At 44.2% G+C, this 288,358-nt stretch overlaps 5 protein-coding genes and 1 pseudogene across 10 annotated transcripts in view; 2 read left to right on the top strand and 4 right to left on the bottom strand.

Moving 5' to 3' along the window:
• LOC132581140 (pleckstrin homology domain-containing family A member 3-like) overlaps window positions 1-1,923 on the bottom strand; it is a 21,753-nt gene extending 19,830 nt beyond the window's left edge. Inside the window, exons 1-2 of one of the 3 annotated variants that reach the window (XM_060252241.1) lie at window positions 1,724-1,923; window positions 324-440 (exon numbers count right to left, since the gene is read on the bottom strand). In XM_060252241.1, the coding sequence (XP_060108224.1) occupies window positions 324-440; window positions 1,724-1,763 (157 nt within the window). In that variant the 5' untranslated portion in view covers window positions 1,764-1,923. The remainder of the gene's footprint in view (window positions 1-323; window positions 441-1,723) is intronic. The other 2 variants (XM_060252242.1, XM_060252243.1) reach the window with 2 other exon arrangements.
• Window positions 1,924-4,983: 3,060 nt separating this feature from the next.
• On the top strand, window positions 4,984-23,911 carry TARBP2 (TARBP2 subunit of RISC loading complex). The gene is made up of 9 exons (XM_060252973.1): window positions 4,984-5,210; window positions 7,873-8,042; window positions 9,131-9,236; window positions 10,406-10,492; window positions 12,595-12,667; window positions 14,763-14,880; window positions 16,107-16,234; window positions 18,194-18,386; window positions 23,162-23,911. Exons 1-9 carry the CDS (start codon window positions 5,149-5,151, stop codon window positions 23,317-23,319), a joined length of 1,095 nt encoding a protein of 364 aa, XP_060108956.1. The 5' UTR covers window positions 4,984-5,148; the 3' UTR covers window positions 23,320-23,911.
• A 4,823-nt stretch (window positions 23,912-28,734) lies between these two features.
• NPFF (neuropeptide FF-amide peptide precursor) lies at window positions 28,735-35,760 on the bottom strand. Its single transcript, XM_060252957.1, has 3 exons — window positions 35,532-35,760; window positions 32,332-32,462; window positions 28,735-28,904 (listed from the first exon to the last, which is right to left on the bottom strand). The coding sequence occupies exons 1-3, from the start codon at window positions 35,673-35,675 to the stop codon at window positions 28,781-28,783; spliced, it is 399 nt and encodes a 132-aa protein (XP_060108940.1). The 5' UTR covers window positions 35,676-35,760; the 3' UTR covers window positions 28,735-28,780.
• A 29,762-nt stretch (window positions 35,761-65,522) lies between these two features.
• LOC132581034 (growth factor receptor-bound protein 2-like) lies at window positions 65,523-66,082 on the top strand (annotated as a pseudogene).
• Window positions 66,083-71,880: 5,798 nt separating this feature from the next.
• On the bottom strand, window positions 71,881-208,391 carry ATF7 (activating transcription factor 7). Of its 3 annotated transcripts, none has more exons than XM_060252361.1 (12): window positions 208,199-208,391; window positions 178,608-178,671; window positions 107,031-107,127; window positions 104,067-104,185; window positions 94,752-94,895; window positions 91,199-91,356; window positions 90,607-90,706; window positions 89,270-89,383; window positions 84,865-85,017; window positions 83,521-83,718; window positions 80,845-80,953; window positions 71,881-73,775 (listed from the first exon to the last, which is right to left on the bottom strand). In XM_060252361.1, the coding sequence occupies exons 2-12, from the start codon at window positions 178,653-178,655 to the stop codon at window positions 73,558-73,560; spliced, it is 1,458 nt and encodes a 485-aa protein (XP_060108344.1). In that variant the 5' UTR covers window positions 178,656-178,671; window positions 208,199-208,391; the 3' UTR covers window positions 71,881-73,557. The 3 variants fall into 3 exon arrangements, with proteins under 3 accessions (XP_060108344.1, XP_060108343.1, XP_060108345.1); XM_060252360.1 differs by lacking the exon at window positions 208,199-208,391 and adding an exon at window positions 207,665-207,709; XM_060252362.1 differs by lacking the exon at window positions 208,199-208,391 and adding an exon at window positions 198,065-198,132.
• Window positions 208,392-229,305: 20,914 nt separating this feature from the next.
• On the bottom strand, window positions 229,306-243,090 carry ATP5MC2 (ATP synthase membrane subunit c locus 2). Of its 2 annotated transcripts, none has more exons than XM_060252354.1 (5): window positions 243,075-243,090; window positions 235,441-235,514; window positions 232,096-232,173; window positions 230,522-230,712; window positions 229,306-229,587 (listed from the first exon to the last, which is right to left on the bottom strand). In XM_060252354.1, exons 2-5 carry the CDS (start codon window positions 235,477-235,479, stop codon window positions 229,473-229,475), a joined length of 423 nt encoding a protein of 140 aa, XP_060108337.1. In that variant the 5' UTR covers window positions 235,480-235,514; window positions 243,075-243,090; the 3' UTR covers window positions 229,306-229,472. The 2 variants fall into 2 exon arrangements, with proteins under 2 accessions (XP_060108337.1, XP_060108336.1); XM_060252353.1 differs by lacking the exon at window positions 243,075-243,090 and adding an exon at window positions 242,918-243,020.
• Between the last annotated feature and the right edge of the window lie 45,268 nt (window positions 243,091-288,358).

Below are 288,358 nucleotides of genomic sequence, written 5' to 3'. Positions count from 1 at the left end.
CAGGTTTTTTAGCCTCCGGCTCACATTTTTGTCCTAGCTCAGGAAGGATGGCCCCAGAGCAAACTAATTTATGCAGCAGCCAAATTGCTTGCTCACAACTTTAATGCCAGTAGCTCACAAAGTAGAATTTTTGCTCACAAGACTCCACAGCTTAGAGGGAACATTAATTAGCAGTAATATTAAATGGTACAGTTTCAGTTAAGCAAAACTTTCTTTTGTTGATTTCTCACTCTGAATTCTGAAACAGTCTTTTTAATTGCTAAAGGTAGCAAACCTTTGCAGCAGATATAGTATAAGCCCCCTCCAATATTAATTCAGCCTACCTTTGATCTCACACACAGCCATCTTGATGCTACCTTTGCTTCCCTTGCCCACATCATCCTGTGAGTCATAATACGAAAGGATGCCATTCTCCAGCACAAAGTATCGTGGCTGCCAACCTGAGGCAAGAGATAGAGAAATTAATATCTTCCAGCTATCTAAATTTCTATTGGCTCGTGTTTGCTAGGCTTGTCTATGGTAAGCCAGGTAGACCCTCTACGAAAAGAATAATCAACTTAGCCTCCACGCCTAGACCAAGGAATACACCCAAAGAGGCTTTTTTGTTTTGGCTCAGATCCCTTCAAGTTGCTAGTTCACATTGAGTTTTGGAGACCTGAGAGGTCAGCACAGACCATTAGACAAAATCTCTAAAAGTGCCTTTCCTTTAAATGTATACAAATGTATCCTGCTTTCCACTCTTATGGCATTGTTCTTACCTATAATGCTTCAAATAGTCTGGGATCTGGGCACCTGAAACACTGTTTACTCCTGCACAACCTTAAAACTGGCATCAAGGCCCTTGCCTTGTGTCTACTCTGAGGTAAAGCAAGTGGCAACAGAAAACAGGGCCTTCTCTGTGGTGGCACCTTAGTGTCAGAATATTCTTACTGCAGCAACTTTCTTGGTGCCTAATTTACTAAGCTTCAGTTACCAGATATAAACTTTATTTACTTGTCCAGATCAACATGCATAACCCTGTGCTTAAAAAACAACAACAAAAACTAGCAGTTTCTAAGTCACCTTTCTTTCACTTCTCTCTCTCTTTCTCTTGTATTTTTATGTGTCCTTGTGTGAGTGTGCACCTGGAAGTTATGGCGACCTCTGGTGACTAACCCCTACTAGGGGCCTGGAAGATATTCAGAGAAGTGGCTGAATATATCCTGCCCCTGTTCTCCTGACTGCTGGTATTCCAAGGTCTCCCATCCAAATACTTGCAAGAGTTGACCCTGCTTAGCTTCTGAGATCAGGCATGCCTGGGTTATCCAGGTCAGGGCACTCCACTGTTCTTCTTCATCTCTATTTTGTTTTATATTTGGGGCTTTCAAGAGAGAGAGACACGCACACAACAGCATTCAGCTTCATTAACAGAGAAAACTCCAGGAAATACTTTAAAATAAATAAATACACTTATTTAATTGGCATCATGAAAACAACAGAACAATATCCACTGTCTGAAAAAAAAGGGAGAGAACTTGACTTTTCCTTTTGAAAAAGACTTAACGACAGATCTTTCCTAGGAGGATTTAGGGATGTGGGTGGAAGGAAGGAGCCCCGATTCCTGGGTTCAGTTCCTACCTATGAAACAGCTATGCTGCTAGGATACGAGAAGGGGGGTTTTGAGCCCTGAAGGCCTGCCTTTTCAGGTAACGAAACCGAACCCACTTGAGGACCTAAGACTCACCTGAAAGGTAGTTGGTCCATTTCAGCAACGCTCCCTCCATCACCAGCACGGCTTACTGACATCGCCGGTGTGCCGAGTGTAGCCAATTAGGGCTCTGCGCCGGTAAAGTTGAACCAATCACACAACAGGATGGAGGCGGGCCCACTTAAGGACCGGGGCGAGCGAGGCCAAAGGGAAAAGAGGCAATTGGCTGCTAGAGTGACTGAGGGGGGGGGGGGGAATAAAAACCAAAGAAAGGACCAATCAGAATGGCAATTGGTCAAGGATTTAGATGAGGAAAGAAAACGAAAGAGCTCCTAGAAAGGCAGCCCAGGAATCAAATCGCATCATTGTCTTCGGTCTTTCGCTGGCTTCTGGGTAATGTAGTTTTGATGCCCATTGGTTACTCGGTCTTGCGAGCCGACGTCGTTGAATCCCCTTTGAGTCCCAGGCCATGGCTAAATCTTGTTGTGGGTTCTGTAGAGTTGTGCTAGAATTTTATGCTTAGGTAGTATTTTATAGCCTCTATGCACTTGTAAGACCCGTAATACTGGGACTTAATTAAGTAAAGGACTATAGTCTATTGCATAATATACAGTGGCCTGACTCTGAGTAGCTCCCGAGCCGATTCCCAACTGAAAGGAAGAGGGGTTGCCTTCTTAAAGGCAGATGTAAACCTGAGACACTGTCTAAACAAGACCCAGATGGGCAGCCGTGTTGGCCTGAAGCAGGAGTCAAGTAGCACCTTTAAGACCAACAAAGTTTTATTCATTACATTCTGAATAAAACTTTGTTGATCTTAAAGGTACTACTTGACTCCTGCTTTGTTCTACTGTCTAAACAAGATTAACACTGTGAACGAATCAAGCTTCTCCATGTGATCAAAACCTGAGTCTACACATGCATTTGGGAATGAATTTCATGAAACTCAGAGGAATTTACCTCTGAGGAAACATGGGTGACTTAATGGGGTTGGGTTCAGGTGGGTAGCTGTGTTGTTCTGAAGCAATAAGACAGAGTTTGAGTCCTAGTGCCATCTTGAAGACCAGCAAAGATTAATGCTGAGTTTGTGAGCCTTTATGTGCATGTAAAATCTAGGTCAAGGGCATATAGCTGTTCTGGAATTAAGTGTCATTGGTTTATTTATATCCCACCTTTCTCCCATGTGGGGAACTGAAAGAGCTTGTATCACCCTTGCTGACTCCACTTTATCATCACAACAACAAATTTGTGAGGTAAGTGAAGGTGAGAGATTGTGATGAGCCCAAGGTCACTCAGCAAGCTTCTAAGGCAGAGGTCGTTCCTGGACCTAGAGGCCATACTAGCCATCTTTGATTTTCTTGAGGTGTTTTGTTTCTATATTGTTTGCATCATTTTTTCAAGCCAGAAAAGCAGTTAACTAGGATGGGCAAGGTAGCAAGACCGAAGCCATTTTTAATGATTTCGAGCAGCTCAGGCCAAATAATCCTTTAGGCAAGCTGGCAAAAGCCTTGCCCTCTCAAATCTTAATGAGTGTTGGACAATGTTTTTTCTTAACAGTGCTGTACACAGCTTAGACGAGCTAAATCTTGGCAAGCTAAATATAACACAAAATATGGAACAGGATGTGGGTAAGGCAGCAAGATGTCTGGGAACCTAGCTGAGTATGTCTGAGAACAGAGCTGAATAAGCAGAGCTATTGTTGGAGTTGGGAGGTACAGGAACTGTTTTTTGTGAAGCTTACAGAAAATCAAAAATATTCTAAATAAGGCTAAAAAGACACATATACTTGCCAAAGGTACTTATATAGGTAAAAAGGAAATATGCATTATGTAATCTAAAGACATCTGCACATGTCTCAAAGTTGTTTGCCACACTGTATACAAAGTTACTACGGATGCCTTACTAATGGAGCCCTTGGGTTATGCTGCCCCTTTATTGCAATCAAGTTCTGCCTGCTTCTGGAATTTCAGGTTGCATTCACACTACACTGAATAATGCATTTTGCAGCTGGATTTTTACTGTGTAAAAAACAGCAATAATCCAGCTGCAAAACACATTATTTAGTGTAGTGGGAATTACATTCTTGGATGTTGGCACACTAGGCTAAAGGCCCATTTGACTAAACTGTTTCATCAACTAGCAGTTTGTTGCACTTCTTGCATTGCAATCCATCCTGTACCTGGACCACTTAGAGATGCCAGCTCCGGGTTGGGAACTTTCTGGAGATTTGGAAGTGGAGCTAGAGAAGGCAGGGGGTTTTTTTGGGGAGAGGGACTTCGATGGGGGTATAATACCATAGACTCAACTTTCCATTTTCTTCATGGCAACTGATCATTGTAGTCTGTAGAGCAGTTGTAATTCCAGGAGATCTCCATGGCCCACCTGAGGGCTGGCAACCATAGCTAGATAAGATTCCATTTTTAACAGTATACATAGCAGACAGAACTTCTCATAATGCCCTCAAACCTCTTTTCTTCTCCTAGGGTTGCCAGCCTCTATTTGGTACTTTTAGATATATCTCCTGGGATTATTGCTGATCTCCACCCGACACATATCAATTCTAGAGGTAAGAACTGTTTATGGCATACCCAACTGAAATCCCGCCCCTTTCCAAACCCCACTGCCCCCAGGCGCCAACCTAAAATCTTCAGGAATTTCTCAACTCAGAATTAGGAGTCAATTGCACCCTTAAGACCAACTTAGTTTTATCCAGAACGTAAGCTTTCGTGTGCATGCAGACTTCTTCAGACGAGGAATGAGTTACAGCAAGCAGAGCCACATATAGCTGGTGGGGTTGGAATAGTGGTACAAAGCTTACATTCTGAATAAAACTAAGTTGGTCTTAAAAGGTGCAATCGACTGCTATTTGTTCTACTTCAGACCAACACGACTGCCTACTTGGATATATCAACTCAGAATTGACATTGCCAACTTGGCCACCGTACACCCTCCCCCCAGCTTCATTTTTTTTTTTTTTTGGACTGAACATCAAGTTTGATAAGAGTTCTGGAAAGTGTGCTCACAGGTTTGGGATCTTTTAATTAGTCCTTAATAAAAATAATGTTTGTCACACGACAGTTGCTTTGGATATCCTCTATGTGTGTGTGAGATTTATTTACTTATCTAGAAATTTGTTTCCTTTTACTTCGTTAAATAAAAACCACGAACCACACGAAGACTCTTTCTCCCAGCGAGCGTTGCGAACAGGGCACGCATAGATACGGGAAACCCGCCTGTCCCTCCACGCGAAGGCAAAGCCCAGAAGCATCATGGGAAATGCAGTCCTTTAGCCTATGCCGTCCTGCGGACAAGGTGTTCGCGTGGACTCCAGGTTCCGAGATGCGCCTGGAAGAGTTTGGGAGGCGGCAGAGGGCCGTCGCTTCCTCTCGCCCGGCCATTGCAAGCGGGGCTGGAGGGCGGCAGGCGTTGTGGCGGTGGTGGCGGCGGCGGGGCAGGAGGAGGGAATGAGCGAGGAGGAGGCGGAGGAGCCTTGCGGGAGCGCGAGGAGCTGCGGCGGCTTCCCCAGGTGAACAACTCCGCCTTTTCTCAGGCGTTGCTAAGATATGTGGGACAAGCCCCGCCCTCGGGCGGCGTTGCTAGGTTACCGCTCTTCGAAGAGCACCTCCGGAGCGCGTTGCTAGGATACGTGGAAGGCCCGGGTGGGCTAGGCTCCGGTAGGGATACGACGGGGACTAATCCTAAACAGGTCTACTTAGAAGTGAGTCCCATTTTATTCAGTGAGGCTTACTTGCAGGAAGGTGTCCTTAGGCTGCATCCTCAGTGGCATAGGAATTGGGACTGTTGATAGGGGTCAGTTGTAGAGAGTGTCACCCTAAATAGGGTACATAGTTAAACTTGCAACAAGGTGTCTGGTCTGTACACATGTTGCAAGGAACACATGTATAATTTTTGTGGAATGTATGTATAATTGTTTTCTTATGCATGCATGTGAAATAATTATGCTACATTCAACACAGGTATGGCTAAATGTACAACTGAAACCCCACCTTTCCCCAGATATTTATTTATTTCTCGTATCCCCTACCTTTCTCCCTCATGGGGAGCCAAAGCAGCATACATCATTCTCCTCCATTTTAATCCTCACAACAACCCTGTGAGATAGGTTAGCCTGGAAGTGTATGCCTGGCCCAAGGTCACCCAGTGAGCTTCAATGGCAGAATGGGGATTCAAATCTGGGTCTCCCAGATCTCAGTCCAGCATTCTAACCACATCACATTGGTTATCAGGTTTTAATTTTAAACAATATGTGCATTTGCTGTTTGTTACAAACTAATGTACATGCCGTATGTATGCTTGTTTGAACATATGAACATATGGAGCTGCCTTATACTGAATCAGACCCTTGGTCCATCAAAGTCAGTATTGTCTACTCAGACTGGCAGCGGCTCTCCAGGGTCTCAAGCTGAGGTTTTTCACACCTTTTTGCCTGGACCCTTTTTTGGAGATGCCGGGGATTGAACCTGGGACCTTCTGCTTACCAAGCAGATGCTCTACCACTGAGCCACCAACCCTCCTGTAATGCTGTAATGGGAGTACAGGGCTGGTGTAGGTGCCCTTTTATGCAATCTCTTTTTTTCCTGCTAGTGGAAACCATTGATTTCCTACCTATTGTGAATAGAGCGCAGATGTATGTGCTAGTCTAACTTGTGAGAACATAGACAAAGGAAAGTGCTTTAAAACTGGAACTGTATGGTGCCTTGCTGTTTCCTGGGGACTTAAAAGTTAGGCAAGGTTCATAATCAAATGTGGGTTTCTGAATGGAGGAGTAATTTATTATTTTCACTGTAGTTCTGCAAATTAGAGAAATAAATTATTGTTGGAACACTAAGAAAATCCTGCTTGTTTTGCCATGGCTTGGCAGGATATCGATAAATGTGTTTATCTGCAGCTCTTTCCCCCCACTGCTGAAAAGGTACTGTAGATAAAGCCCATGGAGAAATCCATTGACGAGACTATGGTGAAACTCATACGGGCTGCTTCAGTGTTCCATCAATAAATTTTCAATTTCCTGTGGCACTATTGGCATTTGCTTTCTTTCATCTCAGTGGGACTTACTTGCAGGAATTATACATATACTCCACAAAAATGTGAAACAGAATTTGCAGGTATGTTGGTTTTCAATATGTCTATGAATGGCTGCTAGTAACTATAGTAAAATGGAAGGGGAGGGGCCATGGCTCAATGGTGGAGCATCTGCTCTACATGAGAAGGTCCCAGATTCAATCCCCAGCATCTCCAGTTAAAGGATCTGGCAGCCTGTGATGCAGAAGATCACACGCTGCATCACACCCCGTAGAACCTCTGCCCATCTGAGTAGACAATACTGACTTTGACGGACCAAGAGTGTGATTCAGTATAAGGCAACTTCATGTGTTCACATGAATCTCTGTTCAGCTGAAGACAAACAGCAGAGGTTATAAATGAACATATATGAAGCTGCCTTATACTGAATCAGACAATCAGTCCATCATGGTCAGTACCATCTACTCAGACTGGCAGCGATTTTCCAGGGTCTCAGGCAGAGGTCTTTCCCATCACCTACTGTCTGGTCCTTTTAACTGGAGATGCAGGTGATTGAACAGATGCTCTTCCACTGAGCTACAGCACCTCCCCAGATGATCTTTATTCTGGAAATGGAATGCAGCCCTGGATGGCTCTGGATCCAGGTTCTTATCTATAAACTAGAAATCGTGCTTTGCGTATGAGAATGTGTTAAACTGCCTCTCTGCTCTGACTGTAAAAACAGTGGGCTAATTAGAGGATGAAACAGTAACTAACCTGTATAAGTTATCCTGAGAATGTTGCCCTAGTGTTCTAATTGCTTATCCTCCACTCTTTCTGGAACTTCTGGCACTTGAGGCACAGGGGAGGGAAGGAGCTTGTCTCATTTTGGATCTGCTAATCAAGGGGACCTTGCCGATAGGGGTGTCACTATGGAAGATGTTCCTGTCCATGAAATAGAGTAATGACACATGAAGGGAATGGGGGCTGGGAGAGCAAGAAAGAAGATAGCATCATTTGTTGTAGAGGATGGAATCACAGAAGGTGCAGGCATTGTCTGAAGTATCAGGTTCCAAACACAAGGATAGGATGACCTGTCATGTAAACTGGCAACAAGTCATCTCTGTGCCCCCCAACATTAATCTTTGTCTTCTTGTTGCCTTCAGTATAGAGCAAATGCTGGCGTCCAACCCCGGCAAGACCCCTATCAGCCTGCTGCAGGAGTATGGGACGCGCATAGGCAAAACGCCCGTCTACGACTTGCTCAAAGCCGAGGGACAAGCACACCAGCCCAACTTCACCTTCCGTGTCACTGTCGGTGACATCAGCTGCACTGGTTTGTTGCAATAGACGAGGGCATGGCTGAGTAGATGCCCTTTTCTTTAAAGGGAAGGAGGAACACCTTGTGGCAGCCATAGGCCTTCATGCACTTTGGAGGGGGTGGGGAGAGGGAACAGCGATTCACCAGTTGCCCTTCTGAGTTTTGTCTTCTCCTGTCCATTTAGTGTGCATTACCGTGGGGGGATCTTTTCTGCAGAGGGTCTTTACAGTGCATTTTCCCCTCACCTTGACCTGCCATCATCATGAGACTAGCATAGCCTAAACAGTCTGCGTGGCTGGATTCCCCCTCTCGTGGGTGAAGGAGGAGAGAATGTTCTTGCCTTTTTAAAGGGACATTTCCTACCCCATCTTTCATTCAGACTATTATCCTTATTGTAAAAGCTGGAAGGAGTGGATAATTTTAAAAATAGTCTCACATCTCTCGCTAAACAAATAAAACAGCAGTTAGCACTTGTTCGGCTTAGAGGCAGAACAGATGAAAAATTCCTTGTCAGAAGGCTCCCCTAGAAACTCGAAATTCCTCCATAAACCCATCTACTCCCATGCTTCTTAACCTAGGGAATATTCCCCCCTCTCCAATCTAAATTAGCAAGTCACTCACCCAGTCCAGAAAAAAAATATGTCCTTATCCTGATGACTTCTCCTCAGGGAGCTTGATCCCAGTTTGTTTTACTTCACTACGAAAGAAGTGAAGATGAGTGGCTTTGGGAAGAGAGTCAGGGAGCGACTGCATCGCCTTGTCCTGGCCACTCCAGCCATTTGCTGCTCGGCGCAACTTGTTTGGACAGAGCCAGGAGAACCTGGGCCTTTGATAATGTAAACAAGGACAGGGAAATCCATGTCTTAGTAGTGGCAACAGGACCTTATCGATCCTGGACCTGAGCACGGTGCAGTGGCAAGTAGAGTTTGGAGGGTGCTTGACCTTGACCTTAAGTTGTGACAACCCTTCTCTTTGGCGGTGCCATGTGCTAGGCTGTGTTCTGGGAAGGGGATTGTTAGGGCACATTTGTTAGGGCATCGCCTTGATGAGTTTACCTTCCAAGCCTGTCTCACGATTCCCTTGTCTCCTTCTCTTCTTCCCAGGCCAAGGCCCTAGCAAAAAAGCAGCCAAACACAAGGCAGCAGAAGTGGCACTCAGGCTCCTGAAGGGAGGCAACATGTTGGAGCCAGCAGCCCCAGAGGAAGCCAGGTGAGGGCTGTAAAGTCTGGGGGGGGGGGGGCTACATAGGAAGCCTTCAGGGGCTTTAAAAGAAATCACTGGGCTTACAGCTTCCTCTTTAGCTGCTGTTTTCTGTCTCTTGGTTATGAAAGGTAATGTATGAGCACTTGGGACCAAGATATGGACTTTCTGCATGGAGATGATATTGACAGGATAGGTAAAGGAGCTACCTGGGAGTCCATGGTGGAGAGCTGTGCATGGCAGACTGCTGGCAGGGAGGAGGGTCTGTGGAATATTGAGAGGTTAACCTGCCCTGGCTTCTCTTGGGTCTGAGCAAGCCTCTCTGTTCTAGTTCAGCTGTCAAGACTAGTATTTTCTTTTTAGATGTTTCCTGTAAAGGACTGGAAGTGAGCAAGGCTGTGTATTTTCCCCCCCTTAAAATACCCCAAATTTTGCATCAAGCAAAACCTGAGCCTGTGCGCTGAACCAGTCACATGCATGTTTGCATGATTCATTATGTCCTCCCACCCCCAAGTCTGGAGCTGGAGCCAAGACCTATGCACCATTCTATAGTCCCACTGTGTAGCATACTACAAACCCTGAATACATGTTGCTGCCTTTTCCCAGGTCAGACCATTGATCTGTCTTCACCTGGATGGTTTACTTTGAGGAGCAGCTGCTCTCCAGGACTTCTTTCATGTCATCTGTTATCTGATCCTTGAACTGGAGATGTTGAGGGCTTTGAACTTGGCACCTTCCACTTGCAATGCATGCACTCTGCCACCCTGTACATGCAGCAGCAGGGCCACAGCCTTACCCGCTCCTGAACAGAGATTTTTTCCAAGCAGCATGTGGATGTTTCAAAGCACATTTCCAGAGGCACCATGGGAGCCTTTCAAAAACTGGAAGCTGAGATATGCATGATGCTGCATTCTGTGACATTAAATCCTGAGCTCATGCAGCACGATCCCTGACAAATGGGTTCGTGGAGGGGGGCACTTCTGCCCCTCTCATTGCTTCTTGGCCTCCCACCCCAGTGATAAAGGAAAGGTTGGGTGGAGTGCAGCCTTCTGAAGAACATGGGGAATATACAGGTCGTGGGGATGGGTTTGGGACATTCTTGTGGATCACAGACTGATCCCACTGCATGGGCTTTTGCTGCTGCGGTTGCTATAATGTTGTCACCTTGTATTTCGAAGCTCTCCTTTCTCTCTAGAGCCCCTGGCTCAGACCGCCACTCCACCTGCCACCACACCAGTGCCTGTCTTGCCGGTTGCGTCTCCCAGGTAATGGGATAAAGAAGAGATAAAACACAGGGGCTTTGCAAAACCACCAAAGCTGCTCACTATCCCCGAGTGCCTGCCCTAGCACATGGATGCTGCACTACCACTGCCTTGGGCTTATAGAAGCATAGAATCATAGAGTTGAAAGGGACCTCCAGGGTCATCTAGTCCAACCCCCTGCACAATGCAGAAAACTCACAAACACCTCCCCCTTACAGGATCTTCATTGCTGTCAGATGGCTATCTAGCCTCTGTTTAAAAACCTCCAAGCAAGGAGAGCCCACCACCTCCTGAGGAAACCTGTTCCACTGAGGAATACTCTGTCAGGAAGTTCTTCCTAATGTTGAGCCGGAACCTCTTTTGATTTAATTTCAACCCATTGGTTCTGGTCCTACCTTCTGGGGCCACAGAAAACAATTCCACACCATCCTCTATATGACAGCCCTTCAAGTACTTGAAGATGGTGATCATATCACCTCTCAGCCACCTCCTCTCCAGGCTAAATATCCCCAGCTCCTTCAGCCTTTCCTCATAGGACTTTGTCTCCAGACCCCTCACCATCCTCACCTGTCTCCTGTCTGTAGATGTGGGCAATCCATCAGTAATAGGAGGGGGATGGCTGGAGGGAGGGAGGGCAGTTTCAGGAACTATCTAGTATTCTGAAAGCTTAGAACTAGGAGCAAACAGGATTTTGTTTGCCCTTGAAAGAGCAGGCAGCTGTATGGTTTTTAATAACTACCGCTCATCTGAAAATCTCCTGCATGCATTTTCCTCTCCAGCTGTGGTCAGGATCAGTGCCTTGTCCTACAGCATAAAAAAAAACAACGTGGGATAACTGTTCATATTACAGTAAATACAAACAAACACTGTGATATGCTGGCTAATGCATTTAGTAAAACGTTTTAAAAGTATCATACAAATCTTTTGTCACATTAGAAAGAAAAGCCCATCCAGGAGCACCCAGATATAGGGTCATTTTGCCAAAGTCTTCCTCAGGAGTATTTCCTGTTTACTTGAAAGTTATCACCCTCTTTTTACAATTCGGTGTGTATATTCAGAGCAAGCCAACCTCTTCTGTAAACAGATGCAAAAGCGAAGGAATTTGGCTGGCAAAATGCTCTTTTAATACCACTTAAAAGTGCTTAATTTAGAAGCAAGAGTTTTTAATGTTGGGAATTATCAAATCATCATATCTGAAATCACATAAGCATTGACATTTTTGTATGGAACAAGCTTGTTAGAGGGGAGTTTCCCATTTAGGAGATCAAGACCAATGAGGATTAGTTCCTTGGTTATAGTAACAATGATTAAGAGATCAGTGGGAGTAAAGATTCAGCTATAAATAGGATTCATAAATGGTGTTCTATTATAACCTTTGGGAAGCAATACATTTCTGATATGATTTCAAAATGTTCTAAATACTTCGTATATCATTGAAGTGGATAGTTCTGCAGTTATTTATTAAATGTAAGAAATAGAGCCTAGTTTATTTCTGGAAAGTATTATATTTAAAGTGCACCTAAGTGGAAGTATTATACATGATTTCAGCCCACAACAACTTTGATCAGTGTTATACTGTGTTGTATACCTTTAAGAAAGAGCTACTCAACACACAGCTGCATGGAGTTATCTAGAATGGTTTTCTTTAGAGTTAGTTTTCAAGCTTTTTGTAGAGAGCAATTCACCAGCAAAATTCAGAAGGCTTTTGCATCTGGTTGATGAAGAGTTTTAGGACTGTTTAGAGAAGAGGTTAAGGACTGGCTTGCTCCCAGTATACACACTGAATTGTAAGAAGAGGCTGATAACTTTGAAGTAAATAGCAACACTCCTGAGGAAGACTTTGATTAAATAAGTCTATATCTGGGTGCTCACTGAATGGACTTTTCTTTGTAATATTGTAAGGTTGTACTTCTTTCTAATGTGATAAAATATTTGTATGATTCTTTTAAAAAGTTTTACTAAGTGGTAAACTCCAAGCCTAAATGAAATTTTTCCCTATTGAGGACCTTTTCCCCAGCCTAGCCCTTGGGAAATTCTCCTACCCAGCTAGCCAGGGCATAGGAGGAGCCTTGGAGGCATCCCTCAGCTTGTTGCCTTTTACCTAGGAGCTCCCCGTTGGACATGAAGTCCCCAGTATCACCACAGCAGTCCGAGTGCAATCCGGTTGGGGCCCTGCAGGTAGGTTGCTCTTTTTGACCACAGTTTGTTTTAACTCCTGAGTGCTTGCAGGCTGCACTGGTGAGAAGCGTAGGCTGTGCTGAGTTTCCTGTCTCCAGAATTGATAGACGTAGACACTGATGGACACATTAACCCCATGTGGCCGTGACTCAGAAACAGACTCTGCCTCTCTCCCCACTTTCCACTCTGCTGTGTCAGGCTGCTTCACCCCTACCTTTTATTTGCTCATTCCAGCAATGCCTTATGTAGAAGACCTTGGGTTTTTGGTTGTCAAGTTGCAGCCCATGTATGGTGACCCCATAGGGTTTTCAAGGCAAGAGATGTCTAGAGATGATTTGCCCATTACCTGCCTCTGCTTACGGACCCTGTTATTCCTTGGTGGTCTCCCATCCAAATACTGAACAGGGTCAGTCCTGCTTAGCTTCTGAGGTCTGGTGAGATAAGACTAACCTGGGCTATCCAGGTCAAGGCTTAGAAAGCCTTGCTGTTGAAGATAAGCCAATTTGTCTGCTCATGGAGCAAATCTGTTAAGACCATCAGTCCATTCTAGCCCGGAACTGCCTGTTCTGACTGATAGTTGCTCTCCAAAACATCTAGATAGAGAAAAGTCTTCTCGCAGCTCTTGCTGTCAAAGAATTTAGTTTTTTTTTAAGGAACCAGAGATTGAACCTTCTGCAAGCACAGCAGCTGCTCAGCCAGTGATCCCCAGCCCTTCTCTGACACTGAGAATCCTGCCTGCTTTGTCCTGTATCTTTCAGTGCTGCCCAAAAAGCCTCTGCAATGCAGGAGTACAAGGGAGCCAGAGCACAGTCATTCTGAGATGCACACATGGGACTGTGTGGATGGGGATGTGCAGATTCCATAGTTCTGGGTTGACATTTGCCCCGCACTTCCTCTCCAGACTGTTCTTGAACCCACAACGTTTTAACAGGGACCACTTCCAGGACTTGCAGACCCAGATGTCCCTTGCACTGTAAGTGAAAGTTCACACTGCCCTCCATCGCCCACCATTATTAAGCTGATGGTCCATCCTCAAGGCTCATCTTGAATCCACCGTGTGGAAGTTGTGACTCCTGGCCTCACCACTCAGGCATACTTTGGGCTTGCTTTTTGTTCCCGCTGCCCTTTGCAGACTGGCTATTCATTTATTGTATGACAGAGTTACACACAGGAAGCATATAGTGATATAAAATACATACCCAAGTTGATGTAACGGGTATGCAGACCAATTGGGAAATCCCCCTAAATACTAATATCTAAATGTTCAGTCCATTCAGTTGCAGCTGGGGAGGGTTTAAAGAGCTCTGTCACATCCGCCTGGAAACAGCAGTACTCACATTTCTGTGACAGATGGTAAATACTTCAGCGGGCTGCACGGCAATCGCATTTGAGTCCTGGTATTTTTCCCCATTTAAACAACAGGTCTGCACAACTTCCAAAGCCTGTTTGTATTCTATTAGCCTTCTTCAGTGCTTTATGTGCTTTATGTAGCAAGTCAAATCCTGTGGGCCTTTTGTTGGTGTTTAGCAGGTGATGGATATCGGGTGGAAGTGATTGCATCCATGTTTGCAACCATTTATTCCCTAGGTGGAAATTTTGTGATTGCAGGATTTTGGGCAGATCTTATTGCTGAGTGTCAGGATATTAGTCTGGATTGGCTTGCATCAGCCATGTCTTTGTGGATGGGCCACTCTCTGTTTTCAATGATCTTTCTATATTCATGAAGAAGAGCATCGTGTGTTTGGAGATAATGCTAAAGAGCTAGAACTTCTGGCTGCCAGACAATCATAGGATCTCCTGGCTACACAGTACACATGGAAACAATGAACTAATCAAACAGTCCTTTTCAGGACTACTACTTGACAAAGGGTATAGGAGACTGCATCCAAATCTGCCAAATGAATATTGAGGTTCCTGGATATATTTATGCCACAGTAAGTGCCACCAAATTCAATAGGGTTTGCTCCCAGGAATGCAGTTTTACATGCCTTCTGCCTGCAGAGAGCTGATCTGCCATCCTCTTCTGTGAATCCAGGCAAAGAGGGGAAAAGGCAAGTGCCTTTCCAATGTTCCCTCCTTCTCTCTCTCTCTCTAGGAGCTGGTGGTGCAGAAAGGTTGGCGGCTTCCTGAATATACAGTCACCCAAGAATCGGGACCAGCACATCGCAAGGAGTTCACCATGACCTGTCGTGTCGAGAGGTTCATGGAAATAGGTACAGCATCATGGGACTTTGGTGGAGAATACACTTTCTATCCTATCATCCTTTGCAGTTTTCCATTCCAGTGGCTTTCAGATTCAAGAGCTACTGGTGTTTGGAGCTTGCAGAATCCTGATGCAAGACAAGAAAGGTCTTTCCTTAGAGGATTCAGAGGCCTGTCAGCTAGGACTGGGGACAGCAGAAAGGAGAGGAGCAAGCTACTGCCTCATTTTCAAAAGCAGAGGCTGGGCATGCATTTGTCATGAACACTTTCGCTTTTGATTTCATGCCGGGAGCAAGGGGATTGTACTAGATGGCCCCAAAGGCCACTTTCCAACTCTAGGACTGTGACCAAAGAAGAATTGTAGGCTATGTGGGAGCTGCATAGGCTCCAAATTGTGGGCCCCAGTTTGGAGTGGGGGCTCAGCAAACCATCTGGTGTAGCTGCCAGTCTGGGACAACAAAAATAACAGGACATGGGCAACCACTGTGCTTGGTTAGCAATCTGCATTTAGCTCGGTGGATAATCAGTTGTGTAGACCAGCTCAGTGCTAAAAGTTACACGCCAAGGAGAGCACTGCCCTCAAGCGAAAGAACTTAAAATGGAGACTGCAGCCTGAAACGGCTGCTTTAAAATATATCAAGTCTGATTGCATCTCCAGAGGTTTGACCAGGAGTGGGACTTGAGATTCTACAATCATTTCAGGCGTTAACCAGCTTGACAAAACTAGGGATGTTACTTTATTGCCAGTTGATGGTTTTTTGCACTTCATTATATTTGATTTTTACATAATACAGTCCAGCTGCTTAGATCTTCCCCCCTGCCCTTAGCCTCATTCATGCCTCAGCTTAGCAAGGATTGATTCTCTACATTTGATGAAGTGAGCTCTAGTCTATGAAAGCTTAATGCTTGGCTGATCTTTAAGCTGCGACAAGGCATTGCATTTGCATTTGGCCCAAGTGAACAGATTGGTGCAGAATTCTGCTTCTCTATTTTCTGAGTTAGTGCTGGGCTATATCATCATCAGGCATTCAGTAAGAGCTGCTGGAAAGCAAGTTGTGTGAAGTTTGGCAAGAAGGCATCGTTAGCATCACCCTAACCATACTTAAGGACTTCCCTTCACTGTTTTTCTCTAATTCATCCCCTCCTGCTCAAAAACATACATACCCCCCACTACTTTCCAAATTGCTCCTTGCCATCTTATAATTATTTCTCCCTCCCCCCCCCCCCACCTCTGCAGGCAGTGGCACTTCTAAAAAACTGGCCAAGCGTAATGCTGCAGCAAAGATGCTGGTGCGGATTCATAATGTGCCCCTGGACCCCCGAGAGGGCAGTGAGGCCGAAGTGGAGGAGGACCAGTTCTCTATTGTGAGTCTGGATGGGGGAAATTGTGGGGAGAAGGGCTGAGCCTTGAGAATCATGGAATTTATATAGTGTAGGCGAATGTATCTTCAATGTCTCCATTTCTGTTCTGACTACTGTGAGATAAGTATTTTGGGTTCTTATCCAGCCCTTTACCATCTCCCTGATCTCTATTTTCCCCCTACCTATAAATTTTAGGCTTCCCTAGTTGACTGGTAGTTAGATCTGCTTCTAGTACAGCAGCGCTGGTTTGGGGAAGAGCTTTGTAATGTTTCTAGCAGCTTTTGGTTAGTCACAGATGAAGTGGCACTGGGAATTGCTCACAGTCTTGGGGTTCTTCAGCCTGGGATCCCGGTAGCTGTAGGCATGTGATGTCACATGACAGGAAGAGCTGAAGCTATGACTGCAATGGTGTCAAGGTCAGAATTGTGGGCTGTAGACACAGGGGTGGGGGCAGGAAGCACAAGCACCAGGAGGTGCCCCATAGTGAGGAACAAGTCAAAGGTCAGAGCCCTGACAGAGTCCTCTTTGCCTCTGAATCACCCTGTCTCACTGTCCTGCTGCCTGCAGGAAGACAGGCAAGGAGGTATGGGGCCCTTCCTCTCTTAATTTGGAGCCAAAACCTCCAAGGGCTTTTGAACAGGGCTGTGTATGAGAGAGATACTAAGGGCACAGAAAGTTAGGCAGGTTGCAGGTGGTTAAGCCTAACTGCAACAGAATTTGGAATTCTGGCAATGAAAGGAGATAACAAGTGCCGGAAGTCTGGACTGGGGGCCATGTGGGGAGTTGACGGGACACTTTGAGGGTCAGAGAAGCACCAAGACCTGCACAGCTGCAGGAAATGGGGGTGGTAATAACTGTCCAAGCACATAGTTAGGAGCCCACAGATGTTACAGGCTACTCCATATCAGCAGGGCTGGCCCGTCCATTAGGCAGCTGCCTAGGGTGTAGCCCTAGGGGGGTGACGAGTAGAGGCCTCCCACCCACCCTTGCCTTCTTGGCAAGGGAAATAAGTGAGTGTGGCATGGCTCCTGCACCACAGAGCGTGCATGCTGCCTGGCTGTTGTCACTCAGCCTCCTGGAGCTAAGCTTCCGGAAGCACAGGGGAGGTTGAGCAACGGCAGTTGGGTGGCGCGCATGCTCTGAGGTGCAGGAGCCATGCCACACCACTACTATGGCGCTCACCCGTGTCCCTGCTGCAGGCAAGGGTGGGAGGAGAATGGGGGCTGGCAGGGCGGGACTTCGCTTCAGGCGCCAGATGCCCTGAAGCCAGCCCTGCATATCAGCTTGGAACTGGTAACCTGACCTGGAAGAGGTCAGGTGGTGGTGATGCTAGGCAACAACTAAACGAGGGGTTCCTCTTCTCACCCTATGATTCTTAATAGGCAAGAGACAGGCATCCACACACCTCAGTCCATCAGATTTATGCTGAGAGTCCCTAGCTATTTCTTACCTGGGCCAGCTGATCAAGCAACTGGAACCCTATAGCACCAGCCAGTCATTACAGCTCTGTTGGGTTCTGGACTGATTTCACCATCATCAGTTACCCACTGCTGGCCTTCAAGTCCTGTGCTAACTGCTGATCCACTGTCTGCAGCCCAGTGACTTCTCCTATCTGCCTTTATACTGTTTTAAATGAAGCTTCACCTCCTTCCTGCTCTGGGGAGGCCAGGCCCTTTTGCCCTTGGAGTCCTAATGCTGTCTGGGTTGTCAGTCCAGATTTGCCAGTGTAGAAGCATATTTGCATACAAGGACACCCCCCTATGCACAAACATACTTGCTGGCCAAATAGACAGCCAGGAAGGGGGTTCCAAAAGGTAGTTTAGAAAGCAGCTGACAGGGGGAAGCCTTCTGTGATGCGGCAGAGGATAAGACAGGCAGGGAGTGTAGGAGGTTGCTCATTTTGCAGAGAACTCTGTCAGAAAATGGAAGTGTTTCTGGCTAAAACTTGGTCCCACTTTTCAGACCACAGGAAACAAGCTGGATGGGGTGAAGGGTCGGGGCTCTGGCTGTACCTGGGACTCTCTGCGCAACTCAGCTGGGGAGAAAATCCTGCACTTGAAGAGCCACCCCTTGGGGGTGCTGAGCGCCGGATTCTGCAGCCTCTTGCAGGAGCTTTCTGAAGAGCAGAGCTTTGATATCAGCTACCTTGACATTGGTAAGAGGGGAAATACATGTGTTGGGGGTGCAGGACTGGCAGTTATAAATGGGAGAATTATTATTTTTTTAGACAGGCTGTGTGTATGCACTAAATACATGCATTGAAAATTCCAGTTGCAAATGGAGGGGTCTTGCCAGCCTTTGAAGGAAGTGGCTAAAGTGCTTTAGTCACTGTCTGGCTGCCTATTCTTTCTTTCTTTTGTATTTTGTATACTTGTGTGTGTGTGTGTGTGCTTGCACCTGGAAGTCATGTGAACCTCTGGTGACTGACCCCTGCTGAGGGCCTGGAGGATTTCACGGAGGTGGTTGAATAAGCCTGCCTCTGCCTCCTCACTGGGTATTTCAAGGACACTCTCCCATCCAAGTTCCAACCACAGTTGACCCTGCTTAGCTTCTGAGATCTGAGAAAATCTGCTTGCCTGGGCTGTGTAGGTCAGGACACTTGTTTGCCCCTTCTTGTCAGCAACCTGGGTGAGCTGGGATTCCCTGCTGACAACCCCACTGCATTCAAAGGATAAGTTTACTCAGGGTGCCACCTTGACTTGGAGGAGATGGAACTTTTGCACCAGTTGCTTTAACATTGGCCTACAGCAGCAGCCTGTCATGAGCCTCATTATGAACTAATACGGCCCTTTGAAAAACAATACAAAATCTTTGAAGAAGTGATTGGAAGGGTAGAGCTTTCTGATTACCAGCATGTGAAAGAGAATGGAAGGGAAGTTTTTTTGGGGGGGGGGGGGGAGCAGTGGGCCACAGAGCTGCTTAGAGATGTTTTACAGAAATGATAAAGTGAACGGTTACTGGTAAACCAAGTGTGAACCATGCAGAGATTATTCTAGTACAGTAAACCAGTTGCACAAAGTTTGGTTCTTTAATTGTAAAAGGTTGCAGAAGTCCACTGTAGAGCATTCTTAGTCAAAGGTTGCCCCTGTGTCAATAAAATGTGCAAAATAAGGCCCACCTGGGGCTTATAGAGGTTTCTGCAAACCCTGGGAAACCAGTAAGTAAATTTGCAGAATATATACAAATTTATTTAATATATATAATTTGGGGGTAGCTCCTCCCCATAAGGTTAAAATTATGCCTGTACATACGGAGACATCAGTCACTTATTTTCTCTAGCCCTCAAGGCACACAGCGCTAAGGTCCTCCTCCTTCTCTACCAGTATGAATATAGTTCAGTCAGAGAGAAGGGGTTGTGGCTCAGTGGTAGAGCATCTGCTTGGCATGCTGAAGGCCCTGAGTTCAAAGTCCAGCACCTTCAGTTAGAAAAAAGGCCAGGCAACAGGTGATGTGAAAGACCTCTGCCTGAGACCCTGGAGAACTGCTGCCAGTCTGAGTAAAGGCAACATCACAAACAGTGCCAAGTTTGAATACTGGCAACGTTACGCTCATGGAGAAGTGATACACTGAATGCCAAGCTTGAATGAATTGAGGCATTTGTTCCAGACCAATCTGAGGGTGGTCACAGAAACCTCAACTCTGAAGAAGATTTTCAGAAATGTGCACATACCCAGATGCATGTCCATCATTGGCCCATTTCTGTGTGACAGTTGGGACTGGATTCTGTAAAAGCACATAATAGACTTTTGTTGTCAGGTATCAAATAAATTGCTTCTCGTTGATCATTGCATTTGTGTCATTGATATAATATAAAATTCTTTATGAATTTATTTAAGAATTGATAGAAATTTATGAACTGAATGAATTTACAATTTCATGAATATATTGACATTTCAAAATCCATTTTGTTATTAGTATTAATATATAATTCATTACAAATATGGAGAACAATATTGCAGACATATAATTATCAACTACATGGTGTTTTGTGACATCACCTTTACTTGAGTTGTTCTTCACACTGAGGTCCTTTTTTTCTTGATTTGCCAGTCTGAATAGACAGTGTTGACCTTGGACCAGCGATCTAATTCAGTGTAAAGCAGCATCATGGATTCATGGTAAAGCTCGGTAGTTCTGGTTCAGCAGTCTAAATTTTTTAATAATAGGATTTTAGAACATCTGAAATGCTGCACCTGTGTTATCTCAAAGATTCCTCCATGTCTTTTAGGCCACCTATTGCAGATGGTGGTAATCTGAATCTAAAGAGATTAGTTTAAGGATCCAGTGGTGAGTTTGTGGCTGAGGAAAGATTTAAATTCTGAATTTAACTGCTCAAAACATTCCAGTATTGGCAAGATTTCCAGGGGAAGATCACATAGAATCATAGAGTTGGAAGGGACCTCCAGGGTCATCTAATCCAACTTCACAAATACCTCCCCCATACACATACATTCTCCAGTAACCCCTGCTCCATGCCCAGAAAATGGCAAAAGCCTTCAGGATCTCATGCCAAACTGGCCTGGAGAAAAATTGCTGACTAGCTCCAAAAAGCATTTCCCTGGGCATGTAAGAAAGGGCTGCAAGAAGTAAGTACAGATGCAACCTTTCCTGCCCTCTTTCTCATGATCTGCCTAATTCACAGAATCAGCATTGCTGTCAGATAACCATCTAGCATCTGTTTAAAAAACCTCCAATTAAGGAGAGCCCTCCACCTCCCGAGGAAGCCTGTTCCATTGAGGAACCACTCTTACTGTCAGAAAGTTCTTCCTAATGTTTAGCCAGAAATTCTTTTGGTTTAATTTAACCCGTGGGTTCTGGTCCGACCCTCTGGGGCTACAGAGAACAATTCTGCACTATCCTCTGTATGGCAGCCAAGTACTTGAAGATGGTGATCATATCCCCTCAGCTGCCTCCTCTCCAGACTAAACAAGCCAGTTCCTTCAACCTTTCCTCGTAGGACTTGGTCTTCAGACCCCTCACCATCTTTGTCATCCTCCTCCAGACATATTCCAAATTGTCTATATCCTTCTTAAATTGTAGCATGGTGCTGGGGTGTTAACGCATCTTTTATTTGTCCCAGTTATTTGGTAGGCAGTGGTATACTGTCTCTGATCATGGAGGCTCTCTTCCCATCCATCACTGTTGCATGTCCTATTTGTTATGGACGTGGGCTGACAAGCCCAAAATGTCCCTCTCTACATACAAAGGAGTATTGGCGTGCTGCATTAACACCTGGCATTGCCTATCGCAGGCCTGTAGCCAGAAAATTCCAGCTGGGGAGGGCCACGGAAAAAAAAATTGGGTGGAGGGGCCCCCCTCTGGCGGCCCCTGCTCTCTCTTCCACTTTTCTGGCAGCCCTGCCCCCCTACACTTGGCAACTCCCCCTCCGTCTCACCCACTCACCCAACTCACTCACCAACCCAGCACAACAGTGAGGAGCGGGCTCCTGGGGCTCTTTCAAGGTGCCCCGCCCCTGCCAATCACGTGATTGGCAGGAAAAGCCGCTCCGAGGCCGGCAGTTCCTACGCCAGCTTTCCAGTGTGCTCAGGATGTTCAGCGCTGAACGTCCTGAGCATGCCGGAAAGCTGGCGTAGAAACTGTTGACCTTAGTGCAGCTTTTCCTACTGATCATGTGATCGGCAGGGGGGGGCCACCTTGAAAGAGCCTCAGGAGCCCACTCTTCACTGTTTTTGCCGGGTTGGTGAGTGAGTTGGGAGGGAGGGAGGAGCAAACACCTGCAGAGTGGGGTGTGGGCTGGCAGAGCGGCGCAGAGATCAGGGCTGCCAGAAAAGTGGTGGTGGAGAGAGCAGGGACCGGGGAAAGGAGGGGTCATAAAGGTCCAAGGGGGGGGGGGGTTGGGTGTGGGGGGCCAGGCCCCCCATGGCTGCGGGTCTGCCTGCCTCCTTCCCCACTCTGCCTGCTGCTGGAATGATTCTTCTCCTACAGCAGTGGTGGGGAACCTCGATCCTGAGGGCTGTATATGGCCCACGAGGTCACTTGGTGCAGAGCACTGTTTTTTAAGTTGATAATTTTTAATGGCCCACGAATGATGTTATAAATATCCATATGGCCCTTGGCAGAAAAAAGGTTCCCAACCCCTGTCCTACAGCTACAACCTAAGATTTATGGCTGAAGAGCCTGGAAAGTTTCAGTCTAGAAAAAGAGATTACTAGAGGGAGACATGATAAGAAGTTTATAAAATGCTACATGGAGTGGAGGAAGTGAATAGAGAACTTTTTCTCCATTATACATAACGCTAGAGCTCTAGGGCACCCGATGAAGTTGGTGGGCAACAGACTGAGGACAAATTTAAGAAAATACTCTACTCAACAAGTAATTAACTTTTGGACTTCATTGCCAGGGGATGTAGTGATGACCAGTTGGCCACCAGCATAAATGGCTTTAAGAGACTTAGACATGAAGGAGAAGATATCCATCAATGGCTATTAGCTGTGGAGACCAAAGGGAACCTACATAGCCAGGGACAGTAAACTTTTGAATACCAGTATTAGGAGGCAGCATGAGGAGCGTGGCGTGGCTTGTTGGTTGTTCCTTCAGGGCCACTGGTTGGTCACTTCATGAAATGGGATGCTGGTCTAGGGCCACCACTAGTCTGATACAGCAAGACTCTTGTTATATTCATTAGACCAGTAGTTGTGAGAAGGACAGGAGAACCAAATGGTGATTCTGGAATTCTTCTGGCTGTGACATCACTAGGGGATCATCTCTTTATTGAGAACTGAAATGTGCATTCTTTTCTCTTCAGAAGTGCAACTTGAATGAAACTAGTCCTTTGGCTTAAAGAAGCAAACTTTCTGTTGCATTTATAATTGCAGACCCCTGCCTTGTACTCCGTATCTATGACAGGCCGTCAAGGGACCTGCTGCTGGATATATGTTTTTTCGTTTCCTTTTCTTTCCCTTTCCACAGATGAGAGGAGCTTGAGCGGCCTTTACCAGTGCCTGGTGGAGCTCTCCACACAGCCAACCACGGTGTGCCACGGCTCAGCCACCTCCCGCCACGCTGCCCGGGCTGACGCTGCCCGCAACGCCCTGCAGTACCTCAAGATCATGGCAGGGGGGAAGTGACGTAACCAAACGCCACCCCAGGACTCTGGGGCTTCCCAAAGGGCTGGGCTCTGTTGCCTGCCAATTGGGCAGGCTGCTTCATTTTCTTCTGACTCGGAGGGGATGGGGTGGGCAGACCGACAGCGAACGGGCTGCACCCCCCCAGTGTTCTGTGGGGTAGAGAAGGGCAATGACTTCAAGCTGGAATGAAGACTTGGGGTTTGCGGTACCTGCAAGCTCCAAAGGAGGTTGGCGGAGACTTGCAGCCCTGAGCCCTAAAGGGCTGGGACCGGCCCACTGTGGCCTCATCAGAGGTTACCCCACTTCTTCTTGTAGGAGGGGGATGAGAACTGGATTTCGAAAATTGGAGCTTTATAAGGAGGTGTTGTCTTTTGCCCATTGGACCTTGAAAGCGAAAGCAATTGGTGTAGAACACACGCTGCTACGGAACTACATACCTCTTGACGGCTGCCCCAGGAGGGCTGAGGCCCAGTTTCTGCCTACAGCAGAATCAAAGTTTTTTTCCTAGACTATGTCTCTTCAGGCTGCAAGAGAGGAATTGTGTGTTTGAATGCTGGCCCATTTTAAAAGAAATAAAAGGGAACTGACAGTGTAGGGGATGGGAAGGCTTTAAAAATTTCTAAATTAGCACAGGATTTGAGTCCAGGAGCACCTTAAAGATCAACCAGATTTCAAGTGTATAAGATTTCAAGAGCCAAAACTCCCTTTGTTTGATTCTTGAAAGCTTATACCCTGCAAATCTTTTTTTTAAATTATTTTTGAGGTGTGTGTGTGTGTGTGTGCACATGTGCACCTGGAAGTCATAGTGACCTCTCCAGGGCTTTTTTTTTTTGTAGCAGGAGCTCCTTTGCATAGTAGGTAACACACCCCTGATGTAGCCAGTTCTCCAAGAGCTTACAGGGCTCTTAGTACAGGGCCAACTGTAAGCTCTTGGAGGATTGGCTACATCAGAGGTGGGTGGCCTAATATGCAAAGGAGTTTCTGCTACAAAAAAAAAAGCCCTGCTGGTGACTGACTCTGACTGGGGGCCTGGAAGATATTCAGAGAGGTGGCTGAATAAAGCCTGCCCCTGCCCACCTGTCTGCTGGTATTCCAAGGAGGCCTGTCTGCCTTGTGAGTACTTGGCAGGGTTGGCCCTGCTTAGCTTCTGAGATCTGAGGTGTTTGGGCTTGCCTGGGCTATCCAGGTCAGGGCAACCCTGCAAATCTAGTTGTTCAAGGTGCTGTTGGACTTGAATCTTGCCCTTCTACTGCAGACGGACACGGCTACCCCACCTGAAACTAAATTATGCTGACTTTATATGTGCAGAAAGGCAGAGGGAGCTGGAGGTGATAAAAGTCCCACCCACTCTGCTAAGCCACTCCCGCCAGTTATTTCCCCTTTGCAAGACTCCTCCTCTCTTCTCCAGGCTAGCTGAAGAAGACCCTTAACAGAACCTCCATGTGCAGCTGTAGTCTCTCTCAACACCTGACACTTGAGTGGAAAGCTGTTGCCTTCAGGCCCTGCTTATAAGCTACCCAGAGGCAGACGGCAGGGCCCATCTTGGGAACTGGATGCTGGATCAGGTGGAGGCGAGGGTCTTGTCCAAGATGGCCATCTGAGGCAAGGCAGAGGTGGGAACTCAACCCCAAACTCCCGGAATCATTTTCCCTTCAGAAACAATCTGTCCTTTAAGTGAACATTGGCTTTTCCTGCCATTGGGAAAAATGCAAGCAAATTGAGCAGCCTCTAGCACAATTGATGTTTGCACCCAAAACACTCGAATAATTTATGGAGTTTGCTGGCACCTGGTATGTCTATGAAGACTGACTTAGATAGCTAGCCATGTCAGCTAAATAGAACTTCATGCTCAGAGGCTGTAGAGTTCTGAATACTATTCCAGGAACAGGGAGGAGTCTTAGCATGCCTGTGCCCTCTTTGAGAGCTCCCAGAGGCCCTTGCCTGAGTTAGTTCAGTGTAGCAGTTAAGAGCATGGATTCTGTTCTGGGAGATCTGGGTTTGATTATCCACTCCTCTGCATGCAACAGCTGGTGTGACCTTGGGTCAGTCACAGTTCTCTCAGAGCTGTTTTCTCAAGAGCGGTTTCTGTCAGAGCTCTCTCAGCCCCACCTATCTCACAGGGTGTGTTTTGTGAGGAGAGGAAGGGAAGGGAAGGAGATTGTAAACTGCTCTGAGACTCCGGGTAAAGGGCAGGGTAAAATCCCATCTCCTTTTTCCTCCTTCGAACAGAGGACTGAGCAAAATGGACTTTGGTCTAATTCAGGAGGGATCTTCCCTTTTAATGCAGCAGCCAGACCTTTAATCATCATGGGCGTGTCCCACGTTTCTGAAAGATTTGCTTTTCATTTTTTTTTGCCCAGATTTCCCTACCAGCCCCAAGCCAGAATTAATAATTAATTCCTTATTTAAGGTTAATAACGAACCTTTCCCCATAGCTTTCATTCACTTAAAGATTCCTCCCACCACCAAATGGAAGACAGATCTCTGCATCATTCCAGTTTTAGTGTACACGTGGTGAACGCAAGTCCTTATTTTCTTCACCTCTGCATGGAGAGGTTTTCTCCCTGCCCCACACAGAAGGCATTCCCACGTGGAAACTCCAACCCCTCCCAGTTGGAGATGGCATCGCCTGTGAAAAACTTCACACATTGATTCTGTTGCCCTAAATGAGCCTTAACCATGGTAACCGGGAGAGAAAAAGTGGCCTTCCAGTTCTGGTTGGTGCAAATCGATTCACAAGCAAAGTATGCCGATGACATTCAGCATATGGTTTAGTCCACTGTGCCTTGTGGACAGTGACAAATACCATTTCTGAACCTGATAGGATGCTGTTTGGGCAGGCCTGTTTGTAAAATGAATGTTTATGCTAATAGTTGTTACGAGAACATCTTGCAAAAGAAAAATATAGTCATTCTGTGGCATTGTTTGAATCCATTCTTTTTGAGTATGTATCATTACAGGATGAATATTCACTCCAATACACTTCCATTCACTCTGCATTTATCATTGTCCTCTTTCTTGGTAGCCAGAGACCAACATTTGACATCCAGGGCATTTTTTTAGCAGGAGCACCTTTGCATATTAGGCCACACACCCCTGATGTAGCTAATCTTCCAAGAGCTTACAGGGGTCTTAGTACAGCGTCTACTGTAAACTCCAGGAGGACTGGCTACATCAGGGGTGTGTGGCCTAATATGCAAAGGAGTTCCTGATACAAAAAAAAAGCCCTGCTGACATCCCAAGAAACAGGATAATATCCCACAGATGGAAGGAGGGGGTGATGTAGGTAGGAAGAGGCTGGATCCTCCTTTGGTGAGGGCACCAGGGAATGCATCTAGTCCTCACCATAAAGCTTTATCATCCCTAATATTTTCCTCTGAAGGAACTTGTTGCTGTTTAGTTCTTGCATGTGTGTGAGTGTGTTAAGAAGAGACTGGATTTCTTCCCCATGCCTTACTATCTGAAGGTGTCTCACAGCCAGCTGAGTTAGTGTGATCCAGCTCACACATTTTTGTCTTAGCTCAGGAAAAATGGCCCCAGAGCAAATTAATTTATGTAGTAGCTCACGAAGCAGAATTTTTGCTTACAAGACTCCACAGCTTAAAGGGAGAGTTGCTCACAGTGGCTTACAATCTTACAATTAAGTGCTGCTAAGTCACTTCTGACTTATAGTGACCCTATGAATTTAGTTCTGTGGGGGGATTAGAGAACAGTATGTGGGGGACACTTCAGTTTGCTTCTTATATTTGCTGGCCCAGTATATATCAGCAGTGAACATACAGCCCTCCTTCCACCCAAACTAGCTCTGTTCACAAGCTACAGTGAATGCTTCCATGATCCCATGGACAGTATACACTTGATCTTTGTATGGACACTGAGTTCTCACATCAACGCACATACAGCTGAACTTGCAGTTGAAACCCGACACGTATCCAGGTATTGGTCCTTTGTTGCGTTTGTAATGTGCATGTTGGCTCTAACAAACACACATGTACAGGCAGGTTGTACATATGTTCACTGTAATGTGTGAACAGAACTAACTATGGCTAAGATCTACTTTTTCAGAGGTAGTGTACCTCGGAATGCCACTTGCTGGGTGGGGGTAATGGTGATTATGGGGCTGCTGTCTTCATGCTCTGCTTTGGGAGTTCCCAGAGGCATCTGGTTGGCCACTGGGAAACCGGAAGCTGGCCTTCAATCTGATCAGGCTGTTTCAGTATTCTTTATGGTAGGCCTGTTGCTACTGATCTTACAAAGCACTGATCACTGATGCTGTATCATTTTGGTTTGGAAGAGTTCACCCATAGCCTTTGCTGTCTGGTGTAATTTATTATCAGCTTTCTCTAGGCATGCACACACAGGGTAGCATGATGTATAAACTGGGTACTCACACATTATGCCTTTTTTTTTTAAGTGGCAAGTGATTCCTTCATCCCACTGCCCTACTTATGCTGTTGTGGCTGTAAGTCTGCTGGAAGAAAACTTTTGAGCGACTCTGTTGGCTGCTGCAGAGAAGAGAAGACTGCAGATTTATACCCCCCCTTCTCTCTGAATCAGAGGCCAGAGCGGCTTACAATCTCCTATATCTTCTCCCCCCACAACAGACACCCTGTGAGGTGGGTGGGGCTGAGAGGGCTCTCACAGCAGCTGCCCTTTCAAGGACAACAACTGCGAGAGCTATGGCTAACCCAGGGCCATTACAGCAGGTGCAAGTGGAGTGGGGAATCAAACTCGGTTCTTCCAGATAAGAGTCCACGCACTTAACCACTACACCAAGCTGGTTCTCAGAAGAGGTGTTGCCACTCCCTTTTCTGAAAAGCATCCTTAATTCTTTGAAGCTGTGTGGTTGCATATTGGACCTGCAGTAATTGCACCTTTTTAAGCCATTGACAGAACGCTGGCAATGCATCCAGTTCCCGTTTAAAGAGAGCAGAACACATTGCCCTGGTTTCCAAGTCCTCTTCTGTGTGCAAGAACCCCCTTGGATCTAGGATGGAGTAAGACCACACACAGTATTTCTTCTACCATGAAGCTGCCTTCACATATGAACAGTGTTCTGGCTAGCTTACCACTGTCCGCTCTGACTGACTACAACTGTCTTAGGCACCAGCCTTTCTCAGCCCTGCTAAGAGCATTATCTAGAGATGCTGCAGACTGAACCAGGGACCTTTTATCAGGCAGGCCTGGTGCTCAACCACTGAGTAGGAAGGCTCTGGCAAATGTGGGGGAAGAATCCTCCGTCTAGCCAGTCAACATGACATGCAGAATTCTGGTATTTGCCTCTTGTTTTATTGTTAACAAAGCAAAAGCACAAACCCACAGCAGGTGCACCAGTCACGCAATAGCACAGTGATAAAGACACAGAAAGAACAGCGGAAGTGCTAGAAGGAGCTTGGGTCCCGTTTGGCAGGACCTGGTTGGCAACAGTCCATGGTGGGGTTTGATCCCGCTGGGTCCTGCTTCACTTTTTTTTGCCAAAGCGCTGTGGCGTAGCCATACTCAGAAACTGGGGTGCCATGGAATCCCAAGCCCGGAGGTTGATCCGACCACTATTGCTGGGGCTGCTTCTGGCGTCACGGCCAAACCTATTGCAAAAACAAGGCATCATTTACCATCGGGTCCCTGGAGAGAGATTCTGGCCATCCCCACAGAAAACATTCACAGCTAATCTGGGCTATTTAGGCTGCTGCTGCTGCTTCTTATAGAGGCTGCAGTAGTTGTGATTGTTATGAAACTTGGGAGTTTAGACTTTCCCGGTGTTTTGTAGAAAATAGGTGATAGAGCTCATCCAGGAATTGTTATACAGCTGCACCTACTATTCAATGGACAAGGTGGGGAGGAGGAGGGAGAACTGTCAAAAAGGTTCAGGAGCTGTGCTCCTGTGGGGTCCTGCTGAATTCAAGGCCTGATCACCGCTTCCTCCCCTAGAGATCATCTCTGAGCCAACCCAGCCCCACTCCATATTGGCAGGGCAAGGTTCTCCAGCTGACTGGCCAAAAGAGGAGTGACTGTTTCACTGCAGGGGCTCTGCTCACTCCCAGCTTTGGGCAGTATGGAAGAGGACTAGCAGCCCTTTGTGGGTCTGCACTGCTGCCTGTCAGGTTGAAGGCAAGGCCCTATGGCAATGACCAACAGCAGTGTGTGCCCAGGAAGAGATTGGTATGCCTCGCTTGCGCAGTGAAATGGCTGCAGCTTGTGGGAACACAGGTGAGCAAGTTGTATAATAAAACCTGTAAACAAAAACCCCTTCCAACATTAATCTTAAAAAGTCCTGTTTAGTAAATTAGGGAAAGACCAGCATCACAGCCAAACGAGAGAGAATTTCTCCTGTGCTGTTTCTGCAATTGAAAACAGCCCTCTGCCCTTGGTGCTCTAAAAGTCTAGTAGGGAGAAAAGGCAGGTGCAGCAGGTTCCTGTCTTTTTTCCTTACCATGACTTAACACAGTAGCCTGGGAAGGGGGCGCTTTTTGAACAGGGAAATGGCATCCAGTGGTGGTTGAAAGAGTTTGCATCTTCCCCAGCTAAATCATACAAAGCTAAGTCATTCAAAGGTGGATCTGATCGTGATTCCACGACAGCTCATGATGTTCAGTCCTTAATTTTCTTGTTGCTTTCCCTGTTAGATACTCCCTGTCAGTCCATTTTGGACTGAGTGTTGAAAATACCGCAGCGTCCACTTCTGAAAGTTGCTGTACCAGCAAAGAAAGCGAGAGTGGGAGTGAACTGGGCTAGATATACTTCTTTCTTTCTCTCTCTCTGTTTCTCTCTTCCCCCCCTTCCCTAAATAAGGGGCTAAAATAAGGCTGCTCTGGAAACATCAATATGAAACATTCATGATCTCGCTTCTGATGGGCACATTTAGGAGTGTTGATTGCAGTGGAGGAACATAATCTTTGCATAATGTCAGGTCCTAAAAGATGCTTTGCAAGCGGTTTCCTAGTGGGGCTCAAGGACAGCACCGGGAAAGTTTAGACTCCCATGTTTCATAACAATCACAACTACTGCTGACTCTAATAAGAGGAAGCAGCCTAAATAGCCCAGATTAACTGGAGCTCATCAGTTTGGAAGCTAAGCAGAGCCAGTACTTGGATGGGAGACCACCAAGGAAGTTGTGGGCTGCTATGAAGAAGGCCATGGCAAATCACTTCTGCTCGTCTCTTGCCTTGAAAACCCCAGGTCAGATTTCACGAGGTCAGCATAAGTAGGTTATGACTTGATGGCAGGCACATTATTACAAGAAGGCTCCCCACCCCGGCCTGGATTCTGCTAGCTTCCAACCAGCCCTTCTGTCTCCCATTCCATAGATGAGCCCATCACCCTTCCCCATGCTTTTTGGGGTGCAATGAAAAGAACACCGTGCTGAGCAAAATGCTCTGGTGCGCTGCTTTTCATCATCTTTGCCTGCAATTACCAAACTCCATAAGACATACTAATAAAAACTGATAGGAAAAGCCCTGCTGGATCAAATCAGAGATCTGTGTAATCTGGCACTGTTTTATGCAGTGGCCACTGGTGCTCAGAATTACAGGTCCCATTTAGCCTCCATGGCTAATAGGTGTTGATAGGTCTGCCCTAATCTTTCTTTAAAGGTGCTTAAGCCAACAGAAACAGTCACACAAGCTCAAGATATAGGAAGAAGTTCCTCCTTCTACCTGCCCTGCATCCATTACCCCAGGCATTTCATTGAGTGATCAAAAATTATAATTAGAGGAGGAGAAAATAGGCTCTCTGTCCAGTCTCTCTCCACACCATTTTTAGCTTTATAAATCTCTATCATGTCCTCAGCTTCTCCATTTTATCCTCAAAACAACCCTGTGATGTAAGTTAGACTGAAAATGTGTGACTCAAGGTCACCCAAGCAAGCTTCCATGGCAGAGTAGGGATTCAAACGCAGGGCTGCTAGAACCTAGTCTGACAATCTAACCCAAGAGCTCCACAACATGGTGCCCACCCAGACATTTCCTGGTGCCTACCCAGCATTTTTAGAGAGTAGGTGAGGCCAAGTGGACCTTCTCTCCAGCAGACTATAGAGCTACAGACTGGCCACTGGAGACTTGATTGGCTGTGGAGATTTTTTTAAACTTTGCTTCGGCAGCAGCTGCCACCACAACACAAGGATCTTCACTGAAGAGAAGCAGGCAGCCATTTTGTGGCTGGCTCTGCCTCCTGCAGCAGCCATTTTGTGGCTGCTACCACCAGGCTGTGGCAAAATTCCAAAGGTGCCCTCAGGTTCAAAAAGGTTGGGGACCCCCTGCTCTGATCCCTACACATAATATGGAATATAGAACCGTCATGCATATTTGAGCGAGTATTGTTGTACATGTATAGATGCTGTTAGCCGCCCTGAGCCGCCTTGGCGGGGAGGGCGGGATACAAATAAAATTTATTATTATTATTATTATTACTGAGTTCCTTTTTCTTTTCCCACTCAAATTACCTGTATCCTCTCTTAACCTGGAGCAATGTCCTTCGCCTAAGGAGTCTCTGCAGCTTATGTGGCTCTTCCCTTGGCAGAAGAGCCACGTAAGTTGGAGGACGGCTCCTGAGGTTGGAAGGCATCAGATTTTGCTCCATAGAACGATGGGATCCACTCTAGTAAATGATAACTGGTTCACTGCCACTCAGCTGGGATTTGCTGCCGGTTTGAGGCCAGCAGGGGTCCCGCAGGGTTTTAGAAAACACCCGCAGTTCAGAATGGAGCGACGCTCGCTTCACTTTCCTTGGGGCTTAGTCAGATCTACTTGTGAACAGGATCGATTCAGGCGGGTTGCCATGCGAGTCTGAAACAACAGAACAAAGTCTAAGTCCGGCGGCACCTGCAAAGTTTAATTCAGGGTATAAGCTTTTGTACGCGTGAAGATATGAAGAGGTGTGCACGCACACGAAAGCTTGTACCCTGATTTAAACTTTGTAGGTCTTAAAGGTGTCACCGGATTCAAACTTTGCTCCTGTGAACGGGATGATTCCCAGATACATCCTGCTGGTCATATTTGAAGCCCATACATTCCTTACCTTTGAGGCTGGAATAGGAAGGACGGGCTGCGCCCTGGTCTCTGCACAGCATGCAGCAGGGAACGGAGAAGGCTGCCCAGCGGATGCTCTTCCGGGGGGCTCTGGACCACATGCTCCTCATTCTCTTGCTGCTGTAGGGGGACAGGGCAGCTGGGAGTGAGTTAGAGCCGTATTGTATCCCCACGGGCCGGCATTTGATTTCCTGTTTTAATCAAGGCTTTCAACAGGGTCTCGCTGCTTACGACACCCTCTTTATAATTCTGCTTAATAACTTTATTGCCACTTTAATGCAGCTGTTCTTTAAGCCTTCAACAATGAATTGTCGTATGGCCTTTTGTGTAGCCTAGCCAGGGGATCGTAAGATTGTCTGGAAGGAAGGCTGACGTTCAGTCTCTTTTACTAGACTCATTCTTTTGGCTGAGAGAACTGTGACTGTCCCCAGGTCATCCAGCTGGCTTCACGTGGAGAAGTGGGGAATCGAACCTGGTTCTCCAGAGTAGAGTCTGTCGCTCTTAACCATGCTGGTTCTTAAGTCTCCAAATGTGTATTTCTTAAACATTACTTTTGATTGATGTGGTACATCACCCAGGAAATATTTTTAAATGGAGAGCGTGGAATAGTTCAATTACATCAGCCAGACGTCCCAGTGCAGATGGAGGCTGGCTACAAGGCCAAGAGGGGCAGAAGGTGGCAGGCACTAGGATGCCAGGGAACGACCATGACTAATATTCAGCACGGTCCTTCCACAATCATTCCAGCAATGTGCGAGGTATCCATCTGGGCTCTTCTTGCAATGCAGGCACCATTCATGAGGGTGCTGTCCATGTCGCTACTGGTGGCAGCAATGTTCTTTGGAGATGCTGAGTCTGGGCAAGTCTTTATGAAGAAGCAACGGTTCATGCAAAACAGCATTTTGCATGCAATGGACAGCAGCTCCATCTCCGTGTGAGTTGCCTTCTCATAGTGGTGGACCAATTCTGTGTGTGTTCACCCCACACAGAATGTTCTGGTTGGTTATACTAGCTGCTAATGTGCATAGTGTGCTTCATGCACGCACACACACACACACATCTTGACTTCAAAGCACAGCATACGGCGATCCTGATTTTACACCCAGGAAAGCTGAATCCTCACTATATTACACGAATTATTAACATCTTTGACTAGGAAGGAAGGAAGGAAGGAAGGAAGGAAGGAAGGAAGGAAGGAAGGAAGGAAGGAAGGAAGGAAGGGAGGGAGGGAGGGAGGGAGGGAGGGAAGAATGAAGCAAGCAAGCCCTGGAGTCTTAGTTACTTTCTCATATGTTTGCATCTACAGAGTACATTTCAAAGCAGTTTGCATACAGTCTCAGCAGTCCTTATGAAGTCTTGCAGTGTGGGCCAATGTTATCCCTACGTATTGCAGATTGAAGGAATGAGGCAGACATAAAAGGGGTGGAGACTTGAAAAGACTTGAATAAAGAAGTCCTCACCTCACACCACACATTGGCCACTACTTGTGAGTGGTCGCTCTGAGTCCAATGGAAAATAGGAGTGACCTACCAAAGAAGCATCGTTGTTTCTCCCTGCTCACATAATTCCACCAACAGCCCATTCTGTTCTTCTTGCCACTCAGTGCTGTTGCTGTTGCACAGAGTGTGTGTGAGAGAGAGAAAGAGAGAGATGTCCAAGCGTTTAGGGAACAAGGATCTCAAGTGCCTAATCTCTCTTGAGGAGAATAAAAAAGGTGATTGATGGTTGGGATCCACTTCTCAGGTGCTTAATGGAGCTCAGCTCTGTTTCCCACCCTGGCCTTGACATGAATTGATGAACGGGGGTGCCCATCTTTAAATCCCTCTTGGAATTCATGCTCCCTTCTCCAGCAGCATCAGTTAAATCTCTGCCCTTCATACTACCACAGCTTCTCTCTGTCCCCACCCCCACCTCCGCACACACCTCCCATCCCCCATCTCCTCCCTAATCTGCAGCCTAGACCACTGGTCCACCTTGTCAGGTGATGAAGATCAAATCCCATTGATGATTGAGCTCCATGGACTGCAACCATGGCCTCCTCTCCTTTTCAAAGGCTATCTGTATGTATGCATGTATTTATTGATTTAAATTTCTATCCTGCCCTCTCCGCAAGCGGACTCAGGGCAGCTAACAACATTCATTTTTACAAATTAAAAACCAATAAAAATAGCTATGGTTTAAAATTATTTAAAAAAACATTTCATTTTATGGTGCTGTATCACTACAATATAATATAAGCGGTGATCATATGGTACTCTATAATGATGTAGGGTGGCAGTTCTCTCTGTATGCATTGGGGGTGCTCTCTAGATTTCTCCAGGAGCCTTCTGAAGGGAATAATGGGAGACCGGCTATTGGCAAAAAGCATTTGTTTCCAGAGTGGGCTCACTTTTAGCTTTAGGTTTATTTGATTTATATCCTGCCCTCTCCACTGAAGCAGGCTCAGGGTGGCTTTAACTCTGCTGGCTTTAACACTGAAGTTTTACTCCCATCTTTGCTCCCAAACTAGAGCCTTTGGTGGTGAGGAGAACATGTGTGCTGTTGTGCTTGTATCATCCTCTTTCCAAGTTTTCTCCATCCTCAGTACCCTCTTTGCCTCCATTTCTAGAACCCCTCAGGACTGGCCAGGCTTTTCCTGGGCTCTTCTCAGCCCAAAGCCCAAACCAGACAAAAGATTTGCAGTAGGACAAGCCAAGTGCCATCTCCACTGCATTGTCCTCTGGCACGCACACCCCAACCCAAACACCACAGGAGAACAAATCACATTACTTTCTGGGGCCACAGGCTGACCAGAGTCAGAGGAATTTTGCCCTCCTGCCCAGCCTTTCAGCAGCCCTGACCTCTTGGCAGAAACAGCAGACCTGAACTATGACAAACAAGATTCAAACAGCCCACCTGTGGGGCTCAGGGTCCCCAAACCTACTTACCAATTTACGGTTGCCAGGTCCTGCCTGGCCACCGGTAGGAGGTGGGGGGGGGGCAGGGAGTTGCCAGATCCATGTTGGGAAACTCCTAGAGATATGGGGATTGAGCCGGAGAAGGGCAGGGACCTCAGAGAGGTACAATGCCCTAGAGTCCACCCTCCAAAGCAGCCATTTTCTCCAAGGGAACTGATCAGTGTAATCTGCAGTTGAGCTGTAATTCCAGGTATTCCCCAGGTCCCACCTGGAGGCTGGCATCCCTACTTACCATCCAGTCCAAAAGTCTCTCTGGATTTGCATTGGGTTCCTCTGCGAAGAGCTCTTGGGAGCCGAGTCCCTCATCAAGGCCTCGGCCTTCCCTGAGGCTTCCTGAGAGCAGAGTCAGTACTAGCAACAGGCGGGCGGCTTCCATCTTTGAGGCCTGCTCTCCACTTCCCCCTGTCCTGCTCCCCCGCCTGCTGGCAGTGCCTTTATATCTCCACGGTGGAGCTGGGGGACATCATGGGGTGGGATTGATGACAACAGTAGTAGCCATTTGTAAGGCAGCACGTATGGCGAGGAGCCTGCGGCGCCTCCCCATGACGAGCGGAGAGGGACCACGACGGTCCCTGACAAAGAGACGGCACCATTTCTGCCTGGGCTGATTGCCTGTTATTGCAAGGATAAATCCACAGAAATGGCTTTCTAAGCTCTGCTGGGAGTCGGCGGCTAATTGGTTGTTTGTTGCGGTTTAGGGGGACACTGGGGGAATGGAGGCCAGGTTCTCCGGATGCTGACCTCCAGCCTCCCCCCCCCCCCCCGCTCTTTTCACTTAGTGCAGATGGATGGGCCTGCAAGTCCCAAATCCTGCTTAGAACCAGACAGCTGTCATGAGGTGCTCCACAAGTGGTTTTACAAGCCATAGTCCCCGAGGCATTTGCAGCCATTAAGTGACAGACAGCTTCCTGCTTAATGAAACCCATTTACAAAGCAGGGATTGTGGAAGAGACAAGGATGGGAAGTCACTGTTGTTGCTGAGGGGAGGGGGGGCATATGCTTGGCATACATTACCAAGTCTGAAAAGAGGCAATCTGTCACACGAGGGTAGGGCCAGACCTCCATTGAATGCTAATGCTAGGGGTTGCCTGCTATCAGGTTTGCCAAGCTCCAGGTGAGGCCTGGAGATATCCCACTATTACAACTCATCTCCAGACAACAGAGATCAGTTCCTCTGGAGAAAATGGCTGCTTTGGAGGGTGGGTTCTATAGCACTGTACCCTTCTCTCTGTGTGGTGTAGGGGCTAAGAGTTACAGACTCCAATTTGGAGAACCAGGTTTGATTCCCCACTCCTCCACACGCAGCTGCTGGGTGACCTTCAGTCAGTCAGTTCTTTCAGAGCTCTCTCAGCCCCCTTCCCCCAAAGTGCCCTTTGTGAGAAGAACAAGGGAAGGTGATTGTGAGCTGCTTTGAGACTCCTTCAGATAGAGAAAAGCGGAGTATAAAAAACAACCTTCTCCTCCTCCCAGGCAATGCTACCAAGCTAGGGGTGGGGATATTCCTGGATATTTTGGAGGTGGAGCCTGGGGAGGGCAGGATTAAGGGAGGGACCTCAGTTGGGTATAAAGCTATGGGGTCAACCCACTAAAGCAGTCATTTTCTCCAGGGGAGCTGATCTTGGTCATCTGGAGATCAATAGTAATAGCAGGTGATCACCAGGTTCCACCTGGAGGTTGGCAATCCCCGTTCATAGTTATTTCTTTTTCTTTTTTTTGGCGGTACCAAAGGTTGCCATGTTTTGAGGCTCTGTGCAATAGATAGAGGCAGAACTCCACAGGCATGGTAGTGATAACCCCGCCCCCCGCCAGCTGAATTCCTCTCTGTTACACAATTGTTAAAAGCACAATCTCTGTATTTTTTAAAATGTCATTTCTGCAATAAGGCTAACATGGCATATTTGGCCTAGCAGTAATTTACACTTCGATTTTTACATGTGGACAAGACAACTCCTGCTCTAGGACAACAATAATACAGCCGCCAATGATGTGTGGAGCGTCGTTTGCTGAGAAAACTAAAGAACAGCCACGCACTTCAGTGCCACTCATTTCACTCCTACAAATGACAATCATGGTTTGGCTCTACCAGTAATGTCCATGGACAGCAACCTCTTCACCTCTCCAGTCCTGCTGTAGCACCAAATGTACACCACCACCACCACCCCCCCCTGCGATCCTGGGGGACATCAGAGGAAGCCTAACATGGGAGGAAGGAAATTGGTGAAAATCACCCCACTTCTGTCTGCAAAAATCTTGTGTGGTGTCTGTACCCTTCCTGCAGGCACTAGAGAAAGCAAGTTATCAGCATGAGTGCATATTAATCCCCACGTCTTGTTCTCCTGGAGGCCTAGCAGGAACCATCCTATACGCATCTGATTGATGCTCCCAATAACAGTCATCTCCTTGCAGGCGCTGGCTCTGGGGACCAGTTGCTATTCATCAGCATAGCTGTGCGAGGCAAGGATACTCATTCACTAGTGACACGGCTCCTGGTGGGCAAGAACGTGAGGACCGGCTTGCATTCGGATGAGAACAGCGTCCTCAAAGGCACACGAAGCTGTAAGACACCAGAATCCCTCAAGGGAAGCTGCTGCAAGGAAGACAGGATTTGCTGGTGGGAGACAACTAGAACAAAGCAAACTCCAAACCCTTTTTTAGCAGGACCCACTTAAATAACACAAAACAGTAGGCAAGAGAGTTGCAGAGTGGAGTTGTGTTGGTCTGCAACAGAGCAGCTAGATTTGAGTCTAACAGCACCTGCTTAGTGTAAGAGCCACATAGAATAAACATCAAATGTTTGAGAGCTGAACATCAGAGGTTTGAGAGCTGGAGGGAGAGGTGGAAAGAAAGCAACCTTAACTCCTGGCCATTGGCTGGCTTGGCTTAGAGAAGGGATTTAAAGAGACAAGTGCCTTCTCCAAGCTGGCTGATGGGGCAGTGTGGGGTTTGAGAGCCACATGTGGCTCCCAAGCCGCAGTTTGGCCATTCCTGTTACAGACCAACAAAATTTGGAGGTGGAGTTACTTGCTTTTAAGAGGCAAGAAGCTTTCTTCATCAGATACAAACCGAAATGGACATCTCTCCTTACATCCTCGTCAGAAGGTCGGAGAGGTATTGCAGAGAAGGAATGCAGGATCCAGAGGTAGAAGATGCACTGTGATCAGTTTGATTAGAGCAGATGGGAAATGCTTGGGGGGAGACAACTGGCAGCTGTAGTGAATAGCCATATTATGATTTCCGTGGGCTCTAGGCTCTTTTGCCTTTGTGGGCTTCTCCCACCGTAATGATATCCTGTATGTACTGAATCTGGACAGAATGATTTCTGGCACTGGGAGTGGTTAGAACCTCCAGGTTCCACTCAGTTTCTGCCTTCCAGGACTTGTTTCTTACCCATCAAGTTCTGCCTGCTCAAAGAGATGGCCCATTTTAAAGCAGAAGTTGATAATCATGTAAAAGGGGTAGTGAGTAGGGGTGTGCATTCGGTTCGGCTGAACCGAATAGACCGCCGAATACCCCCTGATTCGGAAGTATACGGCGTCTTATACTTCCGAATCCAATTAGAAGTAATTATACGGGAGCTGTATACAGCTCCCCGTGTACTTCCGAATCAATATTTGGAAGTATAGGGAACTCAAAGTAAAAGGCGGAAAGGAGCTTCTGCAGCCTCAGGGAAGCTGCTTACCTCCTTTCCTGCCTTTGGAAGCCTTTTCCTGCCTCTCCCATAGCCTCCCTGGGATCAGGGAGGGAGGGGAAGGGGGAGAGGAGCCCCAGCAGCCAATCCAAAGCATGCACTTGCAAAATGCATTGCAAATGCATGCTTTGCAGGGCTTTTGTGTAGCTGATGGCTGGGCTAATTCCCCAGCCATCAGCAACATTGTTGTTCTTTTGTTTATTTGGCTATCCAAGTAAACACTGTTCTCTGGCCAATCACAGAGCAGTGGTATTTTTTGAAACTGCTCTGTGTAGGGCCAGAGAACCTTTTTAAGGAGTCTGCCTGACTGGACTCCATTCCATTGCTGCTGTGTTGGTGTTGGTGTGTGAGAGAGATTGTGCTGCGCTGGCCCTTGGCCTCAGCTGCTGCTGCTCTCTCTCAGTCTTGCCTGACCTGCCTGGAGAAGACATCTAAGGTAAGACAATCTTGGGGTTCTTGTTTTTATTTTAGTTAGGATAAAAGTAAAAGGACTTTTTAAGACTCTGAGTCCCTTTACTTATCCAGATTTGGGTGGGTGGGTACTGGGTAGCTTATTTGGGGTTAGGGGGTTCTGCTGGGGGTGGGCGCCTGGGGTGGGTTTTTTTTTTCCAATTTGCCTATATCTTACTTTAGTGAGAGGACTTTTAAAAGTGCAGTGTCCTTTTACTTTTCCTGATTTGGGTGGCTTGGATTTCTTGGGGTTAGGGTGAAGATTTTTTTGGGGGGAGGGGTTGGTTAAGTTCCTGTATTCTTAAAAGTCAAGTTTTTTTACTGTTTTAAAAAGAGTCTGTGTTTGATTTGTTGCTGCTGTGTTGTGCTGCTGTTGTTCCTTTTCTCTTCTGGTTCTGCGGGGGGGCCTGTTTGGCTTATTTTTTATTGCTAAAAAGTTCAGTTTTTTAACAGTTGAGTTTGTTGGCCTTTTCTCGGATTTGTTTGGATCAGTTGTTGTTGGTTTTCCATCCTGTCCTGTTGTCCCTTTTCCTGGTTCTGTTTTTTTTGGGTGTGTGTGTGTTAAAAGTTAAGTTTCTTTCTGTCACATTTTGGTTTTTTTAATTACCTCTGGTTGATGTGAGGAGGTTGGTGTGTGGGCTGAGTCACTTTCATGTTTTTATAGAGCTATTTTTGGAGTCTGAGGGCTCCATACAGTTTTGGAGGCTCTCCCTCAAACCCCTTCCCCTCCAGGCAGCTTCCAATATACCCTATTTTGCCATTGATTTCAATTGCCCATAGGGTATAATGGTGGGATAGGGGCACCCTCTTTCGGTGTCCCTGGAATGGGAACCCCTGGCCCAATCTTTTTGGGACTCGGGGGGTTCATAGGGGAGGGTCCCCTGCAGGTCTCCTGCAAATTTGGGGGCCCTCCCTCAAATCCCCTCCCCTCCAGGCAGCTTCCAATATACCCTATTTTGCCATTGATTTCAATGATCCATAGGGTATAATTGGGCCGTATATTTGGAAATAGCCATATCTCTTCCGTATATGGTATTCTGAATATTTTGGCCCCGTATATTTCTGAATCCAATTAATTCCGAATTTATTTTTTTTTGCACACTCCTAGTAGTGAGGTAGCTGTTTTAGGGTAGGCCCAAATAGTTACTTCCTACAGTTTGTCCCTGAAGGAAAGAAGATACTGGACTCAATGGGCCACTGATCTGATCCTAGAAGACGGCCGTAGTGCTGTAGTGAAGTGGAAAGAACCAGCTGCAGAGGATATTTTGTGTGCTATCCCAGGTAGCTGTTCCTGTCAATCTCCCATTGGCTGTGTGAACAAGCAAGAATGAGCACAAGAATAGCATGCCAGGGCTTGTCAAGCGTGCTGAATCAGCATGAAACCTGGGGGGAAAACACCCTGCGGATTGAAGCACTTAAGGCTGATTCATGTGATGAATCAATCCTTAATGCACACTGAGTGGCTTGTGGGGACGATCCTCTTGAGTGAGTTGACGTAGCAGCTGAAGATCACTGCTAGCACCGGGCTGCAGGCAGTGAAGAACTCAGGAGACTGGGGGCCTGGAAGCCACTGGAGGCTGCGGGGGGGGGGGGGAGGTCAAGACAGAGGCAGCAGCCAGTTGATCAGGGCGCTAAGGAGAACAAGAGCTTTGGTTAGGAGGTAAAGTTGCATTCAGCTGGTGGAAAGCAGGGCTTTTATTGTAGTAGGAACTCCTTTGAAGATTAAGCTACACACTTCTGATGTAGTCAATCCTCTAAGACAGTGGTCCCCAACCTTTTTGGCACCAGGGACTGGTTGTGCTGCCACTGCCGCTGCCATGGCCCGCCCTAGGGTTGCCACGTCCAATTCAAGAAATATCTGTGGACTTTGGGGGTGGAGCCAGGAGACTTTGGGGATGGAGCCAGGAGCAAGGGCGTGACAAGCATAATTGAACTCCAAAGGGAGTTCTGGCCATCACTTTTAAAGGGACCGCACACTTTTAAAAATGCCTTCCTTCGATAGGAAATAATGAAGGATAGGGGCACCTTCTTTTGGGGCTCATACAATTGGATCCCCTGGTTCAATCTTTTTGAAACTTGGGGGGTATTTTGGGGAGAGGCACTGGATGTTATGCTGCAAGTTTGGTGCCTCTACCTCAAAATACAGCCCCTCCAGAGCCCCAGATACCCACAGATCAATTCTCCATTATTCCCTATGGGAATAAGTCTCCATAGGGAATAATAGACTTCCCAGCAGACATTTCCCTCCCCTCCCCCCGCTTTCTGATGATCCTGAAGCGGGAGAGGACCTCCAATCTGGGGGATCCCCTGCCCCCTCCCCTCCCTTCCCTAGCGCCGCACTGTTTTGCCCTCCCTCCCCCACCCTTGCGAGGAGGGTTGGAGGAGTCAGCCCTACCTGCTTCAGCAGGAACTGGGCTGATTGGCGTTTGAAGAGCAGGCTGGAGAAGGAGGAGTTTCACCCCCTCCCTCACTTCTGCAGTCTCTTTCAGCATGCTATTGACATAACTTAGAATTAGCCCAGTTCCTGCCCAAGCCCTGTTGCAGCACCCCTCTGATTGCGCGGCAGGAGGGAGGGGCAATGAGGCTCGGCTCTACCGCTTCAGCAGGGCCTGGGCTGATTCTAAGTTATTTCAATAGCATGCTGAAGGAGGCCTCTCCCCCTCCCTCACGGAGGGGGTGAAACTTCTCCAGCCTGCTCTCCAAACGCCATACAATCAGCCTGGGCCCTGCCGAAGCAGGTAGGGGTGACTCCAAGCCTCTTGCACTTCTACTGGCAGGGCAGAACATGGCAGAGGCACTGGGGAAGGGAGGGAAGGGGGTGGGCCATGGTGCCTCGTTGTGCAAGGGAGAGGGAGTGTGGCGCTGCTTTGCAGCACTGTGAAGGGCATGTGGGGGGGCAGAGGTCAGGGAGTAGCAGCCCAGTTGCTAATGGCCCACAGCCCAGTAGTGAGCCATGGCCCGGGGGTTGGGGACCCTTGCTCTAAGAGCTTACGAGGCTCTTAGTACAGGGCCTATTGTAAGCTCCAGAAGGATTGGCTACGTCAGGGGTGTGTAGCCTAATATGCAAAGGAGGTCCTGCTACAAAAAAAGCCCTGACAGAAAGTATCAAGTTGCAGCCAATTTATGGCAACCTCATAGGCAACCTCTAATGTTCTTATAGACGGTGTGGCGGAACTGGCCCAATTCTGCGTTCAGACCCAGTCCCACCAACTCCCTTTTGAGTTGCCAACTCCTGAAGGGAGCTTATCTTCTTCCCGCCACTAGGGCACGCTGCCACCACCTGCTCAATTTAGGAGTTCCTGACAGGAACAGGACTCCCAATCCCACTTGCCAGTTCTGAGGCCTGGCCTCAAGGTCCTCTGCCAACCCAGCACCTGGTTATGACACAGACCAAAGTCCTAATTTGGGAAACCCCTGGAGGATTGGCACCCTTGCCAACTGCATGCCTTCCCCCTTCCCTGGACTCCCCTCTTGCTGTAACGTGGTCTAAGATGGTTGGGGAAACTATGTGGTACAGAGCAACTACCTTTTAAAAAGACAAATATTTATTTAAAACACAACTATATACAGGCATTTTAAAATAGCGAACAGAAGAAATAAATCAAACTAGGTAAAAACGCTCCTTCTTTCCCTAATATATAACTTGTCCTGACCATACCATCCAGCACAGACAGACTCACCAATCCAACTGACTGAACTCAAAGCCCAATTCAAACTGCTGGCTTCATGCTAAAAACCTTGAATATCAAACCCAGTTCCCACCCAGGAACTGGTTTTCCCTCCTGCAGCCTTCTGGGAGACCAGCCTGAAAGACTTCCTGCCTCTCTAGGAGGCCTCCTCAGAATTGCTGCTTCCAGACAGGAGGGAAGGGGGGGAGGAGTAAGAAACTAGGCCGAAGCGTGACTCCAGTTTGATGGCCTCTTCCTGCCAACTCCCAGATAACCATAGAGTAAAATGGCATTTCTCCACAGGCAACTTTTAAGAGGGGATTGGATAAACATGTGGCAGAGGTCCATCAGTGGCTATTAGCCACATGGTATAATGGAACTCTCTGTCTGGGGCAAACGATGCTCTGTATTCTTGGTGCTTGGGGGGGAGCAACAGTGGGAGGGCTTCTAGTGCCCTGGCCCCACTGGTAGACCTCCTGATGTAGAGTTCCCAAGTCCAACCCCAGAAATATCTGGGGACTTTGGGGGTGGAGCCAGGAGACACTGGGGTGGAGCTATGGGGGAGGGGGGGAAATGGCGAGCCGCCCCGTCTCGGAGCGGGTGACGCCGCTGCGCAGCTGACGCCTCTTCTCTGCTCGCCGTGGCTGCTCCTCCGAGATGGGCTCAGGCTGAGCCCATCTCGGAGGAGCAGCCACGGCGAGTGGAGAAGAGGCCGCCGCGCCCGCTCCGCCTCTGGGGTGGAAGCGGAGGGGGGGTGGAGGCGGGCCGGGGGCGTGGCGAGCCGCGAGTCTGATTCGCGGCTCGCCATGCTCCTGGCCTGCCTCGCCCTCCCCTGCGCTGCTGCCGCCTCTTGGCTGCTCCTCTGAGATGGGCTCAGCCTGGGCTCATCTCAGAGGAGCAGCTGCGGTGGGAGGGGAGGGGGCAGCAGCGGCGCGGCGGCCTCGCTGGCTCTGGGATGCGGCGGCTCGCCATGCTCCCCGGCGCCGTTTCCACCCCCTCCCCCCGCTTCCGTTTTTTTGGGGAGCGGGAGGAGCGTTTTTTTGGGGAGTGGAAATCCTGGGGTCCCCCGCCAGGGCGGGAGGGTTGGGAAGCCTATCCTGATGGCACCTGTTTTTTTGGCCACTGTGACAGAGGGTTCGACTGGATGGGCCAATGGCCTGATCTAGCAGAGCTTCTCATGTTCTTATAGGCAGTCTTCAAGGCAAGAGACAAACAGAGGTGGTTTGCCACAGCCTGTTCTACACAGCAACCCAAGACTTCCTTTGTGACCATCCAAGTACTAACCAGGGCCGACCCTGCTTAGCTTCTTAGATCTGACAGGACTGGGATAGCCTGGGCCATTCAGGTCACAGGCTAGCTAGAATAGCTCGCCACATTTTCCCTGGCTTTGGAAGACAACTGGAATTCATGACATCTGTTGACTCTGCCCTTCTCCTGACTCCAGGGAAGAGATGGGGTACAGGATTCCAATATGGGCCAAATGTCATGGGTGCTGGGGACCCTGCAGAAGAAGCTGAGCCTGCAGAAGAAACTGCCCCTGCCACCTGCACCAGTGCCCCTGCCTCCTGCTGGAGAAGATCCAAGCCCCCCTGCCTTGCCCTCTCGGGTGGCTCGTGTGCGTGACCGCCTTCGTCAGGACCTCAGGGATCGGAGGAGGGCGGCACACTCACGAGCAAGACGCTCCCTGAGCCCTGAGTTTTGAAAGGATTCTGGCCCTTCTAGGAGTGAGGATGCTTGAGTCTCAGCAGGATCCTGGCTGCCTCTCTGAGCCAGCAATTAGCTCAAATGGGCAACAGACAGCAGAGGGCTATATAGCTGTGGGCTTTGGGAGGAGGCTTTGTGGAAGCAACTAGTCACTTACCTGACATTCCAGCATCCACGGCGGCTTTTGACGTTGGCTTCTGGACTCCCTGACTTTGGCTTTGACTTCTGGACCCCCTGACTTTGGCTTCTGAACCTCTGACCTGCGATACCTGGACTGTGATTTGGTTTTGGTGCCTTGGACCCTCTTTGCTCACCCGCTACAGACCTTGGACTGCCCCTGGACTTTGCCTGACCCGGCCCCAGCCCGTGACACCAAAGTCATTTGGAAAAAGTCCAAAGTTTTCTAATGAGACTGCAGGAACAAACACTACTTCCCCCCCTAACTCCCACTTAGGAGAAAGATGGAACCTTCTTCATGAAAGTTGTGCTCAGCTTTGGGGACATTCTACAGGCCATGTGAAAAATCATAAACATGTTGTGTCTAGGTTCCCCTGACCTGACTTAGTCCTGTTCAGATGTTATAGTGAACACAAGTACATCTTACCAGTAGATACGTATACCTGTTTGGAAGAAGGAGCCAACATATGTTCACTTTACAAATGAAATTTAGGGTTTCAATCACACACTGAACTATGCATGCGTTAAATGGAACATGAGAGTTACTCAGCACTCAGCATGCTCAAGGCTGTGCTGTAAACACATTGTACGCACATCCACTGTAACTTGCGAACAGGCCTTTTGACTCAGTCACATGTCAGCTGCAAGTAGGGTTGCCAATCCCCAGGTGGGGGCAGGGGATCCCCCGGTTTGGAGGCCCTCCCCCCGCTTCAGGGTCGTCAGAAAACGGGGGGAGGGGAGGGAAATGTCTGCTGGGAACTCTATTATTCCCTATGGAGATTTATCCCCATAGAAAATCATGGAGAATTGATCCGCTGGTATCTGGGGCTCTGGGGGGGGGCTGTTTTTTGGGGTAGAGGCACCAGATTTTCAGTATAGCATCTAGTCCCTCTCCCCAAAATACCCCCCAAGTTTCAAAAGGATTGGACCCGGGGGTCCAATTCTATGAGCTCCAAAAGAAGGTGCCCCTATCCTTCATGATTTCCTATGGAAGGAAGGCATTTCAAAGGTGTGCCTGCTCCGGCTGCAATGCCACTGAGGATGAGAACAAAATGTCTGGAAGGAAAACTTTCTCCAGTAGAACACGGCACTTGATCCCGAAATATTCTACAAACCCTAATGATGTTACCAGCCGTGAAAACCTGAATTCTTTGGTGTGCCATCCCTTTAAATGTGATGACCAGAACTCCCTTTGGAGTTCAATTATGCTTGTCACAGCCTTGACCTTGGCTCCACCCCTAATGTCTCCTGGCTCCACCCCCCAAGTCCCCAGATATTTCTTGAATTGGACTTGGCAACCCTAGCTGCAAGGGAGCTCATTTTTGTGGAGCGCAGGGCCAGATTTGGATTGGGAGCAGGGCTTTGTTTTTTTGAGCAGGAATGCAGTTCTGGCTAGCTTGGCATTGGGGTGTGTGGCCTAATATGTAAATGAGTTCCTGCTGGGCTTTTTCTACAACAAAAAAGGCCCTGATTTGGGAGTATACATGCAGCCAAAGAGAACAAAAGAACCATTTCAGATTGGAAAAATAGCGAGGTTTTTTTTTTTTTTTTTGCAGCAGCAGCCTCTTTTTTCTTCTTGTGCTGTGGTCCACATTTGAATCAGGACCCTGCATGTTTTGGAAGCAAGTACTCTTGTTGCTGATGCATGACAGAGTCAACGGTGGCTTGGAGAAAACCAAACACAGTAGGTTGGAAATGGTAACATGTAGGCTGACTTGTATGTCAGGCTTGCCACTGCTTCCAAGCTCCTCTGATGGCCACCCTGAGATTTCAGAGCACACCAACATCTCTTCCATTGCAGGCTAGAGTAAGTGCAGCAAATGGTCTTCTGAGAAGGGGCTTCATGGCAAAGATTACTTGGGGGGGATTTTGGCTAGGGCTGCCAAGCTCCCACTGGGGGCAGGGGGACCCCAACCCCCCCAACACAGAGCAGGCTGCCGGGGGATCCCTGCAACCCGAAGTGATGTCATCGCACCATGGATGCCCTAGGATTCCCAGTAAAACTCTTATGATACTGTAGAGTTTTTACCGTGAATCCTAGAACATCCCCAGTGCGACATGCCCAGAACAATGATGTCACTTCTGGGTGATGACATCATTCCATCTGCATAAAGTGCGCATGAGAGGAGTCACCCACCACAGCAGCAGAGGGACTTGGCAACCCTAATTTTGGCTCAGGCCAGAAAGCACCTGCTTTGTAAGCAGAAGGTTCCAGGTTCAGTCCCTGTCATCTCCAGCTAAAGGACCTCAGGCACACTGATGAGCTGCTGCAGGCATTTGTGGAATCCTGAAAGAGTGTGGTAGGCGCAGCCACACGATGGCTGTCATAGGAGGTGCCAGCTCCAAAACGGCTGCCACAGCTTACCTTCAGTCAGACAGTGAAGACTGGAAACCCTAGATCACAGATGTTCTTTGAGTTCCAAGCATGAAACAGTAAGGACAAAAATGGAATCGCTAGGAAATTGGGGGCAGCTGAGAGCACCAGAGTTGAAGAAACAGCTATCAGAGGCAAGAATATAATGGGAAAAGAGCAGAAAAGGCAAGATGGGGGGCAAATACCAGTCTGATGTAGCAGTCAGAACACCCACTCTGCTGTGGAAGTTTGTAGGGCAACCTTGGGCCAGTTACACACACGCAGTCAAACTTTCCTCACAGGAGCATTGTGAGGATAAAATGGAGGAGGGGACAACTCCCCAGTAGGTAGGGTATAAATTAAACAAACATCCCTCCTCCCATGGAGACTGGAGATCAACTGGCAAACAAGCAGGGTCTGATTCAGATAAGGTAGTTTTTCATGCTTGTGCTGAGTTTTAGCTTCTAGCTATTAACTTAAGTGCCAGCTGGATAAAAAGCAGCTTTTAAATCTGCCATTTTGTAACACTTTGGTGTACACTGGAGCGAATGCAACCCTACTGTGTCATGGTGTGCAAGTTATGGCTCCCAGCTTTCTCATAAGGCAAAGAAGAGCTCCAGGTGGCCTAAAGACAGTCTCATCTGGATATTAGTGGAGCAATGCTGCCATCGTGTGGTTAATAATATAAAATACAGGTTATTTTGTTTTGTTAAAGAGAAATGTGCCTTGCTCCTTAATGGTCAGAGATCTCATAAGATCTCGGAAGCTAAGCAGGGTTGGAGCTGGCTAGCATTTGGAAGGGAGAGCACCAAAGTCTAGACTAGGGTCACTAAACAGAAGTAGTCAATGGCAAACCACCTCTGAATTGAGAGAAAGAGAGATTCATGCAATCAGAGTGGACTCTAGCCCACAAAAGTTCATGCGAACAGTAAACATGTTAGTCTTCAAATGGTCATAGTAGGACCCTTTTCATGCTCGCTGCAAAGCTGAAGAAATTGATTTCCAAAAGAAAAGAGAATATGTTGAAATTCCATCAGAGCCCACCAGGGGCCTGCATGCTAGAAGCTCTTTGTTCCCAAGTCGAACAGATGCATACTGGAGCTTTCTATCAATGTGTTTAATCAATTTCCTGCTTCATTGATTTGAATACATTTGCATATTATCAAAATCCTCAGCATGAGTACCTTCAGATTTATTGTAATTTAGCAAAAGCTACACTGGTGAGAAGAAAAATACATCCCTGTTTCTTATTCAAGGAGTAATCCAGAATCCAAATCCCTCCCCCCCACACTAAATCATGTCCTTAAATTGTAGCATAACTAAAATTGCCTCCATAAACTTATCAACACAAACTAATTTAAATTATCCTGTTTCCCCAAAATAGAGTATGTTCAAAGTGGCTAACAAACACAAAAAACATATCCAAAAAAGCAACAACACATCTCTGAAACACACCAGAATAGAACTAGCCAGCAAAAAAAAGAAAAACCCTTACCATGGACCAAATCTGAGCACAGAAGAACAAAAAAAGCAGTTTAAATGCCAAGCAGAATTAAAAAAACTCCAACCTATATGCCAACAAGGATGGCGCCTAGTGATCCTCATGGAGGGAGAATGGGCTCGGAGAAAGGCCCACCCTTGGTTAGCCCCAATCTCCCTTCAGTCTGCCGGGGGACTAAAAGAAGTGCCTCCAAAGATGACTGCAGTAAATGAAAAGGTAAGTAGGGCATCAGGCAGCCCCTTTGCATTCTGTTGGACTGAACCATTTAGGGCAGGGATGGTCCCTGGGTCAGAACTGGCCCATCCAGGGCTCTTACCTGCCCCACTAGTAACTGGTCTATTGCCAGAAGACAGAGGCTGTGCCTTATGTCCCTGTATACTGTCCCAGTGCTAATCCGTAATGGGTGGTGGAAGTGGGAAGGTGGACATCAGGGAAATACTATAAGAGAATTAACATTTTAAGCATGTTTATATTTCGAGTAAAAAATTTTCACTGGGCTTGTCTGTGTCCTTTATAAAGTTTATATCTTGTACCTGGAGTTACATTTTATGGCACACAGAGCCCTCCCGGCCCATCAAAGTGATATTTATATCAGATCTGGCCCTCATAACAATTTTTAAAATGTATTATTTATTTGTTACTTTAGTTTTCTATCCTGCTCTCTCTGCAAGAAGACTCAGGGCGGCTAACAATAAGTTAAAACACAGTTTAAAGTTACAGTTTAAAACAATAAAACTTAACGATTAAAATTTATTCATGGTACTACTCAGAAATTTTTTGGTATAGGCGGGATCACAACTTTCTTCAATCGACAGTCCATTCTTTTTATGACAGTGAAGCTATGGTGGTCATAGTTCCTCATAAGTAATGTTGCTCAGCAGTATAAAATGGCAGTCCTCTCCCATTTAGGTATTATAGATCTGTCAAAATAGTTCAGTTTTACAGGCCCTGCAGAATTGGGAGAGATCCCACAGGGCCCCTATGGCCTTAGGGAGGGCATTCTACATCATTGGGGCTGCCACTGGGAAGGCTCTACCCTGTGTAGAGCAGTCTGGCCTCCCTTGATCAATGGATAGATAACAAATTTTGTACTCCTAAATGGAGTGCTCTCTGAGGAACATATGGAGAAAAGTGGTCCTGTAGATAGAGAGGTCCTTGACCATATAGGGCTTTAGAGGTCAATACCAGCACCTTGAAATGGACTCGGACTGCAATGGGTAGCCAGTGCAGCTCTTTCAGCACTGGTTGAATGAGCTCCCATTGAGGAAGCTCCATTAACAACCGTGCTGCAGCATTCTCCACTAACTGTAGTTTCCGAGTCAGGGTCAAGGGCAGCCTCATGTAGAGAGCATTACAGTGGTCTATTCTCAAGGTGACTGTAGCATGGATCACCATTGCTAAGTTGCCATGTTCCAGAAAAGGGGCCAGCTGCTGTACCCACTGGAGATGAAGAAAGGTGGATTTGGTTGTGGCTGCTACCTGGGCCTCCATAGTCCAAGAGGACTCCAAGAGCTCTCCCAGGCTTTTGACTTTCGGGGCTGGTATCAGTGGCACCCCATCAAAAGCTGGCAAAGGATTCTCCCTTCCTGGGCCACCGTTGACACTTTAGATTTAGGGCTTTTATTAGGTCCAAACCAATACTTTGCATTCAAAAGTAGGGTTACCAACTCTGGATTGGGAAATACCAGGAGATTTGGAGACGGAGCCTGGGTTTGGGGAAAGAAAGGACCTCAGCAGGTTTCTCTTGCCAGAGAGTCCACATTCCAAAGCAATAGTTTTCTCCAGGGGAACTGATCACTGTTGTCTGGCAATCAGCTATAATTTTGGGAGGCTGCTGATCCTGGAGGATGGCAACCCTAACCCATGGGACACCAGCTAGGGTTGCCAGGTCTGTGTTGGGAAATCCCTGGAGACTAGGGTTGCCAATCCCCAGGACCCAGCACGGGTTCTTCTGCTTTCCAAGGCTCCTTCCCACCCCCAGTCAACTGGCCGGCGGGGGGAAGCCCCGCCCCCCAAGCCACCATGTGACTTTCCCCCTCCGGAGGCTCCAGTCTCCGATTGGAAAGGCTTCCTCTTGGGATGGGGTGTTTGTGTTACTTGGAAGAAGTTGGCTGCAACTTGTGAGTAGAGAGGCCAATCCCTCACTTCAGAATCGCCTGAAATTGGGGGGGGGGAGAGTGGGGGGGGGAACGTCTGCTAAGCACTTCATTATTCCCTATGTGGAGATCGATTCTCATAGGGTATAATGAGAAATTGATTTGGAGGCTCTGGAGGAGCTGTTTTTTTAGGTAGAGGCACCAGATTTTCAGTATAGTACCTAGTGCCTCTCCCCAAAGTACCCCCCAAGTTTCAAAACGATTGGACCACAGGGTGCAGTTCTGTGAGCCCCCAAAGAAGGTAGCCCCTATCCTTCATTATTTTCTATGGAAGGAAGACATTTAAAAAGGTGTGCTGTCCCTTTAAATGTGATGGCCAGAACTCCCTTGGAGTTCATTTATGCTTGTCAAACCCTCGTTCCTGGTAAAAATGTTTTGATCTGCAGAATCCCCTTGAGCCTCTAAAGCTGGGGGTAGATCCTAAAACGCTCCTTGCGTGATTGGTTATGTATGCAGCAGGGTTCCCTGAAGGCAGGATGGCTCTTCACCAGTCTTCTTTGAAAGATGGGGGTTAATAACTGTACAGGGCAAGCTAGGCCAGGATGTCCCAATGACCTCAAATGCAACACCAGTGTGGGATTTTAGAGAAGAATACTGTGTTGGATCAGGACAGGTAGCCTTTTGAAGTCTGACTCTATGTGACACAATTGCTCTTCAGTAGACAAATATCCAGGGCTTTTTTTGTAGCAGGAACTCCTTTGCATATTAGGCCACATCTCCCTGATGTAGCCAATCCTCCAAGAGGTTACAGCATGCCCTGTAAGAAGAGCCCTGTAAGCTCTTGGAGGATTGGCTACATTAGGGGGGGGGGATGTAGACAAATATGCAAAGGAGTTCCTGCTACAACAAACAGCCCTGCAGATATCCATAGTTACTAGAAAGAACAAAGACCCTGAATGCAAGGCTACTCCTCCTCCCACAAATGTTATTCACAAAAAGTCTGTTATTACCAGGCCTCAGATTCAGCAGGAGCTCACAGGAACACAGCTCCTGAACCTTTCTGAGGGTTCCCTCTCCTCCTCCCCACATACCTTGTCCATTGACTAATAGGTGCAGCTGCATAACAATCCCTGAATCAGGAGAGTGGGCAGCCTTGCCACAGCCCCAGCAGCTCTCATTAATCCCTGGAGAAGCCTGTGCCACCCTTTCTCCACTTCTTGTGTGATTTTTGGGTGGCGGGTGGCTTGCTGGCCTTTTGACTGGGGGTGGGTGGGGAGCAGCCCAAGAGAGCAAGGCTGGCTGGATCTCTAGTCAGCCCAAGCAGGCCTTACTTGCCTGGGGCTCTCCTTTCTGGCATTGGGTTGCTTTTGGCTGCAGGGGGTGGGGGATACGCTAATGTGTTATGCTAATGAGCTCCATCACCTATTTTTCTACAAAACAACCCCTGGTTATTACTATGCATGCCTTTAAGTTGTAGTCAAACATAAGGCGAACCCCTCCCCCCACACACACATAGGAAAAGAAAGACGAGTCACCCATTTGTGTAAATAGAGCAGCCTGCGACTCTCAGTAGAAAACGTTGCACAGAAACCTATATTCTGTTTGTTATATGCTCCATTTAAAATGCAAAAAGCTATTGACAGTCCAGACTTGCATAATGTCATCAGATCTCAGAAGCTAACAGTGAACTTTCAAAGTAAGCAGTAGAGTCGACCCTGGCTTAGTCTTTCGATGGGAGTGGGAGACCTCCAAGGGATACCAGGGTCAGGACACAGAGACCTCTGCCTTGAAAACCCTGCAGGGTTGCCTCATGTCTGCTGTGACTTGACAGCATTTCCCACAACATGGACAGGCTTTATGCCCCATGCATTTGTTGATACCGAAAAACGACTGTGTTGAGTCAGACTTAAAAAGGCTACCTATTGATAAAAAAAACAAAAACGCTATCCATCAATTTATTTATTTAATTCATGTCTTGCCTTTCTCCCTAAAGCAGCTTATATCATCCTCCAGTCCTGTTTTATCCTCACAATGGCCTGGTTAGCTAGGCTGAGACAGTGTGAATGGCTCAAGGTGGCCCAACAAGCTTCCATTGCAGAATGGGGATTTCAATCTGGACCTTCTAGATTCAAATTTGACCCTCTGGCCACTATGTTGCACTGGCTCTATTCATTCTGCTCTAAAGCCCTGAACTCAGGAAATGAAGGTGCTAAGTAGAATTTCAATAGGGCATACTCTGCACTGCCCCCCTCCACCTCATAGGTGGCCTGTTCCTCAAGCACAGTTTGCCGCGGGCTTCAGACTGGCCCATGTGAGCAGAACTATGGTGATGGGTTGTCTGGGCTCCACTTTTTTAATACTCAGTCTAAAGGGGTCTTGGCTTCCTTTGGCCCAGGGGTGGCTAAACTTGCTTCATGTAAGAGCCACATAGAATAAACATCAGATGTTTGAGGAAGGAAGGAAGGAAGGAAGGAAGGAAGGAAGGAAGGAAGGAAGGAAGGAAGGAAGGAAGGAAGGAAGGAAGGAAGGAAGGAAGGAAGGAAGGAAGGAAGGAAGGAAGGAAGGAAGGAAGGAAGGAAGGAAGGAAGGAAAATAGATGAGAGAGAGGTGGCAAGAAAGTAACTTTAAATGCACTCTCCAAGCTGCTGGTTGGCTTGGCGAAATGATTTAAAGAGATAAATGCCTTCTCCAAGCTGGCTGACAGGGCAGTGGGGGCTTCAAGAGCCACACAATATGTATGAAAGAGCCACATGTGGCTCTCAAGCTGCAGTTTGGTCACCCCTGCTTTGCCTCTTGGGAGCTGAACAAGGGGGAGATGCTGGAAGATCAACAAGGTACAGTTCTCAAGCCCGCTTCTAAACTCATTCATCCTTCTCATGACCCACCATCAAGGTAATTCCATGCTTCTTTCAACTTACCTTGAATAAAATGTAGGAATGCCACAGTAATTGACGATGAAACATACTTATATTTTATATTTATAAACATATGACATTATTGAGCAATAAATTGTACCATGTGAAGATAAACCCACAGTTGATCTTCTCGGAACCTTGTCTTCTGGCTTCTTTTCTCTTCTCTTGCTCTGTCCTGGGCTCTCAACTAGGGTAGCCAGCTCTGATGTAAGCCGAAATGCCCTCAAAACGAGGTTGGGGAATTAGTTAGATGGACACCCGGCTTTAATAGGAATCTTTTTACCAAATGTATACCAGGCTCAACCATCCAGATAGTAAATGCTCAATGAAATGGACTCTAATTTAATAAAAATCAATTGTAATTTATTGTGAAAAATAGTTCTTTCATACAAGGTAAAAATACAAAACAATCACACATTCACACAGGTCTAAAGAAATAAAGATAGATCGATAGGGGTACATATAAGGATAAACAGACAGGGTGATACTACCTCTCGCAGACTCCAAGGAAGACTCCGATGGCAACGAATGAGGGAATGGGGGAGGACCCGAAACTGATCAGGAATCGGGGATGTATCTACACAGCGGGAAATGGGGTTTGCTGAATAGAAAGCACACCTGTGGGTAGCTAGTCCACAGGTTATAAAGAGTCACCTACGTCCCGAGGGGATGGGAGGTGACTGGGAGGGGAGATGGGAGGTTCTGCTGATGACCAAGAAGGCTGGACATTGGCTGGACCAATGGTGAGTCTTTGGTGACACCTGATTGGGTGTATGCTTTAGCCAATGAACTTCACCTTCATCCTGGGCATCCTGGAAACTTCCAGGTTGCGACAGGGCCTGGGGCGGCTCCGGTGATATCAATATGGAGATGGCTGGGTGCTTGGGATAAGATGGGATTATCTGGGAATGTGACAATAGGGAATCAGATATGGACCTAGGTATCCCCGGTGTAGACAAAAGACTTGGATGTGGCAGGAGAGATCCTTCCTCTTTTCTCATCGTCTCCTATACCAGAGCTACAGTCAGGATATTACTGAGTAATTAGGACCAACAGTCGAGCTATTAATCCATTCATAAAACGGATGGGTTGCTTGCGGGCTAGGAATGACTCAAGGTGTGTACGTGAGGTTCCCACTAAGAAGGAATGAAGCCCAACCAGGCAGGAAGATGGCTACAAGTGGTGTTAGCGAAACACAGTGGCTTCCATGCTTAGCGCTTCAACACCGGTCGCCTGGACAGCTCCGTGGCGGCGTAGTTTCTTCCCCACCATGGCGGACTCCACGCAGTAGCGGGGAAACGTCCGTGCATGTTGGCAAGCACTCTGTGCCTGTTTAGAACGCTTATACACTTAGGCTGCTTGTACACATGAGTCCCGTTTTGCTCGCACTCTCTGGCCAGACGGGTGCAAGCTCACTTCTCCAGGCGCCCTGGCAACCATGTTTGTGACTATGATATTGGGAAAGAGGGGTCATTTCCTCACACTGAGTTTAGGAAATACCTGGAGATTTTGGGGGTGGATCCTGTGGAGGGTGGGGTTTGGGGAGGAACTTCAGCAGGGTACAATGCTATAGAGTCCACCCTCCAAATCAGCCTTTCCCCCAGGTGTTGCCTGGAGATCTGTTGTAATAGTAGGAGATTGCCACACCCCAGCTGAGGGCTAGCAAGCATACTCATAATAACTCTCACCACCTGCAGGAGAGTCATGATGATCTATCTGCCTTTGGATCCCAACCCACAGTTTGAGACTCACCGGTGCAGAGTATCGCAAAGAGATCAGGAGGGCTCTCACACACCTCTTGTCAGCTGTGAAGCTCACTCAGTGGTCCAGGGTAACTCAACATTTCACAACCTTCCTCACATGATATGGAACTGGGGTAATGGGATGGTTCTGCCAGTTTGTCCCATGATTGTTTGGCGGCCTAAACCCAGATACCCTGTTTCCATTTTTCTTTGGCACCAGAATTCCACTCAGTTACTCTTAAGGCAAACATGAGCTCCTCTAGTGTCTGGGAAACCCAGACTTGAGTACCCCATATGTACAGTTTACTAGGCAAGAGAAAAATCATACATGCAGTTACGCCACCCCTGAGGTGACCAAACCTGCTCTACCTTACTGAGGTAGAACTTCAAGGCCAATTATAATGACCTGGTGAAGCATTTATGAAAGGACAGGATTCATATTCTGCTGTTTTGAAGTACAATGGAATAAGACTGGACTCTAGGTTCTGGGAAGCTCAGAGACGACATCATAGAAAACTGTATTCTGCCGTAGTAGGCTTTATCCACACACAGAGCTTAAGGTCCTTAGTAACCAGCTTCCAGGCAAAAAAGCATAATTTCAGCTCAAGCATCTCCTTCTTCCTATGAACCATCCCAGAAGAAAGGAGTCTTTCCCCTTCCTGCCAAGAAGGAAATACCACACACCTTTTGTCTGGCAGCACGTGAAAGGTAGTAATAAATGCTGTTAAGTTCCATGTTTATATGCTGCTGCCTCTTTTGAGACATCGCTGAGCAGTGCTCTGAGGGGGTGGTAGTGGTGGAGAAGGGGGGTTAGGGTTGCCACAGAGGATTTAATCACATTGCTCAGGATCAACAAAACCAGCTCTTTGGCTGCCTTTTGCTTCTTTTAATATGTTGACAGCACAGCTCAGTGGGTTGAACGTGGCTCAGTCAACAGTAGTAAAAACATTTTTTGAGGGGAATAATAGGACAACATGCAATATAGCAGCCTTGCTGAAATTAAGGAAGGTTAAGGCTCCGATCACTAGCTTATTGAGAAATCCCTGTAAACCTTCCATGTGTTGCTTTGAATCCCAAGGATGGTGGGAGCTATAAATCAATCAGTTGTGCATACATTGAAGAAATTCCTTTTTCCATTTTGGCTTCTTTGCTGAGGAACCATTTATGCTGTACAAAGGATTCTTAGGAAGTGGTGTTTTTTGTCCATGTACCTACTTCCTTTCATGTGAAGCTAGACGAGGCCTGGTACCCCATGTCAGTAATCCCCATCATGGCGCCCACAGGTGTTGTTTCTTATGCCTATTTGCTTCATGCCTGAAGCTTCTTTTCCCTGAAGCAAAGGGCCAATCCTGGCTTCCCTCTACCTCATTGGAACTGGTGGAGCTCTAGGGCCAAGAAGGTATTGCTTCTGGATATCCAAGGAGCACCCATTTGGGAAGAGTGACTCTGATCTTACAAAATTAACTTGGAACCTCCCAACGGTCTGTGGTCAGCCCTGCCTCCCAAGTCAACCATTTTGTTTGTGTCTTCTCTCATAATTCCTCAAGTGCTACAGGGGCTTTGTGAATCTAGAAAGAGCTACTACAACACATTCATTTCTCTTTAGCAGCTGTGTGTTGGAGAGGAAACTGTTCCATCACCGCTGACCTCATTCAGGAACTCCTACAAGTCTCCAAGGAAGCCCCAGCAAATGCGCTTGAAAACTAATGGCATCATAGGTGTTGCAGGAGTTTGGTAGCAACCTGGAGGACTTTTCCTGTTTAAGTACTGTTTAGCAGGCCTTGCTTGCAGGCTTCTCTATGGCAGCTGACTTGCTACTGTTGGAAGCAGAATGCCAGACGAGATGTGCCTCTGGTTTGACCTGGTATGGCTACCCTCTATGTTCATAAACCCATGTATTAATATGAGCAACCACCCAGGTTGGAAGCTGTCAAGAGTGGTGAAGATAAAAATCAGAGCAGTGATCCATCTATTACAGCACCCTCACACAATGGCTAACCAGTTCCCCTGGAGGTCCAATAACAGGGCCAAGGCCTTCTGGGACTGGTGAGATCATCCATGTGTCCAAAGGAGAAAAATGTGGAATGGGAAAAAAACCAAGAGCATCGAGGAGAAAGAAGGGAAAACAAAATTGAGCACTGTTCCAGGATTCTGTCGACACATTCTAAGAACCACACCAAAGAGAAAGAAAGAGGGGGGGGGGGGTGCGGGGAAGAAAGAAAAATAACAGCTTATTCTTGTTAATATTTTAATGTTACATTTTTGCAGCATAAATAAAAGGCACATTATATGTTTGGTAAGAACAGTGGCTGAAAGAACAAGTTGATAAGTGCCAGGAAATTTTATGGTATTTAATTTTATTTTAAAAATAGCAGAATACAAAGGATGAAACGCCACAGCTCACTCAGGCCTGTGGTGACAAACACAGGGCCATGGGAACCACAGGACAGGCAAAAATGCTAGCGTGTGAGGACCTGCTCACAGAAGCACTTAGGTGAATTATTAGGTTGGCTTACCAGTTTAAACAGACACATCTCTTTGCCTTCTCCCCACAACAGTTAGCGATCAAAGGCAGAAGAATCTACCGCAGTCTCTAGCAAGAAAAGGAAGGGGCTGGAAACCCCAATTCCGTATACATTTCAGGAAGTGATACGGTAATATCATTGCATAAGGAATCGCAGCCATTGAGGAGGAAAGAGCTGATATATGCCTATATATTTCTATATATATATATATATATATTCATAGATACATATTTCATTTTATGAGATACTAAACCCACTTGTGTGGTTAAGCATTCCGGGGTCTTTTTCCTCTCATCCCCACCCTCCTACTCTCTATTTATTGATTGTAAAAGCTCTCCATATAATATAATTTTTTTTAAGAAGAAAAACATCAGGCAGCTATTTGTGGAAAAGGAAGGTGGTTGCATGGGTTCTTGCACAACTACAGTTTTGCAACGGCGACAAGAGTGTGAAAACATCGGGTGGCATCTGCAGTTGGCAAGATTGGGGGTTGTATGGTGGGGCACCTTTGGAAAATTTAAGAATGAAGCTGTGTGCAATGGAAGACAATTTCCAGACAAAGGGGTCTGGGGGAGATGCGGATTTGTGAGGGGCTGCATGGATGCATGAAGCTGCTTTATACTTGTGTCAGACCCTTGGCCTATGAAGGTCAGCACTGTCTACTCTGACCAACATTGGCTCGCTAGGGTGATGGTCTCAGGCCAAGGTCTTTCACATCACCTACTACCTGATCCTTTTAACTCGAGATGTCGGTGACTGAATATGTTCAATGTGAAGCAGGTGCTCTACCACTGGGCCACAGCCCCTCATAAAGGCAACAACATGATTTCTCAAACTGCTACACTTTTGCTTCCCTGACAAACTAAAGAAAAGGCATCTGGCATTCCTACCCAAGGCAAAGCTGCAAGAGGACACAAAACATTCTTTTCCCAAAAAGAGGCAAAGGAGGAAAATGGGTCAGATCCAGTGGTCCGGCATGCAAAAGGCACAAAAAGTTGCAGATCTGCCCCACTTTCTCAGTACTACAGCAGTCTTCCTTGAGTTTGGAAAGGTTTATCCTCAGGGTTATGGGTCCTATGTAGGCTACCAGATACTGACAGGAGAGGAAGAATGGAGTGTTTAGATTCCTTCCACCTGCAGCCCACTAACCTGCATGGCTCAAGAGAGTCCCATGACCCCAAGAATACATTTATCCAGGGCTAGGAAAGGTTGCTGAAAAGGCAGAAAGACTGGAAAGATCTGTAATCCTTGTGCTAGATACAACCCAGTGAGAGCAGAGGGAACTGGAAACATGTCTGAAGGTTGAAGGTTCCTGAGTAGATACAGAAAGCAGATTTGAATTGGGGGAAAAGAAATCAGCATGCTTTTTCAGTTGTTGCACTAGTAAGATCAACTAGACTCAAACCCTGAGCAATTGTTCAGCATTTCCAAATGTAACAGCGGAAATGAATACACCTCTCCCATATGGCTGCCCTCTCATTTTGACTCTGCAGAGTGGGGCTGTGGTTTTCCTTATCCCCGAATGAAAAAAAAATTCCTACTAGAGATGGGCCCAAAACAGGAAAATGGTGGTTCGTGGTTCATTTGATTGCTCAAACTGGTGGTTCATTTCATTTCATGATTCATATGGTTGCCCGAACCAGTTCATGGTTCATTTGTTCAGGAGGTGAAAACCTATTCATGGTTTGGTGTAAAAGTCTTCAGCAAGCTCTCCTCCACCTGCCCTCAAAGTCTGGCAAGGATTGGATTTGGAACATCCGAGCTATAGCCCCCCAAAGCAGGTGCCCCAAGAAGGCTCAACTTCAGCTCTCACGACAACTATTCTTTCTTTGTGTTGCAAAGTAGAAGCAGCAGAATCAGGGTGTCTGCTCCTATTGAGCAGAATGGGAGCTCCATGACTGGCTCCCAGAGCTGCCAATTAACCTTTAGACAACTGCTATGGGTGTTCCTAGGGCTCCCAGAAGTCCACCCCCAGTGTTGCCTAGAAATTAATTTAAACAGGACCAGGGTGTTTGGGAAAATGAACTGCAAAAACAAACCACCAAGGAAAAAAGGCAGTTCATTTTCCAGTTTGGGCATGGTGTGAGCAAACAAACCGGTTCAAAATGAACCACGAATCAGCCCGATTTGTGCTTGAATCATGATTCATGGATTGGTTTGTGCACATCTCTATTTCCTACCAATATTGTCAGACGTACATTGTACCCAAAGGAATCAGGCCCAATTATGTAGCTTGTAACCATCTAACACATAGACTCCTGGCAGACTTCTGTTACTAAGGTTCATTAGTTACCTGCTGCACTGCTGCTGAAAAGACTAGCCTCTTTAAAACCATTTGATGAGAATGTCTTAGTCCTGCAAGACCTTTCTTTCCTTGCTGCCTTATCTAACCTGAGTACCAAGCAAGGCTGGCAATGACCACGGAAACAGAGAAACCACCAGGAATGGCTGCGCCATTCCTGCCCAATGCTGTAATGCAACTGGAAGCCCCACAGGACTTTCTGTGCCTCCAAAATGACAAACAGCCCGGGGTATCTGCCTGCATCTGATTCTGCACATGGGCTGCATCTCAGAGTTGCAAACGCTGACTGGGTTCCCACCTGAGGCAGCTTGTGGAATCACTGCGATACCATTCAAGAAACAGGATTACAAAATTTTCTCTAAGGTCCTTGCTAAAAGACTGCAAAGCATAATTACCAACTATATAAACCCTAATCAAACTGGATTCATCCCTAATAGATCAATTATGGATAATATTAGGTGGTTTTTAAATATTGTAGCCTTTTTTCAATCACAGCCACACAAATCAGCACTTCTATCGATTGACCTGGAAAAGGCTTTTGATCATGTGGAATTTTCGTTTCTCTATTCTGTTTTAGAGGTTATGGAGTTCGATTTAAAGTTCAAGAACTCAATCAATGCTCTTTATGCTTTTCCAACTGCAAAATTACAGATTAACAACTTCATAAGTGACTTTTTTCCTCTTTCCAAAGGAACAAGACAGGACTGTCCTATGTCCCCTCTCCTTTTTGTGTTAGTAATAGAACCACTAGCTATTTTAATTAGGGAACATGGAAAAGTTGAAGGTATTAAAATTGGTACTGTGGAGAATAAAATTAGTTTATATATCGATTGAATTTTGTTTCAGACCTAAAAAATTCCATTCCAACGTTAATCAATATATTTACTCAATTTCATGCTTTGTATCAGGGGTGTCAAACTCATTTGTTATGAGGGCCGGATCTGAAATAAATGAGACCCTGTTGGGTCGGGCCAGACCATACATGTACCTATTTAAGATTAGGTGACAGAGATATAAACTTTATAAAGGACACAGACAAACACAATTAAATATATATAATTTAAAAACTTTTTAAAAACTTAAAACATGCTTAAAACGTTAGTTGATGGAACTCTCTGTCTGGGGCAATGATGCGCTGTATTCTTGATGCTTCGTATTCTCTGTATTCTTGGTGCTTGGGGAGCAACAGTGGGAGGGCTTCTAGTGTCCTGGCCCCACTGGTGGATCTCCTGATGGTGCCTGGTTTTTTTGGCCACTGTGTGACACAGAGTGTTGGACTGGATGGGCCATTGGTCTAATCCAACATGGCTTCTCTTATGTTCTTGTTGGTCTTAAAAGTGCTTTCTTTGTATTTCTCCCATGGGATCCAGGGAACTGGACAAAGAAAGCTCTGGCTTTTCCCTTCCTTTCCCAGGGAACTGGAGGGGAGAGGAGCCTCAGCCAATAGAAGGAAGAGAGGTTTGGCTCAGTAGCTCTGCTGTGTAATTAAGAGAGCCTGGAAAAAACAAGTTCTGCCTACCCCCCTTCTTTCCTCAGCCAATGGAGAAAATTGAGGTTTTACTCTGTAGCTCTTGTGCAATTGAGCAAGCCTTGCAAAGCAAGCTGTTATGCAGAAGGAAGAGAGAGGGAGAAGGAAGCAGATGACAGCCGGTTGCTCAGAGACCTGATAAGAGCACTAATTCGGCCCCCAGACTGCATGTTTGACACCCCTGCTTTATCTGGTTTGAAGATTAATTTAAATAAGTCCTTTATAATTCCTATTAACATTCCTAGAGAAACAAAAGATCAGTTAGGTTCCCAGATGCCCTTTTCCTGGAAGAAATCCAAATGGAGATATGTTGGGGCCCAAATTCCAGCTAAACTTGATCTTAATGATTTGATCTCTATTAACTTTGAGGTACAACATAAAGAAATTAAAAGTAAAATAAAATTTGCATAAACAAAGATTTTTGCAAATTCACAATTACAAATAATTAAGAGTTTTATTTTACTTAAACATGTTTTTATTCTGAGCTTTGCTTATACCTATTCCTAACAAATTGATGCCAATCCTCATTGATAAACTTTTTCTGGTCATATAAACCTTCAAGAATTAAATTCAATGTGATTTCTATCTCTAAATCACTGGAGGCCTCAATTTTCCAAATTTGTGGCTTTATTATGAAACTGTGAGTTTGACTACACTTTTTAGAGTAATTATGGCAAACCCAGAAGAACAAACAAGTTGGCAACACACTGAAGAGGCCTTTTGCGATAATTGTACATTAGCATTTCTTTGGAACTTACCAATTAATAGACTGCCCTTAATTCCAAAAAATAAATTTCTAAATGTTTCCTTGAAAATCTGGGATAAATATAGAAATGAACTTTTACCTCTAATTTCTAGATGCGCCCCTTATACTAATCGAGCGTGGTTTGAAGACGGGACGGTAGCTCAGTGGTAGAGCATCTGCTTGGGAAGCAGAAGGTCCCAGATTCAATCCCTGGCATCTCCAAAAAAGGGTCCAGGCAAATAGGTGTGAAAAACAGTTTGAAAACCTGGAGAGCCGCTGCCAGTCTGAGAAGACAATACTGACTTTGATGGACCAAGGGTCTGATTCAGTATAAGGCAGCTTCATAAGTTCATATGTCCTCCAGCTCAAGGTAATTCCCCTTTTAGACTTTGGTATTTTAAAAGTTTTGTTAGATTGGTGGACTTTATTTCGAATGGCCAAATTCTCTCAAAATCAAAGATAGAGGCTGTTTTGCTAGAAAAAATATCCTGGTTAAACTATTTTCAAATCAGACATATCTTAAAATCTGTAGGCATAATGAGAAATTGGGAAATGCCTCTAACCACTCTGGAAATACTTTTTAAGCCAAGAGAGAGAAAGATCTTTAATCCAAAATATATAAACTATTACTGTCTTTACAAAAAAATTCTAATTTATCAGCTGAAAAAGCATGGATAGCAGATTGTGATGGTAGAATCGATAACCTTGAAAAAGTCTGGAAGGCCCCAAGTTTTAACTCCAGGATTTCAACAATCCATTTTAATTCATTTAAGATTGTTCATAGAAGCTATCTAACCCCGATGAGAACAGCTAAATTTTAAAAAAAATCTGAATAAACAATGTTGGAAAGGATGTGGTTCGTTAGATTTCAGACACTGTTTTTGGTTTTGTCCCTCCATCCAAAGGTTCTGGAATAAAGTACTATTTCAAATTGAGATAATAGTTTGTCAACAGATCTCAAACAACCTAGAAAATATTCTTTTAGAAATTGGCTTGACAGGACAAATAGATAAAATCATGCTGGCTACAATAATAATTTCGTTAGCAATTGCAATAGAGATTGCTAAGAAGTGGAAACATAAGAAAGGGCCTTCAATACGCAATTGGTATGACTCTATTTGGAACCACTTTGTTGGGTAAAATGGATTATTCTACAGACATTCAAAATTTTGAAATTTATTGTAAAAATTTTCAAGCAATCTGGTTTCCTATTAAGTTCTTGCAAGATAAGGAAATTGTTTCTTCTAATATATTTTATCAAGAACTATTGGATTTTTAGACTTAAGGAATTCTGTAGAAAAGGATATGTCCTGCACTCTTCTCTATGTGTTGTACCTGATTATGGATATTCACATTGATTTTTTGTTTAGTTTTGTATTATTTTGTTGTATATGTCATATGTGTATGATTGAATATTTAATAAAATTTTTAAAAAGAAAGGAAACAGGATTGGCAGAACAGGACCTGAAATTCTCAGGGAAACTTCGGAGACATGCTATATCCCCCTGTCCTTACCATTCAGTGTCAATTCCCACTCATCCAGAAGATGCAACCCTTTGAAAATGATTTTCAAACAGAGGTCACCATGTGACCAAAGACAACACATGAAATAATAGAACCCTAGAATCCAGTCTCCAAATCAGGAGATCATTTCAAAGCAAGTTATGGAGACAACATTGGCAAAATCTCTGTTTCGCTTGCAGCTTTGGGAACCATCTGAAACACAACAGAGGATGAAAAAAGTAACATCTTAATTTACCCTGCATACACACCATATGATAAAAAACCTACACCTCAGCAAGGAGGCATTCAATTTTGACCTGTCTAAAGGGGTTACAGGTGATGCTTACTAGTCCTTTACCAGCTGCAAACTATTTGAAAAGTGGATGATACTACCTGCTTCATAATATATCTTGGGGTGGTGGTAGTGGTTAGCAAGTTATTACTACTTTGGAGAAACCCAAGGAGACAAAAAAAGTTGATATATTAGATGCATTTTAAAAAGCAGCGGAATACCTTTTATCAGAACTAATAACAATGGGGGGGTTGTATTTTCAAAGGGACAAATGCCATTGCTGTGCATGCCAGAACCATGAAGTCTGTGCTGTTCTTTCAGCCTTCTGTCCAGAGACAGTTGTAATCCATGGGTTATGCTCTGACCGTCTGTTATTGCCAGCAAAGAGTACTTTTGCTAGTGGAGGATATAACTGCATGTGATTTTTGCAAATTCCCTTCTTGCACTGCAGAACTCTGTATCACTCTCAGCACTACTCTTGAGGTCCCCTGAATGCCATGCTGCCTGAGTAGCATGGGAGAGGAAAGCTCTTAAGCAGAATTCTGCTTGCAGGTTACAGGAATCAAGCCCACAGATGGAAGGACTTTACCCATCATGCCCTGCAACTTTTTCTCACCATCCCCCCCCCCCCATCCTGTTTGGCTGAGCATTTAGCCTGGGGGTCGTGAGAGTGGGGTGTAAAGGACATAGTGGAAACTGAGCTGCAATGATCCAGTGGCAGCTGGAGGTAGGGAGGAAAAGGAAGCGTGAGAGAAGAAGAGGGGTCACTTGCAGTGGAACTCACAGCAGCTTATGAGTGGGTTGGCCCTTGCTACTTTCCTCTGTATGTAAAAGACAGAGCCAGAAGTCAATCAGAAAGTGGGAACATGGAAGACAGCATGCAGGCTGAACTGGGAGAAGGATTCAGGGACAGCTTTTCCAATCCAGCCCCACCACTGCTGTCCATGACCAGCCCGAGCATGAAAGCATAAATATAGAAGTGAACTTTCTAATATAATTTATAAATATAAATATAGAAGTGAACTTTCTAATATAATTTCGAAGCCACTGCAGACAATGAGCTCAGCTTCAAACTGTGGGGAGGGAGGGGATGTCCTTAAGGGTTTGAATAAAGAATGCGATCAAGAGAGGTGAGGGTATATCCTTAAGGTTTTCAATGCAGAATGCGATCAAAATTGGTACGAGGCAAAACTCAAAGGCAAACGTAACTTCAATCCCAAAAACTATATTGGAATGAAACCACATCCGTGGGTTTTTGGGAAGATTCACAGAGCAAAGGAAGAGGATATGTTGGGCAAACAAAGACATGATGATACCTTCCTCATCTGGGACAGTTGAGAATGCTCCTGGGGAGTTCTCCTTGCCAAATTTGGAAATGATGTGCAACACTTCAAGGTGCTTTGAAGCGGGGCTGGGAAGTATTTCCTCTGGGTGGTAAAGTTAAATTCTCTGAATGAGTTAGTAGACTATGGCAGAGCAACTTCTTTTCTCCAGGAATCTGCAAATATTCCTCAGGGACACGGAGAAGGTGCCACAGCAACCCACACACATTCAGACTCTTTTTGATTTTGACCCCAAGAGGCAGCTGAGCTAATTCATTTTTACCTGCTTCATGCACTGCTGCTGCTGACAGGAAGGAGACAGAAAAAAATTAGCCCGTGTCTATTATTATTATTATTATTACTACTACTACTATAATATCTGTGCAGCTTAACTAACACATCCAAATGCTACATTTGCGATGTGCAAAGAAATGGTGGATGCCACCTGCTAAAGCACAACATTCTTTGGATTTAAAGCCTTACCTTCAGAGGCCAATTGACTTTATTCAATCTTTATTTAGAGTAGAAGTGTCGAACTCATTTGTTATGAGGGCCGGATCTGACATAAATGGGACCTTGTTGGGCCAGGCCATGTTGGGCCGGATCATATGTGTACCTATTTAAGATTAGGTAGCAGAGATATAAACTTTATAAAGGACACAGACAAACACAAATATATATATATATATATATAACGTTACCATATGGTCTTAAAGGTGCTTTCTTTGTATTTCTCCCATGGGATCTAGGGAAGTGGGCAAAGGAAGCTGTGGCTCTTTCCTTCCTTCCTCAGGGGACAGGGAAGGGAGGAGATTCAGCCAATAGAATGGAGAGAGGCTTGGCTCAATAGCTCTGCTGTGTGATTGAGAGCCTAGAAAAACAAGCTCTGCCTTCTCCCCCCTTCCTCTCCAAGGGAGGAGCCTCAGCCAATGGAGAAAATAGAGATTTTGCTGTGTAGCTCCTGTGCAATTGAGCAAGCCTCACATAACAAGCTGATATGCAGAAGAAAGCAAGAGATTGGGAGAAGATGACAGCCAGTTGCTTGGGAGCCTGAAAGTATCCCTCCAGGGGCCTGATTCGGCCCCTAGGTCGCATATTTGACACCCCTCATTTAGAGTGTTGCCTTGGGTAATCCAATAGGTCAAAGAATGTTGTGCTTCAGCATCGATTTTGAACAGGTGGTTTTCACCATACCTGTAGAAGTTAGCTCTTCTTCAGCGACTTCTGGTCATGGGTATTTCTGACCCCTCCTTTTATTTCAGAACAAGCTGAATTACTCTTTTAGGGAATTAGGGGGAGGCATCTGAACGGAGCTAGTAACCTTAGTTCAACCCCAGAGGTGTAGCAGCCCTTAAGTTCCCAGGAAAGCTCCTGATGGGCCATTACCCTGGAGGACGACTGGCAGGCAAGGAGGAATCTGAGCCAAGGAGGCAGCACTGCAAGGACCACCAAGCCTCTTCCTCTGGGTAACTAGGACTACAGATGTAGGTTCACTTGGTCCAGAGACTAGAGTTCCCCCACTAGTGTTAATTCCAGTTCTTCACACTAAAACAAAATTACTATCTGCAGCATCTCCTAAATCACATCTTAAAACTTATGCTTTTCTTTGGTTTATGCACATCACACCAAGAAGAGCAGAAAGTGAAATTAAAAACGCCCCCCCTGAGAATACTGAACAAGTACCGTGCAAACTCAACAGCAGGGTGTGCAGTTCTAGTCCTACTTTCACTAGTAAAGTGCCAGAGCAAATGCAACCTCTGCATGGGATTTGGGTCCAAAATAAAGCCTCAAGTCAACTCTACATGAATCAAGGCTAAAACTGACACCCTCCCCTCCCCAAATCTCCACTTTTTCAGGCCTATCTGCCCCTCACCCATTAATGGCACTTATTTTCAACATAATCAATTGGCATACCATAAAGTCCAAGGTTCTGTGAGCCCAATTCAATGAACTCTGAGTGTGTGTGAGACATTTTACAACCTGACCCAGAGCAGCTATGGAGCTTTCTGACTGTAAAATGATTGTTCCCAGCATGTGGATGGTAAAAAGGAAAAAGACAAAAGTGCCACCCTATCAGCATCCAGGAATTAAAGACTCGTTACTAAGGCCCAAGACAAGGGGGCTGGGATTGTGGGTCCTAGATCAAGACCCATGATGACAAGGTACAGCGAAGGAGGGTCTAATGTCACACAGATGTTTTAGAAAGGTTGAACTGAAACCTCCAGTTACTTTTGTTCATTCCCCCTCCCCCATGGTCTAATATAAATCTGAAGTTCTGAAAAGCCTAGAGTGGTGGATTGGGGAAAGTGGGTTAAAATCCCTACTTGGCCATGGATCTCACTAGGTGACCTTGGGCCTGTTGCTGTCTCTCAGCCTCTCTTACAGAACTTGTTAGGAGGATAAGACAGTGAGGGTGGGGCTATGTACATCAGCTTGAGTGGGATGAAAATGGAATCTAGAAAATGCAGCCTGGAGAAGACCTGAATTTTACTGCTCTGCACACATGACAAAGCTCACTCAGAACAGCAGCATCCCAGGTCGTAATATATTACTTGCAAGACGTAAGTCTGAAATGCATAGCAGTTTCTCCACTGAAACGCCAATCCATGTGCAAAACCCCCACCAAAGTGAAAACAATCCACACCCTGTCAAAATGGTCAACTGACAGCAATGCTGATTCTGTGAACTTAGGCAGATCATGAGAAGGAGGGTTGGTATCACTGCTTAGTTTTCGAGGACCTTTCTTTCACGCCCAGGGAAATGCTGTTTGCCACTTTGGGGACAGGCAGCAATTTTTCTCCAGGCCAGTTTGGCCAGGGATTGCAGAGGAGTTTTTTTGCCATCTTCTGGAAGTGGAGCAGATGTAACTGGGTATGCAGAGGAGTGTGCATTTCCTGCACTGTGCAGGGAGTTGGGTTAGATGACCCTGGAGGTCCCTTCCAACTCTATGATCCTAAGGAAGTTTTGTAGAAAGGATATGCACCTGAAAAGCAGCAAACTGAATGTACTTCCCTCAGAAGGCTTTGGAGTTTCTTCCAAGACACTCTGCAGAGGGGAGTGTGAGTTTGGCAGACAGCCAAGATGTGTGTGGCAAAGGGGACTGAAGAATTTATTGCTCAACAACAGAAGCAGAACCATCTGTGGATTTTGCTTGGGGGGTAAAAACCTCCAGAGAATGGGAAAGGAGCAAAAATATATCAAAAAGTACCTAGAATCTCTCTTGTGTTAGGAAAGTACCTTTCACAGAGAGGATGAAGAATGGAGTGACAGTCTCCAGCTGGAGATTTGAAATGGAAACTCCAAGCCGGTACAGAGGCCATCAGGGGATGCATTCAAGAGTCTCTCTCTTCTCATCACTATGCACAGCACACAAAAGTCAAGAAAGAAAAAGAGCTCCCTGCTTGTACCTATATTTTCAAACTACATATCTGATAATTTCCTACCCATGCAGAAAAAAAAAGCCACGGTTCTGCAATTTTAAAACCTGTGGCCTTACCTAAAGATTTCATGTGCTAAAAAATTAATGCTGAGAAGAGGGCACCACTTCTGCCACACCAGTGTGAAACAAGCCCCAACGTTCCATCATGGGCACATTTACAAATTGACCCACCGTTCGCACTAAGTTTCACAGGGTAGCCGTGTTGGACTGCAGTAGAACAGCTAGAATCGAGTCCAGCAGCACCTTAGAGAGCAACAAGATTGATGTTTCAAGTCAAAGCTCATACCCTGAAAATCTTATTGGTCTCTATGATGCTACTAGACGCAAACCTACTTGCGCAGTCAGTAAGTTTTGAAGACTGCTGTTCCAGAGCCTCTCTTCATTTTGTGCTCTGTGGTTCACAGGAATGGTTCTTCCATAATCTACATACAACAACAACACCTTCTAGCAAGTATGTTCCTCTCAAAAGAGGCCTGCAGTCTGGCAGCACAAAGGAAGTTACGCTTCCCTTGGATTGGCGTAAGGAAACAAAACACACACATGACATTTCAAGAGGAAGGAGCCAAGCAGACAAAACTCTGAGGGGTAGCACCTGGTCAGGTGCTCAATGCCACAGGATGGATATTTCCTCTTACAAAGAAATGGTCCTATCTCTATTCCTTGATGTGACCAAATCCAATGAGGTCCATGAAAAGTGGCATAAGTCTTTGGTAGAACACATCTCCCATAGAAGGAGCCCACACCCCTGCAACCTATGCAGAAAAGTCAGTGGCTGGGTTGTGCTTAAAAAGTCACCAGTTTAAACACACATTGGAGAAACCAGTTCACAGTGTGCATAATGCGTTGCAAGGTCCACATGTTGCTGAAACTTGCTCCAACACAGCACACAAAGATACAATCAGCAGTTGGGCAGTATCCAATATTGTGTAAGGCTATGATCCAACTTCTCCCCAGCATGAGAAATGGACAGTCTAGTCATGAGACACTGCATGGGTTAATACCCTTCTGCACTGATCTAGCCAGGACCATGTTTGCATTTATCTACCTGGGATCAACTTTGCATTTATCATCCTTTCCATACTATGTACAGTTTCATATTTAGAAGACAGATTCCCTTGTCAGCTGAAGAACAAAAGTGATTGCTGTCACAGCCGTGTGTTAAAGCTACTGTTTATACAGCTGGACCACATTCACCCTGCCATCAAGACTAGATTGAAAGGATCAGATGGTCACATGCTACTATAAAAAGCCAAGGGTACCAAATAACTCTGTTTCCCAACTAAGAATATCTCTCATGTTGAACAGGTCCTGCGCATATTCTTACACCTCAAGTGATTGCTTGTGGACCACATCAAAACCCACCAAGCCTCTCCAATGGCATCCATCATGCTAATCTCTTCTCCTCCAGTAGCTATTGATCTTATTACTTTTCCTGTTTACACACCTCAAGTCCCAGCTCACACTACCTTATGATTTCACACATACCCACTGCAAGAACACAAAGATACATGGTGGCCACAACCAGGGCTCCCAGAAGCCAACAGGATGAGGGACAGGTAATGGGCCTGTGAATGGCAATCTGGGGGAACAGAAGAAGAAACAGGTACACCTTCCCCAAAATTACTTTTAAAAGAATTGCTATAGAGACATCTGTAACAAGGAAACACTATCTTGGACACAACATGAATCCAGGCCAATCTGCAAATCAAAATCTGATTTTAAAAAACAGCTACAAGAGGGGCTGTAATTCAGTGGTTGTGCACTTTGCACGCAGAATGTCCCAGATTCTATCCCTGGAATCTCCAGTTCAAAGGTTCTCAGGCAGCAAGATCTGGTACCAATTCAAATTTCTGATTTAACTCAATCTCGATCCTCTTTTTCTTTGGGTGCTCCAACCCAAATATTCTCTCCACTGGCTCTCTAACCCCATGGTGGCAATCACTTTTTTTTTAAAAAAAAGGATTATAACATATTTTACATTGAACAAATAAGCAAACAGTATTCTTTGAAAGGTGCAAAGAGAGGGAATGAAAGGAAGAAACCCACTGCTGAAATCTGTCCTCTAGAAATCAAGCTTCCTTTCTTGTTGTATTATCCTTAGAGGATTCTGACTGCACCTGCTATATGTTGTTATCAGAGCTGTCACTAAGGAAACAGATACCCTGTTGGGAGAAGTTACATTCAAAGAACTTGCCTATGTGAATTTTCATCATATCAAATGTGCGGAGGGTGTGGGGGGGTAGAGAAGAAAAGTGGTAAGTCTGCGGACTTTCTGTTTCTACAGAAAGGGGAAAGGAAAGATGGCAAAGAGGTGAAGGGGGGGGTCACAAAAGAAAAATGCAAATTAATAGAAAGGAAATAGGTCAAGAAGCAATGAAGTTGATGCCCTGAGAAGCCAGAATAGTGGGAAGAAGAGATTTCACCCCCTCACTTGCCCCATAAACCTGAAGAAGTTTTAACATGTCCACATTGTGCCATCAACAATGCTAGCCCTGAATGGATTTGAGAGAGATCATGTTTTTGCATGCTTACACTCCAGTAAGTAAAAACTGAATAGTGAACTTCATACAGTTTGGCTGTATGGATACAAAAATGATTGAGAGGGGAAATTTCAAATGAAAATGCATATGATGAAGAGGAGGAAAAGCTGGCATTTAATGAGCTCCAAGGGAGCTAACAGGTAACAATACAAGCACCACAGAATATTCTCCATCCATGGCCCTCTGTTTGAGATTCAAGCTGAAAACTGGGCACAGACACCCAGCAAGCAAGAAGTCAAGACAAACCTTAAGGATGGACGCACACACACATAGAGGCTTTGGCAATAAGAAGCAACAATTTCAAATGCTTTTTCAAATGTCAAGGGTTGTTTTTAAATCTCTCTCCAGACACCAAAGCTCTGAGAATTCTACTTTTGTTCTGAAAGAGGTATGTGGGGAAGAGGCAAGAGAAACACTAGAAAGGGAGAAAATAGATAAGAGGGAAGGCAAGGTTGGAATGATCATCCAATCCTCTTGTCCTCTGTTTCAGACAGTCCATGATTTAAGGCCACAATCTTGATAAGTTCACTGGGTTCCATGTGACAGATGATCCTGTGAAATGTGCAGGGTTTTAAAAAAGGGGTTTCAAGGACTTTCAAAACGCATGACTCACTGAGAAGCATTTTTTTACAGCAAAGCAACTTCCACATTGTCTCAGCTCGTCTTTGTTGGAGCTGTACACATATTAGCTAGGTGCCTGGCTGAGGCAACCTTTTGAGTAGGATGATTTATGTTCTGCACATATGCATGCATCATGCGCATACCCACAAATTTTGTATCCTGCTAGTGCAGCGTGCACGGTAACTGTAGAACGCTATAGGCCTACCCTCTCTCTACCAGAAATACTGCTCACTGCTCCTCCTCTTACTTCTGAGATACCTCTGTAGCTTGCACCCACAGCCACAAGAACTAGACCCTTTATTAAAGGAAAGCAGAGAATCTCAATATGTCATGCCAGACAAAGGGCAATCAAGGAAGGAGGACATACTCAGCCCTGATAACATGCACTGCTACAGGCTAGAGAATCAGAGAAACATGCAAAAGCCTTGCCATTTGCACTACTGCAACTGTGAACTTCCATAAATTGCAGCAGCCAATGATGAACTCTCTTATGTGGTTCACAAAATACTTTAGAGAACTTGGGGTTTTTTTTTTGGGGGGGGGGTAGAAAACAGAAAAGGAGATCACATCCACAAAGTTATGGAGCTTACCACCTTCAGAGCCATGGGGTCCTGTGTGAAAGTGCAGAATTGAAGGCCGGATAAAGTGGCGACGGACACACCAGAGATGGCTGAAAGCAGTGGGATGCCAAAATTAAAAACACGCAGCACCAGCTAAAATTCACAGCCTGTCCCCAAAGGCTTTTGCTTTGCTCTGCTTAAGGGGGTCAACTCAAAAAAGCACCATGAGTAACTAAGCTAAGGGAGGCTTAGTGTTAACAATTTATACCTGAACTGTAACCATTTTAAGACCACACCAAGCACTGCTGACTGTACAGGAGTGATCTTCCCTAAGGGATGGTGAAGTTGCTCAGTCCAAAGCCATCCTTTAGAAACGGATGGACACGTGACATCTGCTTTGGGGCCAGGATCAGTATGGGATGCATATTGGTGTTAGAAGCTCCATAGCTGCCCTTAACTCACTTTTAACAACAACAAAAAAAGCAAAAACGGTATCCACCCCGTATTGATCAAGGGGCTTAGTTATGAATCAGTCTCTCCGGCTGCAAGTTCTTATTGGTTAGTTCTATGTCACATGATTGGAGACATCATCTGCCAGCAGACTGGGACTGCGGAGCCATAATGACGTGCGACTGGAGGGGCACGTTCAGTTCTGTCCTTTGGCTTGCCATCTGAGTGAGGACCGATGTGGCGACGGCTTCAGCTGCAGAGCGGACGCTTAGCCCATTGGAGGAGGCGGTCAGAGAACTGTGCTGGATGACGGGAGCCGGGGAACCTGTAGGCTCAGAGCTCTCCTTTGGGCTTTCTGGATTTTTTTTCCCAAGAAAAAAAAAGGGGGAGGAGTATTTAGAACACTCTGGTAGGATTCTAGAGGTCTGAATTCCAGAAGAGTACAATATCCAGGCAATCATTCTGTTCCCTCCCACCACATATACACTCCAGCAATTTTAGAGGAACCCCCAGCAGCACATTTTTTTTAAAAAAAAAATTAAAGGTGCTCCAGCTGCTGAGTTAATTTTAACACATGATACATTTTTACATTGTTTAGGCAAACTCATCCTGACCAGCAGATTGGATAGAATCTGCCAGAACAGCAGGTCTCTTCTGGAGACCACTATTCTGATTTAAAGGTTTTCAGACATCGGCCCAGCACTCCCCCTTCTCCTCCTGCCATGCACCAGACAGCCCCCTTTCAAACCATGGGGCAAGATGTGGCTTTGGTCCCCTAGTGGCTCTCAAAACATTACAGCAAGACCCACATCAGCTACAAACTTCTGAATGCAAGTTTAAGCGTTTGTATCTATCTGCATATGATCTATAATGTCATGTCTGAAAGAGTAAGCTGATTCTATGGGGCCACAACTCAAAAAGCTCTGACCCAGGTGCCAATTAACCTCATCCCTCAACTGGAAGGGACTTTACATTGGAGACAGCAAGAAATTTCCTTACTACTTACTGTATGTTGAAGTTGAAGATTATGAGTTCTATTTATTTATTTATATCCCGCCTCTCACCCCAATGGGGACCCAAAGCAGCTTGCATCATTCTCCTCTCCTCCATTTTATCTTCACAACAACCCTGTGAAGTAGGCTAAACTGAGAGTGTATGACTAGCCCAAGGTCACCTAGCAAGCTTCCATGGCACACATGGAGATTTGAACATGGATTTCCCAGATCCCAGTCTGATACTTTAACCGCTACACCACACTGGCTTTTCTTGCATATTACTTTACATTTCTATCAGTCTGAATGTGAGTATTCCCCTGTGATGGTACCAATAAGTACCACTGAGCACACCACTGAAGTGCTCAAGGTTGAAAACTTATAGTATTTATAGCACCTATTTTATCTATTTATTTAATTATTTATGTAACTGATTAGATTTAAATTGTTGTGTATATTGTTTTATTTGAATCATGGAATGCCATGTCTGTAAGCCGCCCTGAGCCCGCCTTTGGCGGGGGAGGGCGGGATATAAAAATAAACTTATTATTATTATTATTATAAATATGGATACATGGCTTGCAAGAGCCAGGGCTCACATAGCTGCTGCAGAAGGACAGGAAGGGAAGGCAAGCTGCACCCCCCCACCCACCCCGTGCCCTGGAATCTGCTGCTGCTCTTCATGGATGTGGAACTGTACCTGTGGCATATTCATGAACAGTGTTCACTCTGAGTTAGTGTGAACTAGCTCACAATTTTTTAGCCTTTAGCTCACACATATTTGTTTTAGCTCAGGAAAAAATGGCCCCAGAGCAAACTAACTTATGCAGTAGCTCACGGCTTTAATGCCAGTAGCTCACAAAGCAGAATTTTTGCTCATAAGACTCCACATCTTAGAGGGAGTATTGTTCGTGAAAATATCTATTGCTGAGAAGATGCCAGCTTCCTTGAGTGAAAGAGCTTTTTTAAACTGGTAGGCTGCTTTGATACCAAAAATATATTTCTCATCAACCAGAAAATCTGAAATGGTTTTAACAGGCCTACCCAATCTTTAGCTCTGTCACAAGTGGAAGACTGGATCTTATTCAGACTGCAGATCTCATATATCATGTCCATTTAGATATTATCTGGAATGTTCTGTGGAAATGTGCTTCTCGCTAAAGAGGAACTTATTTTCTCTGGAACTGACCGGAAATGGAGTACTGAATGACCACTTCACTGGGGAACTGATGTAATTAGTTGCTGCTGTTTACAGGATATGTCACAGAAAAGAAGCTGGAGAACTGGCATCCTTTACGACCCTGATCAAGAACAACTGTAAAGCCCACTATTGCCTTTGCCTTTTGCTGCAAGAGTACATTCACAAATCGCATATGTACTACCCCTCCCTCTATTTTAAGTGAATGTTTGACTTAGCTTTTTAGAATCGAGTGGGGGAAATCCTCTAGAATGTTGGATGGTGATGCCCATGTTCTTCATTCTCTCCTTACTGAATGAGACATGTTGACATCACTCTTTCCCCTCCATGCTGCATCCCGCCCCCCCCCCCCCAATGATTTACAAGGTATTATAAATAAAAACAACCCAACTGTGAATGAAGAACCTGTAATTCCATCCATGTACTCTGGCACTTCTTGTTTAAAAAGCTGTTCAGTCACAAATCTCAGTAATAACAACATAAATGTCTCTCTCTCTCCCCCCTTCTCTCTCTCTCTGTGCGCACATGCACACACACACACACACCCCGTTTTTCTCTCTCAAAGAAAAGAAGAAACTCTCATTATTCAGATGTGAACCAAATTTCTATTACTGCCATAAGTAAACTCAAGGACTAACAATGTGACCCATAAACCCCCTAAGTTAAAGGGAGGCGGGAAAAACCATATTGCCTTTCTGCATGGTACACAAAGAAGGAGATGAAGAGGTAGAAGGCTTGATTTCATTGCCACATTTCTCAAGCTGCAAGTCACTGCTGCAGATCAAAACAAATTACAGAAGTCAAAAGTGCAGCAAAGTACATACTTGTATTTGCTACTGGGGGGTGTGCAATTTTTTTTTTTTTTTTGGTATTTTTCGATTTGGGTCTGCTGGATCTGAAAAAAAAATTGGGATTCTTGAAAAAAAAACAAACCCAGATCTCAATACTGGTAAAGTATTTGGATTTGAGATTTTGGAACACTTGCACCAGTGATGCCTCCTGCAACATGAAGGATCCTTATAGCCTCTTTGGGGATTTTCATTGGTATCCCCACTAGCTAAACAAAATCTTTTTGGTCTCTAAGGTGTTCCTGGACTCAAAGCTAGTGCTTATACTGCAGACCAACATGGCTACCCTCTTGAAACCAGCTACACAAAGTTATTCTGGTCCAAGTGGCCTTACGGGATGAAAGTCTGTCCAAAGTATAAAAGGATCAAATAGATGGGCTCAGTGGCAGCACATCTGCTTTTCATACAGAAGGTTGGACTTGGGTCTAGCTGGAGCCTCCCACTTGGTCTTCACCACCCTATTGAAGGCTGTAGGGAAAGGAATCCCTAACAGGGAGGCCTCTTTAGGTGGAAAGGCTCTGGAACAGGCCCGTAGCCAGAAAATTGTCAGTGCTGCAACCATGGGGAAACTGGTAGGGCCTGACATCCAGCTTAGCTACCAGAACTGGTCGAGCCAGTGCAGAGGAGCAGGAGACATGTAGTGGGTTCAGAGCAGAGGCAGTACCCCAAATCCTCTCTTTTGCTGTCTCCTTGGCTTTGTCCCTCCCTCTCCCCTTGTTTTGCACCACTGCTGACACAACCTGCCAAACACTGCCTTGCCGATGGCAGGAAGGCTTAGGTGTACTGGCTGTGTGCCACGGGCTGCAATGGGCCCTGGAGCTGGGCCAGCTGTTGGACTTTGCAGTGGGTGCAGGCAGATGGGTGCTGGGACAGGTCCCGGTCAGCGCTCCCCAATAATTTTAAAAATATTTCTAGCAAGGCCTGATGCATAATATGGCCAGACCCCTAGAGGTCCCACCTTAGCTATGGATCTGCTCTGACAGAACTGTCTGGTGTGCTTGGGTCAGGTTCTTCTATATCCTTATTGCTCTCAGGGATTTCCAGGATTTGTAGGACCTTGTGGAGAATCTTATGAAAACCTTTTTGTGGGAAGAGCTGATTTTGTATTGTCATGACTACTGGCTCCTCCTCCTTGGACAGCTCCCTTTTCTCCTCATGCTCAGAAGATTTAGAGCATTCAGAGTCTTGGTCCCTGTAGCCCAAGGATGGACTGGATTCTCTGTCCGACCTGGAGTGGTCCAGTCTCTTTCTTTTTGGGGGGACAGTGGGGGGGGGGTAGAATGGGAGTTCCTGCACATCTTCCTATTGATAGGTGTGCTGCTGGAGGGGTGCACCTGCACCTACTGTAAGACCTGGAAGATCCTCTAGAGTTGGGCATGGCTTACAAGATGGCCACCCTAACCTTCCTTTGCATTTTGCCCTTAATCCACGTCAGGATATTGGCCTGCACATTCTCCCCTGAGAGATTGGATGTCTCGGGGTCCCCATGAGGAAGGTCCAGCTGGGGGGAGAGATGAAGCTCCAGGCTGGAAGCCGAGCTTTGCTGGGGCACAGACACAGCTAAGCCTACCCGTGCTGCCATGCTCCCACTGGGTCTAGCTGAGTAGCGATTGGAGAGAGATCAGGAATTGGTGTCCCAGGGCTCCAGGCAGTGGCACCAAGCTGCAGCGGGGAGTTGCAAGCTGCTGGGAGGACCTCATGCACTTCCCCCAACTGTTCTGCTGAAGGGTGGTCCAGAATTGCTGACCCAGGGCTCCAGACTGTGGTGTTGAGCTGCACTGGGGCATGTTGAGCCACAGGAAGAGCCTCATGTGCTTCCTCTGACTGCTGTGCTGAAGGGTGGCTTAGAACTGCAGGCTGGCCCTGGGCTCCAGAGTGTGGCATCGAGTTGCTCTGAGGGTTCCAGTTGTGAGGAAAGGAGCTTGTGCTGTCGTTCTGTTGAAGCCAGGGGCATTTCTGTCACAAAATTGGAGGCCCTGTGGCCTTCTAGGTCCTCTGGGGTTCGAACCCAAAGGGATGGCTTCCCAGCTGCTGTGGTGGGTGGGGATGAAGGTTCTCCCCGCTCCCATGGTGCTGTCGGAGACGTGGTGGTGGGGGGAACACAAAAAGTCCTTCCTACTCCCACTGGATCTTCGGGTCCAGAAGGCAATGGTGACTTCATTGTTCGTGATTCCTATAAGGGGAGAGGCTTCTCCCTCATGGCCCCAGTTTTTGGCCCTGCTGTAAGGTATCTTTTGTGGTTAGGCACAGAAAACAAAAGGTTTTTAAAAAGGAAAACAAGAAAAAGGCTTCTTTGGATCACAGTGCCCAAGTGGAGTGCAGGCGATGGCCCCCTACTGCCTTACGGCAGGGCCAAAAGCTGGGGCCATGAGGGAGAAGCCTCTTCCCTTATAGGAATCACGAACAATGAATCAGCAACCCTGCCTACTGAAAGGGAAGAGCTTTTCTAAAAGGGGCAGACTGCCCACCCCAGGACTACTGGAGAATGTATGGTGTCTCCATAAGCAGATATGCTCTGACTAAATTTGCAGTGCACTATTTTATTTTTGGTATTTTTGCAATTTTTATGTGTTGTGTGCGCACCTGCACTTGAAGGTTATGTTGAGTGGTGAATGACCCCTACTGGGGGTCCTGGAGGATATTCAGAGAGGTGGCTGAATACAGCCTCTTCCTGACTTGGTGTTTCAGGGAGGTCTCCCATCCAAGTACTTGCCAGAGTTGACCCTGCTTTACTTCTGAGATCTAATGAGATTGGGCCTGCTTGAGCTATCCAGGTCAGGGCCTACTAATGTAGCATTATTAATGCTCAAGGCACCCCGCAGAGCATGGCTCCTTTACCCATGATTAGGAGAGCGACTAAAGAGGGAATTGCAAACAGGAAAAGAATATGTGTTTGTTTCAACTTTGCTTTGTTTCCTCATTAGGGAAAAAGGTTGTTGTGCCAAAGGCATCGCACAGAAAAATGGGTTGTGAAGAAGGATTTGAAATGAGAGAGGTGACATTGTACAGGCAGTTCTAGAACGCAGCTCTGGAAGTAGTAAGGGCAGTGTTAGCCTGCTGCTTACATGACAATTTGTCACTAAAAGACAAGACCACACAAATGGTCTCAGTTGCTCAGCCTAATGGGAGTCTCAGGGGGCTACCTTCAGATGTATGCAGCGTATACAGATATCCCTCTATGGTAGTGGTGGTGGTGAAGGGCTGGTTAAGTCTGCTTTTCTGGCATATGTACCTGGGAGTAAAGCATGTTAAGAAAATACATATTTGTACGTGGTATGGTTTTACAGGTGCAGAATAGTTATTATTATTATTTGTTTATTTATATTCCGCCCATTCCCCCATTGGGGGCTCAGAGCAGAGTATAGCAAATAGCTTTAATCACTGGATAAGAAATATCACATTTGACACAGCCCTTATTAACAGGGTCAAACCAGGGTCTGAGTCTCCAACCCTCTCCCAGTGATCAGTGTAGCAAACAGTCACAGATGCACTTAAAGGGCTGGATATACTAGTGAAATGGATCCAGTGGAAGTACTCTTACACCAGGGGAAAGCTCCCTGTGCTAGAGGAAAAGTGAATTTGTTAGTGGAATGGATCCACAGGATCTAATGCTGCTGCTGAGGAATATAACAAGGCAAATATCTGCATATTATAATAGGTTGGATCCTGCCATGCAATCATGGAAGAAGTTTTACTTAACTTAGTTTCTATTTGCATAAGATATTGTGCAAGAGTTGCTATAAGAAAAAGAACTGAACAGTGAACATCTATGATCACTGTTGCTGTATGCAAAAAAATCAAAAGACTATTTGATGCAGTTTGGATGTGTCACGCGATTTGATTGAAGCAGGTCATTCTTGAGTGAGAGGTTGCTGAAATGCACCTTGCACTATGTCTTGTGCAAGCAGAAACATGTTGGGATATAGTCAAGGTGACTAAATGCAAAGACTTTTCATGACTATGCATTTCAGCTTGTGCAAGAGCTCTTGTGCAAGCAAAAGTGTTCTGTGGAATCCAACCTAGTAATGCCAGGGATCTGTGTAACTTTAGAGAAACACTTCTCATGTATTCACATACACCCACACAGAATTATCTCAGTAATCTTTAGAACAATGCCACAAAAGACAGCATTCTTTAAAGCATAAACTGAACTAAAAAAACAGTGACTGGCCTCGAGCCATGGAGTGAGTTTATGGCAGAGATTCAACCCAGGGACTTCCCAAGCTGATACACCACAACCAGAGCTGTGTTCTAAGGTAATTGTCATTTGACTTTCAAGAATACCAAATTACTCTCAAAACTCTTATTTTATATAGTGACTCGATCCAAGATCAACAAGCTTTAGCCACCTTTGCCCCACCAATACATTCAGTGCCTGCAGCTTACCGAGATAGCCTTGTGTTTTCTTCTGTAATGCTGTGACTGGGCAGTCCTTGTGAGCCAACAGTAGCTGTTTGAGTTGAGCAACTTCATTCCTTAATAATGTAACTTCATTCTGTGGAAAAGGAAATGTTTACTTTCGCTGCATGTGTTTGTGCATCCAACCTCTGATCATTACAGACAAGAGTAAGCATCTGAAGTGGGCCACCACTAATGAGAACTATTGCACATCACCAAAGGTCTTTGTATTGCAAGCTTTACAGGTTACAGAAGGTTTCATCTTTTTTGTGTATTGGAACTGTCCTGTGGTCTTGCCCTACACTTAAATAAAGCTTTGTGCTGCTGACTTTTACCTTGGTTGCCTTTTAATGACTAAGATCAAGGTGGAAAAAGAAAATAGATAGAATTCTTATATAATTAAATTATGCTTAAAGAAAAACTGAAAAACAAAATTCCCTGGGTCTTTGAAAGTACTTGTTATTTATTTGCACTTTTTCATAATGCTTAAAAAATTCTTAGCCAGCTTTGTGGTCCTCATTAGGCAGAAAGGTGAGATATAAATTGTAAATTATAATATAAACTGATGGGGACCTGATACTCCATCAGGGGGAATTCCTCCCCTCATTGCTGGTGATTACTCTTACAACTTGGGAGGGAGACTTGGGGGGGTGGGTCCCAAGCATGATTCCTGAGTCCAGCTAGGCCAGTGGAGGCTATGGGGCATCCTCTGCTGCCATCAGCTGGGGGGGGTGTTTCCACATTACCCCCCCATTAAAATGTCTGGTGTGTTGCCTGAGCCCAGCATTCTCCTCCGCTGCTGCCAGGCCCAATGCCACACCACCACTACTGAGTCCAGCACAGCTCCTGGGCTGTCACTGTCAGGCTCAGTGAGACTCCGACACCACTGATACTGATCCCAGTGTGGCTCCTGGGCTGCTGCACATTTGTCTTCAGGCCCAGTGCAGCTCCTGGCCAGCTGCACAGCTGAAGGTAGAGGAACTTAAACCTCCCACTTCTTTAAAGCCAGATTTTTCTGCAAACATAGGGGGTCAGAAAATCTCTTAAGTGTCCATGTGGCCCTAATCCGCAGATTTAACTATCCTCAAATGAGGGCCACGTGTCGCTGCTAGAATATAATTATAGTTCAGCCAATTGGACAGATGGACTGAAAGTTAAGCACCTCCTGTGGCTTGTTGGAAGATTTAGAATTCAAATATATTCCTCTCTCTGAAACACAGGAAAGATCAAAAATCCACATGGTAGAGGAAAAGCAATGCAATACAGAATGCAGCTACTGAAGAGTCACAGCGCCAGCTGGGAAGGGTCTAAGAATGCCTCCTGCTATTCTTAGCTTCTAACAAGCAGGAGAGTAACTGTCAGGGGTTACAGGCCATATAGCCTGTTGAAACATCTGAGCAGAACCTGCTCAGACTTGTAACTCCACCACGGCGGGTCTGCAGGCAGCATTCCAAGCTTTAACTCCTCTAAATAAAGAGATGGGGAAATTTAAGTCAACACACACATGGAGGGAATTCTTTTAGGAAGAGAGAACCGCAGAAGCATCCACTTTCGAGTCTGCAATGACATCCTCTGGAGATGCAAATAAAACCCCAGAAGGAGGATGGCATATGTATGGACTTGGAGAACTTGCTCTACCCCATTCTTGACTGTAATTTTAAAGGAAGGGAAAGGGACCACTGATCTCACAGCTGGCAGGGGGGAATCAGGACTACCTCAGCCCCTAAACTGATTTATTCAGCAACAACACATTGCCTAGTTGGGACAAACCCTTGAGGTGCTGGGCTCTGTAAAACAGACCAAAACGTGATGTCAACTTGATTCCCCACTCAAGGCAACACTGTCGGAATCTAGCAGTAGCCACACAGCTTATCCATTATAATACAGGCCACTGCATGATGACAGTAACATCCTGTTGCTTATGTAAGATAAACAGGTTAGTCGATCCACAAACCGGCCAAACCAGTGCGATAACATTTTATTCACCTAGGACATTCTGCTGCTAATCCACATCTCACCATTATTCAATGGAAGCACAATTAATTTGGTGAATTAAAATTCATCAGTAGGTTGCCCAATTAGGTCTCAAAAAGAATCATTATTTCCTCATACGCTACAGGTGATTAGATCACCTAAGTCACTGTAGAGATTGTCAAGCTCCTTAAAGACCAGCCAGATTTCCACGTGATAAGCTTTCAAAAGACAAAGCTCCCTTCTATTGGTCTTTAAGATGCTACTGGACTCTAATCTTGCTGTTCTACTGCAGACCAATGAGCTTCCCACCTGATACTATCTTAATAGATTGCATTAGCAGCTTTTAATGATGCTTTGAATGGTCAATGTGCCCTTTTAAAAAACTTCTAAGTGCTGCTTAGAAATATGTAGTTTTTATTTAGTGCATTTTATTTCAGACTGTACTGCTTGCATTTCACTGCCTTTTGATCCACAATGCTTACAAATCCCGCCCCCCCCCCCAAATATCCATATATCCTTGCATGTGAAGAGACTGGGGTGGGGGGTCTAATCCATGGAAGTTTATGCCACAATAAATCTGTTACAGCAAAGTAAATAAATGGATAATCATAAGCCACCTCTGGACCTTTGTCAAGTGAAACCACTGGCAATGTAAACTGTTGCTGCTGGGAATGCTGGTGCCACACTTACACTTAGCTGTATGTTCTGTGTTGTGAGCTCCTCGGCTTTCTTCTCTAAGGAAGACACCCAGAGCTTGCGTTTCTGACGGCAGCGGGAGGCTGCAGCACGGTTCCTTTCCAAGAAACGTTGCCTGCGTTCGTCTGGATCTTCCTCCACTGTGCGTCTCCGTCTGCCACCAGTGCTAGGTGTGGGCTGAGCTGGGGAAACCTAGGGTTAAAGAATGGAAGAATGATACAAATCAACGAGCAAGATTGATAATGCAGCCTGTTCAGGGCTCTTGGGACCCAGTTAGCATCTATGTGGTTTAGTTTCCCTGATTCCGGGCTTTATCGATGGAAGGACACATTTAAAAAATCCATTGTGTACATGCTATCTTTGCATCCCATCATGCCCATGACTGCACCTGTTAAAAATATTCCTACATCAGGAGTCTTTCCATAGCAACGCCTTATAGTTCTTGCAATGGTTATTCTTTAAGATCAACCCAGATTTTCATGTTATGTTGAAGGAAGGAAATGAGCAGCCAAAAAAACCATAGATTTACAAGTTCCCACCTTAGTGCAGCCTCTAAATTATGCATACCAGTTACTCACTGTCAGGCACATATGGATAGTAAATTTTTGGAAGTTGGTCTAGCTGAAAGAGCAGGTGGCGATTTTGATGGAAGGCTGGCAGTTGGTGTGTTGGCAGGAGCAAATGGGGTGTGTTTAGACCCAAGTAATTAAAACAGGGAGAAGATCTCAAAATTCCAAATTGCGTCCCTACTGGCTACAGTGTCTGACTGGCAAATGCCTGGCAGGGAGTAGTGACAGAAGCAGTTGAGTCTCTATGCAGGGCCAACAGGCTTGCTATAGCTATTTCAGAGGAATCAGAAACAGTGCCTGAACTGCCCAGATTCTGCAACCGGAGAACTCAAAATGTGGCAACTGGGAAGAAATGCATGGATTAGGTAAACATGTATACAGTTCCCATTTCTAAAGATTCGCTTTGCAGAATCTGAATTGTTTGATAGAGTATTTTCGGAAAAAGATTAAAACACAGGCTGGGGTGGTAGAGGAAGGTGCGTAGAAGGGTTATGGAGACAAGACTCTGAGCTGTGCAGAGTTAATTACTATCACCTCCTAACACTTGGACATCTTGGCTGCAGACAGCTTCTTTCCCTCACAAAGCTAAAGATGGTATGACAGAATGGGTACTGTTGCCTGTGCTGTGCACTCTCATCAAACATTAGATACTGCACTATGTTCCAGGGTGCAAGTGTAGTCAAACAGATTTCCAAATAAGTACTGTACACCCCTACCATACCTAAATGCTGCAGCCCCCTATTTAAATGCATTGTGATTTCAAGCAGACCTGTGGTTGTGCTGGAGAAGGTGCATCAGGGTGCTGGATGAGTATTTGGCCCTGTTCAGGACGAGATGTCACCATTGTGCTAGCTGATCCAACCATCATGTTGCTGCCATTTAGGGAGGAAGTAACTCCTTGAGTCAGGCTGGCTTTCAGCCTCTGGAAGGTTAAGAAAAACAGTCAACAGAAGATCAACAGTTTCTTTCTGAGGTTTTTAATCCATCTTCTCTGCTGCAGCAGGCATACTGGCTTTTGCATGGAATGCCTGGAAAAGTTCTTAAGATATTCTATTAGCTTCAGATTCTCATTTCTGCTGTTGGCAAAAGGTCTGTAAGCGCTCTAAAAATATCCATGAAGTGTTGGAACAACAGCAGTATTAGACTCTGTCATACTAATATGGAATACTTATGCAAATCTGTCCCACACATCCAGCTAAGAAATATATCAGGGTCTTGGAAGATACCACCCATATTTTAGATACCCAAGATCTGTTGGGTCTTAATATATCCCTCCCTTAACAGGGACTGATCTGAAGGATTTCTCAATTCCTACATAACACTGAAGAGCTAAAGGCTCTAGCAGAAGATGCCCTACAAAATGCATTAGCTTGCTGCTTTATGTAGTCCTGAGTTTAGCTCTGATATGAATTAAGTCCTACTTTTGTTATGTTAGATGTATGTTTGTACATTTCTGTAACTACTGCTTTGACACATGCATCATCAGAGCTAGACTCCAAAGTAATGCTGAACTAGATTGGCAAACAGCTGCACCGGTGCATGCCATATGGCAAACTGCTTCTGAAACCAAGGGGGATTTCAAAAGCAGCTTTGGATAAACAGCATGGGGAGGCTGGCAGTTCAAAGAAAATAAATTAAAAACTCACTAGACTAACACAACTCCTTTGCATGAGCTCAAGCAGTTCTTTAGGTCAATAAGAGCTAAAAAAATGGCAAAAAATATAAAGAAATAAGCCTTTCCTTTCCTGAAAAACTTCACAACAAATCAAAATATTTAACTAACTGGTAGCTGCCATTTTCAGCAGGAAACACATTCATACTGTAACATTTAATATCAATTCCCAGGTTCAATCCCTGGCATCTCCAAAAAAGGGTCCAGGCAAATAGGTGTGAAAAACCTCAGGTTGAGACCCTGGAGAGCCGCTGCTAGTCTGAGAAGACAATACTGACTTTGATGGACCAAGGGTCTGATTCAGTATAAGGCAGCTTCATATGTTCATATCCTTTACTTTCCCTACTCCTTCCTTGTATGCTACCTATGCTCCTCCCTTCTCTAACGTTATCTAAATTTAAACCCTAAACTGTTTGAAGCAAGAACTGAGCACTTTTGCTTTTGTTACTCTGCAAGAGTCATGTGCAACAAAGGCACAACAGCATTGCAATTGTACAGACTGTACCCATGCTTTAAAAATACCACAGGGTTTTGTTTCTGTAAACTTTGAAAGTTATTTCAAATTAAGGATGGGTGGAAGCTCTTAGCACACAACAGACCTGCCTAATGGTAGACTTCTTTATGGTCATAGCACCCTTGTTAATATTTGGATGGGAGACCACCTGGGAATACCAGATACTGTTTGCCTTGTGGAGGGGCTCTGACTCAGTGACAGAGGATCTGCTTGATAGGCAGAAAGTATCTTCAGTTTAAAAGACTAGGTAGTAGGTGATGTGAAAGATCTCAGCCTGAGGCTGTGGAGAACTGCTGTTGGTCTGAGTTGACAATACTGACCTTGATTCAGTATAAGGCAGCTTTACATATTCTCTGTAATTTAGCCTTAAGTGAGGTGAGCTTGGAAAAAACCCCAGGAAGACAGCCTTTTCTGTGAGGCTTCCAAGCTCTGGAATGCCTTGCTCATAATGCCCTGGTCAACTCTCATTGGACTTCTGGAACCTAGTGAAGGCTATTACAGATAGCTTTTCTGGAAGGCTAGAATCCTGGTAAGTTGATTTTAATGGCGATTTTATTTTGATTATGCGTACTTATGGATGTTGTTTTCTTACTGTTTTTTGTTTTTATAGTGGCATTATTACTACTACTGTTTCAGTTAGCTCTTTAGTTTTTTGCTGTTGGGGTTTCACTGCCTCGGAGGAAAGGTAGTAGGTGTTCAAACTAACATTTTTTAAAATAGAATTTTTAATTTTTAAAAAAGAAGTTTAAAACTATAGCAAGCATTTTTTTTAAAAAACAAACGAACAAATTTGGTTTAAAAAGAATGCTGAAGGTAACACATATGCATGGTAAAGCCTAAGCTTGTAATCTCTAAAAACAGAATCAAAGCTTTCAAATATGGGGCTTTAGGCTGTTTTTCTATGTAAAATGAGAACACTATGGGGAAAAATATGTGACCTGAGGTTAAGAATTGCAAATGGCCCAATAAATCATCCATTGTTGTTGTTAATACAATGGCCAGTAGGAATCCTGCAAGTCAACGCAGGCACTAGGATCCAGGAAATGCCATCCTTTAGTTTACCAGATTTCATCTGGATGATCTCGCACTCCTATCTGATACCCTCAAACTACCTGAAGAACCACCTTATAACTCTGAAAATTCACTTGGATTTACATCTGAAGCTGTTTTTCTTGGTGCCTTCCTTCCAAAGTTGAGGAGGATGGAGCATGAGACAGGACATTTTCCGTTGTGGTTGCTAAGGCTTTGGAATGTCTTCTATAGAGAGATTCATATGGTGCTTCCAGAGTTAAAATCTGGGTGCTAGGCAAAGGCTATTTGATGTTTCTTCTGTTTTCAATTATTCTACTGCATTGGTTTGCCTGGCTTTTTATTTTATTTTTAACTGTTTTATATAAAAGTGTTTTGGAAAAATACAAATATTTAATTAGATAATGAAATCAAGATTCAACTCTCCAGTTCTCCAACTGTGAAGATTTATGACTTGATCCAGCTCACAACATGGACACTTCTGTTCCTTCTCATGGAGAAACACCTTCTTGCTTCTGTGCATTTCTGGACACTTGTTAAAATCTGAATGTATTCATTTATGGAGATGTGCATCCTAATAAGCATACACAGGACTGAAAGTCTCAAACTTCAAATAAACTATCCTTGTATGTATACAGAGAACCAAACAGAAACCTGTCTCTTGTTTCAGTGCACATGTAATTCTGGAGAATCAAGAGGCACGTATTCTGCAGGACCACAGTTTTTGGTTAAGCTGTAGACCAGTATATTTTAATTCTTATATGTGAAAACATACAAATTTCAAAATGGAACACTATCATCCCATCTGACACTAATCAGATTGTCTGAGATGCCCAGTAAAAAATAAAGATGAGGCTTCCTAAATCTGACTGTGCAGTCAACTAGCTGACATGACAGCTTGATGCCAGCCTCCACCCCTATGCTGCCCATTACTCCTTTCTTTTACCACCTTTGTTCACCCCTTTATTTTATTTTACCCCTCTGTATCCCCAGCCCTTTCAGCTTAGATCATTTCTTTAAAGGGACAGACACTGTAAAAGCTTTCTATCTGGCACTTGGATATCCAGCTAATTGGCGTTACCCAGATGGCACGCTCATCCCCTTGGTCAGTAAACCCTCCACATCTTTGAGCAGGAGAATGCCTCACTCTGATCTCTCAAGCCACCCAGCCAGCTTGAGGCCTCCAACTGTAGTTGGTCTTTTGGCAACCACTGCTGCCATCTGCTAGTTGCCTTCTCCCTTAGCCTGCCTTGAACTGCCAGGAGCCAGCTTTACCAAAGGGTTCATGGCCTGCTGGCCTGCTAGCATGCCTATGTAAGACAGCTCTGTAGCTTGGGAGAAAGCGTCCCACCAGGCATGGAGGCTGCCACCATGGCATTCCCAACTGGGTGAGGTTTGGGCACCATGAATTCCTCGTGGTAGAGAGTGGAGCAGAGCAATAAGCTTAAGTATAGGGCACATCTGATTCACCAGAAACCCTCATTCCCCAAGAGTGCCAAATAACAAAGCTTTTAGTGTTGTGTCCATTTCTATCCAGCAGAGAGATGATACCGACTAAGCAATTTGCAGCAGAGTTAGGCACACATTGCAAGAGAGCTGTCTGCAGAGTTAGAACTTGGAATATATGATAGCAAAAGTCACACATGAAGCTGCCTTTTTCTGAATCAGACCCCTGGTCCATCAAGGTCAGTACCGTCTCCGGCCATGTCTCTCCAAAACCCCAGGTTACCATCTTTCACATCACCAGCTGGTCAGTTTATTATTCTCTCTTAATGCTGCTATTGTTTGGAGGTAAATACAGAAATAAGTAATAGAAAACAAGATCATTCCTATGAAGTTAATTCACTTATATTTGCCCCAACACGTTTCTCAAACCCACACACACCGGTTGCTGAGCCTATGATTTTATTTTAATTTCCTTTTACAAAATTTATACCCACATAATGTCATGGAACTCACCATTTTAGCTTCTGAGTGCATTGGAAGGCCTGATGGTGAAATGGAGCCGCTGCCGACAATGGGAGGACCAGGAATACCAGGAATGTTTGGCACTACAGACATTGGCCTTGCAAGCTGTATAGGGCATAAAGGGAACCCTGTGTTAAGTGAAGCAGTTTTTTTGATACTCTCTTTACACAGCTCCCACCTTTGGGGGGAAACAATACTTTCCTGATAAACTATATATGTTAGGGGGATCACATGAGTGCATTTAAAAGCAGTATTACAGCTGCTTTCGGTCACAGTGCTATCAATGGTTGTTCTAAAAAGATAAAGGTAAAAAGGTAAAGGTGCAAGCACCAGTCATTTTCGACTCGGGGGTGATGTTGCTTTCACAACGTTTTCATGGCAGATTTTTTACGCGGTGGTTTGCCATTGCCTTCCCCAGTCATCTACACTTCCCCCCAGCAAGCTGGGTACTCATTTGACTGACCTTGGAAGGATGGAAGGCTGAGTCAACCTGGAGTCGGCTACCTGAACCCAGCTTCCGCTGGGATCGAACTCAGGCCGTGAGCAGAGGGTTCCGACTGCAGTACTGCAGCTTTACCACTCTGTGCCACGGGGCTTTTAAAAAGATAGATACTGGAGGCAAAAGAAATGGCTCTTTCCTCCCTCTCCTCAGGCAGCATTTTTTAGATATCATGGGTGTAAATACTCCTACTATTCATGAATACAAGGCAACCACCGGTCTTGTAGAATTTATAACCTCTACTGCCCCAGCACAAGGCAACAACTGTTGGAAGGTTTAAGGGATTCATGGTTCTCCACCATGAAGAAATTGACAGTGAATTTGCCTGTGTTGTTCAATCGGCAGCTGAAGCGATGTAGACTGCAGCAGAAGATACTCAAGTTTGTCAATCACATATCCTGAGAAAATTCATTTGCAAAAATAAAAGCTAAATAACCATTTCATGCCCTGAAGAGGCCAGGGAGGGAGGATCCCCCACCCCCCACACACTGGAAAGGCCAACATGTTCGCTGCAAGCTTGAATGATTCCAGCACAGAGCTAGCTAATCAGAGAGCCTGCAGTTCCCAGCCCTGGAACCCACAGTGAAAGCCATCTGCTCTGATGGAGGCTTCGGTTTTGGGCCTTAACGCCCTGCAATGTGTTTGGCAGGCACTGCTGCCTTGCAGGCAATGGGTCCTTCTGCCCCCTCCCCTCCAGTCAAGGCTTATCTCTCGCAGAGGGGTAGAGAGGGATGTCAGTTTTGCAAATTAAAGTGTCCACATATGCTCTGCAAAGGGAAAAGCTGTCCCTTCCTATATCAAAGGCAGCCATGCTGGAAACCTCTATTACCGATATGACAGAAGGCATCTGAACAGGAGGGCCAGGAAGAACAGGCATGGTCTGCCCATTCACAAGTTGCATGACAAGTGGTATGGAGCTGGTTGGAGATCTGGAAGAAAACAAACCACACACATACATATTTCAGTTCAGCTTACATGTGTTATCAGAAGTTCCTGCCTAGTGCATACTGGATGCAGGTGATTCCCTTTGAAGCACAGAGCCTCCCCCATGCTAAGCCACTCATGGAAGAGGCTGAACATCTTTGCAGTGAAAGAAGAGTCTGTTAGGAAGAACATCAAGTTCCTAACCTAACATTTTACCTGCCAGATCATTGGATTCTTGTCTACAAGCATATGGGCTGCAAAAGAGCAGACTCTCCCAGGTTGCTTTTATCTGCTCCAGTTTTAAACAGGATATGCAAGCCTACCTGACTTCCTATGGCTGCTCCTTTCAGGTTTCTAATATACAATAACTGTAACCCACAAGACTTGAGATTGTACAATTGCAGCAAAAGCTACTGGACATTAGCTATTGAAGGCCCAGTTAAAAGCCTTGTTAAGATCCCTTCTTTCCGCACACTTCTGTGCAATATGTTACTTACCCAAGCTGTCTGTTGGAAGGTGGAGCCTGGGTGATGACAGAAGTTGGAGAAGGAAGAGTGGGATGCAGAGGATCATACCCCAAGTGCAGTGGTAGTGACCCGGGACGCACAATAGTTGGAGTAGGAGTGGAAAGGATGACAGGCTTGGAAGCACCCTCCTGAGAAACACACACACATTCAGTGTTAGACATTATCACTTGTGGAAATAATCGTGTAATCTTTCTATCAGTCCTCAATGACCTGGTAAATCTTTAAGACCACTGCTCATGGAGTAATGATTAGTTCAGCTGTACAAACAGTAAGTAATATCCATGGGGGGGGGATACTTTTTCTGTTGTTGCACCCCATTTATGGTGCTCCCCTTCCCAATGAATATGCACCAGGTGTCCATTTGATACCTGTCAAAGTCCAGGCTTTGGTTGGCTTAAGTTTTCCCCTGCCTTGTGTTGAGTTTGCTTTGGCCTTGTCATTTTGGAAAATGCACAAGTTTAGTTACTTTTGGGTCTTTTACTATTTTATTATTTACTAATTTATTATATTACAATTTTGATTTCTGCTTTGAAGTGCTATAGACAGAAAAATGATATGTGTCTGTTTTGGATAAATGTTTAAATAGCTGAAGTCCTAAACTGTGTCTGATGCACAAGATACATAATCCTTCTCTGGAAATTCTGATTAGGGTGAGATTCACAACAAACACAGAAACTTTGCTAACCTACTTTAACATAGTATAGAATTATCAGTCTTCTTTTGGGGGCGGTGTTGGAAGGAATATTCCTAGTTAGTAGCAATTATCACAGCTTAAATAACACATGTATTTAAAATGAGATTTGTCATAATGATAACTTGTTTGAAGTAGTTACTTCTGAAATATGTCCTCTTTTTTGCTTTTCAAAATATGGTAACCCTAGCATAGTATCTACACTGACATAATGAAAGCACCATTAATATAAAAAAATGAGGGAATTTCTCAAACCCAGGTACCTGTATTTTTCAATACCTTACCACTATTAGACTAAATCGTGGTTTGATAAAAAGTGCAAACTCTTTTGTCTTCTTTCATATGAACCTGCCCATTGTTATGTTTTCTCCTCTTTGCTCAAGTGAGATGGGACCAGGATGGCCAACCTCCAGGTGGTGGCTGGAAGTCTCCTGAGACTACAACTGATTTCCAGGTGACAAGTTTAGTTCACCTGGAGAAAATAGCTGCTTTGGAAGGTGGACTCTAGGGAATTATACTCCACAGAAGTCTCCCCCCCACTTCCCAAACCCTGCCCTCCTCAGGCACCAGTCCCAAAATCTCCAAGTATTTCCCAACTCAGAGCTGACAGCCCTAGGTGGGACAATGGCAGCATCTTTTCTATTGTGTCCCCCAATTTATGGAAGGCACATCCCTTTTACTTGTTTGGTTACTTTATTTAATACTGCTGTTCTAATTTCACATGAAAAAGAACCCCAGTAAAGGTAGTTACTTGACTATCTTTTCTGGTAATTGCTATTTTATACTGATTTATCGTTTCTGTTCTTTTTTCATTTGGCTGCTGGGCTCAGTTCATTTTTATCTATTGCTGCTTCCATGGAATTTTCAATGTGTTTTAAGCTCTACTGTATTACTGTAAATTGCCTTGGAAATTGTTAATTGAGAAGTACAGCATATAAATGTAAAAAAAAATTAATTAGCTCTGAACTTCATTTCCTATTAAAAGTGATCTTGCTTTAATACTGTGCCAGTTATTCCTGATGGAGGGAAGGAAGAATGAATCAGACTTACAGGACATGAGTAAACTGTAGGTGGGGCAGTTAGCTGGGACTGGGAGAGGGTGAGGGGGCTACTAAGATGGGGGGAAATCTTTCCTTTTAGAGTTGCTTGTTAACTCACATTGTTCTTCAAAACTGAGTGCAAATTGTATTTATCTTTTGAAAAAACTACTCATCATGAGGACTGGAAATCTCTTGGACAGAAATGTTAGGATAATCACACCTGAGGAATGCACCAGATACTGCATTGGATCTAGCAGTCCATTTACAAGCATTGCAGATCTTTCCCTTGTTTCCTCCTCCTCAGCAATCCTTCCTGACCCCAGAAAAGCTGATTCCAAGGGTCACAGAACACACATGGACAAATAAGCACACAGGCTGGGCATTACACAGAGGGAGTGAAACTACCTTCTTCTCCCTCTCACTTCTGTCACCAGAACAGCACGAATGGAAGAGCAGATGAATGATATCACCCCTTCCTCATTCCACATGGGTCCTGTGATCTCAGGAATCAACTTTCCTGAGGACAGAAAGGACTGCTGGGGGTGGAAGACATGGGAAAGATTTGCAGCCATCTGCACCTTCCAATGTCAGATCATGATCACATTGAGTTACAATATCCTATCTGCAGCATATTCCTTGTCCTGCCAGTAATCTGGTTTGGATTGAGATAGTGTTTTGCATCGTGGTGCATATTTATTATGTGTGTGTTATATATTGACAGGCACAAGGCTTGAAAAGCAGTTTCACGGTTTGCTTCATTCTCTTAGGGCTCTTTCACTTAATGGTCCAGTTCTGCTGCCTCTTGGTTCCCTATGCCACTGCTGCATGCTAGGTCACTGGGGGTTTCACAACCTTGGGTGGGATCACATGGAGAAAGATGCACGACAAGTTATTTGCTTCAAAAAGGGCTGCTGCTGCTATCACACAACTGCAACTTCTATTTCTATACCTCCAGCAATGGAAGCACCAGTTCATAGCACTAAGTAGTCATTGGACAGCAGCCAACTAAAATCTAACGTACAGGCAAACAAAAGGGGACACAGACACACAAAACATACACTACTCAACTAAAAGTCTGCTGAAATTTTTAAATAGTCTTGCTGAGGTCTGAAACAAACAGTGATTGCAGCAGATGCAGGGAACAGATAGGAGGCATTCCGCAGTTGGGGATAGTAGCCACTGAAAAGGAGGGCCCAAGATGAAGAATGCAACATCGATTCTAGGCAAGGCTATACAGGGACAGATAATCCTCTAAACCAGGGGTGGACCAAGTGTGGTTCGGGAGCCACATGTGGCTGTTTCACACATACTGTGTGGCTCTCAAAGCCCCCACTGCCCTGTTAGCCAGCTTGAAGAAGGCATTTCTCTTTTTAGATCACTTTGCCAAGCCAAGCCAGCTGGTGTCTTGGAGAATGCATTTAAAGTTAAAGTTAAAGTGGGAGGGCTTCTAGTGTCTTGGCCCCACTGGTGGACCTCCTGATGGCACCTGGTTTTTTGGCCATTGTGTGACACAGAGTGTTGGACTAGATGGGTCATTGGCCTGATCCAACATGGCTTCTTTTATGTTCTTAAGTTGCTTTCTTTCCACCTCTCCCTCATTCACCATTTTCCTTCCGGCTCTCAAACATCTGATGTCTGTATCTGGTGGCTCTCAAACATCTGACATTTATTCTATATAGCTCTTACATTAAGCAAGTTTGGCCACCCCTGCTTAAAACACCCATGTTCTATGTTGTTAAGTAATGCACATCAATGGGAGAAAGCCACAGATGCAGGTGAAAAGACAACTCACCTTGTCCTTGGTCTGTGGTGTCCGTGGACTTGCTACTGGACTGTCAGAAGGGGATGAGTCTACTTCCACTGGCTCTTCCTCTTTTATTTTGATCTCTGGTGAAGAGGGGGCAGAGGACAGAGACATATCCAGTGGTCCAGAACACTATAGGAAAAGATAAATTGTGAATCCTATATACATCCACATTGTCTCTGCAAACTATTGCATTTTACCTTCTGGCTGGGCATAAAGCTGACTGTGATCACCCATCCACAGTGTCACTTGTCTACCCTTTTCAACTCATCCATCTTGTACATGGGTCCTGCTGTGGCTTCATATCACAGGTTTTCCCATCCTCAAAAGGCTACTGGTAGCTCTTTAAGGCTAGAAGAGGACAAATGCACAAATGCTACTGAAGCTGCAACTATGGCTTCCCAAGACAGGAAGCAGATCTTGGGCATTATGATGGAGCTGTTTGCCACTTGCATGCTCACCAAACAACTCACGGAAGATGAACGCCCAACTGCAAGGCAGTTCTAGAAGCTTGTACAAATGCTTGTTAGTTCAGAACTGCAGTGTTCTAGGATTCTGCAAACACCTCTACAAGCAATTCTTTTCCAAAGGTTTTCTTTTAAAGGCTTCACTAAAATAAAAAGGCTGAAATGCCTGCAGGTTACAGAAACCACTTCAATTCACAGAAGCACTGTAAGCTGCGATATAAGTCATTTTTGAATTATTACTTGATTTAAGCAAAAGCCAACAAGAGAGCCATACGAGTTATTATAAATCTATGACCAGTCCACTGTAATATAATCTAACCATATGTCTGAACCTGGCAACATGCCACCACACCTATTTTCAACAGCACCGCATGGCCTTTTCCAATTTTGTTAACAGCAATTTTGTTACTGCCTTCTTCAATCAATGAGTCAGACGACCAGCAAAAGCAAATGGCAAAACTAGGAGCATGGAAGGTCCACAGTAAAGCAAAACCAGCAAAGAGCAAAAGTCAACTGAAAGTGGAAAACTACCACATAAAAATGTGGTACATAGACAAGAAGCCCTTAGATCAGGGGTCAGCAGCCAGAGACACACTGGAGCAAATCCAGCTCACCAATGGATGTGTGGTGGAGAAATTGGCCATAGAACCTGAAAGTAGGTCATTTGAAGACTTGGGTGTTAAGGAACTTGCCTACCATGCCTCTCTCAAGAGAAGTAGCTGTTGACCAGGGCTTTTGATTGCATGGGAGAGGACATTATCATTTCACACCATTAAAGCTGTGAGAACGGCCCATTGGACTTACCGTGAGGGGTCCTTCTCCTCAGAGGTTCGGAGGACATCTCTGTGGGTTATTCCTACTGTTCCTTCAGGGAGGCAGGAACACTTTTTTCACCTTCCTGTTGGCGCCTTCGGAATAACCCCACCCTCAGTTGTGGGACTCCGAAAGCAGTATCGTCTTCCCTCTAACTAGAAGGACTATAAACACACTAACAACTCATACTAAAATGCAAACTGTAAACGTGAACTCCAATAATACTGAAAGAAACACAGTACAAGGGAGATAGGCTGTAGAAAGAAACCTAAGCGATGAAATGAACCTGGGAGTGGCGAGATGTCCTCCGAACCTCTGAGGAGAAGGACCCCTCACGGTAAGTCCAATGGGCCGTTCTCCCTCAGAGGTTGCCGGACATCTCTGTGGGACCTACCAGAGCAGTCCCCTTTTAATCGGGTGGGTCTTCATCGCTGACCTCCCCCAGGACATGTTGCAATACCTTTCTTCCAAATGCTGCATCTGCTGATGCCATGGAATGAATCTTATAATGCCTTATGAATGTAGACGGAGAGGACCAAGTAGCAGCTCTACACACCTCTTCGACTGAAGCCCTATTCAGCAGTGCCGCGTTTGTGGAGGCACTCCTAAGCGAGTGTGCCGTGATTCCTCCAGGTACCTGTAACCCTGATGGCCTATAAGCTTCGCTAATGCAGGCCTTCAAAACTGTACTAATTGAAGAATTAGACATCTTGTCTCCAGCTCTAGGAGGAGAAATGTTAATGAACATATAGTCAGACTTTCTAATTGACTCCGATCTTAGAATGAAAATCTTCAAGGCTCTGCACACATCTAGAGTATGCCAGACTACCTCCTTTGGGTGTTTGGGATCTGGACAAAAGGTGGGTAAATAGATTTCTTGTGATCGGTGGAACCTAGAAGCAGCCTTGGGAATGAAAGAGGGGTCCGTGCGCAAAACCACCTTTTCTTTGTGAAACACGCAAAGACCCGCTTTCACTGAGAGGGCCCCCAGTTCCGAAACCCGACGAGCCGATGTAATGGCTACTAAAAAGAGAGTTTTCATTCGTACCCATTTTAAGTCCACTTCTCGAAGAGGTTCAAATGGTTTCTTAGTAAGCGCTAATAAAATGGTATGGAGCCGCCAAGATGGAAAGCGATGGACCGTCGGAGGAGACTTCAAGTTTGCCCCCTGCAAAAACAACTGAATGTGAGGATGTTGAGATAGTCTGTATCCTCCCACGACCGGTAAAACCGTGGACAGGGCAGCTATCTGCCTTCTTAACGTAGCTGGTTTTAGCTTGGCCTCTAGTCCCTCCTGTAGGAATGCTAGTATCTCCGCCACTGAGGGATTAAGCGAGGAAACCTTTTTTCTACGACACCACCGGACAAAGGCCTTCCAGGTAATGTTGTATATGCGGACTGTGGAGGGTCTTCTTGACGCTAGCATAGTATCCGTCACCTCCGGTGAGTAACCTAGACTTCTGAACGTCTCCCGCTCAATCTCCACGCGGTCAGATGAAACCACTCCGGGTCGGGGTGCCACACCGGACCCTGATGGAGCATGTCGGGAGAAACTGGTAGCGACATCGGGAGGTCTATTGATAGCTCTGTCAACATTGAGAACCACGGACGCCGTGGCCAATAGGGAGCTACCATGATGATTTCCGCCTGAAGCACTCTCACCCTCCGCAGAACTCGAGAAATGAGAGGGACCAGAGGAAACGCATACAAGAGACCTGGAGGCCAGGTGGCTGACAGAGCATCTGTCTGTTCGGCCTCTGGATGGAAGAACCTCGTGAAGTACCTTGGTAACTGGGAGTTTGTATCTGAAGCGAACAGATCCACCTCTGGTTGACCCCAACGCTGGCAGATGAGATCGAATATGTCTGAGCTGAGGGCCCACTCGCCCTCACAGATTTCCTGTCTGCTTAACCAGTCTGCCTGTATGTTGTCCTGGCCTCTGATGTGTTCCGCCCTGAGAGAGGCCAGATTCTTTTCTGCCCATGTCAGAATCCTTGATGCTTCCCGGTGCAATTACGAGGATCTGGAACCCCCCTGGTTGTTCAGATACGCCTTGGCTGTGATGTTGTCCGTTCTGACAAGGACATGCTTCTGGAACACTCGGGTCTTGAAGGCCACCAGAGCTAGGCGTATGGCTCTGATTTCCAGAAGATTGATGGGGAGTAGACTCTCGGTGTGTGACCACCTGCCTTGGACTGGTTTGTCCTGAAGAGAGGCCCCCCAGCCCCCCAGGCTGGCGTCCGTGAATAGCTCTAGGAAAGAAGGAGGATGGAACAATTTGCCCTGGCGAAGGTGAGACAGATCCGTCCACCATAGCAGACTCCTCTTGACCTTTAAAGGAATTAACAGATTTAAGACCCTTCTCTCCATTATCTGAAGCTGAAATGGTTGTAGGAACAATTGAAGAGGTCTGGAGTGGAATCTGGCCCATTGAACCATGTCTATGGTCGATATCAAAAGTCCCATTAGTTTGGCCAGCAACATCAGTGGTGCTGATTTGCTCTGGATGACCTTGGTAGCCAAATCCCTGATGGACTTGGCCTTGGACAGAGGCAGAAACAGCGAATTGCAGGTGGAGTCGATCATTGCACCTAGATGTTCTAGTCTCTGTGTCGGGTGAAGTGAACTCTTTTCTGTGTTCACCAGGAACCCGTGTGACTGAAGGCACTGAATTGCCAGGGATGTACCCTGAAGAGATTTCTCTTTGCTGCTGGATCTGACCAAGAGGTCGTCCAGATAGGGGTGAATGTGGATCCCCTGCTTCCTCAGCTGGGCTATCGGATGTATTAACATCTTGGAGAAAACTCTGGGTGCTGTTGACAGACCGAAAGGTAAGGCCCTGTATTGGTAGTGTTGATTGAGTACCACGAACCTTAAGAATCGACGATGGGAAGGGTGGATAGGTATGTGCAGATAAGCTTCGGTCAGGTCTATGGAAGTGAGGTACTCCCCTGTCAAGAGAGAGTCCATAATGAATCTCAAAGTTTCCATCCTGAAGTGACGTACTTTGACGTAGCGATTTAGAAACTTGAGATCCAAAATGGCCCTCCAGTCCCCATTCTTCTTGGGTATGGTGAAAAGGATGGAATACACTCCCTTCCCCCTCTCCAACCCTGGGACCGGCTCGACTGCTCGAATGTCGATGAGATGTTGAATCGCTTTTGTGGTGATGAGAAGCTTGTGTGTTTGTTTGGGGGTAGGAGACCTGACAAATCTGTCTGGTGGAATGCGATGGAACTCTATTGAATACCCCTCTTGCACGATTTCTAAAGACCATTGGTCTGCCTGGGAGGCCTCCCAGGTCTCTGCAAAGTGGAGTAGTCGAGCTCCCACCGGTAAGTGACTGTAGTCATGCCTGCTTGGACTTGGCCTCTCTGTCAGGCTTGTCCATCTTGGAGAAGTTATTGTGATTGAATTTGGAGCCGAATGAACCTCTTTTGAAGGAGCTCTTTGGTGTTTCCCAATTAAACTTTTTGGATTCAGAGCGATATCTGGCCAAAGAATGTTGGGTCCGAAAGGACTGAGGGCCCCTCTTTTCATTCCTCCTAATGGATTTGGGCATGGCCTTCTTTTTATCCCTAGTCTCTACTAGGATCTTGTCCAAAACGTCCCCGAAGAGACGGTCCCCCTGAAAAGGATAAGCTGCCACCGTGGACTTAGAGAGGAAGTCAGCCTGCCAGGCCCTAAGCCACAGAAGGCGTCTAGTCACAGTGGTAGAGGCCATGATCTTGGAAGCAAATGTTAGAATATCTAACGTAGCATCAGCTGTAAATGACGCTGCCTTAAGGATGCGTGAGGCACCTTCTAACATGCGTCTGCTATCCTCTGGTAACATCTGGATTAACTTGCGTACCCAGACGATGGATGCCCTGGAAACCAGGGAAGCCGCGGAGGACGCCTTGACTATCATGGCCACAGATTCATACAACCTTTTCAAGGTCGCCTCAGCTTTTTTGTCCAGGGGATCTCTAAGAGAACCCTGGCCATCCTCTGAAACCAGTCCCGAGGACTGTAAAGCTGCTACTGGTCCGTCCACAGTTGGAGCTTGTAACAACTCGTTGGTATAAGCAGGCAGGGCATATAACTTCTTCACTAAGTGAGGAAACTGCTTAAGAGAAGCTGGCGGTCCCCCTTTGCTTCCTCGTCTATGGGCCCCTCCTGAATTTCTAAATCCGACAGCGTTTTGGCCAGTAGAAACTGGTAATCTTCCTGATGGAAGAAACGACTAGCCTGCTCAGGAATTTTGACCTCCTCCTGTTCCTCCTCAGAGAAACATTCCCCCTCTTCCCTGTCTTCCTGGTCAGAGCCAGATGCCATAGACTCAGGCTCAAAGGATAAGGACTGGGAAGACTGCACTGGGGCCTTCCGCGCTGCCTTGGTGGGCCAGGAGAAGGAATGGGGAAGCTCTGAAGAAAGGGTTGGACCCTGAGGGAGAAGCCCCATACGGGCGCAAAAGGAGCCCATTTCTTCCTGCATGGCTCTTCTAATAAATAGCATAGCCTCTGGGTTCAGAGGGTTGCCCATTTGTACGTTACCCCCAGCCTGGAAGCCGTCGATGTGCGTGTGCAGGTAGTTCCGATCCTCCGGAGTGCCTGCTATTGGGGGGTGGAAGGTGTGAGAGCGACACTCCGCACTTCCAAAATGGCCGCCACTGTTTTCTGCCGCCTCGAGGAGCGTAGCCTGGGCCTGCATTACGCGCCGTTTCTTGGCGCTAGCAGCTGAGTCTTCTGCGGCCGCGTCGGGAAGGGCGCGAACAAGCCGCGAAGGCAAGTCGGCTCCTTCGGCGTGAGTCGGCGCTGCTAGAAGCGCGGCGCGCGACTCTCCCTCCTCGTCAGATAGGAAACCGTCCCTACTGCAGGCCATTCTGAACGACCCGGGTAAGTTTCCTCAGAAGTCTTGGCCAGTAAAAGGCAGAAGGAAAGGAGGGGCAAATAGATGTGGAAAAGAGAGATATGGAAGGAAATTTAGAAAAAGAAACAGAGAAAAAAGGCTGAGCCTAGCCTTGTGCTTCTGCTCCCTGTAGAGGCAGGAACAAAACTGAGGGCGGGGTTATTCCGAAGGCGCCAACAGGAAGGTGAAAAAAGTGTTCCTGCCTCCCTGAAGGAACAGTAGGAATAACCCACAGAGATGTCCGACAACCTCTGAGGGAGAACGATATATTCAGACTACAGCAATTGCAGTATACTTAAACTAGGCTGAGAGGAGAGACTTCAGCTAAGTGATACTCCTTTTGAACAGGTACTATCCTCATTGGTCTGCCATCTTCAGATCAAGTGAACTAAGCAGAGTTGATAATGTCAGGAAAATAACTGGAACTTTCCTTGAACTCTATGCAAGTCAATATACAGCAAACAAGACGATGATCAGAACCAGGAAGACCTGGCTTGAAATCACCTCTCAGCCAGGTTTACTCATTACAATCTCTCAGTCTAATCTATTTTATAGGTTTGTTGTGAAGATAAAATGGTAGAGGAGGTAGGAGAAGAAACTTATACTGCCCTGAGCATGGTGGAGGAGGTAGGAGAAGAAACATATACTGTGCTGAGCTCCTTAAAGTAAAGAGGTGGCAACAAACAGTAACAACAATAACCCCCAACTCACCCAGCATGTGTGCTTCCTGACATCCTACAAATTCTACTGCCCATTCTGCACTACAGAAAGCACCACAGACCTTCCCAGTGAATGGCAGAAGGACTGGCATCCTGAATGGGTGATTATATATTGACTACAGCTCATGTTAAGAATGCCCATCATCCAACAAGCAGTATGACTGGAAATACCCTGTTTCTCTGCCTTTAATTACTGCAAACACTGTGGCTGGAACTATCCAGGACAAAAAAAGAACCCCATACAAAACTCAAACTAGCACCAGCAACCAAGTTTAACACTGCCAAATGTGCAAGGCATCTCATGAATGCGTCCAGCAACGCCTGCCAAGTTTTTCTGAATAGTAAACCAGCTGGATCCAACAATCCAATCCAGGCAATTCTAGCAAGGGTAATTCCTTCGAGCCTGCCTGAAACTAGCCCAAGCTTTGAACTGCTGCTGGAGGTCAGAAATATTTGGACCAAATCATATTTAATATGAAAAACTCTCATCAAATTCAGAATCCTAGTGGGTAGCTATTAAAACAATACAACAGCAGGACTATGGGTGGTCTTAACATATAAAAATGTCTGACTAGACTGGGAGTTTTCAACCATTCATTTGCTTTTGTTTCAAGGTAAAGGCTTTGAACTGTAATAAGGAAAGGGGGGAGAGCAGCAAGAAACCCAGAACAAAATCAGAATGGCGCCTTGCTGTGAAATGGCACTGTAGCAAAGGTAAGTCTCAGTTTAAAAAACCAAAAAAACCAAAACCCAGATGGTACTAATGGGAACCCTGACCTGGATAGCCCAGGATAGACTGATCTTGTCAGACCTTGGAAGCTAAGCTGGGTCAGCCCTGGCTAATATTTGGATGGGAGCCTGCTAAAGAATACCAGGGTCCTGACAGGGAGGCAGAAAACAGCAAACCACCTCTGAACATCTCCTTGCTTTGAAAACCCTATGCGGTCACCATAAGTCAGCTGTGATTCAACAGCACTTTCCACTACACTAGTAGAGTAAATGGGCAGGAGGACTTTAGCAATGCTACTCTGAATTCTACCAATCACAGTATTTGGCAAGATATCCATGTGGTTTGACTTCTACAGCAGCTGAACAGCAATTCAGCTCAGAAACAAGCTGACTGCATGCAGGGTGGTATAGGTAGTGTGTGTTTTGAATTTACCTTTTCCATTTATTTTTAAAAGAAAGCCATGAACACTGTCTGATAGCTATGGCTGAGAAGGGTGGTTTGCCAAAGCCTGGAACAACTAATTGAGACAATAAAAGATTCACTCCTCTCCCCCAATTTCTAGGACTCTTGAATCCTACAAAACATGGAAGAAAATCCCTTCCCACAGCCAATAGCATCACCATCCTGATCTTCTCAAGAAGCCTTTTGAGAAGGGTGCGTCATTCCCATGGTTCATAAAAGTTCCAGCAGTGACACAACCAATAAAAAAATTAATAAATACCATCACAGATTTTTTTTTAAAAAGGCACCACTTTCCTACCATCTGTTATTCAAATTAATAAGGAGATGCAACCATCCTTGCTTAAGACCCCTTTAAACCTTCAAGTGCCAGAAGCAAGGACTAACACAATGAGAAGAGCCAAAACACAGTGGAAGAAGAAAATTCTTTGCATATAGCAACAGTCCTTAAGCTTAGGAAGCAGAGTCAGGACTAGGGATGTGCAAAAAAGAAAAGAAAAGTTATTTTTCAGGTTTGGGAATATTGAACAAAAAAAAAAAAGGTATTTCCTGATATTCCTGAATCCCAATACTGTATGGTATTCAGATTCAGGAAATTCTCAGGCAAACCACATTTTTTCAGCTCCACCATTGAGCCCCATAGTGTATAATGGAGAATTGATCCAGAGGTATTTGGGGCTGAGATGGAGGGGAGGGCCTGTTTTTTGAGGTAGAGGCACCAAATCTGCAACATAGCTGCTGGTGCCTCTCACCTGCCCCCCCAATTTTCAAAAAGATTGGACCAGGGGTTCCAATTCTATGCACCCCCAAAGAAGGTTCCCCATCCTCCATTGTTTTCAATGGAGGAAATGGCTGATGACATGGCTTGGAGAAGGCATTGAAAGAGACCATCTTTAAATGCCTCTCTAAGCCATGCCACCATGGCACAACTCAGCAAGTAAACTCAGAACAAAGGCATTTAAACAGACAACAGGGGTGTTTCAGATAACCGAATGCACTCCCCTAGCCATGACCCTGAATGTCATCAACAGCAAGAGGCAGTGGTATGCTGGCCTCACTCAATTACCACCATGCAACATCATCTGATGCATTCAGTAAAAGCCTACTGGGGTTGATTAAAACTGGCCACATATCTAGGACAAACACCACTTATGGGGACACTAAGAAAGAGAAAGCCTCCTTCTAGCTCCCAACGTTTCAGATCAAAGAGAACTTCCCCCCTTGCCTTTTTCTCATCATCTTCTGTGACTTTCTTGAAGTCATGCTCGAATGAGTTAGCCAATTCATTGAAGAGGCCAACTTCATCGCAGTTCTTCAGAAAACGGGTTGGCGTTGGAGTCTGATCTGTTTTTGGGGAGAAATAAAAGGTCTGATTAGAAGTATTCATAGAATGAAGAACTAAAGGAGATATTAATAACCAATACAGTTTTCAGTATTTCTATTCAGAAAGTTCAGATTCCTTCCTTCATACATTGCCACATTTTGAATACAAGAAAACACACACACACACAGAATACAAATGGTGGAAATCTGGGTCATTGGCAGTTCCTCCAAATTAGTGACATAGCTGAGATCAGGGAACTCACAATACATCTTGTCTCACTGGACGAAGCAGCTGGGCATGCCGTTATATGCTAGGAAAAGATACAGGTTGAAGAGGATGGTGAAAAGGAACTCTTACTTAAGAGATTTGGAGGGAAAGTTTAGTCTGAGTATGACTGGGTGTGGGATGTTTAAACGATAGACTGGAAGAAGTTAGGAACAGAAAAAATGTGGCATCAATTATAATGTATGTGAGCTGTACAGGCAAAGGCAAGTAAAAGACATGATGCTGCCTTAGAAGGCTTCAGCACAGTCATACTTTACAATCCCTTAAAATGTCAGGGGGTCGCCTCAGAGAATAGGTACTTAATCACCCCCTAAAAATACTGACACTAAGCGGCTGCTTGGGTTCCTTGCATAATTGGTCTGATCCCCATGCTTTTTGTTCCCTCCCCCTGCACAAGGAGGGAACACTGTCAGCTCACCTTGGCTTTTAACTGAGGGACTCTATTGTATTCACATTTACAACTATTTTCTCATCCTTTTCATCCCCTCTCCCACAATGGTCATTAAAAAGATATCTGAGAACAGATTAATAATTTTTCCAGTTGCCACATTATTTTCCTGTAAATACAGTGATAATGAACCATAGTGGGTTTTTTTTTAACTAGACTTCCTGCTCATATATACCCATTTAGACATCTGTAGCACATCAATGGCTCAAGAGTAAATCAATTATCTTCCAATTTTTTAAAAAAGCTTCACTACTTGGTTTCCTGGAAAGATCCTTGTTACAGGTGAGCAACTATTTAAAAGCATAATGGTAATATCATTTTTCCCTACTTCAGTATGAGAATGACTTTTCTTAACTACGGCATGATTGTAATTGTATTTGTTTTGCAGCTAGAAGGCTGTTTCAATTTAAAAAAAATACTAAAGACCTACATTCTGTATAGACTCATGTCCTATTGCCTGAGTTATGCAGATTTGTATATTTACTCTGAAATATGCTTCAGTTAAGGAACTATGCAGAGCACTTGAAACTCCATCTCCTGACTGTAGGAAAAAATGTTTGCATTCTAAAATTTCACGATTAAATTTATTTTTTAAACTGTAAAACTAACAATTCCTTTTAAAATGAAACTGAAGGTTCTCAGGATGCTGAAGTCTGCAGACATTATTACATTCCATACTTACAAAGGGCAGAAGTGGAATCACAGACTTGCTTCCAACCTTTGCCTGCATAACTCAGCTGCTAATGGACCTTTGACTATGCCTGATAATGTTAGCCAGCCCAGAATCTCAGAGGAACTTTCTACTTGCATTGCACATCATTTGGTGTCAGAAAGAGTGATTTGTTCTTGTTGGGAGGGACAAGCTGTGTGGGCTAACATTTCCAGGCTGTTTGCAAGGACAGGACAGGAGTTCTGAGTGACTCATCTGCTTAATTGCATAGCTGTTGCAAGAGGAATAATAAATGATTTGTATCTCCTATCCTTGAAATGGTCTCCATCAGCAACACATTACACAACTGGGGATGGCGGTAGTTGTGGAAGTTGAGAACTGCTGACACTTTGTGTTTGACAAAAAGACATAAAAATGCAGAGAGCTCTGCTTTGCCCTAGTTCCATCTGCTCATAACCCAGCATGCTCTTCTATATGCATAATTCTCCCACCAGTCTTTTTGCTTCTCAGAAAAAAAAAGCAAGGAAGGGTTTTGCTTGCAGCACATTACCATAGTTTAAGGGATGTTTACATTCTTTGGATGTCTCTATATCAACCACACACACACAATCTGCACATGCAACCAAGATATAATGATTTTTAATCACTCTATAAAGAGGAAGAATTTTGGGAGTGATGGCTTACCTGGTCAGTGCTGTGGGAATGGAAGAAAATCACACCTGCCAAAATTCTATCAGAATTTCCATCTTTATGGAATGAACACCATGGAAGCACTAAAGCGTATGGCAGGGCTTTATAAAGATATGATTTCTCTAGCAGAAACTATAATATTAAGAGATTTTCAACAAAGCGATGTCCATTTCATTCAATGACTAATTCTCCTCTTCCTTCCCTTTTTGGTTTAAAAACAGAAATCAGAATGGAGAATTGAGAGGATGGGGAAACACCCCTTAAAGGGGAATAATATACTGCAGGACGGCCAGTGATACTTTGCTCAGATCTTATAAAGGGCTGCATTGATGGCACGTGTTTTGATAGAGTCTCTTCTGGGCTTCACGCATAAAGTATTTGCAGCAGCCAATTCACGAGTCAGAGCTTCAAATTTATGGAATGTCAGCCTAAAAGCCTAAGAAAATTGACACCTGGGCCAGGGAGAGGAAGCTGGGCTTGTCAGCATTTGTTCATCGCCCTGAAAAGTGTATGGAGAACTATGAAAGACTTTTTGCCTGTAAATCTTTCCCCGTTAAGTCACAAAAACCAATACAAATATCAAATATAAAAACACAGAAATCTGGAAGCCTCTCACTCTCTCCGCACCTCCTGCCTGATTAAAATTAGCATCATAAGATATTAACATGGGCGGAAGTGATATTATTCAGCGCATCTGGTTACTGGTATTGATGTTACAACTGAGCTGTACTAATATGCAGCTTTTCAAGCTGACCTGGATCACAACGTGTACCTGCTATGATGACTGAATCCGTTCTGGCAGGACCAAATTTCAATGTCATCTCATGCTTGAGTTTATGAACCGCCAGGTGGTCCTCATTTGTAAACCTCTGAAATGAAACATTGGGGGGGGGGAGGGCGGGGAGAGAGAGATCCTGAATAAATACATTTTATATTATCCCATACATCTTACAGCAGGATTTGGGGTGGGATGGGAATACCCCAAGACAGAAGCTGTAACATAATCACTACATACTGCTAGGCAAAAAAAAAACCCAGGACAGATTGTGTGAGAAGTGCTGTGTGAACACATTTGCTCTAAATGGAAGTGAAAAGCCATAACATGCTGAGCTGCTGGCAAATAGAGGGAAATGAGTTTAATAACCAAATTTTAAAAGGGAAAAAAGGCAATTGCATGTGGTTGCTGCAACTTAAAGCAGCAAACGCAAATCACTTCTCTGCAGTGTTCTGTGAAATGTGCCACTTTATTATTGACTAATGGAGAGAGAAATTATTTACTATTGGCATTGGCGGGGGGGGGGAGAGAGAAGATAATTTGGTTAATGCCTCAGACTGCGCCAAACAGAGCTGGCATCTGCAAGGCAATTTGGCCCCGCAATTTATGAAACAGGACAGTGCTAGGCAGGCCCAAGATCACCATCCAATGGCTACAAACACAGAGAAATGCAAGCACTCAATCATCACTCCCAATGAACAAGGACCAGCACATCTCACATGCCAAAATATGCTATATTCCACCTGCAGTACAATAATAGAACAAATTGCAGCCTTAAAACTTTTAATCAGTTAAAGAGGCATCTCAATTATCGGTGAGATTTATTAATTATATATGACGTTAAATAAAAATACTTATAAAATTGCAAATGGCAAGCGCCATCTTTATTCACCTTTACTCAAACAGAAAGGAATGCCTCTTCTGAAATGCTAAATACCTGCATGCATCACGAGAAATAAAGAGATTGCTGCTTATAGACATTACTGTGCTTATTTATTTCTCCCCTCTCTTGACTGGAAATTGATTAAAAATTTGCAACAATGCTAAACTCTGAGGAAGTAATTTCTGATTAAGGAAAGCTCATGTTGGAATAAAATACTGTTAGACTTTAAGGTGCCACTGGACTTTTATTTTGTCCCTTGTCTCCTGTAAAAATGAGGAAAATGATTTTCTTTCTTTCTACTACATATGAGGAAGTGAGTTCTGATTCATGAAAGCTCATGCTGGAATAAATAGTTAGTTGTTTTTTTGGGGGGGGTGTGCACTGGTGTTCTGCTACAACAGAGTAACACAGCTGCCCCTCTGGTTCTGTACAGGTGAGACAGCATTAGGAGTTATGCGTGTCCTGTTCAATATTGTTGTAAAAGCATGGTAGAATTTAATAATGTATTTTGTCAATAACTCTTTAATTGCTAACTTCTTAAAGCTCCTCTGTAGGTGCTCTGTTTAGTGATGCAAATTAAGCTGGGGTTTTAGAGTTTTAACATCACTGTTTTAAGATGTCTCCCATCTTAAGCCCTTGGGTGGAGGTGAATTTTCCAGAGTCGGTTTTAATCCTTTTAAAAATGCTTCAATATTCTCTGCTCAGATCCATACTTTCTAGCCTGTACCTTTGTCTCCATATTTTTGCCCCCAACAACTCAAGCAACATTGGGAAGAGCTTCAAAAGAAGACAGATGAGTAAAGAGCAAAATACAGCAAATCATTTTCCCTGGCTGATGTGGAATAATAGGGGTATCAAGCAAGCCATTTAAGTAGCAAATCTGTCACTATTTCAGCAACAGCAGCAGCTTTAAAAATAAAATATTCGATGAAGAAAATAAAATTAAAACCCACATCTACAAGTCCTGTTTCTTTGACATCACAATCTGCCACTAGGTAAGCAAGTGAATGGCATTTTTTGCTTTAGCAGGATGGCAAGCAGTGGCAGCCGGACTATAAAGCATCAGAATTGGGAGTCAAGCTCATTTATTTGCCATCAGGGAAGGATTTGTGGTATCAAGATTTTAAAGGAAGTGCAGTGACACTGCTATATTTCAGCAGCGACGGCTAATGAGAATGCTCCTGCTGCCATAGAGTTGGGGGCAGATTCCAATGTAAACCAAGCCTATCGCTAAACCACAGTTCAGGAGATTACGGTTTCTAGCCCAAGCATCAGCTACATTTTGTTTAGTCTCAAATTCTCATTGTACTGTCATGTCCCCAGACAGACAGCAATCCTGATGCAAGAGAACTTTACAGAAAGGTCTTTCAGTGTGACTCTGACCCAGTGATTTCACAGGCCCTAAACTGATCTGAGGCCTAGTTTGAGGAACAGCATTTTGTCACTGTGGGCCACCCAGAGGCAAAGGATTCAACACTTGATTACTCTTCAAATGAAAAACTATAATCGACAGCTCCAGAAAGCCTCCAACTGCACAAGGCTCCACAGTTTCCTCTTTAAATTCCAGGTAGAGAAGATGGAGGATGAATTAGAAGCCAAAAAGTAGCACCACTGTGCTAGTGTCTAAGTCAGGATACTCATCCTTTAAACGCTTGGCATATTAAGCATGAATATGACTTTTGGCACACAGGAGCTCAGTTGAGCTCAGATCATTGAAGATACTTCAATGGATCTCAGGAGACAGCACTGGGAGATGACACAGGCTATGTCCTGCTTGAGCTATATGAATATAACCTACTAGACCTGTGCCACAGGTTCATCTTTTCTAGGCCTTGTTTAGCACCTTATGGACATGACCTTGAAATAATGGGATATAAACCTTTGGTCTAAACTGCGGATGTAGAAATGATTTTCGATGTTGTACAGTGCTTATTCTTTGCAAACAAATTAATGTTATACATATGGAGCTAGCCACATCTCTTCAGTCCAAATCACTCATCTCAACACAAAAGGCAACACAATGTAACACTAATGCTATTATTCAAGCACTGTTGAAAGATCTGAACTGGCTGTTTATCGATTACTAGGAACAATTCAAAGTGCTGATACTTACCTTTAAGTCCCTAAATGGCTTGGGACTAGGGTACCTGAAGAATAACCACCTTCTGTACTTTCCAAACTTACCACCTCATGTCTTTACCGCAAGCATTACCCCTAGTGGCACCACTCAGGAAGTGAGATGAGTGATGATATGCCCTCCCTTCCTTGAAACTTAGCTGGTGTCTATATTACTGGTTTCTAGGCGCCAGACCAAAATGTTTCTGTTTAGCAAGGCTACTTCAAAAATGCTGACAATGAGTTTTATTACCAATGTTTTAGCTTATGAATCGTTTTAGTCATTTTTTTATTTTAAATTGTATTCTGTGTTAATTGCATCTTGCAAATCCTGAAGAGGGTGGGTTATAAATCTCTTGAAAGAGTGAGGAAGAAAAAAATAGAACATTCTTTGATTCTCCAACACACCATGGAGATAAACAAGGTTCTATAATCTCTGTTCGGATCCAATGTAGCTTGTCGCTACTGAGAACGCATGAAGCCACTCAATCCTCCCCGTCCCTATTTGTGAATATGCTCTCTGAATTTAAAAATCAGCTATTTCCCCTCCTCTAATCAATACACAACATCTAATTAGGGAATGAATATCCCAATGACTTGCACTAAAGGTCATTGTCAAAACAGACCTCTAGCTGTTGGTTTACCAGGTTTCCTTTAATTACTTAGTGTTTGAACTTCAGTAATAAAAAACAATCTAACTAAAATAGAGATGCCATCAGGCTTCATAAACCTGATCATCAATATGGGCTCTGTCCTCAGTCGCAACTCCTCTTTTTTTCCCTCTGTCCAACACAAAGATCCTTCAACCCAAATTCTCAGGCAACTGAAATGGTAACTAGGTAACAAGAGACTTTTTCTTGCTTGAAGATCCTGTTTCTTACCTTCTCCAAACCCATGCAAATGAGAATTCTTGCCTCTCTTCTAAGCACCAAGCATGTACAGGTAGGAAAGAGTTAGTGTCCGTCATAAGTAATGGCTGGCTAGTAAACAAAGGTGACATCTGAGGACCACCAGAGTGCAGTGTTGCTAAGAATGGGAGTGGGAGAATTTCTCACATTCTAATCCTTGTCTTTATCTCTAATTTATCACAGTGGTTATGACCTCCAAGATTTAGAGTATGCCCCACATTACCCTTCTTTTCCATGAACAGTCACATTAATAAATGATATTTAATACATCTGTTCACTGTCCCTTACAACACTTTATGTATTCTCAGAACATATACGGAATATATGAACAAAACCAATAATGCCCAGCCTACAGTCCTTTGCACAGACAAAAGGCAGACAGGAGGAGATAAAGAAGTCTATAGCCCTGGCTTTGTCTAGGCACAGAAAAAAAAATGTTACATTCTTCTCTCTTCGCCACACATGACTGTCAAAAAGCAGTGGTTAGGACCTCTTGCAAGCCTATTCTAGTAAATATCTGTAAGGCATTCTGAAATCATGTAATTGGGCAATACAACTTCAGAGAGAACCAAACCACTGTGGACAAAAGCTATAGAACATATTTCATTTAACAAATGTGGTAGTTTAGTGAGCAGGCAAATATGTTTTTTCCTATGATGATTATTCATTAAGAATCTGGACTAGGATCATATATTTAAACAGTTCTTCTGTTTCCCCTCAAAGTCTGCTGTTTTCATCTCTATTGCAACAGGATGTCTGTATCAGAATACATATATAAAATGCATGGTGCCTTTCAAATCAACATTGCGGCAGGGGGAAAAAGTTACTTTTCCTTCAATTTTATTAGCAGCTTGCTGAAATCAGGAAACCCACAAGTAGACATGCTCCCCTGGGAAACAGGGTGTTCAATGCATTTATGTGCGCTATACAGTCTCTGAAAGTTGCCTCACACTTAAATCCTAAAATGTTGTTTTTGGCTCTGACAGCACCAGGGACCCTTGTGGATATGCCTTTTACTCTAAGAATGTGCTTACATCCTGAACTATGATTAATCCATGTTCTTTTGTTTTTATAAACTAAATCAGAAATACAGGCTACATTCTTGGGCAACACTTATTTACGTTATAAGCAAGCCAAGTCTCACTATCTGAAAATGTATGCAACTTTTAAACATTGCCCATTTCTTAACTTTGAGCCAGGAATAACAGAAGTATAAATAGCTAAGTTTTTTTTTTTAAAGCAGCAAGCTGGAAAAATATATTCATTCTCCTTGTTCACAAGCCAGGTTTAAAACTGCCTGACCTATTTTTTAATCTTCATTATTTGTGTTATGAAAACTATTAGCCCACCTACTTGTTCTATGCTTCTTCTTCACTGAGGTTCTATCTTTCCTCTCTTTGGACCTTGTGTGCAAATTCATGTCGCCACTTTATACTTTGTTACAGAGCAGGTCTCTGCATGTAAGGAAGAGCAGTTGCGTCAAAGTGAGAATTTGAGCAGCTGGAGCTTCTCCTGTCCTAGTACTGGGACAAAAAGCAACTGCTGAAATTCTTCCCATGTACTTCAACTGGGGCTGCTTCTAAAAATCTCATTTAGCAAATACAGAACACCTACACTAAAACATTTAAAAAGCAGCATAGAAACATTAAATGCCATCAGCTTAACACTGTAAAAATATCAAAACAAATGTCCTAAAAACAAACCAATGAAGTGAGCTGAAACATTAACAGAATCAACTGAAATTTTGCTCCACAAAGAATAAATGTTTTCACCTATTTTAAATTACATTAAGTGCCAGGCAAACCTACAGAGAACTCCAGAGAGGAGGCCGCCCACCTCAACGCCAAAAATGAACATCCACAACAGAGGCCTTTAGCTTTAGGCTTGCTTCTTCCTCAGAGGAACACACACACACACACACACACACACAGAGGAAACAGAGCTTTTCTAATGAGTGCACCATCAACAGCTCTACACAGACAAGGTAGACAAGACACAGTCTCTTCACACCAAGTAGAAAAAAGAAAAAATGGGGGCATATCCCCTCAGACTTGAAAAGCCTCAGAACTCCTCCTATGAAATATTTCTCTTTATGTAAAGAACTGAAATGTTTTTAAAAGTTTTATTCAAAATGTGTAGCATGAAAGCCTGTATTTCCTATGGAATATTTTTTCCCAGCTTCTGGAATGAGTAAAATGTGCTATGGCAGCATAGGGCACAACAGTTTACAGCTCTTTAGTATTGGGTATACTTGCAATTTTGCTTGCAGAAAACTAGAGTACTTATACTTTTGAATCCCGTAAAAATACCAATTGATACAACTGTATGTGTTAAGTTATACATGATGCATTTAAAAAACAGCAACACGGTTCAGGTTTAATAGTAAAATAAGTATTGCATATACATTCCCCTCCCACTCAAAAGTGAAAACTCTTATTCCAGTAGTTTCAACGTTTTTGGAAATATTTTATCGTTGCATGAAGGGCAAGAAGGCTTATGTACCGTGCTAAAAGTAAAACATGGAAATCAACAGCATAACTCCTTTTTTACAATATTTTCTCTGTGAAAGCAAGCAAAATGAAAGTGTTTTCTTTAGTACTTCAAACAAGCTCTCCCCCCCCCCCCCCCCGCACTTTTCTTCCAAGTTGTGAGGAATTCAGAAGGATTTGTGACTCAGAATCTGGTCAAGTGGTGCCATGGTCCAGAAAGCAAAAACAGCCATACATCTTACATTCTCAAATGGCATGTTGTGCAGGATACAGAGAGAACAGATCTTTCATTAGGTAGACAAATTAGAGCCCTGACTCAATCGTTAAACTGTTGCATCACCTTGGGCAGGTCATTAAGTCTCAAAATTAAGCCAGACATGACCTCTATAAAGCAGGAAGAGGGAACCAAAGTTTAACAAAAAAGGGAGGAGGTGGCTGAGGATCCGCCTTCCTCTTCACAAGTCCCTTGCCCCAGGCACTCCTCTCCTCACCCATCCCAGCTCACTTTCAGTACTGACCAAGCTGGGAGAGGGAATGTTTGGGTGAGGTAAGTGAAAGGAGCATTGGGTTTGGCTCCCCTAGAAGATGTTAAAAATTAATATGTATCTAATTCTCAACATGGCAAAAGCTGTGCTGCTCAAATCCAGAGACTGGACCAGTGAACAGAGAAATATTTCTACAAATCTGAGAAAAGTGCCAGATTTTCAAAAAAAATCTAACATCTGAGGGGAGGAAGACCTGGGGATTAACCCACCCCCCGCAAACATTTTAGAGGCAGCACCTGTAGGTTTAAGAAATGAATGCCATCAGTCTATTGTGCAATAATAACAATTGTATTGTCTTTTGAAGTCTTGGTTTCTGTCAAAATAGGCAGGGACAGGGCAGCTTCCAGTGCTGTTCTGGTGTCTGAGGAAGAATCCAGCAAGGCCCAGCAGCCACCATCAAGTTAATTCCATGATTCACCTGGCCTGGCTACTTGCTCCTGTTCAAAAGTAGCCATCCTAGACAAGCCAGTGTGATGTAGACCTCAGTAGAGTCTCAAACAAGGATCTGCAAGACCCAGCTTCAAATCCCCATTCTGTCATGGACCCTTCCTGGATGACCTTGGGCCAGACACTGATCCTCAGCCTAATCCATATCAGAGGATTATTGTGAAGATAAAATGGATGATAATGATGTAAACTCCTTTGGGTCCCTGTTGTGGAGAATGGAAATGTAGCAACTTGGCCAGACTTTTCCCAAGGAGATTATGATTATATTAGAGATAAGGCCCATTGTGAAGAAAAATACAACAGGCTCTAGAAAGAGACTCTGGGTGAGTGCCCCCCCACCCTTGCTGTCTTCCCACCCATTCAAGTGAAGGCATTCATTCCCCACCTCAAGGGGAGCTGATCTCTGCCACCTGGAGAGCAGTTTAGTGATCTTTAGCCCTCACCTGGAGATTGGCAGCAGTGGTTCCCCATGAGAAAATGGCATTGTACCTGTCTGAGCTCCCACCCCTCCTCAAACTGCAGCCTCTCCAGGCTCCACCCCTTAAATATCCAGGAATTTCCTAACCTGGAGTTGGCAACACTATCTCCTTTCCTTTATCTGCCCCGCTGACTTCAGCTTTCCATCACCTCCCCCTCCCTACAGCCTCTACATAGAAAAAGAACAGTCTTTCTCCACAGTGGGGGGAGGGGCAAAGAAACTTACATTGATCTTCTCTCCCCCCTTTGATATCCACCACAACCCTGTGGGGTAGGTGAGGCTAGACATGTGTAACTGGTCTGAAATCACCCAGTCAGCTTCCACAGCAAGAACCCGGGTCTGGCAGATCCCACTCTGAAGCCCTAATTCCTATGCTCTCCTCAAACTCTACCACAGAATCTCCAGGGATTTCCCACTAACCTGAAACTGGCAGTCATAGTCAGGACTGGCCTCAATGAGTTCTCCCTCAGAGGCCTTCAGTGATACCTTTCAGACCAATACTCTCTCTCTCTGATAATGTTGACTCTCTCCCGCTTGCGCGCTTTCCCTCCCTATCTGTCTCTCTGTATCTGGCCTACTGCAACAGGACACCATTTTTACCCCTGTCACTTTCCTTCCTAGAGGAGGATAGGGAGGACTCAGGAGTTCTCAGCCAATTGAAAGCCTTGCCTTCTCCTCCCTCTCTCAGCCAATTGTGGGAAGGCTTTCTCTATGGTTGTTTCCCTCTTCCTCCATATCCCTCAGCAAGTCAACAGAAGGCTTTCTTTCTCTCCTCTGCAAAGCAGTGCAACAGGCAGCTTAGCCAATGGGAAAGTAGGGAGAGGCAGCAACTGCCAAAACCAAGGTTGGTTGCCTTTTACTCATAGAATCAACTTGGCTGGCTAGCAACATCCACTTGGGTGGGAGAAAGGAGAGGAATCAATCAATGAGTTCCCCCTCAAACGCCAAAACAGGACTTGAATGGGTCTCCCCCCACTGACTTCTACTGAGAGAACCAAGCTTGGTTGTTTTCCACTGAGAGAAGCAAGATTAGCCTAGCAGCAGCGACTGCCTAGCAGTTTCCCCAGAGGGAACTCTCATCCACCGATATGCACAGATTTTCCTTCTTTGCTCTCTTTCCACCCTTGCTTAGCTCTCCACCATCCTTTCTGCCTGTCTGCTCCTCCCCCTTCTAGTTTTCCCTCCTCTTTCCTGCTTGACTCCTCCCCCACCATGCTGGGTCCAGTTTTCTCCCATTTCTGACTCCCAGTTTATCTCCATCTCTACTCTTGTCATTCCCAACTTTCCTTCTTCCATACTGCTTTCTCCTCTTTTTCTTCCACACATCCCCTTGGCTCTATTTCTTACTTTCCACACCTATTCTCCCTCATAGTGGGGGCCTCAGTCATGTTTCAGGTTGCCTAGGCAACCAAAAATAGCAGCCAAAATATCACAATATAGATAAGATCTTAGAATTTGAAAAAAAAATAACTTTTTTACTTTATTTTTTTTGGTGCAAACCTAGGGGTTCCTCTTGATTGCAAAAATGTTTGCTCTCAACTTGGATTCCCCTTCCTATCACAGATTTCCCGCCCCGCCCCCCCCACACACACTGGGGCTGCCTAGGGCTTAGATATGCAATATTAGGAGTATACAGACCATTCTTTGTCACATTAGTACAGTTGCTAGTGTCACTATTAACAGCTTATCCATACCAAACTCAACTGAGTGTTTAACTACTTCTTTAACATCACTGGGCCATTTTCAAAAATGAACACAACAAACATTGGTAGGATATTCATTTTTAAGGTAGTAATCCTCACTAGCCAACAGATGCTTAATATAGTCTAAGTTCACCAGTATATGGTAAAGTGGTATGCATTTTTTAAAAATATCATCTATATTTATTTTATTTAAATACATTAATAAAAACATTACTGTTTCTGAATAAGGATTTTTTAATTCACTTTTAAATGCAATAGCTGTTATATCAGAATTCAGGTCACTGATGAACATCAGAGGATCAAACACTAATTTCAAACAATTCATAGTTAACCTTCAACAGGGCTATTTGTTAGTGATCTAAAATAGGAAAAATAATTGTAGAAAGAAGGACAAGACCAAGGTTGTTTCTTGCCCATATTGTATAGAGTTCAGTAGCCCCTCAGGTCTGTGCAAGTATGGATCAAAGCGTCCCACTTGGTTCTGAGGTTCCCACTGGTGCAGCAGACTCCATTACGAACAATGGCTTGAACAGACTGCAGCTACGAGTAAACATTTGGGACCTGTTTCACTTTATAACAGGGCTCAGGGCGGGTAACATTTATAAAACAATTCCATACAGTTAAAATTTTAACAATTCTATGATACACTAAAATAACAGCAACCAATCACAGCTAATAGATGGCATAGAAATATCCTGGGTGGGAGATAAATACCTTAAAATCTGTCTGATATGAAGGAAAGGGGAGGGGAAAGTGGAAGGAAAGGAGGCCAGTCTAAGATGGAAGACCATCACTGCCCTCAACCATAGGCATGGTGGAACTAGTCTGCCTTTCTCTGCTCCTGCAGTACCCAAATGTCAACCTTTGGGGTCTCTAATGCATAACTATACAAGTCATGCATTGGTCCTGCAATGAAGGCTGCACTCCTGATAATACTTTTAAGAGAACAGGCATTGTCAACAGCCTAACAGCTGAAGCGGTGACAACTTATATTTTTGGGACCCTTAGTTGGGTCTGGAAAGAAAGGTTAATAGTACTGGAGTTTAAGCTAGAAAGCGCTCCATGTTCCCAGAGGCCCATTAGCTACAGTTTTTGTATCTATGTTGTTTCTTAATACAGAAAAAAGAGCAGACATTTTCCCCCAGTAAGTTACAGAGGTACTAGGGAAGTAAAACCTTCCCAATTTTACTTTGCTGCACTTGGTCATTTGAAACATTTCTCTCCCCTGCCCAGCCTAGCAAGAAACATGCCTCAAACCACACATCATTGCAAGCTAAAATGGGCAAAGATTCAGCTCTCATCACACCCATGAATCTTTACTGGAAGAATTAGACATCTTCCCTCTCTCTACACAAATGGAGGGAGGCATAGGTTTGCTAGATGGGTACCCCCATCACATTTAGCTTGGCTCTAAATTTATCTATTCTTTTATTTATTTACAAATTTAAACCCTGCCTTTCTGCCCTTGTCAGGACCACCAAAGAAGCTAGCAGATTAAAAAAATTACATAACACAAATGCCTTAAATAATTTAAACCAAAGAAAACATGTAGTTAAAACAATTAAAACCAGATAAAATTAACCTTAAAACAACAATTTAAAATGAGGCAGGAATGAGGGATCCCTGAGGGAATGCCAGATGAAACAAAAGTCTCCACTCATTGGTAGAAGATGGCAACAGAAGGGAACAGAATGGTCTCTCTGGGGTGAGAGCTCCAGAGTTTCCTAGCATCTTAAGTATTACTCAGTACTGAAACAGTATCTCTCTCTCTCTCTCTCTCTCTCTCTCTCTCTCTCACACACACACACACACACACACAGAGGGAAAAGCAGAGGCAAAGAAACAGCCACTTTGCACAAAGTGCAATTCGTGTAATTGCATCTGATTTCAAGAGCTGTCATGTATATGCTGGAGCTGGAGAGGGAGAGAGAGGAGAACCAGAAAACAGGATCCTTCAGATCTGTCACAGAAACGTAACACTGGATTTTGGCCTTCTTGCAAGATTCTACTGTTTACTGAATGAATCATCCTTCCTGATGCTCCACAGCTTTTGAATGCCTAATTCTACACGCAAGATTTCTTTGCAAACAAGGCACATTTCTATACAATACTTTGTCAGCATGAAGGAAAAAAAAAAAAACGGAAAGGACAAAACAGAAAACTCTTCCTCAAGATACCCAGAATAAATTAGAACAAAATTAGTTCATTTGTCCCCAGTGCTGAGCATTTGTGAGTTGGGAAGTTATATGGAGCTCTTAAAAGCATCTCTGGAATCCAGCCTGGTCTTGTCAATTATATGTAGGCAAAGAAAGATTTGCCAGCAGGTGGTAACATAAGCAGATATGACTAGCGACTGGTGCAAGCAAATCTTGACTTTGAAGTACTATGTCAAGCAGTGCATTTAGCTGAAGAGCAGACATTCATTCTTCTTGGGAAATAGTGAACCACAGGCAATAACGTAAGCGTAGGTCAAAACAGAAGGGATGGCAGGCTTGTGGCAGCCACAAAGACACTGCTGCTCTTTTAAAGTGATTTTAAAATGTCATGAGGGCCTGATCCTGTTTAGCCCAGCAGAATGGCACTCTCGTTTCTCCCCTGTGCCTTTTCTAGTACCAAAAGAGTCGTGGTGTACAGTTGTTTTGGAACATGATAAAGTGGAGTGCCCCAGTCCAGCATGCTGTGTACCCAACCAGGATCAGACCATCACAGCATTTAAAAATCACTTTAAAATGGTGGTGGTGTCCACAAGGATGCAATCACATCTAGTTAGGCTCTAAGTATGGCATCTACACTTCCCTGGTGGAAGTGAACATATACAACCAATTTTGCAAGATGAAGTCTTTACTGATCAGTCCTAAGCAGGTCTACTCTGAATTCTACTACATTCTATTCAGTGAGGCTTACTCACAGGAAATTGTCCTCAGGATAGCACTGTTAGTCTCAAGCATGGAGGGGAAAGGAAGGGTATACTTTACTGGGACCCAGAAGTCCAGATGCACCCACTCCAGGCTACAGTCCCCATTATCATGAAGAAAAAATTAAGATCATGTCTGAGGATATTTATAGAAACTTATTTCCTTTTATCTGTGTCATCTATTGTCCAGATCTTATGAGATTTGCTGAAGCCAATCAGAAGCAATGGGAGAACAGCAATTTCAAGCAAAATTCTGAACCACTGAGCTTCCCAGATCTATCACACCAAGAACTTCCAATCCCAGAGTTCCTTTTCCTACAGGCAAGCGGGAGGAACACCTGGTGGGAAGGGCAAAGCAGAGCACTATAAAACAGTGGAAGCAAGTGCTGCTACTTCTTCTGGTAGGATTAGCAGACCCAAAATATTTTGGTGCTTTGGGACAGGGATGGGGGAGGTGATGCTGAAGGCAGTTCAGTGCACATCCTATAAGCCTCTTCACAATATGCTGGAGGTTGCAGCTTGTAAGGTTTTTAATGTTGTAAGCCACCCAGAGCCCGCTTGCAGGATAGGGCTCAAAATGAAATTAAATATATACATAAATGTCTAAATTCACTCACACGCATGCTCCAAGCTGCCATCTCTGATGGTGGCTATAAATACAAATCAGGCAGCCAGAAATGTAAGGAGGTACAAGAAAGGAAACGATAAGAAGCTAAAGGAAACCAGTCTATCCATTTTTTTTAAGCTGGGTGGTATTATTAAACAAAAGTAGCAAAAGCAGAAATTTTCTAGGAATATGATAACAGTGATTTCATAACTGAAGCAGACTTTTTTTGGTCCATGACATTCTATGTATGGTATTAGTGATTGTGGGGTTGGTGAGTGTGTGTGGGGAGGAGAGCATTTTACAAGTTGTACTGGGTCTGAAAAAATAATGCATGGACCCCGGAATGCAGCTAGTCAGAGCTGACTAGAGATTTTAAACATGGACATTACAAAGATACATCTGCAGTTCCTGCCTTCCACTGGCAACACATAATTTCAAAGTTAAACACCACTGCTTCTGTAGCCATGAAGAAACTCTTCACACTCTTGAGTGGGCACATGTATTCTGGCAGAGTCAAATTTTGATTACATTCTTCTTCAGAAGTCCTGTACATGTTATCACTGCTGTTCAAGAATGGTGCAGAGAGGAGAAAGTTATACCCTGTTACCAATTAATCTGAACAATTTCCTTCAATTAAGTAATTTCTTTTGTATCGTGGGCTGTGGAACAGAGATCAAAATATGCCAGAACCTGTAAAATTGCTACTGTCAGCTATATGCAGGCTGAGCATGTCAACATAGATGCAGCCTGAACTGTATAACCCCTAAGTAAGCAAAGAAAAATGGCAATATGTCTGCAGAAGCTGTAAAGTTTTATCTCCTAACTGTGCTACAGGAGTTAGATTCTACAATTACATCTATTTTAGAAAAGCACATTACCTGAGAAGTGAGCATTTAGCAAGGCATCATTAGAACACTCTGTAGAGAGGTTATTTTGGTCATTTTGCACCATTTATCATCCCTTAAATCAGAAGTCTCTACTTCTGAATTCACAAAAGTAAATCCATAAAAACTGTTTATGATATTTTAAATATTTTCATTCCATTTACATACCTAAATAAAGCCAAGGTTATTTTTATATCACAAAGTGCTGAAAATTAACAATTTAACTCTTTTGTTTGTCCCCGTTTCTAAATTCTAATTCCATACGGTCAATGAAGGTGCCCTGCACTAAATCAGATTGTTAATCCATCTCGTTTAGTACAGCCTATTCTGACTGGCAGAGGCTTTTCAAGGTTGCAGGCAGAAAAAGGTCTTTCCCAACACCTGCTACCTTACATCATTCAGTGGGAGATACTAAGGACTGAATGTGGAACTTTATGCATACTAAGCTGCATAGTTCCCAAAATGCACCAGGAGCTATAGATGCTGTACATCTCTCTCACACACACACACATGCACACTCTCTCTCTCTCTCTCTCACACACACACACAGACCTAGCCACGGGGGGGGGGGGGGGAGGGGGAAGAGTGAAAAAATGGAAGGAAGCAGCAAGGATTTTCCTTTGTCTCCACTGTCTGCCAGCACCAGGTCAGAAAGCTGGGAAGGTAGAAAATGCTTCTCTGGCATGGATTCCCAATTACAACCAGATCAGAATTTGGCAGCTGTGAGGTTAGCCTTACTTTGAATCCAGGCTTTCCAAGCTGCTGATACACCTATCCAAAGCCAATTGAAAATGGATTTCAGAACCTGTTGAAACACAATGCAGCTCAATATAATGATAATAATTATTATTTTATACCCCACCATATCCCACAAGTGGGCTCTGGGCAGCTTACAACATAAAATCCATGAAACAATAAAAGCAATAATATAAGAAATAATGGGAAATACTCAGGGGTTTTTGAAAGGAAAAAAGATGTAATACAAGCTCCAAGAACTGAAATTCTCTATTCCAAATCAAGAATTACTCCACTATGGAGTCACTGAGGAATGCGCCCTGTTTGTTTCATGTGTAGATGGAAAACCATTTGATTTTTTAAACAATATTTAAAGATTTCCTTTTAAAAATCTCAAATTAGAGTTCATTTTGAAACAAAGCCATATTTAGGTATAGTCCACCTTTCTTGCTGAGACTCAAGGCAGACAGGACACAAACAGATCAAGCAGGCAGCATAAAACAACCAATGAAGAATGCAATAAAACTAGAATTATGGAATTAGAGGACAATATGAACAACAAACTGTCCAGCACTGCAATGTAAAGACATATGTACAGCATGATGGTTAATTTTAAGATGTTTCTTCATGAACAGGTCCCTGAACAGTGTTCCCTCTAGGCTGAGTTAGTGCAAGCTAGCTCATAATTTTTTAGCCTCTGGCTCACACATTTTTGTCTCAGCTCAGGAAAAATGGTCCTAGAGCAAGCTAATTTATGCAGTAGCTCACAACTTTAATGCCAGTAGCTCATGAAGTGGAATTTTTGCTCACAAGACTCCACAGCTTAGAAGGAACATTGTCCCTGAGTAGAGGCTTTGCACTGGAAATGCCTTGAGCAAAAAGCAGAGCACCTTTCGAACTGTTAGCACAAACATTTGGCAGGAGCCATCACTGACAGACACTCACAACGCACAATGGTTTCAGCATTCCTAAAAGTCAGACACTAATGCAATTTGATCACATGACAGTGTGTTTTGAAAGCATTATTCAAGGGCCCAACAATAACGAAAATATCTATAGAACACTTAAAGTCACAGCTTGCATGACAATCTGCCACCTCTCCAACCACAATAACCTCAATTTGTAACCAACTGCAGCAGTTAGTCTCATCTAATAAAAAAATCATTCTCTACAAATCCAGACAAGAATAAACGAGTGCTAACTGCTTCCTGGTTCTTCTCCTAAATCCTTATGTTAGCAACACTCATGACTCATGGGGGGGAAGGGGGGAGATTTCATCTGCCACAGAATTAAGCCTGGCAAGTCCATTAGCAAACTCCCAAAGCACCCGTACTAACTTAGTGGGCTGAGTCCTTACCAAAAAGGTCTTTCCACACTCATTGCTTCAGAATTCCCAGATGCAATTCTTATCCTGGTGCTTCTCTAATTTATAGTTCTAATTGCTTTCTGAAACTAGTCCTGAGCAGTAGCCAAAGCTTTTAAGCATTTTACTTTCCAGCTGCAGCCTCTTTATAAAAAGAATCAGGGGTGAAGAAACCTTCAGTACAAACAAGCTTCTCAGAGGCTTTCGTCCACATCATTATGCAGTGCACCTATAAATCTGATCCAGGTCAAAGCTAAAATATACCAGCTGATGAAGCAAATCAATGAAAGGATTTTGAAGCTGGGGGAGGGAGAAGAGCTGAGAACACAGTTTGTTTTCCAGTGGAAATAATAAAATCTGTAAAGATCTCACATCTCCATTTGTAGGAGGAGCTATATTTCTCTAGGGTTTATGCTATTTTGCTTACAATTTATGGATATAAAAGTGGATTCCAGTCCATCTGCTAAAATACAAAATTAGATTAAGGTAAGTAGGATTGTCACATTCTTTTCTAAAATACTGACAAATGTACCATTTGGCTTATTCCAAAGAGTTTATTGGGTTAGTGGGGATCTACGGATTCCCTTCCTTTCCAATGAAAAAAAAGGGACTAAAACAATGAAGTGCTGAATTAAGATTATAAAATCCTTTAATCACAATTTTCAATCATTAATCTAAACCCATGTGCAGCCACTTAAAGCTTGATGCCAGCTGGACAACTTCCAGGACAACGTGGCCTCTTCCTTTCATGTTGCCAACTTACCAGGAAGCATTTTAGCAGATGACCTGCTACAGAATTCAATCATTTAAAGAGTACAAGGGAGATTTATGTTTAGGGTAGAGACATTTTCTTTGTGCAGTGCCTTAGACCATGCTTTCGGTCTACAGCCTATTCCCACCCCCCCACCCCCCGCCAAGGAATAGCCTGACCATATCCTGACATGCAAAATAGTATTCTACTATTCTTATGCTCATCCATACTTGCCTATTAGCAGATGCAGACCCAAGGGAGCAATTTGCCCATAGCACCAGTGAGTAAAGTTCTGAGAAAGATTTGAGGCATCTGAGAACTCGATAAGCTGAAACTCATCTACTCCAAAACAGATCTGCTTTCTTGCTTTTCTTTCAACATGAAAGAAATGGCAATGTATTTATTGAATGGACTGCAAGAACATAGCCATATTTACACAAAATGCATCTTATTCACCATTGCTGTACAGTTCTGATGCTGTACAACTCCATCCACAGAGTTGGATTGTCCTCAAGTGACCCATCTTCTGGCATAAAGCCATACATTAGCAGGTAATGAAGTGCTGAGGAAAATGCTATGATGGCCCTGCTACAGTCCCATACTCACTGTCCTACATGACTATCATATGGAATACATGGTTTTGCTAAAAGCAGGGCTATGAGGATGTAGCACCAGTTATACTGTAAAATTCCAACATTCCTTGTGAGGCATTTGTTTCCATTACGCACGTGAGTGCATGGTATTACATAGAGGTAAGCTATAGCACTCCTCTGTCTTGCACCACTTCAGTTTCTTGCCTAACTTTTCATAAGAGCTGCATTTAGCCACTTAAAAGGAAACGAACTTGCTCTTGAGTGTAAGTAGCTTGTCAGATTTGCTGCTCAAGTTGACCAGCAAGTGAAGAGGTATGATTTTCCCTTGTTCTTTGTCTACTAAACTTTGCCTTGTATTTATTTTTTAAAACCCTATATCCTATTTTTTAAAGTAGTACAGGCTCTTAAGATAAGCGTCTTGCAGCTCCAGGCTAAGTGGTCTATGCCAAGTCTACAAGGAAAACTTTATTAATAGATTTTAGAACTATCTTCAGGAAAGACCTTCTATGCTGACTTGCCCAAGAAGGAATTCCTGTGTGTTTGCTACAAAACTCCTGTGCTCTGCATAGAATTCTAGGCCACACATCCTGTTTATATGGGAAGCTGGCCAGGCCTGTAGGGCCTTACTGTAGCCCCAGAAAAACCAAGAATCCATGTTAGAATACTTCCAGTATCTCCTCTTGACTACAGGGACAGCTCAGCAGTGCTGGGTAAGTTGTCATCCAGGGAAGCCAATCTATTATCATCTTACAAAGGAACTCTAGGCCTCTTCAGGATACAATTTGGAAGTCATAGGCTTAAAGGCTTGGTATGATGGCAACATCGGAGGGAACTGTTGCTATGGTGTTTGTTTTATTGCTTACTGCTTTTATGGGCCCTCGACAGCAGCAACCTGAAACCTGAAACTCCTCTGCCTGTCAGAAATTCCACTATATCCTGGCATGAGAGGGTCTTAAAGATCATGATGACTTGAAAAATCTGCTTCCCCCCCCCTCTTTATTTTGTAGCATGTGGCCTGAAGAAGAGTTATGGGGAACTTAAAGCTTGCACAATGATGTGTTATTGGGCTGATCTTAATAAAAGATATTACAAGGATTATGCTAATTGCATGTTGGATCTTAGTATGAAAATAGCCATACAACCTTCCCGTCTGAACATGAAATAAAACTCAGCATATTTGTCCAAGATAAACAAGGTCCAGTTTTCAACCACCCCTTACTTGACCCAATAACCAGTGTTTGCAGGAGCCAACATTTCTGAAGCTAAGTGTGTGCTATTGTGTCTGGTGGTGGAAAGTGCTGTCAGGTTGCAGCTAACTTATGGCAACCCCATAGGGTTTTCAAGGCAAGAGAGAAACTGACGTGGTTTGCCATTGCCTGCCTTTTTACTCCAACCTTGGACTTCCTTGTTGGTCTCCCATCCAAACGCTAACCAAAACTGACTCTGCTTAACTTCCAAAATCTAAGAGATCAGGCTTGGCTGGTCCATCCAGGTCAGGATGCTATTGTGTCTACAAGCTAATAACTACCATGTTTTACAATATCCTGTAAGTTAATTTTTCCTTAGGTGAATGTATACACTCAGAATGGGCATGATGAACACCAGTTAGTATTTCCAACACTGAACCACAAGAGTAAAAGCCTCAGGAACCACAGCAATTGTTTTTAAAAATCCACTACTTTACATGCCTTGCCCAAGCTCTACATTACAAAGTGGTTTTATTGAACTCGGTTTTATTTGTTAATTCATAGCATTGTTTTGTTGTGCTTTTTCAGACAACTACCCCTTTACACAAACAATTCTTAATTTGTAGGTGTTTACTCTTGAAATAATCTTCTAAAAACCCTGCTTTTGAGCCAGCATGTAAAAATTATTCAAGAGAAACAGCTGGTAGTTCTAAAGCCAGGGGCTGGTATGCCAGCTTGCATCATTAAGACATTGTTAGATGCAAACAAGATGCCATATTCCTCAAGAGATTCACCTTCAACTACTCTTCTGGGACAGCTTTCAGAACAGCTAGATCTACTATATCTCTCTTGCCTGATATTTTACATGTCTACCAGTGTCCCAGTATTTTGTTTACTGTGAGAATACAGATTCCCACTTGAATAGCCATCAGTTCAGTGACTTCCCTGGAAACTCTGGTATATGTTTGGGTTCCACATAGGGGGTTGCCTTCAGAAATGCAGTGCTATGGCTTTATTAAGACACAACATAAAACAGTGATTTGTTTGCATTGTGGCTAATACTGGTGCTTGCACAAGGGACTGCCTTTACCTTTTTAACCTGAGAAAGCGGGATTTGACTTGCAGAAACCAGCCAATCCAGAGGTCCAGCAGTCATTTGCCTTGCAAGTACTGTGGGTTCAGTGGCACTATTTGATGTAGCAGAAACAGAGGAATCAATCATGGATGTTTCTGGTGAGCCTATGGATATACTAAATCTCAGAAGTTACTAGATGACATGAGTCTCCTGCAGCACCCAGAATGATTTCCAGTGTTTTCACTCTAAACCAGGGGTGTCAAACATGCAGTTTGGGGGTCGAATCAGGCCCCTGGAGGGCTCCTATCAGGTCCCCGAGCAATTGGCTGTTATCTGCTTCCTTCTCCCTCTCTCTTGCTTCCTTCTGCATAACAGCTTGCTTTGCAAGGCTTGCTCAATTGGTACAGGAGCTACAGAACAAACCCTCTATTTTCTCCATTGGATGAGGCTCCTCCCTTGGGGAGAAATAGCTTGCTTTACCAGGCTCTCTTAATTGTACAGCAGAGCTACTGAGCCAAGCCTCTCTTCCTTCTATTGACTGAGGCTCCTCTTCCACACAAGTCCCGGGGGAAGGAAGGAAAGAGCCAGAGTTTCCTTTCCCCAGTTCCCTGGATCCCATGGGAGAAATACAAAGAAAGCACCTTTAAGACCAATTAGTGCTAACGTTTTAAGCATGTTTTAAGTTTTACAATATATATACATATATATGTGTTTGCCTGTGTTCTTTATAAAATTTGTATCTCTGCTACCTAAATAGGTACACACATGGCCCAGCCCGACATAGCTTGGCCCAACCAGACATGGCCCAGCCCAACAAGGTCTCTTTTATGTCAAATCCGGCCCTCAACACCTCTGCTCTAAACCATTTTTTTAAAGATCAAGAATCTCTTGGGGAAGATGAAGTTCCTCCAAAAAAGCATGTCACTGGAACAACAATGTTCACTTTATGGTCTCCATGTCCAGTTTTAGGCCAATGTATGGGCTCATTCTGAAACAGACCATCTGGTACTCTATGAAGGCTGTCTGAGCTGAGGTCAGAGCTGGAAATGCAGGCCTAGGTTTCACAAACTAACAGAAAGATGATAAATCTGTGTTTGAGAAGTACCACTTGAGGCACCAGGTAAGGGCTAAAAAAACTGGATGAGGATTTTTATTTTGTGGGGAGAAGGATCTAGGTGTGGGATCTGAAACATCACATTCCAGACAGGTCTGACATCTCCTCTCATATTTATGAGCCCTGTGTTACAGTGTCCTAAAGTAATTTACAGCTTAGGTCATCATTTCCAGCTCAAAAGACATTGCAACTTGGTGCCATGAAAGCATTATGTTCTCCAATCTGGGATCTTAACCTCTGAAATCATGGAGGCTAGACTGTAAATAAATGACATAATAGGTGGGAATTATCAAAAGAATGCCTCCATTACATGTTGCTCTTAAAACTAAAGAACTACCAGATGAATTTCACTGTTATTCAAACCTTAAAAGTTTATCTAGTACAAGGTTTTCCATAACAGAGCAGTTCTGCCATGGCAAGTAGACAGTGGAGCATTTGAAAGAAGCTTAAGCTCAGAGTGATTTTTTTAAAAGCATATGGTATCTCAATAGCATCTTGTTTGCTGACCTCTTCACCATCAACCTAACTGTATTCATGTGAGATTTAGGTGAGTACAGTGTTCATCTGAAGCAGCAGAACAAAGCTGGAGTCCGGTGGCACCTTTTAGGTCAATAAGGAATAATATCCAGAATAAAACGTTGGGTTTAAAAGTGCCACAGGACTCAAACTGCATTCATCCATATGAGATAGATCCAAATATTGTTAACATGTCACAACACAGACTCAGCCCTTCAGAAGAGTCAGTTCTTTCATGTGGACTTTCATTCTGCCCCACTAAATCTACACAGAAGATTCAGCTCTGTGGGGACCTGGAAACCTTTTCCCGCCATCTTCACCTTAAGGGATATTTCCAACATACACATGAACAGAACAAGGAAGAACATACCACATCTTCACAACATATCATCACACACTCCACTGGAGAACATTCACCATCCCTACAACCCAACAATGAACAGGATACTTGCCACATCATACCAACAAAACATTACAAGGAAAAAAACTCCACATGAACTCCGCCCGAAGGTCGCAATGCCACACTGGATCACTACATGGAGAGATTTCATCAGAGAGTCCAAACTGATGTGATCAACAAACAACACCACACACAGCAGAATCTCAACCATGCTGAAAGGAAGGCCATAGACAGTCTCAGGAACAATACAATTACAGAGGCAGACAAAGGAGGAGCTGTTGTCATCATGAACACATCAGACTACATCAAGGAGGCTCAAAGACAACTCTCAAATACTTCATAAACCACTGGACTCAGACCCCACACAGGAATATTAAAAAGAACTAAACAAGATTACAAAGGAATTACCACTGAGTATTTAGGAACAGATCCTGTAAGACACATCACAGGAACCTCGACCAGGTACTTTTTATCTTCTACCCAAAATATACAAACCAGGCAACCCGGGACGTCCCATTGTGTCAGGGATAGGCACCATCACTGAAGGGGTATCTGGATATATGGACTCTATTCTAGGACCCTATTCCACCAGTACTCCCAGTTATGTTTGTGATACTACAGATTTTCTGAGGAAAATACAATCTTTGAACAACCTTCCAGAGAACACTATCTTAGCCACCATGGATGTGGAATCTTTATATACCAACATCCCACACCAAGATGGATTACAACCTGTAAGTAATATAATCTCTGATAAAAACACAGCTGACTTTGCCACCAAACTTTGACATTTTGTCCTCACCCATAACTACTTCAGATTTGGCAATGAACTTTTCCTACAGATCAATGGTACAGCCATGGGCACCCGCATGGCCCCACAATATGCTAACATCTTCATGGCTGACTTGGAGCAACGCCTCCTAGACTCCCACCCACTCCTACCTACCTTATACCTGCGTTACATTGATTACATTTTTATGGTTTGGACACATGGTAAAGAAGCTCTGGATACATTTCACCAGGCATTCAATGACTTCCACCCCACCATCAACCTGACAATCTACACAAGAAATACACAATCTACACAATCAACCTGACAATCTACACCAGTCTACACAAGAAATACATTTTCTGGACAAAATACACAATGGATGCATAGACACTACCTTATACCGGAAACCTACTGACCGACAAACATACCTGCATGTCTCCAGCTACCATCCCAAACACACCAAACGATCCATTGTATACAGCTAGGCTCTACGCTACAGCTGCATTTGCTCCAATTCTGCTGACAGAGATTCTCACCTGAGGGATCTACAATTTTTGGAACTAAAGTACCCACCTGATGAAATCAGAAAACAGATTAACAAAGCCAGAATGATACCCAGAGGAAACCTGTTACAACACAGACCCAAAAAAGACAATAACAGAACACCACTAGTGGTTACATACAACTCTCAACTGAAAGCAGTTCAATGTATCATCAACAACTTACAACCTTTATTGAATAGTGACAGCTCTCTTTCAAAAGTACTGGGGGGTAAACCTTTTCTTGCACACAGACAGCCCCCTAATCTCAAACAACTCCTCACCCACAACAATACAACATCTCATCTGAGCATGGACACTGGTACCAGAGCTTGCAATAAACCCAAGTGCCAACTTTGCTGCCACATACACTCAGACAACACAATCACTGGACCTAACAGCATTAACTACACCGTCTCAGGCTCATTCACTTGCTCATCTTCCAATATTATATATGTCATTAAATGCCAACAATGCCCTTCAGTTCTCTACATAGGGCAAACAGGACAAACCCTCCGCCAAAGCATAAATGGACACAAATCTGACATCAGGAATTACAGAACTGAGAAACCTGTGGGGGAACACTTTAACCTTCCAAAGCATTCAAGGGGTGACCTCAAAGTAGCTGTTTTACTGCAAAGGAACTTCAAGAACAAAATGGAGAGAGAAACTGCTGAATTACAAATTATTATGAAACCTGGAACAAACACCTCCCCAGGACTAAACAGGGATATAGGTTTTTTATCTCATTACAGATGCTAAACCTACTCTCAGAACTTACAAGAACAGAATGGAGGGGGGAACTGCTGAATTACAAACTATTATGAAACTTGGAACAAATACCTCCCCAGGACTGAACAGAGATGTTGTTTTTTTTTTTTAATCTCATTACATATGCTAAACCCACTTTCACCAAGTAGGGTGATATATCCACAGTATTCCAATGGATTTCTCTTTTAGGATAGTGTATCAGAATAATGTTTTTGTACTGACATACTCAAACTAGGGATATTGGCTGTTTATCTCATTACATATATTAAACCCATCTTCTACTATATTTTAATGTATTTTTTCCTAATGGCAAACTAGAATGATGCATATATTTATGTTACATGTTAAAAGGTAAATTAGTTGGACAGGAAAAACTTCTGAGAAAGAAATGCCTTCTTTTTGACCCAGGTTTATTAGCAATAGAATAATTAACAGGCAGTCTCACATTCTGACATGTTACTGTTTTATGGTTTCCCATGCTAATTCAACCCAGACCAAAAGTTTTCTGAATTTGTTAATTTTACTGTTCGGCTATTGGTTTTTAACCTTGTACCACTTGGCATTCCAAACCCCACCAGCTATATGTGGTTCTGCTTACTGTACCTCATTCCTTGTCTGAAGAAATGTGCATGCATACGAAAGCTTACGTTCTGAATAAAACTAAATTGGTCTTAAAAGTGCAATTGACTCCTATTTTGTTCATCCATATGAAGTTTTACAGACATTTTCTTTTCTGTGCTTGAAAGAGAGAAATCTCAGTTTCTCTCCTTTTCAATGACACTAACATTTGTCATTATTTCTTTTATAAATAGGCTCCGACAACATCAAAGACTGTTTCTGCCACAGTAGCCTTAGCAGCAAAGCCTTGTTAACCTCCAGTGGTCAGAAGTCATGAATTAGTCTCCCACAAAACAGAGCTTTAAAAAAAATAGCCTAACACCTGTTTCCCCTCTTTGTTCAAGTATACTTGCAGAAATTGTGTTAAGGAGCCACAATCAACACTTAAATATTTGCTATTGTTTCAGACAAAATCACAAGATATGCAACAGAAAAACAAAAGGTACAACATGTGTTTTAGTTCATACTGAATGAAAAAATTTCAGATATTTCAAGGCATTCACCTATTAGCATAATGCCTTGTTCATGTGCTCTCCTCAGCACCAGTGAAGGTGCCATCTGTGCTGATGAAGCGTGGAGTTAAGTTTATACCATATCTTACAAAAGCCAAAAACAGTTATACTTTCAGTGGTTTTGGCATGTGGAACCAGACTTGTGAACGGGTCAGCACTGATTCAATACACAGCATGTCAAACCCTGTTTCTGCCCATCTCTGAGGATTTCAAGGACATGGTACATTGCCATCAGCTGTAATAAATCTGCCATCAATCCCAAATCCAAAGTTAAAGTAACATCTTTTTTTTTTTTAAAGATAGGGATAGAGGTGGGGGGAATACCCAAATCTTTGAGGAATATGGTATTTTCCTCTCCCAAATCAAATGTTCCATCTCCAACAGGGTGCAATCAAGTTACTTTTTGCCTTAGGTCTAAACTCAACAGCTCAGTTTAGTTGCCCTTCTGATGCTGACAGATGGCAAATGGAAATGAAGTTAGAATGTGCAAACTGATAATTCTCATCTCCTACTGTTCATTGAACAAAGATGACAGATTAGAAGTTACACAAACACATTTTTATTCCTACATAAAACAAGACGAGGATTAGGAAGGGTTTGAAATCTTACACTAGGCATGGGCTGCTGACAGACATGAAAAGTTGTTTCAGAACAAGAGATATGGTACAGGAACATGAAAAATGTTATTTCCTCCAACCTGTCTCCAAGAAATATGTGCAACATTGTATCATGTGTTTAGCAACCAAATAATACCATGTGGGGATTTTTAAAAAATCACAAAGGAAAGGACACAGACTTGAGGTGGAGATTTTGGGAACCAGGAGAGGATAAAAACCGCAAACCATTTAAAAATAAAATGGGGAGGAAAACCACCAATGATAGTACCCACACATGCACATACATTGTAGGGAATGGGGCCCTCTTCAGATAGTATTTCAAGTTGCCAAAGCCAACCCAACATGGTGCCCAAAAACCTGTACTACAAAAATGAGGTAAATGGGGGGAGGGGAGAGAACATGAGTAAGGAGGGTAAGGAAAGGTGATTTTGTGGAGGCTCGGAGGGAGGGAGGGTGGGTGAGGCATGTGGCTGGGGGAGGAAAGCCTAGTCAGGAAGGCAAGAGAAAAGATCAGACCAGTAGAATCATAGAATCACAACCATATAAATATAGCGTTGAAAAGTACCTCCAGGGTCATTTAGCCCAACCCCCTGCACAATGCAGGAAATTCACAAATATCTCCTCCTAAATTCACAGGATCATCATTGTTGCAAATTGCCATAAAGGTAAAGGTACCCCTGAGCAAACACCAATTGTTTCCGACTCTGGGGTGATGCTGCTTTCACAATGTTTTCATGGAAGATTTTTTTACGGGGTGGTTTGCCATTGCCTTTCCCTGTCATTTACACTTTACCCCCAGCAAGCTGGGTACTCATTTTACTGAACTCGGAAGGATGGAAGGCTGAGTCACCCTTGAGCCAGATACCTGAACCCAGCTTCCACCAGGATCAAACTCTGGTCATGAGCAAAGTTTGGACTGCAGTACTGCAGCTTTAGCACTTTGCACCACGGGGCTCTTAAAATTGCCATTTTAAATGTTGTCAGAACAATGTATTCTTCCTTCCAACTGAACTTATCATTCTTGGCTTCATTTTTAGTTGTTTAAGGTCTGAGAGGTGCATGTCTAGGTGTATTATTTGGTTGGCTCATATTTAATTATTATTTCTCTGTTCATGCTATTTTATGCAGTATTTCTTTGGTCTATTTTTTGCAATGTATTGAATGATATAATTTTATGCTCTTCATATGCATTTGTAAGTCAAAGATCTTTGTTTTTAATAAAGATTTATTTATTTTAAAAAGAAAAAAAATTGCCATCTGGCCTCTGTTTAAAAACCTCCAAAGAAGAGCCCACCACCTCCCAAGGAAGTTTGTTCCACTGTGGAACTGCTCTCATTGTCAGGAAGTTCTTCCTAATGTTTAACTGGAAACACTTTTGATTTAATTCCAACCCACTGGTTCTGGTACAACCTTCTGGGGCAACAGAAAACAACTCTTCTGCACCATCCTCGATATGACAACCCTTCAAGTACTTGGTGATCATATCACCTCTCATTCATCTTCTCTCCAGGCTAAATATACCCAGCTCCCTCTGCCCTTTCCTCACAGGACTTGGTCTCCAGACTCCTCACCATCTTTGTTGCCCTCCTCTGAACATGTCCCAGCTTGTCTATATCCTTCTTAAATTATGATGCCCAAAACTGAACACAATACTCTAGGTGAGGTCTAACCAGAGCAGAGTAAAGTGATACCATCACTTTGTGTGATCTGGACAGTATACTTCTGCTGATATAGCCCCAAATCGCATTTGCCTTTTTAGCTATCACATCACACTGCTGACTCGTGTTCAGTGTACTGTCTACTAAGACTCTTAGATCCTTTTTGCACAAGGTACTGCCAAGACTAGTCTCCCCCATTCTATAATTATGCATTTGATTTTTCTTACCTAAATGCAGAACTTTACATTTCTCTGTTAAAATTCATTTTATTTGTTTTAGCCCAGTTTTCCAGCCTGTCAAGAACATCCTGTAACTTGACCCTGTCTTCTACTGTATTTGCTACCCCTCCCAATTTAGTATCATTTGCAAATTTAATAAGCATTCCCTCTATTCCTTCATCAAAATCATTTATAAAGATGTTGAACAAAACAGGTCCCAGGACAGATCCTCGAGGCACTCCACTTGTCACTCCTCTCCCAAGAGGATGAGGAACCATTCACAAACACTCTTTGGGTGCGATCTCTCAACCAGTTACAGATCCACTTAACAGTAATAGGCTCCAAACCACATTTTACCAACTTGTCAACAAGAATATTATGTGGAATCTTATCAAAAGCCTTACTGAAATCAAGATAAACTATGTCTACAGCAGTCCCCTGATCCAGCAAGGTAGTAACTCAAAAAAGTAAATAAGGTTAGCCTGACATGACTTGTTCTTGAGAAACCCACGCTGGCTCTTAGTAATCACAGCCATCTTTTCTAAATGCTCAAGGACTGACTGATGATTTGTTCTAGAACTTTTCCAGCTATAGATGTCAAGCTGAAGAGTCAGTAGTACCCGGATCCTCCTTTTTCTCCTTCTTGAAGATGGGGACAACATTTGCCACCTCCAATCTTCTGACACCCCACCTGTTCTCCAAGAACTCTCAAAAAATAATGGACAGAGGCTCAGAAATTACATTCTTGAGTTCTTTTAGTACCCTTGGATGCAATTCATCTGGCTCCAAGGACTTTGTTTCATTGAAAGAAACTAGGTTTTATGTACTACTCCCTTTGTCAAACCTAGGCTGCAACTCTCTTCTTTCATCATGTGTTCTGTATTTGCTATGTTGAGCACCTTTTCCCTCACAAGAGAAGCCTGAGGAAAAGTAACAATTGAGCAGTTCTGCCCTCTCTTCATCACTTTCCTGTCCCTGCAATGGGCTACCATGTCCTTGCTCTTTTTCTTACCTTGGACATAAGAACCCTTTTGTTGTTGTTGGTTTTAGCATCTCTCGCTAGTTTAGGCTCCTACTGAGCTTTAGCTTTCCTAACCTCTGTACAAGCACTGGTTATTTGTTTTATAGTCAGCCTTGGTTATAAGGCCCTCCCTTCCATTTCCTAAATGAGTCTTTTTTATTTCTCAAGTCCTCAGAAAGCTTTATGGAGCCACCTTGGCTTCTTTAAGCTCCTCCTATTTTCCTTCTCATAGAAATCACTTGTGATGGTACTTTCAATATTTCACTTTTAAGAAACTCCCACCCCTCTTGAACTCCTTAAGTACGTTGGGCCATGGGATTCTACCAAGCATAATTTTAAGTTTGTCAAAATTAGCTTTCCTGACGTCCAACCTATATGCCTTTGTACAGCTTTTCCCTACCCCAAGACTTTAAATTCCAAAATTACATGGTCACTACTGGGCTGGAAAACTGGGCTAAAATCAATAAAATGAATTTTAACAGGGATAAATGTAAAGTTCTACATTTAGGTAGGAAAAATCCAATGCATGGTTATAGAGTGGGGGTGACTTGTCTTAGCAGTAGTATGTGCGAAAAGGATCTAGGGGTCTTAGTGGATCATACGCTGAACATGAGCCAACAGTGTGATGTGGTGGCTAAAAAGGCAAATGCAATTTTGGGCTGTATCAACAGAAGTATTGTGTCCAGATCACGTGATGAGATGGTATCGCTTTACTTTGCTCTGGTAAGACCTCACCTGAAGTATTGTGTTCAGTTTTGGGCACCACATTTTAAGAAGGATATAGACAAGCTGGAACGAGTCCAGAGGAGGGCAAAGATGGTAAGGGGTCTGGAGACCAAGTCCTATGAGGAAAGGTTGAAAGAGCTGGGGATGTTTAGCCTGGAGAGGAGACGGCTGAGAGGTGATATGATCACCATCTTCAAGTACCTGAAGGGCTGTCATATAGAGGATGGTGTCGAATTATTTTTTGTGGCCCCGGAAGGTAGGACCAGAACCAATGAGCTGAAATTAAATCAAGAGTTTCCGACTCAACATCAGTAAGAACTTCCTGAACGTTAGAGCGATTCCTCAGTAGAACAGGCTTCCTCGGGTGGTGGTGGGCTCTCCTTCCTTGGAGGTTTTTAAACAGAGGCTAGATGGCCATCTGACAGCAGTGAAGATCCTGTGAATTTAGGGGGAAGGTGTTTGTGAGTTTCCTGCACTGTGCAGGGGGCTGGACTAGATGACCCTAGAGGCCCCTTCCAACTCTATGATTCTACTACCCAGGGTGCCCACTACTTTTACCTCATCAACTAGTTCTTCCCTGTTAGTGAGAATCCAAGTAGATTCCTGGGTAGAGTGGGATAAAAGAGCAAATACATATAAGAGGAAGAAGCAACGCCAGAGTGGAGGGAAGAACAGGATTTCCTTCCCTCTATAAAGCTTTGTGTGCCTAACTTGTATGTGTATTAATTATTCTCAGACCATATAGTAAGACAGAGGAGTGAAACACAGGATTATTTGTTCCTGCAAAAATGTGGAAGAAAGCAAGCAGGATGAGAAAGAGACCGATAATTCTTTCCAAAGATTTGCAGACAATGTTATTAGAGTGGGGGAGAGGCGGCTGAAAAAAAAAGCCCAGTAAATTGAAGTCACAGGTTTGGAGGCGTGTTATATTTGAAACAAGGTACTCTCTTGATATGACAGTAAAAGATGAGTTTAATTTTTTTCCTGAGGTCATTAAAAACTTGGCAGGCACATGAACAAAATCCAAGCTTTTGATCATTAGCCATTTTGGCCTAACCTTCTAATGGCCCAACCAACTGCCATCACAGGTGTGAAATGTGTATGGTGAGATCTCTCTCATTCAGAACCCTTTTACAGGAATAATAGTAACAGCTTTTTTAAAATGTTGAGTAAAGCATACCTACTAGCCAATATACCTTCAGTAGATCCATCCTAGTTTACCTTTAGCACACCCAGGTTGGAACTGTGGGCAGGTGGAAGGAAAGCAGTCAATTTACATCAAAATACAACACGGCATCAGAAGTATCTCCAACATGAGCTCACAAATCAGACAGAAATATTACCTCCTCCTCCAAAATAACCTATTAGGGGGAAATTAGTAGAGGAGCTCACTCCAAAATGGGAAAGGAATGTTTAAACAGTTCTTAAACGTGTATCTACAGAAAACAGAAGACATTTCAAACCCAATCCACACTGACCTATGAACCAAATTCTCTCTCATCCCTGTACAAATAAAGATCTCATTGAACTTTTCACTCACAGGGGTTTTGACTTGGTATGCATGGCCAAAAATATCTGAGGCCCTTCTATGCTGTTACATGCTTTAGAAAAGTTGGCTGCATTTCAGAGGTCTTGTACAGATGTAGTTGTTGGTGAAGTGGTTCTGAATCCATTAAGGCAAGAAAAGGAAATGCAAATGATGTATTTTGCCAGTCTCATTCTTCATATGGCACCACAAAACGTTATATGAACAGCCTTATTCACAAACCCATTAAACTGGAGTATCTATTCTGCTTACTTCTCCAGCCTGAAATATATACATTGATTTAACTGAAACATTTAAGAAAGAATTTTCAAGATGTCAGTCTTGGCCATGGTGATCTGCAGGATAGCAGTATGTATAAAACACATATAAAATGTATAATGTTCAAGCACAGATCTTTGTATGGGGAGCAGCAGCCAATATCCCAACAAAGTCTATATATATATATATATATATATATATATATATATATATATATATATACACACACACACACACACACACACAAAAATATCCCTAAGTCATTAAAGCTTGTAAGACATGTCCAAAAGTTTTTAGTCAATGCCTTGCAAGGTCCAACCCCCCCCCCCCAACCCAGATATACACAAACTTCTTTTAAATTTGCATCTTATATACAAATTATAAGTCATATGTTCTTGACAATCAGTCAAAAGTGAGCAACCAACACATCATTTTCTCTCCCTCCCCCCTTTTTAAAGATGTAGTATATAGTCAACATCAGTGAACAAACTTTGAAGCCCAGAATCCTGACTTAAGGGTTTAGTATGGATTGCAATGTACACTGATGTGACAACATACCAGGTTGCACTGATATCATAAAGCATATTGCACTGATGCAATATACTGTGTGAGGTCATACAGCTAGAGCAGGTATCCAGAACTGCAAACACCACTTGTCAAGCAAATAAACATACAGTGTACATGGAATACAGCTCATGCTGTATAATCACATGATTCAATCCCTTTTAATTATCATAACACCCCTACAATGGCGCAGACTTGACTACCAGCTGATAGTAAGCAGCTACAAAAATTCTACTATCAGCATAGCAGGAGAGCTGTTGGGCACATGTTTGAGCTCTAGATTTCAGATGTTGCGCCATGCATAACAGCATTCACTTCCCTCGCAGCCTCCAGTTCTGTTTCCTCAGCTACTCACTATTCTGTTCTTCTTTCTTCTCACCACTGAGATGACAAAAGTGTAAAATATTCTGAATTCTGAACATTTCTGTGGGAACCAAGCATGCTCAAGGTAAAGCGGGCACATTGCAAATATCTGTGAAATATGAAAAATCTCTCTATCCTGAACAACTATACTGATTTTTAAATAAATTTGTATAGGTTATAACATTGTTTTTAATGACTAAAACCAACAACCCAGTCAAAAGTGAACAGCAGCACAACCACAAAATGCATCAACAAAAAAATAATTAGAAAGTATGTATTGACTTGCCTGAAGTGTCTCATAATGAAAACAATAAAATAAAGCCACCCAAGACAATAAAAGGAATAAAAAAATCCAAGTCAATTAAACAAGTCAAGCCAATAACATACAAACAAACAAACGCATAAAAGGGCATAAAGCAACAAAAACAGCCTAAAATGATATTGATAATAGTTCTAAGGCAGGGCACAGAGCATAAAATAACTAAAAACGGATGGAGTCCCTTACCTGTAAGTCTATGTGAAGAAAGAGATGTTGTGGTCTGGTGCTTAAGGTAAAGTACTATAGATGTCAGGCAAGCCTCAAGGGGGAGAGCATTTCAAAGGACATGTGCCGCTACTGAAAAAGCCCCATCTCTGATAACAACTTGCCTCACCTCTGAAGGCAGAACACAGAGAGCAGGAATTGATAAGAGGATCTTAACTGGTGGGCTGGAGAATACAAAAGGAGGTGGTCTAGTCTGGTCCCAAGCCATTTAGGGCCCTATACAAACAACCAGCACTTTGAATTTTGCCCAGAAACACATGGGTAGTCATAGCAATGATACAGTCCTTCTATCTAGTTCCTGACAATAACCCAGCTGCTGTACTCTTGACCAACTAAAGTTTCCAGACAGGTTTCAAAGACTGCCCCAAGTAAAGTACACTAAAGCAATCTCACCTGTATATGATCACAGTGTGGATTATCACAACCAACAGTACTTTGAGTACGGCATATCTGCTGAAGCTGACAAAAGGCACTATATGTCACAAGGGAAACTGAGCTCCAATGGTAGTCCTAGTTCCAGCAGAACACCCTTATCCATTGGCCTGCCCTTTTAAAGAGGATGCAGTCATCTCCAGGACATGCTGACCCATCAGTCCTTGAGCAAGTTTGTCACTGACAACTGTAGCTCAGCCTTGTCTAGACTGAGCTTCAGTTTATTGATTCATTCATCAAATTATGTTCTCCAGGAACTTATCCCACACTTCCACAGACTCAGCTCACACGACTGTTAAGGAAAAAGAGTTGGGTGTCACCCACTGGGTGTGACTCATTCAAAACTCCTGGATGATCTTTCCCAGCAGTTTCACGTAGATGTTAAATCATAGAGTTGGAAGGGACCTTCAGGATCATCTAGCCCAATCCCCTGCACAATGCGGGAAATTCACAAGTATCTCCCCCACACCTCGTAACCTCTGATCTAAAGCCCAGATGGACAAAAAAACCCTCCAGGATCCCTGGCAAAACTGGCCTGGAGACAAATTGCTGCCTGTCCCCAAAGTGGCAAACAGCATTTTCCTGGGCATGTAAGAAGGGGCCATGAGAACTAAGTACTGATGCAACCCTTTCTGCCCTCCTTCTCATGATCTGCCTAAGTTCACAGAATCAGCCATGGCCATCTAGCCTCTATTTAAAAATCTCCAAAGAAGGAGAGCCCACCACCTATTATGGGGGACAAAATATAAGAACATAAGAGAAGCCATGTTGGATCAGGCCAATGGCCCATCCAGTCCAACACTCTATGTCACACAGTGGCCAAAAAATTTATACACACATATATATACACACACTGTGGCTAATAGCCACTGATGGACCTCTGCTCCATATTTTTATTTAACCCCTTCTTGAAGCTGGCTATGCTTGTAGCTGCTACCACCTCCTGTGGCAGTGAATTCCACATGTTAATCAGCCTTTGGGTGAAGATCCTATAGGACCTCATAACATAGATTGCCATGGGGCAGAGCAGCAGTCCCCCAGCACCACCTTCTGGAATTAGCCAAAGAAGAGCAGAAGCACTAACATATAGTGGCCCCACACTCCCAGCCCTAACAGCCTCCTCAGAAGGAAACCATAGCCGACGGAATACAATACCACTGACAAGTTCAGAAGAATCAATATGGACACTCCCTTAGCAAAGACCATCAGGGCAACCAAGATAAATGAAAGCTGATTTTACCAATCAGAAGTAGCATGAGTCTCAATATGTAGTGACTTTTCTAGATTTTCATTTGAGAAATGCTCATTCATAATCTCTCACAGAAGACACTTCCATATCACATAGAAGACTAACCAAAAAGAGGCTAGCATACAGTTTTAAATAACTGTATTTTGCAAAACACCATCTTATTTTAGGTGCAGATTCTGGCTTCGCTCAGCATGCGATATGGCTTCTTTAATATTACATAGTATGTACCCTTCCTACAAGCAGCTGCAATGTATTTCTTTAGACTAGGGCGTTGGCCGTAGTAGCAAAAGGTCAACATTGTGCCATCAAGCTTGTTGCAACAAGCAACGTTCAGACTTTCACATGCTTGTTCTATCATTCTGGATAGGGCTTAAGAGTACAGCCAACAGTTGCATTTTTCAGTTTGCACATAGCACTATAGCACATAGCAGCATATCTCCAAGGGAACTGTAGGAAAAGAGCCCTGCAACTGTTTGCATAGACTGATAAAGATCCCTGCAACTGCTTACATAGCCAGAGCTTATTTCTGAAGGCAGTGTATGGCAGCTGGGATAGCAAGAGGAGGGGGGGAAATCCTCTGTTATGTTGTTAAATGGGATCGATTTAGAATAGCAATTCACAAGAATGGATGGCCATTTTATGAAATAAAAACTGCACTACTGCAGCAGTCGTCAGTCACCTTCACACTCTTGCCTCTGTAGTGAAAAAATCAGTAATGAGATCACATCCCATTTTAGACATTTCTGAGGATATTCTCTGCACCAATAAACTAGATAGGAGCTCAAAGTACTTATCTTTAAAGAAAAAATTAAATCCATGTGCTATTAATCATTCATACTGCTAACAGAAGGAGGTGGTTAAAGAATCGAGTTTTAGTTCAAAAGGGGGCTGTATGGATTAAGTGCATTTTCCTCCCTTGTAAAAAAATGTGACTCTAGAATGAGTGTGAACTCTATATCAGGGATGTATCTGCAGCAGCAGTTGGGAGGGAGCAGCTCACATTTGGAACAGGGATGGGTATAGAATGCAAAAATGGTGGTTCCTTTCAGTTTGTGGTTTGTTGGTTTGCCTGATTTGGTAGTTTGGTTTGTTTCGTGTGTTTTTTATTTCCCGAATAATTCATGGTTTGTCTGTTTCGGGATCATTAAAAAGTGCCAATATGCCACGACGTGACTGACACGATGACGCCTTCTGGAAGTGATGTTATTGTCTCGGGCACATTGCCAGCAGACGCTCTATCACATGATAAGAGTGTCCCTCCCCCCCCCCCGGTGACATGCCCAGGGCAATAATGTCATTTCCAGGAGACGTCATCATGCCAGGCATGTCACGGCACATGAGGAGGATCCCCCATCAATAGCAAGACAGACAAACTGCCCCAAAAACAAGCTGCTTTGTTTTGTGGGTCATGCACAGCGTGAGTACCAGAACCGATTCAGAACCCACAAATCTGCTATTTTAGGCACGAATCACAATTTGTGCTTCAATTCGTGCCCATCCCTAATCTGGAACCAGCAAAAGTACTGTGCCAAAATAGGTCAGCTATACAGAAACAGTTATTGTGTATTCAAGGAATGCGGCAAACAACAATTTGATTATCCTTTGTGAGGATAAGTGCTCTTTGCAGTTACAATCTGAAAATAAATGTTGTCTTTTACACTACCATCTGCTTAGTATGCTTGTCTCAAAAGCCTACAAGATTTAACAAGCCATCAAAATGTGTATTTTCTCCCTTGTTATATGTAGTGCATATAGTTTGAGGTGTTTGTTCTAAATGTGCGATCAGCTTGCAGTGCTACTCTAGTAATCTGAAGGCAGCACTTCTATATGTGTTTAGTTTTCAAACTTCCTACTTTCAGGGAGCCCAGATACAACAACAACAACAACAACAACTTTTATTTGTATCCCGCCCTCCCCGCCGGAGCAGGCTCAGGGCGGCTAACAACATTTCATACATCAATTATACAATCATTAAAACTACTACATTAACAGTGTAATTAAAATTCTAGTTAAAATTCTAAATTAATAAAAATTAATAACATATATACTGGTGCTATGATTACGTTTATGATGGTGAGTTCTTTAGCAGTTTCCCCCTTATCCGGTGAAGGCCAACCGGAAGAGGGTAGTCTTGCAGGCCCTGCGGAACTGTTCAAGGTCCCGCAGGGCCCGCATTTCCTCTGGAAGTTGGTTCCACAGGCGTGGAGCCATAGTAGAGAAAGCTTGGTTGCAGGTGCTTTGCAACTTCACCTCTTTCGGCCCGGGGATGTTCAGCAGGTTTTTCCCAGCTGACCTCAGTGCTCTCTGGGGTTCATGCGGGGAGAGACGGTCCCTAAGGTAGGCAGGTCCTCGACCATATAGGGCTTTAAAGGTGATAACCAGCACTTTGTAACGAACCCGGTATACAACTGGCAGCCAGTGCAATTCGCACAGCCCAGGCTGTATGTGGCCCCACATTGGGAGCCCCAACAGCAATCTAGCCGCCACGTTCTGCACTAGCTGCAGCTTCCAGATTCGGTACAGAGGCAGCCCCATGTAGAGGGCATTACAGTAGTCACTGCCTTACCTGCTGAAACTTCTGCACATGAATCCATGGTACACTGTAGTGCAGGGGTCCCCAACCACCGGGCATGGACTGGTCCATGGCCTGCTGGCAGACAGGCTGCGAAGCAAGGCAGAGCAGTCCTGCCACCCTTTCGCCTACCCAGGCCCCAGGCGGACAAAAGAGGCAGCACGGCCTTGCTCTGAGGCAGGGGGACAGCCTCAGAGCGAGGCAGAACACCCCTTCTGCTCAACCGGGATCCAGATAGATGAAAGAGGCAGCACAGCCTCGCTCTGAAACTTCCTCCCCTTGCAGGAGAGGCAGCTTCAGAGCAAGGCCACACTGCCTCTTTCATCTGCCCAGGTCCCAGGCCAGTAGAAGGGGCAGTGTTGTTGTGACCTTAGCCTACCCCTTACGTATAGGCCCCCACCAATGAGTTGATCGGCAGGGGTCTTTAAATGGGAGGGGGAAGCAGATTAGCCTTCTGCCACCTGGCCACCTAGTGAGGAGGTAGCAGAAACAGCCCCAGTCTTCCCTCAATTTAAACACCCCCATGGGGGGCAGCAAAACCCACAGCACTGCCCCCCCACTGGTCTGTGGAAAAATTGTCTTCCAGGAAACTGGTCCCTGGTGCCAAAAAGGTTGGGGGCCACATCTGTAGTGTGGACACTCAATTCACACAAGGTGCTGATGCTGGGCTTTCCACTGCTCCACAGAACACAACCAATATTCTCCCTGCAGTTGTACATCAGAGGGGAAGATTTGCTGTGGTGGGACAGATGTCTTGTAATGAGACTGATCTACCACTCTGCCTTGGAAGCCTGCAAGGGTTTCTAAATAACTTATGGTTCCCTGGAATTCTGTTTGAAAGCCTCTGGAGGATGTCATCAATGCACCCATGTTACAATTAGAAAACTGAAGCTGGTGCCAATTTCCTGGAAGCTATACAATTTTTCCCCAGGGTCAGGCTTACCATTCTATCAGCTGGAGCCCTGAAACTACTAGAACACTACAGCTGGTTGCCCATTGTTCTCTGAAAGCAGAGCAGCTTTGTTTGTCTTGAAGGGGGGGGGGGGGGGGAGATGATTACCAAGCAAAGGCACTTCCTGAAAGTTTTGTTCTTTAAAAACCACATAATAGAGTTGTATCTATTTCTGCAATGCATCACCAATTGTGTCATTCTTTTTGATAACTACCATGGCAATTCTAATGGCTTCAGGATGAATTGTAGATTCAAGTATTACCACATTCCCATTAGGGAGATGAACGTAGTCTTTTCACTGTACTTTGTTTCAAACCTTGTCATTCCTTGCTTCAATACCATATGGTAGGGAAGTACATACCGCTTACCACCTGTGTCCATTTTAGATTATTATATCTTAGATACCGCTTGTGCATCCTACCACTAGAACTGTGACTGTCTACTAGAAAAGCACTAAAGGAGGCAGGCAAAAGGTCTGATACACCTAAAAAGTAGGTCCCGTGTTATAGACTGGAAGTCAAGGTGAGCCCTGGTATGGAAAGGCTAGAGGCCACATCTTTATTGTATCAGTTTCCGCGTCAAACCCAGATGACATATTAAATGCAGTTTTAAGCATGTTCAAAATTACTCTTGAAATTGGGGATAGAACTGGGAGTGCTAAGCTTTGTTATCTGATCAACACACAGCTGGCGGTGACTTGCTTAAGGATTATTGCAAATCAAGATCACTGCTGGGTCTCCTTCAAATGACTATTTGCCCCACGCTAAGTATAATTACTCAAATATAGAACCATTTGATTTTATGGTCTTTTGGTGGCTTCCGACTCAGATAGTGAACAATGAATAATAAGTGCTGCAATCACAGAACTGGAAGATTATCAAATCAAACAAATTACTCATTCATCTACTGGCAACACGCTTCCTCTGGCCACCCCCACAACCCCGCTCTTCATGCCATGCAAGCAACCCAAGTCATATGTGTTGAGGAAGAGGGAGTAGGTAACTCAAGCTCATCAGTGTCCCTGTCCACACAAAAGGACTCCTGATAAAGCAGACTATTCCATCCAATGCACCTAGGTGTAAATTCTGGACTGTGCTATCTACACACATGCTATTTTACTCTCAATCCCAACCACAGCTTAGTTTCTGATCATGGCATCTGGTTTCTTGCATTACTAAGGAAGGAGCTTGTATAGACACTGTTTAATTTGTTTTTATAAGTCAAGCAGCCAGAGTATGTCTCAAGCTTGAAAGAGAAGCGGTATATTGCATAACACATTGCCTCTCACAGTTACTTACCAGGCTGTGGCCATGCCAGAAGTAAAAACTGTACCTCTGCAGCAATCTCAGAATTACCCACAAAACCACACAATGACTTAAATAATTATTGCTGGAACACTACAAGTCATGAAGTAACGACATGCAATAGAGGAAAACAAGCTTCTCTTGTTTAAAGACAGTGATTTTATTATATTACCAAACATTAATACAATAATTGTGTACCATGTTTGCACTTCAGACTCAAACTTCTCTAGCAATTCTCAGAAAATGTAGGTTAGAGAACACACATCCCAGGTCTGGATTTGGGTACAGCTGTATAGTGCCCAGCCTGGCTATGACACCAGTGTACTGGGATAAAGCAATGCAGCACAGCTCCAGATTCTCATGTTTTCATGAAGGTAAACAGAAGCATGGAAAGGCTTCTTCAGTGCAGGTGCCTATTCTGTGAGATGACCAAACTAAGGAGATCTAATAGGAGGCATCCTGCCACAGGCTGAAACCCTGTTTGACCCACAAAAGTAGGCCATGGCTCAGAGGCAAGGCATCTTCTTTGCATGCAGAAAGTCCAAAATTCAATCCCTGGCATCTCAAGTTAAAAGGAATAAAGTAGTAGTAGATGTGAAAGATTTCCACAAGAGATTCTGAAGAGCTACTGCCAGCCATTTTCCAGAATCTTCAGGTAAAAAACAAAGGTTAATAGATTGTGAAAGACCTCTATTTGCAACTCTTGATAAACCAATGGTGCTGGCACTATTGTTCATGTTTTAATCTGCTTTGCACTTTTTAGTATCACAAATAATGGTTTAGGTTTTAAATTTCATTGAGACTACTGTGCATAAAAGAGAAGCATAAAATTTACTATTTATGGAAACACATACTGTCACACAGCAGGGGACCAGGAAAGGCCTTCTACCGGCTGCCTCCACTCTGGTAAGGGTCTGTACAGGAGGGCCTGGAGCACCCAACCACCTCTGTATCTTCCTTTTTAGCAAAACCTTTTTAACTGTGACCAAATAGAGACCGAGGCATTTTAACAATAAAAACAGTTTATTCTGAGTGCTCAAAAACAAACAAGTGGGTAATAAAACATTTGGTGCACGGTGTATACAGAAAAGAATAGATGTTGGTGTAAATAAACAGACAACCCTGACTAGATGTTCCTTTTCTCTGATATCAAAGACTCACCCTTCTTGAGTGAGGGAACCCTCCTGAAGCTTCAATCTCTCCAGAGAGTACCTTTCTCCCTGCAGCCTTTTCCAGAAAGAACAACTTTCCTTTCTAGCTGGGCCTTTTACTGCTTCCATCCCAGGTCCCACACCCTCTCTGGGCAAGTTTTCCCTTCAAAATTCTGCCAGCCAGTCAGAGGGACAGTAGGAATCCTGGAAGATGTAGGCTCACCAGCAACTTCAATGCAGACTTCTCCAGGCCTGTAGGCCGCACTAGACCTAGGATCATGACACATACATAGAGTGCCTTTTGGGTATATGAATGTGTGAAGGGGCCCACAGATCTGTGCAGAACCCTTCTATGAGTTGTTCAAAAACAGCCATAGTAGAATGGTCAGCCTCAACAACAAAATGCAAATAAAAAACACACATGATATGGATGACCTGTGTCTACCCTTTTGAATAAATGTTGAGGGTTAAAACACATCATCAGATCTGCAATCAAACTCACTGCCTATATGCTACATAAAGTCATCATTGTGGGATGGGGTTTCCAAATGGCAGCCAAGGACAAGCATACAAGGCAGGCCACATCGAAAACCCACAGCAAAGCATAAGGACAACTAATTGACCTGCAAGTATACGTTTGTATTTCCATTTCATCAAAACAACAGACTTCAAACAATATTTGGAAAGTTTATTGGATCTAGTGGAACAATATTTAGCCTGAAAGGATGAAATATTTAAAAAGCCTGAGTCAATTCTTTAAAAACCTTAAGCTATGAACTTAGAAGATACATGTGGTAAAAAGATAAAATGGGATTTTAAAACTTGTTTTTCTTATTCTGATGCAGATTATGGGAAGCAGAGAACAATCCTAAAACAACCTTTCAACAATTTAAAAATAATCCCAACACTTCAGTGATGCCACAGAAGGAACAAAACGACGATACATGTAGATGTGGAGTTATTACGTGCAGCTTAGAATGTAGGGTAAGAAAGCTGCCATATATGCCTCTGGAAGAAGGCAGAACAAGAACAGTGAAACATGCCAAAACAACAAGCATTATGTTTGAAGGGCAAATAATTCTCTTACACCTGTGCAGTGGAAACCAGCAATCTAGCCACATCAAGTACAGAAATTTGTCCTCAGCAGAGGTTGATTATATAGTTTCCTGTTCTGGTCTTGGCTCTTTCCACTGGAGGAAGGTAATTCTGTTCAATCTGCATACTGGGTATCGCTCATTGCCAACACTCCAAACGCAGCAGAAGTTACTTCACTGTGTCTCTCCATGAGTCACAGCTTTGCATTTGCCTCCCTTCCATTCCAGAAATGTAGTGTCTTATGCAGAAACACAAAGACCAGGTTCCTCTTTAGGAAAGATAAGTCTTACTCATAACTGAACAATTCTATTTCCACAGGGTATATAAGTGAAGTACATCTCCAATTTTAACCAGGGGGGGGGGGGGGGGAGAGAAGTATCTCCTATTTAGAACAGACTCAATGTGGCACTTTATGATCATCTAAAGCGCTTTTGAATATCTCATGTAACTCTCATCCATAATAACCTTTACAACATGGTCTGGCACTATTATCCCAATATAGTAAGTGCAGGAATTGAAGCAGAGTGATTAAAGTGAGTGTCATACTGGTGACTTCAAAGCTCGGCCTTAGTCACTGCTCTAATCAACATAGCACAGGAACCTGCTTAAGAAAAACTGCAGCGAGCATGTGCTCGGTGTCTCTGGATAACAGCCTACAGGTTTTAAGATTTCATGACATATCCACAGCAGAATGTCATCAAATGGGTTGCCTCTTACTCAGAAAAGGAAAGGATTTGGAGAGTTGTCTGGAGTAATTTACATTTGACAAACAAGTGCTTGTGTGGACACAGTGGAGCATGTGGGGCTCAACTGGTTCTTAAAGGCTGTAATGAATCCTCGCTGTAAGAATGATTAAGCTTCCAGGTTACTGGAAGTGGCTGCTATTAAACAATATTTAAGCCTTTAATTATATTTTAGAGCACAGAACACGTTATAGTGCTTTTGTAGTTAAAGGTCTGTCAACATTTCCATTTTAAACCTTCATTTCTAAGGGGTTTATAATTCGATCATAAAAATTCATTCTAGGCTGGAACTTGGCATATAGGAGCTCAGCCAAGGAGCTTTTTTTCTTTATTATCCAATTTGGTTTAAATTGGTTTGGCCATTTTTAAGTTATAGGCGTGTTAAAAAATAAATGTTCACTGGCTCCAGATGACTTTTCAAGCTTATTATTTAAAGAAATTAGCTTTATATACAAAGTGCCCCCAATGCTGACTGAAATGCAAAGGAAAAAAAATGCTATTGTGGTATACCACAAAGACAGGACAACAACCTCAATAACATATGATTCAAGAATTGAGATTTAAGACAACAGACTTTTCCTACTCTAAAGTCCCAGGACACAAATATTGCTGTAAAAATATCTATTCTAGACTTTGCAGTAATGGGGCCAACTAAAGCAGGTACATGTACTGGATATGTACCACATCCTTTCTGAGATGAAGACCACCATCACCTGCTGTATTTCTGCTAGTCCTGTGCTCAAACCTTTAAGGAGTATAATCCAGTGTCAGAACCAGCCTCAAGAATAACTCTGTACAGCATCTTACTGCCAACCGGTTCTGAACCAATTTGCTGAGATGGACTGAACAGATATCATCCCCTCCCTACACCATGACCAACCAAGCTGCATGACTGTCATTGTTCCTATGATTGCAGGGCTAGGTGTAGGCAAGTTCACAAAAAATTATTAGTGCACAAAAATGGTCCCTAGCCTTTGCCTACATAGGCCAATGTTAGTAATATGGGACACACAGATGGAAGGGGGCGGGGGAGAACCACAAACCATGTTTCTTCTAATTTACAAATGTTTTATCTCCTGTTTGCTTGGTTACATGTCGTATATGAATAAAGCCATCCTGGCTTGTTCCCTGGTGATACATTCCCAGGCCACAAGAAATTATAATAAAACCAACACTGGTTAAAGCATGCAAGCTATGAGTTTAAATTTGGATTGTCATAAAATACGTATAGTTCAAAGTGATGTTGGAAATGAGTCACAGATTGTCAAGTAAGCAGAAATTCAGAAGTCTGATCTATATAGACTATATGTAAAATCAGAGAGAGGTGAATAACTACCACAAGCAACAAGATGCCTCCACATGCTGGCTCATAAACAGCAGAGGCAATAAACATGTCAGAATTCTCCAATTCTGACATGTTTATTGCTTTTGCTGTTTTTTCACCCAACTAATACTATCCAGACCAAACTTGTTATTCTTTCAATTTGTTAATTTCACTATTTTGCCATTGGATTCTAACTTTGTACTATTTTGCACACTTAACCACTACCCACAAGGTATATGTAGTGCTGCAACTATCCCATTTCATTGTCTGATGAAGTGTGCATGCACATGAAAGCTTACATTCTCAATAAAATTTTGTTGGTCTTAAAGGTGCTACTGGACTCCAACTTTGTTATATTCATCATTAGACTCTGAATATATATCCAACTGCTTCAAGTACTAGACAGGCATGCCACTTGGGGTAGGAGTACAAAGATTTACCTATTAGTATCTACTAATGTCCAGGAGTGAACACACAGAAATAGGGATGACAGAACAGCAAAAGGCCTACACAGACAACTGTAAAGAATATAGCCTCTTATACCACAGAGTGGAAGAAGGTTTGTTTTTTGGGGGTGGTGTTGGGGGTTGTTCTAGTTTAGTCTGGTTATCCATTGGAAAGGACTTTGAAGAGCTTGCCTCCTCCTCCACTTCTGTTCAGTCTCCCCAGTCAGGAAAAGAACACTGAAGAACATTGTAAAAGATTACAATGATGGTGATACAGAGTACTAATTATATAACATTTTGTCTCAAATATTCTCAATGTTTACAGCAAGCAGCACTTAGAAAACTTGGGGACTTAGAAGCAAAGGCTCTTAAATAACTTAAACTTGGTATGATATAAGGTTGGAGAGCTGCAAGGACACATGGTTGGGTTCATTTTCTGTTTCCTCTCTTCCTTTTTAGCTCACCCCTTTACTTCTCTCCCAGCCACCCACCCACCCACTTTTTTTCTGTTCAACTCCTAGTAGCCTCTACTCTCTTCTACCTACATCCTTCTGTTTCCTTACTCTATCCTCTCCTTCCCCACGTTTTTTCTCTTCCCCTTTCCAGCTTTCCCTTCCTCCTATCTTTTACCTTTTTTTAGTTAGTCCCTTACATTAATAAGGCTTAGAATCCTCAGCAATGTTGATTGTGGGCTGCCTAGAAACCCCCAAAATGGCACCTGAGATCTCACAATGTACTCAAGCAACATTTCAGTAACATACTTTTCTTAAAGCAGCAGACATTGATTTATGATTTTGGGGTTTTCTAACATTTTTTTCCATATATTTCTGCAAAGTGAGAGCTTCCTCTAGGCTTCCTTTAGGCTTACGGAATACTATGTCTATCTGTACCTGGCCCCACTTGTGGACTTTCTTATCCAAATTCTATGGCCAAAATTAGATATGAATGCTAAGGGCAATAGAACTCCTTGGGTTGGATACAACCAGTTTTTAAAACTGGTGAAAAAGGAAGAAGGGGGATTCTCCTCTGACCACCAAGAAGGCTATGCCACAGGTCATGGGACCTGCACTGACAAAAGCAATGTTGGATACGGCTCTAGTAAGGAGGGGAACTGGGCAAAATTCAGCAAAATGGATGGCTACATCAGCCCACTGTGTCTACACCCAACATCTTAACTTATATTGAGGCTTGATTGCCAGTTTGAACATTTATCCAAGCAGGACAACTCATTTCCCTGCTCTCAATTTTGTTTCAGATTTCTTATACACTAACTGATATCCAAAACCAGATCAACACATTGTGTGTGAATGAGACCCAAGAGGGATGCATATCATTATAATATCATGGAGAGCTCTCAGATCAGGGCATCTGGACTCACCAGAGGACAGCCGGATGAACCACATGAAGACACTAATACAAGATTCATTTTGAAACCCTCTTCAGGACTCCAGTAATTAAGAATGCGCCAGCCCCCTGTAAAGAAACTGCTTAGTCTTATCAAAACATCATAACTTCAAGCAGTTAATATACATTTTATTCTTCCTTAGGTGTTTCTTCAAAGTGGTTTTATATATATATTTAACCGCAAAATATGTCATAAATTGAAGTGGACGAGCATCAAGAAATCATGGAGGAGAATCCTTTGCTTTTTCTAGCTGTGCAGCTAAAACTCTTTTACCTGAGAATAAAGCCCCCTGAATTCAGCCATGCTTACTTCTGAGTAAACACTGACCAGCAGTCAGTGTGGGTGACAGTTTGTTTAGTCTCCACACAAAGCTAAAGGGAAGAAGTAGGTGGGCAGAGCAAGTTTCCAAACCTAGTGCCAATTCTGTAGTGAGTAATGCTCCTTTTTTTTTGGTCCTAGCTAACAGTAGGTGATGTTTACCTTGGGTCTGGAATTTGCTCTGACTGCAGTTTCATGGCACCCTGCAAAAGTTGGGGGGAATTAAGCAGTCACATTCTCACTATCTGTTTTCCTCTCTATCTTTGTATTTCCCACTCTCTTCAGAAGAGAAGTGTCAGTGAGTAAAGATTACTGGAGACCCTGTTCTTCCTAGTTAGCGTTCTGCCTACTGCAGCCCTGCCAACTTCCATGGCATTTCCCCCCAACTTATATTCAGAGTAGTACAGAAGCTGAGTACTTCCTTAGGACAGCAGGACAGGGAGTCTGATTTGTGGCACTACAGAAGGGGGAGACAGCCTGCTGCTGAGTAGTGTGGCCAGTCTTGTGGGTTCTTTCCAACTGTTGACATGCCATTGACTACTGAGTCCTCTGTCTGCTAGTATTTTTCTCCATACATGACAGCTTTCTCAAGGTATGCAGAAACATCTTCCCACTTTATGTCTGGCTCTTTTGTTCCAATTTCACCACCAGCAAGAGGCTTTGCTTGTTTAACATTAGAGTGTATGAGAAGAGGACCCAAGAACTTGCATGGGGCATTTCATTTAACCCTCTCTCATTTCCTTTTCCCCTTTCCAGGCAGCCGCCATAGCCTCTCCTTTCCCTGATTCCTTCTCTTTATCCCACCCACTCACAAATCTTTTATCTGATCTTAGCTTTCCATCCTTCCCTCTCTCTTACAGTCTCTACACAGGAAACCTATGGCCCAGATGTGCAGAGGCGGCCAAAGGACTTGTGCAATGGGGAACCTGCCAGGACATGAAGGGCACCTTACTTTCTCCATATGCTCCTTCACACATTATTTCCTTGTTCCCTCCCCCTGACAACACCACAGCCTCTCCTCTTTCCCTGCTTCTTTTTCTCCTTCCCAGCCACTAACCTACCTCTTATCAGTTCCTCATCTTTGGCTATATTGATAGTTATTTACTTCATTTATAACCCACTTTCTACATAATGGTGATCCAAAGCAGCTGATACAATTTTTCTGTCCTCAGTTTTATCCTCACAACAACCCTGTGAAGTACCCAGTGAGCTTCAACAGTGAAGTGGTGATTCAAACCTGGCTCTCCCAGATCCTATTCTGAAACTCTAAGTGCTATACCATTCTGGCTCACAGGAAGCCTCACATTGAACAGAAGCAAGCAGCCAGGCCTGGGTAAATCATACAAGTCACATGATAGCAAGTCACCCTGAGGTTGCTGCCCTGCCTGACCCCAATGGGTTCTTCCTGAAATGCTAAAACAGCCCTTGGAAAGGCCCTGACTCCTCCTTGCTATGTTTTCCTGACTGAAATCAAGTCTTGAAGGCTGGCTTTGCTGTTATGGCTCCTAGCAACCTCCACAATGGCCACTGCTGCGGGCATTTGTTTCATAAAGTTACAGGTGCTGCTTTTATTACTTTTTTTTTTAATCCAGCTTTTTCTGCAAATCTGGGCCTTTTTCATGTCCATTCATGGCTCCATTCTGGTTTTAAGTAGCCACAGATTTGGACATGGAGAATTAGATATATTGATACACTGGGAAGCCTGCAGGTAATAGCAAGAACAGCAAATGATAAAGAAATCACTTCCTTCCTCTCAAAATCTCCCCCTAGGCTTAATCTATCAGGGGCTTATGCAGACCCCCCCCCCGCCTTTCTTTGACACTCAGCTGCTGCTAACATGGTCTCTCTTCTGGAGCATTGCCAATACTCCTGATGGTACTTAAGTGGTTTAAGAATATGCAACTACTGGAGGTACAGTTTAAAAACACTTTAATAACTACATACATAACCATATATAAGTAATATGCACAGGAAACTAGAGCCATTTCATTTATATTCAAGGACTTTCCTGGAGTTTTTGTGTACACTGTGCTTTTAAAGCAGGGATGTCAAATCCATTTGTTATGAGAGTCAAGTCTGACATAAATGAGACCTTGTTGGGCCGGGCCACGTGTGTCAAAAAATGTAATGCCAGGTAGTGGAGATTTATAAAGGACACCAATACAATTAAAGATTTTTTTAAACATAAAATATCCTTAAAATTAGCACTCTTGCAACATTTTGTTTATTTAACAGTCTCTGATAACTGACACCTCTTGCTCTGAATGATTGCATCAAAATCTGAAGAAAAATTGCAGATTTATACCATGCCCTTCTCTCTGAATCAGAGTCTCAGAGCGGCTTACAATCTCCCATATCTTCTCCCCCCACCCCCACTACAGACACCTTGTGAGGTGGGTGGGGCTGAGAGGGCTCTCACAGCAGCTGCCCTTTCAAGGACAACCCTTTGCTAGAGCTATGGCTCATCCAAGGCCATTCCATAAGGTGCAAGTAGAGAAGTGGGGAATCAAACCCAGTTCTCCCAGATAAGAGTCCGAACACTTAACCACTACACCAAACTGGCTCTCTGGAGACAATGTCTGCACTGTAGCAATCTTGAATGTTGAGGTGTTTTTCAGGTGTGTATGTATAAGTTGCAAACCTGCTTTTGATTTATTGACATTCATTACACAGAAATCTCATGGTCAATGCTCTATGCCCTGGGACCCAGGGGAAAACATGAAGTGGCTGGGCATTGTGAGCTTTTGTGCATACACTGCTTTATGTGCTGGTTAGCCAATGGAGAAAACAGAGGCTTTGTTTTATGCAACTGAGCAAGCTGTGATGCAGAAGAAAGCCAGCTGTGATGCAGAAGAAAGCAAGAGAAAGAAAAGGAAGCAGATGAAAGTAAGTTGCTTGCCAGCCTAATAAGAGCCATCTGGGGGTCTGATCTGGCTCTCAGACTGCATGTATGACACCCCTGCTTTAATTGATTTTCTTAAAACTGGAGAAATATACACACACCAGTCAATACCACAGTACTTTTTAAAAAAGCACCTCCATTTCCAAACATAATATACCACAGGGCTCAAGAAGGCTGTTCAATGGGCAAACAGGAGGCTAAAGCCTCGCTGTCAATCTTCAGAAGACAGATGACAGTTTCATTTAGGATTGAATTTTGATTGATTTAGCTTATTTGATTGGCAGTTCAATTCTGAGGTTCTTAAACTGCAACTTTTGTGGTATTTGTAACTGCTGTTTTTACTGTGTTTTCCATAATGTTTTATTTATATTATAAACTGCCTTCAGTTCTGCAAGGGAGGAGGGAGCTAATAAATGTTTTAGGAAAATAGTTAAATAATAAATAAAATAAAGCCCATTTGGAAAGGCACTAATAGATGTGCAGACTGGGAGGGTGGGGAAATCCCAACCATCTATGATGGAAGAAAAACAAATAGATAGAAGAGGATAGGGGAACAATGACGAGGCTTTTATGGCCAAAGCAGACATGATACAGAAGATGCATGAACAGATCTGCTATTTTAAAAATTGTTAGCCATAGGAGGGCTTGAATTGGCAGACTGGTATGTGGGGGGGAGAGGTTTAACCATTCTCACCACCATTTTTCAAACTGACTCCCCTGAAGCTTATGCCATGCCTTGACAATTTTTTTCCAGCTCTGACCGTCAGCCCAAGCATCTAGGCACCAATATTTCCTCTTGATTACACCACAAAACCTACTACTAAGCACTTCATAGTTTCTCATAATTTTATTCAGATTATATGACAAAAGAGTTGTAGTATATAAATAAATAGGAGGGTAACCCTAGCTGTCATCATAATAAAAGCCTCATAATAAATCATTGCTGAAAATACTAAGTGCTGCAATGAAATTTCTAGATGCCATGGTGACCTGGGATTTGCTGAACCCCCCACTTACACATTTATGAGACAAAGTGTTTGGGAGTAGAAAGGCAAGAGCTAAATCAGGAAACTTATACTGGGGACGGGGCGGCAGCTAAACTCCTGCAGCACCAATCCAGTCCCATCAACAGCTACTATTAAACAACATAGAGAACTAATCAGGCTTTCCACTGCAGTGTGGCCCTCAGTCCCTAAGCCAATGACCTTTTCATAAGACTTTCAGTACAGGCCACCATAACACTATAAGCTTTTAACAGAGGACTAATATTTGGCAAGCCTCAATTCAATATGTCAACAAGTGCATATCAGAGAGTCCTAAAACTCTCTCTCTCTTTTTTTTTGCCAATCTAACTGCATAAGTATAGCCCTAATTTCAACCTTCGGTAACCATCCCCCCACCTTAATTCAGTGCAGATGGGTAAAGATGCAAGGCTGTGTGTTTGAAAGCAATGGCATGCTGAAGATGATGGCTTTCCTGCAGCCACATGTTTTGCCACTAAAAGTCAAAGACAACAAGGACAGACCGCCACTGGAAAGCCGACTGAAGGAAGGAGAGGGCACCTTCCCCCTCCCTCAATCTTTTAATACAAGAGCTTGTGTAACAGGAATAATCTATATTGGTTTGTATTATACCAGCTATAAAACACACCTTGGCTTCAGTGCCATGTTTAACCAATCACAGAAGCCATTTGTTGGCTCATATATTACAAAGCAATAGAGATTTAAGGGATAATGGTTATAGTGGCAGAGTATACAAAGCAATAAACTACTTTTGAGGTTGGTTAAATGCCAAGTGATGCTGAGGCTTCAGTGCCATAAACATTATTTCTATTATATGACAAGATAAGAGGATACAATAAAGCACAAAGAAGGGGAGTCATTTTCTGGCCTCATGCAAGTTCTGAGCTTTTGATTTCTTGGACTTTCTACAGATGACACTCTTAGTAGCATAGGCTTAAGGGGAATAAATTGTCCAAGTGGTAGGTTTAAAAAGCAGACAATTGTTTGAGGAAATGGCTTGTATAAAAGAAGTGATGCGATCAAACTCTAAGTGGTGATTTGTGGCAAGTATTAAAAACTGAAATGTTCCAATTTTTTCCCCCTTGGTACCTGTCTAAATTCCCTGCCTTGCAGCATATAGCCAGTGTTATTGCACCACCGATAAAAAAAATTCTCTACTACAAAGCAGCTGTACTGTATATGGCATACTAATGACAGCCTTCTACTTTAAATACTTTATAACACTATCTGCAAATGCCATATGTTTGGGATTTAATAAAGTGAGTGGAAATGGAGGGAAATGCATACCATTAACAATGAGCCACTATAGTTTGCAGCAGCAAGGCAAGGATTGAATTGCATCTTTTGACTGAGAACTTACAAAATCCCTCTTTTCTGAGGCATATGGACATAAGGACATATGAAGCTGCCTTATACTGAATCAGACCCTTGGTCCATCAAAGACAGTATTGTCTACTCAGACTGGTAGCGGCTCTCCAGGGTCTCAAGCTGAGGTTTTTCACACCTATTTGCCTGGACCCTTTTTTGGAGATGCCAGGGATTGAACCTGGGACCTTCTGCTTATCAAGCAGATGCTCTACCAATGAGCCACCATCCCTCCCAATTTAAGGTTGTAGTTTCATAGTACTGCAGCATATGCAAAATCACCCAGCAAGTCTACGGCAGAATTCTAAAACATGCCAAAGTATCACGGCCATATCAGGGGCCTGAATTAAAAATATCTGGTCTGGATTTCCACTCCTAGCAAAATGACTGTGCAAATGCCCAAAGCACGTTACCCAATTCAGTTGACTTTGCCACTCACTTTAGTCATAGGCAATTGTACCATGCCCATAGCCGATCTTGAGAGGCCCCCTAACTCAGGGTCCCTGGGCCAACCCACCTCTCTCGTGCCTCCTGCTCAGCTGAGCAGAATGGGAGAGCAAGAGGCAACAAGTCTCCATGCTTCTCACAGCTTGCTAACTGTGAAAAGCAGGAAGAGATGGCCTGCCAGCCCCACCTCCCCCCTCGAGAGGTAGCGGGTCTTCACTCTCAGGAGCATAGCCAGGATTTTTTAGGTTGGGTGGGGGGCTTTTAAAAATGTGAATGCCCCCTGAAATTTTAAAAGCCTCCTGAACTAAAAAAATTGTACCCTGCAAGGTAGTGGATTGAGCTGCGAACTGGGCATGTGATACTTCATTGTGAAGAAAAGCCAGACTGAATCCCTGTTCCTGATGTGGCCATTTGGTTGTCTGAAGTAGTTATTAGTCCTTCTCCCCAGGAAGATCAATTTTATGCTTCTGAGACAGTTAATACAAAAGTATATTTCAGTGGTCTAATGAGAAGGTTGCTTCATTACACAATTTTAGTCAATACTTTTCCTGCTTTAATGACATCACTAACATTTATTGCTCACATTCAGCTACACCAAGGGTGCGTTTTATTATCTCTGTGAGCATATTAAAGAGCTTTAGAAAATCATTTGGAGAACCAATGGGGGGAATGCCCAGTACCTTTCCTTTATCAACAGGACTATTTGCAATCTGACACTTTCAGTCAAAGTCTACAACTGCTGCTTATAAGATATTTTGATCTCTGGTGTAGATGTCACAGCATAAGACCCACATATTACTACATCAGGGATATTAAACTGTGACATGTTCCTACAATGTATGTATAACTGAAGGCTCATTATTACCATCTACAGCTAATGTTGAAGAGGCAATTTCGTAAGAATTACAGTCATAAGTAAAAAATCTGCAGCACACTTGCATATTTTGGATGCAATTTATAGAGCCTACACATTATTGTCACAGGCACTATGAATTGCAAGTATAGCTAATAGACGTACATATTTATTCAGTGGTGTTCTTATTCCAGAAATTTGCTACTATGGGTTTAAGTTAAAGGCATAGCTTTTAAGACACACATTAAGAAAAAGCTTCTTATATCATCACTGGGCAAGCAGAAGCTGCCTAGGATGTATCCTTCCTTGGAGGCAAGGATGAAAGGGCATTTTCCTGGTGACATGCTGCTCCAGGGCAGGAAATTGACTCAATGAGCTACTGGGCTAATTTCCATATGGTTCTACTGTCTTAGGTGTAATATACTTGCAAAACTCTTGAAATAATCCTGGTTGGATTCAACCAGTCCCTACCCTGTTACCAGATGTTTATCATTAAAAGGTGGGAATTAACTGGGAAAAGATTCTAAGAAATGCACAAGTGTGGCATCGACCTACACTGCCACCCTAGTTCTAGTTAGCCAGATTTCTAGTTTACCCAGAAACACTGAAATCTTAAAGTCTTGCTGCTTGTTTGCTCTGTTCTGTTCATAAAATGTAGTTCTACTCTAAGCTCTTACTGCTTGGCATGTGTACAGCTCCAATTTGAACATGGAGATAATCTAATAATAATAATAAATTTTATTTATATCCCGCCCTCCCCGCCGAAGCAGGCTCAGGGCGGCTAAAAGGACATGGTATATACCATGATTATTATACAAAGCAATTGTAAAAATCTAAAGATTTCTTCCAATGTAAAAATTCAAAAGTGTTTTCCTTCATTGAAGGTCCTTTTGGAATGACTGCCATACAGAATTTGCAAGGCAAAAATATTACCCATGCATGTATACAGATTTTTTAGAAGTAGTACTCATTAGGATACTGGATTCTTACTAGCTTCTCACATATTTTTCCTGCAAAATCCACCAGGCACAATGAACCCTAGGCTCATAGCTATGGGGAGGCCTGTGCGGGCCCCACCCCAACATCTGGCTAGGGTGCCCCCACTTAGGTGCCCCAGACCTTCCTCCCTTTGCCACCGCCGCAGCTTGAGGGGCCACGAGGGTGAAAGCTGAGCTGGCAGGGGCTGTTCCTCCCCCCACCCCAATTTAAATCACATGGGAGAAGTGCCCAGGAGCAGCTGCTGCCTTTTTATTTATTTATTTATTTTAGTTGGCTTATATTCCACCCTTTCCCATGAGCAGGCTCAGGGTAGATAACGATGTAAATTAGGCCACAATTAAAACTTACAAATTAAAACTATATAACAATACAATAAAACCATAAAACAATAATATACACCAGGGGTGGCCAACGGTAGCTCTCCAGATGTTTTTTTTGCCTACAACTCCCATCAGCCCCAGCCACTGGCCATGCTGGCTGGGGCTGATAGGAGTTGTAGGCAAAAAACATCTGGAGAGCTACCGTTGGCCACCCAATATATACTATAGGCGGCAATTTCAGTTGGATGCATTCTACTTTCTGGCACCATTTAAAGGATCCACCAAGCAGCTGATTGGCAGGCCCTTTAAATGGCCTGGGAGAGGCAGCAGCTGCTCCTGGGCACCCCTCCCATGCAATTTAAACCACAGGGGAGGGATGAGCACCAGCAACTCTCCTCCTCTCAGCTTTCATCCCCATAGCCCCTCAAGTGGCAGCAAGGGAAGGGAAGGTCCAGTGGCAGGAGAAGGGAAGCCGAAAAGTGCCCCTGACCTCTATGCAAACCCACCAACCTTACAAATCCTGGCTATGAGCCTCACAGCTCCACGTATGTGCCTTCCTTACAAAAGTTCAAATGCACTCCCACTAAGGAACTATTCCAAGAAACCTTGTGCCGATAGGTTCTACTGTGCGTCTAACATTCTATTTTAACCAGGTAAGTCATATTGTCCTATCTGTTATCTCATGGAAGGCTGATGTCATGGCTGCTCTGGCAACCACTGGCTGATGTCCTACAGTTGAACTGTAGGCAGCCCAGTACTAGAGGGTGACATGGGAGACCATAGGTGCTCCAGAAATCTTTATTAAATTAAACCATGTATATCAATTCAGCCATTCTGAAGCCTTTTAAAGACAAGAAACATTTGCTGTTTACTATGATTTCTCTGAACTGTAAGGTCAGCTGCTTATCTTTAAAAAATGAAGCTAGGATTCTTCAAATTCTACAAGGAGGGTATTGGCCATGCTTTGTACTGCACTAAATCCCTGGCATAGGATCACCCCCTCTCCAATCCACCCTTTTAAGAGATACATTCTTGTTGAGCAACCAGTTTAGAGCAGAGGTGGGGGGAATGGAAAGACTTGTCACCTGTCCTCTTAGAAAAGAAACCAGATAAACGACCTTCAGCAGAATCTTTTTTAAAAGAAGTATATGCAGCACATTTAGAACTCAGCTGTGTCACACCAGGCTTACTGCTGGGAAGTGATCATGTACAGAATCCAAAAATAACAGCCATTAAAGACCTAGCAACCAAAAACATGTTTACAGGCCCATTAAAAGCCCAGTAGTTTGGATTATAGAGCAAAGGGGACAGTAAGATCGGTTTTAGATTTTCGCCTGATCACCACAGCACTTTTGGGGAAAGTGTATAATGCAATGAAACTGACAACACTACACACTCCTCACCAAACACCTCAGTAGTGAGTGGCTATTTCATATTTGGAACAGGTTTTCAAGATTGGAGAGAAAAAGACTGCCAGCAATTCTTGTCAGTTTGCATTTTGAACTCAGTTTACTGACTTTTACACTAGTAAAACAAGCCTTTGGTTTGTATGTGGTTATGCTGCTTGGTATTTCACAAATAGCAAATCAAGATTATATTGTGTCAGATTTTCAGGAAAGGTGACAGCAGACACAATGAGCCTTTTTCTGTCAGAGCTAGGTGCCTTATTGAGCAGAGGGGTAATACAGGATCCAATTTCAGTCTATTGTTGTTAGTTCAAAGTTAATGCCATAAGCAAAAAAGCTAGTAATAAATATGAGGAAACAACCTACATCTTCAAAATATTATGCACTGTATGGAGTGCCCCCTCAAATTACCATACTTTGTAAGTAGCAAATTAGTTTCCAGTTAAAGACATTAAAAGATTCACAAACGGCTGAGAGGTGATATGATCACCATTTCAAGTACTTGAAGGGCTGTCATATAAAGGATGGTGTGGATTTGTTTTCTGTGGTCCTGGAAGGCAGGACCAGAACCAATGGGTTGAAATTAAATCAAAAGAGTTTCCGGCTCAACATTAGGAAGAACTTCCTGACAGTTACAGCGATTCCTCAGTGGAACAGGCTTCCTCGGGAGGTGGTGGGCTCTCCTTCCTTGGGGGTTTTTAAATAGAGGCTAGATGGCCATCTGACAGCAATGAAGATCCTGTGAAGGTGTTTGTGAGTTTCCTGCATTGTGCAGGGGGTTGGATTAGATGACCCTGGAGGTCCCTTCCAACTCTATGATTCTAGCTCTATCATTAAATTTTCTTCTGCCCTTCGCTCCAGTAAGAAAGTAGGAGAAACTGAAGGGCTCTACCACCCTTTTTAAACTTGCACATTCGGACTGCTAAGAAGGTCGGTAATTAAGGATCCGCCAATGCGGTCTAAAGATCTATACTGCTGTATAACTGCATTTATTGGACTGGTTTTAATTTTAATTTTAATGTATTAATGTTTTATATTGTAAATCTAAAGGTTTTATCTACTACTGTATGTTTTATAGAATGTTGTTAGCCGCCCTGAGCCTGCCAAGGTGGGGGAGGGCGGGATATAAATGAAATAAATAAATAAATAAATAAATGCAGACAAGAATGCTTCAATTTAAATGCACCACTCTGAAAGTTGCTCAGTGTTCCATGCTGCAATGTGTTTCCCGGGGACTGACACAATGAAGGCCATAACTTAGCATGGATTCAGCCATTACATCTCCCACCGGAGAAGACGTGGTGGTATGCAAGTCCCTATGTAAAGAGGGTGATCCCATTTTATAGGGTAGCAGTATCTTCCATGAGTGTTGCAGCTGGCGGGAGGAAAACCAGCAAACAGAAGCAAATTACTGCCAGTAATGTAAATTGATTGTCTGGGGTTCAAATGTCACGTCTGTACATGCAACCAAATAGTATGTCTCAGGCAGATAAAATCATGTAATGGTTGAATTGACCCATCTGTTTGGTGTACAGATTAGAAGAGAACCAATCCATGAAATTTCAAGACTACTGTATTGGCAGGCCCCTCTAACTCCTGTAAATATAGACAAACTGAGCCCTGGCAAATTGAATAAAACCTTCAATGTTTTTGTTTTTGAATTTCAGTGCACAAGAAAAAAGTAGCTGAGAAGAAAAGCAAATTCTGAAAAAGAGTTTGAGATTGCTGCTACCATTGCAGCAAACAAAAAAGAACCTTAAGGCAACCACAGTTCTAAGGTACTTTCTTGAGTGAGAAGTCTTTGCATAAAAAAGCTAGCCCTACGAGTTTCTTAAGTGCTGCCCTGTGCAGGCGCAAAGCCTCTCAAGTATGATGCACAGAGACCACAAAGTAAACACTGTTTTTGCATTTACGGCTGGGAGATTTTGAAGGATAGTAGCTGAGAAGGCAATTTTACGACAGAGGGGCTCAAAGGAAGGAGATTTCACCAATGCAATAAAGGAAAAAAGGTACACTCACTAGATAGTTCTTGAAAAAAAAATTTGTATTTTAAATTTGGAACAGAAAAGTCATCAACAGTACTCTATTCTTCTAACAGCTTTCGTCTTTCACAGATCCCTGTACTATGGTATTTGCTTAAGAATAATGTTAATCCTTCTCATGGATTGCTGCCTTGTCGTGGGGAGACGGCTTGTGTGGTTCAATGACGCTGTGGGCTATGCCATGCAGGGCCACCCAAGATGGACAGGCCACAGCTGAGAACCCAGACTAAATGTGATCCACTGAAGAAGAAAATGGCAAACCACCCAAAGGGTGATTAACATGTGGAATTCACTGCGACAGGAGGTGGTGGTGGCTACAAGCATAGACAGCTTCAAGAGGGGGTTAGATAAAAATATGGAGCAGAGGTCCATCAGTGGCTATTAGCCACTGTGTGTATATGTGTGTGTGTGTGTGTGTGTGTATGTGTGTGTGTGTATATATATATATATAAAATTTTTTTTGGCCACTGTGTGACACAGAGTGTTGGACTGGATGGGCCATTGGCCTCTCTTATGTTCTTAGTATCCTTGCCAAGAAAACCCCATGAACAGAAACAAAAGGCTAAAAGATATGGCACTGGAAGATGAGCCCCTCAGGTCAGAAGGTGCCCAATATGCTACTGGGGAAGAGCGTTCAAGTAACCACAGAAAGAGTGAAGCGGCTGAGTCAAAGCCGAAAGGACGCTCAGCTGTGGATGTGTCTGATGGTGAAAGAACAGTCCGATGCTGCAAAGAAGAATACTGCATCGGAACACGGAATGTAAGATCTATGAATCAAGGTAAGCTAGATGTGGTCAAACAAGAGATGGCAAGACTGAACATCGACATCTTGGGAATCAGTGAACTAAAATGGACAGGAATGGGTGAATTTAACTCAGAGGATCACTACATCTATTATTGTGGCCAAGAGTCCCGTAGAAGAAATGGTGTGGCCTTTATAGTTAACAAGAGAGTGAGGAAGGCAGTGATTGGATACAATCTCAAAAATGACAGCATGATCTTGGTCCATATCCACGGCAAACCATTCAATATCACAGTAATCCAAGTCTATGCCCCAACCACTGATGCAGAAGAGGCTGAAGTGGACCAGTTCTATGAAGATCTACAACACCTTCTAGAATTAACACCAAAAAAATATGTCTTACTCATCATAGGGGACTGGAATGCCAAAGTAGGAAGGTCAAAAGGTGACCAGAACAACTGACAAGTTTGGCCTTGGAGAACAAAATGAAGCCAGGCAAAGGCGAATAGAGTTTTGTCAAGAGAACAAACTGGTCATAGTGAACACCCTCTTCCAACAACCTAAAAGGCAACTCTACATGTGGACTTCACCTGATGGGCAACACAGAAATCAGATTGATTATATACTCTGCAATCAAAGATGAAGAAGCTCCTTACAGTCAGCAAAAACAAGACCTGGAGCTGACTGCGGCTCAGATCATGAGCTACTCATCGCAAAATTCAGGCTTAAACTGAAGAAAACTGGGGAAGCCATTAGGCCATTCAGGTTTGACCTTGATCACATCCCTTATGAATATACAGTGGAGGTGAGGAATAGGTTTAAGGAACTAGAGTTGATAGAGTGCCTGAAGAACTATGGACAGAGGTTCATGACATTGTACAGAAGATAGCAATCAGCACCATCCCAAAGAAAAAGAAATGCAAGAAAGCAAAGTGGCTGTCTGATGAGGCTTTACAAATAGCTGAGGAAAGAGGGAAAGCGAAAGGCAAAGGTGAAAAGGAAAGATTCATCCAACTGAATGCATTTCCAGAGAACAGCAAGGAGAGATAAGGAGGCCTTCCTGAAGGAACAATGCAAAGCAATAGAGGAAAATAAGAGAATGGAAAGGACAAGAGATCTCTTCAAGAAAATTGGAGAAATCAAGGAAACGTTTCATGCAAAGATGGTCATGATAAAGGACAAAAATGGTAGGGACCTAACAGAAGCAGAAGAGATCAGGAAGAGGTGGCAAGAATACACAGACGAATTATACAAGAAGGATCTCAATGTCCCGGACAACCATGAAAGTGAAATTGATGACCTTTAGCCAGACATCCTGGAGTGTAAAGTCATATGGGCTTTAGAAAGCATTACTAACAAAGCGAGTGGAGATGATGGTATCCCAGTTGAGCTATTCAAAGTACTAAAAGATGATGCTGTTAAAGTGATGCACACATTATGTCAACAAATTTGGAAAACACAACAGTGGCCAAAGGATTGGAAAAAATCAGTTTATATTCCAGTCCCAAAGAAGGGTAATGCCAAGGAATGTTCCAACTATCGCACCATTGCACTCATTTCACATGCCAGCAAGGTCATGTTAAAGATCCTACAAGCTAGGCTTCAGCAGTATGTCGACTGGGAACTACCAGAAGTTCAAGCTGCGTTTCGGAGAGGTAGAGGAACTAGAGATTAGGGGTGTGCATTTGGTTCGGCCGAACCGCATAAAGCACTGAATCACCCCTGATTCGGTAGTATATGGCACCGTATACTACCGATCCCATTTTCAGGCGATTAAACGGGAGCCGTATATGGCTCCCCGTATACTTCCATAAAGATATTCAGAAGTATACGGAAGTAAATGGAAAAGGTAGGAAAGGGACTTCTGCAGCCTCAGGGGAGCTGCTTTCTTCCTTTCCTGCCTTTGGAAGCCTTTTCTCGCCTCTCTCATAGCCTCCCTGGGATCAGGGAGGGAGGGGGAGGGGGATAGGAGCCTCAGCAGCCAATCCAAAGAATGCATTTGCAATATGCATTGCAAATGCATGCTTTGCAGGGCTGTTGTGTAGCTGATGGCTGGGCTAATCCCTCAGCCATCAGCAACACTGTTGTTCTTTTGTTTACTTGGGTATCCAAGTAAACAGTGTTCTCTGGCCAATCACAGAGCAGTGCTATTTTTTGAAACTGCTCTGTGGGTCAGAGAACCTTTTTAAGGAGTCTGGCTGGCTGGACTCCTCCATTGTTGGTGTTTTGGTGTGTGAGAGATTGTGCTGCGCTGGCCCTTGGCCTCAGCTGCTGCTGCTCTCTCTCAGCCTTGCCTGACCTGCCAGACAGTGCCTGGAGAAGAGAAGATGTCTAAAGGTAAGACAGTCTTGGGGTTCTTGCTTTTATTTTAGTTAGTAAAAGGACTTTTTAAGATTCAGAGTCCCTTTACTTATCCAGATTTGGGTGGGTGAGTAGTACTGGGTAGCTTATTTGGGGTTAGGGGGTTCTGCTGGGGATGGGGGCCTGGGGTGGGGTGGGGGGTTTGCCAATTTGCCCGTATCTTACTTAGTGAGAGGACTTTTAAAAGTGCAGTGTCCTTTTATTTTTCTTGATCTGGGTGGCTTGGATTTCTTGGGGTTAGGGTGAAGGGGTTTTTTTGGGGGGGGAGGGGTTGGTAAAGTTCCTGTATTGTTAAAAGTTAAGTTTTTTACTGTTTTAAAAGGCTTCTGTGTTTGATTTGTTGTTGCTGTCTGTGTTGTGTTGCTGTTGTTCCTTTTCTCTTCTGTTTCTGGTTCTTGGGGGGGGCTGTTTGGCCTCATTTTCATTGTTTAAAAGGGCACTTTTTTAACAGTTGAATTTGTTGGCCTTCTGTTTGGATCTATTGTTGCAGGTTTTGCATCCTCCTGTTCTGATATTAGAGAGGGGGGGTGTTGTTGACAGATTTGGCCTGAGCTTTCTTATTGGTGAAAAGGCCACTTTTTTTAGCAGTTGAGTTTCTTGGCCATCTCCTGTTGTCCCTTTTCCTGGTTCTGGGTTTTGGGGGGGGGGGGTATTTTTGACTGATTTGGTCTGAGGTTTCTTATTGGTGAAAAGGCCACTTTTTTAACAGTTGAGTTTCTTGACCTTCTCCTGTTGTCCCTTTTCCTGGTTCTGGGTTGGGGGGGGGGTGTTGTTGACTGATTTGGCCTGAGGTTTCTTATTGGTGAAAAGGGGGGTTCAAAGTTAAGTTTCTTTCGGTCACATTTTGGTTTTTTTAAGTTACCTCTGGTTGGTGTAAGAGGGTTGGTGTGTGGGCTGTGTGGGGTGGGGTTTTTATAGAGTTGTTTTTGGAGTCTGAGGCTGCTTTCGGTTTAACCTAGGGCCACTAAATAGGCTGCCCCACTAATAAGGGTGTTTTTAGGGATTGTGTTTTTTGAAATTTAAAAAAAATTAATCCAGTTTAGGGCTTTATCTTCTTTCAAAATTCAACTAGGCCAGATAGGGGTGATTTAAAAAGATTTTAGGTTTCTCATAAAAGGCAGCGTGACTACTAGGTCACATCAGGCTCCCTTTTAAAGAGACTAGGGTTGCAGTGCATCTTGCTTTCAGCCACTGAAAGATGGTGCATCCTTAGATTTCCATAGGGTAAACCACAGCTTCTCTCAAGTTAGGGGACTCCTGATTTCTAGTTTGCAAGGAAATCTGGTTTGTCCCAGGATCTAGTTAGGAGAAATTTCACTAGGAGGATATAACAAGGATTGCCTTCATCTCAAGGTAGCCTCTTAAAAACTGTAGCCAGGTAGAGGCAGGATCACCTAGTCTCCTAAACTTTAAAAGATCACTACTACCCCAACCCAAAGAAGGACAGGTTAGGGACCAAAGAAAAACTCAAACAAGTTTTGGTGAGAGGATTTTTAAAAAGAAGTCAGGGCACCTGTTGGTTCAGGGTACAGTGCAGTGAGTTAGGTTTGTAAAAAAAACCCACTCTCAGTTCAGGTTGTGTGAGACTGGCCAAGGGTGGCCTGAGTGACAGGCAGCAGAAGAGGGGCCCTGGGGGCAAGGCCAAGGAGAAGACTAGAAGGGTGGAGGGGAGGGGGAGGACCCAGGTCTCCCCCCCACCTGTGCATAGGGCCACTCCACAGCCGCCTACCAGCACTCCGACCTCTGGCCAGAGTGTGATGAAGAAGGCCCGCCTTGGGCCCTTCATTGAGGCTGCTGGTGGGGCGCCCCCAGCAGAGGTGCCAATAGGTGCTGGCACTGAGCAGGGGTCTGCTGCTCGGGCAGTCTCTCCTCCAGCTGATGTCGCTCGGCCTCAGCAGCCGGAGGAGGGGCAGCAAGAGCAGCCCTCCTTGGAGATGAGCTTTGGGGACAGTTTTCTGTCCAAAATGATCACCCCAAGGAGGGTACAGAGTGTTGTGCAGGAGCTGGAGGAGAAGCTGGTTGAGGAGGACCAGCCCCCTTCTTCGGTTCCTTCAGGCCCCAGCAGTCCTTCAGGGGATGGCTAGGAGGGGAGGCCGCATGGGGTGGAGGGGGAAGAGATGGAGATGCACGAGGTGCCTCCATCTCCGCCCATTTCCCCTCAGCGGCCAGTCCCTCCTGCCATCCCGAGTCACAATGTGTCTGCCCCGAGCACCCCACAGGAAGTGGCTCCGGACACCAAAGCTGCCAGTCAGCTTGGGCATCTGTACACCTCCGAAGCCTGGAAGTATTTCCGACTTATGGAAGATCCACGCTATGCGCAGTGCCAGCTGTGCAGGGCCCGGATCAGTTGTGGGTGGAACCCTGCCCACCTGACTCCGGGGGGGGATGCGGACCACCTGCAGAAGCACCACCCAGCGGTGCGTCTTAAGGGGGAGAAGCAGGCTGTTGCTGCGGTGCCCAAGCGGCCAACATCACCCAGCCAGGAGGTCAGTCCCATCACAACTACCTCCGGAGCTCTCCAGGAGCGTTCCATGGGAGTACAGGAACGCCAGCCATCTCTGCCTGAGATGTTTGGTAGGGGTGGCACCAGTGTGCCAAGAGGGGGAATCAGGTACGGCAGGAAGGTGATCGCCTGGAACCTTGCCAGGTCGGTCGCCCATGGGCTTCCATTTTCAGTGGTCGAGAATCCTGGGGTGCTAGGGTTGCTCAAGTACCTGGCGCCCTGGTACAAAGTTCCTGCTAGAACCACCCTTAGCAGGACCATTGTGCCAGCTGTTTTCAGGGCGACCAGATCTGTGGTGAAAAAGCATTTGTCCTCTGCTGCCGGGGGGACTGTTCATTCCACCTCAGATATCTGGAGCTCCCAACATGCGTTCGAGGGGTATCTCTCCCTAACTGCGCATTGGTGGCAACCCAGTGAGGTGCAGGGTGGGGGTGGCAGTAGCGACAGGTAGGGTCAGGGCCGCCAGGCCGGCTATCACTGGGCCTTGCTGCACACTGAAGCAGTTGACGCGCTGCACACGGCGGACACTCTCAAAGCCATCCTCTCATGGCAGAGGGCTGGGTAGGCAGCAGGGACATCGCCAAGGGCTTCGTGGTGACTGATGGTGGCTCCAACATCAAGGTGGCTGTCCAGCGCCAGGGCCTAAAACGCCTTCCTTCTCCACCTCGTGGTTAAGGACGCATTGGGCCAGACGAAAAGCCAGGATTGTCGGTATTTAGCCACGACCCATGAGTACTGACTTCTGCTCCGGAAGTGTTGGCACATCATGGGTCACTTCTCACGCAGCAATACGGACTCGTATCTGCTGCATGAGAAACAGACACTGACAGGCATGCCAGGGCACCGCCTGATCGGTGACGTCAGCACATGCAGGAACTCCACCTGTGCCATGCTGGAGCGCATGGTGGAGCAGAGAGCAGCCCTAGATGCCATTGTCTCTGAGACGAGGGTCTTTCGGGATGAGAACCGTCTCACCCAAGAGGATTGGGTGATCATTTCTCAGACTATGGAGGTTCTTGGGCCCTTCAAGACCCACACAGAACTGCTCTCGTCTGACACGGCGAGCATCGCACTGGTCGGCCCCATGGTCCACATGGCCCATGAGGACCTGGCCTAGTTTCTAGTGCCAGCTCAAGGCCAGGCAGACGTTCTTCCAGTGGTGCACGCCCTGGTTGTTAGGCTGCAGGAAGGGCTTGAGGCCCGCTTTCAGACTTTCACCCAGGATAAGATCTACATGATGGCGACCATGTTAGACCCACGCCTTAAGGGCACAGTCGCTGAGCGGGCCAACAAGCTTGATTGCTGGCGAGACGAGCTCTCCCAGAAGGTCGAGCGTTGCAGTCAGGGAGGGCCCAGTGCCAGTAACTGAGGAGGAGGGGGGTGGAAGCACTTCATCTGCCACTTCCACCGCTGTTCATCCCCAACCTCCCCAGCTAGGCGGTGTTTCCTGCCAGACTCACGCCACGAAGAGTCCTGAGATGACACTCATTGGGCGGCTCGTTGGCCCCTTTAGGAGCGGCGGTAGGCCCCTGAGAGCGGAGACGGGTGCTGCGATGGTGAGGGACTATCTTTCAGAGCCCATCGAGTCGCAGGAAACGTCTCCTTTGGACTACTGGGTCACGAAGGAGGAGGTCTGGCTGGCCCTCTCCTCCGTGGCCAAGGCGTTCCTCTCATGCCCACCGACAAGCGTGCAGAGTGCGTCTTTTCGCATATGGGCAACATTGTCAGCCCACATCGCAATCGCCTGCAATCCTGGACAGTTGAGCAGTTGGTCTTCCTGAAGGTCAACTTGCCTCTGTTTGGCTCCCCGTACGTAGACTTTGAGAGTGAATGAAGTGAGCACCTACTTGTGCCTGCATCCTCTCTTGGCCCACACTTGGAAGGTGGTTGTAAAACGCTCTCCCACTAAAAACAGACTGGAGTCCGAAGACAGCCCAAAAACCTCAACTCAGAAATTGATTGGCAGTGCATCCGCCCCCCCCACCCCTCATCCATCTCAAAACCAAAAGTGAATGCTGGTTTAAGAACTGCAAAGCGATCCAAATTTCTCCAGTCCCCATCCACACATGCCTAATAATACTGAAAGGGCCATTGCAGCCCCCAACTGTAACTGACAGCACCCACAGGCCCAGCCCGGATAACCCAGGTTTTTTTTCAGGGGCAGAAGGAAGAAAGAGGGAGATGCCAGTGATGATGACAGGCAGCCAGCAGCCATGCCAATGCTGAGGTCCCTCTAATAGGACAGTGATGCTGGTGTGTTACTGCTGAGCCGAGAGAGAAGGAATGGTTGCCTTCCTCTCACACAATCTGAGGCCCTCCCAGTGATCTTCCTCATTTGGGGTGCAATTCTGGCTTGCCTCCTCGTGGTGCACCCTGGGTAATGCAAAGGAGCCTGGACCAGCCAACCATCCATCACTCAAGGTAAGTCTAAATGCTTCTTGCTTTGTGTCAAATACAGAATGATGTGGAGCTAGGTGTGGCCCACCGCAACTCTTGTGCTGTTTGGGACAGGGCTGGAGAGCTGGCATCTGTAGATTGTGTGTTCTGTGGCAGGGAAGCTGGCACCTGGGTGAGAGACCCAGAACCAGCAGACCTGTTGTGCTTGGCCAGCTCGCCCCATGTTGTTTGGGGCAGGGCTGGAGAGCTGGCATCTGTAGATTGTGTGTTCTGTGGCAGGGAAGCTGGCACCTGGGTGAGAGACCCAGAACCAGCAGGCTTGTTGTGCTTAGCCAGCTCTCCCCATGTTGTTTGGGGCAGGGCTGGAGAGCTGGCATCTGGGTTTGCGGCAGCCAGGTCTGCAGAGCAGACCTTGAGCAGATTGTGTTTTGTGTGGCAGTGACATTGGCAACTGGGTTTGCATTGGTTCCAGGCCTGCAGGGTTCATCATAGAGTAGATAGAGGGATGTAGTGCATTTGGGTCCTATAGAGATTCTCTGGTGTGAAGTTAGGTTTGGCTTTGGGTGCCCCAGGAATTGGACCCCCGGTTCAATTTTTTTTTTTTGGTCTTGTGGGTTTTGTGTGGGAAAGTGCCCTGAAGCTGCACAGCAGTTTGGAAGGCTCTCCTCAAAACCTCCTGCTCCCCAGAGCCACTTTTCCCATGACAATTACAGTGAGGAAGTGGCTTTAATTGGTTATTTCTCACCATTGCGAGCAGTGTTCCTTTTGGGGTGCCCACTGATTGGCAGTGCATCCCCCCCCACCCCTCATCCATCTCAAAACCAAAAGTGAATGCTGGTTTAAGAACTGCAAAGCGATCCAAATTTCTCCAGTCCCCATCCACACACATGGATGGGGGCCAGTCTTTTGGGGCCAGGGGGTTATAGCACCTACTTTTATCTATTTTATTCATTTTAAATTATTATGTAATTAACTATATCTAATAATTGTTATTTATATTGTTTTAACTAATTCATGGAATTTCCATGTCTGTGAGCCGCCCTGAGCCCGCCTCTGGCGGGGGAGGGCGGGATATAAAAATAAATTTATTATTATTATTATTATTATTCATGCTGGGGAGTCCCCTGAAGCTGCCCTGCAGTTTTGGGGCCTCTCCCTCAAACCCTCCTCTGGCCAGAGCCACTTTCCCCACAGCAATTATAGTGGAGGAAGTGGCTAATTGGGCTTTCCCCATCATTGTTGGCAATGGGCCTTTTGGGGAGCCCAAAGACAGGGACCCCCTGGCCCAATCTTTTTGGGACTTGGGGGTTTTATAGGGGAGAGTTCCCTGCAGTTTTTGGGACTCTACCTCAAACCCCCTGCCCCCCAGTAGCCTCTAATTATGCCCTATGTTGCCATTGATTTCAATGGCCCATAGGGTATAATGGTGGGATAGGGGCACCCTCTTTGGGTGTCCCTGGAATGGGACCCCCTGGCCCAATCTTTTTGGGACTTGGAGGGTTTGTAGGGGAGAGTCCCTTGAATGTCCCCGGCAAATGTGGGTGCTCTCCCTCAAACCCCCTCCCCTCCAGGTGGCTCCCAATATACCCTATTTTGCCATTGATTTCAATGGCCATAGGGTATAATGGGGCCATATATTCGGAAATAGCCGCGCATCTACCGTATATGCGGCTATTCCGGTAATAGGAAATACACCGCATTCTGTATCTTTTTGCCTCCGTGTATTTCCGAATCCATGTAATTCCGTATTTTTTTTTTTGCACACCCCTGCTAGAGATCAAATTGCCAACATTTGATGGATTATGGAGAAAGCGCAGGAGTATCAGAAAAACATCTATTTCTGCTTCATTGACTATGCGAAAGCCTTTGATTGTGTGGATCACAACAAACTGTGGCAAGTCCTTAAAGAGATGGGAGTACCAGACCACCTCAAATGTCTCCTGAGAAACCTGTACAAGGGTCAAGAAACAACTGTCAGAGTGGGAAATGGAACAACTGATTGGTTTAGAATAGGAAAAGGAGTTCGACAAGGATGTATATTGTCACCCTGCTTATTTAATGTATATGCAGAGTACATCATGCGGAATGCTGGCCTGGATGAAACACAAGCCGGAATTAAGATTGCTGGGAAAAACATCAACAACCTCGGATATGCAGATGACACTACTCTAATGGCAGGAAGTGAGGAGGACCTAAAGAACCTCTTGTTGAGGGTGAAAGAGGAGAGCACAAAAGTAGGCTTGAAACTCAACATCAAAAAAACTAAGATCATGGCATCCAGCCCCATCACACCTTGGAAAATAGAAGGGGAAGACATGGAAGTAGTGACAGACTTCACATTTCTGGGATCCAAGATCACTGCAGATGGTGACTGTAGCCATGAAATTAAAAGAAGTTTGCTCCTTGGGAAGACAGCTATGGTGAACCTGGGCAGTATAATAAAAAGTAGAGACATCACCCTGCCAACAGAAGTCCATACAGTCAAAGCGATGGTATTCCCAGTAGTAATATATGGCTGTGAGAGTTGGCCATAAGGAAGGCTGAGCGCAGAAGAATAAATGCTTCTGAGCTGTGGTGCTGGAGAAGAATCTTGAGAGTCCCTTGGACTGCAAGAAGATCAAATCATTCCTAAGGGAAATCAACCCAGACTATTCACTGGAAGGTCAGATGCTGAAGCTGAAATACTCTGGCCAAAAAATGAGAAGGGAGCACTCCCTGGAGAAGATCCTGATGGTAGTAAAGGCAGGAGGCAAAAGAAGAAGGGGACTGCAAAAGATGAGATGACTAGACAGTGTTTCCAATGTAACAAACACAAATTTGAGCAGACTTCAGAGGATGGTAGAAGACAGGAGGGCCTGGCGTGACTTTGTCCATGGGGTCACAAAGGGTCAGATTCGATTGTGCGACCGAACAACAATGTTACAAAGAAGATGTAATGTATTTTGCACACACTGCAAGAAGGCTGCATGGCTTAGCTTTATGTGTTTTTTCAACCCAGTTTTGCTAACAAATCAATCCCATAAACATTTACTGAACATTAGATCTTACAGATTTCAATGCAACTTCTATTTATGCAGAGGACTGCAGCCTAAGAGGCAGCTTCTGCTGTGCACTTACTACGCTGAAATCCAAGTTGCTATTTTTAAATGTGTAGTATTCCCCATTATGCAAACAGACAAACAAATCATTTCTGGCATGGCATGCATGTATGTATGCTACACTTTTGGTCTTGTGTTCTTTATCACATACACTGGCACCATACATACAAAACATCACAAACCTCAGTGCAGAAATGCCCAGCTGACAGCAAAGATAGTTAAGAAAATTTACCACTATAGACCAAAAGGTTACTTATCCCCCTTGAATAAGAATATTTCTCCATTTGAAAATGACCATTGGATACTCACTATGAGGGATCCTTCTCCTCTGAGTATAGGAGGACATCTTGTGGGTGATTCCCATCCTACTTGAAGGGAGGCAGGAAGTAAAAATCTTCACTTCCTGTTCCTGCTGGAAGTCACCCTCAAGTCAGTTCAAGAACTCCAACCAGCAGTAGTAACTTTAACATAACTGGAAAAAGCAATTTATTTAACAGTCAGAACTATAATTCGAGAAAGAATAGGACTTAACAGCGGGGGTATATCAATAAAGACAGAAGTAAGAAACATTGGACGTTTCTGTCTGCTGCTGATTTGATGCTGTTAATGTTGCATTCTCTTTTTGCAAATTATTTTGTTGTTGGACATTTGGAGAATAGCAATGGTGACATGAGAGGGCCAAGATGTCCTCCTATCTTCAGAGGAGAAGGACTCCTCATGGTGAGTATCCAATGATCGTTCTCCCTCTGAGGTTGAGGCCATCTTGTGGGACATGCAAAAGCATTGTCCCTAAAAAATGGGTGGGCATTCACCATCAGCATTCTCCAGGACATGCTGCAACACTCTACAATCGAAGGCTGCATCTGCAGAGTCATAGGAATTTATTCTGTAGTGTCTGATGAAAGTAGATATAGATGACCACATAGCTGCCCTTCAGATCTCTTCCACTGAAGCCCTATTTGCAAGTGCCACATTCATGGTCGCACTCCTCACTGAGTGAGCTGTTATGCCTGGAAGAATGGGAATATTTTGACTCTTGTAGGCCTCAGTGATGCACAAATGCACCATTTTGCTAATGGTAGCATTTGACATCTTTTTGCCCGTGTAAGGTGGAGATAAGTTTATGAAAAGTGAGTCTGTCTTGCAGATATCTTGGGTACTATGTATACAGCATTTCAGTGCTCTTGTGACATCCAAAGTGTGCCAGATCTTTTCTTTAGGGTGTACCAGATGAAAGGAGGGCTGATATGAAGACCTTCAATCTTGGCGGAGTATGAATTTTGGCATTGCCATTTTCTTGTCTCTGGTCTCCACCAGGATCTTGTTGAGAGCTTCATCAAAAAGATGTCCCCCTTTGAAAGGATAGGATAACACAATATTCTTTGAGTGAGTATCCACTGACCATGCCCTCAGCCAGACCATGCGTCTAGCTGCTGCTGAGGAATCTATGGCTCTGGAGGCAAAGACCATGGAGTCTAGAGTAGAATCCACGAGGAAGGAATCACCTTCAGAATACCATTCTACAGAGTGGTGTTGATCCTCAGGAAGCATGCTGATCAACTTTCTCATCCAGACGATGGATGCCCTTGCCTCCATGGAGCCTACTGCAGATGCCCTAAGCACCATCGTGGATGACTTGTGCACCCTTCATAAGGCAAATTCTGCCTTCTTGTCCAGAATGTATCCTGGCCATCCTCAGAGATGAGATTGTAGCTTTGAAGAGATTTAACTGGAGAGTCCACTAAAGGAATCTGTAAAAAGTCATTAGTAAAAGAATATAACTGATACAGCTTTTTAAGAAAACCTGTGTACTGTTTATTGGCAAACAGTTTCTTCCACTGTGCCCTAATCTGCCATTCAAAGTAGGCTGGGAAAGGGAAAGCCTTTGTGCATGTTGCCTTTTTTGGGGGAAATTCAACATCTCCCTCCTTGTGTTTCACTTTGGACTTTCCTCCTTCCTCCATGTCAGAATCATCATGTAAATCTAGAGCAGTGAGTGTTCTGGTAAGCAGACATTGGAAATCTTCTGTTTTAAATCTTTGAGATGGTTCAGGGACTTCTATTTCCAAATCCTCCCCATCAGTCAGAAATTCCCCCTCTTCTCTATTGCTATGCCTGTTAGCAGGGTCCCTCCCCCCTGGAGAAAGATCTGTATTTTCCTCCTGGGAAGCTATTTGTTTCTGTGCCATTTTAGTCGGCCAAGCATGGTCACACATCCCTTTGGGCCTTCTGGGAGGGGAAGGGCAAAAGGAGGATGAGGAAGGAGACCTGCAGCATCTTTTCCCTTTTGTTTTACAAAATTCCTGCATTTCCTTCCTCATCCAATCTCTAAGAACTGAAAAGAAATCCTAGGGGAAAAGCATTGGGATCAGATCTCCATGAGACATTCCTTGAGTGGCCTCAGATAGGTCAACTCTGGAGGAGCATGTAACAGATGTGTTCCCTTGCATCAGGAGCAGAGCCTTGCCAGTGTTAGATCTGGGGTCCCCAGTAAGGCTTCCTGAAGCACACAGCTCACTGTTGCTGAGGGGATGATCTGCTATGGAGCCTGGATGGATTTACTGCATGCTGTTGGACTCAAAATGACACGCAAATGCTGTTGGACTCAGGCACGCAGGAACGGAGCAGCTGCTTTTGGCGCACTTTTCCGGAAAGTCATAAAAAGGGAGCACGAGGAGCCCACTGCAAGCAGCTCTTGGGTCTTGCTGGCTCCGCTAGGATGAAAGGCTTCACTCCCTCTTGCCGTCCTCTTCAGCATTCTTCATCCACTATGTTGATGACTCTGAAGACAAACTGGAACCCATGAAGGAGGTCTATGTGGCTAAGCAAGAAAATGGCGGTTGGGGCCAGTGGCTCTGGCACCAGGCAGAGGGAGAAAGAAAACAGACTAGATGAGAGACATGACTAGTGAATTAAGATCAAGGAAATGACTAAAGAGGGAATTAGAGTAGCAAAACACAAGGATAGTCAAGATCACAGATAGACTGAAAAAAGCAAGTAAAGGTAAAGCGAAGTCTATCTTTGATGTTCTCCCTACTGTAGCAGGAAAAGAACTGACTTGATGATGACTCCCAGCAGGAACAGGAAGTGAAGTTTTTTAATTCCTGCCTCTCTACAAGGAGGATGGAAATCACCCATAAGATGGCCTCCACTTCAGAGGGAGAACACAAGTTCAAATCCCCACTCTGCCCTGAACCCTGATAAGTAAACAAGAGCCAGTCTCAGCCTAATCTACCTCGCAGGGTTGTTGTAAGGATAAAATGGAGGAAGAGATATGAAGCATGCTGTCCTGAGCTCCTTGGATGAAGGATAAGATAAAAATGTACTAAAATAAATACATTTTTTAAATGTGACATGTGACATAACTGGGTAATGCTTCTTTGGTTAAATAAGCACAGTTGCTATCAAATAGTAATTGGTATGAGGTTGGTTCCCCTCTGAACTCTATGATTATTGGGGGGGGGGGGGGGGAGAATCAGCAGAATACCAACACAGCTCAGAAGCCAGGCAAATTTCATTACTTCAGAGCCCTTGCAGTTGCTCGTAACCTGGATTTACACACTGCAAATTCTCCGATCTGATTACCTCCAGTGATCACGTAAAACGCTGGCTTTAAACTCTTTGCCTTAGTGATAAAACAGCCACTTTGATTCACAATGACACACTTGCAATAAAGTATACTGTAAACATACCTGTCCACAGCCTGGGGCACTGCACACAAATGGCCTGTCGTCTCCCATATTTCTCACAGTTGAACTACACAAGACAAAAAAAAACACAAGGGGAGAAAATTATTAAATAAGCCAAAGAAGAAAGAGGAAGGAATTACCATAGATACCAGTTGTGCAGTGCTTTCAAGGAATGCATTTCAACAATAGTGATAAATGTAGGAGAATTATTCCTTGAGGGGCATGGAAGGCAATCAAACTTCTGGGGACCATCTCCTCTGGGATTTTTTTTTTTGGGGGGGGGGGTCGAGTGTGTAGCTAAAACCACTGAGCTCCTTCTTCCCTGATTTAGCCAAGCAGTGGGGGTGAGGTGGGAGACCAATTCCTATTTGCCAGTGAGTATCATATGGTGCAATTCTACATATAGAAACCATTGTGGACTGGCTTATTTTATTGCAGATGACAAAAAGAACAAAAAAACAGAATGGGTGAGGGAGAACGTAAGGGCCAGTGAGGCAGATCCCCAAGTTAAGCTATATAGCACTTAAAGCCCCAATAGTGAAAATGTTTAACATGAGAACTGAATTCCATGAAAGTTATTTCTGAAAAAGGACACATAAATCTTCTCTAGTGCTCCACCAGCCACTATTGCAATGGTGAATGACCACACCAGACTAAAACAATTATTCACATTTGTATCAGATAGATCCTGAATAGATCCAGCTCCTAAAATAATACTATGGAAAACACCATTTATTACTGAATTTATTACCTTTCTCTCTTTTCCCCAACCTTACTCCCTAAAATGGGGGTAAACTGGGTTATTCAATGACAAGCGTGTTATCATTCTTGTGCAGAAGGTAGGTAAAAATATTAACCAGTTTCATGATTCCCTTCAACTTCACAAAAGTGACGTATGCATTTATAAAGGGATTCTACATAACACAGAGGCAGCATGTACAGCTAAGATACAAGGAGATAAATCCAAGTCTTCTTGATGCAGGAGTGATATTTTCAGTGGGAGCAGGCTTAAAAGTTGTAATTAATTAAGGGATTATAGGAGTAGTGCTCCACTTTACAAGACCATAATCTAGCTCCCCAGTGGATAAACTACAAGACTGAAGGCAAGAGCAGTTTGTCACCAGCTACAGTCACGGATAACAAAGCTTCAGTTCTATTATGCAGTAAGTGAAGCTGTTCTTATTAATAAAAAAGGAAGAGTAAATAAAGAAATCCCTGCCATGTAAATTTTAGAAATAAACACAGCTTTTTTGTTTTAATAGCTGGATTTTAAAAACTGTAGTAAAGCAAACGTTATCTCTTCAGGGAATTAACTGTGTGTACATATTGCAACTATTTATGTTGCTTCCAATAACCTGTCCATTTAAGCACAGGCCTGTTGGCCTGTTGCAAGCTAAGAATGGTTACTGCCATTGCAGAATGGAGCCTCTGTCGTGGTGATGGTGGGGAGGAACTGGTTTAGAAACACCATGACTGCTTTACATACATGTCTCCTATAAGCAAATTAAAAATTAAGCAAATTAATACACCCGTTTGTACCCAAATACTATATGGGTCTGAGCACTGGAGAAAGGCGAATGGATACTGGGCATGCAAGATGTGGTGGTGGAATGAGTTAGGGTTCAATTATGTTACCATGAAGTAGTCTACTTGTATCACTTCCAAAATAAAACACAACATTTTATTTCATATCATGCGATTGGATGGGACTGTCTGTACATATGTGAGGAGCTATGTTAAAGCTTGTACTGGGCTCAGAGAAATCATGTTTATCATGTATGCTCCATAAACACACACAATTGTAGCTGCATGCAAAAGTTCTTCATCCTATTCCTGCACACATCAATTTTCTGTATTACCAGTGTGTACCTGCTGCATCCTGAACATGTACCCACACAAAGCATGTGCAAATGTACTGGTATTCAGCTACTAAAACACAGCTGTACATCCAAAAATGGAACAAACCAGTGCAAATATGGAACAAACATTTTGGAGGATTTACAAAAGTCCCCTTGATTAAATCTGGGCAAGGTTCTTGCAAAGCATCTTTTATATTCTCATATGAAGCTTGCACAATCTGGATCATAATACAAATGAGAAATGCCTTAACTATTAAGAGAATGCATTCTTTCAATTTAAAGCACAGTAATACACTGTATGGATTTAAGTACATAAAAAGTAAACATAATTTTGGAGTTAACCTTGCAGCTATATAACTGATGTACTGTGCAGTAGAAAGTATTTACAGGTATACCAAATGAATATAGAAGAATACCTATAGGGCTTGTTAGAATGGAGTACACACATTAGATCTCTCTCTCTCTTAAAAGAGAAGAATCACTGAAAATGAACTTAAAACTCAGTGACATTTCAAGCAACTGTTTTAAATTACTGGTTTTATTGATTTAATATGTACCTTTTGTGGTACATTACCTAGAGCCTGGCACCAGCTGGGATGAGGTGATTAATAATAATAATAATATCCAACCAATTTCTATTTTATCACACAGACAGCGAAAGAATGAAGCTGCATTCAAATTTATTTAACATATAAATACTAAAACTAGAACTTATACCAGGGCTGGAAAAACATTTTGAATCCCGTTTCCTAAAATCTTTTCAGCCCTGTTTTCCAAAAACCAAACTTCCAAAGTATAGAAAATCTTCATACTGAAATACAATGGACTAAAAATCAAATAGTTTTTATATTATGTGGATCTTAGAACATGACAGAGACCTCCATAAGGTAGACAACCAACCAACTTCAGGATCTAAAAGCATGAAAGCTCATAACTTGAATAAAACTTCATTGGTCTTAAAGGTGCCACTGGACTCAAACTTTGTTCTACTGCTTCGGACCAACACAGCTGACCACCTGGATCTATTAATTACCAATGCTGATTTTTAAAAGCAGTACTATAGGAAACAAAAATGCAAAACAGTCCCCTCCAACAGGGAATTCAAAGCATTCTGCAGCCTAGTTTTACAAGAAGTAACCTTTTAGATTTGAATCCAGCAGCAACTTAAGAGACCAAAAAGTTTCAGGCCATGTGCTTTTGACAGTCAAAGCTCCCTTTGCCAGTCACAGACTGACAAAGTAATCTTGATTCCTATGATATGTTTGTGACCAAGTTGAGGGCAAGTGTGGGCACCACAAGATAAGCCACTATCTTTTGCTATCACACTCAAGGAACGCCAAACACTCCTTTCCTTGGAAAGCTCAAAGTCTGAGAATTCCCATTTCATACCACATACGTACCACATTACATACACAATGTAATTAAGGAAGGGATGGTCAGAAATCACACAACATGCGAAGAACTGAAATCTTCATTTAGTACAGAGGCAAGAAGGGGACAGGGAAAGTAATGGTTTATTATAAACGATATTTTATAAACAGAGTGTGCCACATACATACATGTTGCTCCATGCATTTTATTCATGAAAACCAAGGGAGCTTTTCACAGTTCACTTAAACCTCACCTCTCAATTTATCTAAAGCCAGCACAGCAGTGTAATGTAGTTTCCTATGCGAAGCAACGCTTTATGAAAGGTCTTCAGATGCCCCACTTACTGAAGCTAGCACAGGGTCAATGTTCATAAGTCACAAGCTTTAAAAAGAACTGAGGGATTTACAAGAATTGTAGGGCTGTTTTATATCTACTCCCCCCTCTCCCAGTACTCAGGTTACTTTGGGGGTTTTCTCGGGATATTACGGGACAGCATAAAAAAGCATTATTCAGTGACTTCTGACATTATAAATAAAATGCTACCATCTGAATGTGCAGAAACATATGACTTAGCCTGCAGCATTTTTTGTAATGTCTGAAGAGGAATGTCAGTGTATACCATAGGCACTAGATGCACATGCATACATCTTACACATATTATTCGTGTAAGCTCCTTTCTTACTGCATAGAACATCATAGAACCTCTGGCTAACAAGGTTTTGCAGCATGCAAGACTGCACTCCTGTTGTGCAAGGTGGTGAACTTATCATTAAATATATGGCTGTACTATACCCGGCAAAGCATCTAACAAAAGTTGTATACACAAGCTACACCAACTAAAATCTGTAATGGACAGAAAGATCAGACAGGTTTACAATACAGTAGCATCAAAGCATAACACTATTTCCTTCATTATATCCCACTTTGCTCCCCAACAAGGACCCAAAGCAGTTTATGTCATCTACTGTCCTCTACTTTATCCTCACCACAACCTGTGAGGTAGGCTAGGCTTCAATTATAGCTCCAGCTACCATCTGTTACCCATAGCTACCTGCATGATTTTCATGCAAAGCCAGAATTTTGTAGTGCATAAAAATCTTTAGGGGGGGGGGGAATCATACAGCATGCAGAATACCTAGAATAAATAAGACCTAAACCAGGTATCAGAAACTAGGAAATCTATTAGATCCAAGCCAGAAATACGTTGCCACTTCAGACACATGTATCTCTTAAGCAATCTCTACCAAACACCTCTCATAAATGGAAATTATTTCCTATGCCAGCATCTGAAAACATCAATACACAAGTTTCAGGCTGTGTGATCCTAAAACAAAACAGAAAGTTTTAATAATATAAAAGCAAAGAGATAAACCAGATCTTAAATACCTTGAAATGGCAGTTTATTAACCTTTCCAGGACCCACTTTAATGACAAACCAGTGCTATTTTCTTCCTCCCCAATATAAAACACAGAAATCTCTTACCAGTTTATATTATTTCTCATATTTAGTATTTATACACAATACAGAATTTACTGAGCAACAAGCTGCATTGCATGACCATTGACACATTATTCAGAGCACAACCTACGTAAATTTAACACTGAGATTCCCATAGCCCCCCCCCCCTTCATTCTATTCTTCTGTCTTCCTCCTGGCCATATAGCTCACCTCTGAAATGATAATAACCCACTTTTGAGTTCCAGCTCACTGTCTGAGAACCATCAAGTTTGGAGATACAAAGTTACCAAAAAATTTTAAACCACGGGAAAAAAAATAAATGGTGGGTTTGACATATATGAAATACTTACCTTCTTTTTAGCTCTAAATTTATTTTACTGCATTTACTACCTTAAATGCATAATGTATAACTTCTGCAAATGCATAAATACAAATTAAATACAGAATTACCAATATATCCAGTACTAAAGTAAAGGTAAAGGTAGTCCCCTGTGCAAGCACCAGTTGTTTTCGACTCTGGGGTGACATTGCGTTCACAACGTTTTCACAGCAGACTTTTTATGGGGTGGTTTGCCATTGCCTTTGCCAGTCATCTACACTTTCCCCCCAGCAAGCTGGGTACTCATTTTACCGACCTTGGAAGGATGGAAGGTTGAGTCAACCTGGAGCCGGTTACCTGAACCAGCTTCCGCTGGGATCGAACTCAGGCCGTGAGCAGAGGGCTCCGACTGCAGTACTGCAGCTTTACCACTCTGCGCCACAGGGCATGGGGTATACTAAAGAAAGAACCACAAATTGCTTAATCTCAGAACATGTATCAGGGGGGAGAGATTGAGAAACTGCAAACTGAGAAACAGCAGCATATCTGAACACAGAGTTAAACTTTAAAACACTGAAAATATCAAAACAATGTATTATCTGTATCATACTAACTGATGCCAAAATGCATCAGAACAGCATACATATTCCTGATGGTACTTTGCATACATCACTATACAAAGGAATGATTATATAATGCTTTATATTTTTGCATAAAACATTCATACCACATATTCTGAATGAATAAAACTGTCTGAAAAAATTCACACACTGCAAAAAGATAAGATTTTAATACTTTTCAGTGCGCCTCCAAGTTTCCAATTTATATTGCGAAAAACATACAATGTCCTCTCAACCCTCTTCCCCCCTCCCAATTTTTCTACACCTTCATATCTCTGACTTAATCATATGCAAAACCAATCAAGTTAGCTTGCATGGCTGGGGGGACAGCAGAAGGAATGAATCAGACCTTGGGATCTTGTGCTTAAATATACTATCACAACCTCTGCATTCTCAGAAGCAACAAACTCCCAAAGCCACCACCTGAGATCAGACTTCTCAGGGCCTCATGGTAGCCAGTATGAGAGGTAACAGGTATAGTGAAAAGAATACACACAGTGCCCAGGGCTTATATATGTCCACCTCACTGATGAAAGCTACAGCTCTGTAGCACCATCTCAGATCAAGAAAGACCGTGGGGGAAATAACTAATTCTATGGTCTTCCCCATAATCCTAAACCAAATAAAGGGACCTACATACATATAGAAGAGGAGGGGAAATGTACTCCCCTCCTCACAAGTATTTCTACAGTATCTTAAAGACAAAAGGAGTGGGAGAAGGCAGTAGCTTTGAGACAAGCAACATGTCTCCCACAGAAGGAATTATGCCCCTTGTGCTGCTGCTTGTGGTGGTCTTCTCTTTTACTACCACATGCATTTTTTGTATGCACTGTAACTGACCAGGGAGGAGCTCCCCAAAACCTTCACTTGCAGAGGCTCAAAATCCCCTAGCTACCAGTAAAACACTGTTGCCATCACTTCTAAGGGCTCCCTTAACTCATATCCACACCAGTTCGGAAACTACTGTATACTGAAGCTACATGCCCTAACTGTAGCTATTTTAAACCTAAATTCCACTCCTCAATTTCTTACCATTCCACACACAAAACTCTTAAGAGCAGAGAACTGTCTCATATTTTAGACTAACTCTTTCAATGGCAGCTGAATTTAAAAGTTAGATTTTTAAAAAAATTACATCCTTTTCTTATGCTGGGAGGCTTCAATTCAAATGCTAAAATATGGGTACATTAACTATATGTACTAATCTGCACAATCAGATTATACCAAATTTAATCTGTTTCAATTGGGACCTTAGTAACTGGAAATACAAGCCAGTGGCTGGACATTAAGAAGTAATTTTTCTCCCAAAGCCTCAGGTCAACATTTTAAAAAAACAAAAACCCCTGTTTTCATATGCCCAGTAAGTTTGAAACTACAAGAACTAGACATGGCTTAGTTGTCTGAGATATCCTTCAGGGATATTTTGGAGGACAGCTGTTACCTCACATAAAGTTAGTAAAGTTGTCTGCTTTTAGAAAACAAATGAAGATCTCTGAGCTTCTAGTGGAAACACAAATACCATATACAGAGACAAAAGATATTTCTCAATGTGTATTTATTTAACCAATCTGTATCTTCCCTTCCTAAATTCAGAGCTTGCTTAAAGTTACCTGAATGCAGACTCTCCCTCTGCTACTGAGAGATCAAACTTTTCCACATGAAAATGGAGATTCCATATTCCAAAATCTGTGATTACCACTCATTCCTCCCTATGGCAAGAGAATTAATCAAGAGAAAGCAGACCCATTCCATCTCTGTTCCCCAAAACAATCATGGGGGGGGGGGGAATATAAGGCCCAAATAAACACCAAAAGAAAATGCAGCCTGTTTTCTTACAGTAAGGACTGTGGGAAAGATACACAGTACAGACTACAAGAAAGGTACTTTAAACATTTGATACTGCATGTGGGTTCCTACTTACAAAGGAATGAAAAGTTGTAGCTAGTCAGGCAAGGGACAAAAAGAAGAAAAATGAATATCCTCAGATCAGTGATAGGGTGTTTCTGAGACTGTCAAGACAATAATCTGATCTGCTTACATAGTCAATGGATGATTCAGAGGCTGAAGTGAAAGCAGCAAACACTCCTGGTAAAGTTAATTTCTTCCTTTCATCTCTGGTGAAGTGATTGTGTAAACAATATCTGAGTCAACAACCTCAGGCTCCCCCAATAGCACACCACACATTCTTGGCAAATACCACGCATTCTTTGGGAACCACAACCTTTCTAAAGCATCAAGGATGGTCACTTGCAGAAGTCAGAGGTAGCATCTAAGTGTAAGAACCTACTTTGGCACAGCTCAGCTATACAAAACGTGAAGATTTATTTTAACACAAACTCAACATTTAACTTGGTGATCTTTATCATCAATACCCCAGGCAGAATACATTAATCTCTAGGCCTGTCTGGGACCACATTGATTTAGTATGGGAAGATGAGTCCTCACTGGAGGAGGAAGACAACCTATTCCCAAACTCCGCTTTGGCAGACCCTCACAGTGAGTCTGGGATCTCAGAGCCTCCCCAAAGGAATCCTGAGCCAGCAGGGCTGTCAAGCCAGGAGGTTCCAGCATAGGTTCATCCACTGCCGGGCCCATCACAAGGTGCAGAAAAGGCGAACGGCTGAGGTTTGAATGACACCCAGGAGTGTGTATGCTTAGCAGTCCAAGACCTCCTCACCGCTGAGTGAATGCCAGGAGAAATCAGTAAGTCATCATAGCACCTGGGCCTCACTACTTCTCATGAATAAAGCAGCTGACTCAGTTTGTGGAGAAGAGCTTAATGTGGGACCAGCCTCCACCTATAGAGGAATGCTCTATATGAGACTGCAATGAGGCTAGAGCCAGCATGGGATCAACTTGCCTATAACCTTGCTGATTATCCTACCAGTTGCCTGACTTACTTTGCTTTTGGAAACTGATGACTTTGGCCCTTGGACTCTTTTGGACCCTGCCTCTGGAATACGATACCTAATTGTGGACTGCCTTCTGACTTTGCATTCTTATTGTGTTATCTGACCCAGAACTTTGGTGTTGGACTGTGACCTGAAAATCTCTTCTGTGAGACCCTGTGGTGGGCAGGACAAAGCCACTATTTCGTTGTAGGATACTGCTTAGAAACAGAGACAGCTTTTTACACTTAGGCAAACAATTGTTAGTTCTAGCCATGGCAGATAATCAAAATGAAACTATTAGGACATCCTCAGGAAACACTTTCTAGCTATTTCCATATTTGCCTCATTAAAAGCATATAATTATCTAATTAAACCTCTAGAAAGTATGCCCTATAGGAACCAAGTTATAGGACTGAAGAGGATACCCCCAAATCAATTGCCTGGGTTATGACTATGTGTTTTCAACTTGACAGCAATTACTGGATAGTTCTATAGCTTCTCATTTGTGACTAGGATATTAAACTACTAAAGTATTTCCCATTATTAGCATAACAAAACATAACACAAAACCACTAACTTATGCCTAATCCCCTAGAGACCTGGTCAAAAATGGCCTACCTAATGAAACAAGTCTTAGGTCAGCATCCCTCTGCAAGATGATTCTGAGTTTCAAGAAACTCCTTTCCAATGCCTGAAGCTTATCAATTTTTACATAAAAGGTTTACATCCAGTCTTTTGTCCATAGTCACCAAAACAGCTCACTACAAAGTACAACCATTTCTACAGGGCAAATAAATTAAAGAACCTTTGCAATTTAAAAATTAAAATCATAGCTTGGGAAGCCACAGTAGTGTTGCAGTTAGTGTCAAACTATGACTGGGGATACTTGGATTCAAATCCCCATTCTGCCAGAGGCCAATCTTTCACTTGTTCTCTCACACATAGGGGCTACTCTTTTGCTTGCTCACTCTCACACAAACACAGCCTAATCTTGCTTGAATGCAGGCTTGTAGTAAGATTAAAATGGGAAAGGGAGAGACTGTATATACTGCTTTGAACTCAACAGAGTAGAAAAGTAAGATAAAAATATAATGAACCACAAGGAGAAGTGGAGCTGGAGAAAGAAGCTGAATTTTTAAAATAAAAAATGCAAGATCTCTAAGAAGGATTAATTAACTATGGCAAACAGACAAATCATGCTGCTTATACAGTATGTATGTTACCAGTAGTGTGCAAACATTTGTGTTTCTCCAGTATGTCTATTAACTGGTTCAGAGAGTTATAGCCAGATATACTGTTACCTCATAAATCTACCAGAAAATAGCCTTTTTTTTTGCTATGGCTTCTTAAAATAGCTTGAAAAAAATAAATGTGAAACTAAGTAAATCTATCTTCTATAAAAATGAAACACATTAGCGAGTGAAACTGTACTTACATTGTTTGGGATACCTACAGCATGCTATTTATTGACAAGGTTAATCTGTGGCCAGATGTCACCCTTCTAAACATTACACACCTAAAAGAAGAAATTCAAGAAACAGGAATGGAAAATACTTGGGATTCTGGGTTCAGAATTTATTCCACCAATATCCATGTAATTACACCTGAAAACCTAGCTGGGAGAAAAAACCCACTGTTCATAAAATTTTAAAGACAGACAGTACGAGAAGGCAATTGAAATCCAACCAACCAAGACAGAGTTCTATTTCAGATTAGAAAACATAATTTAGGCTACCCAAAGTAAGCAGAATTGAGCAGTCAATGAAACCAAAGGTGGCTGCAAGAAACACATCATATGAAAAAGTAATCAAGGTGGCTCAAGAAAAGTGAGCTGTGCCCTATCAGATCAAAGAAAAATAACATCCTCCAAGTTAACAAAATGAATTTGATTTCAGAGACTATTCTTCATGAACAAGTACTGTACTCGGACTGTGAAAATGAATGTCACATCCACGCCTATCATGGACATGTCCAACAGGCAGCTATTAGAAGAGCAGGTTAATACACACATGTATTTTTAAATTAATAAAACTCTTATTGCTTCTAACAGGAAGGTATGCTTAAGTATCCAATATCAGTGAACTCCCATTTCTGTGTGATGCTGCAGTTCCATAAGAAGCAGTATCTGTATCTCCCCCTGTTGCATAACTCAGTTCTGGGGCTCAGGAAGCATTACTAACTAATCGTGATACCATCAAGTGGGTAAGGCCACACAGTAGATTTCCACCTATTCCACAACAGACAGTTTTCTTGCTGAAAGGATATGGCCAGTATATAAAAAGCACAGCAGTCTCCCCAAAAGAAGCCAAAGAAAGATTTATGTAAGCTTAACACCCACAATACACACTGACTAACCCAGTGGACTGACACTCCTGGAATTGTGGACACTTTTGGAATTGAAGATAGGAAGTGGGCATCACCACAAATAGGTGCCAAAGGGGCAATTACAAAATGGCTGCTATGGGGTGCTGCAGCCAATCACTAAGTCTTGCAAGCCATAAGAACATAAGAGAAGCCATGTTGGATCAGGCCAATGGCGCATCCAATCCAACACTGTCACACAGTGGCCAATATATGTGTGTATGTGTATACTCACACACACTGAGGCTAATAGCCACTGATGGACCTCTGCTCCATATTTTTATCCAATCCCCTCTTAAAGCTGGCTATGCTTGTAGCCGCCGCCACCTCCTGTGGCAGTGAATTCCACATGTTTATCACCCTATGGATGAAGAAATACTTCCTTTTATCCATTTTAACCTGACTGCTCAGCAATTTCATTGAATGCCCACGAGTTCTTGTATTGTGAGAAAGGGAGAAAAGTACTTATTTCTCTACTTTCTCCATCCCATGCATAATCCTGTAAACCTCTATCATGTCACCCCTCAGTTGACGTTTCTCCAAGCTAAAGAGCCCCAAGCGTTTTAACCTTTCTTCATAGGGAAGAAAGAATCTTCTTATGAAGGCAGTTGTTTCTGAACAGATAACCCCTCCAGACAAAGAGGTTCTTCTGATACACCTCCTGGGCTCTTTTAAAACACCTCCTGCTCCCGAATACATAGAAGGCATGTTGAAGGAACAAAAGGATACCTCATGGTGGAACACTGAGCCGACAGACAGAAGCACATTTTAATAACCTTCAAAAGCTTACACAAAGAATGCAGGAAGTTCCTCAGATATAGTTTCTAATGGGTGAACCAACAGTAATTATTGCAAAGCTGAAGTGTCAGACCATAAAGGCATCATAAGAGAACAGCGCTGTTAGCTGCCAGTCACAAAATCAAAAGGGACCACAAAAGATAAAACCATCAGCAAAATAATCTACATAAGCCTTCTTAAAAGCACCATCATACATGGAGTATTATTGCATCTGAAAATGGATATGGGCAGGAGCTAGCATCAGTAAGCATCTTTGAGACAATTTCCAGTCAGCCAGAGATCAATAATGCATCTAAGGCCAGAGACCTTATCCCACATCATGCTAGGGACAACTGATGTGTTCCTTGCACTGAGCAGTGGCAACAAATTGCAACACTAGTGTGCATGAAAAATAGCGTTCAGCCCTGACCTGGATTGTCCAGGTAAGCCTGATTGCATCAGATCTTAGAAGCTAAGTAGGGCCAACCCTGGCAAGTATTTGAATGGGAGACCTCCAGAGAATACCAGGGACAGGAGGCAGAGGCAGGCTATCAAGCCACTTCTCTGAACGTCCTCCATGCCCCATTTGGAGTTGCCAGAGGTCACCATGACTTCCTGGTACGTGTACACACACACACACAAACAAAGGGGACCCCCCAAAACCTCCCCCCCCCAAAAAATAAGTAGCTTTCAGTGCACTAGGCATGTGCATTAATTGACCTCAACTCTAATTGTAAGAGCTTTGTTTACAATTATGACTGGAATCATTTAAAATAGAGGGAGCCAGGGGGTAATGACTTTCATTTCAATAAGGTCAAGTTCTTTTCAGAAAATCTAATTTCATACAAAGGAGCTCTGAGGAGACCTTGCTCATATTCCCTTTCACACATGAAACTCAGTGAGTGAACTTGGCCTGTGCTACCTAAAAGGGTTGTTGTAAGGATAAAATGGGGAAAACCATAAATGCTGCCTTCAGCTGCTTGAAGGAATAACAGTGTACATGTGAATAAGGTAAAGGACCAGGGCTTTTTTTGTAGCAGGAACTGCTTTGCATATAGGCCACACACCCTTGATGTAGGCAATCCTCCTGGAGCTTACAGTAGGGCCCTGTACTAGGAGCCCTGTAAACTCTTGGAAGATTGGCTACATCAGGGGTGTGTGGCAAAATATGCAAAGCAGTTCCTACTACTATAAAAAAACCACCCTGTAAAGGACATACAGGCAATACACACATAGCCAACAGATAGCTGCAAAACTATTATTACATGGCACAAAAGCCAATGGCTTTAACACACACCTGAATGATACAGAGTGGGATGTGTGTAACAAGCGAGGAAAAAAGTAATGGCAACAAGAGGAAATAAAATGAGCAACCTCTGAATAATGCCCTTGTGTTCTTCTCAAGTAACACCATATTGGAGACACAGAAACTGCCCAACATTGAGCTGTACTTCAAAAGAGCTTGCATTTATGGAACAGAACTGCACTTTTAAATACAAACCTACATCATATTTTACAGCAAGAAAGGCCAATTTTCCATTCCAATAAAAACAATGTGAAAATAAACAAGACTCCCAACTTCAAAGAACTGCATACAATGCTCTCCTCAGAAACTTCAACTGCTGCCTCTGGTTGGGCTGAGATGTGACCCAAGAATCCCGCATGAATCCATTCCACCAAAGAATTGCTCTTTGGCTAGCCAGTTATGCAGAGCAATTGGTGGCCACAGCAGAAAGCCCCACTATGTAAGATTATCAGAACCAACTCCAAATTGTCGCTGGTTGTCAGCACTCTCATTTACAACTTCAGGTCCTATGTGTTTCTTCTATATGAGGCTGGATTTTGTGACTCTTAATAGAGACTTCATAAGACTTACACGGAAACATTTACAAAGTCTCTTTCAAGCATTTTTGTTTCAAGAGGGTTCAAACTCTTTTATAGTTTCCATCCCATGGAAAAAAACAGACTATACCAGTTATTTGCTTGCATCCTCACAACACCTACAGTAAAGGTCATCTGAATTATTGATCACTCAAAAGATAATTTTTAAAAATAGGGGGGGGGGCACAAAGGAACACTAGTTGAGCTTGCAGGATCAGACCATGTGTCCATCTAGCCCAGCATACAGTTTCATACATCAGCCAACAAGCTGCCTCAGGGGAAGGGCAAACAAATACTATGCTGCTGTTGCTTCCCACCAGTGGAATGCAGAGGTTAGCTGCCTCTGGATATGAAGGCTCCCTACAGTCATCATGGCTAGTAGCCACTAATGGATCTGTCCTCCTTGAATCTAGCCTTGAAAAAATCCCCCTTTTAAAGCTATCTGTGCTTGCGGCCAGCATTACCTCAACTGAATGAATTTCACAGTTCAATTACTCATTGATTAAAGCAGCATTTTTCTTCTGTTGTAAACCTATTTCCCAACAAGTTTGTTGGATACCTCCAAGTTCTACTGGGTGGGTGGGTGAGAGAGAGAGAGCGCTTCCCCTATCCATTTGCTCCATCTCTTCCATAATTTTATGAACTTTTATAATGTCTACTCTTAGGCATGTCCCCTCCCCACCCCCAATAGAAAAGTACTAGTGCCTCCAGCCTTTTCTCATAGGAAAGATGTTCCAAGCTCCTAAAAGAGGTCAGGGAGATGTGGGCTACCTGGTGGAGGTATAGTGAACAAAATGGCAGAACATGTTCATACGACAGAGGCGTCAATAAAATATTTTGAGGCAGATCGAAGGACCAAGATGGGATAGTGTTTACTACTGGACTTGGAATGAGCAGATCTTCAGTGCTCCATAACTTCTTATCCCTTTGGTAACTGCTGATTTAAATAGAAAAGAGAAAACTGTCTCAAAAACTCCTCTTGAAAATCTCAAGAGAGCGAGATGGTTTTCTTGCCTGCTTTTTTGCTCTTCCTCAGCAAGCAAGATCACATCTTCCAATCACATGTTCAGTGGGATGGGGGGTGGCATTTGCATAATGTTATGGGAAAACTTTCTAAGCTGCTAAATATATTTGCAAGAAGTGCATGTGAAAGAGAAAAATCCCCCCCCAAAAAAATCTAAAAATTGTAGTACATCCTGTAATGAGCATAAGTTATTGAATCATCACATATATTTCAGTATTGCTGCCCTAAAATACAATACTGAAATTTAAACCCATGTCATGAGCACATTCTGCCACTCTTCTCACCACACCACCAAAAAACAAGCCCATATATCCATGACTTCTGTTGTTAAAATTGTGGTTGTGCAATTTGTTTTAACCCAATTTTAACCATTGTTTTCATTCACCTTATTTTTGCCCCACATTTGGTAGCCCCCAGGGAACCAAAAGGCAGGATGCAAATATGAACTGTCTGAAATCAATCCTGAAGAACTCCAACCAAACACTTTTACATTTCTACTAAGACTTGTATCTGATACACAAGAACTTCATGGGGTGTACTCTTCATTAGTTAAAAACATTTAACTGGTTAACTGTTAATGCACCAGATGCCCTTTGACTGCCAGCTTTCCAATAACACTGCTAATATATTAACATTTTGCTCATTTATCTCTCCCCCCCAATCTTGTACCATTGTATGGCCCCTCACAGACATTATATATATGTTTATAACATTTTCTGATAATCATGCCCCCCTACAAAAAGCATGTTTTAGGTTTTCTAAGTTCTATATTATGAATAAATTTATTAGTTGCCTTTGTAAATAAGTCAATATATGAATATATGAAACACCAAAGGACCAAAAAGGTAAGTACAGTGAGTCTGGTATTTGGAACAAACATCAGAAGCAACAGAGAAATGACAGCAAAGTTTAAGGACAAAAGTAGGATTCAGAAAGAATGTAGTACTATTTCTTGGAAGGTCTCCCAAGTGGGGCATTCTATCAAGTGGATGCCACTGCAGAAGAAGCTCTATACCACAACCTATTTAACATCACCTCTGAAGAGGGAAATAAATGGAAGAAGGTACTACCTTCAGATTGCAGAGGATGAGAAAGACTTCAAAAGTAATTATCAGCATATTGGAGCCCAGAATAAAAAAGGAAGTCACAGCAGATAGGCAAGAACTGGTATATATTCTTTTTGTAAGATAGGCTTCATAGCTCAGCAATAGCTTCCAGAATGAAGGGTGGCCCCAACATATAGATAATACCATCCCAGGTTCTGGAAGTTACAAAAACATGGATGGCAGAGCCTTATCTGAGGAACAGGATGGGGTAGAGGTTAGTCCTAGACTCAGAATGGAGAAATTATTCCTTGCTCAGGCAATGAAGTTTACCACATCTGAATATGGAGGTTCCCTTTAATCACAAGGGCTAGTAGCCACTGACAGATGAGAGGCAGTTTAATCCTCTTTAAAACTGTCTATTCTTGTGGCCATAACTGTATTTGCTGGAAGTGGATTCTACATTTAATCATTCAACGAGTAAAGAAGTAATCTGTTTTGTCTATCCTGAATTTACTGCCCATGAATTTCATTGGCTTCTCTCAAATCCTAGCATTTTGAGAGATTGAGAAAATGAATTGAGGAAGAAACTACGGGTACGATTCAGCCTGCTCTTCACTTATCATTATAGTAGACCAAATCTAGAGGAGACGTAGACATTTCAACATAACAAGAACAGAAACAGCCATGAAAGCAGGTCAGGCCTACTTGAATTAAGTACACTTTTTATGTCAATCAAACGAAGTTTGCGTCCAGTAGCACCTTTAAGACCAACAAAGTTTTTTATTCAAGGAATGGGCTTTTGTGTGCACACACACTTCCCCACTTGAGGTATCTGAGGGAGTGTGCATGCACACAAAAGTCCATACCTTGAATAAAACTTTGTTGATCTTAAAGGTGCCACTGGACTCAAGCAAGCTATTCTACTGCTTCAGAACAACACGGCTACCCACCTGGATTTATCTCTATGCCAATTATTACTTAGGCACAGTTCCAAATTATATGCTATTGCTAAAAAAACCTGCAAGTCACCAGCACAGGAAAATGTTAGTTTCCTACAAGCCAAGAAAGTATCAAATACAATAAGTCATAAAACATACTCCTTCCTATTGTACTGTAAAAAATGGAAGTACAAAACTGACACAAAGTCTTGTGAAAGCAGTAAAATCTCTCCCAGTAAAATGCAAGGAAGGAAACGTGCTCTTTGAAACCATTCCAAAAGAATACCACTCCTTAAAAATGCTTCAGAGGAAACACAGTTGAGCAGAAGGCTTAGTGAACCTTCCGAAGTACATAGCGGAGAAATATTGGAAAGAAGCAACCAACCTGTAAAGTCAGCTACAGGTTCCCATGTTCTTTAGAACTGACCTACATAGGAGCCCACAATTTAAAGTCTCCCCTCTGCCTAAAAGTATACACTGTTTTGTCTCACTACTAAATCTCAAAAGCCTGATGCATCTTGTGCTCTGCCATGTATCCTGTTTTGTCCTTATAATCAATGAATCAACTGTTGTCACCATCCTGATTTGTAGAGCAGACAGAAATTTCTGCTTCATAAAATGTAGAAATATTGAAAATCTGCCAGCAATGCATGGTCATGTTCCAATGGCAAGGGCTAGAAATTTAGTTGTAAATATTCTCAGGATGCAATCGCATCAGATTCTATTGTTGGCTACTGTTTCCATGACTACTGAAATAACCAGGTATATTCATTCAAGATAAGAGGTTGACAGTAGCACCAGGCAGTAGTTCTGATAAAAGCTGATTATTCCCATTTTGCTATTTTTCTACTGTTCACTCAACAAATAATAAAGAGATAAAACATTGCAATGCTCAGTATTTAAAAAGACAAACTTACTTGACCCCAACCTGGATGGCCCAGGCCAGCCTGAGCTCATAAGATCTAAGAAGCTAAACATGGTCAGCCCTGGTTAGTATTTGGATGGGGGACCACCAAGGAAGTCCAGAGTCGCTATGCAGAGGCAGGCAGTGGCAAACCACCTCTGAACATCTCTTGTGCCATAAGTCAGCTGCAACTCAATGGCACTTTCAACCATAACAAACTTTTAGTCTCGAGTTTTTTTTCTAGTTGTCTGCAGAGGTTTTTTTGTTTTTGTTTTTTAAGAGACACAGGGAAGGATTTGGAGTCCCTCTTGTGTCATAGAAATCAAGAACCACCAACAAGAAGGCACTATTTGTTGTAAACATAATGTAGTAAAATTCATTCCATTACCATGCCTTCCACTGAGAAAGATGGGATGGAAATCTTGTTACAACTATACATGATACTTTTCTTCATATGAACCCCCTCAAGTGTTCTGAAAGATCTGAAGACCATCAGCTAGGAAGAGTTTTGTGACTTCCACACACTGTATATTTAGAGGGCTATATCTTTATTATCTTACACATGCATCCCTAGTTTATCTTAAAATATTTTATCCACCTAGACAGATATTATCCCCATCATTCCTTCAATGAATGCTTACGGGTGAAAACAGGGGTTCTAATCTACTGTGTAACAGGATACAAAATATTTCAGGCAGTACAGGTTCAGTATAGACATCACACCATAGCTTGCACAAAACACCGCAATTTATAGCTGCCTGTCTCCAATAATTCTCATACCTGCTCAGCATCCCCATACCATGATGCAACGATCTCCATAAACAGAGCAATAGCCAAAGGCCTATTTATACATAGGAGACCCCCATGGGGCAGAGTGGTAAAGCTGCAGTACTGCAGTCGGAACCCTCTGCTCACAACCTGAGTTTGATCCCAGTGGAAGCTGGTTCAGGTAGCCGGCCTGAGTTCGATCCCAGCGGAAGCTGGTTCAGGTAGCCGGCGGAAGCTGGTCCAGCCTTCCACCCTTCCGAGGTTGGTAAAATGAGTACCCAGCTTGCTAGGGGGAAAGTGTAGATGACTGGCGAAGGCAATGGCAAATCACCCCGTAAAAAGTCTGCTGTAAAATGTTGTGAAAGCAACATCACCCCCGAGTCAGAAACGACTGGTGCTTGTAAAGGGACTACCTTTACCTTTATTTACACATGTTCCAGCCATTCACAACTGAAGCAGGGCAGAGAGGACTATTCTCCCCCCTCCAAAGGCTTTCCCCTCCTTTGCCCTCCTCCATCATGCAGTTATTGACCTCTGGTGCTTTCGACATTTTTATTCTAATCTGGCTCCAATACTGAATTGAGCATGGTTGGAAAAATAACAGAACGGTGTGCAGCAAGGTAAGCTGAGGGAGGGCTCTCCTCACCACCAAAAACAGACCCATGCCATCCCATTTTCAAGATTAAAGACTATGTACAGGTATAAATATACAAAGATACCATGTTATGTCTAGTTTGGCGCTATGGCATATCAACACAGACACCTTGGACCATAGTTTTCCAGATTTTGCTAATAAAGTTGTAAGCTGTGGTTTGACAGTTCAGCTTATGTGAATGGCCATTTCTAGTGTAGTTGTAATGTATAAAATATTATATGATTCTGAAAAGGTTTTTCTTAAATGGTTTTACTAAACATTGTTAGCCAGTACATCACAGTGTTTGTTTCTCTTATTGTCTGTAATATGAACTGTGATCCCAGTTTGTTGGTTATAAAGCTTCAGAATCCTGTCTTATGAAAATATGTTGGGCCACTACCTATCATATGGCAGGCTTCAGATGACTCATCCTGACACATGGCAAAACATTGCATACATACACCATTAAAAACTGGTTGCTTGGCCAACATGTTTGGAAACACAATGACAGAGAATGAGAATTTTGAAGAACTAGTGATGAGAAATTATAAGGTACAAAATCACATAAATAACAATAAAAAGAAGGGGATAAAGTACACAGTCCTTACCCAAGCTTGAAAAATCTTCATCAGTGTACAGTTAGTGTGATCATTGCCTTCCACCCTTTGCAGAACACCTGGCAAAATTTGAAGTCAGTCACAGAGAGTTAAGCTTTCTTCCATCCCACTTAAAAATCAACAGGACAACTGAGATAGTTAAATGAAGCTACCACCCTTTTATTCTTGATTTCCCAGCTTTGCTACACAGCCCTGCCTTTCAGTCAAGCTTCCTTTTTGCCATTCTAGAGCTAGAAATAGCCAGTGTGAATGGTTGCTATCCTGGGCATATACAAATTTAAGAGATAAGTTTTAAGTTTTCAGTCTTCTGCCAGTTCAATTGCTAGAATTATTTGGATAGTACAATTTCAGTGTTCAAGATCAGCATTCAAAGAATATTACGAACCTTTAGTCAGTGAAGGTTATCTTCATAACAGAACTTAAAATGGTAAATTCATTCTACAATATTCTTACTTTAAAACTGCTACCCCAAAGTGAAAAATGTTATTCAGCTCTTCCTTCAACATGATTTTGACACAAAGCCTTAAAACTCAGGAAAGTTGAAAAGATTTTCCTATTACTGTTAGGATTCCCAGGATCTCAACAAGAATTTGTTTAAAAAATTGAAAAACAGGACTTAAGAGATTCTACCAAAAACTAAATGAGAATGATTGTACCTATCTCAAAGTTCCCAAACAGTTTAGCTTTTGAAGTATCCCATAGGTGGTGCTTGAGAAACATTAACTACAGTTTCAAATTAGAATGGTATTAGGGAAAAAGACTATTCATTTAAGCAATACCAATTATTCAAAGCCCTAGGGCTATTTTTGAGCAGGAACGCACAGGAACTGTTCTGGCTGGCTTGGCATCAAGGGGTGTGGATTAAAATGCAAATGAGTTCCTGCTGGGTTTTCCTACAAAAAAGCTCTGCATGAAACAATGGTGATGTCAAGGGTGTGGCCTAATATGCAAATGAGGCCCTGCTGGGCTTTTCTACCCAACCCCTCCCCCCAAAAACCAAGGCACACAATTCAGAAAATGCTTAGGCTTGGATTCTGATGAAAATTTTCTTTGCTGGTCAAGGAGGGTGTGCAGAAATGCAGGCAAGATGGTACTCTCAGCAAACCTAAAGACAGCAACAGAGTACAAGAAATAAGGCAGTCTCCAAAGCATATAAGATATGCACATTAGAGGCACGAGAACATAAGAGAAGCCATTTGGATCAGACCAATAGTCCATCCAGTCCAACAATCTGTGTCACACAATGGCCAGAAAAGAGGCCCTCTTTTTTTTTTTTTTAATAGGCATGCAATGAGGACCTATATTCAGCATGATCCTTAAGACTTCTGTAGGGTAAACTGTAAAGTGCCTTGAAAGATATCCAGTTGCGGTGGGGCCAAGTATTTTGTATAGACTGCTGTGGCTTTATCTCAGTTTGGCTGTCAACAGCATTTTTAATAAATCCCCATACTGGTGCAAGCCCAAAGTTTAAAACAGGAAGTCAATGCTATTTGACCAGAAATAAATTTAGCCGTTGCTCATACAGTGGGAAAAGGGAACTTCTTATACTCTCTCCAGATCATTCTGCCATACAAACCAACATTCTGGTCAACTATTTCTTCCTTTAATGCTACTAAATCAGCCTTAAGCACCTACTTCAAATTCAGTATTGGCTTCTTAAAAGAAAGGACTAAGCTGTTTTCTCTTGAGACGACAAATTGCTTTTACTTCATGTAACATCTAACATAGAAACTAGGGAAACACAGGAGGTTAAAAAGTTGAGCTACAGCCAGAAAAAGCCATACACCCTAAAGTAAGTAAAGTAAAGTAAAATTTTATTTATATCCCGCCCTCCCCCGCCGAAGCAGGCTCAGGGCGGCTAACAACACTTCAAGTGAACAATACAGTAATAAAAACATTAAATTCACATTAAAATTCACATTAAAATCAGTCAACACAGAGGCAATCATCTTGCTGGCATTAAGGACTACCCTGTAAATATATGATGAGACTGCAATTAACTTGCATGTCCTGACTACAACTAAAGTTATAAGAAATGCAACTGGATCACTTTGCTTCTCAACTTTTTGAGCATGGCTCAACCTCCTAATTCTCACACAATGACATGCATCCCACTGCTGCATGCAGCAACTACAGATTAAGTAACATTGCAGGCTTCAGCAAGTACTACCCTCTCTCTCAACCTTGAAAGGGTCTTCTCCAGGCAATGGCCTAAACCACAGTGGCTGCTCTTTTCTTAAGGTGCAGTTAGCCAGATTCATGCACAGTATGCCTGTAGTTGCGGAGAACCTGTAGGGGACCTCCCTCCTGAGTTCCAGGCAGGCCCTTCTGACTTCCAGGGGGCCCTCTGGGGGCAGCCTGCTTTTCTCTAATTTTTTTTGCCATGGCTAAGCTGCCAAAGCGTCATCAGCGGCAGCCAGAGCTGGGAGAGCTGAGCATGGCATAGTGCACTGCAGCAGCAAAAGCTGCAGGTGGAGAGGAGGGAGGCAGAGGGGCAGAAAGCAGAGGAAGCCATGTGGAATGGGCTGAGGAGGGGGGATGGAGCTGCTGCAAAGTGCCAGGGTGGGTGAGAGGGAGGTGGAAGACCCCCCCTCCTATTTGCATGCAAGGTACAGTTCTTTCTTGAATCTGAAGTTTTAGGGTTGGCTGCCTCGACTTGACCACTTTCAGAGCCTCCAGCTTTTGCCCCCAATCCAGAAAGCTTCTGAGATGTAGCAAGCCTTGCAGTGGATGGGAAACGGTGCCCCCTGGCTTTTAAAATCCTGGCTACGGCCCTGATGCACAGAGGTTCCAAGGGGGAGGAGATTCCCCAGTCACACCACTTCTCTTCCAGCAGTAGCTCCCAGAGTATTTGTATTCACTGCTCTCTGCAGGTATTCCCAAAGGGTCACAGTCCAAGAACCTACTTTGAATATGAACAAATTGTTCTCAAATGTGAATCTAAGCCCGTGAACAACAATATACCGATAAGGAAGCTATGCTTTTTTAACTAGATGCTTTGTATCTAGTTGAACTAGATTTCTTGTTTGCATCCATTAACTTACTATATTTTCAAGCATCTTTGTAACTATGAGAACTAGAAAAAAACCTATACAAAGAAAAACAGGTGTCCCTAGAGTTCCAAGACAATCCTGAGGGCAAAATACTTTATTTTCCTGAAAGATTGTTTTTCTCCCCAGGAGTGCCATCAAGAAAAAAATAGAGAGTAATCTTAAATTTGCATAAGCAAAAGCTATGTGCAGTTACAAACTTTTTATAACCTCTTTTACATGGCCATCTTCCTTTCAGGTGAATACAGTAACAATGGCTAGTTCACAAATTCTTCTATAGGTGCACTCCAATAAAGTGCATTCTCACAAAATAACATAAAAATGTACCGCTGTAATCAGTACGAAGACAACATATTTTGGTTAGGTGGCTTCTTTCAATTTTAACTTACAGTTAATACCAAAACAACGTGTCAAAACCAATCCGAACTGAACCACATTTGTAATTATGCTTTTTAAATTTTTGTAGTACTGTGGGTAGACAAGCCCAAGTTATTTCAGCAATATGGAAAAGAAAAGAGATAGCAATACAAAATCTACAGCCTCAGCAATATCCATAAAATACTAAAACCTGAGGGTAGTAATTAATTCAAATGGGAAGGACAGACTTCAACTTCAACTCTAATTGTTCCCTAAAGGCAGCTACCTGAATCCTCCCTGAGTAATACCGTTTCTGAGTGGGAGTCATTGTTATTATTCTAGATGCTGGTATCTTCAAATGTGAAGGAAAAAAATTAAAATAATGCAAGACTCAGTGAGCTGGATCTAAAAGCACCCATGAATGGAGTTCTTTTATTGCACAGAAGGGCATATCTGCATCCAACATGGAAGTGTAAACTAGATCCACTAGGTGACATGATCTAATTTACAGTTTACTGGGGAAGGTTTGATCGCTCACTTCCAGTCAGTAGCATGCATGACCAATACCATAAATGGATATAACTGAAAATCCACCATATTGATCAGCTGCTCATGTGTGAGTGTGTAGCCACATGTGTAAAGTGCCATCAAGTTGCAGCTGACTTATGGCAATGCCATATGGTTTTCAAGGAAAGAGTAACAGAGGTGATTTGCCATTGCCTGCTCTCCTCTGCATAGAGACCCTGGAATACCTTGGTGGTCTCCCATCCAAACAGTAACACCAGGGTTGGTCCTGCTTAGCTTCCAAGATCTGACAAAATTGAGTCAGTTTGGACCATCAAGGTCAGGGCAGCTAGGTGTAGGCCTGAAAAAATAAGTTGCTACCTTAAAAAAGAGAGCCAGCATCACATTTTTGGGCAACAGACTTGCAGTTAAAATAAATATTTAAGTTCTTAAGCATCAGATTTGTAGCCATCCATGAGACCAGGGCTGGTATTTTTCTGGACCAACTCATGGCAACAATTGTGATCAGGAACAGTGTTGTTTAGTTCTTCCTTCTGAAGACCATGCCCACACAGACTGCACTATAATATTTATGAATGAAAGGGCTTCTCTCTTCCAGAGTACTATGCTGTGATTAGTGAAGTCATGTCTGTAAACCAAGACTTGGTGTACCATTGATGTCATTATCATCCACTACCTGATCACAGTAAATTCTTTTGGTTTATCAATGGCAATAACTATGTCAATAGTGTTCATATGACTAAAAGTCACATATTGAGGAGGTGGTACAAATGGAATCAGAAAACAACATCCCATGTTCAACATTAGATATTGGCCATCATGTTGGCAGACACAATTCAGCAGTCCTATAAGAGCACGGTCCACAACATGATGCAAACGGCTCCTTTTGACTTGTGAGCTGAATAACCAATAGCCAGATCCTAACCAACAGCCAAATACTCAGATGTCACAGTGAAGTCAATGGTACTTACTTGCTAGAAAATATATTCTACTATATTCTGCAGTGTTAGTAAAATGATACAGAAATGAACTGTGTATCATTTCGTGATCATGCATCAAGAACTGCAGACACACAATGAACAGGAGATGAAGCACAGCCTTCTCTTTTGTCTTCCACCACACCTAGAGTCCAAATGTGAAGTTCCACCAGTATTGTAACAAAGATGGCCCACTTATAAAGGACAGCTTTGTAACCTCCAGAAATACATGAAATGAATCATAGTTGTGTTACACTGAATTGGGGGAAAGCTCTTTAAACTGCAGTCCCTGGTAAACACAACAATCCCAGTCAACAACAGAAATTTCAGTTTATGATGCAGCTCCCCAACAAGCATTATCTGATCAAACTGAGCATCAGCCAACTAAGGATACCTATAACAGAATATCTTTGTCCCACAAGCTAAGTATACATGGGATATACAGACGAGTACAAAGGATACATGGGATATACAGCATATGCTATATTCCTTTCAGCTCCCTAAAATCCAGGTATCTGAATGGAGTGAGTGGTAAAGGTCAGACAGTTTTCCACTAGTGGAGAAACGGATTCAACACCCAGTTAATTCTAAGTAATCAACAGCATTCATTAAGTAATCGCTACTTCACACAAGAGTACTTTCACACATGTTGGGAAAGTATCACAAGGATCATTAGCATTTGGAAAGACATGAGCAACTTTACTAGCAGTGGCAATATTACTAAACATTTGCACATGGCATTTCAAAGCACTTCACAAGCATTCTATCCAATTTAGGAACTGTTACCAAAAATCAGGCTAAAAATAGTTTCAATAAACAGCAGTACAATCCTAAACAGAATTAACACTCTCAAGTCCATTGATTTCAGTGGGTTTAGAAGGGTGTAACTCTGTTTAGGTCTGCACTGTAAACATGTTTCTTTCCTAACCATTATACAGAACTTCAGCAAGTTAAAACAGATTAACTCCACAGTGCAAATGGAGGGCCAAGAGAAAATAGCTACCAAATGTGTTCATGACTAAGATGAAATTTGAACTACAGTTTTCTGGCTCATTGCTCAAACTTTGCAGTCACTGTACAAGACCAACTTCACACGATTAGTCTCTGTGGCCTCTACATGTATGAAAACAAGGAATCCTTCCTCTTTCCTTTTTAAAAGCTACCAAAGCCCACCAGAGTTACCATGCCCAAACTGACAGAAGTATGTTTTGTGTTCTTTAATGCTCCGTGCCTCACACATCATATCTGTTACAGTCTGCATAATATGTGTATATGAGCAGAGGAGCTACATACAAGCTCCACATTGGTCTTGTCAATAACCACAACCCATTACTTACTTATCCTTGTGTGTTAAGAGCTGCCTATTGGAAACTACCAACTTGGTTTTTTCCCCTTATAACGGCTTTTGATGCATATTAAATTGTACAAGCATATGTTGACAGGGTTTGAAGACTAGCAAGTTTTGAAGACATATGTCATTATGGAAAAAGGTGGATCTGAAGTTATGGTTTCAAACCCATGCAACTACAGAATCAAACTGATATGGCCCAGGGTTATCAGATGGAGAACATTTTTGATGTTTTTAAAAAACTATTGTTTTGTATTATCCTTTAAAAGAGAAGTCAGTGTTGTTGGGGGGTTTTTAATGAACACCCATGTGTCAAGTTTATTTATTTATTGGATTTATATTCTGCCTTCTCTTCAATTGGGCTCAGGGTGGATTACAGACAATAATTAGGCCATACAGCAAACAGAAGGAATTCATAAATACTTCAAATATATTTCATAAATTAAAAACAGTTGCACAATTTGTTGTGCACACAGTCTCAGACACTGGTGCCGCTGGACTCCGATGTACATTTATTCCAGGCTACATAGGTATCTTTGGCAGGGGCACTAACTTTTTTAATGGACACCTATTTGCTTTTTTAGAAAAATGATTCAACCAGTGTCCAGCTATGTCTTCCCTGACTTTCATCTACTGTAAAGGAATCCTGAGGGATATACAATACAACAAAATGTCTAGACCACAGTAACAGTCACTGGTCTAAACAGGAAGCTGGCATATTAATATATTCTTATAACTCTAGATGCAAATGACCAAGTATGAACTTGAAATATTTTATTGGCAAACTAGCATACTGTTTCTGGACAATGAAAAGCAAGTAAGACACATCCAACAGGCAAACACCACACTGGGTACCAAGACTATGTTTTACTGAAAAGAATTTGTTTCATGTGCCACAGTGGACACCAAAACATTCTAACTTTAGGCTATATTAGGCCTGGTCTTCACTTAGGATTACTCTACTAGCCAGGCGACCAGTGTGGCTCAGTCCATGCACTAATATTCCACCATGCAAATTATAAACACCAGTGGACTTAAAGGTTTGTCACTGGTGCCTTACTTTTCCAGCTATGGAACACAATTAAAACTACAGAGATTTATGCAGTTGTCAGAACTTACTGAAACATGTATTAGAAGCCACAGAATAAATGACATAATTTAAATATATTTTGCAAGCCTTGTGTAGGATGGAGAAAACTGGATTCCTAGGTACTGGTCAAATATTTAAGTACTTGGATGCCTGGGATTTCTCCAGCTCTGGCAAGAGACCCTAGCATAAACTTGGTCTTCCAAGTACATAGCAGCTTTACACAACACATGATCAAGACTTTATAACCAGCCACAGCTTTATGATGTCCAGTAACAAAGTCAACTACATAAACAATAGTTAGGGAAACAATATTTTTCTGCCCACTCTCAGCTCAGTTTGAAGTCTTCTGGCTCAGTGGGGCAGGATGCCAGCCTACCCCACCTTTTGTCTCCTCCTTAATCAATATCACTGGGTGTCAACTCAATTGCTGAGCAGACAGATAGCCATGTAGGCTGGGGAAATTATCCATCTTCCTAAAGCCTAGCTTCCTGCTTTAAAGAAGACTGGAAAGACTCCTGTGGATCAACACAGTCTTGTTCCAGGCCCTCTTCTTGCATGCACATGTCACCAGGCCTACTAAGAAAAAAAGCATCTTCAGCCAAACCACCTGTCTTTGTCCATCTCTGCTGTGTTTGGGAAAGCTCTGAACAAATTTCCTCTTTACTTAGCCAGATTCAGCACTGCAAGGATTACAAATCATGGGACAAGAGCCACTTGTATAATATGAGAATGATCCCAATTTGCAGAATTTTAGCAGTTGGAGAAGCTAATAGTTAATTGTAGCTAATTATTACAGAACTGTTTTGGTGGTAGAAAGTGCTGTCACATCACAGCTGACTTATGGTGACTCTGTGGGCTTTTCAAGGCAAGAGAAGTGGTTGCCTGCCTCCACATCATGCCCCTGATATTCCTTGGAGATTTCCCATCCAAATCCTAACCAGGGCCAAACCTGCTTTGTTTCTGAGATCTGATGAGACTGGGCTAACTTGGGCTTTCCAGGACAGGGCTACAGGCTGTTTTAATAAAAACTTATCAAGGCAGAGATAAAGAGTCACATGGAACCTGCACGAAACAGTTTAACATTTTAAAAGGGGGTGTTTTGCAAAGGCTCAGAACGCCTGTCTTCATGCAGAAGTGCACAAGACTTCATCTCTCATATGCTCTATCCATTCACTTTCCCATTGCCATTCAGAAAATGCCTATGCCTTAGCAGTTGAACGATATATAACTTATAAATCTCATTTTGAGCATTCCTTGCAAACTGGTACTCTTGTATAGCTGAGGAAGATACCACTAATGGTGATGTACCATAGTTGCCAAGAAGTCCCCAATTCAAAATATAGGGCCACAAACTTAAGACAACTCTCAGCCTTGCCTCTACTATATGGAAGACAAGAACGTCAGCTTTCAATATTTTTGAAAGGAATGTGAAGTACTTGGACTACTCAAAATGAGCTATAAAAAGGCTAAGTATTATTACAATGCAGAGTATATATGCCGCTAACAATGCAACCACTACGATTAAAGAACTTTCAAATATGCTGGTATAGCCAACAGGTATACCACAGAACCCACATCATTTCAATAGCTTCCATAACACTTCCAGGAACACCTACCAATATTGCTAAATCATGCATATATATATTATCCATCATGTTAGAAAATAAAGACTAGGTTTTATTTACATCAATAGATCAAGCACAGGGAAAACAGATTGGCTGCCCTTAGCCAACACTTGTTCCCTGATCTCTTCCTCCCTCCAACAGAAATAAGCCAGTCAACTTGAAATCCCATCACCCACTCCAATACAGCTTGGAAATGAAGGAAACAGATGTCCAGAACAGAATAAACCCTTGCTGTAGCAAATGGCTCTCATGGAAGCCAGTCCACAAGAATAGTTTCCTTTCCTACAATTCTTCAAATGTAGACAGAGATGACAGCACTGGGAGAGGGATGCAAAAGAGTGGATCAATATCAACACCCTTCACTCCAGCACCACCTTTTCTAGTCAGTTGATATATGAAGATGTTTATCTTGACATCGCCCTGGGGCCAGATAACCCCACATGGTTCAATAAAATATCCTGACATATCTGACAGGCCTCGATATTAGAACACTTCCATGCCACACAACTTCTGTATAACCCCCACTCAACTCTTACTAAGACACTTATATTTTTACATAAGAACCCCCATGACAGTGAAGCTATCTTAGTGGAACATCGCTTCAAGTCTCTTCACCCACCTTTGCAAGACCCAGGAACTTTTCAGGTGACCCTCACACAACCGAGACTCGCTTCCCCTGTTACCCCATAACCAGTTTATTACCTACAACCCCTTATATTCTCTCCTCCACCCCACCAGCCTTCTCTGCTGGTTCTCACGCCCTGCATGCACCAGGGTTTCCCTCACAACTCATGTCGAGGCCTCTGTTCTCTGCCTCTCCCTTAGGTCCATCACCCAAGCTTCTGGGCTGGATGACTCACTCTGCCCTTCTCTCCACCCTCCCCCTTTCCCTGGCCACCGCCCGGGCCCCTTTGGAGCTTCCTCGCAGACCCCTAAGCTCCGCCCACCCCCAAGGGATGAGGAGGGGCTTCGTGGCAACCTCGCAACTTATTCGCTGCCCTGCCCGCCATTCGCCTCCCACAGGTGTACTCATTGGCGAAACACAACTGCCAATCACGAATGAGGCGGGATCCGCCTCGCAAGTCTTGGAGGAGTTGGGCTTTCCTTGAGGGGAGGGTGGGTTGAGAAGAGTAGAGGCAACGGCCAAACTCACCTCAGGACTGCAGAACCGGGGGCTGGAAATTAAGACGCCGATGATATATGTTTGGATTTCCCCCCCTCCCTCTTAAAAAAAGAACCCGTGTTCCTCCGCCTCACGCCGCCAATTAACGGGGTCTTCTCCCCTGCCTCGAGCTTCGGCCCCCAAAATCTTGCTGTGGTGGAGTGTGGCCCAACCCCCCCTCCTCTTTCGCGCGCTAGGCTCTCGCGAGACTTAAAGGAGAGGCGGGGCCGTCGAACTGCTGAGCCAATTGCAGCTAAAAAGAGGCGGGGTTAGGGAGATAAGGGGGCGTGGTTTTAAAGAGAACCGCCTTTGACAACCCGCTTGCTTTAGCTCGCGTCGCTTTCTCTACGGAGGGGTGACAAAGTTTGAGTTCTGCGGCACTTTTACAACCAACAAAGTTTAATTCTGGGTAGGAGCTTTCTTGTGAATGCACGGAAGGAAATTTTTGTTAGTCTTAAAGGTGCCACTGCACTCAAACGTTGTCCTGTTGTTGCTTCAGACCAACACGGCTACCCACCTGAACCTGTCTTCGGAGTCTTAGCAAGTGGTCGTGTCTGTAAAGTTCTATGGAGCTCTCTCAAGTCAGTGAGTTTTTAGGAAGGATTCCTTCACTTGGCTTAGTCCAGGCTATTCCCGCCACATGCTTCCTGGGAGCATCAATTCGAAACACCAGTTGGTGCCATTTTTTCAGTTTGTTTTAATTAGCGTCTACCCAAATGGGGAGCAAACTTTCGAGTCCGTCAGAACCGTTGTTCTGGTGCGATGTTCAGTATCGAGGAATGGAAGAGGGAAACTTAAGGGCGTCTAGGTTCATTGGGCGAATGTGAAAATACTTACCAAAAAAAGCCCATACAACCTTTGACTCCTCGTCATTTTTTTTTTTTTTTGTACTTCATACCTAGTTTGAAGAAGAGTCCTCCTGTGGTGCATAACAGATTGATGGTGAGGTTGTGACCTTTTTAATTCAGGGATCCACCGTGTGGTGGACGGTGCCTATGGCCCTGCTGGCACCTTTTCTGCTGCCTACTCAGTGTTTTTAGACTGTGGGCAGGGCTAGGTGTATCTTTCACCAGCAAGGCTTCTGATTGGCCATTGGGGAGGACTGCACAGATTTTTAAAAATGTTGTTTTGCCAGCAGCTGCCACCACAACACAAGGATTTTCACTGTGTGACTGAAGTTTAGCCTGGAGAGGAGGCGGCTGAGAGGTGATATGATCACCATCTTCAAGTACCTGAAGGGCTGTCATATAGAGGATGGTATGGAATTGTTTTCTGTGGCCCCAGAAGGTAGGACCAGAACCAATGGGTTGAAATTAAATCAAAAGAGTTTCCGGCTCAACATTTGGAAGAACTTCCTGACAGAGTGATTCCTCAGTGGAACAGGCTTCCTCGGGAGGTAGTGGGCTCTCCTTCCTTGAGGTTTTTAAACAGAGGCTAGATGGCTATCTGATAGCAATGAAGATCCTGTGAATTTAGGGGTTTGTGTGTTTGTGAGTTTCCTGCATTGTGCAGGGGGTTGGACTAGATGACTCTGGAGGTCCCTTCCAACTCTATGATTCTAGGTAAGCTGTTGCAGGTATTTTCTGACTGGCCATGTCTTCTAATTTGTGGCTACACTCACCATACTGTGTCAGAATTCCAAAACTGCTCAGCACAGGCTCAAAAAACTTGGGGATCACTTTTAGTTGTTCCTAATAAAAGGAGCTGCCTTTGCTTCTGTACTCTCACAATGGACCAGCAGCACATCTACCTGCATTATCAGTCCAAAACTGTTGGGGCAGTAGGTGGGCAAATGTGGGCATCCTTATCCACCACTCAGATGCATTGCTGAAGCCTTAATAAGAGTCAAGATTCAATAGAATCTGTTCTCAGCGGTATTAATACATCCTGGCTGCACGCTGACTTTACACACGGAGAACTTGATCAACATATTACATACATTGAGAAAGGCTGTGATCACACACACTAAATAATGCACTTTTAATCCACTTTCAGTGTACTTTCCAACTGGATTTTGCCAGTTCACACAGTAAAATCCAGTTGCACTGGAAGTGCATTATTTAATATGTGTGACTGCAGCCTAAAAGTGTCTGAGTTCTGAACTGTATTACTAAGGCTACAACTGAAGAAGCATAAATTTGAATACTCCCCCAGATAAAAAACACCCCACAGTTAGTAACCTAGCTGTACATTTGCTTCACTCATTCCCTTACTGAGGGCAAACCTGGGAGCAAAGGCTATTGCTGTGGCTGCAGATATTGGGAATGCCTGCCAAGCAGCATGAATACATATGGGGATATGTGGCAGTGAAGATGAGCACTAGCTGAAGACACAGGGCAAATGCATGACATTCTTAGCAGCCTTTTCCTACACATCCTTTCCTCTTCCCCATTTCTTGTTACTATCTGCTGTCTCATCTAGAACTCATGCCTTTCAGTGTCTTCAGAGCTATTCCACTGTGGCCTGTCTTCTGGCCTTGGCTGAGCTCTTGCCTAATGTGCCCCTGTTTCTCCAGGTCTTATGCTGCCTCTCTGTTGTGCTTCCAGATAAAAATACTGCTGATAACTTGCTCCTTAGAGAGCCTATTACAGTCTTTGCCCCCCTTTGCTTGGGTGAACTGTATTGGTTGCTGGGCATGTAAACTGGTCAGATGGAAGGAAGGAAGGAAGGAAGGAAGGAAGGAAGGAAGGAAGGAAGGAAGGAAGGAAGGAAGGAAGGAAGGAAGGGGTGTAAAATGTTCAAACATAATCTAATGTAGTGCTAATCCAGTTTTTCACAAAATCCAGTTTTTGATGCGACTGTTGAAATTTCATCAGACGTGAAATCAAGACTTTCATGCATTTTATCATTCCAGTTTGAAGTCACTGCTCCTCTGATCTGCTACTGCTGGCAAAGGAGAAGGAGGGAATGTTGGCAAAGTAACTGAACCTTGCATCTGAATATATATTCCAATATTCATTCTGCTGAAAAAAATGCAGTGCAGAGGAACAACATCTGCTGTCAGCTTCTATGTTCTGCCCTGTATGTGAGTGTCAGTTCAGTTGCTTCAGCAATCGGAATGTATCCCCCCCCCATATACACATGTATCCCTTTGCAAACTTGCATCCTTTCTCAAAGTGTGGAATAATGCTAAGAGCATATGTCAGTTCACTGAGAGATATTCAGGAAGATAGGTCTGTCAGTGGCTACTAGCCATGGTAACTGAGGGAAACCATTTTCAGAGGCAATAAACCTCTGAATCTCAGAGCTGGGAGGCAACATCAGTGGAAGGTCTTGGCCTCTATGCCCTGTTGTTAGCCCTCCAGAGGAACTGGTTGGCCACTGTGTGAGACAGGATGCTGGACTAGATGAACCACTGGTTTAATCCAGCAAGGTTTTTCTTATGTTCTTAAATACATAGACTCATAGAGTTGGATTCATCCACGGTCATCTAGTCCAACCCCCCCTGCACAATGCAAGAACTTCACAAGTACCTCCCACACACACATACATCCCCAGTGACCCTGCTCCATGCCTAAAAGATGTTATAAAGCAGATTAAGAAGAAAATTTGAAGTTTATATTTTGCATGATAGTATCACTTCGGGGGGGGGAGGGGTGGGCTCCCTCTTGGGTATCCTGCCCCCCCCCCAGGGAAAGTGTACGTGCAATACATAGCCTCTCCTCTTCCGGTGTAGTGAATGCCGCGTGGTCACTGTCCGGCTATGCCTGGCAGATGGTCACTGCAATGGCCTCTCCTACATTACTGCATCCATGGCAACACCTTCCCGCTGGTCCCCCCCGTTTCTCACAGAGCTTGCCACATCATGGTGTGACCAAATGTCCGGCGGTATAACCGGATGGGCAGGCTGGGCTCACCAACCTCGCCAGCCAAGAGAAGGAAAACTCTAACATCAAACCCGGGCAGATAGAGCTCGTTAATGTAACACCTACCACCTGGAGGACTCGCTGCCGGCGTCCCAGCTTACTGGGCCATGGCAGATGACCCCAAGGTGAAAGGGTGGAGCCAGTACCGCGCACACTGTGCTTCACCTAAAAATTCCTCTGCGCAGGCCTGAAGGGCATATCCACATCCACAACCCACAACACACCAAGTCCTGCAGCGATGGGCAAGGGGCAAAACGGCAGGTGGAAGATGCCACTGGAAGCCGCAGTCCCGATCCTGCATGTAGGCGGTTCAGGGTATTGGTCGCCTGATGCTGACCCAAAGACGAAAGCATTTTTCGGCAGCACCCTGAACGACCAAGCAGCCTTATCTAGGGACAGCACTGCTTGCTCCACACGGAGAGGGGCCTAGGAAAGGTGGCCTAAACAAAGCTCGTCTCCCCCACTCCAGCTGGCTAGCCGCGGTCAACGGGCATCCTTACTTGTGGTCGAAAAATAACAACAAAGAAAAGGCATGCACCTGCCTCACAAAGTGTGCAAAGACTAAAGCTTGTGTGTTGGAACATCAGAACCATGCTTGACACAGTAGACAGTGGTCGCCCTGAACGACGCTCTGCTCTAGTTGCCCACGAACTTCTCAGGTTGAATATTGACATAGCAGCTCTCAGTGAGGTCCGTTTCCCTGAGGAAGGTAGTCTTCAAGAACACGGTGCTGGCTATACCCTCTACTGGTCGGGTAAGTCAAAGGCTGAGAGCTGCCTTTCTGGCGTTGGCTTCATGGTCAGGAACTCCATTGCCTCCAAACTCGAAAACCTGCCAACAGGTCATTCAGATCGCATCATGTCCATGTGCCTCCCACTTCAAAACAAGCAACATGCAACACTCTTCAGTGTGTATGCCCCAACCCTTCAAGCAGGTCGTGCAGAAAAGAACAAGTTCTATGCTGATCTACGCAACCTCGTACGGAAGACCCCTACAGAGGACAAGGTGATCATCCTTGGCGACTTCAATGCCAGAGTAGGTAAAGACTCAGAAGCCTGGAAAGGAGTACTTGGCAAACACGGCATTGCCAACTGCAATGATAACGGGCGCCTCCTGCTAGAATTCTGAACGGAGCACCAGCTCACCATCACCAACACTATCTTTCAGCAGAAGAACAGCCTGAAGACAACCTGGATGCACCCACGGTCCAAGCACTGGCACCTTATTGACTACATTCTGGTGTGCCAGAGAGACCTTCGAGATGTCTTACACACCCGAGTAATGCCCAGTGCGGAATGTCATACGGATCATCGTCTTGTACGCTGCAATCTCCGTCTTCACTTTAAACCCACACCCAGGAGAGGAGGTATCCCTCGGAGGAAGCTTCAGGTTGGCAGCCTTCAGTCAGCCGAAGTTAAAGCTGCCTTCCAGGCAAAACTCCAGTCAAGAATTGAGGACCCCAGTTGCCCCACAGACCCTTCTCCAGAAGCACTCTGGGAACACCTAAAAACTACCATCCTGTTGATCTCTGAAGAAGTCCTCGGGTTCTCCACAAGGAAGAACAAGGACTGGTTTGACGAGAACAATCAAGAGATCCAAGAATTACTAGCGAAAAAGAGATCTGCCTACCAAGCACATCTTGCTCAGCCCTCCTGTCCCGGGAAAAAAGCAATCTTTCGCGCTGCATGTAGCAACCTCCAGCGCAAGCTTCGAGACATTCAGAACGAGTGGGGGACCAAGCTTGCAGAGAGAACCCAGCTGTATGCAGACACTGGTGATTTAAGAGGGTTCTACGAAGCCCTGAAGGCAGTATATGGCCCATCATATCAGGCTCAGAGTCCCTTGCGTAGTGCAGACGGCCAAGTGCTCCTCACAGACAAGGCATCCATACTGAACCGGTGGTCGGAGTATTTTCAGGTTCTCTTCAGTGCCAACCACGTAGTTCAAGATTCAGCAATCCACCTCACCCCACTTCAACCAGTGAAAACAGAGTTGGATGAGATCCCCACCCTAGAAGAGACTGTTAAAGCCATCAAGCAACTGAAAAGTGGCAAGGCAGCAGGAGTTGATGGAATCCCACCAGAGATCTGGAAGCATGGGGGCACAGTACTACATAGCACACTTCACAAAGTACTTGTCACCTGCTGGGAACAAAGCAAACTACCACAGGACTTACGCGATGCAATCATCATCACTCTACACAAGAACAAAGGGGAAAAGTCAGACTGCTCCAACTACCGGGGGATAACCCTGCTCTCCATCGCAGGCAAAATCCTTGCCAGAATACTCCTGAACAGACTGGTGCCCACCATTGCAGAAGAACTCCTCCCAGAGAGCCAGTGCGGCTTCAGAGCTAACAGGAGCACCACCGACATGGTATTTGTTCTCAGGCAGCTCCAAGAGAAATGCAGGGAACAGAACAAGGGTCTATATGTGACTTTTGTCGACCTTACCAAAGCTTTCAATACCGTTAGCAGGAAAGGCCTGTGGCAAATCTTGGAACGTTTAGGATGTCCCCCAAGGTTCCTCAGCATGATCATCCAGCTACACGAAGACCAGCGAGGCCAAGTCAGACACTGCAACGACCTCTCGGAGCCCTTCCCAATAGGCACAGGTGTAAAGCAAGGCTGCGTTCTCGCGCCAACTCTCTTTACGATCTTCTTTAGCATGATGCTTCAAAGAGCCGCAGTAGATCTAGATGATGATGATGGTGTCTACATCCGCTATCGCACCGATGGCAGCCTGTTCAACCTGAGGCGACTAAAGGCTCACTCCAAGACAATGGAAAAACTTATCCGTGAGCTACTGTTTGCTGATGATGCTGCACTTGTCTCCCACTCGGTATCAGCTCTGCAGCATATGACGTCCTGCTTTGCAGAGGCTGCCAAGCTATTCGGCCTAGAAGTTAGTCTGAAGAAGACAGAAGTTCTCCACCAGCCTGCACCCCAGGAAGATTATCACCCTCCCTGCATCACTGTGGGTGAGTCAGTTCTGAAGACAGTCCAGCAGTTCAGCTACCTGGGGTGCATCATCTCCTCAGATGCCAAGATCGACAAGGAGATTGACAACAGGCTGGCAAAGGCAAACCGTGCATTTGGCCGACTGCACAAAAGAGTGTGGAGCAACAAGCATCTGAAAAAAGGCACAAAGATCAATGTTTACAAAGCGGTTGTGATGACAACCCTCATCTACGGCTCCGAATCGTGGGTTTTATACCGTCATCACCTGCGACTCCTTGAGCGCTTTCATCAGTGCTGCCTTCGCACCATCCTCAACATCCACTGGAGTGACTTTGTGACCAACACTGAAGTCCTCAAGAGGGCGGAGGTTACAAGCATCGAGGCACTACTGTTGAAAACGCAGCTGCGCTGGGCAGGGCATATTTCTAGGATGGAAAACCACCGCCTTCCCAAGATTGCTCTGTATGGCGAACTTTCCACCAGCCATCGAAATAGAGGGGCACCAAAGAAGAGGTACAAGGACTCCTTGAAGAAATCCCTTGGCACCTGTCACATCAACCATCACCAGTGGTCTGACCTAGCCTCAGATCGCAAAGCATGGAGGCACACCATCCACCAGGCTGTCTCTTCCTTTGAGAACGCACACATAGCTGGTCTTGAGGACAAAAGGAGATTGAGGAAGAATCGCACTGCTACAGCACCAACCCCAAATCAGACTTTTCCCTGCAGCCACTGTGGCTGGATCTGCCTGTCCCGCATTGGTCTTGTCAGCCACCAGCGAGCCTGCAGCAGACGTGGACTACTGCACCCTTCTTAAATCTTCGTTCGCGAAGTCAAGCCGAGAGAGAGAGAGAGAGAGAGAGTATCACTTCACTAAATCATTTCACCTTCTAGAATCTTATCACTACAAATTCACATGATGAATTCTCAAAGGACACCACTTATAGTACCCTTTTCTTCCAGCCAATCCCCACAATGATGGTGGAGGCCTGTTATAATTAAATATCTCTGTGTCCACAATTCACCCAAGACTTAGGTGCATTTAAAGCTCTAATCCTGCTGGATGGCTGTATTCGTTACATCTCAAAAGGCATCCCATGCTGCAAATGAGAATGTCTTATTTATTTATACCCCATTTTTCTTCCTAATGGGGACCAAAAGTGGCTTACAACATTGTTCTCTTTTCCTCCATTGTATCCTCACAGCCACCCTAGTTTTTAATATAAAAGTAGATTAGTCTGAGAGATAGAGATTCCCCCAACACTCCAACCACTACACTGCAGTGGCTCTATTGTTTGTATTTTAACTCCAAGGAGAAGTGGTCACCCTGTATTACAATGATGATTTCTGCCTGGGACTTAAATGCTCCAATTATTTCTCTGTAAATGGAAGCAATGCCATCCAGAACTCCCTGCTTGCTTTATTCACCATCTGAGTTGGACAGAACTTTGATTAAGACTTATGTTATGAGGAAGGGAGCTCCACTTTGTGAGGCTGGCTTGGCAGTGTTTTAATTCTGTATCTTGCGGCTTGATTTTTCATGCTAACAACAGAGTGACTGGAAGATTATAGCTCATTTGGTTTGCATGAGGCTGAAATGACTGACATGATTCATACTGGCTGGTTGGCTCTTGTTAATTATTGTGTAATTTGCTATGGCCTATGGCTTAAATAATAAACCCGTCATGCTAATGCTCCATTGGTCCTGGGGATACTGAACCCAAGGAAAGTGTAATTATTATCCACACCCACACACATCGGTGGAGAAACAATACATTATTGTCATACTGTCAAAAGATTCTCTACTGACCATGGGAGGCAAATGATATCTGTAAATATGAGGTGTTACTCTAGTTAATTTGTATACCTATAAGCAGGGCTTTTTTTGTAGCAGGAACTCCTTTCCATATTAGGCCACACACACCTTATGTAGCCAATCCTCCAAGAGCTTACAGGGCTCTTATTACAGGGCCTAATGTAAGCTCCAGGAGGACTGGCTACATCAGAGGTGTGTGGCCTAATATGTACAGGAGTTCCTGCTACAAAAAAAGCCCTGCCTGTAAGTTTATATATTGCTATGTTACTGCTTTCTTCTACCCTTCTTTTAGTTTATACAAGTATTTTTATCACTTGATGACCATGACATTAAGTGACAACTTGGACAGATGAATGGACAAGCCCAGTAGGAACTTCTGTACCTCTTCACATAATCTCAAGCAATGGTTTGCAGCAGCAGCAATTCACACATTCAGCTGCCATTCAGAAATATTGCATGGTGGACATGCATGTTTGAACCAGGCAGCTCTCCTTTCCCATTGGGACATGATATTCCTGTCTCTTTTGATATTTGTATGGCATTGGATCAACCAGTCTTTTCACTCACCCAGATCCCCTCCTTGCTTTGGCTCCCATACAATATGGCTACTGTACATGCAGGACCTGTGATCCTCAGCATAGCCTTTTCAGTGGTCAAAGAGGACAGCTCTCTTTTTCACCAGCTAATATATGGGCTGGATCCAACCAGAAAAGTTGGTTGGATCCAGCCCATATATAGGCAAGTGTTTTGAACTTAATTGTTCTCTGTTCTATTCCATCATCCTTTCTGCAGCATCCTTCAATCTTTTACTTTCAGAGATTAGTCAAGCAATTTCTACATCTTGTCTTTTGGAACTGGAGCTGTTAGATTTCCATCTCTGGTATCCAAAAAGTGAGCAAGGGAACTTGCATTAAGTGATGCCTGAATTAAGATTTTTTTAAAAATAACATAATTGAGCTGTAGTGTTGGTTGCGCTTATCCTTCTGCACCAGGCCTTTTCCCAGATGAATATCCATCCTTACACAACTGTTAGCTCCAGCAAAAAGCAAGTCCCAGTTTGTGTGGACCTTCCTTCCTAGGTATCATACTTTGTATCAATCTTAAATTAGGTGGCTTTCAAGACAGCAGCTAGTTTATCATGTGTACCTTGGGAGGTCTCTTGATCCTCATTCCCATTGACCAAGAAGGTGGAATTCCAGCAATGGACACAGACAAATAGGACACAGAGGCTAGGAAAGTGAAGAGGAAGCCTAGAAAGAGGATGGCTGAAGAGGGTGGAGGAAAGAAAGGCTGAAGGAAAAAGAGGTGGAAGAAACCGGCAAACAATGTGCCAGTGAGAAAGAAGGACTAGGAAAAGTCTCCATGTGGTCATGAGCAGGGTTGCCAATACTGAGTTGAGAAATACCTGGTGATTTTGGGGGTGGAGCCTGGGAAGGAGAGGTTTAGGGAGGTGCAAGGCCTTAGTGGGATACAATGCCATAGACTCAAACCCTCCAAATCAGTCATTTTCTCCAGCAGAAAGGATCTCTGTTGCCTAGAGATGAGTTCTAATTCCTGGAGATCTGTTGCCTAGAGATGAGTTCTAATTCCTGGAGATCTCTAGGCTCTATCTGGAAGTTGGTAAACCTAGTCAGGAGTGCATATGTACTGTTGTGATGAAAAGGAAAATAAGGGGACAGGCCGGGCCAGAGTTGCATCAGAGATAAGAAAATATATCAGTTTCCCAAGTTGATTTGAGTTTTAGCCAGCCAGTTCTTTGATTACAGTCTCCCTTCTCTACTACCAGAGATTTTTCAAAGTGGAGGTGCCTGGGACTGAAGCTGGGCCTGGCTTCCAAACCAAAATTAGCACACAACACCCCCCCCCCTCCCCTCCACTGCCTCTCTCAACAAAAAGGTTCTCTTTGTACAACAGCTGCTTTAATGCAGCATAGCTCAGAACTGCCCTGGAGTACTGGGAGAGCCTAGTGGTAAAATAAAGGAAAGAAAGAATACCAAACTCATAACTTCGCTGGAGTGGGAAGGAGTGGGGGGGGGGGGGGATACAAGAAGAAACAAAAAGGTAGGAGCGGCTGATTAACCCGGCACTGACTGTAAAAAAGGCGTAATTGCCTTGTTAACAATAATGTGTCATTGGGAGTAATAGACTCAAAACTGACAAAGATTAAGCAAATGATATGTAAGTGTGCTAGATACTATTTGCTGCCATTTCCATTAATTAAATTTATGAGCCATAGTGCTATTTAAACCACAGTGCTCTGCTCTTCCAGCAGAGCTGGGGGAATGAGCTGCTGAATACCTTTGAGTCTAGCCAGGCTGAGAAAAGTCCATTGGAAGGAAGGGGTGGGGAAAGTAGGAGGGTGGGGCCCAGGAAAAAGGCTGTGGCCTTCTGGTTTAAAATTGTGGTGCTCTAAAGTTTTTTGCCAGAAAAGAAGGCTGTAATCATGGCCACAGGAATAAACAGCTTTAAAAGGAGATTAAATAGATTCATGGAGGATAAATCTGTCAGTGGCTCCTAGCCATGGTGACTGAGGGGAACCTCCACATTCAGAGGCACTAGTTCTCTGAATCTTAGAGCCAGGAGGCAAAACCAGGGGAAGGCCTGGGCTTCTTGTGCCATTGGAGGCAATTGATTGGCCACTGTGTGAGACAGGGCTCTGGAATAGATGGACCGTTGGTGTGATCCAGAAGGGCTTGTCTCATATTCTTGTACAGCCAGGGTCGTCAAAAGCTATCCAGTTATTCCTTAGAAAATCGGAGATGGTAGCTGCTGGTGGGGGAAAGGGCCATCAAATAGCAACCAATTTATGGTGACCTGCTGGATACTTAGCAGAGTAAATGAAACACAGTGAAATAATACAGCAGAGACATGTGTGTTTACTAAGAAAATGTTTACTTTAAAATCAGGGAAAGGATTACATGGAAAGAAAACAACAGTCTAACTAATCTTCCTAGTTCTGATTAGAGTTGCCATTTGCCAGATAATTGTTTTCTGTCAGCAGGGGAGGAGGGAACCTTCTGAGAGGGGGGCAGGGCTCTGCCCAAACAACAATGTTGCTGATGTGATGATGTCATGCGGAACTGACATCATCATGCCAGCAACATTATGCAGGATGCTCTGGTTTGAGGACAAAACTCTAAGGTAAAGTTTGCCTTCGAACCATAGTTTTGCCCTCAAACCAGAGTGTCCCACATGACATTGCAAATGTGATGATGTCACATCCATGTGATGTCATCATGGTGGTGACATGGCTGTTTGACAGTGGGGTTTCCCCTACCAGCCAACTGGCCAGTGGCAGGAAGGACAGCATGAAATCAGGGAATCCCTCACTGCAACCTGGGGACTGGCAATCCTAGTTCTGATCTACTCCATCTTGTTTCTTTGTTCCCTCTGACCCAAAAGCTTCTCTCCTTGTGTACCTGAATAAGCATGAATTATCTCCAGTATATTGATTAGCCAATAGTCAATCATAAGAGTATCTAAATAAGAATAAAACTTCCCCCTTTTTGGTGGGAAGAATCAATCCCCTTTTAAAGCAGTTTACACCTAATTGGTTCTATGCTAAACTTGCTATTATTAGCTTACAGAAACTTCAGTGTAATCGTTTCATGACTGAAGGGATGATACTTGCAAAAAACCCAGTGATTGTTTCTCCTCTGTTATAGTTAACCTGTAATGCTGGTTGTCATGCCTATTGAGAGCCGTGTACACCTTCCAAAGACCACGGAACAGGGATGAAAAAAAAAGCAACTGATAGATAACTTTGACCTAAGGTATCCTAGAATTGCAGGTGCAATGGTATCACTATTGTCAACTCCAAGAAAATTATTAACAACAAAGTCCTTCTCCATGGTTGAACTAGAAAGCCTTTTCAAGAAACAAAGGCGAGAAAGAAAGCACTAACATGCTAACTGCTCCAAGGACAGCATGGTGGATATAAAACCTGGATCCCTTCCTGGAACCCCACAAAATGGTCCCTTCACTTTTCACCCATGGCAGTGTTTTACACAGAAGTAAACTGACCATAAAACCAAGCAAACTGTTTGGGAAATTATCTTGCCTAATAATCTGACATCCAATGTCATCATCATCATCTTTGTCACATGCAGACTGGTTTCTGATAATCCAGTTTCATCCCCCAAATTTTACCATTGGTAGTGGAACGTGCTGTCAAGTTGCAACCAATTTATGATAATCCCATAAGGTTTTCAAGGCAAGAGATGTTTAGAGATGGGTTGCCATGGCTTGCTTCTTTATAGTTTCCCACCCAAGCACTAACCAGAGCCAACCTGCCTAGCTTCCAAGACCCACTGAGATTGGGCTGTCCTGGGTCATCTGGCTCAGGGCATATTAGGATTTGCATTAGGGCAGAAGAAACAAATTTACCCCTCTTCAAACCATTCATAATTTTAGACACCTTTATATTCTTCTCTTCCCCTTCTTTCCTAATCTTAAACCCCCCAAGAGATAAAATATTTATGCATAGGAAATGCACAGCAACCTACACATTACTCTAGTTTTCCTCTTCTGTACGTTTTTGCAGAACTGTCCAAGCGAAACCTGTGCTATGCCATGCAGGGGAGCAAAATATGACATCTGTGTCTGGCAAAGGCAGCTTTGATCCTCGAAAGTTTATACCTCTTAAACAGGGCCGTAGCCAGGATTTTAAAAGTCGAGGGGCACCCTTTCCCATCCACTGTGGGGCTTACTGCTTCTCAGAAGCTTTCTGGGGTAGGGGCAAAAGCTGGAGGCTCTGAAAGCAGCCAAGTTGAGCCAGCCAACCACAAAACTTTTGAGTCAAGAAGGGACTTCACCTTGTGTGCAAGCAGTGGGGTTTCCTTCCACCTCCCTCTCCCCCCCTGGCACTTTGCAACCAACAGCTCCATCTGCCCCCCCCCAGCCCATTCCATGCAGCTTCCTCCGCTTCCTTCTCCACCTCCCTCCTCTCCACCCGCCACTTTTGCTGCTGCAGTGCACTGTGCTCTGCTTAGCTCTCCCAGCTCCGGCTACTGCTGACACTTTGATGGCTCAGTCATGGCAAAAAAAGGGGAAAACACAGTCTGCCTCCTGGAAATCAGGGGGCAATGCCCTCACAAGCCCCTCTGTGGCTACAGGCCTGCTCCCAAATCTTGTTGGTCTTTGGTGCTATTGGACTCAAATCTAGCTGTTCTATTGCAGTCCAACAACAGCTACCCTCTAAAACTATCTGAAGTTACACATAAGGTTGTCAACTAACCAGAAAAGCGTGGCTTGCTCTTGAACCTTCAGCAAAAGCTGGATCTGCAGAAATAATTAGGTGAAGGTTTTCAGGGGATGCCTCAACAGCTTTCCTCCTTTTCATTTCTACATTATCACTGTTTGATCACAGCCTGTTGTTTTGCTGCTGCTAGCTTTTATTTTGAGAGGGAAGGAAGGGTTGGTCTCATTTTATCTTTTTTAGAACTTCACAACAGTAACATTCATCAGTTTACAAGGAGGGAGGCTGGGTAAAAAATGTTTAAATAACAAATTGCTGTTGCCATTAAAGCACCTGTTTAAAGGTTGGTTCAAAAGTTGGCAGCCAGAGATGCAGGCAAGTATGAATTAATCCCTTTCTCACAACCCATTTTAAGCAGCATTTTACTGAGGGCTGAATGAACGAGACATCCCTTACTTCAAAACAAGAGAACTCCATTAGAACAAACTTCATGGAACCTGCAAAGTCATCCCTGATTTGTGAACTTTAAAAAAAATCTGACAAAGCTGTAGTTTGGTTTAGCTGAGGATCTCTCTCTCTCTCTCTCTCTCTCTCTCTCTCTCTCTCTCTCTCTCTCTTTTGGCTGGCTACAGTAAGACCACTGTGGCTTTGGGACCAAATTCTTTTTTTGTTGGCTTGTGCTTGAGAGCAGGCCAGCGCTTAAGGTTTTACTCAAGCCAGGTGTGAACCTTGGTTTTTTCATCTGGAACCAAAGACAGTATGGAAAACGCAGGCCAGGAGCTAGGATGAGGCATTCCTCTCTTTTAAAATATTTACAGATAGCGTCTTGTCCACTGTAGGTCAAACTGGCCTTGAAATCCAAAAGTAAAAATTATATCACAGCATAAAATTTTAAAACTCCCATCCCTTCCTTCCAGACTTCTTTCTAATGCCTCCATCTAGGCCTGGGCAGGAGAACTGCTTACATTACATTCGGTTTGTTTATGCAGTCTTCAATGCCATGGCACTTATTCTACCGGAATGGGGGGACCCTAGAAACTTCAATATTAGAATGGCTACTTTGATGCCTGACTGGTAGACCAACGCACTGCATGTGGCCATCAGAAGTACAGGATACAACATATAGCTGGTGGGGGGAGAGCACAAAAATGTTAAAGGATATGATTCTCTGAGCAGGGGCAATTGCCTCTCATAGTTTTCCAAATGGAAGAACTATAAACTCTTTGGTCTGTCATACCAAGACAAGCTGCATATAGTAAACATACCTCTTCTCAGGGGTCGCTTTGTAGAAAAATAGGTGGTGGAGCTCATCCAGGGATAGTTATGCAGCTGCACCTACTATTCAATGGACAAGGTGGGGAGGAGGAGGGGGAACCCTCAGAAAGGTTCAGGAGCTGTGCTCCTGGAAGTTCATGCTGAATCCGAGGCCTGCCTCTTCTCTTTCTTTAAAGTCATCACAATCATCCAGGTTATCGTTTTGACATTTATTCCTCAAACTGTATTCTGTAGTCAGCCACAGTGCATGATCTGGTAATCCAGGCAGGTGTGAAATTCACACACACAAAATGATCAGAACTACTAGAGTTAGCAACTCCCTTCTCTTCTAGCATACACACAGGAGTAATACTGCCACATTCTTTAACAGAGTTACTCATTTATCATACGGTTTTGCTAGGTGAGAAAATGCTGCAACTGACAAAAAGGGAGCACTGCAATTGTACTCTGTCCTCTGTCCTAACTTCCAGCAATACAAAAGACATGAAATGCAAGGGAGCAAATACCAAGTGTGGCTACCTAGTTCAAATACCGTGTTCTGCAGAGTTATAGGGAATATACATAGATGGTGGGAAACTCTGCTTGCCACCTTGCCACGATGGAGCTCCCTGTGGCCCTAGCATCAAGGACGACCCTAGGAAACCCTCCTTTGCCCAGCATCTACAGCAGCTTCAGATTTTCCTGTAACTGAGGACATATTATAAACAATTAATTAATGGATAACTTCATTTACACTCTGCCTTTCTCTGTGATGGCTATTCAAAGCAACTTTATATCATTCTCCTTTCTTCCATTTTATCCTCACAAGATCCCTGGAGCAGTAAGTTAAGGCTGAGACTGTGTGACTGGCCCAAGGTCACCCAGTGAGCTTCCATGGAAGAGTGGAGGATTTGAACCTGGTTCTCCCAGATCCTAGGCCAACATGGTAACCGCTATACTATACTGGCTGGCACCTCTTCCTTCTCCCCAGTGCCATTTACATGAAAGAATCTTTCTCTCAGACAGGATGTTCATGATTCCTCTTGGTCATTTAACACCCTTCTCTCACTTAGCTTGTTTTATCGTTGGCTGGGCTGTCTCAGAATGTTATCAGCAGCAGGTTTCCAAAACACAGGCACAACTGTAACAAACACCCAGCCCGGCTGGTTCCCTAGCAACACCAAAGCAGATTGCTAGGGCCAGCTGTGGGTCTTCGAACAAGCCTCAACGTGGGCCGAATCAGGCCAGGCCCCCTCAGAAATCCCAAAAGCAATTCTGAGGCATTTGTTTACACAAAGACATATTTGGGTCAGATTAATGGCGTGACACACTAGGATAGTTCTGCAAAAAAGTACAGTAGAATAATGTATGAGCTGAAGTATAAAGTATAAAGAATGTTTTAAATAATCTTTTGGAGGTTCTAAGTTCAAGAAAGAGGGCAAAGGGAAGACAGTAGAATTTTCCAAAATTATGAACAGTTTTAAGAGGGGAAGATTTCTTTCCCCTGCCCTAAAGCTAGGATTTCAGGGAAATTAGACTGATCAGAAGTCCATCTACAAGTGACAAAGGAATGGTTTCACACAACTCCATTTTAGTCAGTTAAGTGTTATGCAGCTGTTCAAATCACAGTGAGAACTAATCAAGGCAATGTGTAGTTGAGACGTGCCGATGGCACACATGGTTTTCAATTTATTAAATTAATTATAATTAATTCATGGAAGTCTATCAGTGGCTGATGACAGTAGCTAAAACAGAACTTCCATATTCAGAGGCAGTGTTCTGCTGCAAACAAGGTGTTACAGACAAGCAATTTTGGAAGATCATAATTTATATACACTGTTTGGGAGTTCCCTAGAGATACAGGAAACCTAATGCTGGACCTTGGTATTATTCACCAAGGCAATCCTTTGTGTTTATTTCTAGGTAACCACTTCTGCTAAGCTGCTACTGTCTGGAAATGCAGATATTAATGACAAGGGAAATTGCAGTAGTCCAATAGATAAAGTCAAGCAAAAAAACCTGTGACAATTGACACTTAGATAAATGTATAAACCATATCACAAATATACTTAAAACATTTATGTCTATAATATGTTCGATGAAGGCTTAGCTGGATCTTTTATATTATACTGTTGTAATTTCTCAGCAATGTACAAAATCTTTTCATCCTTTTGCACACATTACTCATAACAACTGTATAGAAAAGTAGAACAAAGTAGGAGTCAAGTGCACCTTTAAGACCAACGAAGTTTTATTCAGAATTTTATTCAGGTTGCAATGGGAGTACAGAGGCAGGAAAATCCCATTCGGCTGATGGAAAATTTAGTCTCTCCTTAGATCCATGGGCTGGATCCAGCAAAGCATTTTCATGGGCAGACAGACCTGTGCTACAGATTAGCACTTTCTCACCTTCCATATCCTGTGGCAGTCCAAAATGCACTTCTTGTGCCCATTCAAATGCTGTACTGGATCCAATCCTACATCTGTTTGCCAATTACAGCCCCCCCCCCAAAATTGTCACCTTCTGGATATACCCCCCCCCCCCCCGTAAGATTGACCTCTTGGCATCTCCCAGAGCCTGGTCTTTAATGACAGTGGTTTCCATCTTGTGGATTAGGCTCCTGGAGTGGTTAAATGGGCACCATCTTCAGAAGTTATGAGAAGGCCATCTTATTTACTAGTGCTTTTAATAGGGGTTTGAACAGCAGCTGTTTCTTTAGTGTGGGGCATTTAATGGTGTTTTAATTTGGAATTTTAAGTTACCTTGAGCCACAAAGGCATGATGGGTTACAAATATTTATAGCAATAAAGGTATACAGGCCTGTAGGAAGGATGGGTTAGATGAGCAATGGAAATGTAATAGATCTTACCTAACAATTAAAGATAAGCCTAAGAGAAAAGCAAAAAAATTTTTTTTGCAGAAAACCCCCCTGAAATTCACAAGATTTCTGAGGCTGAAACTGAAGTTCCAGGTTTTGAAAGTTCAGAGTTTTTTGTTTTCATGTTTGGCACAAACATCACATCCTGGATTTTAAAAGCATTTTCAATACTCAGATCTGAATTTGAGCTACAACAATTACATTGTCAAAAGCCAGCTAGCCATTCACCAATGGCCAAACAGTAGAACTTTACTACATTGCAAAACATGTGCAACTTTTGGTTTCAGCATTATAGAAAAAACAATTCATCAACCAAACTCTCCTCCAAGCACCCACCTAGCCAGATAATACTTTCCAGTTAAAAGTGTCTTTGATGCATCATTTAGGTATTTCTGCAATCCACCAAAAGTATATGGTGGACAAAAGTTAGAATTTCATTAGCACAAGATGTAGGCCATCAGTGATGATACTCCCTCAACATGAATTCACCAAATGCCTTTTATCACTATGGATTTAAATGCCAAGGGCGTTTGAAAGGGAAGGGGAAATTATTTAAGGGCTGATTCTGTGCCATGTTTCATTTTACAGACACCTATATAGCCAAGTTCATTGAAACCAGAAAGAACTGGGCAAGCAGCAAAAACACCACTTGATTCCTTAGCTGGTAGAAGCATCAGCATCATAGTAGGACCAGGCTACCTGGAAAGACAGCTCAAGTTTCCTGCTTGTGGTGCTGCATTCAGCATCTCAGGAACTTCTCTCCAGGCCTGTAGCCAGAACAATTTAGGTGGGGGGGCCCCAGGGGGTAAATTTTAGGTGGGGAGGTGGGCCCCCCAAAATGACATCACATTTTTTAAGAAATGTGAAAAAGAGCCGCCAGGCCACCCACCTCCAGCCAGCTCTACTCACACGGCAGCACTTTCCGGGGAGGGGGAGAGTCTGACAGGAGGCTCTCCATGCTGAAGGGACTGAGCGTGGGAAAGCCTGGCCCCGTGGCATCAAAGGTGTGGCAAAGTGGGACAGCTGTTAGGCGAGGGCTATCAGCAAGTTGCAATGCCCGGCTGCCCTCTTAAGCATGACTCCCCCTCCTGGGACTGGGGCTACAGTCTCCATGCTCAATCTGCCACGCAGCACAATCCTTTTGCCTCTAAGGCACTCCAGTTCAAGTTCCTCTGCCTCTCTCTTCACGCACAGAGCAGACTCAGGCTCTGAGGGGCAAGTTCGCCATGCCACCTCCCCAGTCACCCCATTGCTTCCCGAAGTGTCTCTAAGCCACCCAAAAGCAGCAAGGAAAGGGAAGCCCAAGGCGGGTCAACAGCGGCTGGAGCTGAGACAGCTGAGCCCCAGGGAAGGCGGTTGGGTGCTTAGCTCTTGAGCATCTCCACTGCCTCTTCTCCATGGTGGGGCACGCATGTGGACCCCAGCAGATGCCAGCTGAGCCCCTCCACTGCTGGCTGCCACAGTCCCTCGGTGGCTCTGCACCGCTTCCTCCTCTGCCTCGCAGGCCCGTGGCAGCAGCAGCCCATGCAAAGTAAAACCAAAGGGCTAGGGCTTATTAGTTCAGTGGCTCCTCGCCAGCCAGGAATCTCGCTGGCTGGAAGACTCCAACAGAGTAGCCTGCCCCCTCTGCCCGTGGCTACGGACCTGCTTCTCCACCAGTTTAAGAAGTCAGGAGATAAACCAGAAAGAATTTGGGGGAAAGCTTCTTCCTCTCCATCTCACCCAACAGATTCCCGCCAATGGAAAACTGAACATTTGGGGGAATACCAGAAACAGTTGTATGTAATATTTTTGAATAAATGTTTTTTTCTCTTATAATGCACAATATATTTTTTTTATATAAGAATATACAGCATTAGATAATTTTTATGTATATGATCGAAGACAGGGTAATTGTTTAAATCTCCCCAATTTTCTACATAATACGCTGTGTGTGTGCTCATAGTATACTATTGAAGTTTGTTTTCAAGATTAGACATTTTAAATTTCAGATTTCAGTTTTGTTCACATTTTTTTAATGTCATAAATTGTTACTTCTCTGGGTGAAGCTGTTAGTTAATTTGGTTAACTGTTATTCCCATCTGTATTACATTTTTTTCTTATGTATTGGATTATTATTTGTATCATACTGCACTGGGTTTCTTAAAATGTTGTGCTTCACCTCAAGTCTCAACAAGAAAGGCTGACTATAAATAAACAGTGCTGGCAACTTTAAACTGCAGCTGCTGGTTGATTTTGTGCTGGTGGTTTGATTGTATTTTGCACTGTCTTATACACATTGTTGGGAGAGGCAGTATATAAATAAATAAATAAAAAAAAACAGCAGAAGAGAAGAGTAGGAGGAGACTGGTTCATACCCTGCCCTTCATTACCCAAAGTTGTCTCAGAGTGCCTTACAATCTCCTTTCCTTTCCCTTCCCCTCCTCACAACAGACACCCTGTGAGGTAAGTGGAGCTGAGAGAGCTCTGACAGAAACTGCTCTTGAGAGGCACAGCTCTGCAAGAACTTATGACTGACTCAAGGTCACATCAGCAGGTGCATGTGGAGGAATGGGGTCAAAACCCAGTTCTCCCAAATAAGATTCCATGCACTTAACCACTACACCAAACTGGCACTACACTAAAATGGCAGGAGCTCTCCTGGATCTGCAATCCTATGCACACTTATTTAGAGGTGAGCCCCACTTAATTCAGGAGGCCTTACTTTTGTTTAAACTTGCGTCAGACCCATTCTAGCTGCAAACTAATGTTAAAGGAGAACAGAATAAAAAGTTACCAGATCACAGGTGCTATGTCAGGCAGCACGTAAGGAAGGGAGAGAGAGTTCTCATTCCTGCTACAGAATCTCCAACTCAGGGTTTTGCAAACTTGTCACCTTTTAAACTTTTCCTCCTTGACCATTTGGCTGGAAACTTGCTCTTTCATTTGAACAAAACTGGGATTCTCAGTGAACAAATGGAGGCACTGAATGTTAAAAGGAGTACATTCCGCAAAACTTGAAATGTGTCAGTATCAAATAGTGGAAGTGATGTCCCTAAGCTTCACCCACTAACTGTTCGTTGATGATGAAGGGTAACTGGGGTTCATCCACTAGCTAAGAATCCACCAAGAAACCAGAAAAAAAAATGTATATCAATACAGTATTTATTTGCTTTCCCCCTCTGAGCCAGACAGATGCAGTTAACAGACGGGCTCTCCCTATCTGCCGCAGAACAATCAGGTTGGAGCACACACGAGACTAAACACAGAGGGATGAGAGGGGAGCGCACAGCAGGCGGGCACATCCGACTCCTTCACATAGCAAAGAGGATAAGGAATGCCACCATCAGGCAGAACAGCCCCATGGCCTCGGATAGCGCAAACCCTAGAATGGCATAGGAGAAGAGCTGCTGCTTCAGGGAAGGGTTTCTGCAAGGGAAAGAGAGAGACCTGTGAGTGAGACAAACAGTGTCAACGTCTTAGCTACTGTGAAGCATCATAAAGGGACAGGGATCAAGGACATCACTTCTAACAGCACGGTTTTCGGAAAGGAGAAAGTCTTAGTTGCCCAGCCTAACACAACCTTGCAATAAGGCGATCTCCTTTGCCACACTTCTACATTCTGTGGAATATGAAAGACAGAAATGGTGCCGGGGGGCATTTTGATAAAAGGAACAACCATAGCGGAACAGAACAAGCCTTTATAACAGGATTGGCATCTGCTGCAATGATTATGTAGGCATCACCTTACTTTTGTTGCATGTTACTTTCACACCAGTGCAGGGGCCTGAGTTCAATATCACAAAGTGGTTATCAAACAGTTCCAGGGAACCCCAGTTTTCAACGGAAGCTTATCAGGGGTTCCCCAACAATAGTAGACAACTTTGTAATTCCACTTTCTGGTAGTTTGCTGCTTGTATTGTTCTCTAATCCCAGTCCAATTGCATTGTTCATTGGTTATTTTATGCAATCTGACTGCTCTGTTTTATATTCTGTAATCTTTCTTGATCAGTGACACAGGCAGGCTATAAATATAGTAAATAGGGCTTGAAAGAAAGAAACATACAACAAAAAAAGGACCAAAATGCTTTTCTACAGCATGCATTCTTACAAAGAAGCCAAGATGAGTCCCAGCTTCAGAAATCCAGATGTTAAACTGCTCACCACCATATGCCCATGGCACAGATGTGGTCTGATTCCCACTTCCCTAGAAATTCCTATTTACAGACAGCAGCCAGTGTCAGCACACGAACTAAGTCTCTGGCTTACTGAACCAGGAGGTGTGCCTCCTTCCCAATCTGCAAGCTTCTCTTCTCAGACTCATGGAGAGCTCTTTCAAAAATGGCTTAGTAATCCAACATACCTGGCATAACCGATGATGAGACTGCCGAATACGGTCCCGATGCCAGCGCCGGAGCCTGCCACGCCCACAGTGGCAGCGCCCGCGCCAATAAACTTGGCGGCAGTATCAATGTCCCTGGAAATGGTGCTCGTTTGGAACGCCCGGCGCAACACCGGCAAGAGCTCATGCTGCGTAGCTGAAATGGAGCGGGGCTGGGAGGAGGAAACAGGAAAGGACAGAAAAGTCTGTAGCCAAAAGTGACACTCCACAAATGCACAGACAGCCTTTCAGAATGCTACAGTAACTATTACCACTCCTTGCTGTGGATTGCCTGGTGTTTTCGCACCAGGGCTGCCCAGTACATGGGTCGAGTCCAACATCATATGCATGCATGTGTGCCATCAAGTCACAACTCACTTATAGTGACCCTGGCAAGGGGCTTTCAAGGCAAGTGAGAAGCAGAGGTGGTTTGCTATTGCCTTCTTTTGCAGAGTCTTCCTTGGTTATCTGCCTTACAAGCAGGGCTTTTTTGGGAGAAAAAGCCCAGCAGGAACTCATTTGACCCCCTGGTATCACCATTGTTTCACACGGGGCGCTTGTGAAGAGAAAACCCAACAGGAACTCATTTGCATATTAGGCCACGCTCCCTGATGCCAAGCTGGAACTGTGTTCCTGGGCATTCCTGCTCAAAACAAGCCCTGCTTACAAGTATTGACTCAGCTTAGCTCCCAAGATTGGGCTACATGATATCATTCCACATTAGAGATGGGCACAAATTGAAAACAAACACTAGTCTGAGCATGAATCGGGTCCATTTGTGGTTCGCAAACCAGGGGTTCAGCTCCCATAATCCGCTACAATCCTGAGGTTTGTGGGAAGGTTTGTGCAGGCTCCGAGGGTATTTAAATACTTTCAGAACTTACTTCCGGGTCTGGGAATATAAATGAAGAAGAAGAAGACTGCAGATTTATACCCCATCTTTTCTCTGAATCAGGGACTCAGAGTGGCTTACAATCTCCTATATCTTCTCCCCCCACAAAAGACACCCTGCGAGGTAGGTGGGGCTGAGAGGGCTCTCACACCAGCTGCCCTTTCAAGGACAACTCCTGCGAGAGCTATGGCTGACCCAAGGCCATTCCAGCAGCTGTAAGTGGAGGAGCGGGGAATCAACCCTGGTTCTTCCAGATAAGAGTCCATGCACTTAACCACTACACCAAAATGACGTTGAAGCTCACCACTGGCCCATGGACCGACCAGAGTGAGCTTCGAGAGTCAGGCAGCCCAACTTGACTGAGTTCCCAGTGTGAACTCTGAAGATTTTTATAGGCCTTCAGAACCCACTGGCTCCGAAGGCCTATAAAAGCCTTCAGAGCTCACTCTGGGAGCTCAGTTAAGTCAGGCTGCCTGACTTGATGGCGCTCCAAGAGTGAGCTTCGAAGGCCTATAAAGGCCTATAGTTTCTCACTCAGCTAAAGCAGCTATACAGTATTTCCCAGGAGAGCCCCTGCTAGCTTCTCAGTCAGTAATCACTCCAGGTGCTGTGTGCAAGTTACTTCCCACTCTGCACACAGCACCTAGAAGCCACAAAGATTTACCTCATCCGTCCTGACCTCAGGCCGGTTCAGGACAGAAGCAGATATGGGCCTGCAGAGCAACCGGGAACTGTTCCTCACCTGCAGAAAGAAAATGTAAGCTAAAGGCAAATAGCTGAGATCAGTTCCCAGTAGTATAGACTTTTTTTTGGCAAACACATACTAGTTTTAATTATTAGAACCAATCTATCGTTATTAGAAACAACCATGACGCAGGGACTCAAATAAGGCCTCCCAGACTGTCCTATGAAGAGCTTTTGCTCACTCTTAGTCCAGTTCTGTTTCTACCCCAAATTTCCCTAATGGTGAGGAATGTGCCTGAATCTTAAGACTGGCCCAGCACATTTTGTCAGTCACGTCTCTTCCTAGACACGTGTAGATGCTGGCTGCCCACCTAGTGCACTTCTACCTTGCCCTTTATCTTAGGAGCTCATGGTGGTGGGTGTGGATCTCCCTTCCCTATTTTTCCCTTGCAACAATCCTGTGAGGTAGGTTAGGCCGAGAGTGACCATCCCAGCATCACTCTGCAAGCTTCCATGGCAGAGTAAAAATCTAAACCAAGATCCTAAACTCTACGCTACACAGGCCCCGGCTGTGGGGCTTTGTGTGATCTGTGTGGCAATGCTAGGTCTGCGGAATGGCATCTCAAAAGACATATGGAGGGCCCCTATGCTTCCACAGCTTACAAAACGTTATTGTTTTGGATAACATTTTTCAGATCAGTTTTTTTTTTAAAGTCTGTTTTATAGTTTGCCAGGCACTGACAAACTGCTACAGGCTGCTGTGATCCTCTGACAACTGTTTTTATTTTGTCATGTTGTATGGCACCCAGGAAGGCAGGGAAAGATAAATGTGGTGTTCTAGGCTGTGAAAAAGAAACTAGGCATCTACCCTGTGAAGGTTCATCCTCAGAGACACCAATAGTCTACACCCACGACAGCCTTAATGTTTTTTTCTTGGACCTCTGACCAGATTGGGACCACAAAGGAGTACATGCATCTTATCTAACACACATCCTTCTCAGTTCCCAAGAGCAGTGCCTCTCATCTGCAAAGCAGCAACTAATAACAGGAATAACAGTATTTTCAATACATTATTGAAAAAAGAGGTTGTCAAGAAGCCAAACTGCATGCTCCATGGTAGCAATCCTTGATGTGGCACCCACTTTTGGGCACTCCTGGTGCCCATTTACTTCTTTGCCAAAGCATCTTCTCCCCAAAACAAACAGCCAGTCCTTGCTTTCCTCCACCTCACTGGAGCAAAAACCAGTAGGAAGATGCTTGGCTTTTAGCTTCCTGCCATTTTGTGATTGGCCCCAGTAACCTCATGGCAGCCATTTTCTGATTGGGTCCAGCCCCGTGGCAGCCATTTTGTGATGGTGCCTATTCCCTGTTCTCACAATTCTAAAAGAACCTACAGGCTTAACATGGTTAGAGACCTCTGCTCTATAGTGCTCAAGGTAGGGAACAATGCTATGGTGCCCACACTTTGCCTTCTGTCTATTCACACAAAAGGGTATAATGTTTTCCATTTCATACATGGGGTATGATGCCGCAGTAGCCATTTTGTATATTGACTTCTGCATGCCATGCAAATATAGTCATTACCCTAAAAGTTAAGGTGAAGGTAGTCTCCTGTGCATGCACCCGTCGTTTCCGACTCTGGGGTGATGTCACATCATGACGTTTTCATGGCAGACTTTTTACGGGGTGGTTTGCCATTGCCTTCCTTAGTCATCTACACTTCCCCCCCAGCAAGCTGGGTACTCATTTTACCTCGGAAGGATGGAAGGCTGAGTCAACCTTGAGCCGGCTATCTGAACTCAGCGGCGCACTATTCAACAACATGCTCCTGCAGATATCCAGTACTTCTTGGAGAATCAATGACAAAAAGTCAAGAATAAGCTACTTCTCAGCTCCTGCAAGTCAGGACTTGTGGGTTTCTCCTGCCTCACACATAGTGTGGGGTTAGGAGACTGTGACTAGGAGACAATACTCTTTCAGCAGGAATGGCATCACCTGCCCTGGGGCTGCTGAATTCTACTTTGACCATTTGAGACTGGCAGTAGCAGCTTCCAATGGGCTGCTCAGGGGAGGAGGGGGAAAGAGAACACCCCAGTTCTACTGCATTTAGTTCTCTGCAGCAGCCCTGGAAAGAAGATGACTTCCTCATAACGATGAAAGTTCTGACTTGGAGGTACGCAGGTGTGCACAAGAGACAATTGCAATGATCCATGAAAGTGTAACTTAAAAAGAAATTTAGCGTCATGCATTTAAGTTTTAAGTGGAATGGTTACTCATGGCCAATGTTCCTTCTAACCTTGTGAGCAAAAATTCTACTTCATGAGCTACTGGCCTTAAAGTTGTGCACTACTGCATAAATTAGTTTGCTTTGGGCCCATTTTTCCTGAGCTAAAACAAAAATATGTGAGCCAGAAGCTAAAAAATTGTGAGCTAGCTCACACTAACTCAGCTTCGAGGGAACACTGCTCATGAAGACAAGTGAAAGGGAAAAAAATGAGCGTCTTAAGGCAGAGGGACAGGAACTAACAACCTCAATCAAGCTGAAAGTGTGTATGGCACAGTAGTTAGAGTACTGGACTAGATTCTCTGAAACCCACGTTCAAATCCCCACAATGCCATGGAAACTCACTGGTTGACCTTGGCTGACTCTCTCAGCTGAACCTACCTCACAGGGTTGCTGCTGTGAGGATAAAACAGATGAGGAGACCAGTGTTCCCTCTAAACTGAGTTAGTCTGAGTTAGCTCACAGTTTAGCAGTCTCTGGCCTCACACATTTTTGTCTTAGCTCAGGAAAAATGGCCCCTGAGCAAACTTATTTATGCTGTAGCTAACAACTTTAATACCAGTTGCTCACAAAGTTGAATTTTTGCTCACAAGACTCCACAGCTTAGAGGGAGTATTGAAGGAAACAATGTTTTTGTAACCCGTTTTGGGGAGAAAAGTATAAATAGCCAAGTGAAGCATAAACACATAAAATAATGTGCTAATTCCCACTGAGATCCAGATGCTAACCCAGTCAGATTCATACAAGATTTCAGATACTTTTCTTTGCTGACATGAGGACTAGAAACATGGTTCTTTCCTTAAAAGGAGAGAACAATGGAAAAGTAAAAAAAACAACCCCCCCAAAAACAGTAGAGGCAATTGCATTCCAAATTGGAGGCCATACTCCACGTGTGATGGCACAATCACAATTATGCAGATAGGTAATCTCTTGAGCCCACTTGCCAACATGGGCAGAAAATATTAGATAACACTTTCAAAAGCTGAAAAAGACAGTAATTTATTTAAAATACCCCAGAGAAGATCCATCTTGGCTACTCACAAGGGCGGGAGCTGAGACGAACTTTGCACAGGTGTACATATTCAGGGACGCTGGGGGGTGGCCACACTCAACAGCTGGAAAAGAACCAAACACCATGACGTTAGGAGAGGAGTGTCCCAGAAACTTTCTACTGTCTGCTGCCAATATAAAGCTATCATGGAAGGAAGGTTTATGGCAGGATTGGTACATGGAAGACAACACAACCCAAGGCTTAGAAGTCATAAGAACCACCATAAAAGGGATATAAAACTTGCAAGATCATTCAAAGCCCCCACCTTACTCCATGTGCACAAAGAGGATACAACACAACACCTACAGGGCAGAACGACATAAATGTTATTGCAAGCAGGATGAGCAAAGCCTAGCTCAGGGGTCCCCAACATGGTGCCCATTGAGTATTTTTGGAAAGTGGGTGATGTTCTTGTTCCACAGTGTGATGATTTGCTACTTAAGATCTGACTGGATGTGCCTGTTAAAATAACAATGTTTCAGTAGCAGTTGCTGCCATAGCGTTTATTGTCTCTCACCCTTATTTCCCAGGGGATTTTTAAATTACCCCTCCATCTCCTCTGCACTTGGACTTCCTCTGTATGTGTGGCTGCACCGCCCTTGAAACCATTTTGTGTATGCTTACAGAGGTTCACGAAGGTTGAGGACCCCTGGGCTAGAAGATTGACAGCTCAGGTGGCCAAGAAATTTGGCAATGCTTTCATTCCTGCGCAGGGTACTCCAAGATCTGGTGCTGGAACTTCCCGACTGGATTCTAGTTTTTGTTTCAATAGCCCTTAAGCACGAACCTACAAGTCTGGTGTTGTCCTTTGGTTCTTGTGTCCCATCCAATCCTCAAGCACTCACCGTGGATCAACAGGACCAAGATGACTAGAAAGAAGCCTGAAGGTGCTATTAATATCAGCTTTACTTTTTGTAACTTTTTAATGTTTGCTGAAGACAGATGGGCCTTGCATCATCTCTGGGAGATGGTCAGGCTGCGCCCTTGGAGACCCCCTTGCAGAGAAGACCAAAGAACTGGAAAAGAGCTATCAAGAAAGCCAACCAGGATTTCTTGGTAGTGAAATGAGCACATGAACGTTATAGTTCAGGAAATACTCTGTACCAAATTTAGGGTGCCTCCCCACAACCAAAGACTAGCAGAACATCATAAACTGAAGCATGAAGAGGCCATGCCAATGTTTATTTACTGACTCCATGTATAGCCCCTCTTTTCTCCCCAGTGAGAAACCAAAGTGGCTTACAACCAGGGCTGGCCCTGCCACTAGGCAAATGCCTAAGGTGCTGGACTTCTAGGTGCGCCAAACTGGGCACCCCATGTGACTTGGTGACATTATCAATGCAGGAGGGGGGCACCAGAAGTTAGCCTTGCCTAGGGTGCCAGATAGTCTAGGGCTGGTCCTTACAATGTCCTCTCCACCAGAAGCTGCACTGGCCCTAGTTTTTAGCTCTGATAGGCTACTCTTTAAACAACAACAAAGCACCATCTCGGAAAACAATTGCCCCAGGTTTAGATGCCAGTTCAGTGAGCTCTTCTCTGGAGGACGATACACAGATGAAGTACATTTGGTCCCCATGGTGTACTTGTGAAGAATAATGTAGCCCATGTTGGTCTCCAACCTATCCTGAAGTCAATACTAGCCACTAGTAGAGTAGGACAATCTAAGCAGTTGACTTGTGGAATTCACTGCCACTAAATAAGACAATGCCACTAGCTAGGTGAGCATTAAAGAAGGGAAAGAAAACCATCTGTACAGAGTCACTGAGCTCCTAACAAAATTGATTCCATCATAAATATTTGTGAGTCAGAGCTGATGGAATGAGTTCTGACAAATGCAAGTGTAAGTTGGAATAAATTTTGTTAACCTCTGAAGTGCCACTGGACTCCTCTTTTATTTTGCTGCCGCAGCCTAACATAGCTACCAGGGATTATCTTTTAAAAATGATGAGACGTTACTACCAATGAGATTGGTCATCAGTCAGTATACTTTATAACCTCCACTGTTAATGACAGTGTACCTGCCAATGCTGGGCTCAAAGAGGGCTGTCAAGGCAATTGTTATGCTCAACACAGGACATGTATTTTGCAGTACTTATTTCACCCTTCTAAAGGTAAAGGTAGTCTCCTGTGCAAGGGCAGCACAATCCTAAAGGAAAAGGAAGTTGCTTTTTCTGAGAGAGACTTTGTGTCCTTGAGTGTGACAGTATAGACAAATGGAGAAGAAAAGAACAGTTCCCTCTGTGCTAACACTTGGGGGTTCACACAATGAAACTGAAGGACAATTAATTCAGGACTGGCAGAAGGAATTACTTCTTCATAAAGTAAAGTAAACAATTAACTTATGGAATCATCACAAGATATAATAAGCACCACTAATCTGGGTTGCTTTAAAAGGGGACTGGACAAATTCATGGAGGATGGGTCTATCCAGGCCTCAGATTCGGTGGGAGCTCAAAGGAGTGCAGCTCCTGAAGCTTTCTGAGAGTTCCACCTCCTCCTTCTGAGAGTTCCACCATTGAATAGTAAGTGCAGCTGCATAACAATCCCTGGATGAGCTCCACCACCTATTTTTCTACAAAATGACCCCTGGGTCTATCAGTAGCCATGATGGCTAAAAGGAACCTCCAGGCTCTATCCCTCAATACCTGCTCTCTCTGTGTGTGCACTTATGGGGAGCCTTCATGCCCTACTTGTGGGCTTCTTGAAGGGAATCCTGGTTAGCCACTCTGGGAGAATGAAGATTGAACCTTTAATCTGATCCAATGGGTATATTCTTATATTGCTTCATGAGATCAGAGCAACTGCTGCAGAATAATACAGCTATGTGGCAAAAGCTGATTCGTGTATTTTAAAGCATGCACACAAAAGCGGCACAATCCTTGCAGGTTCAAACCTTTTCTGGATCCATGTAGTGGACAGCATTTTTGGAACATTGTCCCATATCAAACACTCCTTGCATATGGAAAGTTAGCATGACTGGGAGAAAGCCAGGAATAATGTACTCCCTTGTGTGCTATCTTTTCACCTACAGGGAATTTTGGCACTGGGGAAATATTCAAAGGATCTTCTGATAGAATTCTAATACAGTGCCATGCTTTCAAGAAAGAACCACATTAGGTTTTTTAAAAGTCAGAATCAGCTAGGGTGACAAGCAGCCATAGATGTGGTGACCCTAAGTGCATGCAAAAGGGGCCTGTACAGCAGTCGTTCAGCAGCTACATGACCAGACTGGCCTGCCACATATTGTCTCAGTTGCTGGCAAAGTATATTCTGAACCCTCTACTCTGCCTGCAGGTTTTGCCTAATCTGTCCATGATGTACTAAAGCGCCGTCTGTCTGAAAGCCAACTATGTAACAGGAGAACCCAAAAGTCAAAGTGACCAGTAACCCTATATCAAACTTCAGACCATTCACCTCTGCAAAACACACAGATTCCAAAGGCTAAAAAGCATTACCCTAAGGGTCATGGGACTATTCCCTCCTTCCTTGGAGCTATTCATAATCAAAAGTTCTCAGGCTATCCACACACAAGATTCCCACTCCCCACATTGCACATGCCATACTGGCCTTCAGATGCTTATTCAGTCAAGCTGGTAGCTCACAGAGCCCCCCAGTTAGAGCTGCCAACCTCCAGGTAGCATCTGAAGATCTGGCAACAGAGTTCAGTTCATCTGCAGAAAATGGCTGCTTTGGAAAACAAGACTCTATGGCAGAGGTGGCCAAACTGCAGCTCAGGAGCCACAAGTGGTTCTTTTCACACATATTGTGTGGCTCTTGAATCCCCTATTGCCCTGTCACATGGTTTAGATAAGGCATTTCTCCCTTGAAATCACTTATCCAAGCCAAGCCAGCTGGTAGCTTGGAGGATACATTTAAAGTTAACGTTGCTTTCTTTCCACCTCCCCCTCCTCTATTTGCTTTCTTTCCTCCTTCCTGTCTTGCGGCTCTAAAATGTCTTTCATGTCTTGGAGCTCTCAGACATCTTAGGGGAGGGATGGTGGGTCAGTGGTACAGCATCTGCTTGGTAAGCCAGAAGGTCCCAGGTTCAATCCCCGGCATCTCCAACTAAAAAGGGAAATAGATGTGAAAAACCTCAGCCTGAGACCCTGGAGAGCCGCTGCCAGTCTGAGTAGACAATACTGACTTTGATGGACCGAGGGTCTGATTCAGTATAAAGCAGCGTCATATGTTCATATATGATGTTTATTCTATGTGGCTCTTATGGTAAGCAAGTTTAGCCATCCCTGTTCTATGTCATTATACCCCACAGATGTCTCTCCTTTTCCCAAACCTTGCCTTCCTCAGGCTCCACCCCAAAAATCTCTAAGTTTTTCCCAACCTGGAGCTGGCAACCCTACTCAAGGTCCTTTTTAGCCTTTACCATAGGGTCCCCATCATGGGGCTTGGGGGCACTATAGCACCTGCTGACATCTTTCCTGATGCCTGCCCACTGAGTTTTTTAGAAAGTAGGCAAGACCAGGTGGGGGTTGTGCCCAGCAAGGTTTCTGATTGGCCACTGGAGATTTGGCTTTTGATTGGCCACTGGAGATTTGATTGGCCGTTTAGATTTTTATAAACATTGCTTTGGCAGCAGCTGCCATCACAGCACAAGGAACTTCACTTTGAGACCAAAAGGAAGATGCAGCAGGCATTTTGTGGCTGGACTCACCTCCTGCTACAGCCATTTTGTGGCTGTACCCATGACATTGTGTCAGAATTCCAAAGGTACCTGGAGGCTCAAAAAGGCCGAGGACCCCTCCCTGCTCTGCCAATACTGGTTGTTTCAAGGACAGTTTTCTATCTCTTGAATTAAATCAACCCAGGTGACATAAAACACTGCAAGCTTTTGGATTCTCCAGAACCCTTCACCAGGCTGGATGTTGCAAAAAAAGAAGGGACAGGGGGAAGAAAGATGTCTCAGGTTATGATTTAAAACACCTTCTCATGACTGAAGACATCTGCCTCCCCCATGTTTTTATAGCATTCAGTGTGATTTAGCATTCTAGAGAACTCTAAACACTGTACACTGCTTTTGTGTCGCTTTTGTTTTTGGATCCATTTTGGTTTTTTGTGGTTTTTGGCATTTTGTTCTTTTCATTTGATTTGGACCAATGCAGTTACCTGCAACTTTTTTATACTCCTTGAAGACATTCCAGCTTGTGACAGCACTGCTGCTTTTCCCCTGCTTGGCTGCAATTCAAGGCCACTCCTGACCTCACTTATCTTCCATTTCCTCAATCTCTTTCAGAAGAGATCTGCCTCTGTGAAGTTTTCCACAATGCTTCCCAACTACACAAGACAGAAAAGCCCAATAGGCACCCGTGTAAAAGACAAAGAAATAGCAAGAAACACGGGGAAAACTCTTAAGACTAGGAATATACACAATCCAAAATGCTGCATAGTATATGAAAATACAGGAAGACTAATAAACTACTGGGTGCATATAGCAAAATTACAGAAAGACATTAACAATAAATCCATACAACTCAAGTGCAAACCACTCAGTGACAAAAAAGCTTTCAAACAGTCCCAAACAAAAGTGGCAGGTGAAAGACAGGAAAGCTCTCTCAAAAACGACGGACTGTTTGAAAGACTTCTTGTCACTGGGTGGTTTGCACTTGAGTAGTAGGGATTTATTGTTTAGTAGTGTCTTTTTGTAACTTTCATATATGCATTCAATAGTTATTAGTCTTCCTGTATTTTCACATGTTATGCAGCATTTTGTGTATATTACTGGTCTTATGAATTTTCCCAGTGTTTCTTGCTATTTCTTTCCCAAAGGTAAGAATTATTCTGTGGTAAGCAGCTTGGCAAATCTCCCTTTTTAAGTTGCTTCTTAAAGCAGAAGAAAACAAGAAAAACTCTGATAAAGAGCTTTGCATTGGCAGTGTTTTCTAAGGCACATAACAGCAAAATCACCTTGTACTGAGTCAGACTATAGATTCATTGTAACTTCTCTAAATGGAAGCAGCTTCCTGGGGTCTCTGTTAGTCTCACCTGCTACCTGTACTTTTGAACCAAGGGACCTTCTGCATGCCAAGCAAATAGCTCCACAACTACATAATCATAGTATAGACACCTAGTCAACACTTGGTTGCCAATTTATCAGATTGAACTGCTCCTGTGTCTTCAAGAACAGCTTGATCTACAGATCCATCTTCTAACTCCTGTTGGACAAGCTTCAGTTAAAAGCACAGGAGCAGGGCTCTGTAAACCAGAAGGTTGACCTTATATTGACCCAGGAAAAAGACTGACCCAGAAAAACAAACAAACATCCAATTCATAAAAATAATTTCATGTAAATGTTGCAACAGTTTGTTTGTATAACTGTCTGCAGTCTCTGGCTGCAATATGTGCATAACCTTAAACCAAGTTTCCAAAACAGGACAGGAAAAATATATAAGGCTTGCATCCTGTACCTTTGCTCCACATATGCTTTTCTCCCACAGCTGTGGAGGCTGTCCTACTCTATGCTGCTTGCTTCCTCCTGCATGAGGTGCTTTGAGGCTCATCGAAAGAGTGGAATGGAATAAATGAAAAGACTTAGTGATGCAAGCTCCAACAGAGTACTGCCTCTGTAGCATCTGGTAAGCAGCACAAGTAAAGGTATAAGAAGTAAAAGTCCAGAAGCCAAACCAAAATATATTTCATTTAAAACTTTTGGGAGAAGATAGAGACGGCGAAAGTCCTTCATCCTCTTTCCCAATACACAAGCCAAGAACATTTCCTTTCAACAATGAAACACCCTGCAAGATAAAAACCAGCACAGCAAACAAGGGCGCAGAACCTTTCTGTTTTGCTAGTTTTCATTTTGCATGTTTATATTTAATAAGTAAAGCAACATGACAAGCCCCTTCCTGCACTAGTGCAGCCTACCCAACCACTGCCCCTTAGCTCATTCTCCTTCCTGTGTGAAGTAGAAGAGAAAGAGAAGCATTAAGTGACAGTGTGATGGGCACTTTATCTTCTCACTTGCAAACGCTCCACCTGCTTGATTTCTATGCTTCAGTCTACTGTAAAGGACCATGGCTGAGACACAAAGGCCAAAGCAAATGGCTAATCTTTGGTGGACAGCATTAAAGTGCCAATGGCTACAGCGGGGGTGGGCACATGCTACAACAACCTATTGCAGCTAAGGTCTGGGTCTCATTACTACCTGGATGGGAGGTCTTCCAGGAATCCTATATAAGCTACCTTAAATTACAGAAGAAAGAAACGCTACACATAAATGCACGGAACAGATAAGATAACTGATGCATCTGCTTGAAGACAACCTTCCCTAGATGCATCATCCTTGCTATGCACTATAAGAAGCACGTCAGCTGAGCTGTAAAGCCAGAGGTTAGAGCTAAAGCTGGACCTCGCAGGCTTCCTTCGGAAAAAGAACCTTAAGGTCTAGTTCCGCCCACCAGCCAAGAACGTTCCCAAGGTTGGCCACGCCCGCCACAGGCTCCACCTCCTCCTCACCCCGCTAACAGAGGCATGCCTCTCTCGACCCCCCAGTTTGTCCTTTTTGTGCCGGAAAGCACCAGAACGGAAGAGACAAATAGGGAAGCTCGAGGCTTGCGAAGGGAGGAAAAAGAACCTTTCTAGGCTACTCCAAGCCCGGACTCCGCGACCCTACCTGCTGCTCTGGGGGAAAGCTAGCGAGAGGAGGGCTATCGTTTGCGCATGCGCCAGCGGAAGAAGGAATCGCGTACATCCGGGAGGGACCCGGAAAGGGTATATAATGGAGAGCGAGGCGGTTAGCGTGCCCGTCGCTCGAACGGCAACGGCGAGTTATATGTGTCATAGCGCCATCTGCATGGCGCGGTGGTGGTACTGCAAACTAGGCTGATCGTCCTAGTCCTCTTGCGCTGTTGTGCTGCGGGGAACTGCGGCTTCTTGGCAGCACCGGCATTTCCCACCCGATCTGAAGAATGTTTACTCGTAAATAAATCCCAGGGATTTCAGTGGAGCTTGCACTCACGTAACTGTCCATAGAATCGCTTATGCGCCCGGGTGTGAATTCTTGAGCAATGGACCCCCGAGCACAATTTAATTTCGGCTGGGAGCAAAACCGGAGGTCATGCCAGGAGCAGATTTATATACACACCCGGGGGTGGGGGTGGGTTGCGAAATTCCACCTCAGCACCAGAATGTCATAAATGTTTGCGACACCTTAAAAGACTGAGAAGGCTTTATTTCTGTATAACTTTCGCCGACTACACAGCTCACTTCATGTCATGCATTGTTGTGGCTCCAGTACACGGAAATTTATACTGGAATAAAACTACGCTAGTCTTTCAGGTGCCAGGAGACTCCCGGTGATTTCTGCCACTGCAGACTAACGCAGCTACTCCAAGGGGCTTCACCAAATCACTTTCACACCCGCCCTTGGCGTGTTTTTTCCTCCATCTGAATTCTTTGAAACATTGCAGGAGCATGTGCTCATTGGCCCTTGTAGGGTGAGGCGGGTGCTTTTAGAAAATGTATGCAGAGTATGCAGAAACCTTACGATCTTACCTGTAAGCAGCGGGTCGTTTTGTAGAAAAACAGATGGTAGAGCTCATCCAGGGATTGTTATGCAGCTGCAATACTATTCAATGTACGAGGTGGAACTCTCAGAAAGGTTCAGGCGCTGTGCTCCTGAGCTCCCACTGAATCTGAGGCCTGCCTGTAACATACCCACAAACAAGGACCATCAATCAATACAAGTGGGAGGTCAGCAAGGCATTGCAAGGGGCACGCTCAGGCCTCATCATGCCAGGCAGGGGTGGCCCTAACTATAAGTTACAAACTACATTTTCTATATATAGCTAAGGAGTTCCCAGAGTATGAACTCATGAAGCTGCCTTAGAATGAATCAGACCCTTGATCTATCAAGTACAGTACTGTCTACTCTGATTGAGAGCAGCTCTACCAGCTCTGTGGTTGATGTCTATCACATTGCCAGCTACCTAATCTTTTAACTTTCAACCTTCTGCAGGCTAAGCAGATGATCTACCACTGAGCCAGGACCCCTTCCCATACAGAAACCACAGTCTTGTCTGCAGATGGATCTTTTCTGCTCTCTCTGGTATAGTTATGCATCATTGTCCTATCTCCCAACCAGTCCTCTAAGCTGAGTTACTGTGAGCTAGTTCACAGTTTTTTAGCCTCTGGCTCACACATTTTTGTCTTAGATCAGGAAGGGTGGCTCCAGAGCAAACTAATTTATGCAGTAGTTCACAGCTGTAATGCCAGTAGCTCATGTAGTAGAATTCTTACTCGCAAGACTCTACAGCTTAGAGGGAGCATTGTTTTAAGCATGTTTTATTTTAAGCTTTTAAAAAATCTTTTGTGTTTGTGTCCTTTATAGAGTTTATATCTCTGCTACCTGGCATTACATTTTATGACACACATGGCCCGGCCCAACAAGGTCTCATTTATGTCAGATCCGTCCCTCATGACAAATGGGTTTGACACCCCTGCTTTTGACTAAACAGATGGGATGCAGGGGAAACACTCTCCCCTCGCTGACAATAAGTAAAGCCATAGCTCAGCAATTCTTTAGTAAGAACAGCTCTAATAATCCCAGATCCATCTTCTCATTTTGGTAGTGAGGGAAATGGGGAGGGACTGTGGCTCAGTGGAAGGGGACCAGAAGGGGAAAACCTGACTTTTTTGAGGAAAGGGGAAAATAGAAGAGGAAAACAATGACTTCTTTGCAGTAGAAGTTCCCAGGTTCAGTCCCCAGCATCTCCAGTTGAATGGATCAAAATGTGATGTGAAAGACCTCTGCTGAGACCCTGGAGAGCTGCTGCCAGTCTGAGTAAACTATCCTGACATTGGTAGACTCTAGGGTTGCCAGCTCCAGCTTGGGAAATCTCTGCAGATTTGCAGGTAGAGCCTGGACAGGGTGGAGTTTGGGAAGGGGAGGGACCTCAATGTGGTATAATGCATTTCCTTACTTCCCCAGGGGACCAGGAGAGGGAGGAGCCTCAGCCAATAGAAGAAGAGCTTGGCAAGCGGTATTGCAGAAGGAAGCAAGAGAGAGGGAGAAGGAAGCAGATCAGCCAGTTGCTTGAGAGCCTGATAGGAGCCCTCTAGAGGCCTGATTCAGCCCCTGGGCTGCATGTTTGACACCTCTAGTCTAAAACAAACAGAAGTCAATTGGCACATTAAAGCTGAACACAAATTAGGTCTGACTTTCACACTTACGTTGGAATATTTTTTGTTAGTCTTCATAGTGTCCTTGGAACTTTGTTTTATTTTGCTGCTTCAGAACAGACTAACATGGCTATTGGGAGGGGCACTCAGTGGCAGAGCACCTGCTTGGCATGCAGAAGGACCCAGATTCAATCCCCTGCATATCCAGGTAAAAGGTGCAGGCAGCAGGAGATATGAAAGGCTCTGAGACTCTGGAGAGCCACTGCCAGTCGGCATTTTGCAACTGGATTTTTGCTATTCTTACACAGTTAAAATCCAGTTTGCAAAACACATTATTTAGTGCAGTGTGAATGCACCCTCAGGCTGAAGTAGCCACATACCTGTTCAAATGTTTGTACCCATCTGGAATCTATATATCTTGCAGGCCTCACAAGTCTCGAATCCTCCACAATTCCCCCTTAACCCCCAGTGGTCATAGTAAGGATGAGCTTTTTGTGCAGAATAGTACAGGATGAGACTGAGAGCAGATTTGGTTTCTGGCAGGAGATGCACTGAAGCCTAATCCAGACAGATCCATTTAGATAGGATTTGGAAGATGAGCTTAATCTGGCTCACAGGTTTTCCTCTTCTGGTCCCAATGATGCATCTCTTTCCCCCTGCATTAGGTAACTCATCTGCTTTCTTCCGCGTGGGATGAAAGGCCCATTCAAAGAGCTCCTGAATTCCTTCCCACCTTAATACCTCACGAGCATCATTCCCACTTGCTTCTTCCTTGACTCACACACAGGAGATAGTGAAGGATGTGTGCATGAAGTGAGGAGAAGCAAAGAGCCTCAGTCCTGTGGACTCCCTCACTTGGGCATGGATCTGCAGCTGGGGGCAATATTCACTTGTCACTCAAATCAAAACGTTAGTTGAAAATTATTTGCTAAGGCTCTGGTTCTACCAACCAGATTGTCATAGCATTGGTTCTTTTCCCGATGTTTTTTCCACCTGGGCATAGTCTACCTTTCTACCCCTTACTGTTTAAATCCCACCCTTCCTCCAAGAAGCTCAGTTATTCCCATGGTCTTCTCTTATTTTATATTCACAATACCCCTGTAGGTTAGGCTGAGAGAGTTCCAGCCCACAAGGGGCTGGAATGAGACAGTGAGGGGGGACACTCTTTTTTGTGACTGTTTTAGCTCTGTTGCTAGAAAGCTAATGCTTTAATAACAGTGACATTTTAAGGGACAACCTCTTCTGGAGAGAATCTAGAAAGGAATCTCAAGACAGCCACTCACTGCCCAGGATCAGGGCTTTTATTGTAGCAGGACTTCCTTTGCATATTAGGCCACACCCTCCTGATGTAGCCAATCCTCCTGGAGCTTACAGTAGGCCTTGTAAGAAGAGCCCTGTAAGCTTTTGGAAGATTGGCTACATCAGGGGTGTGTGGTCTAATATGCAAAGGAATTCCTGCTACAAAAAAAGCCCTGCCAGGACACTCCAGTTTTGCTGGATTTCTCCATGTATTTATTTGCAGCCTGCCTTTCTCACTGAGACTCAAGACGGATTACATAGGATAAGTTAAATACAGTCAACAGCATGGGGCATCCAATAAAACAGCGGAATAGGGTTTGGATTGCAGAAATCGGGGAAGAAGGTGAAGCAAACTTAAAACAAAGTATAAGCATTTAAGCAGGACATGTCAAGCAAGGCTGAAATTGCATTCTCAGAAGCATCATGCTTACTACAGAGTACCGCAGTATAATCCAGTCTTTTTGCCAAGCATCTTTCTACACCATTACATTACAGTACATTCCCTGTGTTACAAAGCCCTCCTGAATAAGTCAGTTTTGCACATTTTGGGGGAAGCCAGACTGTGACTTTCTCAAGCAGGCCATTCCATAATACAGGGACCACAGTGGTGCACACACTTGAACAGCTAGCTGTCGATTTTGCCCATCTGCAGGGTGGCACCTGCAAAAGGCCCTGCTCAGATGAACAAAGCTATCTTGGCAAGGGCAGAGGAAGGCTGCGATCACACTATAATCCCTCTAAGCTGTGGAGTCTTGTGAGCAAAGATTCTACTTTGTGAACCACTGGCACTAAAGTTGTGAGCTGCTGCATAAATTAATGTGCTCAGGGATCATCCTTCTTGAGCTAAGACAAAAATGCATGATCCAGACGCTAAAAAACTGTGAACTAGGCTCACACTAACTCAGCTAAGTGGGAACACTTATTCTAAATAATGCACTTTTAATGTGGATTTTATTTGTGTGAACTGGCAAAATCCAGTTGGAAAGTGCATTGGAAGCGGGTTGAATGTGCATTACTTAGTGTGTGTGTGATCACGGCTGAAGAGGTGGTTGGAAGGATTTGGCATGTGGCTACAGGTTTTACTGAATTATTTAATTCATGTATACCCTGCCTTCCTCTCCTGTTCCATTAACATTTGAAATGGATAGGTGGCAATACATCACTAGACTGCTCTATTTGCTGTTTTATTGATTCATTTATACCCAGCCTTTCTCCCCAGCGGAGAACCAAAACAGCCTGACATCATTCTCCAGCTCTCCATTTTGGTGAGCCAGTTTGGTGTAGTGGTTAAGTGTGCAGACTCTTATCTGGGAGAACCGGGTTTGATTCCCCACTCCTCCACTTGCAGCTGCTGGCATGGCCTTGGGTCAGCCATAGCTCTTGCAGGAATTGTCCTTGAAAGGGCAGCTGCTGTGAGAGCCCTCTCAGCCCCACCCACCTCACAAGGTGTCTGTTGTGGGGGAGGAAGATAACGGAGATTGTAAGCCACTCTGAGATTCGGAGTGGAGGGTGGGATATAAATCCAATATCGTTGTCTCATCATCATCATCATCCATTTTATCCTCACAACAATCCTGTGAGGTAGGCAATTAAGAGATTGGTCCAGTGAGCTTCCCTGGTCGAGTGGGGGATTTAAACCTGGGTCTCCCAGCTACTATTCCAACACTCTGAACCACTTCCTCGCATTGGCTGCCCTTGGGGGCTAGCGCTTGCCCCGTACGCTCGCTCCCACAACTCCCTTTCGAGCTGCTCATTTGTCTCTCGAGTCAGCACAATGCGCGAAAAGCTGCCCTGAACTTCCTCCTCTTCAGGGGAAGGGGGAGCAAGACACCAAGAAACCGGGGTGGGGGAGTGGGGAGCTGGCATGACCCGGAATGCTGCCCGTCGCCTCCTCCTGCTTCGGCGAGAGCGGCTGTAAATCAGGCGGGCTGGTGGGCCCTCTTTTGTCCGCCCGCTTGCATTTTGCACCCCGTTTTGTCCCGGGGCTCCGTCCTCCCTGCCCCACAAAACCCGGCCTGCAAGCTGCTCGGGGAGGGGCTGTAAATCAGGCCGGCAGCTTTAGTGTTTCCGAGGAAGGAAGCTGCTCCTCAGCCAGGCAGGCGCACCCGGGTGGGCGATAAAATGCCGCGGCCGGCCCGAGGAGCAATTTGCTGGGCACCGAGCCCAAGCGTGCCGCGTCCGCCCCCGCCAGGCCGTAATTTAGCGCCGAGGCCCTTGCGCGCTTTCATGATCTCTGCGGCTGGTCGGAGGAGAGAGATTTATACATCCGCGCGTGCTTCTTGCGTCGCCGCCGGGGCCCAGATCTGCATTTTGATGGGCCGCCTTGGAGCTTCTTCCTTCAAACGGCATGCTGGGGGTGCGGCACGCGAAGCTGGGCCGTGGTATGGCGCGTAACAGAAACGTGTGCATCATGCATGTAAGATGAAGTCCATACTCGAGTCGCATAGAGGTTGCTGTGACGCAGACGCGCGACGGACCTGTGCCTCCCACTGCACGAAACTCTGGCAAGACGAATTGCCTCCCTACAACCTCACCACATCTGCACCACTTTAGCGCATGATTTGAAACATTCATTTCTCCTCTAACTGCCAGAGCTCAGTCGCACCGTTGAGCTGTCCCTAAACTGGTGCTCACCTGTGTGCGTTTTGGTATCACCTTGCTACTTGAGGAGGAAATCTGAAAAGTCTTGAAAATGTTGGGGTTTTTTAAGCCTCAGAGGAGGGAGGGGGCGTCAGGAGTCACAGGCATGTCCCTCAGATCTGAGGAAGGGAACTTTGTTTCTGGGAGGCTTATACCCTGAAAATCGTGTTGGACTCAAATTTAGCTGTTCTATTGCTGGCCAACATGGCTACTCAATTAAACCAACGTCAAGATGTGGCCTGAAGTTCTGGAACAACAGCTCATTTTCCAGACTATAGTTCCCTTGGAGGACATGGCAGCTTTGGTGGGTGTACTCTATGGTATACCATAGAGCCTAGGAAAAACAAATTTTAGAGTGGCATCATAGTCCTGCTGAGGTCCTTTGCCAAACTCTACCCAGAGAGCCAGTTTGGTGTAGAGAGTCAGTTTGGTGTAGTGGTTATGTGGGAGAACTGAACGTGAAAATGGTGGTTCATTTTCTTTCATGATTCATTGGGGTACCCAATTCAGTGATTCAGTTTGTTTTGTGTTTTTTTTGATTTCCCAAACAATTCATGGTTTGTTGGTTTGTTCAGTTTGGGAAGGCATGAAATGGCCCCCAAGAGGGCTAGGAAGCACAGGCAAGCTATGATGTGTCTGGCGCAGTGACATCACCCAGAAGTGACATTATCATGCCGGGCATGTTGGTGGATGGGGGGGGGGGACACTATCACTTTTCTTCAAGTGGTAGAGCGTCCCAGTTTGTCTCCAAGTGATAAAGTGTTGCCTGGCGACATGCCTCGCGTGGTAATGTCACTTCTGGGTGACATCATTGCGCTGGGCACATCGCAGCACGCGAGAAGGATCCCCTCTCAATAACAACACTGATGAACCATCCCCCAAACAAACTGTTGTTTTTATTTTATGCGCATTACCACTTGCAAAACCAATTTGTGACGAACCATGATTTGGCCATTTTTAGCATGAATAGCAGTTCATGCTTTGATTCTTGCCCATGCCTAATCTACATAAGTGTGGATGCACACGAAAACTCATACTTTTAAACAGGGCTTTTTTTTGTAGAAAAAGCCCAGCAGGAACTCATTTGCATATTAGGCCACACCTCTGATGCCAAGCCAGCTGGAACTGCGTTCCTGCTCAAAAAAAGCCGTGCCTTTAAATAAATCAAACTTTGTTGGTCTTAAAGGTGCCACTGGTCTCATAACAGAAACAGTCATGAATAGTTGAGCCTGGGTAGAGTTGCCAACTTCTGGGTTGGGAAATCCCTGGATATTTAGGGGATGGAGCCTGCAGAGGGGAGGGTCTATGGAGGGCCCTCATAGGTATATAACCCACCAAAGCAGCCATTTTCTCCTGGGAGAACTGTTATCTAGAAATTGGTTGTAATTCTGGTAGATCTCCAGACCCCATCTGGAGCCTGGCAACTCTAAGCCTGTGACTAAAACTTGTTCTGTGAGTTTGTGGCACAAGGTATGATTTGAACTCAGAACTTGAGGTGCAGACAGAAATTAGGCTTTTACCCCATTTCTATGAAACTACCTCACGTTGCTTATTTTCTTTCATGGGACTATTGCCGGAATCCATACCAAAAATAAATAAATAAAAATCTCCTACTAAAAATACTCAGGCACACACACAGAGGCAGTAAATTCTCCCTAAACACATGCACCCACACGCTAGCGCAGGCAGGCAGAGTAAACACGCTCGCCCTGAATACACAGGCACAGATCTCCAATAAACAATTCATTCTTTCTCTGAGCACACCTTCCATTAACTTTGCACCCCTCCTTCCCCCTTTCTCCTTGCAGTGGCCTGGCAGTCTTACTCCCCGGGGAAGAGGCTGGGAGCCAGCCTTCATATCAAGTTATCTTTGCTTAACCCAAGGTTTCGGTGATTGTAATTTATACACCTGCTCTTTGGGCCAAGAAAAGCCATTAACTCATCTTTATTGCTGAGGGGGAAAACCCAGGATGCAGCTTAAAGTATTTCATCCCTTGCGGGGTCAAGTTTCCTGGGATAATTGGTTTGCGATCAGGTGAAATGTGTGTGTGTGTGTTTTTCAGAGGGAGGGGAGAACACAGCCCGCTTTGCAGCTGCTGGTGGCAGCATGCGGTTGGTTGCTGCAGTCCTGTGGCATCAGGGCTGGAAAAATAATAGCCCCTTCCTGAGGTGCGGCTGAAGCAGTGGTGTGGCACACTTGTGCTTGTCCTTGTTATCTGTGCCTCTTTTTTCCCCTGGGTTTGTCTGTCTGTTCCCCCTCCTGCCTCTTCTAGCACATTTCTCTCAGCAGTGATGGAACCGCATCTGAGCCACACAGTCTTGTCAGGGCCTCAGTTGTTATGTGGATCATCTCAGTTTTGCACCTCTATGGACAGGGAAAGGGTGCCACAATCAGACCTATCTCATTGCTGTAGGTATTAGGAAGTAGCTAGCCCCTGTTATGATACACAATGGGCCCGCCCCCCAGACAAGGTAGACATTTTTCTCTACTTGGGGGACTTCCCAGATATGCAGAAAGGGATGACCTCCAGTGTTCCCTCTAAGCTGAGTTAGTGTGAGCTAGCTCACAGTTTTTTAGTCCCTGGCTCACACATTTTGGTCTTAGCTCAGGAAAAATGGCCCCAGAGCAAACTAATTTATGCAGTCACTCACAACTATAATGCTAGTAGCTCACAAAGTAGAATTCTTGCTCATAAGACTCCACAGCTTGGAGGGAACCTATTTATTATTTTATTTATGTCCCAACCTTTCTCCCCAGTGGGGACCCAAAGCAGCTTACGTCATTCTCCTCTCTTCTGTTTTGCCCTCACAACAACTATGTTAGGTATCTTAGGCTGTATATTTGGCTGAAAGAAAAAGACCCACCACCCCCAAATCCCAGGACTGAGTATGTTCCAGGAGGATGGAATGTTTAAAATAACTGATAATTAGTTAAAGGAAGAAAAGAAAGGGAATAATTAGCCTGCTAAAGCCCCTGAGAGCATAAGAGATCCTGAAGGGAGAGATTGGGAGTGTGGGATTTCCAGACTATTCTCCCCTTCTAGAATTCCTTGCAGGTCGCCAGACTGAAGGTGAACAAAGTGCACAAATCCTTTCACGAGCACTCCAATAAGGAAGGAAGTTGGCACATGCAGGGTTAGGTGAAGAAGAAACAGCCCCCCCCCCCACCAATTTTTATCCCTACTGGAGAGGAAAATATAGATATGTGCTTCTTGCGAGTCAAACTGGTGGGTGATCAAACATTTCTAATATTGAGAAGGAAATGCGCAAGACAGAAGATGAACATTTATCCATTTGTTAAAAGAGCAAAGAGATCAGCCAAAAGTCTACAGGGAGACGGGCACAGCACGGGAGTAGTGGGGAATGGGTACGTTTTGCAAAGGTTCAAGCATCTGGTGTCATGACAAGCTTGGGATGTGACCTGTTTTGTCATTTCAGAAATAAAATAGAGGAGTCCCCTGCCCCCCTGAACTGTATGTATGGAATAGGATTGTGTAAGGGGGAGCATATGAAAAATCTGCACTGAAAAATTATGCACGGCCTTGGGGTCCAAGTGGCCACAAGACAGCATACTGTTTAAGAACTCTTACAAGTCAATGTGAGGGTAACAGGAGGGACCAAGATGAATCGAGAAAGGTAGGAATCAAAAGACTACCACAGAGGCTTAACAGTGAGAAGATGGAGAGATTTATTCAGGTAGTCCAGCCAAGAGAAATACAGAGGCACATGAAAGAAGAAAAATTAAGCAGAAGAACTGAGTGTCAACTGAAGAGGTTTTAAACACAGAGGGGAAGGATGTCAAAAAAAAAAATGTGATAATGATCACCAATGGACAGGGCCGGGGCCTGTAGGTATTGGGTCAGCCTTACAGAACAGGGGGGAAGAAACAGTGCCAGAAGAGTGATAGAGGTAATGCCAAGGGTCTGGCCCAACCCATCAACCAAGATGGCCGGAGGCAGGGCTGTATAAATAATAAGGACAAGTCCTGCTCCTGAACCCTTACTAGAACTGAGGAACAAAATCAGGGACAGAGCTTATATAACCCCAGCTGATTGGCTGCCCTAGTCACATGCCTTGGCTATGCTGGCTCAGGCTGCAATTCCTTGAGTTGCCACTTGCAGGTTGACCCTGCTACTTACTTTAGGCCTAGATCGCTTGGCTTATGCTAGGTTGCCATGGTGTAAGGCACCATAGGCCCTGGAATGCAGGGTTCTGTGTTCAAGATCCCTGCAGCCTTACAACCACAGCAAGCATCTGGTTTGAGTAGAATCAGTAGATCGAAGAAGGACACATTTTAGAAATATTAAGAGAAGAACCTGACTAGCCTTAGTTGGAGGAGTGATGTAAGTGATGTGAGCTGAGGCAGAAAGAAAATAAAGGTAATTCCCAAGCTCTTCATTTGGTGTTGCCAAATGAGAGGTCGAAAATTAAGGTTTAAATGTGTGTTGCATTTGAAATAATCAACCAAAAAGCCATGAGAAAGAGCCATGAGACAATTGGGTCAAATGTCTGTCCCATGGACCACAACTAGCCCACCCACAACCAGTCAGTAGCTCTTTTCTCCGCCCTCCTCCCTCTCCCGTCCTCATCCTTTGAAACTTCAAGGCTGCCAACTTTCTCAGCTCATTCTGCCTTGTCTTTGCTGGCTGCAGCAGGAAGCTCTTCTGGGCTTGCAAATCTACAAAGAAAATGCAGAATGGATTTTTCAATAAGGTCTCTGCACCCAGATAGATAGTCTACCTGGGCCCAGAGACCTTAATGGAAAATCCATTCTACATTTTCCTTGCAACTTTGTCTGAGCTGCAATATGTTTCTATGGAGTGGAGCTTAGTTTCATTTTCCAGCTATCCTATGGCCGGCTGAAGCTGTTGTTTCCTGGAATGTCCTTGCAATAAAAGGTTGATGCTTTGAGCCAGCTTGTCTCTGCTGAATGGACCTGAGAACTGGTGCCTAGTGAGTACTCTAACCTGAGAACCCACAGCCAAAGGGGGATATTACACTGGAGAGCCATTACCAATCTGAGTAGATGAGAGTGGGGTTGCGGGGAGAAGCTTGAAATGCCCAGCCATTTCATATTTTCCAAAAGCTCAGAGCTCTTTTCTGCTGTGATCCTTGTGATTTTTCTTGATTTTTTCATTTTAAAAATAGCATTGCCAAATCCCTCTATTTCCTCATTTTTCCATTTTAAAACATTTCAAGCATTTTAAGCGTATTTGTATTTTGACTTTAAAAAATCTTTGTGTTTGTGTCCTTTATAAAGTTTATATCTCTGCTACCTGGCATTACATTTTATGACACACAGCCTGGCCCCAAGCAGCCCCATTTCTGTCAGATCTGGCCCTCTTACTAAATAAGTTTGACATCTCTAGCCTAGTTGATATGAAGAAAGGGTAAACAAGACAGAGCTGGATATCATTAGCAAGGCAATGACGGCCAAAAGAAGAAATCACATTGCTAAGAAGAAAGGCATCAGAAGTGAAAACAGTCCATGATAGGGTTGCCAAGCCCTAGGTGGGGGCAGGGGATCCTCTGGTTTAGAGGCCTTCCCCCCTTCAGGGTCATCAGAAAGCAATGGAGGGGAGGGAAATGTCTGCTGGGCACTTCATTATTTCCTATGAAGACTGATTCCCATAGGGTATAATGGAGAACTGATCCACAGGTATCTGGGGCTCTGGGGTGCCAGTTCTTTGAGGTAGAGGCACCAGATTTTCAGCATAGCATCCAATGTCTCTCCTCAAAACACCAACCAAGTTTCAAAAAGATTGGACCAGGGGATCCAATTCTATGAGCTCCCAAAGAAGGTGTCCCTATTCTTCATTATTTCTAATGGAGGGAAAGCATTGAAAAGGTGTGCAGTCCCTTTAAATGTGATGGCCAGAAGTGAACCAAGAGAGGGCAATAAATCTAAGAAGTCCACCTTCAAACAAAACAGAGAATGACCCATTGTATCAAAAGTTAGGGAAAGATCATAGAACAAGAGCAGAAGAGAATGTTTACAGTGTCACTTAACAGAAGGAAATTCTAGGAGGAGTGGTCTTGACAGAAAAGGTGGGTGCTGCAACAAATGAAAATGAGAATAATTAAAAGTGTGCTGTTGGAGATAGACACATAAACATAGGTCGTTTGGAGATGGACAAAGGAAGAGAGACGGGGCCATCAGCTGAGAAGAGAAAGGAATCCAAAGAGGGCTATCCAATTGTGAAATTGATATAACTGGCTATATGCTAATGCTGTGCCTTATTTCCCCACATGCCCAGGATCTCACCTGGTGGCCTAGGGCTGTGACTCTGCCTCGACCTCAGCCCCTGATTGTTTAAAATTAGAAGCGAGGCACGGGAGTTATCTCCTTCAGCAAGAGTGTCCTTCCTGTAGGAAAGTATTTGCACTGCTGGTGCCGGATTAAACTGTATGCGGGATCAGAATCCAGTCATATTTAATCAACTGGAAAGGGCTTCAGACAATGTCTGTCCACTGTGACAGGACAATGGGCATCCACCAGACCATTCAAATGAAACAGCCACATTGATAGAGGCTTAAAAGAGAGGCAATTCTTTTTAGGGGGTGAATATTATAGGCTTTAAAAAGCATCAAAGGCACAAAAACACGTTCACTTGTGCAAGCAGCCAGTGTCTACCTGCCTCTCGCTGTCTCTTCAGCCACCTATCTAGCTACCTCCCTCCCCATATCCATCCATACATCTATCTTCCTTCTTCTGGGTTTTATCACCTGCCACAAACCTCTCATTCACTCACTCCAAGAGGCTTCATCATGCAATGATTAGAGGGCATGGTGTCCCTTTTTCTTGGATGATTGCAGATTTGCCCGCTGCCTGCTGCTTCCCAGAGCAGAAACTGCAGTGGAACTGCGCTTATAGAAAGGGAAGAGGGAGGGGGACAGAGTGCCCATCTGCGTAGGAATGCCCCCAGCGATCCATCTCTCCTAGTCCGCAGGAGAATGGTGTCGGATCGTTATGATGTGTTCAGCTCTCAGGGCCTACTCGTTTTGAGTTATGAGGATCATAGTAAAAATCAGTTTGAATTAGCTTCTGCAGATAAACAGCATCCGTTCTCTGCACAGAGAGGCAGACAGTCCCTAGGTTGGAGATGACAATGAGTCCTAATAGAGCTAGAATGTGGACCTATGGCAGGTGCCACATATGACCTTGGCCTGTGTCATTTTCAGAAACATTTGTCCAGTTTCCCCTTCCAATGAATACATTTATTCTCCTGGGCAGAGAGTTACCAAAGCCTCCTACCTTCAGCCAGTTTGGTGTAGCGGTTAAATGTGTGGACTCTTATCTGGGAGAACTGGGTTTGATTCCCCACTCCTCCACTTGTATCTGCTGGAATGGCCTTGGGTCAGCCATAGCTCTGGCAGAGGTTGTCCTTGAAAGGGCAGCTGCTGTGAGAGCCCTCTCCAGCCCCACCCACCTCACAGGGTGTTTGTTGTGTGTGTGGGGGGGAGGTAAAGGAGATTGTGACCGCTCTGAGACTCTGAGATTCAGAGTGAAGGGTGGGATATAAATCCAATATCTTCTTCTTCTTCAAGGTCAGAGGCCACATAGGATTACCGATTCCAAGTTGGGAAATTCCTGGATATTTGGGGGTACATACAGTCTGGAGAGGGAAGAGTTTGGGCAGGAGAGGGACATCAGTGAGGTAAAAAGCTACAGAGTCCACCCTCCAAAATAGCCTTTTGCTCCAAGGGAACTGATCTCTGTACTCTGAAGATCAGCTGTAATTCTGGAGGATCTCCAGGCCCCACCTGGAGGCGGGCAACACTACAAAGCTGCTCTGGTTGTACCCCTCACTTGCGTGGAGATCTGGGCTTAGCTGAAGGTCTCTGCCCTCTGAAGCTTATCCTGAAGTAAAAGGACAGTGAGAGGCAGAAATCCTACCCCTACCTGCAACCATCCCAAAAGTACTGGGGTTGAAGGAGAGAGAAGAGTTTAGAATGAAAAGGAAAAGGCTGAGTCTGGACATGAGCCATTTGGTGTCCGTCTTCTCAGAGCAACCATATAGTCATTCAATGTCCCCTCTATTTCCCCCCCTACTGAGCAGAGCAGTTCACAAATAGCCCAAGGATACAGGTGAAGCTCATGCTCTGTGTGATTGCTGGAGGCTACTGTATTCCATTTGAAATAAACTTGGTTGAGACACTAAGACCGATTCCCCACTAGCCTTATGCCGCTCTCACGCTCTTCTCTGCAGGGTTTCTGTGGGATTTCACACTATCTGGGCCCGGGGCTGCAACCCACTCGGCCTCTTTTGTGTGGCAAACAGAAACGGGTTTTTAGAGGATCTTGTTTGCTGTGCGAAAAAAGCGGAGTGAGTTGCAGCCCCAGGGCAGATAGTGTGAAATCTGATGGAAGCCCTGCGGAGGAAAGTGAAGAGTGGCATAAGGCTAGCGGGGAATCAGTCCAATTGAGAAAGGACGGAGCTCTTGAGGAAGGCATGAAATAGCTTATATTCGAATAGCAAGTTGGGCTGAGGGATCCTTCTTTCCTATTTGGAAGCTTGTCTCTTGTTCAAGAGAAGTCTCATTGGCTAGTGGAAGAAAGGAGGCAAGCACTCTCTATGGGACTATATTTGTAGAACACCTTGTTTTGGACTGAAAAGGTTTTTCACCATTCATGGACTGTAACTTTACCAATATTGCCTCACTGTTCAACATTGTAATATATATGTTTGTTGTGAACTGCATGGTCTTTTCATTGCAATCCTAAAATGGTCAAGAGCCAGTTTGAATGACTATATTGTCAAATGGTCAAGAGCCACATTGAATGACTATATGGTTCCTCTGAGAAGAAAGCAGAATTTCAGACCAGAATTTGTTCACTGAGTTACAGTTGATTGGATCTGGAGGAAGCTTAGGATCAAGCACTTAAAAATATTATTTGCTTTTTTGAAAAACAAAATGCCACTGAAACAGCAGATAAGAAAACTACATAAAAATCAATAAGTGAGCATTAAATTAAAAGGTCACATGGAATAAATAAATTGGCAGGAGATAGTAGAAAAACAAGCATCATAATATTCAAAAAACTTGGCAAATAAGTAAAAAAGTTCTGAACCGTCCTTCTGAAAAAGCTCACAACACAGATCCAATGAACCTCCTTTAGGAAGGAGTTCTTTAAAACAGACACTACCATCAGAAAGCAAAAAAATAAAATAAAAATCTCATGGCAATTTAAACACTAGTTATAATAATCACATGCCTGCAGAGGTAAGAGAAAAAGTGTGACTAAGCTACTTCCCCATACCAGTGTTTCTGCTATGAATGCAGAGAGAGGCTAACAATCAATACTTTCTCCAAGCTGTGGAGACTTTTGAGCAAAAATTCTACTTTGTGAGCTACTGGCAGTAATGTGAGCTGCTGCATAAATTAGTTTGTCTGGGGCCGTTTTTCCTGACCTAAGACAAAAAAAGTGTGAGCTGGAGGCTAAAAAACTGTGAGCTAGCTCACACTAACTCAGCTTAGAGGGAACACTGCTAACATTGCAGGGGCAGAGGTTCATGCTGCAGTTTTCCCCAAAGTTTTTTTGTCTTAGCCCCCACTCCCCCTTCCCATTGCTGCCATTTCCCCTTTTGTCATTGGAGGACTTTTGGGGCTTAACCCCCACCTCCCCAAAAGCTGGCAATTTCTGAGTTGCTATATCACAATAACATAGATTGTAATGATCTATGATGTCCTCTAAATTTCCAGCTTTCTTTTATTTTTTAAAAAACTCTATACCTGTTTGTTGTGGAGATATAAGGGATGCACCTTTCCTCTTATATGCCTGCACAGAAAAGAGCTAGGGACTGTTTTTCAACTGTAAGCTGGAAATTCAGAGGAATAAATACATTGTGGTGACAAAATGTTATGATGCTATAGCATAAGAAAACATACCAAATTTTTTGGAAAGCCTGAAAAAACCCTCTGGGGGTGTGGCAGAAAATGGTGACTGTGGGGGCTGACGTGAAGATGACACTGTGGGGGCTTAAAAATGCATACCTTCCTGCCCACATGGCAGCATGTACACAACCTTTACAAAAGCATTGTTTTAAATCAGTTTTGGCAAAGACTGCAGTGAAGCAGAGGAACACCTGGATCCCCCCAAGCAAACATCTGGATGCTTCAAGCAAACAAAACATACTTGCTCCAGTTTGGATGCCAACATCTCTGTGAAGAAGCACCCAGCATCCTGGGAAACTGAAATGGTTTCCTGTTGCTGTATTTCCAAATACTGCTGCTTTGGGGTTGTGGAAGAGGGCTCCAAATGCATCACATAGGTAGCATATGTTATGGCTGCCCTAGATCAGTCCTGATCCACATTCTGTCTCCTAGTCCAGTCCTGGACTCCAACATCTCACTCCATATGGCTCTGTCAATATCAATCATGGTGCAGTGGGATTTGGAGGGGAGGCAGGATGGAGCAGAATGATCAGACAATGGGGAGGCTTCCAGATGTGCAGGGTGACAGGCGAGGAGCAGGTGAAATCTCAGACTGAATCTCAATAAGGTTCCCCTTGTCCGAAGATCCTGAACTGAATGATAAGGGGGCTGGAGGAATTGCAGAACCTCAGTACCATCTTTGCCCAGCTGTTCTGCAGCAGTCACATCTGTCAGCTCCTTCTGTTTGTATGTGTGTGTGTGTGGGTGGGGGGGAAATAGGTTAGATCTTGAGGTTGGTGAATCTCGTTGCCGCTGTTTTCCTAGGTCTCTGTGTTTCCCTGCTGCTACTTGGTTTACATAGCCACCGTCTGCCTTGAGAGCACTGGGAAAGGAGACTGGAGGGGGGGGGGGGAGCTGTAAATCCAGCAGAGCGCCTAATCGCTGCCATAAATAACCATCTGAAATAGCCATTAAGAGGGTCGGAGTTCAGGTTGGCATGACAACAGCTGGCTGGTGGTGACTCAGACGTTGCAGGAGCAAGAAGTGGGATTGGCAAAACTAGGACAAGAGAGCTGTGCAGGTCGGCAGGAACTGGTGGGCAGGACAGGCAACCTGTTCAGCCCAATGTTGGGTTGGCATGTCAGCAAGGAAGACCTGTGCTTATGCCTTGTGCATGCACTACCATTTTGATACAGGAAAACAAGTATGCTAGTTTTACATTAAATACTAATGGGATTATAGCATTGCTGTGAGCATATCAAACAAATGAGCCACAGGAGATGGTAGCATGGCTTGCCAAAGAGTTTTGAAAGATGTTAACTTCTCAGAAAAATTTCCCTGAAACCAGAAAACAGACACAGGTCATATTTTGATGATAAGTATTTTGTTGTTGTCATAGAACCCTCCAACGTCCAAAGTGCTCCGTCCTGCCTTCACCCACTCTTGCTGGATCTTGCCTGCTGATCAGTGGAAGAAAATAAAGTAGGGAAGTGATGGTGAGGAAGTAGCGATGACACTTTGAGTTGTGACGCTCTAGAAATTTTTCAAATCTCTATGGTGTTTACCATAGAGATTTCGGGTAATTCCTAGAGCATTGCTGATGTGGTGACATCAGTTATGGAAAGCGACTGCTACATCAGCGGTGCTTCCCCTCCCCACACTCTGCCCCTCAAAAGGTCCTGGAGGCTACCAGTGGCAACCTTAAACATCGAAACATTTGCTTATGGCTGCTTGTTCATGTTACATGTTCTCCATGTTGCTTTCATTACCACTGTGACTGCAGAGTCAGGCACATTGGCAGCGAAGCTTCTTCATATGGGAGTTCTCTGTGCATTTACTTCCCCAAAATTTTTTTCCCACACATGTTCTGCATAGGCTCTCAGGGGTTGTGGTTGTCATGGGTGCCATGGCAACTCACCAGCCCTTTTGGGAGGTCTTTTATTCCAGAATGTGCTAAAGTGCTATAAGAGTTCTATAAAAATTTGAAATCGATGATTTCAAATTTTTATAGAACTGTTATAGCACTTTAGCACGAATGGCAATGGATCATTATACTGCTATATTTTATTTTTTTATTTTATTTCTTTATTTATAAATATCACACCTTTCTCCTCAGTAGGGAGCCAAAACAGCTTACATTGTTCTCCTCTCCTTCAGTTTCTCTTCGCAACAAGCCTGTGAGGTAGGTTGGAATGACTGAATGACAGGTCCAAGGTCATCCAGCAAACTTTCATGGCAGAGGAGGGATTTAAACTTGGGTCTCCCAGATCTTAGTTTGACACTCTGACTACTTTAAAAAGTCTCCCCAAAGCCCTCTGGTGGTGTGCAGGACAACAATGCAAGGGAAATGGTGCTGATGAGAAGCTCTGAACAGGAAAACAGTGTCAATGGGAGTAGCACCTTCGTAGGCCAGGGAAAGGGGGGCTATTCCTCCACACTAATGGCCTTGGACTGTGCTGTTTTCAAAAAGATCAAAACAAAGCAGATTTGGGAAGGAGCATATTGAGGAGGCAGAAAACTTGGAAACAGGTTTGGAAGTCAAAGACAAAAAAACCCCATTTGTGTGGGGGAACAGCCTCTGTGAAGAGGGATGCATGCAGTCACCTCTGTTCCTATCATCCTTCTACTCTCCACTATTTTTAGGATGACAAATGGAAGGAAGGTGAAAGCATCATGTCCATGAAATATGTGCAAACTCTATAGGGTTGCTGCCAACTCTGATTTGGAAAATACCCAAAGATTTTGGAGGTGGAGCCTGAGGAGAGCAAGGTTTGGGGAGGGGAGGGACTTCAATGCCATAGGGTCCACCTTCCAAAGTGGCCATGTTCTCTAGGAGAACTGCTCTCTGTCTCCTGGAGATCAGTCGTAATCCCAGGAGATCTCCAGCCCCCACCTGGAGGTTGGCAACCCATGGCACTTCCTGTGTGTAGCAGTTAGCGTGCATGTTCCCTATGCTTTACTATCAGTAGAAAATCACTAGGTTTAACAATTTATGAATCACTTCGATGAATTTGTGGGGACTGGGTACACAAACACACACATACACAAAAGAGCTGTATACAAATATATCCAGATATGCAGTTATTATGTATTGGGGAGGGCTGGGTGGCAGATAAATATGCTTCTATTTTCTCACCACTTGCATAGTATGGGGCTGACAAATGCAACCATTAGTAAAGTTATATGCTTTTTTTTCACAAACAATTTTTATTTATATTCAACAAGAAATATCAAAGATGTACTTAGCGAACAATTACATAGATACTCACTACACACACACATAATTTTTCTTAATAAAATAAATAAATTATTATTAAGTGGGAGACAGTCAAGAGATGATAATTTTCTTGTGGATTACCCATTGGTTAAGTGATGAAGAAAGAGTAATGTCGACATCTATCTTATCCAAAATTGGGTATCACTTTGTGTAAAAATTCTGAGCTGCCTTTACCGGGTTTGAAATGTCAATAGCAGCAGTGATTTTTTCCATCATGATGAAATCCCAAATTTTAAGGATCCAACTGTCTATAGACAAGTTGAGTGGGGATTTCCAGTTCTGAGCAATTATAGTTTTGGCAGCTGTTATGAGCAAAATAATAAGAGATAATTTGGAAACTAATGCCTTAACAGATTGCCAATTGTTGAGAATAATGACATCAGCTTGATGTGGAACAGTAATACCAGAAATGATTTCCACTTGGGATATAACTTTCTGCCAAAAAGAATTAACTATCGGGCATTCCCACCAACAATGGACTGGAGAGGCCATCAGGCCAGTTTCGCCAACAAAGGAGGGAATTACGAAGGTCAATGTGAGCAAAGGGAGCAGGGTGCGGTACCATCTTGATGTTGTTTTGTAATTTTGTTGAAATGTGGCTATAGATTTAGATCTACAAGCTTCGGATTCCCATATAGCCTTCCATTGTGAAACTGTGAGAGTGACCTTACATTCTTGGTGCCATTTGTCACAATAGGAGGGCAAAGAGGTGAAAAATTGCTGTAAGAGAATACAATAGATTTTAGAGATGAGACCCTTAGGTTTAGAGAGGAATGAGAAATTAAATGTTCAAAATCAGTTTTAGGTCTCAAGGCTGTTGAGGAAGGAGGAGCTATTGAGGAAATGACTGATTTGTAGGTACTCATACCATGGGATCTTGATAAATATTGTGTTTTCAAGTTGTGCTTTGGTCTTAAGTTTGTTATTAATGAAGAGTTGGAAAAGAAAGACCAATGAAGCAGACTCCCACGTGTAAAAAGAAGATAAATGGAGAGCTGGGGGAAACCAAGGCTGTTTTAAAAAGGAGGAGAGAATAGATAGATCAGGGGCCAAGGCCGTCCAGACTTGGTCTCAAATATTAATTAGAGCCTGACTGAATGGGTTGATTATAATCCAGGAGGGACGATCTTTCTTCTTTAACCACAAAAATTCGTAGTATTTGTACGGAGAGGTATGAGTCTCTTCGATGTGGATCCACTACGGGCACGGTCGTGTATACAGTACAGTGACCATGGAAGAGAGAACAGAAGCCTTATAATATACAGATCAGGAAAAGCTAGACCACCCTTATTTTTAGGTCACCTGATACTGGCAAAGCGGATTCTCGGGGGTTTATCACCCCATATGAAATTTGTCAATAAAGCCTGCCACTTCCGAAATAAGGCAACAGGGATGTTAATGGGAAGAGCTCAAAATAAATAAAGACATTTTGGGAAAATAAAAAACTTAATTGTATTGATCCGTTCGATCCAAGACAGAGCTAGAGATTTCCAAGAATGAAGGGTTGTTGAGATTTGGTGATATATAACGGAATAGTTAGTTTTAAGAAGATCCTTAAGATCCACAGGAATCGATATTCCCAAGTATGACCATGAGGAGTTAATCCAGCAATAAGGATAAGAGGCTGTAAGAGAGGTTTATGTGGCAGCTGAAATTTTTATTGGGAAAATCATAGATTTAGATAGATTAAATGATAAACCAGAATATTTCCTGAAGTCCAAGAAGAAAAGAGACAATGCTGACAATGACACTAAGGGGTCTCGCAGATGAAGAGCCATGTCGTCAGCGAACAGGCTGATTTTGTATTCAGTATTGTTGATGTTAAAACCTAGGATTGATGAGGATTGTCTGATATAGTTCGCTAACGGTTCGATAGCTGTGGCAAACAACAGAGGAGATAGGTGGCACCCTTGACGGGTCTCCCGGGAAAGAGAGAAATCAGGTGTTGAGACCTCATTAATGTATAGCAAAGTTTTTGGAGAGGAGTAGAAGGAATCTATAATTGAAAGGAATTTAGGGCCAAATCCCATTATTTTTAAAACTGAAAGTAAGTAAGTGGGTTCTACGCTATCAAAAGCTTTCTCGATTTCTAAAGCCAAGATGCATGAATCATATGGTTGGAATTTGCTGTACTGGATGATATTTAATGTTTGACGGATGTTTCTGTAATTTGTTGTTGCACAACACATGGGATAGATCTCATCCCCACTCGAAGCCCCCCAAGGAAGTATGTACCCCTCTTCACTCGTTGGTTTTCATGAATATATTGGCTTATAAAAGAATTTAATCGAGCAGTTAAAATAGATGTTAAAACTTTATAGTCAGTATTGAGAAGGGAAATTGGGCGAAACGATTTTGGATCTAAGAGATCCCTCTCTTTTTTGGGTAAGAGTATTATTTTTGCTAACTTCCAGCTCTCAGGAATTGCGTCACAATCCAAGGCATGGTTACAAATTTCAGTGAACGGCATAAGGATGTCTTGGAAGAATTTCTTATAGAATTCGGACTGAAAACTGTCCCTACTAGGGGTCTTATTAATGTTGGCATTTTTGACAGCAGAAAGGACTTCCAAAGTTGTAATTGGGAAATCCATAAAAGATTTATGAGCTGTATTCAATTTTTTAAGAATTTCGTGTTTACTAAGGAAGCTGTTAATAGAAGATGAGTCTGGGTTTTCAGAGGCATATAATTTTTGAAAGAAGTCTTGAAAAATTTGCCGAATTTTGGGAGATGAATGAGTTTTCCCTACTGAATCTCTAATTAAATGAATTTGATGATCTGCAATTTCAGTTCTGAGTTTCCATGAAAGAATTTTTAAAGATCTAGGGTGACTAAACCAATGCTTCTGTTTAGTAAAAAGAAGATTTTTCTTGATGGTATTGGACTCCAGTAAATCCAGTTTTTTGCATTCGATTAATAATTTTTGGTAGACCTTTTTAGCACATGTAAGCTTATGTAAGGTTTCCCGCTCTTGAATAGAGTTTTGCAAAGCTAATCTGGTTTCTTGTCTTCTTTTGTTGTAGGCCACGCTCAGTGAAATACACTTACCGTGGAGGACTGCTTTAAATGCATCCCAGGTCACAGGTTTCGAAACCCCACATTCAGAATTTAATTCAAAGAAATTTTTTATTTCTTTTTCAATTTCTTTGCAAGCATTGGAGTCCAATAAAAGAGCTTTGTGGAAAGACCAAGATCGTGAATGAGGTTCTTGGGTTGATGTAGTTAAGTGGCATTACAACCAGGCATGGTCAGATAGCATTTGAAGACCAATATTGGAGTAATTAATCTGGGGAATCAAAGAATTTGAAATCAGCAAATAATCTATATGCGTAAAAACATTATTTTGTGAGGAGAAGTATGTATAGTCTTTCACTCTGTCATGCTGAAAGCGCCAGATGTCGCACAAATGATGTTGAGTTAGTAAAGAGTGAAGAGGAGTACATACTTCCTTGTGGGGCTTCGAGTGGGGATGAGATCTATCCCATGTGTTGTGCATTATATAATTAAGGTCCCCACCTATTATGACATGACCCTCTTGAAAAAGAGACAGTTTGGCAAGGACATCCTGCAAGAATGTGATCTGATTGTCATTTGGAGCATATAAGGAGGCAAAAGTGTACAGAGAACCATCAAGATGACCTTTAATGAACAAGTAGCACCCCAAAGGGTCTATTTCTTGAGCCAGACATGAAAAGCGTACTTTATTGGAGATAAGAATAGCTACCCCACGAGACTTGGATGAGCCTGCTGCTTGGAATTGAAGGGGAAAGCGTTTGGACCGGAAAACTGGATGCCCCGTGTTCTTCAAATGAGTCTCTTGCAAAAAGAGGACATCATATGAAAGTCGAAGGAGGGCTGATAGTATTTTCTTCTTTTTTATAATATTATTGAGGCCATGACAGTTTAAAGAAATTAGCTTGATGTCCCCTGTCATATCACCAAATAAAAAAATGAGATAATTAGAGAGTCCTTCCAAGGTATTATAGAGCACTGTGACCAGCACATTTTTCCCAGCCTCCCAACCACGATAGTGCAATTCAACCGAGGTATCTCCCTCCTGTGGCTAGAATGTACAATATAGTCATAATGCCAAGCCAAAGAATATAAAGAATAAAACAAATGTACCCACCAATTCCTCTTTGTTATAGAGATTACGTTAATTAGATATTCACAAAATAGCATTAAGAGTAGAATAGTATTACAGGGGATCACCATGTAAAGTGCTTGGAAGATACACAATCTTACAGGGGATAACCATATAAAAAGCTTGGGTGAGCTCCTGTGGTTCATACCAGAAAAACAATTAAAGAAATAATCCATGGGGCTGTCTAAGTAAATTGTAGTAAACCAAAGCAGCCAGTAGGTGGCTGTATAACAAGGCCTAGTACCTATAGCCCAGGGGGGAAAACGATGAGAATCAAAACTGAGCTCCTATGGGCATTCGCCGCTAGTTGGGAGAAAAAACAGACAAAAGTAGAAGCAGGAATAAAGAACCATTTAGAGACAAGTCGACCTTTAGGAGTTAAACAATAAAAAGAGAGTAGAAAGGAGAGCCACAATATGACAGACCATGGACCAACGGGACTGACAAGAACAGTAGGTGATAAAAGTGGGAAGAGAGAAACAAGAAGTATAGCATGAAAAAAGGTAGAACATACCGTCAATGACCAAGCCTGTCCCCCCCTCCCAACCCCCCCCCCAACAATCACCCCCCACTCCCCAACACACCCTACACATATAACAAACACACAACCATTCTTATCATTTTCTGCAATAGCAAAAATCAACACTTGCTATAAACTTCAAATAACTTGTTGCAGGCGTAGACCAATGGAATCGGATCTTGTTATCCATAAGGCATGAAGTAATCGGGCGCAATTCTTTGTGGTGCTGCAAAGTATCATGGGATAAATCCAGAAGGACGAGAATCCGTTTATCGTTGTGCAAAAGCCCTTTCTCTGAACAAGCTTTGGTGAGGATGCATTCCCTAGTGCGGGCATTGGGGAAGGTAGCAATGATGCCACGGGGAAAGTCTTCTGAGTGCTGCATAAGGGGCCCCAGGCGAAAAGTGGTCTCAATGACCGGGGCGACACCATCTTCTAAGTTGAGAGTGGAGGTGAGCCAGTTCATCAGTAAAATGTGAACTCCCTGGTTTTCTTCTGCCTTTTCTGCTATCCCCCTGAATTTAAGGTTGCGTTCATGCAATTTGTTGTCTAAAAACATAATTTTTTCCTTAGCCCATGACTCCGCTTGGGATAGAGCGGTAAGATCGTTCTGTGCCTGGGTGGCTATTTTGTAAGCAGAGTTTGCCGTCTGCACCACATCAGAGATAGTTTCGTTTAGTTTTTTAAGTTCATCTTGAACAGGGGAGATAGCCTGTGCAATGCGGTTTGAAAGATTTTTTTCTAGTTTCGAAATGGCTTCAAAGAACGTCTGATTTGAGAGAGCAGTGTCCCCTTCAGCTGAGGGGGAATTCTTGCCCATCATTTTCTCTAAGGCTTCTTGGGCCCAAGGGGAGTAGCAGCGTTGTTCTCCCAAGCAGAGATATTTGGTCAGATTTTGAGAAGCCCTAGAGGTTTTAGACTTACCTAGGGTTCATCTGACCATGTCTTAAAGGCAGGATGAAGTCCAGAGACCGGAGGAAGAGTGATGTGCCTGGATTGAAGAAGGAGCAGTTCTTTCAGGCATCCTCCATTAACAACGACGCCCTGCCCCCCTCCTGTAAGGTTATATACATTTTTGCTTTAAACGCAGTATCCCTTAGAGTCAAGTTAAGCTAGGAGGCTCACTGAGAACCAGGGCCATTCATCCCACTTGCCCACCCGATTCACATTATCCTATTTGTAAAATGAGGATAATCTCACTCCTTGCAAGCTGGAGTAGGTTAATGAAATGCCTTCAGGATGGCGTTTGGTTAGAAGGGCGCTTTCCTGGCTCTCAGAATTCATTGCCAGCCCTTGAGTATGTGGAACACGCTATGTATCATCCCCTAGTGGGGGGCACATCGGTATTAGTTGGCATTTGTGTCTCCAAAGGTCTCTTATACCCCCTCCCAACCCTCCCACCCGGGGCCATTGGCCTACAAGGGGGAACAATTCCTCAGCCGCCCAGCCGAGAGAGACTCTTTTGGCTGGGAGACTGAATAGTTTCTCCTGCGGTTTAATCGCGGCAGCCTGCAGTGCCTTTCCCTGCTTTCAAAGACTCAGGGGTTGCTTTTATGATTCAGAACAAAGCATGTGTAAAAAGTGTAATTGAATAAAAGGTGGCAGGGGGCCCAGCTAAGTCGCAAAGATGCAGCAGGGGGGACCTGGCCCTGCCCAGTGGAGGATGCCATCGCATTTCACCTCCCGCCGGGAAGATGCACAGCCGCATTCACACTTGGGATACACAGCCTCATTGGCAAAAGCAGTTTCGGGGAATTGCTATACTCAGTTGGGATGTAAGAACAGTAGCTCTGGCAGATCCTTTTGCCATGCCCTGAGCATTCGCTAAGGATTGTCATTAGTACTATAAAGGGGTCCTTTCTACACCAGGGGCAGGATCTCCACTAGGGTTGCCAAGTCCAATTCAAGAAATATCTGGGGACTTTGGGGGTGGAGCCAGGAGATATTAGGGGTGGAGCCAAGATCAAGGCTGTGACAAGCATAATTGATCTCCAAAGAGAGTTCTGGCCATCACATTTAAAGGGACGGCACACCTTTTCAATTCCTTCCTTCCATAGGAAATAATGGATAGGGGCACCTTCTTTTGGGGCTCATAGAATTGGACCCCCGGTCCAATATTTTTGAAACTTGGGGGGTATTTGGGGGAGAGGCACTAGATGCTATACTGAAAATTAGGTGCCTCTACCCCAAAAAAACAGCCCCCCCAGAGCCCCAGATACCCACAGATCAATTCTCCATGATTTTCTATGGGAATAAATCTCCATAGGGAATAATAGAGTTCCCAGCAGAGATTTCCCTCCCCTCCCCCCGCTTTCTGACAACCCTGAAGCGGGGGTAGGGTCTCCAAACGGGGGATCCCCTGCCCCCACCTGGGGATTGGCAACTCTAATCTCCACTTTGTGATTCCCTGACAGATGGAAAGGAAACATAAACACATAAGAAGAGCCCTGTTGGATGAGACCAAAGGTCCATCTAGTCCAGCATCCTGTCTTGCACAGTGGCCAACCGGTTGCCTCCAAGGGCCAGCAAACAAGGTACAAGAAGCCCAGGTCTTTCCCTGATATTGCCTCTAAGCACTGGGTTTCAGAGGTTTGCCATCTTTGAATACAGAGGTTCCCTCTGCTCACCATGGCTAGTAGCTATTGACAGAACTCTCCTCCATGAACATGTCTACCCCCCCCCCCCCCGTCACACAGCAGGGGACCAGGAAGGGCTTTCTACTGGCTGCCACCGCTCTGGTAAGGGTCTGCCTGGAGGGCCCAGAGCACCCACCCAATCCTTGTATTTTCCCTATTAGCAAGTACCTTTTAACTGTGACCAAAGACATGTGAGGACCCAGGCAGTTTAACAATAACAACAAGAAATTTATTATAAGTGCTCAAAAACAATAAGTGGGTTGTAAAAATTTTAGTGTTACAGTGAATAAAGAAACAGTAAAGGTTGGTGCAAATAAATAAACAGGCCTAACGCAACTATCTATACCAGAGGTGGCCAAACTTGCTGTATGTAAGAGCCACAGAGAAGAAACATCAGACGTTTGAGAGCTACAAGGAAGGAAGGGAGGGAGGGAGGAAAATAGATGTGGGGGAGGGAAGGAGAGGTAGAATGAAAGCAAATTTAACTTTAAATGTATTATTGAAGGTGCCGGCTGGCTTGGCTTGGAGAAGTGCTTTAAAGAGACAAATGCCTTCTCCAAGCTGGCTGATGGGGTGGTGGCAGGGCTGCCAAGCTCCTGGGTGGGGCGGGGGTTCTCTCGCTTTGGGGTTCCCCAACCCCCTCGGTCCACAGTTGGCTGGTGGGGGGCGGGAATCCCCTCCTGACGTCGCCAGCATGATGACATCACTCATAAGCTCTAGGAACTTCCAGGATGCTCTAGCAGTTTGGGAGGAAAACTTACAAGTGATATCATTGTGCTGCGCGAGCTATGCATGCACAAAAAAGTCTCCCACCAGAGGCTGCAGGAGACTTGGCAACCCTTGGTGGTGGGGACTTCGAGAGCCACACAATATATATGAAAGAGCAACATGTGGCTCTTGAGCCACAGTTTGGCCACCCCTGACCTATACGTTTCCTTCCTCTATTGCCAGAACTCACCACCTCCTTAGGGTAAGAGAACCCTCCTGCTGCAGCTTTTTCAGAGAGCACTCCTGTCTGTAGCCTCCCCAGAGAGAAAACTTCCCTTTCTAGTTGGGTCTTTTTTATTGATTCCCTCCCAGGTCCCACCCCTCTGGGCTAGTTTTCCCTCCAAAATCTGTTACCCAATCAGAGAGACAGAAGGACTCCTGGGAGATGTAGGCAGCACTAGGCCTCAGATCATGACAACCCACCCACCCCCCCCCATCTAAATTGTCTGTAGGATTATATATGGATAAAGCCATCTAAATTGTCTGCAGGACTACATATGGGGAGCAGTTTAAAAACAGAATTTATGCTTAAAACAAGAGAATGCGGAATGAGCTGGATCCCGTTAAGACCTTTGTGGACTTTTCAGGCGGTTGCAGCTGAAATTCCTGCTGCTCAGATAGACTGTTCCTCTACCATGAGTCCAGAAGCTGATATTTGAAACCAGGGCTTTTTTTGTGGGAAAAGCCCAGCAGGAACTCATTTGCATATTAGGCCACACCCCTGACACCAAGCTGGCTGAAACTGCATTCCTGTGTGTTCCTGCTAAAAAAAAGCACTGTTTGAAACACTTTTGGCTGCTGTTGCCCAGTCTGCAACAGCTGTCTCCTTTTTCCTCCCCCCCATGTCAGCCATATCCAGTGGCTGGAGTGCTTCCTGCTTTTAGGCTGCAGCACAGAGCCCATGAGAGGCAGGGAGGCTATGGTAGGCAGCCATGCATCAAAGGAGTGAGGAGGGTTCTGCTTTTAGGCTAAGGGCCTTCTTTGTACACACGGAGCACTCACAGACACACTGATGTAAATAATGGCATCAGCAGCTCTGTTTAAGGAGGAACCTCTTTCTGGCTATGGTGGCAGGCAGGCAGGCAGGCAGGCAGGCAGGCAAGCTTCTACCACAATCAGGCAACAGAAAAATCGGACTGGAGCAAGAGAAGAGCTCTCAGCCGCCAGGGCTTCCACCCAGGGAGACTCGCTTATGATCTGAAAATCCTAGCCCAAAATAAGGGATAGACTTTGTTATGCAGCTGAAAAAGCTCCATTTGTTCTTCTCAGACAAAGGCACTTTGCAAGCTCCCGGGCACTCCCACTAGCAGGGCCAATCACCACCTCACCATTTATCATCCTTCCCAACAAAGGAGCTCACAAGTTCACATTCACAGTCCTTTCACTTTCCGTATAACCTCCATGGCTTTATTCTCCCAACGTTCTCGGATAACCATTCAGGGCTAGTGGATGCAATACCCTTCTTGCATGGAGAACAATGAAGGAATAGTGGTTTAAGACTAATCTTTGAGAAACAGAGAGCTGTTATGGGCCAGTAGACGCAATACACCTCTTAGAGCAATGATTTGCCCCACCTAAAGGTTGCGCAAATTAGACTTTAAAAAAAAATTGTGGCATGACAGCCTTCTATTTAAAGAAAGAGACTGTGCTTTAAGAAGAGGGGCAGGGCTTTTTTAATGCAGGAAAGCACAGGAATACAGTTCCGGCTGGCTTGGCATCAGGGGTGTGGTCTCATATGCAAACAAGTTCCTGCTGGGGCATTTCTGTTGCTTAAAAGCAGCAGTGTCTGATGGTACCTCCTCCTTGCCCTGATCATCCTTATGCATAAGTGATTGGAGGGGGGTGGAATCTCCCTGGCTGAACACAGAAGAGCATTTAAAGGGGTAACCAAGGACATTTATTGTTTGATTACATATTTAGTACATCTTTCCTCCATGGAGCATAAGATGGCACATGTCATTATCCATGCTCCATGCTCACATGACAGCCCTGTGAGGTAAGTGCAGCCGAGAGAGAGAGAGAGAGAGAGAGAGAGAGAGAGAGAGAGAGAGATCTGAACCTACATCTCTCAGGATTAGTCTGCTGCTCTACTCACCACACCACACTGAATCTCTGGATCGAGGCCAGCATTCATTATAAACAGGAAAATGTTTCTGAAAAATAAAGGCCATATTTACAGTGCACATAATTAACATTACAGTGCACATGATTAACAGGCAATTAAAATGCACATAGGTTGAATTCAGACATCTGATTTAAATTTTTAAAAATGCTGTGTTTGCATGAATGCCGCCTCCCTCCCCCCTTCTTGCGTGGAGAACATTGCAGGAATGGTGATAGAGGTTTTCACTTCTACAAAGCCCTAAGCATTAACTTGGGCAGAAGTTCTCTGGTTTAGTTCCCAGCAATACTTCCTCTAAGCTGTGGAGTCTTGTGAGCAAAAATTCTACATTGTTAGCTACCGCCATTAAAGGTGTGAGCTACTACATAGATTAGTTTGCTCCGGGGCCAATTTTCCTGAGCTAAGACAAAAAGGTGTGAGCTAGCTCACACTAACTCAGCTTAGAGGAAACACTGGTTCCCAGAATCTCCAATTAAAGGGATTGGGTAAAACGTAATGTGAAAGACTTCAACCAGAAGCCCCGGAGAGATGTTTCCAGTCTGAGTAGACAAATATGAATCTTGATGGGCCAGTGGTCTGACTCAGTATAAGACCACTTGATGCTTTTCACCTGATTCCTTCCTTTATCTGACTCTCCCCAACACTTTCCACATCGACTTTCCAGGTCGAGGAACTGTTATCTCTTCTCTAGCTCCTCAAGCACATCAATTGTGCACATCAATTTGACAGCACAAGGACACTGTGCTACCTCAGAGTCACAATGCTCTCTTCCCCTATCACACCTCACACAGCCTCCAGCCAGCATGGTGAATGGTTGGGGTGTCGAGCTATGATTTGTGGGATCCAGGATCGAATACTCATGCTGCCATGGAAGCTTGCTAGGTGGATGCCAAGTCTGACTCAATAAATACCTGGGGACTTTGGGGATGGAGCCAGAAGCAAGACTGTGACAAGCACAATTGAACTCCGAAGGGAGTTCTGGCCATCACATTTAAAGGGACCAGGCACCTTTTCAGTGTCTTCCCTCCATTTGGAATAATGAAGGATCAGAGCACCTTCTTTTGGGATTCATAGAATTGAACCCCCTGATCCAATATTTTTGAAACTTGGGGGGTGTTTTGAGGAGAGGCACCAGATGCTATGCTGAAAATTTGGTGCCTCTACCTCAAAAAATAGCCTCCACCCGAGCCCACAGATCAATTTTCCATTATACGGTATATCCTATGGGAATCAGTCTTCATAGGAAATAATGGAGTGCCAACAGACATTTCCCTCCCCCCTCCCTGCTTTCCGATGATCCTGAAGCGGTGGGGAGGGCCTCCAAACTGGGGGATCCCCTGCTCCCGACCTGGAGATTGGCAGCCCTAGGAATCTTGGGCCAGTCACACAGTCTCAATCTACCTCAAGAGGGTGGTTGGGTGTTGAGAAAGTGGAACAGGGGAGAATAATGTTGTAAGCTACTTTGGGTCCCCATTGTGGGGTGGGGGGGGAGGGAAGTATAAACTGACTTGTGAATAAGTTTAAAGAAGGCAGAATTTCTACATCGGAATGGTTCTTTTTTCCTCACGAGCCAGCTGAACAGAAGCTAGTGGCGAGTGTCTTTTAACACCCAGCACGGAAGTTTCAGACTTAAAAGGGATTCGCTGCCTCTCCCCCCCACCCCAAGGGCTCCAACTATCTGTCTCTGATAATCTCTTGATGTCCTTTCAAAACCAATTACTAGATTAATTGACTTGCGAAAGGATGCAGTTGAGAGCCGGGGACGCCCAGATTTATCTTCTAATAGGCCGCAGCGGACATGGCTTGTGCCAGGGGAGATTTACCATCTCCCTAATTCAGCGACAGTTCAAATCTGTGATTAATAAGGTTTTCTCTATCAGGCTCATAATTTACCTCCTCTTTTTTTTTTTTAATCAGTGGAACCGGCGACTGGCCCCCATATCATCTTCAATTACAAAAATATTAAAGCCACGCGATGCTGGTTGAGTGGTGGCTGCCCAGCTGGGGAATGTTTTCTTTAAATCACAGCCAAATTAACATAACAATAAGTGGTACTTGCATTTGAATGGAAGCAGCTGAATGTTATTTGGGGCTTGTTATGCCTCGGTGCCCTGGTTCGGCTTATTCATCCAGCTGCCTCCGGGGGCACCAAAGGGCAATGGATGGCTCTCTCCTGGAGGGAGCTGGAAGGCACAGGGTCTAGAGATCATGTCTCTAGGAAGCTCTGACTCATGGCTAGTACACTAGGGTTTTATTTTCTTCCCTCACAGAGCAATGGCTGTATCCTTTTTGAGCAATTGCCCTAAGTGAAGGTTTTGTGGAGACTATGGTCCCTATTAGTGTTATACAAAAATCTTATATTTGTTATTGTGAGTATTGGGATTTATTTTTGTATTAATTATTAATCATTTAATATTTATCAGGTAGCATGAAGTCTCTTTTCATGTTTTTTGAAAATTTGTGGAATATTCCCTGTTGAAAAAGAATTGGAAACAGGGGGGGCAGAAGTTAACAACCTGTCCAGGGATTTTCAAGCAACATTTGGAAAGTCATATTTCATTGATGGAAATTTCACTGAAGAAATCACTACGTGAAGAAGACGTTTTCATGTTGGACTTTTTCCATATGTATCTACTCTAAGGTCTTTATTCTTTGTGTTTATGGTTAATAATACAATTGTTAGTTAATTGTGACTATAGTTAGTTAATTATAGTTAGTTAATTAATTAACTAACTATAGTTAGTTAATTGTGACTACCTTGTGGTTGTGTTTTTGATAATCTCCACAGTGACTTCTCTCTCAGTTCTACAATCCCCAGGTGTGGGCAGGGGATCTGATCTCTGCCTGCTGGAGATCAGTTGTAAAAGCGGGAGATCTCCAGGCCCCACCTGGAAGCTGGCAACCTTACCACTAAGCTGATTTAGATGTCATGGGAAATCATGGCCTTCCTGTCTGTATCACCTCGTAAAGCGAGGAGGTGAAACAATATAATGACCTTCTCCAAGGAAATGAACATTGACCAGGGCGACAACTAGGACTTTTGGTGTGATGGTGTTTGACATTTCCCCCCCTTGAAGTCCGAAGTGGTAGAGTCCAGTCATGTTATTTTGCTGAATGATTTAGCTCTTCGTCTCTCTTAGTTCTAGATGGGTCACACTGTGACATCAGAAAAAACTGATGTTGAAAGGTCATGACTTCTTTTCCTGCTCTATCTCTAGTCAATAGGGCTTTAGAAGAGATTATGGATGCCCTTTTGTCACATCTAGGTGTTAGTACTTGTAGCCCCAGTTTGGGTTCTCTTTGTACATTTATACATTTCAGTCCAGTGACCAAATCAAGGATGGTTTCTCATGTTTTTTGGTGCATACTGTGCAACTCTGGAACACTCTGCAAGTGTCTAGGAGTGTCAGCCTCTAGGGCCTGGAGCCCTGGAATGACGAGAGATCTCCAGACAACAGCAATTGGTTTTCCTGGAAAACATGGCTGCTTTGGAAGGTGGACTTAATGGATTATATCTTGGCTCTCCAAAGTTCCACCCCCAAATTCCCAGGTATTTTCCCACCTGGAGTTGGGAACCCTAGACCCTGATTAATACTAACGTTTGATAAATGCCATGCTACCCATTCTTTGGGAATGTAGGAGGGTGATGTAAATTGAAAAAGAGGCATTCTGGTTTTCCATAGGATTAGATTTGACTAGGGAGTGCCTCCTTCATCAATGCTTCCTTAGCCTGTCTGCTTGTCAGCTGAGTTGTTGCTTTGGGCTCCTCCATTTGGAAAGTTAGGAAAATCAATATGGAACAGTAGGGTCTTTTCAGTAGTGACTCCCTTGGAAACCTGTCCATTGATTTTATTATTTGAGTTCTTCCTGCTAATGGAGGTCCCCCCCTCCCCCGGTCTACTAAACCCTTTTAAAGAGAACAATTTGTGCTGTTGCTTTCTTGATATGTTTTGTTGTCTTCAGTGGTTTTGATGATGTTTGGATTTAATTGTCATTTTGATGGTGGTGGAAAGTGCCATCGAGTCATAGCTAAATTATGGCAACCCATAGGTTTTCAAGGCAAGAGATGTCCAGAGGTGGTTTGGCATTGCCCACCTCCACATCATAACCGTGGTATTCCTTGGAGGTCTCCCATCCTATACTGATCAGGGCCAACCCTACTTAGCTTCTGAGATCTGATGAAACTGGGCTAGCCTTTAGTGGTTTTGATGATGTTTGGATTTAATTGTCATTTTGATGGTGGTGGAAAGTGCTGTCAAGTCATAGCTAAATTATGGCAACCCATAGGTTTTCAAGGCAAGAGATGTCCAGAGGTGGTTTGCCATTGCCCACCTCCACATCATAACCATGGTATTCTTTGGAGGTCTCCCATCCTATACTGACCAGGGCCAACCCCGCTTAGCTTCTGAGATCTGATGAAATTGGGCTAGCCTGGACTATCCAGGTCAGGGCAGCTAGTGATTTTTTGCTACTTTTATATACTGGAGCCAGTCATAATCAGGGCTATTTTTTGTAGAAAAAGCTTGACAGAAACTCATTAGCATATTAGGCCCCACCCCCTGATGCCAAGCCAGCTGAAACTATGTTCCTGTGAGTTCCTGCTCAGAAAAAGCCCTGGTTGTAATGATCAAGACAGAGGACAACTGCTGTAAAGAAATGAATGCAAAACAGAATAGGAGAATGAAGAAACACCCATGCCTCCAATTCTGAGGGGTGAATTGAGCTTCTCAGCTCTTTAGATCTTGATCTTCTTTAAGTCATCTTTTGTTTCCTGTGGTCACTGTCCTTGTTAACATGGGCACTCATGACCTTGGTGTTCTCTTCTGACATCATGGTTAGTGATGGAGTTACTGTTGCTAGATTCTTGTTTTTTCGGGAAGGACATTTTGAGAAGGATGTGGCAGATGGATGAAACAAGGTTCTAATTTTAGTCCTCCCCAAATCAATCAATCAATCTTTATTTCATTAGCAACAAAATGCCGTACTTAAACCCGCCCCCCCAAATCCAGATTCCCTCATAGAAGCTGCCATTCCTTTCACATACCACTTCCATCTTGTAGCTCAGTGGTTGGAAATCTGCCTGATATGAAGGTCCTAGGTTCAGACTCAAGGTTCCCTTAGGTTCTGAATGATGTGAAAGACCTCTGTCTGAGATCCTGGAGAGCCCCTGATCTTGATGGTCTTCACATACTGATTGCCAAGGGGAGGAGCTGTGGCTCAGTTGTACAACATCTGCTTGGCATTCAGAGAGTCCTGGGTTCAATCCCAGGCATCTCCAGTTAAAACTATCAGGAAAGAGGTGATACAAAAGCCCTCTACCAGTTTGGTATAGTGGTTAAGAGTGGCAGACTCTAATCTGGAGAACTGGGTTTGATTCCCCGCTCCTCCACAGGCAGCCAGCTGGGTGACCTTGGATCAATCACAGTTCTCTCAGGACTGGTCTCTCAAGAGCAGTTTTCTCTGAGTTCTCTCAGCTCCATCAACCTCACAGGGTGCCTGTTGTGGGGAGAGGAAGGGAAGGCCATTGTAAGCTGCTCTGAGACTCCAAGTGAAGGGCAGGATAGAAATCCAAACTTTATTCTTTCTCTGCTTGATACCCTGGAGAACAAAGTAGACAATATTGACCTTGATAGACCAGTGGTCCTACTGACTCAGTAAAGGACAACTTCAGCAGTTCAAAAGCACAATCTAGCCAAGCGGCAGTTGTTTGGTGAGGCTGGGTATATCGTGCATAACTATTTGCCCCCTTCCAAAGGGGAACACATTATGCAAGACAAGCAAAGCCATGCAAAGTGGCTTGACTTGCACATCTTATTTGTGTCCTGCCTCTCTATTATGCAGCTAACAAAAAACAAAGTTGTGCCGTCACAAAATGAATGTAAAACAGGCCCTTGGGGTCTGGCATGTCTCGAAGCTGCTGGAAACGGATGATGTTGAATTACAAGCAGAAAGGCAACTGGAGGGCTGTGGCACTTCTCCTTCCCAGTCACACCCAGTTGCCTTTCTGCCCTTTTGCTGTAAGCCTAGAGCTCAGAACTGGAAGCAATGGAGGTGGCATCACGTTGTTTCTCTCTTCTACAGGTGGCAGCTCTCACAGCCTTGAACTGTTGGCTCCACCCCCATCCCACTGGCATCCAATCCCAGGCTGGGTTCTGCCCTAGTCAATCCCTGGCCTAAGAGGCCATTGGCCTTCATTACCTCTTTCCGCCTTTCCCTGCCTGCTGCCTCCTCATTGAAGGTAAGACAGCCAACAGGAATGAGGGCTAGTCTTTGTGCCCTACCTGGCAGTAGGCCCACCCTCTCACTACCTCTAGCAAGCTTAGCCTCTTGACTGTCCCCAACTGGAGCCTGGATGCTGACCTTGTTGGGTAAGGCTGCTTTGACCGCTGCCCCAGCAGGGGCAGTGAGAAGGACACACCCAGGTCAGGCTTAGGCAGTGCGAATGGGGAAGGCACCTCCGAATTTGGAGCTATTTCTGGGCAAAGGCTGCCCTTGTGATACGCCATGGCTCAATAGTAAAGCACCTGCCTTGTCTGCAGAGTCCCAGGATCAAATCCCCTGCTTCTGAGATGAGAAGGATCTCAAGTAGGTCAGAATCAGATCCCTGTGACCATGGAGACCTGCTGCCCAAGAGGCCAATTTTAAGCAAGACTGACTAATGGCCTGTGGTCAGTGTTCCCTATAGGCTGAGTTAGTGTGAGCTAGCTCACTGTTTTTAAACCTCCGGCTTACACATTTTTGTCTTAGCTCAGGAAGGATGGCCTCAAAGCAAACTTATTTATGCAGTAGCTCACAACTTTCATGCCGGTAGCTCATGAAGTAGAATTTTTGCTCACAAAACTCCACATCTTAGAGGGAACATTTCCAGTGGTGTAAGGGTTATCTGCTGTATGATTTCTGCAGGTTGCAGAATTCAGCTTTCCTCAATGCAAAATCTGGCATGAATTTAAAAATAATAAAAATGCACAGTATGCCCAACTTTGCCTGTAACTACTTCTCCCAAAGAAACCTGACCCCGCAAAGACCTGCTTGACATTTTGATGGCTTGGGAGATGGGGGAAAATGGATGCTAGATCAGAACAAGGCCACATGCTGGGAGAGAACAGTGTGCTGCCGTCCTCCTGCTAAGGAAACGGCCAGCAGGCATTCTGCAGGGCTCCCACAGCTGCTGGAGTGGAGTGGCCGTCCATTCTCTGCATGGCTCAGTTCACAGCCTCCCCATCCAGCCCTTCATCGAAGAGTAGAGCTGGCATTTATTGGCCAATAAAAAATCCACTGGAAGCCGGCCAGCTCTACTCACCCAGAAACATCTTCGGAAACGATGGCTGGGAGGAGCCAGCCAGCGTCCTCTTCCCAGCAGAGGTGGACAAGAGCCTTTTCTCACTCGGCTGCCTGCTTGCACAATCCCGTTTCTTTCTAACTGCAAGCAAGGCTTGTTTGTTGTGTGAAGCACACAAAGTAGAGTCTTCTTCACAAGTCAAACTGCTGTGAAGAAGACTCTACTTTGCCAGTTTTTGGCTGAAACCATTTAGAGGCCTATTGGTCCCAAGAAAGACTGTGCATACTATATATCTTCACCTAATTTTGTCCTTACAAAGGACTGTGTATACTGTAATATATCACCTTATGTACTATTCACTGCTTTAAGTGGTTGTTTATGTTTCCTTTATAAATTTCAATGAAAATTTGTTGATTATATTGGAGGCTGGTTTAATCACAGAACCCTTAGGGGCTCCCCTGCTAGTCATTTATCTGTGATTCTCTATTCATATTGGGTTACTTAATCCCCAGTTGGGGGCAGGAGACCTCTGGTTTGGATGCCCTCCCTCCACTTCAGGGTAGCGTTGCCAAGTCTAACTCAGGAAATATCTGGGGACTTTGGGGGTGGAGCCAGAAGACTTTGGAGGTGGAGTCAGGAGACTTTAAGGCAGTCAGGACTTTCCCATTCCCAAAATAAATACATATTTTCAAAATAAATAAATATTTTCAAACAAGGGTTTTTCCATTCCTTGAATGCAGTCTTCACTACTTCCTCTTTTTTGCTTTCCCCACTAACTTAAAGTGTCGTTTGTTGCATCCCACAACCACAAGCCCCTTGTTCAGGGTCTGGTAGCATTTCCAAGCATGGCTTTATTATGGAACACACACACTGCAGCCAAAATAAACAATGAATCTGCAACACAGTTTTGCAAGTGCCCAGCGTGCTCAGCTCAGCACCTTAAGCAAGGGCAAAGAGGCACTTCCTACCCAAGTTATATTTAAAGCAAAAAAAGGCTTTTATTTTCTTCTCCATACAGTGTTCTCCCCCCTCAAAAAAAACACAACCTATTTACACAATAAACAGAGACACTTTGGAGAAACCATGGAGAGACTTGCTCCATGCCTGTTTCCCTCCCCCGCCCCTTTCTTTTTGCAGAGATTTTAAGGGGGCTGCCTGGGCTGGGTGAGAAAGAGACTTCTTAGTAAGCATGTTGGAAAAACTACAGAGGGGCTGTTTTCTCTTTCTCTGGATCACTGCAGCTTCACACCAGGAGAGCACCATTGCTCCGTGCCTGCTTCCCTCCTCCCTTCCCTCTCCCAGAGATTTTTAAGGAGCCTGCCTGACTCAGAGGGAAAGAGACTTCTTAGTAAGCAGAGGCACATTGGAAAACCTACGGAGGGACTGTTCTCTCCCTCTCTTTGGATCAGTGCAGCTTCACATCGTTACCTAGAAGAGCAACATTGCTCCGTGCCTGCTTCCCCCGCCCCTTTCCTGTTGCAGATTTTAAGAAGCCTGCATGGCTGGGTAGGAAAGAGACTTCTCTCCCTCTCTAAGGTAGTTGTGGCGGAACCGGTCCGATTCTGCCTTCAGACCCGGTCCCGTCAGCTCCCTATCGAGTCGCCAACTCCTGGAGGGAGCTATTTCTCCTCCTGCCCCTTGGGCGCGCTGCCACCACCTGCTCAGTCCCGGGGTTCAGATTGAGAGGAACAGGACTCCCAATCCCCCTCTCCAGCTATGAGGCTAGGCCTCCAGGTTGGAAGCCAGCGCTCGAGCAAGCATGTGGTGAGCAATGGAGGCTCCTGCCTGGGAGGCCCCAGGCAGGCAGACTAAGTAAGTAATTCACAAGACAGGGCAAGTTTAGATTAGGGACAGTAGAAAGCGTTTATAAACACCTTTCATTTGTCATGCTGTTTGCTGTGCTGTGCTGTGCTAACCTGTTAAACGCAACTGTTTTTGTTTTGTTTTTCTTTTCCTATCTTTTTCTCTTTTAAATAAATGTTTTTTCTGTTTTAAATACTGGCAGTCAATCTCTGTACCACATAGATCCCCAAACCACTTTAGACCACGCTGTGTTGAGAAGGGGGCCCTGGGGAAGGCATGCAGTTGGATAAGGTGCCAATCCTCCAGGGGTGCCCCAAAGAAGTGCTGAGGTCTCTGTGAAACCCAAGTGCAGGGTGGCAGAGGACCTGGAGGCCTAGCCTCATAGCTGGAGAGGGGGATTGGGAGTCCTGTTCCTCTCAATCTGAACCCCGGGACTGAGCAGGTGGTGGCAGCGCGCCCAAGGGGCAGGAGGAGAAATAGCTCCCTCCAGGAGTTGGCGACTTGATAGGGAGCTGACGGGACCGGGTCTGAAGGCAGAATCGGACCGGTTCCGCCACAGTAGTTATGTCCAACTCACGGCAGAGGCAAGAAGAGATAGTAGCTAGTAGAGATAGGGGAGGCAGCTTTGGGAGCCACAGAGATGTGGCTCCTGAGCCGCAGTTTGGCCACCCGTGCTCTAGTTCTAAAGTGGAAAGGCAGGTGCTGGCTGTGGGGGTGGGGCTTCCCCCCCCCCGCCGGCCAGCTGACTGGGGGCAGGAAGGAACCTTCAAAAGCGGGGAATCCTCCACTGGAACCTGGGGGTTGGCAAGCGTACTTCAGGGTTATCAGAAAGTAGGGGAGGTGTTTTTGAATGTCGTCTGGGTGGTCATTATATCCTGTTGAAATTGGTTGCCCTAGGGTACAATGGAGAATTGATCTGTGGGTAGGCTCTATGGGGGCTGTTTTCTGAGGTAGATGCATCAAAATTTCAGTATAGTATCTGGAGCCTCACCTCAAAAAAACCCCTCCAAGTTTAAAAAGGATTCTACCAGGGGGTCCAATACTATGAGCCCCAAAGAAAGTGCCCCATCATCCATTATTTCTGATGGAAGGAAAGACTGAAAAGGAATGTGGTCCCTTGAAATGTGATGGCCAGAACTCCCTTTGGAGTTCAGTTGTGATTGTTATAATCTTGCTCCTGGCTTCACCCCCAAAGTCCCCAGATATTTCCTGAGTCAGACTCAGCAACCCTATGATGACATCACTTCCTGGACATTCCAGAAGTGATGTCACTGCATCGCCGTTAATTTCCCCTCTCCCTCCCCCCACTGGTCCATCAAGCCTAGGGGAAGAGGGCTACAAACAAGAGGTCTCCTGCTAATCTGAGAGATCTGGGAGTCCTATCGAGTGCTTCATTGTTGTGTAACTCAACAGGTTTCAGCACAGTGTTTGCATGCAGAATGCAAGACCAGTTTCTGTCAGCTAAGGCTAAGGAAGGAAGGAAGTTTCTTCAATTCTGTTTGTGAGATTTATGCCTGGAAGGTAAACCAGACTGCAGGGAAAAGTGTAAATTAGCGTATCTAGATTTTTTTCTTGTTTTCTATGTGTTGGAATCTTGAGCAGTGTACTGATGTTCATGTTATTCTCTCTTTCTCTTTCTCTCTTTTTTAAAGAAATAAATCTTTCTTAAGAGAAGCCATGTTGGATCAGGCCAATAGCCCATCCAGTCCAACACTCTGTGTCTCACAGTGGCTCAAAAATCTCAGGTGCCATCAGGAGGTCCATCAGTGGGGCCAGGACACGAGAAACTCTCCCACTGTGCTCCTCCCCAAGCACCAAGAATACAGAGCATCACAGCCCCAGACAGAGAGTTTATTTGTTTCCTTCTTTTTAAAGGCAAGTTGTGGTTATTTGGGGGTATACCCTGGATCCTAAAAAAGAACTCACAAGCTCAAAGAGTGTTGCTGCAGGTGTCTATCGAGTTGGAGGTGGCAACACCCTGTGAGAGCATCCTTGGACAGGTCACTCATTCCTGGTTTGGATGGGGAGCTTTGACACTGGATATGTCACATGAATAAGGAGTATTTGGGCAGAGGGCATGGGCTCATTGAGGAATGGCTTCCAAAGGAAGAGTGCCAGGAGGACCTTCCCCCCAGGAGGAAGAGGAGGTCCAGGCCATGTCCAGAGTCTTCGTGTGGCCACAGCCTTGTCACCATCTTCCTTTTCCAGCCATGCCAGTTTTAACTGTATTCCCGAGAGTCAGTATTTACAGGCAGGGCCAATTGACTGCCGCACGCTGATGCCGTAATCTGAGTCATTTTAAGGGTATTATTATAAATTGATGTGAGACAAACGCTGAGATGAATCAGGCTTCACTGCAGTGCCAATGAAATCTAAGAGATTTCTTTCCAGGAATAAATCTTCAAATCCAGCAGAATAGCAATGAGAAGACTCACACAGTCCCAGGGCTTGTTTTGATTGACTCACTTCCTAATGAACTTGGAACTTGGATGGTTTTGCAAACCTAAATTGGTAATCCAGATTTTTTTTTAAAGTTAAAATGAGTTTCAGTGGCTGCTCCTTAATTCAGATGCTGAAATGGACTAATATGCACTTAATATTTGCTGTGGGGGTCATGTAGGCCAGTGCATATCGCTTGTGCTTGAGCGGTCTGCCTTGTTGCAGGGGTTCAACAGCATTTCATATGTGAAGTTTAAAGCATTCTGCTTGCTATCTGCTGGTGTAGTGTACTGGCCTGTGATCCGGGAGGTCCTTGGTTCAGATCTTGCCTCTGCCATTAATGCATTAAATGGCCTGAGGTATGCCTCTCAGACTTAGCCTAGGGTTTCGAGTCCCCAGGTGGGGACAGGGGATCCCCAGTTTGGATGCCCTCCTTCCACTTCAGGGTCATCAGAAAGTGGGGGGGGGGAGGGAAATGTCTGCTGGGCACTCCATCATTCCCTATGAAGACTGATTCCCATAGAGTATAATGAAGAATTGATCCAAGGACATCCGGGGCTCTGGGGAGCTGTTTTTTGAGGTAGTGGCACCAAAATTTTAACATAGCATCCAATGCCTCTCCTCAAAGCACCCCCCAAGTGTCAAAAAGATTGGACCAGGGGGTCCAATTCTATGAACCCCAAAAGAAAATGCCCCTATCCTTCATTATTTCCAATGGAGGGAAGGCATTTAAAAGGTGTGCAGTCCCTTTAAATGTGATGGCCAGAATTTCCTTTGGAGTTCAATTATGCTTGTCACAACCTTGCTCCTGGCTCCACCCCCAAAGTCCCCAGACATTTCTTGAATTGGACCTGGCAACCCTAACTTAGCCCCACAATCTATATTATGATAATAATATTGGGCTACCTTACAGGGCACTTGCAATGATCGCAGCCGGATAATGCATGAAAAATGGTTTAAGTGCTGAGTAATTGCTAAAGATACACCAAGATGGGTCCTGTGTTAGTCTCTCTGTAGCAGCAGAAAAGAGCAAGAGTCCAGGAGCACTTTAAAGACTATCAAAATTTGTGGCAGAACATGAGCTTTCATGAGTCACCATTCACTTCTACAGATACAGCTAGAATGTGAACTCATCTGTGCTGTTATATATTAGATAATTGCTAAGTGTTACTGGGATTTATTCAGCCACCTGTAGACTTCACAGAACTGTATTAATTTATTTCCTTTATGTCCTGCCTTTCTCCTCAGTGGGGACCCAAATCAGCTGATGTTGTTCTCTTCTCCTCCCTTTTATTCACACAACAACCCTGTGAAGTAAGTTAGGCTGAGAGTGTGGGACTGGCCCAAGGTCACCCAGCATGGCAGAGTGGGGAATTGAACTCAGGTCTCCTAGATCCTAGTCCAACACTCTAATGCAGGGGTAGCCAAACTTGCTTAACTTAAGAGCCACATAGAATAAACATTAGATGTTTGAGAGCCACAAGACGGACGGAAGGAAGGAAGGACAATAGATGGGGAGGGAGGGGTGGAAAGAAAGCAACTTTAAATGCATTCTCCAAGCCACTGGCTGGCTTGGCTTGGAGAAGTGATGTAAAGAGACAAATGGTTTCTCCAAGGTGGCTGATGGCGTGGTGGTGGCTTCAGGAACCACACAATATGTGTAAAAGAGCCACATGTGGCTCCTGAGCTGCAATTTGGCCACCCCTGCTTTAATGCTATATCACAAGGATGTTACACAGTAGGGTCAACTAAACATTACATTTGCTCAGTTGTTTTCCCCACAACTTCACAGCACCTGCAGGGAACTGTGTCTTTAAAAAAGAGAGATCAAATGGTCTTGGAGGAAGGAAGTGCTCCCCTCCCAGCGGTGTTCTTATGTAAAAGCCATAGGGAGAGGGAGTATTTCACTGATTTTGCTGGCAGCTTTAGAGAAGATGGGAAACCAGTGTAAACAAGTAAACAAATGTAATTGTGTTTGTTGTTCAGTCGCACAGTCGAGTCCGACTCTTTGCGACCCCATGGACAAAGTCACGCCAGGCCCTCCTGTCTTCAACCATCCTCTGAAGTCTGCTCAAATTCGTGTTTGTTACATCAGTAACGCTGTCCAGCCATCTCATCTTTTGCTATCCCCTTCTTCTTTTGCCTTCTGTCTTTCACAGCATCAGGATCTTGTCCAGTGAGTGCTCCCTTCTCATTTGGTGGCCAAAGTATTCGAGCTTCAGCTTCAGCGTCTGGCTTTCCAGGGAAGAGTCTGGGCTGATTTCCCTTAGGACTGACTGATTTGATCTTCTTGCAGTCCAAGGGACTCTCAAGATTCTTCTCCAGCACCACAGCTCAAAAGCATCTATTCTTCTGCATTTGGCCTTCCTTATGGTCCAGCTCTCACAGCCGTACATTACTACTGGGAATACCATCGCTTTGGCTATACGGACTTTTGTTGGCAGGCTGATGTCTCTACTTTTTATTATACTGCCCAGGTTTGCCATAGCTGTCCTCCCAAGGAGCAAACGTCTTTTAATTTTATGGCAGTCTGCAGTGATCTTGGATCCCAGAAATGTGAAGTCTGTCATTACTTCCATATCTTCCCCTTCTATTTGCCAAGGTGTGATGGGGCTGGATGCCATAATCTTAGTTTTTTTGATGTTGAGTTTCAAGCCTACTTTTGTACTCTCCTCTTTCACCCTCAACAAGAGGTTCTTTAGGTCCTCCTCACTTTCTGTCATTAGAGTGGTGTCATCTGCATATCTGAGGTTGTTGATGTTTTTCCTGGCAATCTTAATTCCGGTTTGTGCTTCATCCAGGCCAGCATTCTGCATGATGTACTCTGCATATAAATTAAATAAGCAGGGTGACTATATACATCCTTGTCGAACTCCTTTTCCTATTCTAAATCAATCATATCCCGTTCTGACAGTTGCTTCTTGACCCTTATATAGGTTTCTCAGGAGACATGTGAGGTGGTATGGTACTCCCATCTCTTTAAGGACTTGCCACAGTTTGTTATGATCCACACAATCAAAGGCTTTAGCGTAGTCAATGAAACAGAAATAGACGTTTTTCTGATACTCCCGTGCTTTCTCTATAATCCATCGAATGTTGGCAATTTGATCTCTAGTTCCTCTACCTCTCCAAAACCCAGCTTGAACTTCTGGTAGTTCCCGATCAACATACTGCTGAAGCCTAGCTTGTAGGATCTTTAACATGACCTTGCTGGCATGTGAAATGAGTGCAACAGTGTGATAGTTTGAACATTCCTTGGCATTACCCTTCTTTGGGATTGGAATATAAACTGATCTTTTCCAATCCTGTGGCCACTGTTGCGTTTTCCAGATTTGTTGACATAATGTGTGCATAACTTTAACAGCATCATCTTTTAGGACTTTGAAAAGCTCAATTGGGATACGGTCATCTCCACTTGCTTTGTTGTTAGTAATGCTTTCTAAGGCCCATTTGACTTCACACTCCAGGATGTCTGGCTCAAGATCATCGATTTCACTGTCATGGTTGTCAAGTACATTGAGATCCTTCTTGTATAATTCTTCTGTGTATTCTTGCCACCTCTTCCTGATCTCTTCTGCTAGGTCCGTACCATTTTTGTCCTTTATCATGGCCATCTTTGCATTAAATGTTCCCTTGATTTCTCCAATTTTCTTGAAGAGATCTCTTGTTCTTCCTATTCTATTATTTTCCTCTATTGCTTTGCATTGTTCCTTCAGGAAGGTCTCCTTATCTTTCCTTGCTGTTCTCTGGAAATCTGCATTCAGTTGGATGAATCTTTCCTTTTCACCTTTGCCTTTCAATTTCCTTCTTTCCTCAGCTATTTGTAAAGCCTCATCAGACAGCCACTTTGCTTTCTTGCATTTCTTTTTCTTTGGGATGGTGCTGGTTGCTGCCTTATGTACAATGTCATGAACCTCTGTCCATAGTTCTTCAGGCACTCTATCAACTTTAGTCCCTTAAATCTATTCTTCACC

This window comes from Heteronotia binoei, chromosome 13 (genome assembly GCF_032191835.1).
Source record: "Heteronotia binoei isolate CCM8104 ecotype False Entrance Well chromosome 13, APGP_CSIRO_Hbin_v1, whole genome shotgun sequence".
Classification (NCBI taxonomy): domain Eukaryota; kingdom Metazoa; phylum Chordata; class Lepidosauria; order Squamata; family Gekkonidae; genus Heteronotia; species Heteronotia binoei.
This window is presented reverse-complemented; position numbering and strand designations above follow the sequence as displayed.

Bases quoted from the DNA above. Each gene is read 5' to 3' on its own strand.
- TARBP2 (XM_060252973.1), top strand. From the start codon at position 5,149: ATGAGCGAGGAGGAGGCGGAGGAGCCTTGCGGGAGCGCGAGGAGCTGC. The intron at 14,881-16,106 runs GTACAGCATCAT...CCACCTCTGCAG, and splicing joins CGAGAGGTTCATGGAAATAG to GCAGTGGCACTTCTAAAAAA. The intron at 18,387-23,161 runs GTAAGAGGGGAA...CCCTTTCCACAG, and splicing joins TATCAGCTACCTTGACATTG to ATGAGAGGAGCTTGAGCGGC.
- NPFF (XM_060252957.1), bottom strand. From the start codon at position 35,675: ATGGAAGCCGCCCGCCTGTTGCTAGTACTGACTCTGCTCTCAGGAAGC. The intron at 32,463-35,531 runs GTAAGTAGGGAT...GTCCCCCTACAG, and splicing joins AGAGACTTTTGGACTGGATG to CAGCAAGAGAATGAGGAGCA. The intron at 28,905-32,331 runs GTAAGGAATGTA...TTTTTGCAATAG, and splicing joins TTCCTATTCCAGCCTCAAAG to GTTTGGCCGTGACGCCAGAA.
- ATF7 (XM_060252361.1), bottom strand. From the start codon at position 178,655: ATGGGAGACGACAGGCCATTTGTGTGCAGTGCCCCAGGCTGTGGACAG. The intron at 104,186-107,030 runs GTACACGTTGTG...CCCCAAAAACAG, and splicing joins GGATTCAGTCATCATAGCAG to ATCAGACTCCAACGCCAACC. The intron at 89,384-90,606 runs GTAATAGAGGTT...TGCCCTATACAG, and splicing joins AGATGCCTTCTGTCATATCG to CTTGCAAGGCCAATGTCTGT.
- ATP5MC2 (XM_060252354.1), bottom strand. From the start codon at position 235,479: ATGTACACCTGTGCAAAGTTCGTCTCAGCTCCCGCCCTT. The intron at 232,174-235,440 runs GTGAGTAGCCAA...TTCTTTCTGCAG, and splicing joins TCGTCTCAGCTCCCGCCCTT to GTGAGGAACAGTTCCCGGTT. The intron at 229,588-230,521 runs GTATGTTGGATT...TTTCCCTTGCAG, and splicing joins CTCATCATCGGTTATGCCAG to AAACCCTTCCCTGAAGCAGC.